The 286,027-nt window shown below is 49.0% G+C and overlaps 5 protein-coding genes across 16 annotated transcripts in view; 3 read left to right on the top strand and 2 right to left on the bottom strand.

Annotated features, from left to right (window-relative positions):
• The window catches only part of SAR1A (secretion associated Ras related GTPase 1A), a 10,878-nt gene extending 4,236 nt beyond the window's left edge, over positions 1–6,642 (top strand). For all 3 annotated transcript variants that reach the window (XM_080937523.1, XM_080937524.1, XM_080937525.1), the window contains 6 exons: positions 428–501; positions 616–735; positions 1,106–1,171; positions 1,943–2,046; positions 5,225–5,356; positions 6,482–6,642. In XM_080937523.1, coding sequence (XP_080793649.1) covers positions 444–501; positions 616–735; positions 1,106–1,171; positions 1,943–2,046; positions 5,225–5,356; positions 6,482–6,598 — 597 coding nt within the window. In that variant the 5' untranslated portion in view covers positions 428–443 and the 3' untranslated portion in view covers positions 6,599–6,642. The remainder of the gene's footprint in view (positions 1–427; positions 502–615; positions 736–1,105; positions 1,172–1,942; positions 2,047–5,224; positions 5,357–6,481) is intronic.
• A 3,995-nt stretch (positions 6,643–10,637) lies between these two features.
• On the top strand, positions 10,638–16,637 carry TYSND1 (trypsin like peroxisomal matrix peptidase 1). Its single transcript, XM_080937843.1, has 4 exons — positions 10,638–11,819; positions 13,452–13,582; positions 14,659–14,844; positions 15,904–16,637. Exons 1-4 carry the CDS (start codon positions 10,651–10,653, stop codon positions 16,119–16,121), a joined length of 1,704 nt encoding a protein of 567 aa, XP_080793969.1. The 5' UTR covers positions 10,638–10,650; the 3' UTR covers positions 16,122–16,637.
• Positions 16,638–20,104: 3,467 nt separating this feature from the next.
• AIFM2 (AIF family member 2) lies at positions 20,105–43,139 on the top strand. 10 transcript variants are annotated; one of them, XR_013975541.1, is made up of 10 exons: positions 22,826–22,877; positions 31,826–32,024; positions 32,343–32,458; positions 33,431–33,550; positions 33,949–34,041; positions 36,227–36,335; positions 38,335–38,487; positions 39,490–39,693; positions 40,354–40,582; positions 42,948–43,139. XR_013975541.1 is itself a non-coding variant. In XM_080937964.1 (10 exons), exons 2-9 carry the CDS (start codon positions 31,847–31,849, stop codon positions 40,503–40,505), a joined length of 1,125 nt encoding a protein of 374 aa, XP_080794090.1. In that variant the 5' UTR covers positions 22,826–22,877; positions 31,826–31,846; the 3' UTR covers positions 40,506–40,530; positions 42,948–43,139. The 10 variants fall into 10 exon arrangements, 6 of the variants coding, with proteins under 6 accessions (XP_080794085.1, XP_080794087.1, XP_080794090.1 ...); XR_013975542.1 differs by lacking the exon at positions 42,948–43,139 and adding an exon at positions 42,279–42,521; XR_013975543.1 differs by lacking the exon at positions 42,948–43,139 and adding an exon at positions 41,598–42,521.
• Positions 43,140–43,189: 50 nt separating this feature from the next.
• MACROH2A2 (macroH2A.2 histone) lies at positions 43,190–84,905 on the bottom strand. The gene is made up of 9 exons (XM_080937965.1): positions 84,791–84,905; positions 61,121–61,350; positions 57,090–57,196; positions 55,554–55,751; positions 52,777–52,887; positions 51,230–51,329; positions 50,263–50,352; positions 46,446–46,620; positions 43,190–43,370 (listed from the first exon to the last, which is right to left on the bottom strand). Exons 2-9 carry the CDS (start codon positions 61,290–61,292, stop codon positions 43,205–43,207), a joined length of 1,119 nt encoding a protein of 372 aa, XP_080794091.1. The 5' UTR covers positions 61,293–61,350; positions 84,791–84,905; the 3' UTR covers positions 43,190–43,204.
• A 49,615-nt stretch (positions 84,906–134,520) lies between these two features.
• On the bottom strand, positions 134,521–274,115 carry COL13A1 (collagen type XIII alpha 1 chain; the record flags this gene model as incomplete). Its single annotated transcript, XM_080937613.1, has 41 exons — positions 134,521–134,553; positions 142,589–142,627; positions 146,018–146,104; positions 151,573–151,608; positions 152,460–152,513; positions 153,439–153,492; positions 155,644–155,679; positions 158,502–158,582; positions 158,954–158,980; positions 160,298–160,339; positions 162,944–162,988; positions 164,611–164,709; positions 165,166–165,309; positions 165,558–165,602; positions 166,450–166,512; positions 168,623–168,646; positions 169,631–169,699; positions 169,956–170,000; positions 171,586–171,639; positions 172,180–172,266; positions 173,287–173,331; positions 175,981–176,007; positions 176,677–176,709; positions 177,997–178,041; positions 185,123–185,158; positions 186,181–186,207; positions 187,608–187,715; positions 190,318–190,383; positions 193,211–193,237; positions 194,151–194,177; positions 194,271–194,297; positions 195,590–195,616; positions 196,599–196,625; positions 197,421–197,456; positions 203,929–203,979; positions 206,244–206,270; positions 209,689–209,724; positions 212,558–212,584; positions 221,184–221,191; positions 257,274–257,343; positions 273,828–274,115. 41 exons carry the CDS (start codon positions 274,113–274,115, stop codon positions 134,521–134,523), a joined length of 2,229 nt encoding a protein of 742 aa, XP_080793739.1.
• Between the last annotated feature and the right edge of the window lie 11,912 nt (positions 274,116–286,027).

The raw sequence follows: 286,027 nt of genomic DNA, 5'->3' as shown, positions 1-286,027 counted from the left end.
ATGCGTGCGTTTATCACAGAGGCTAGCCCCTTGGAACTGGAGTTAATAGTTGCGAACTAACAATGTAGGTAAGAATCAAAGCTGGGTCCTCTATAAGAGCAGCAGAAGTTTTGCTGATACACCTCTGGATTTTGCTTTCCTGCTTTAGAGAACTCAGACCTGTGAACATGTATCATGGTCAGAGAATAAGGCATGCAGAAAGGGGGCTGGAGAGATGGCTCTGTGGTTAAGAGCACTGACTGCTCTTCCAGAGGTTCTTAGTTCGATTCCAGCAACCACATACATGATGGCTCACAACTATCTGTAATGAGATCTGATGCCCTCTTCTGGTGTGTCTGAAGACAGCTACTGTGTACTCATATACATAAAGCAAATAAATTTTAAAAAGACATGCAGAAAGCTAATGTTTTGTTCATGTTTTACATAGGTTGTAAGCATCAATAATGTCTTTCATCTTTGAGTGGATCTACAATGGCTTCAGCAGTGTGCTCCAGTTCCTAGGTAAAGCTATTTTCATGAAACATAGTACAGGTTGCAACTATGTTTCCTCAAACAATTGATATCTAAGTTGCTTTTGGTAGAAAGAACATTTAAGACTTTACTTTTCTCTTACAGGACTCTACAAGAAATCTGGAAAACTTGTATTCTTAGGATTGGACAATGCAGGCAAAACCACTCTTCTTCACATGCTGAAAGATGACAGACTAGGCCAGCACGTACCAACACTTCATCCAAGTAAGTTTCATAATGTCAAGTGACTTTCTGAGGGTCAGTGTCACGCATGAAGGATGGATCCCCAGTTGATGTAGTTCTTTTACTAAGCGCCTGGAAGCAAGTTATTGTAGATACACTCAGGTCACCCACTCTGCATCCTTGGGACTTGTCACTGACTCTGACCAGCTCTGTGATGAGACATAGCTCCCATATTTGATCTTAAGCAGGAAACTTGGAGAAAGGGGAAATTGAGGCTTTTTAAGAATATTTTTGTACCCTTGTCTTTACGCAATGAAAACTTGATTATGTTTGCATTGGTATTGGTTCTTAGTATTAGTACTTGGACCTTTGGTTGGAAGTTTATTTCTTTCCCCTCTTTTGACACTTTCAGCTTCAGAAGAACTGACAATTGCTGGAATGACTTTCACCACTTTTGATCTTGGTGGGCATGAGCAAGGTAAGAGACGAGGTGACAGTGGTGTTCTGTGAGACACCGCTTGGAAGCAGTGTGCCAAGAACCTTTTTCTTTTTAAAGATTTATTTTATGTATGAGTGCTCCAACTGCATGTACACCTGCATGCCAGAAGAGGGCATCAGATCACATTATAGATGGTTGTGGGCCATTGTCCATGTTGGCACAGATCTGTAATTTCAGCATCTATGGGCTGAGGCAGAAGCAGAAGGATGAACAGATCAAGGCCAGCCCAGGCTACACAACATTGTGAGACCCTGTCTTAGAATAGTGACACACAAAACACAATGTCTAAACGTTGGAACCTGAGTGTCAGAACCTGCCAGGCCCCAACACTCACATCTGTCAGCACAACTTACTAGCTATTAGGAACTACCATGGTAGGGAGTAGAACTATATGACCATCTAAATCATTAGCTTTTAACATGGAGGTTACAAAGTTACTAGCTTTAGGGCCTAAACTGGACAGTTCTTATTTTCTACATCTACAGCATTGGAACTGGTTGGGGGTTGGCAGTGTTAGCAAAGGGGACAGCACTGTATCACAGGTGGGTGTAGAGTTGCTAGGCCTGTGCTTTATTAGGAAGGCAGAAACTCAGTTTTCAAAACTCAGTTTGGCTCACAGGCCATCAGCATGCATCTCTGCTCTAACTACTGTAGTCAGACCTTGGTGAGCATAGCAAGTTCCTTTTATTGACCAGTAGGTCATTCAGTTGTCAACTGTAGTCTTGTTGATCTACAATTTTTGTCTTTTAGCACGTCGGGTTTGGAAAAATTATCTCCCAGCGATTAATGGTATAGTTTTTCTGGTGGACTGTGCGGATCATTCTCGTCTCATGGAATCCAAAGTTGAGCTTAATGTAGGTTTATATTTTTATGTATCTTTTTTCCTGTCTTGCCCTTAAGAAATACAAACTCAGTAGTACCAAATACTTAATATGACCAGAGTCCTTGGAGAAAATTCCTTTATCTGAGATATGGTTTGGGTTTTTTTAAAGATGTACTTATTTTTTTATTTTATGTGTAGGGCTGTTTTACCTGAATCTGGTTATGGGTCTGTGTGCTTGCCTGGTCCCTGCAGAGGTCAGAGGGCACTCTATTCCCTGGAAATGGGACTAACGGATAATAAACTGTTGTGAACTGTCATGTGGGCGCTGGGACTAGATTCTCTGAAAGAGCAGCCAGTGCTCTTAACCAACCACTGAGCTATCTCTAGCCTAGTGAGAGTTAGCTTTTCAGTGCCCCAAGGAACCTCAGCTTGAACTTGAGTAAATTCGTTTTATAGTTCATATGATAGCTCCCCTCTGCTGCCCATTGCCCCAGCCTACTTAGTAGTGCTGTTGTTCCCTCATTATGGTTGCTCCTTCTGTAGTCTTGGTATAGGGAAACTTTAAAAGATTTGAGTGTTTTTATACTTTAAAAAAATTTTTTTTATTTGGGTTGGAGAGATGGCTCAGTGGTTAATAATAGCACTAATTGCTTTTCCAGAGGTTGTGAGTTCAATTCCCAGCAACCACATGGTGGCTCACAACTATCTGAGTGGGACCTGATGCCCTCTTCTGGTGTGTCTGGAAACAGCTAGAGTGTACTCATACATAAAATAAATGAATCTTTAAAAAAGTTATTTATTCATGTATTTATGTATATGGGAGTTTTGTCTACCTGTATATCTATATACTGCATCAGAACCCATGGAACTTCAGTTATAGATGGTTGCTGGGAATTGAACTCAGGACCTGAAAGAGCAGCCGGTACTTTTTTTTTTTTTTTTAAGATTTATTCATTTATTTTATGTGAGTTACACTATCACGTGTCATGAGACACACCAGAAGAGGGTATCAGATTCTATTACAGATATTGTGTGTCACTATGAGGTTGCTGGGAATTGAACTCAGGACCTCTGGAAGGGCAGCCAGTGCTCTTAACCTCTGAGCCATCTCCAGCCCCCCAGCCAGCACTCTTAACTGCCAGGCTGTCTCTCCAATCCTGAGTTTTTGTGTTTTTAAGTCATTCTCTTAGAGTCATGTGACAGAATGTATAGTCTGGTAGCGTTCTTCAGGGTTTCTTTTACTTTGGGTTTCCTCCTTTGTTAGACTTTGTATAATGTTTCTTATAATGCCTATTCCTTCGCCCTGTATCTCATCTTTTTAATTTTTCTTTAAATAAATGTTTATGCATATGAGTATTTGCATGCATGTCCGTATGTGCACCAAATGCATGCCAGTGCTCATGGAGCCCAGAAGGTGTGGTATCCCCTGGAACTGGAGTTACAGAGGCTGTGAACTGAGCCTCAGTTCTTTACAAGAGCAAGTACTCTTAATCACTAGGCCATCTGTCCAGCACTTTTCTTTTTCATGTGTGTTTCTTTATTCTTGAAGTTTTCTCATGTTTTGTCTTTGTTGTTTGTTTGTTTTAGTGTATGTTTTGAATACTTAGGTCTCATTTTGTGTGGGGCTATCTTCTTTTTAAATTTATTTAGTTTCATTTTATGTGCATTGATGTGAGGGTGTCAGGTCCCTTGGAACTGGAATTACAGACAGTAGTGAGCTGCCATGTGTGTACTTGGAATTGAACCCAGTCCTTTGGAATAGCAGCCAGTGCTCTTAAACCATTTAAAGCCATCTCTCCAGCTCCACTTCCCTTTATTATTTAATTCAGATCTGTGTTTTGTCTACATGTCTGAGGGTGTCAGGTCCCCTGGAATTGGAATTACAGACAGGTGTGAGCTGCCATGTGGGTGCTGGGAATTGAACCAGGGTCCTCTGGAACAGCAGCCAGTGCTCTTCTCCCCAATGCTCTCTCTCCATCCCCTATTTTATACTCTTGTTTTAGTTTTTGTTTTATTAATTTGTTTTTGTTTGTTTGTTTGTTTTGAGACAGGGTCTTGGTATGTGGCCCACCAGCCTGGTCTTCTTAGTCTCCTAAATACTGGGATTACAAGAGTGTACCACATGCCCAGCCAGTGTTAGCTCTAATGCTTGGTCTTCTCCTTAGTTCTAAATGGAGGTATTCCTGAGGGTCTTTGCTTCCTCCATTCTCTTCTGCATGTTAATTGGTCCAGGTGGATCTCTCATCCACACCTGCTGAGCTCCAGCCTCAGAAGAGGAGACAGTGCTGCCTACCAGATGGTCCTTCCGAGAATTGAGCTATCTGGATTGTTCTTTCCACCATCCTGGATGCTCTAGAAACCTGTAAATTGTAGATTCTCCCGCCAACCTGCCACACACTGTAGTGCCAGAGGGAACTTGCCACTCCCTCCTCAGCTTTGATTCCTTCAGTGGTTTGTCACAGGGTAAAATCACATGTGTTCTTTCTTACTCTTCCTGTCCATGAGACTCAGAGGCCGGTCCTGGAATGCACAGCAGCACCGACTCCTCGTCTGCTTTGTCATTAGACTCTCACTTCCCTTCTCCCAGAACCCTTGCAGTCATTCAGTTGGATTTAGCAGATCATCTCTTAGGCAACCACTGCACATAGCACTATTTATCAAATCTCTGTTCTGAATGTTCAGACTTGCTGACCTCGGGTTCACATTCTTTAAGATATAGTAGAGCTTACATTTTCAGACTGGTACTGTGACCTGGGTGTCAGTTGCTGTCACACTGTACATCTGTGTAAATGTCTAATACAGTCAGGTGGTGCTGTGTGTGGTCTTTGAATTCTCACAGTGCTGCATTGCTGTTTGTGTTCTTTGTGTCCACTTACTAATTTTTGCCCTTCCCATGGAGCCCAGTTTCATTTCCACGTCTTGGCTAAGGTTTTGTTCAAGAGTGTGTTGTCCTGCTTTGAACATGCTCGTATGGACTTTCTGTCACAGTTCCTTGTATATCCTCTGCTGTGTTCTGTTTTTACCCAGGCTTGTTAACATGCCAGAGCCTTTCTGTGCTCTGCTTAGCACCTAATGCCAAGATGAACTGGTCATCAGATACACGGTGCCGCATGTTGCCTTGGGAAGCCAGTGGAAGTTGGTTTCTATTAGTGATAAACTTTCATTTCATAAGTTGCTCACTTGGATTTGTGTTTTAATTCTATCCCTAGGCTTTAATGACTGATGAAACAATATCCAATGTGCCAATTCTTATCTTGGGAAACAAAATTGACAGGACAGATGCAATCAGTGAAGAAAAACTCCGTGAAATATTTGGGCTCTATGGGCAGACCACAGGAAAGGTAAGTGGAAACTCCTCAGGAGGACAGTCACATGACTTAAACATGGCTGTGTTTTCTTTGTGTATATTTTGAGACAGGGTCTCTTGAGTGTGAATGTTTTCTCAGGGGCGTTTTCTTTAGCCATTTCCTTCCTCCTTCCTCTCCTCCTTTCTTCTTCCTTCTTTCCCAGTGATACAAAGAGGGCCTTGAGCTCAGGCCTCTGTTCATGCTGAGTGAGTGCAGTACCACTCAGCCATGCTCCTCCCTCTTTATCTGTTCTCCGTACCTAATAAATGAAGACCTGCTACAAAAAGCTGTCTTCTTTTAATATTTTTTATCTTATATGTGGGTTTTGCTTACGTGTGACTGTACTACACACAATGCAGTGCCCATGGGTAACAGAGGGTGGTACTGCATACCTTGGAATTGGTGTTTGATAGATGCTTGCTAGCCACCATTTGATGTTCATATTTACTTATTTTGGATTAAAAAAAATGATTATTGCTATTTTGAGACAAGGTCTTTGTAGACCAGGCTGGCCTCAAACTCAAATCTGCTGATCTCTGCCTCCTCAGTGCTGGGATTGAAGGCAAGTGCCAGTATATCTGGGGCTGAGGAGATGCCTAAGTAGGTAAGAAAAGTATTATGTATGCTTTTTAGGTATTAAGATCAAAGCACTTGGTGAGCCAATCCTTCTTGCTGATAGAAGTGAAACTCTTAACCTATTTTGCAAATGAGGAAACAGTACTTTGTTCAGGTCTGCATGGCAAATGGATAATAAAAGCAGAAATAGAGCTGGGATACCCTACCTCAGTGTGCCCTACTGTCTATACTGTAATCTGAAGGGAGTCTCTGGTCTAGAAAGGCAGGCTGATGAGAGAGAATCTATGGAAATAGAAGCCAGGCACTTTGAGGTCAACTTTGGCACTCATTCATTGGGCTAAATTGGCTGGCCAAGGAACTTCGGGGATCCACCTTCTCTACTCTCGCAGCACTGGAGTCGTGTGTGTGCCGCCATGCCTAGCTTTCTCTGTGGGTGCTGGAGTTCTGAACTCAGGTCCTTACACTTGCAGTTACTGTCTGTGTGGATTTGTGCTTTCGCATGTGGAGGTCCTAACAGGCCTTTCTGGGTTTTGCCTCCCTTAGGGGAATGTGACTCTGAAGGAGCTGAACGCCCGCCCCATGGAAGTATTCATGTGCAGTGTGCTCAAGAGGCAAGGCTACGGCGAGGGCTTCCGCTGGCTTTCCCAGTATATTGACTGATGTTTGGACAGTGAAAATAAAGTTTTACTTCTGGACTGATCCTATCCACAGCTTCCTCATGGACTTTTCTAATAGAACAAGGAAAGCTCTCCAACCATTATGGCATTGAGAAGCCACGCATCTGTCTACGCTCATTGCCCAGTGGTGACATGTGCTCTTCTCCATACTGCCTGCTGCTGCTGCAGGGCAGTGTGCAGGGACTGGGGCTGGCAGCATTTGCCAGGGAAAGCTGGGTGCCATCATGGGACACCCGAGAAGAAAAACACGTCTCACCACTGGTTGATTTCAAAAGAAAGTGATTCTATTTTTTAAAGAAAGTGTTGTTAATGTAATTGGTATCCCTTCTCTAACTTTTTGAGTTCACAATTTACTTGGTCCAGATTTTCTATTCTTTTTTTTTTTTAACTAGTAAATGAAATTTAGATACTTCCTAAAATTATGAACAGATAGCGCATTGGAGGCCAGAGCTTCGCTTCACTGTGTGACTGCCTGTTGAAGGTGGTACCCGAGCAGGAGCGCTGGGAGAGGACAGAGCCTTGGCTTCCTCGGGGTGGTCTCCCACCATGGTAAGGGTCCTCATCTGGAGTGGGCAGTGTCATGGTCACTTTGTCAAACTTGATTTGCAGTTACTGGTTTTAGCAGGCTTTGCTTTTATACTGTTGTGGAATCTCATCTCTCTGTACTGTAGCACCTTCCTTTTTCACTGTAGATATAAAAAGTGACTTGCCTCATGAGAGAGTTATAGACGTTGCTCATGCAGACCCTGTGCTGCGGGTGTGGCTCTGATGTTTTGAACATATTCTAGAGGGACAGTTCTGAGCAGGAGGATGCAGGTCAAAATCAGCAGCTTAAGGCTCTGAATTCTGTGAGATGCTACCCATCTGATCTGAAGGCAGTGAGAGAACCAGGAAAAACTCAGGGGGCTCTGTGTTTTCCTCTTCAGAAATAACAGCAAACCCAGATGACCTGGCAGCAGCAAGTGCTAGCTTAGGGGCAGTGGCCGCCCAGTGAGGATCATGAACAGGGTTTCTATAGATAGCATTTGTTTTTCTTGCTGCTGTGTGAGGTTGAGTTCTCCTGATGTTAACTTTATAGTCTACCTTAGAGTGGCTGAGAGGAGTCAGCCGATGGGAGGGTATCTTGATTCTGATTTCCTTTAATGCACGGTGTGAGTTGGTTCTTAAGTGGAAATTATGCTGCTGCTGTATTCTGACAGACTCGTGTCCAGCAAGAGGGTAGAGAAGGTGAGAGCACACTCCTGGGGAGTGACGTATCACGTTTTAGTTTTGAGCACTGAGCTCATGGGACAGTTCTGTTACATTGCCAGGTCCCCAATGCTGGGATTGATGTCTGTCTGCAAACTGCATGCATTGCCTTTACCCAGGAACAGCTGGAACAAGAACTGTCAGTGTGGATGGGCCGTGTTAAAGCCCTGAGTGAGCTGGGTAGGTGGTGGGTGTGCCCTTTGTTGCCTTTGGCTAAAGACTGCTCACATTCTGTCCAGGCACATGACAAGTGTGATGGCCTCGGTGTTGGGTTCCTCATTTGTCTTTCTCGTTTGTCCCTCGGAAGCAACCTAGAAGACTGGACCCTGTCCAGGGTGGCTCTCTGTGAAAGTGGTTTATCCTGGCCACCGGAGAAAGATGGCTGAACAGTGCCCCAGTCTGCTTCATGCTGCACAGACACCATCTTAAATAAGCTGGCCACGAGGTTGCTGCAGCGAGTGCAACTCCACCCGAGGGCCAGGGCCTTGCCCAGGGGCTCCAGTGAACTGCAACTCTTCATGCTGTTCATCAGAGTGCACGTGTCCTGTTTCAGCAAAAGTAAAACTGTCATTTACAAAAGAAGGTCAGTCTGTATCCTAAGCATTTTAATAAAAAGCTAAAACGAATTTGCCTCTTTCATTGATTTGTTCTGAGTGAACACACAGCATTGAGAAGAAAAACAAAGATAGAAGGAGGAACATTTAAAGAGAATGTGAGTCTCGAATTGCTACCATGATAAAAGGCTGGGCACTAGTGGCAAATGCAGTATTGTTTGAGCATCTCGGGTGGCCTGGAGTTGTTGGTCATCTTTGCAACAGAGTGCCAATGACTACTTGCACATACTAGCCAGCAGAGTGACCCATACTTGGCAAAACAAGTTGATTCCATATTTACATTACAGTTGCTTATAGAAAGTCCAGAAGACAACAAAATCCAAAACATACTTGCTGGATATGTCCTGAGGTGACCTTTACAGGGGAAGGAGACTGGATCTGTGGGCATAGGGTATGTTTGCTGGGGACAGAGAGGGACCTGAGGATCAGTCTAGCTCTGAGGGTGCGGCCCTAGATGCTGCTGGCTGACTTGCAATGTCTCCTGTGATCAGCCCTGAACAGAAAAACTTGATAAGCAACGGGGCTGAGGCTTGACAGGCATCAAAGGAGAATTATTGGATTCTAGAGTCCTAATTGTAGGAAGTTGGGGAAGATAGATCTTGTGGTCATTTGTGTCTGCAAACCAGGACTGGCCGCTCTGAGAAGGCCGCTTTATTCCAGTTCTGCTGTCTTCGCTTTTCAGGTAGGTGTGTGACACAGGAGCATGGGAAGCATTAGGCGTGCTGCTGGGAAAGCAACACCAGTGTTAAGTTCATTGCAACAAAACAAATGGGTTTTTGTTTTTTCACAGCATGCTACAAGTCTCACTACATTAATACATATTTTAGTGATTCAAAGCATGGCTTTAGGGAGGTTTATGAAGTCTCTCCAAACATACCTGTTTGTGCTTACCTGTCCTTGGTCGTTGTTTGGATACTGACTTTATAGTATTTCTGTGTATGTGTTTGCCTCCCTGAGTCATGAGTCCAGGAGGCAGCAGATGCCTGAAGAGAGTATTAGATATGCCGGAGCTATAATTAAAAGCAACTGTAAGGTACCATGTTGGTACCAGGAACCAAACTAGGGGCCACGGAAAGAGCAGTAACAGCTCTTAGCTAGCTGCTGAGCCCTCCTCTCCAGTCTTGATTTTTACACTTGTAAATGGTGGAGGACCACAATTTTTAGATATGAGTTATACTTGAAATTCAAATTTATGAGACTAGGTTATGTGCTGAATATTTGGAGGTGAAGATTGTATAGCCCACAAAACCTGAACTATTTCATTCTAGACTTTTCAAAGTATTTGTCCCCTATCTAATATAAATCCTGAGTGGTGGTTAGAAATGTCATGTGAAATACTCATCCTCGGGAGTATAATGCATGGTTAAATAATTTAATCCATGGGTAAAGTAAAACTGTAGTCCCTGGACTTTAGGGAGGCGGCAGGCAGAAGGGTGGCTGAAGTTCGAAGTCAGTGTGGGTCAAAAAGCGGCACCCTGTCTCAAAACAATCCTAAGAGCTGTGTATTGAGGGAATTTTAGTAACTGTCCTAGGAGTAATTTGTGAATCGTGTGCCCCCTAGTGGATTGTAGGATTTAACTTTTTTTTTTTTCTTTTTAAAGTAGAGCTGGGCTACGTGGCCCATGCCTTTGATCCCAGGGTTTGGGAGGTAGAGACAGGTTCGAGGCTAGCTTGGTCTACATATTTAGTTACAGGACCACGCAGAGAAACCGTATCTCGAAAATTCAGAATAAACATATGTATGTATGTATGTATTGAATCAACCAAGGTTTCCCTTGGCCCATATTGTCCCACTGTCAGGGACGGGGGTTGCTTACATCTGTGTAGAGGCTGTGAGGTTCAGTTATATGTCGGCCAAGTACAAGATTCAGCTGGGGAGTGTCGCCCTTGTCGGTCACCCTGTGACGCTTCACGTCTGTCGCCCAGGAGTTTTCGCTTCACCACCCCCTAACCCCCACTCGCACCCCCGCCCCTAACCCGAGGGTCCCAGGTTGGATAAATTAAGAGGGTGGGGAAAGTTAGCATCAGTAGCCAATCAGGATTCGGCGCTGTGCCCAGCCAATAGGGGCGGTCGCTTGGGGCTTAGCCAATCGGGTTCGGCGAGGAGACCTGAGTCAGAGTTTGCGCCAGTCGCTTTGAGGTGACAGCCGTTGTGCGACGTCTTGGGGAAGACATGGGGCGGCAATGGGGACCCTCCATGAGAGTGGCGGAGCAGGCGGGCTGCGTGGTGAGCGCCTCGAGGGCAGGACAGCCCGACGTGGGCTCGTGGAGCTGCAGCGGGGTGATCCTGAGCCACAGCCCAGGCCTGGTGCTGTGCCACGGGGGCATCTTCACCCCCTTCCTGAGGACTGGCAGCGCGGCGCTGACCCAGACGGGCGCCGCCTTCCTGCCGGGCGACAGTTGCAGCGATGATCTGCGCCTTCACGTGCAGTGGGGACCCTCGGCTGCCAGCCCCGCTGGCCGCGTGGACCAGGAACTCCCGGGGCTGTGCACGCCCCAGTGCGCAAGCCTGGGCCTCGAACCTGGAGCCCTGAGCCGGGCCCGCGCGCGGCCTCTACAGCCCCCGCGGCCGGCGCAGTTGCTGCTGCTGCTCAGCTGCCCGGCCTTCCGCTCGCATTTCGCGCGGCTCTTCGGGGCCGAGGCGGCCGATCAGTGGCACTTCGTGAGCTCGGCGCCCGACGACGCGGTGTCGGAAGAGGAGGAGGAGGACCAGCTGCGCGCGCTCGGCTGGTTCGCCCTGCTGCGGGTGCAGCGGGACGCGGCGGCCGAGGAGGGGCGCGGGCCGGCGGTGACCGTGGCACCGCTCGGGGCTGTGGCCAAGGGCGCACCTCTGCTGGCCTGTGGTTCACCGTTCGGCGCCTTCTGCCCCGACATCTTCCTCAACACGCTGAGCCGCGGCGTGCTCAGCAACGCGTCAGGGCCGCTGCTGCTCACCGACGCGCGCTGCCTGCCGGGCACAGAAGGTGGCGGAGTGTTCGCGGCTCGACCCGCGGGTGCGCTGGTGGCTCTGGTGGCCGCGCCGCTCTGCTGGAAGGCCCGCGAGTGGGTGGGCCTCACGTTGCTGTGCGCCGCCGCCCCGCTGCTTCAGATTGCTCGCTGGGCTCTCGCCCGCCTGTATCCGGGCTCCGTTTCCCTGTCGGTGCTGCTGCCACCCGAGGTGGGCACGCCACGGGGCCTGTCCCTGCGAGATCTCGGACCCCCGTGGGCAGCCGCGGCCGTGCTGGTGGAGTGTGGGACCGTGTGGGGCTCCGGAGTGGCCGTGGCGCCTCGCCTGGTGGTGACCTGTCGTCATGTGGCACCCCGGGAAGCAACCAAGGTCTTGGTACACTCGGCTACACCCAGGTAAGGCCCAATACTGCCCGCCCTTACTAGGCCCCAGTGTTAGAGACGATTCGGGCTTCTTGGTAGGGCCCAGTGAAGCTTAAGCAAACTGTCAGGTACAAGCGATTCTTAGCAATGGGGACCCGTGGGAGTATGGACAGGTAGGACTGGGTGCCTTTGAGCCTTTAACTAGCCTGAAACTCTTTGTCAGCTTCTCTGACTATTAACTTTGCATTTTAGGCCCCATTAAAGCCCTTTGTCCTTAGAAGGCTTACCCTAAGGACTTCAATCCCGTTAATAATAAACGAAGGCCCTTAGGTGATGAATGATGAGGCCTACTTAGTGAGGGCTGCCTTGCCACCTCAAGATGAAGCAAGGTCTGCCTAATAACAGCACCCATGCAGATGGTTGTGAACGACCCCAGATAGGCCGGGGCTTTAGACAGTCAACCTCTGTAGAGAGAGACACCTTTGTCCCCCTTTTCTTGCTCTGGCAGTAAGTCAGTGGCCTTGGCTTCCTGGCATGGTTGTCTATGGTTCTGTGTCCTCTTGAAGCCCCAGATACTTAACTTAGAACCAAGGAACACCTTGGCTTTAAGCTTGGTCCTTGTCTACCAGGCCTTTTTGAACTTCTGACGTTAGCCCTTTATGCCGATGAAAGCCCAGCTTTGCCAGAATCCCCACAGTGAAAATGAGGATTGCAGGTGCCATGCCCCCTCCATCCCCCTAACTTCTCGCACTCCCCTTGACTGTTGAGCTCAAAGACATCACCAGGTTTTTCTTGAAGCAAAGTTGGTAGTAGAGTGCCCCCCATGCCTTGTCTACATAGTGAGTTCCTGGAAAGCTAGGGCTATGGAGAGAGACCCTGTCTCAGAAAAGAAACCTCTTTCCCTCACACCTGCCCAGGAGTGAAGCCGTACAGTTTTGTTAGGCTTGTCCTGGCTCCTTACTGTTTGCTCTGTGACCTTTAGGAAGGTTGCTTGGCCTCTCTGAGCCTCAGCTGCACCATCTAAAGGGGATGGTACTAGTGCCTTGCTGTGGCTTTAAGAGGAAGAAGTGAGACGGTGTCCACAAGCATCAGCAAGGCCTAGTCACACCACTCACTAGGTTATGGTGTTTGTAAAGCACATCTGGTTAAGGGTAGGTTTTTTTTCTTTCTTTCTTTCTTTCTTTTTTTTTTTTTTTTGAAATAAAGATTTATTTATTATATATAAGCACACTGTGGCTGTCTTCAGACACACCAGAAGAGGGCATCAGATCTCATGACAGATGGTTGTGAGCCACCATGTGGTTGCTGGGAATTAAACTCAACCTCTGGATGACGGTCAGTGCTCTTAACCAATGAGCCATCTCTCCAGCCCCAAGGGTAGGTTTCAAGGCTGATACCTATACCCATATTCTGACTGCAGTTCATAACACACACTGCCCCCCAGCTCCCCTTTCTCTCCCTCTCTCAAATAAGACAGACTCTCAGTATGCAGTCCTGACTCACCCAGAACTCACAGAGATCTACCTGCCTCTGCCTCCCAAGTGTTAGGATCAAAGGTATATGCCACCACAACCAGCCCATTCCATGACTTGTCCCTCGTGTTGCTCTCTCCCCAGTGCTAAGGCAACAGAAGGCTAGCTTGTCACTTGTTTCCTGTGTTCCCAGGAATGTGGCAATCGGGGGACGAGTGGTCTTTGCCACTCATGAGACCTCTCCATATGACATAGCAGTGGTGAGCCTGGAAGAGGACCTGAATGGTGTCCCCACGCCTGTCCCTGCTGAGCACTTTCATGAAGGTAAAGAACAAAGGGTGTGAAGTGATAGGGGGTCCAGATTGGACCCCAGTCAGAAGTCAGTGTTGACTAATGCCAAACCTGATAGCCAGCAGGCAGGACTGGGCAAAGCCAGCCAAGCAAGGGAGTTGGAACTTGGGTGGGGTTTGAAGGTTCTTAGACTTCCCTGTATGTCAATTTTTGACACCCCAAGTGCTGAGCCAAGTGGATACAGTATTGAGGGCCTGAAGCAGGGTGATATAAGGCCCTGGACCTTGGAAACTCCAGTGCCATAATTTGGGTGGTAGGAGTTAGATTTATTTTTTTATATTTTGAGACAGGGTCTTTAGTAGCCAAAGCGGGCGGTAAACACCCCAGATGGCGAGACTAACCATGACCTTCTGATCCTCCTGCCTCTTCTGAGGTTACAAATGTGCCATCACACTTACTTTATGGGGTACTGGGGATCCAACCCAGGGTTTGTGCATGCTGGGCAAGCCTTGCACCCATTGAGTTACATCTCCAGCCCCAAATAATCCATTTCATATGGTGACAAAAGAGAGCGGTCTTCTGGAATAGCATCTCTCCTCTGCCGCCGGTGTTCTTGCGTTCTTACTTACCACACAGGCACGCACATACACACACCGTCTCCGTTTGCCCTTTGGTCAAATGGGGCTCCTGCACCTTCTGGTGTGAGGACTGGGCAGGGTATGTGATGTCCCTTCACAGCACTTGGAGAAGGGAGCTGGGGCTGGGTGTGGCCACATCACCATGTCTTCAGCAAGAGATTTGGTGCCAGAGAGAGATGGACATTGATTTCACCCGTGAGCTGGTGACAACAACCTTAAAAGTGACTACCACAGTTAGTAAAGGAGTGAGGGCCGGGGACCTGTCTGACGCCTGATGCCCCAGTTGGACACTTGCAACTGGGAACACAATGGATTCTTAATCTCCCCGCAGGGTTCCAGGGAAAGATCCTAGGGGTGTGGGAAGGGGATGAGCAGGATCTCAGAGGGGAGAGGACTAGACCTTTGGAGAGGGAAGGACGTGAGTGGGCATAGAGTGGAGATACATGGCTTCTTTCCTCCCCTCTCTGGCAGGTGAGCCTGTCAGCGTGGTGGGCTTTGGTGTCTTTGGCCAGGCCTGCGGGCCCTCGGTGACCTCGGGCATCCTTTCGGCCGTGGTGCACGTGGGTGACACCGCAGTAATGCTGCAGACCACATGCGCCGTACATGGCGGCTCCAGCGGAGGACCTCTCTTCTCTACACGCTCCGGGGACCTCTTGGGTAACTGGTTCCTTTTCCCCCCAGTCTCCTTGTTGCCAGAGCCTTGATCCTGCCAGTGGTAGCCATCCATCTTGGGGTGCCCTCCTTCACTTAGCGGAAGGATGCTGAGCTAGCTGAGGGGGGAGGGGCTAGGCCGCTGGCCCTCTCCTGTGGCCCTGAATAAGCCACTAGATCTCATTTAGATTATGAAGCTTAGGGTTGGGCTCGTCTCATGCCTAGTCACAAGGTCAGAAAAGGCATTTAGATTCCTTACAGCTAGAGCTACTGGTGGCCGTGTGGGTGCTGGGAATCCAAGCCAGGTCCTCTGCAAGAGTAAATGGTGCTTTTAACCACTGAGCCAACTCTCTAACCCTGAAAATGCTCTTAAAAAAAAAAAAGACCCTGTACCAGCTTCTTGCTTAGAGTGTCTACTGTTGGGACCAACACCATGTTCCGGTCTGCGGGGGGTGGGGGAGGGCTGATTCACACTTCCACACCACAGCCCCATCGTCAGGACTTGAGCATGGGCCATGGAGGGGTGCTGCTCACTGGTTTGCCCTCAGTGACATGCTTAGCCTGCCTTCTTACAGCACCCAGGACCAGTCCAGGGATGGCACCACCCACAGTGGGCTGGGCCCTCCCCCATCAACCAAGAAAAATCAATCCATCACAGACCAATGTGATGGGACATTTTCTTTGCTAAGGTTCACTTTTCCAAAATGTTTGTGCCAAGGTGACATAAGGCTAGCCAGTAAATAAAGCAGGACAAAGGCGTGTGAGCCTGGCTCATGTTTTCCCGTTTGATCCATTTGGTGGTTCCACGGGCTGTGGAAACACCCTCAGTCCTGCCCTTTGGGGTGAGAAAGCTGATCCAGTAAGCTAGGCTTTATGGATGCTGTGGAAGAGACAGCATGGAGTGGGAGGGGCGAGGGAGGGGGCTTGATAGGAGGAACAGAAGCTATGGCAAAAGCTCAGCACCCAGTGCTGGCGGTTTCCAAACCTCCCTCAGGGGGAAGGTTCTCCCTGCACCATGGATACCCTGGCTACGGCTTCATGTCCTCATTGTTCTCTTCCCAACAGGTATCGTTGCCAGCAACACGCGGGACAACAACACAGGGGCCACCTACCCACACCTGAACTTCAGCATCCCCATCACGGTGCTCCAGCCGGCCCTGAAGCAGTACAGTCAGACTGGTGACCTGTGTGGCTTCCGGGAGCTGGACCATGTCACTGAGCCAGTCAGGGTCCTGTGGCGGCTGCAGCGACCCCTGCCTGAAGCCCCACGGAGCAAGCTCTGAGCCTGTGCCTCCCTAGGAGAGAATGAGCCACTTTGTGGCCATGGGAAGCGTGTTGGCCTGGCAATTTTGACATGCCCATGCCACCTGCTCTTCACCCACTGGCTGTCCATGCGCAAAGTTCTGTGCAACTCTGGGTCCCTGATCTACTTTGGGGTTCTTTCTTGAGCCTGTCTCATCTGTTTCCCAGGATTAGGCTCAGCAGTGCCATTGTCCTTCTGGAAGTTCTAGTCCTTTGGGCAGGTACCGGTTTGGCATCTCTCTGTCTGGTAGACCCTGGCTACTCAAAGTGGCTACAGCTGGGGCTCTTGCCTGCTACTCTACTCAGAAGGCTATGCTTGGAAGCCCCAGAGTCCTAGTGGTCAGTAACAGGGGTATCTTCCTATTGCCAAAGTGATGCACAGGCAAATCTCTGAGAGCCACCCGGGCCTTAACTGACACAGTGCCTTCAATTTCTAGCCCAGAGCCTGAGACTTGGGTACCTGTAGGTGGTGTGTGCAGTTGGAGCTGGAAAATAAACCTGAATGGTCTCACACAAGTCGGCTGCTTTTCCTTAAAAGCAGTGGGGAGCAGGCCAGCACCTGGCAGGGAAACTCTTTTGCCTGGGCTTCTTGGCAGGTCTCCCCTCCCTGTGCTTTGTCTGCCAGCCCGGCCCGTGCTGCCCGGAACATGTAGGTCCTGGAAAGTGCTGTAGGCAGTGGATGTGTGCAGAATGCCCTTGGTGTGTAGAGGTCCAAAGTGGGCCCTAGATGTGGATGGAGAGGAGCCATAGTGAGTGGGGAGGATTGAGGGTGTCGCCTGGTGCTCCATCACTTGCCCTGGTATGTGGGGCTTTGGATTTGGGTCCCCTGTATCACAGAAAACACCAAGGCACCAACAACAGCAACCAACAGTGACCAGGGGCTGCAGATGTGTCTTGGTTGACAGAATGCTTGCATAAAAAGCACAGAGCTCAGATCCTCAGCACTGAGTGTGGAAGCCCATGTCTGCAAGCTCGACACTAGGTAGACCCAGGGAGGAGGAACGGGATTTAGGAGGGAAAGGCAGTTCTCTGAGTTAAGAGGCCAACCTGGTTTGCATAGCAAGTCTAGACCAGTTAGGACTACATAGTGAGACTGTTTGTTGAAAATGTATACACACAAAGTGATATGAATTAGGATGGGGTGTGTCTGTATTCTAGCCACTGATTGGATGCTTCAGGCATCCCCTCGTCAGGTGGTGAGGTGCCCTGATTTTGGTTCTAAAGGTGATAAGGCATGACATGGAAGAGCCTGGGGACAGACACTGGAGAGAAGAGACTGTTCTGGATTAAGTATTCTGTTTGGGAATAAGGTGTTGGTCACTACCAGAAGGCCTTTGAGGGGCAGACAACAGTAAAGAAAGGCTTCATGTCCTAGAAGCAATGTAAAGGCGGAAGGAGAGAACTAACCCCACCGTGTTGTCTTCAGACCTTCACGCGTGTGCCTGTGCATCATGCACACGTGTACATACGAATAAGAATCTCTTACCTTTTGTGTTTTGAGGCAGTCCTCAGAGATGGGGGAACTGGCTCCGATATGCTATGTGAATTTTCTCATGACAGAATGTCTAGCAGAATGGAGCAGTCCACACCACTACTTACGGGGAAATGAGCCAGGGCAAGATATGACCCCGGGGCATGCCTCTGCCTCCACGGACGACCATACTTGTGTGTGTGTGTGTGTGTGTGTGTGTGTGCGCGTGCGCGCGCGCGCACGCACGCATTCACATTCTGAGACAAGGTTTCTCTGTAACAGAACCCTGGCTGTCCTGGAACTTGCTTTTTAGACCAGGCTGGCCTTGAACTCACAGAGATCCACTTGCCTCCCTCTCCTGAGTGCTGGGATTAAAGGCATGTGCCGTCACTGGCTACCCTTGCCTTTATGTAGGTACCGGGGATCCAAATTCACTTCTGTTTGTAAAGCAAGGGCTTTAATCACTGAACTCTGGCCTACAGTAATCACTGGTCCTGATTCCGCGGTCTTGCATGTGAATTTCAAAAATGTTAATGGTATTGCAGTGTCCAAAGGTTGGACCTGCCCATATCTCTTTGGAGATGATCTCTGAGTCACATCCAACTCTGCTCATCTCCTGAACATCTATTAATCTAATCAAGTCAACCTTCAAGATTAACCATCACAAGCCTACCCCTTGTCAACCTGACACTTAGACAATAATACCTGTCATGCCTCCTTTCAACTCCCTCCCACTTCCAGACTTTTAGAACCCTCCCCCAGGGTGGGTTTGGAGAAGCAGCCTGCCAGTTGGACTCTTCCGTCTACACTGATGCCTGCCTCCTCCGGGAATCCTCCCTCAACTTTCCCAAGCTCCAGGTCCTCATCAGGTTGAAGTGTCTTGGTTCATCTCTCAGTCCCATGTTACAGGGCAAGTGCCCGGATAGTTTCTTACTTAGCAGACACCACAAAGGAGACTGCCTGCTTGGTGGTTCTTTAGGGACAGTCCTGTCCTGACTTTGGCTTCAAGGCCGTGGTCCTGGCTTCTTTCAAGGCTCAGTTCCTCAGCTTTATTGGTTGAGTGGAATGATGTTACTCAAGTTCTCCTGAGGGAGCCCCATTGTCACCATAAGCAAGGAGTAGATTATTGAAACTGATCTTGCAAAACTGGAAATGAACATGAGGTATAGAAATGGTGTTGTGTTCAGTGACACGAGCTGTTACTGTTTTAAAGTGGGATTGTTTCGACTGTCCTGGTTGTTACAGTCTCATGGCCAGGAAAGGATGGATGGGGTGAGTTGTAAGAGTTTTCTTGTAGGATGATGGGAATGTTCTGGAATTAGGCAGTGGTACTGGCTGCGAAACCTTAACACCATTAGTATTGTGGCATATGGATTATATTTTAATTTAAAACATTTAAAAATTATTTCTGTTTCTGTGTATGGGTATTTTGCCTGCACATGTTTGTTCGCTAGGGGAATGTCTGGAAGCAAGAAGAGGGGTCTGAAGATGGTGGCAGATCCCCTGGGACTTGAGTTACAGAGGATTGTGAGCCACCATGTGGATGTTGGGAATTAAACCTGGGTCCTCTGGAAAGACCTTACCACTGAACCACCTCCCCAGTCCCTATATCCTATCCTGTTTTGGTCTTGTTTTGTTGAGACACGGTTGAGTATCCCTGGTTGGCCTGAACTTGCTCTGTAAACCAGTCTGGCCACAAATTCAGAAATCCTCCTGCCTCTGCTTGAGTGCTAAGATTAAGGTCATGTGCAACCAACATTGGGCTATATTTTAATTCTAACAACAACAACAAAATTGTCTCTAGCCAGCCATGGTGGCAGACAGACACCTTTAGACCCAGCACTCAGGAGACAGAGGCAGGTGGGTTTCTATGAGTTCAAGGCCAGTCTGGTCTACAGAGTGAGTTCATAATAAAGAGACCTTAACGAAAAATAAATTGTCTCATGTAGTCCAGGCTGGCCTTAAACTCACTATGTAGCCAATAATAGCCTTAAGTTTCTGATGGCCCTGTTCTACCTCCTGAGTGCTGGGATTACAAACGTGCACCACCATGCCTGATTTATGTGGTGCTAGGGGTTGAACTCGGGGCTTTATGCGTGTTATGCAAGCAGTCCACCGGTTGAGCAATGTCCACAGCATCTGTATCTTAATCTTAAGTAATAACTTGGGTCAAGCTCCTAAGGAGACAGGTGCTGGGCCAGTGCCAGAAACTGAGACCCAACACTCCAGTAAAGTGACGTTTCTGTTTGTGATGGTGAACCTTCACGGTCAGCCTGACAGGCAGCAGGACCTATGGACCACATAGGAGACAAACTTTGGTGCTCTGGGAGGATGTTGAGGTTTGGTCTTTTGCTATGCTAAATACTGGCTGCTCCCAGAGACTGCTCATAGGCTCAGATGATGCCATATGACCTTTCCCCTGATTGGTGAAAAAGATACTGACAGCCAATAGCTGGGCAGAAGAGACACTGGTTTAGGGTTCCCGGTCTAGGTCTGAGGAGAACCATAACGGAGGGAAAAGAAGGTAGAGAGAGGAGAAGGTGCCATGGGCTAAGAATCTTAAAGCAACGGCCATGTGGGTTGGCTAATTGGAGGTAAGTGCAGCCCAGAGGAAACACGACAAATTATGTAATGGGATTATTGTCTGGGAATAGACATAATAGCATAGAGGGTAGATTCCTGCCCAGCTCTTGTGTTGACTAAGGCTTATTGTAAATATAAAGGTGTGTCTTTTATCTGGAAACCAGATGGTTAGAGGAGCGGGTAGAAACCCTGGATTGAGATTAAATATTTCTACAATGGAGGATATCCCCAGAGACCTTTCTTTGACTGAGGTGAGAACACCTACTCTGTTTTTTTTTTTTTTTTAAGATTTATTTATTTAATGTATGTGAGTACACTTTTGCTCTCTTCAGATACACCAGAAGAGGGTGTGTCACCTTAAGGGTGGACATCTTAAGGGAATAGGAATTTACTTTGCCTTGAGGTTTCTTTTTTTCTTTGTTTAAAGATTACACACACACACACACACACACACACACACACACACACACACACACACTGTAGTAGCTGTATTCAGACACACCAGAAGAGGTCACCAGATCTCATTGCAGATGGCTGTGAGCCACTATGTGATTGCTGGGAATTGAACTCAGGACCTTTGGAAGAGCAGTCAGTGCTCTTAACCACTGAGTCATCTCTCCAGCCCATGCTTCGAGGTTTCAAGAGGGTTCAGTCCATGGCTGCTAGGTCTCATGTGCTTGGGCAGATCATCGTGGTCCCAGGGGCATGTGGTGGAGGACAGTCCTCACGTCTGTGGATTTGGAGAATGAATGAGGCTTCTCTAGGTAAAAGTGTCCTGCTGACATTATCTATTCCCAGGTGGTTACATTTCATAAGGGAAATATTAAACTTGGTAGAGAGGAGCTTAGAGTCAGCTCAGAACACACCCAGACACCAAATTCTTGGTACCAAGGAGAGTTATTACCCCAGAAGAACAAGTTGGGGTGAGGGTGGAAAGCTGCCTGTGGATGGGACAAAGGCAGCAGCAGGTGTCTCTGTAGGAATGGTTTTTAAGGAGAAAAGGGGGAAGTCTGCACATGGATGAGTTGGTAAGTCCTGATTGGACAGGTTAGCCGGTGTAGCCAGATCATGAATTTTGACGGCTGGACCTTGGTGTTCAGTGTCAGAAATGAGCCAGAGGCCAATTAGGGAATCGACCTTGGGGGAGTTAGCTTTAGGAATGTGATCTAAGGGTTTTAGCCAGCTAGAGGGAAGGGGAAAGGGCAAAGGCTGCTGGTACCATGTTTGCCTGTCCAGGCCTGTTAGAGCCCTTCAAGTAGGTTCTGCTCTGTCTCTGGGTATGCACCAGTAGCAATTATAGAAGACAGGAAGTGGGGAGAGGGCGGGCACTGGGGGGATCTGGAGGAATGGAAATTATACAAATATTCACGTGTGAAATTCTCATAAAAACAACTGTTTACAGCAAGACCAACCAACCAACCAAATAACGAAATGCTATCTACTGTATATGTTTGAGACAGGGTCTCATTCTGTAGCCCAGGGTATCCTTGAAATTGTGAACCTCCTGTCTCAAGCTCTCCAGTGGATATGGGTACAAGTAGGAGCTAGTGCACTCTGCTCGGGCTTGTAAGTGACCTCATGGACACTCGCCTACTGTTCCTAGGGTTTGAGGCAGACGGTCTATCTTTTCCCTGTGCAGCTCAGAATGCTCTGACCATCCCGGCATCCTGTGACTTTGCACGCATGCTCGCTTCCCTCCTTTGCTCAGGGCCGATTTCAGTTTCAGAGAGAACTTTTTGTTCTTCAAACTTCCTTACTGCAGTAGGTAACATGAGATGTTTTCGTTTGATTGCTTTTGTTGGTTTGTTTGTTGTTTTGTTTTATAGGTTTTACAAGACAGGGTTTCTCTGTGTAGCCTTGAATGTCCTAGAACTCGCTCTGTAGAGTGGGCTGGCCTCGAACTCAGCAGAGATCCTCCTACATCTGCTTCCCCAGTGCTGGGATTAAAGGCTGCACCACCACAGTCTGACGGTAGTGGTGGTTTCATGGCTTCATTTTTATAGACAGGATCTCAGAAAACCGAAAGTGGCCGGGGTAGCCAAGGATGACCTTGAATTTCTAACACTTTCTATCTCTACTTCCTAAAAGCTAGGATTATAGGCATGTACCACTGTGCTCTGCTTTCATGGGTAACAAATCCAGGGCTTTGAGGATAGGCAAACAGCTCCTGAGTTTTGTGTTTAACCCCTTCTTCCCCCAGGTTATCACATAACTAAAAGTTAAACCTGTTTCGCTCTCCATTTTAATGCTCCAGGGCAGGACCCAGGACGGGCATACAGCAGGTGCTCAGCCTATATGCAACAGGAGTACACAGCTAGTGTGTGTGTGTGTGTGTGTGTGTGTGTGTGTGTGTGTGTGTGTTTGTGTGTGTGTGTGTGTGTGTGTGTGTGTGTGTGTGTGTGTGTGTGTGTGTTGGGGAGGGGCTGGAGGGAAGGGCCTATAGGTGTCTCCCAGGAACCCAGACATAACTAGGAAGCATGATTTTGGCAGGCTGAGAGGCTAGGTAGGCTGCAGCGACATTGTGTCCAAGTAGGGAGCAACTTGTAGGCGGTCAAGGTCAGTTTCTGAGCAGCGAGGGGGCGGGGCTCGGGGCGGGGCTCGGGGCGGAGCTGCGAGCCGGGAACAGTGATGGTCACGCCCCGGCCTAGGGCCTCGGCGCCGGAAGACGCAGGGACCGCTACAGGTGAGGTCGCTTGGGGGCCCTTGTTTCCACGCGCGGCGTGGGAGACAATAGGGGTATGACAAGGGCCGCAGAACTAGGAGAAGGCCGTTACCTAGAATACCTAACACCGGTCCCGAGGTTCCTCGGGATTCATTGCCCCTAAATTCCCGCTTAAGTCTGTCCGGGAACTTGGGAAGCAAGACTCGCAGGGGCAGCGGGGCAGACGTGGTCTTGATCTTGGGAGGGTCTCAGGTAGAACGACTGAGGTATCTGAGCGCAGCGGGAGACCCTTAGGGGTCTCTGGGGATGTGAGTGAGGTTGCCCAGGGCCCAACAATTCAGGTGCATTGGAGGCCCGCTTCATCCTGCCCCCCTGTGAAGTAGGAGATCTCGCAAAGCAAAACCAGCCTTGACTGAATCCCTCTTCCCCCTCTTATTTTCTGCCTCCCTTTCCCACTTTCCCACTTCCTTTCTCTCTCTCCCTCCCCCTTCCCTCAGGCACCCTACCCTGTTCCTTCCAAGACTATACTCAACACATCCCCATAGCCCGCTACCCCTAAGATCACTTTGACACTGGCATTTAAGGGAGGAATGGGAGTGCTCAGCTGTCTTAAGAGCTGAGGCACTTGGGGAGAGCGGATTGGTATAGTTTGGGAAGAAACTTCCAGATCTACCCCACTCAGCACCTATGTGCCAAGGTTAGCATCAGCTCCTAACATGAGCCTGTGTCCGCTGCCAACACCCCCCAAATGTTCAGCCACACTCCTAGAGGAGTTCCCTAAGGGACTGCATGTCAGCACTGACCCAAGTCACCTCCTATCCACTAGGAAGACAATGAACCCTAGCCACTGTCCGGCTCTTCCCAGGACTATTTGAGGCTTATCAAGTGCTGTACAGTCATTGACCTTGTCTGTGGGAGATGCAGGTCGGTGTTGGCCAGGGATGGGCCGGTCACTAGGGCAGGGTTTGAGGGCAGGAGTGTCTATGGTGAAGTGAGTACTTCTCCTCCTCCTTCTCTTTGTTCTTTCAGCCAGTCCCTTTTAGCAAGGGGTGTTCTTTAGGGGTGCATTCCTTAGCAGCTGGTTCTCGAGTGCTCACTCTCAGCCTTGTCCTCGGTGGAAGAGGGGACAGATGGCATAGCCTATTGAGTCACACTTCAGGAGCCTCTTCTGCCTCGAGGCCACTGTGGAGACATGGCTACCCTGTGTGTCAATGTCAGTCTTTCTCCTGTAGAAGCCAGGATGACTCTAAAGGCCATTTGGTGTATTTGTGATTTTTGTGGAGTAGACAGTAGGGTGGTCTTACTTTGGCCTGGGTGCACAGGGTTCCTGTTGTGTGTTGCCTGAAGCTTAACCTCCTATTTTTTAAATTTATTTATTGTTAAGCCCGAAGCTTAACCTCTTAATGGCCATGGCAGAAATGTGTTCCAGGGACTGGAGAGATGGCTCAGCGGTTAAGAGCACTGACTGCTCTTCTAGAGGTCCCGAGTTCAAATCCCAGCAACCACATGATGGCTCACAACCATCTGTAATGGGATCTGATGCCCTCTTCTGGTGTGTCTGAAGACAGCTACAGTGTACTCAAATACATTTAAAAAGATCCTGTAAAAAAGAAAAGAAAAAGAAAGAAATGTGTTCCAGTAGATTCCTGAAAGCCTTTACCCAGGGATCAGGCTGCTTATCTAGCAGAAAGAATGGTTGATAGGCAAGTTTAAGTGTGAATTACATTGTGTAAGTGTGTGTGTGTGTTTTGGGAGATGTGACAATGATAAACTACTTAGGAATTAGGGCAGAGGGATGGGGCCTTGTGTAGCCCTTGGCAGGCTCAAACTTACTCTGGACCCAAGGTTGGCCTTGAACTTCTGATTCTCCTTCTACCTCTTTGGTGCTGGGATTACAAGGGTGCATCACCACACCTGGTTTTACAGGATACTAGGTATCGAACCCAGGACTTTGTACATTCTAGGTAAACACTCCACTGACAACCCACCTAACACTTAAAAGTTGTTTTAAGCCAGTGGTTCTCAACCTGTGGGTCTTGACTCCTTTGGGGGTCTGGATGACACTTTCACAGGGCTCACTAGAGACCATTGGAAAACACATGTATACATTTTGATCCATAACAAATTTAAGGTATGAAGTAGCAATGAAAATGATGTTATGGTCAACAGGAGAAACTATGTTAAAGGGTCACAGCATTAGGAAGGTTGTGAACCACTGTTTTAAGCTAATATTTCTGAACACAGTAGTTACAGTGGATGCTCTTCCATACTCCCTTGCTGGGAGTTAAAGCGAGGGTCATCCACGACTCAGCAGCTCTCCCCATAGCCTTAGACTAAACTTGGAATCATGTCCACATAAAACTTCGTACACAGACCGTCCATCCCCAGAGGCACTGTTCGCAACAACCATGAAGGGAAAGCTAAAGTGTTGGGCAATGCACAAGAATTTAGTTTGGTCATATGATGGTGGTATTTAGTCATGTGAAAAAGGAACTCTGACACCATACAAGTCAGGAAAAGGAACCGGACAGGAGTAGTTGTATGCTGGTTAATTTCACTTACACAAAGCATGTAGGACAGACAAATCTGTAGAGACAAGGGACAAGAGTACTTACCAAAGGATTTCTTCAAGACAGGGTCTCCACACATTGCAGGCTGGCCTTGAACTCTCTATCTGTCTACCGCAGTGTCTCCTGAGTGCTGGGTTTACAGGCATGTCTCATCACAGCCTGAGGGCTTTCTGGCTTGATTGATGTGCTGCTGTGCAGTGTAGAAAGTGCAGTGACCCCTGCCAGTTAGCACGTTAAATGGTAACTTGGATACAGGAATTATATTTGACTAAAGAACTCATGGGGCTGGAAAGATGGCCTCGTGGTTAAGAGCACTGGTTGTTCTTGCAGAGGACCCTGGTTTGATTCCCAGCACACACGTGGTAGCTAACAACTGCCTATAACTCCAGTTCCAGGGCATCTGGACTGCAGGCACTGCATGTGCATGCGGCACAGACATACATGCAGATAAAACACCTATACCCATAAGAAATAAAAGATTTTTAAAAATCATACATTAATAGACTTACCTTATTATTTTCCTTTTAGAGATAGAGTTTTACTCTGTAGTCCTAAAATTGACTATTTAGTTAAGGCTAGCCTTAAATTTACATTGATCCTTCTGCCTCTGTCTCCTAAATTCTCGGATTATAGGTATGATGTATCATCACTGGTTGCTTCCCTGTCCAACGTGTGTGTGTGTGTGTGTGTGTGTGTGTGTGCTGAAGCTAACATTGGGTACCTTTCCTCGATAAATACTTATCTAGTTTATTTTTGTTTTTTAAGGCAAGGTCTCACTTTGTGGCTCCAGCTAGTCTAGAACTCTCTGTTTAGACCAGGCTGGCCTCAAACTCACAGGGGTCTGCCTGACTCTGGAGCATGGGGATTAAAGGCCTGTGCCACTGAGCCTGGCCCTGACCTGTTCACTTTTAAAGGCTGAATAACATGTTTCCATTAAAGGCTTGTCCATGGAAAAGTCAGGCAACAGAATCATTTCCTGTAGAGCCTTACTCCCTGCTCAAACAGTAAGGCGCAGCTCCTAGGTGTGCTTTTCCTTTCTTAGCTTTCTCTTGTGTAGTTTGCTAAACAAGTCCATGTTGTTTCTGTGAAGATAACTGAGATTCAGAAATGAAATGGGCTGATCCATGGAGCAAGTTCCAGGACAGCCAGGCCACAGAGAATAGGTTGTATGAGGGCTGGAGAGATGGCTCAGTGGTTAAGAGCACTGACTGCTCTTCCAGAGGTCCTGAGTTCAAATCCCAGCAACCACATGGTGGCTCACAACCATCTGTAATGGGATCTGATGCCCTCTTCTGGTGTGTCCGAAGACAGCCACAGTGTACTTATATATAATAAATAAATAAATCTTAAAAAAAAGAATAGGTTGTATGTATGTGGGAGTTCTTTTGGAGTCTCCCACCCATGGAAGTTTCTGTGGGTTAAGAGTCTTTCAGTGATTGCAGCTGGCCCAGCCTGGCTGTCATGTGAGTGCACCCAAGTACAAAGGCATGTATTTGGGGTCTGCAGCTGGAGGTGGAGGGCTGCAGCCCAAGACTGTGGCTTTAGGTGGCTGGCCAAGTAGGTCATGGCCCAGCAAAGAGGAGCCTGCCACACCCCACCCCCACCCCCGTTCCGGAGAGGGGCAGCCAAGAATGGACAGAGAAAAGCCAAGGACAATTAGTGTGTCCAAGTGTTGGGCAAGAAAGTGAAATGTTCCAGAGAGTTGCTCGCCTTTTATCTCCAGAGTGAGGGTGGCAGAGGTCAGTGGAAGAGAGAGGGCAGCAGGGACTGACACAGTCTCCCTTTTCTTGGCGTTTTGCTCTGCGGCCCTCAAGGCTGGGAGACTCAGAACAGCAGTTTGGATTTAGTGGAGGCTGGCTCAGGTGGACGTTGCAAAGGGCTACATTTTAGGGGAGTAGCTAGGTGCTGAGGAAGGAGCGGGCATCTGGGGCTTGCCTAACTCCTACCTTTGGCCAGCTCAGTAAATGCTGGCACCCGCCTCTCCCAGAGAAGGTGTTCTCAGGAGATGCAAGGGCAGGTTTGTTGACCCATCTGGCACGATGGGCTCTTAGTGATGTCTGTGCTGGCCTGTCACCTGCTCTACCCACGTTTTTGCCACATGTGTCTCAAACTTTCTTGCACCCACTTCTGACCTTACAACTGACTGCTGGCCCAGGGCAGGACTAGGCTCACACAGAGGGAGGCAAGCAGAACATACCCCACTGTGGTCCACCTTATGACCTTCCATGTTTCCAGGTCCTGCTACCCCACTGGTGTCCATTCCTGCCTTGGGCTGAGTACCTGTGTCCTTCCGGGTCTTCTCCGACTTTTATTCAGTTGGCATATTCAGCCTGCTGAATACTAGGAGTTAGCTCTGGGTAGCTCTCTGAGGAGTTAGAGGAGGAGAAGGAGCATTTGCCTCCGGGGGGGGGGGGATTTGTCATGGTCTTTCTTAGTCTCAGTTTCCTAATCTGTCAGATGGGTGGGATGCGGAAGTCTTGGTGTCCTAGAAGACACTTAGCCAACGAGAAATAACCTTAAGTCCCCTTCAAACTCCTGATACAGAGCTCTCCCACCCCCAGTACCAAGTGTAGATAGTGTGAGGAGTTCTAATCCTGTGTGGTTGGGATGATTTGGGAACAGGGGTTTCTATGTCTTAGAGTCAATCCTGTGTAGACCAGGTTGTCTCCTGTGTGTCAATGCTAACTGGACCCTTAGTTCTTCCGATTAAAACAAGGTGAACTGAGGGAGCTGGATGGCTCAGTGGTTAAGAGCACTGGCTGTTCCTGGCTGAACTTGGGGTTCCATTCCCAGAGCACACAGCTCACAACCAAACATGATGGGGTGCACAGACACACATGCAAGCAAACTCTCATGCACATAAAATAAATTAAAAAGTAAGTGGGGCTCAGAGAAGAGTGGGGCTCCCTCTAGCCACATAGACAATCAGATAGGCTCTGCTGTGCCTCCTGAGACAGTCCTGAGACAGAGATAAGCTGGGACACACTCCCTCAAAAAGCTGTCCAGTGGCTCAGCTAGGAATCCATTTCTTTTTCTTTCTGTGTGTGTATGCATGTGCGTGCGTGTACTTGGAAGCCAACGGTTGCTGGGTGTCATTTCTTAGGAGGTATCCACATTGGTTTGAGATAGTCCAGTGGGCTGACTAGCCAGTAAGCTTCAGAAGCCCCTCTCCCCCGAAGTGCACACTACAGTACCTTGTTTTTTATGTAGGTGCTGTGGCTAGAACTCAGGTTATCTAGTGTGCTTGCATAGCGGCATTTTACTCACCGAGCTGTCTCCTAAGACTTCTGGTTTGTTTTGTTTGTTTTGTTTTTTGTTGAGATGGGGTTTCTCAGAGTAGTCACTGTCTGAATCTGTAAACCAGACTGGTCTCAAACTTGGAGGTCTGTCTGCCTCTGCCTTTCAAGTGCTGGGATTTTTTTTTCTATTAGTTTGTATTTATTTGAGTGCACTGTAGCTGTCTTCAGACACACCAGAAGGGGGCACCAGCTCTCATTATAGATGATTGTGAGCCACCATGTGGTTGCTGGGAATTGAACTCAGGACCTCTGGAAGAGCAGTCAGTGTTCTTAACCACTAAGCCATCTTTCCAGCCCAAGTGCTGGGATTCTTTAAAAATAACCTTTATGTAACCCAGGCTGACTCTGAACTTTCTATGGCTATGAGGATGACATTGAATTTCTGGTCTCTCTGCGTTTACCTCCAGGTTCAGGGACTGTAGGCATGAACCACTGTGCCTAAGTTATTCCTTTTTATGTCCTCCAAATGGCATTATTGGTGCCCTGCCCTGAAGCCCACAGAGTAGCTGGGCCTCTCTGACTGCTTTCTGTAGCATTTCTGTCCTAAGTGTCTCCCAGAGACTCTTCCTGTTACTTGGCCCAGGGTGAAGGATGTATGATGTCTTCTGGTCTGAGACAGTACCACCTAGCAACCGTTTCCCTGCTGTCTAGACCTCAGCAGGGATGTGGCCCTCACGTGGGTGGGTGTCTCTTTCCACACTGGCAAGCCCTCAGGCTGTCTCAAGACCACATAGTATGTCTGTCTCTGGGGTTTATTTGTGCTGGAGACAAATCCCAGTCCCTCATAGGGGCAGACTCCAGGATGCTGACGTGGCCCTGACAACATCATGCAGGTACTGGGACAGGGAGCCCGGGAAACTTGAGCCTGCATTTCTCTCTGGGCTCAGCAGTTCTGTGTTTAGTGCACTAGATGGCTGCTTTCCTCTGCCTTAGATGCCTCAACATCCGGCTCTGGGCCAAAGGCTTTGGAATTTTAGCACCCAAGGTTCAACTAAGGTTTGTTCTTAGTTGGCTGGAACTGGGTAGCCTGCCTTCATCCAGAGGTGAGCCTTAAGCTTGGGCTACACCAACTGTAGGCACACTTCTCAGATGCTTGCTCTCTTGTCTCTCCTCAAAAACCTCCCGCAGGGCCTGCTCTCCCCTCTATGCACCATTTACCTGATGGCTAGTGTTTTTCTGACCATTCTTCCTCTGTTCAGATAGTCATTGAGATTTTTCCCAGCAGGCCTTTCTCCTCCATTTCCACGTCTTGGATCATATCCCCTAGATATGTGTGTGGGGGGTGAGGGTTGCTCCTACCCCACTGCAGGCTTCTCCGCTATACCTTACTGTCCTCACCTCAGCTCATGCCACAAACTCTTAGTCTCTTTGTGGTGTTGCTACAAAATGCTGCTCATTTATAATAAGTAGAGCACTTATGGGCTCATGGTTTCGTTTTGTTGTTGTTGTTGTTGTTGTTTTGTTTTGTTTTTTTTTTAAGACAGTGTTTCTCTGTTTAACAGTCCTGGCTGTCCTGGAACTCCCTTTGTAGACCAGGCTGTCTTGAACTCACTCTGCCTCCCGAGTTCTGGGATCAAAGGTGCGCATTGCCACACCCGCTGGCTCTAAAGGGAAGTCCACAGTTAAGGTGTCAGCTTCTGCCAAGAGCCTTCCTGATGCATCTTCCCGTGGGGAAGGACAAAAAGAACAAGTTCCCAAACTTGAAGTCTCAGGGCATGATTTTAAAAATTAAACTTTTATTTTATGTATTTTGTGTGTGCACACATGTGTGAATGTGTACATGTGTGTGTATGCACGTATGTGCATGGGCACTTGTCAAGTTGCATGTGTGGAGGACAACTTTCAAATGTTCATTTTCATTGTGAGAGGGGTGGGGATTGAACTTATGTCAGCAGACTTGGCAGCAGGCACCTTTACCAGCTAAGCCATCTCACTGGCCCCTCAGTACCTTATATAGTGAGCAAAAATCTATTCATAGGTGAGTCTTTCGTGACCTAAGCACCTCCCATGAGGGCCACCTCTACACTGTCATATTGGAGATTCCATTTTCATTGTGTGCTTTTTGGAGGAACACAGTAAGCCACAGTAGCATCCTATGTTTTGAGATTCTTGTCATCAGTGGCTCCTTTAGTCTGGGGCTCACACTGGTGACCTAGGCTTCTAGTGCAATGTCATCCCAGTGTTTGAACGTGGAAGTTAAAGGATTTCTTTTCCGTTAGATCTGGCTTCTTTGGTTCCCGACAGGCCAGGCTCCTGTTTCTTCTTCATCCACCTGCCCAACTTCCTGCATGTTTTTTGCTTATGTGGTCCTTTGATGTTCTAAGCTCAAGCGAATGTTTATTTAACAATTGCTATCATATGTGTATGATATTGTTGGGGGAGGGGCGCGCATTGTCAGAGGACAACTTTTGGGGACCAGTGTTCTTGCATTGCATTCTGGGCACTGGTCTTGCACACTTCTCATGTTGTCTTGCTCATCTGAGCTCTGCTTCTGTAAGGCTAGGGGCCCCATGGTCCGTAACAGGCGTGTACTCTGTACTCTGACATTGCTTCCTCCATGGAAAGACAAACTGAAGAACAGTTTGATAATCATGACCATGGATGCCTAGAATGGCTTGGGGTGGGGATGGGGTTCCGGGTGCCTCCAGAGAAGGGGACGGGTGTTTTTGATGGGGCGAGAGCTGGCTGATCCCTATTCTTATCTGATTCAATTTAATTTAATTCAGTGTCCACGGAAGTGGAATTTTGTGAGTTTTGTGGAGCTGGGGAGAACGCACAGTGGTTAAAGCAGTTGCCACACAAGTGTGATAGCTAAATTCGGATCCTCGGCACCCAGTAAAATGCCAAGTGAGCATGGTAGCCCACCTGTAATTCCACCCGTAAAAGGAAAGACAGACAGACAGACAGACAGACAGATAGACAGGGGATCTTGTCCTAGCTAGACTAGCCAAATTGGTTAGCTCTGGGTTCAGCTGAGAGACCCTGTCTCAACAAAGAATGTGGACAGCGATTGAGCAAAACTCCTGCCGACACCTGTCTCTTGCTATGGACACCCCTTCTCCTCCTGTTCCCCTGAATCTAATGTAGTATCTTCTCCCAGCCCAGAAGCGCCAAGTTCAAGATGGGGTCCCAGGTCTCGGTGGATACAGGAGCTGTGCATGTGGTGATCGTAGGCGGGGGCTTTGGAGGGATAGCGGCTGCCAGCCAGCTGCAGGCACTGAATGTCCCTTTCATGCTGGTGGACATGAAGGACTCCTTTCACCACAATGTGGCAGCCCTCCGGGCCTCCGTGGAGAGCGGTGAGTTGCCCCGAGCATGGTCTTGTCTGTCCATGAGGTATGGTATCAGGGCCAGGGCCATTTTCTCTATATTAGAGTTGCTCCAGGCACTGGATTCATTCTGGAGCAGCTCAAGCCACTGGTCTTAAGCATCTCTCATAATGAGGCCTAGAGTAAGCGCTTAGGTTCTTCTGAGGACCAGATGGGCACTTCAGCACAGAGTAGACACCTGGGTATACCCGCCGGCCTGGCAGTGGCCAAGAGCAACCTTGTGGCTATATGTCTGAGGAAAGCTTCAGCCCCGTTCTACTCTGTGACGTCTTCTGGGTTCATTCCCAGGGTTCGCCAAGAAGACATTCATTTCTTACTCCGTGACCTTCAAGGACAACTTCCGCCAGGGCAAAGTGATTGGCATAGACCTGAAGAACCGGACAGTGTTGTTACAGGGTGGCGAGGTAAGTGTGTGGGGTTCCTCTGGCGGAAGTGGGTCCTTGCAGGGTCCAAGAGGAGCCACTGTGGGCTCCAAGCCCTGCTTGCTACTTGAAAGCACATTCTTCTTCATGTTGGTCACAGCAGACACAAGATGGTGGCTGGGGTTGCCTGAGTCTTTCCCACATGCCAGGCACTATCCTAAGCCTATACATAATGCCATTGTCTCCCCCTTTGGCATGACAGAGGGAAGGGCCTAAACTATCTGAGAGAGGAACTGGGGGTACGGCTGCAGTGGTAGAGTTCTTGACTAGCATGCTTGAAGCCCTGGGTTTGGTCCTTAGCATGGAGCACGGTGCATGCCATGTAATTCCATGTTATATGGGAGCTGGAGGCGGGAGGTTAGACAATCAAGGTCATTCTTAACTACATAGCCTAGTCTACACAAGACTCTGTCTCAAAAACAAAAGTCCAGGGCTGGAGAGATGGCTCAGTGGTTAAGAGCACTGACTGCTCTTCCAGAGGTCCTGAGTTCAATCCCCACCAACCACATGGTGGCTCACAACCATCTGTAATGGGATCTGATGCCCTCTTCTGGTGTGTCTGAAAAACAAAACTACAGTATACTCACATACATAAAATAAACATGTAAATCTTTTTTAAAATGTCTAGAAGATTCCAAACTGGAGGCATGAGTCCTGCTTATTGGCTCCCCCCTTCCCTCCCCCCAACCCCCCAAGTATTTTTCTGTCAGACTCCCTACTGTGGAGGGGTGGCTCTCTGCATCCCCATGCTGGCTAGTGGATACCCATGTTTCTTAGGTGTTTCTTAGCTTCATGACCCCCATCAGTGTGGTGTTTTCCTATTCTCTAAGAGGACTGCTCAGAGCCTCTTCTCCGCAGTCTGCTTTTGATCACCAGTGTCCTGAGGTTGGAGGCAGAGGCCCAGTCACATCCTTCTGGCTTACATTCATGTTTCTTTGTTCCGATCCCTTCCAGGCCTTGCCCTTCTCACATCTTATTCTGGCCACAGGCAGCACTGGGCCCTTCCCTGGCAAGTTTACCGAGGTATCCTGCCAGCAGGCAGCCATCCAGGCCTATGAGGACATGGTGAAGCAGGTGTGTCATACCGGCTTGGATGTGGGACAGGGTGGGCAGGCCGGAGTGCTGTGGGCCACAGCCAGGGCTGGGGCTGGGAGACTGTGGGAGGACATCAGTGCTGGATGAACGGCTTTGGAGGAAGCAAGAGTTACTTCAGTGAGATTCTCCCAGAGTTCCTATAGGTGGTGTGCTGGTTTGTCACCGGCTTGTCTTACCTGCCCCTGTCCCACTTTGTATAGGCATGGCTCCCATCCCACATGCTTGGTGTGGTAGAATGCACCTGGTTCCCTGTGACCAGGTTCCCCAGTGATCCTCTGAGGTGGGGAGGAGGCCCATCTGCAGCCCAAATACGAACAGAGCTCTGCTCTTCTTTGGCCACGAAGGCCTGTGAGTATGTTTCCCCGTCCCTTCTGCAGATCCAGCGCTCACAGTTCATCGTGGTGGTGGGAGGCGGCTCCGCAGGAGTGGAAATGGCAGCAGAGATTAAAACCGAGTACCCTGAGAAGGAGGTGAGGCTGGGCCCTTGACTGTGAACTCTCAGCGGGCAGCTGCTTTGCCTGCTTTCTTTCTGGGAAAAAAAATAAGTATAATATATGTTTATTTATTTATTTAGTGGTTTGTGTGTGAATATGTATATGCATGTATATGTGTATATGTGTGTATATGTGCATATGTGTGCATTTGTGTGTATATGTGTATATGTGCATATGTGTGTATATGTGTGAGTGTATATGTGTGTATATGTGTGTGTATGTGTGTATATATGTGTGTGCATATGTGTATATATGTGTATATGTGTGTGCATGCACATGCACAAGTGCATTGTGTGAGTATGGTAGCCGAAGGATAACCTGTGGCGGTCAGTTTTCTCTTTCTACCCTGTGTACCCTGAGGACCGAACTCATGTAGTCATCCTTGGGAGCAAGCACCTTTACCTGACCAGCCATCTCCCCAGCCTAGAAACACCAGGACTTTTCTCAGGCCCTGGGTTGCTGGAGCTCCACTCACATAAGCAGAGTATGTTTTCCATCTTGTACACAAAGCAATTCCATGAGCAATTTCCCCACATAGTGAGGGAGAGCTTCCTCCTTAGGCTTTTGGCTGTGGAGAGCTCTGAATGTGGGGAAAGGATGGCCAGGGAGATATCTCATAAACCCAACCTCCCTCATCTCCTTTAGAGTTAGGGCCTTTAGGATGATGCCTGGACGTTCTTTGATAACCTCTTTTTGCTATGAGGCTTCTTGATTTGTTTGATTGGCAGCCCTTACCTGGACAGCCATGTGGGGGTCCATGCTCAGGGCACTGGGAGAACTGCCCACAATAGGGAAGGACTGAGTCTCAGTTTCTTCTACCCATGGAAGGGTGGCAACTGCTTGCCCTGACTCTTAATGCTGGAGAGATAGGAACCAAGCTGACACCTTAGAGAGAGAAGGGTCTAAGCTCCTTGAATGGTAAGGGGTTAAATGACAGTCATAGTGCTGGGTTCTGCAGGCCAGGGCCTCCAGGTACTTAATGTGGGTTAGCCTTGGCTCATGTGGGTCAGCCTTGGCTCATGTGGGTCAGTCTTGGCTCATGTGGGTCAGCCTTGGCTCATGTGGGACAGCCTTGGCTCATGTTGGTCAGCCTCTTCAAGCCACACAGAGCCCACAAACAGCGCTCTCCTCTCTCAGGAGAAATGGTTAGCTTCGAAAAGGAAAATCAGTCCGGGGTAATTTAATTACATGCTTACTCTCTGACAAATGGTTGGACATTATGGTGACTGATGGATGTAGTTAAAGTCTTCATTTTGATTCATGAGTGTTGCATAGGGGAAAACCCGACATCCGATGCTTGTTCTCAGTGCTTTTGTGATGAGAAAGATGGGTCTTTCCCAACACTGATAGGTTTTACTAACACCAGTGGCATGTCCCATGACGCAGTTCGATTCCAACTGCCTGGAATTGGTACATACATAGATTAAGCCCCAGGAGGCCGTACCCCAGAAGACAGTGGAGCAGTAGGTCCCAGGCTTACCAGCCTGACCCAGCCAGAAGTGGAAAGTTCCTCCCTGCAGGCTTTCGAGTGGCCAGGCTGGCTGATGAACCATCATGTAAATAGCTGATATTTTTGATGGTCTTAGGGGACCCCTAAGGGTTGTGACCCACAGGTTGAACACCACTAACACAGAGAGATCCTGTCTCACATAAAATAAAATAATTTAAAAGGTGTACTTAACTGGGTGGTGGTGGCGGCACATGCTTTTAATCCCAGCACTTGGGAGGCAGAAGCAGGCAGAACTTGGAGTTTGCGGCCAGTCTGATCTGCAGAGGTCCAGAGCAGCCAGGGCTACACAGAGAAACCCTGTCTTGAAAAACCTAAATATATAAATAAATAGAGAAGCAAACAAACAAATAAATAGAACGTGTGTGAGTGTTGCCATCAGCCTGGTATTCACATCACTCATGTGGTGATCACGCAGTTGTAAATCCTGAAGGAACCGTTCCTTTGCCTTAGGTGGAGTGTGGGTTGGTACAGGGTCACATGGGTGATCCTCTGGTTTACGGGCACTGAGTAATGGGGACTGAAGTAGGCTGGGGCCCTGAGCCCTGCAGAGTTCATAGTTGATGTTCAGTTTTCTCGCTATTACATAGGACGTAGGACAGGGGACTCAGGGGCTGCCCGCTGGAACCCTGTAAGTTTTTTTTTTTGTCCCAGGTCACTCTTATCCACTCCAAAGTACCCCTGGCTGACAAGGAGCTCCTGCCCTGCGTGCGGCAGGAAGTGAAGGAGATCCTCCTCCGGAAGGGTGTGCAGCTGCTGCTGAGTACGTGAGACGTCACCCCTCCTGCCCAGCCCCGTCCCCAGCCCCCTTGCCCAACTGCTGATGCCCAGAGTCCCAGCCCTGGCGGCCGGTAGGGGCGGTCCATCCTTGCAGGCTCCCTCTTTCCCATTGTATCTGGAGAGCAGCAGGCTTTCTCAAGCATCAGAGCCTGCTTGAGCTGTGTCCAACTGGAGTCATAGGGTGCAGCAGTTTCCCGCTGTAACTTAGGACAAGGACCGGTCGGTGCTGTTTACTGAATGAGTTAAGTTCTTCTAAAGGATCGGCCCATGTTTTCTTTCTTTCCTTCTTTCTTTCTTTCTTTCTTTCTTTCTTTCTTTCTTTCTTTCTTTCTTTCTTTCTTTCTTTCTCTCTCTCTCTCTCTCTTTCTTTCTTTCTTTCTTTCTTTCTTTCTTTCTTTCTTTCATAAATAAACTTCCCAGTCGATGGCAGTTTAAGGAATTTTAAGAGAGCTTTTATTTGTTTATTTTATTTACTTTATTTATATGAGTACACTGTCGCTGTCTTCAGACACACCGGAAGAGGACATCAGATCCCATTACAGATGGTTATGTAGTTGCTGGGAATTGAACTCAGAACCTCTGGAAGAGCAGTCAGTGCTCTTAACCGCTGAGCCATCTCTCCAGCCCCATTTTTTCACTTTTGATGTCTCTGTGGAGGAGGGAACAGACTTGTAATCTGAGGCATTGAGTATGTGTGTCTGTCTGTCTGTCTTGTCTGTCTGTCTCTCTTTCTTTTGCTTTTTTGAGACAGTGTCTCTCTGTGTATCCCTGGCTGTCCTGAACTCACTCTGTAGATCAGGCTGTTCTTGAATTCAGAGATCTGCCTGCCTCTGCCCTCTGGAGTGCTGGGACTAAAGGTGTTTGCCACCACCACCCTGCTTGAGTGTGGCTTTTTGTCCAGAGCAGGAAGGGACAGAACTTTCCAGAATTTGGAGTGGGATGCACCTGGGTTTTACCTTCATGTTCTCTCAGAAGGCTGTGAGGTAGTTGCTATGGAAACCCCTCCCAGCTGTCTACAGCCTCTGTTGGTAACTGGTCATGGAGAGCTGGAAGCACTTCCAGACAGGTTTCCTCACTTTCCATGCATCCATCCATCTGCCCATCCATCCATCCATCCTTCTGTCCATCTATCCATCCATCCATCTGCCCATCCATCCATCCATCCTTCTGTCCATCCATCCATCCATCCTTCTGTCCATCTATCCATCCATCCATCCATCCATCCATCCATTCATCCATCCTTCTGTCCATCCATCCATCCTTCCATCCATTTATCTATCCGTTCTTTAAAATAATTCTTATGTGTGTGGATATTTTGTCTGTGTACCATGAGTGTACCCAGTGCCTGTGGAGGCCAAAGGAAGGAATCGGATCCCCTTGAACTGGAGTTACAGATGGTTTTTAGCTTCTGTTTGGATGCTGCTCGGAATCAAATCTGGATCCCCTGGAGGAGTGTCAGTTTTCTTAAGCACTGAGCCCTCTCTCCAGCTCCTCCATATATGTGTTTATTTAATCTTGGGAAAGTATATCATGTAGACCAGGCTGGCCTTATGGCCTTAAACTGTGTAGCCAAGGAGAACTTTGAGAGTCTAATCTTCCTGCCTCCATTTCTAGAGTACCAACAAATACACTATGCTCAGTTTATATGGTGCTGGGTGTAGACACAGAGCTATCTGCAGTTCTGCAATACCCTACCGACCGAGTCCTTTCTCTGCTGTCTGGTGCTTGTTGTACTGAGAAGCCTTCTGCTTAGGATAGGCGAGCTGCCCTTCAGAGAAGGAAGAGGCCTTTTATTGAGTAGTGTTCCCTAGAACTTGGGAAGTTTGGCACCTCCCTGGAACTTTTCTCTAGACAGACCCCTTGGGGACAGACTGTTGTCCTACTGCTTGGGAGTGTGGACAGAGGGAGGGTCCTGAGGGAGTACTCATCTGCCATGGTGTGTGCTGGCTTCCGCCCGCTTCCTGTCACGGAGCCCTCCACAGGTGAGCGGGTGAGTAACCTGGAGGAGCTGCCCCGCAATGAGTATCGGGAGTACATCAAGGTGGAAACGGACAAGGGCACAGAGGTGGCCACCAACCTGGTGATTGTGTGCAATGGGATCAAGATCAACAGCTCCGCCTACCGCAGTGCATTCGGTGAGTGCGTGGCATTAGTTGTTCCCTAAGCTGCTCTGCCTAGACACCCCATAGCCCTTGCCACCTGAACCAGCACCCCGTGTCTCCTCCTTTTATTCCAGAAGTTCATTAGACCTTGAACTTTAAACTTAGGTGAGCCAAGCCCAGCTGTCCCCCCACCCCCCATCCCCTACCCTCCAGCTCAGAGGCCAGAACCCCCAAGGTGAGTGCTTTCCCCTAGTGGTAAGAGATGGGAACAGGCTTCAGAGAGGTGAGAATGGCCTCTCTTGAGGAAGTCCACAAGTCCCTGGTCACGTTTTTTTTTTTTTTTTTTTTTTTTTTTTCTCCATCCACAGGTAACTCTGCTCTCTCCAATCCAGATCCAAGCATTGGGCCACTTCATCCCAAACCTCCGTTTGGGGGAGTCGAGACCTTAATATGGCCTCGTCTCTTAAAGTTCAGTAGTTAGTGCATGACAGTGCATGTTTAGGCATCTACACAGGAGGGTAAGACTCAGGGCCTCCATGGTTGCTCTGTATCTCCACGTACCTGTCCTTCACCCACTGCCAGGCATCCTTTGCTGACCAGTCTCTTCCAGATCCAACAGGAAGTTAGTTTTCAATCCAGAAGGAAGCCAGCCCACATGGGGTAGTGAGCAGAAAACCAAGTTTAACACCTCATTATTCTAATGTATTTCCAAAGATAAGTCCTTCTAAATCCCTTTAAGGGAAGCTGTCATTTAGGAATGGCCTGCATGTATTTTGAAATTCCCATGTATGTTCCAAAGCCAGAGGACTTTCGGAGAGCTCTCTGTGTTTTGTTTGAGGGCTTTTCCCGTGCTCTGCCTCTGTTCTTGTGGGGTAGGCTTGCTTCAGCAGGAAGGGTCTTGGGTGGGGACTTCAGGCCGGATGACAGCAGGTGGGGGTGTTACTTCTTAACATACACTTCCGAATTGACTGGACCCACACTCTGCACCTGCCCTTCTCTTCCGGAGTCGACTTAACATGACATCATCTCACCCAGCAGAGACTAGGCTGGCCAGCAACGGGGCTCTGAAAGTGAACGAGTTCCTCCAGGTGGAAGGTTACAGCAATATTTATGCCATTGGTGACTGTGCCGATATCAAGGAGCCCAAGATGGCCTATCATGCTGGCCTGCATGCCAACATTGCTGTGGCCAACATTGTCAACTCCATGAAGCAGAGGCCCCTCAAAGCCTACAAGCCAGGTGAGGAAAGCTCGGGTACTTCACAGTTGTTGAAGTTTGGGATTAGATAGGCGGAAGGCTTTGGGGGCTGAAAGATGAATGACCACTAGATTGCAGGTCTCATACAAAGTCTCTTTAAAACCAAACATGCCTTTGGCTTGAGCTCTGTGGTAGAATTCTTGCCTGGCACACTGAAGCCCTGGGTTTTACTGGCAGCGCTGCTCACAAAAGAGGCTGGGGAGAAAGCTCAGTCAGTGAAGTACTTACAAGGAGGGCCCTAGTTTGATACTTAGAACACATATTAAGAAAAGGACAAAAAAACTTGGGCCTTATGGCCAGTTTAAAACAGTTTTAAAACAATGTGAATGTCACCTGAAGAATGACAGCTCAGGTTGTCCCCTGGTCTTCACATACACATGTGCAAAACATCCGATTTGCTTTCCTAAAGGGTATGCATGGCTGCTGTACACACACACACACACACACACACACACACCCCTGACTTGCTTTCCTAAAGGGTATGCATGGCTGCTGTACACACACAAACACACACACACACGCACACACACACACACACACACACACACACCCCTGACTTGCTTTCCTAAAGGGTATGCATGGCTGCCTGCTGGAGTCTCAAGCATCAGGGCTGCATCCCTCAGCGTCATCTTTGCCTCCCAGGTGCGCTGACCTTCCTCCTGTCCATGGGCAGAAATGATGGCGTGGGCCAGATCAGTGGCTTCTACGTGGGCCGCCTCATGGTGCGGCTGGCCAAGAGCAGGGACCTTTTCATCTCCACAAGCTGGAAAACCATGCGGCAGTCTCCACCGTGACGGGGAGGCTGTGTGGAAGCCCGAGGTACCACTCAGAGGGGTGACGGCCGGCTTGACAAAGGACACCCTTCCGACAGGTGCCAGGGGTGGAGCTCTTTCATGGGCTGGCTGGAAATACAATTTGGGTTAATGCCAGAAATGAGAAACAGAGAGTAAAGGGGGAGGCATTAAAAAAAGAGAAAGTAGCCTAGAAGATTCATTCCAGGTTTGGAAGGCCTGCCTGCAGCCATGCTAGCTAAAGGATCTCAGGGAGTCAGAGGGAACTTCCTGGGTCCTGTAGGCTTCTGTGTGCCAAAGTGAAAGCAGACTTTGGGAGTGTGGTTGAGAGCTCTTGCTGGGCAGAGCTGGGCTCCTTTAGCAGGCACCTCGGCTGTAGCATACATTGTAAAGAGAGCCTGAAGCATGAGACCAGGGGAGGGGTTCTGGGGTGGGAAAGCCTGTCTGTCTCACAGTGAGTGGGTTACTAATCAGGGCCTCCTTTTACTCTCCCTAACTATGGTTCGGATCAGCACCCTGCTCTCTCTCTCTTCTTTCCTTCCCTCCGAACAACACTCACACCGCGCACCTGCAGAATCTCTCTCCACCCCACAGTGTCTACCTAAATTATTCAGGTTCCCTTGAACTCCAGAGCTCAAATAATGCTCCTGCTTCAGTCTTTTCTGGTACCTTGGAACCCTCTTTAACTTTCACGGGCCTTTATCTCCATATTCGACTGACTGTGTGTCATGGGTGCATTTATGAAGAGCCAGACAAAGTTTCTCTCTAGCTCACCCATCGGTTGATGAACTCTCTTTGAGAATCGGGGAGATATAAGCCACATTTGCCCCTTCTCCTAAGGTCTCAATGACAAACTGAAGCAGGGCTCTGTCAAACCATACTCCAGGGCACCAGTGACTTTATTGGGCTTTCTTACCTATTCTGTTCTCCCACTAGAGGCCAAACCGGAAAGCTTGAAACAGTAGGCGTGAGAGTCTCATAAATCCGAGGCTGTACTGATGGAGCACCTCCCTCCCTAACCTTCCCTAGACTATATGCCTAAGCCCCTCCTTGAGGCCAGATGTGCTGTCATTAAGGCAGACTTGTGTCCAACAGGTGGTGGGAACTGCTAGATACACAGATGAGAGTCTCCTGATCCTCCCCCATCATTCCACAATCAGATAAACAGTCAACAGCTGGGACAATCCTTTTAAAGGGGGGAGCAGCTGAATGCCCCAGGATGATGGGTGCTTGGCTCCGAGGACAGTCCACTCAAACACCATCCTAACAGGGTGAGGTTTATAAGTCTGGAGAGGCTAAGACAGATGCCTGGCTGGCTTCTGGAATCCCAGGATGGAAACCTGTGACTGTGGGAGAGCACTGGCTGCTTGATCCTCAGAGACCAGAGTGGCAACTCTGTTAATCTCTAGTGATTTCCAACAGGGGGATGGGGAGCTAGGCTGCTCATTTCCTGGCCCTCACTGCTCACCATATCTGCTATAGATTGCTAAGGTGTATGAAGTATGTGAAGGACTTTTCTATCCAAGTAGGGATTAGCCACTTGTGCATGGCCTGAGTTGACTGTCTATAGCAGAAGAGACTGATAGTCCACTCCAGTAGATTCAGGCATGACTCTCCCCACCCTGCAGCTCCCTGCTTGCTTTGGCCTTGGCCTCTGGTTATGGGTGGCAAGAGTCCTTGAGATACCAGCCTCCCTGGTACTTCCAGCCCATTCTCATCTGGGCTGTGACCAAGGTCTGTTCCAGACTGGAGTTGAGACTTGACTCTCTCTCCCAGAGACTGACCACCAGCCGGCAGCTTTGTCCCCGGCTCTGCCATTGTGGATGCCAGCCACCAAGCTCACCCTCTGTGGGGGCACAATCAACTACCTGCAGGAAGTCGGCCATGTAGCAGCTTTACAGAGCATATGGTGGGACTCTTCAGTGGCAGGCCTTGTGGTCTTTACTCAGATGAATCTATCTGTGGGAACGCAGTTTTCCAAGAGGAGAATATCGCAATAAAGGGCTATGTTATAAGAAAGACACCGGATCTTTTTTTTTCTTCTCATTTTTCTTTTTCTTTAAAAAAACAAAAACCGAACAAACAAAAATCCTGAAGCAAAACCCTTTTAGGTGTAGTTACAAATATTTTAGGCGTCAGGGAGGGGACCCTATAACAGAAAAGACCCTATAACAGAAAAGCACCCCGAGATGTTTTCCTCATCTTCTCTCCACTGAGGGAGACAGCCAGTATACCTAGGTTTGACAGTCACACCCTTAGCACTTGAAAAAAGGAGGAACCAAAGACGTAGGAACTTTGAACAGATTGTGTGTGTGTGTGTGTGTGTGTGTGTGTGTGTGTGTGTGTGTGTCAGAGAGAGAGAGAGAGAGAGAGAGAGAGAGCTTGTAAAAGTCGATGTTATAAATCTAAACAAGGTCTATTTTTGTTTGTTTGTTTTAAAAAAAGTTCTAAAACAACAGGAAGAAAAACACATGGAAAGAAACCCCTGGTGGAGACCTGGTTAACGAAGAGACCCTTTGTAAAGAGTATAAAACGCACCAGGGCCCTTCCCCAGGCAGGCAGGCCCCGTCCCCGCTGCCTCTGCTTCCCCTCTGAGCCACCCTCTGCTCCCATGCCTGATCACTCTTCTGTGATCCTTTTAAAAAATAAAACCCCCCATTCTTGTGACGTCACACTGACCCGCCTCCTTTCCCGCTGGAGAGCTACTTGGTGTCCAGTTTGGCCATCTCCTGCACGTAGATGCCAATGCTCTCGCTGTCGAAGAGCAGGAAGTACACATTCTTCAGCGAGGACGAGCTCGAGTCATCGAAGTGGGCCGAGATGGCCTTGAGGGTCACCTGGGCGGCCATCTGTTTGGGAAAGCAGTTTCTATGTCCAAGGAAAAGAAGAGCGTGGGTCATTTTGGTCCCTTTACCCATTGTGAAATTCTCTCCTAGTCTGGGGAGAGGACGATTGGCTCCTAGTTTTTGTTCTGACAGGGTCTCACTATAAAGCCATGGCTAGCCTGGATCTCACTGTGTAGACCAGGCTGGCCACGAACCCAGAGATCTGTCTGCCTCTGCCTTCCAAAGGGCAGTGATTAAATACATATGCCATCATGCCCTGCTCTCAGTTTCTTCTTCTTCTGGCCCTGGACCCTTGTTTGTACAGTGTGAGACTCACCACGCATGGGGTGATGTCCCCAGTGACCTTGATAGGGTGACTTCAGCCAAGGTCACAGACAACTCTCAGCACGTAAGGATGTCCCAACTTTGAGCCTGTGTCAGCTGACTCAAAGAACTTGACTTGGTAAATTCTGTCATCCACATCTATGAGACTGTGTCTTCAAAAAGGCAAACATTTCTTTTTAGGTTCTTCAAAACCAGTTTTTATGCTAACTGGATTATCCAACAAGAGGCCTTCAAAACTGCTGGGGGCTGGGTCTCAGTTGGTTTGTGGTTGCCTAGAACAGTGGTCCTCAACCTGTGGGTCTCGACCCCTTATTGAGTCAATCGACCCTTTTGCAGGGGTCGCATGTCAGATACCCTGCATCCCAGATATTTATATGACGATTCTTGACAGTAGGAAAACTAACAGCTATAAAGTAGCGACGAAAATAATTTTATGGCTGGGGGTGGGGTCACCACAACGTGAGGTAACTATATTAAAGGGTCACAGTATTGGGGAGGCTGAGAACCACTGAAAATCTTTACTCACATCAACATTGTGACTTCAGTAACTACTCTTGGCAGGCTGGGTTGGTAGAAGTTTGCTGAGACCCGGACAGCCACGGAGGTCTTTGACAGTGCTGTTCACCATCACAGCCAGCAGGGACACTTTAGGGACACAGCCATAATAGCTACTTAGGGTCAGCTACCAAGATACCTGGGGTGGGTCCGAAACCAGGATGAACCTGCTTCCTGAACTCTCCTGAGTGTCTGTGTGTGGAACATGCCACCCGTGGCTTGGTCATGGTATTCATTACCTTGTCCTTAGCTTTCCTGTGTCTGAGTCTAGCCTCTTCCCACCAAGCTGCAGTGAGAGCCTCCGCTGCCCCCGGGTTCGGTTAATAAAGCCTCAGCTTCCTCCTTTCCTGTCTCAAGCATTTTTGGGGGGATCTTAAAGCAGGACTGGGCTCTCAATTTGTAACCAGGGGATGTTGCTGCTGCTGGTGGTTCATAGACCACACTTTGATTAGCAAGGGCTGTAAGCCTGGGGTTTTCTGATTGTGTTCTAGCTAAGGGCTAAGGGTGGGAATATGGGTTTTGAATATAGCAGATTTTCAGAAACAAACATGGGATGTGCTGTGGGGTTGGCTCAGTTGGGCCACATAAGCGTAGAGATCTGAGTTTGGTTCTTAGAACAAATGTACCAAGGCTGGGCATGGAGATATGTGTTTGTAACCCCAGTGCTGGGGAAGTAAAGACAGATGGAGGTCTGTGGTGGTTTGAATATGCCTGGCCCAGGGAGTGGCACTATTAGGAGGTGTGGTCTTGTTGGGGTGGGTGTGGCCTTGTTAGAGGAAGTGTGTTACTATGGGGGTGGGTTTTAAGATCTTCCTCCAACCACTTGGGAGCCAGTCTTCTCCTAGCTGCCTTTGGAACATGAGGTAGAACTCTCAGCTCCTCCAGCTCCATACCTGGTTAGATGTTGCTGTGTTTCCCACCATAATGATAATGGGCTGAACCTCTGAAACTGTAAGCAGGAGCCAATTAAATGTGATCCTTTCTAAGAGTTCCTGTGGTTGTGGTGTTTCTTCACAGCAACGAAACCCTAACTAAGACAATCTCTGAGACTCACTGGCCAGTTGGCATAACCTAGTTGGTTAATTCAAAACCAAGGAGAGACTTTCTCAAAAACACAAGGTGGTTAGTCCAACTTGGCAGCACATACCTTTAATCCCAGCACTGGAGAGGCAGAGGTAGTCAAATCTCTGTGAGTTTGAGGCTATCCTGGTCTACATATTGAGTTCCAGGATATCTGCTCTTTTTTCCCCCCCGTTTCTTTTTTTAGTTTTGTTTTTTTTTTTTTCAATACAGGGTTTCTCTGTGTAGCCCTGGCTGTCTCGGAACTCACACTGTAGACTATGCTGGCCTCAAACTCAGAGATCTGCCTGTCTCTGCCTTCCTAGTGCTGGGACCAAAGAAAGGTGTGCTATCACCTCCTGGCAAGACCCTATCTCGAACAAACAAACAAACAAACAAACTTCAAACCCAAACAACAGCAACAAAAACACCAAGATCGTACACATCTTTAATCTAAGTATTCAGGAGACAGAGTCAGGCAGATCTCTCTGAGTTTAAGACTATCTTAATTTACATAATGAGTTCCAGGCTAGCCTGGACACAGTAAGACCCTGTCTCAAAACAAAAACAAGATGGATAGCCTATAGTCATCTGAGAGAAGTCTGAACTGAGGAATTCCCCAGATCAGACTGATCTGTGGCCATGTCTGGGGGGCGGGGAATGTCTTGATTAATGATTGTCATGGAAGGGCCCAGCCCACTGCAGGCTACACTGTTCCTTAGGCAGATGATCTTTGGTTATATAAAAGAGAACTAAGTATGCGCTAGTGAGTGAGCCAGCAAGCAGCATTTGTCCAAGGTTTCTTGTAGATAAGCTCCTGCCTTGTTCCTCCTAGTTCCTGCCTAACTTCTTTCAATAAGGGACTATGACTGGGAGTTTCTTTAGGGCAGAATGTTCTACCACAGCAGTAGGAGAACATTATCTTAAGAATGGAACTGGCCTCCACACATACATAGACACACATGACATATGGAGACATGGAGTCCTGCCATCCTAGGCCTGTACTTAGCTTTCTCACTCTATTGCCAACCTAACATTCAGGTCATGCTGGTGGACCTTGGCTGCGTCTTCTTGAATGGGCCAATGGAATGCGGACATGTTGGTGAGCAGCTGACTCCCAACAGAAAGGCTGGAGACCTCAACTCAGAAACTGTCCTACCTGCCACTGGGGAACGGTGGGAAGGCGACAGATTTAAGCTTCTTGTCCTCAGCTGCAGACAGGCAGTTTTTGATGGTCTCTTCCAGCTGTTCTTCACATTTGTCGGAGCCCCACTGGGGGATGTGACAGTGGATGACAAATTTGGCTGCAAGTCCACTGGATTGGCTGACGGCAGCTGAGACACAGGAGAGGGATGCCGTAGGTTATTTCCTGAATCCCACCTTAAGCTGGGTGACTAGGCCAGGCCTCCTAGGTGACCCTGAGAGATCCTAGAGGTCAAGAAGGTGACACATCCCTGCCACTGTGAGGCAAGTTTGGCAGGAAGCAGAGCTTCAGCCTTGAAGTGACAGCTTATTTTGTTTTTTTGGTGACCTGCCAACAGGCCCCAGGTCAGGAATATACACAAAGTGGATCCTAGGGATGGGAACACATCAAAATCACATCTGGTAACTGTGGAAGATTAAGTAATGCCGTCTCAAAACGACAGAATCCCTGGGTCCTTAACTGTTCCCTGAGATGGCCAAGGGCACATTGTGACTGCAATTAAGACAATGGAGATGGACTGACTGCCAGGGTTGCCACACTGCTTAGGTTTAATTGGTGACTTGCCATAAAGGAGTGTGCCACAGGGCCTGGCTGGCTAGTGCTATTTTTCTCTCCTCTTTTTCTGTCTCTCTGTCTCTCTTTGTTTTTTGAGACAAGTTTTTGTTTTTTTTTTTTTTGTTTTTTTTTCCCCCCGTGTAGCCCTGGCTATCCTGGAACTCACTTTGTAGATAAGGCTGGCCTCAAACCTGGAGATCCTCTTGCCCCCGCCTCACAGGTGCTAGAATTAAAGGCATGTGCCACCACAACCTGGCAAGGCTTAATTAAAAAATATTTTTATGGGTATGAGCATGTTGCCTGCACGTATACCTGGTTACTATCTGTACGCAGTGCGCAAGGAGACCAGAAGAGGTGACTGGAACTGTAGTTAAATGTCTGTGAGTCACCATGTGGTTGCTGGGACTTGAACACAGGTCCTCTAGGGGAACAGCCTGTAACTGCTGAGGCTATGTCACTAGGCCCTCTCCTCTTCTGTCTGTCTGTCTCTCTCCGGCTCCGGAGGAGTTTGAGGGAAGTCCCCGTGGCCATCAGTCATCTGAGGTAGCCTTTCTGTTTCCACGCTTGGTTGTGTCCTTTCCTCCCCAGCTTCCTTGGCCACTTTTTCCGAGCCTTCACCATGGAACTGGGCTGCCTGGTTAAGAGATGCATTGTGTGACCCTGGGATCCTCAGTTGGCCGTACACCTCTGCATGCAGGGCCATGCTAACATCCTCAACACAGTGTACCTGGCAGAGGCTCAGCACAGACTGATCTGGCTTAGAGAACACGCATGGAGGCACCTGGGCTCCCAGGCATATCTGACAAGGACAGCTATGTAGGGGCCATTTTACCAGTTCCAAGAGGCTAATGTGTTTCACATGATTTAGTATCTTTAAGAAGGTGTACACAGGCTGGAGAGATGGCTCAGTGGTTAAGAGCACTGACTGCTCTTCCAGAGGTTCTGAGTTCAATTCCCAGTCGTCACAAGGTGGCTCACAACCATCTGTAATGGGGATCTGATGCTCTTCTGGTGTGTCTGAAGACAGCAACAGTGTACTCACATACATGAAATTAATTAATTAATTAATTAATTAAAAAAAAGAAGGCATACACATCTGGGGTGGGCTGGGGTAGAGAGATGGCTCAGCAGTTACAAGCAATGGCTGTTTTCCCAGAGGACTCAGGTTCAATTCTCAGCAGCCAGCTAAAGACTCACCACTGTAAGTAACTCCAGTTCCAGGGTATCTGGTGCCCTATTCTGGCTCTGTGGGCACCAGACATGTGTTGGAAGACCCTGCTGTTTAGCTAGTAGTCTATCTTGTCTGGAGAGCTTCCAGAACTCTGTGCAAAATGGAGGACTCCCTTTCTCTGCGGGGTTCCCCTTCTTCACTGTCCTTATCTGGAGAGTGACCTGCACAGGGCTTCCTGCAAATACTGCACACCTCAGCACAAACGTCCTGGCTCAGCCCTTCCAGAGTATGATAATGCAATACTGTGTCATAATCAATCAACCCTTACCACCAGTATGATAATTCGGGACCATGTTATGATCGGTCAATCATTTCTGCCCATAACCTCCAAAACCCTTATATACTCTACCCCTGGAGCTGTAAGTAGAACCGTCTCACTGAAGGGTCTCTGGAAGTCTTTCAGTCACACTCACAACCATCCAAACCCCGCTCACCACTTCTGCTTCCTTTGCCCTCATGGGCTGGAGGCCAGTGACCCCCAGGAGAAGGGAGACCCACAGATAAGGAGGTGATACACCTACACACATGTAGGCAAAATGCCCATACATATAAAACAACAAACAAAAGGCATACACCTCATAGTCGCTGTCAGCCTGCAGGAGATGGAAGCCCTTAAAGGAATAAATATATATATGTCCTTCTCGGCCTCCTGAGGTCAGGTCCCATGAGCCTCTCCATGGGAGGATGTAGTCAGTGCCGGGTTGCCAGTCTTCAGAAGTGCTGGCTTGCTACTCTGTTCACTAGGTGATGTGGTGGTTTGGAAGACAATGGCCTGCTATAGACTGTGTGTTCAAATGCTTGGCCTCCAGCTGGTGGAACTGTTTGGGAAGGGTTAGGACGAATGACCTTGTTGGAAGATGGTGTGTCGCTGGGGACAGGCTTTGACGTTTCAAAAGCCCATGCCATTCCTAGGTTAGCTTTCTCTCTGTGTGTGGATCGGATGTAAGCTCTCGGCTGCTCTAGCACCGTGCCTGCTCGCCTACTGCCATGATGCTCAGACTCGCTCTTGGAAGCTGTAGGTCCCAATAAACACCTTTCCCCCCCCTGTAAATTGCTTTGCACCACAATAGGAAAGTAAGTAAGACACCATCCAACCAATGCCAAGACCAAGAGCAGAACATGCTGCCCTTCTTGTGTGAGGTGAGGTCGGTTACCCTCCTTACTTTGAAAGTTTAATTTTTCTCTTTCTGAGGGAAAATTATATTTGCGTGTGTCTGCCCACAGTACACACACGTCAGTGAAAAACATGGGGGCGGGGGGACTCAGTTCTTCCGCTTAGAGGGTCCCAGGGGCTGAACTCAGGTTTTTAAGCCCATGGAGAGAATATTCACTGGCTGAGCTTTCTCACTGGCTCAAGCCACAAAACTAACTTAAATAGCCCCCGAGACCACTTACTGTTCACCTCTGCTGCTCACGACCATAAGGGATCCAAGAGCCCCTAAAGCATAGGAAACAACCTACACCCACTGTTCAAATTCAGAGTGGGGTGCTAAAGCAACCGCCCCAAATGTATGTGTGCATGTGTGTGTGTGTGCATGTTTGTGTGTTTATGTGTGTGTGTGTGCATGTTTGTGTGTTTATGTGTGTGTGTGTGTGCATGTTTGTGTGTTTGTGTGTGTGTGTGCATGTTTGTGTGTTTATGTGTGTGTGTGTGTGTGTGTGTGTGTGTGTGTGTGTGTTTAGAGGGAAGATTTAGTGTCACCTTCAAGAACACTGTCCACCTCTGAGAGGGACTGTTGCCAGCCCAGAACTCACCAAACAGGTTAGACTAGATAACAAATGAGCTCCAGGGACCCTCCTGCCTCCACCTCGCCACCATTGGAGTTGCAAGCCTATGGCATCGAACGTGCCTGACTTTTTTTTTTAACGTGGGTTCTAGGAATGGCTCATCCTGTTGCACACAGTGAGCACGCGTGGGTGTGGGAGGCTGGAGGTTGTAAGAACGAGGTTGAGCCAGGCTGAGATGCAGCCCAGCCCCATACTCACCTTCCGCAACTTCCAAAGGGCCTTGGGATTTGCGAAGTTCCTTTACTGTTTCCAAGAACTCTTTACCCCCAGCCTTTTCCAAGGCTTTCCCTGCAAAGGAGAACATTGTGGACTGTGGTGAGTATTTCAATAGAATCTCACTGTTGGTCATGTTGGGTCAGGAGAAGCTTAGAGATTAGGGATGACATGTCTCACTTGGTACCCTGGTTTGCCAGTGGTCACTGGCGGCACTGGAGGTGCGGCACAGAGGTATATGCAGGATGACAAGCTTTGTGAAAGAACTCCCAAACCTCCACCCCACCCCTGCTCCTACATCTCTCTCTTCCTCTCTTGTGCTGCTGAGTATGGAGCCTTAGAGCTCCCTCTCGCTAAGCATATTGTCTCCCACAGAACCTCCTCCCAGCAAGGCGGAACACCCCAATCCGAAAAACCTGGATCAAAACCTTTCCAAATGCCAGCACAACTCAGCCTGTCTTGTGTGATGAGTGGGTCACTGTGCTATGGGGACCCCCATCTCTCTTGGGAGTACGGGGAAGCTGTGCTGTGTTGCTAAAGCACAGTTCAAACCTGTCAAAGTCACTACCAGTGTTAATATAGCTTCTAAACGGCATTATAAAAATTCACCAATTCTTTATGCGGATGGGTGTTTTGCCTGCATGTATGTCTGTGCACCCTGGGCGAGCATGGGGCCCAGAGAAGGCTCCTCCCGAGTGGTGTTTTCTGCTCTGCTTTTCCTAACACAGGCAGAGGGGAGGACATACAAGCGCAGAGGGGAAGGTGGAGTAGCTGCAGGGGCGGCTGCCAAGCGGTTGGCAGGCCGAGCTGCAAAGGGGGCCCAGGTGCTGCTGATTGACAGTCATATCCGCCTGGGACCTCAGGCAGAGAGAGGGACAGCTGAGTCCGTGAGGGCTGTCTGGACACTGGGTCACATCATGCCACCAACCCAAACCCCAGGCCCAGGCCTTACCTATCTCTTCCTTGAGGTCGATTTCGGCTGTGGTTGGGTGGACGATGCCCTCCACCCTCATGGAGCCAATATGGCTGATGTCACTCTGGGTCAGGGAGAGCTGCATTAGGAAGAAAAGATGGGGATGAGAGGAAGAAGATCAACTTCCCCACTGAAAATCATTTTAGTGTAGCGGTCAGCATCACTTTTCTCAATTACCCGAGTTTCCAGTTATTTCTTTTGTTTTGAGATAGGGCCTCAGGTAGCTAAGGCTGGTCTTGAATTCACTTAGTGTTTGTCTTCAACTTCTTCTATCTTTGCCTCCCAGTGCTTGGGATCATAGGCCTGGCCCACCATGCTTTTGAGACAAGCAGCTTGCCCTTACTGCCCGGAACAGACATGGCTCTTCCGTCCTCTTTCTCTCTGTCATTTATGTGTCTTTTGTTCCTCACCCTGGTGGCCTGGGTCACCTCTGGCACATCTCAGTACTTAGATGGAAAGCAGCCCAGAGCTTGCTCTCTTCTCACCCCTTAAGGAGTATGAACTCTTGGGAGGTTCATAGTCTTGGGGGAAGGAGTGGGCTCTGGGTTCGCAGCCTGTCCTTACCTGTGACAGTGGTCTTCCCCAAAACCCCTCTCCTGTGCTGTGGACCCATTCAAGGTGCCAGGGAAACACTCTATCCTTGAGCTGCTACATTATCAGCCGGAGTACCAAATTCTTGGGGCTGCTTTATGTGGTTTTGGTAGAATAGAAGGAAGAACATTTACCAGTGTCTTCTCCAGGGAGCAGGAACTTTCTAATTCTCTAGATGCATTTGGGAGAAAATTCACAGCCCTGGAGAGGGCATATAAGCCACCTCTTTGTGTCTCCATCTTTTTTTTTTTTTTTTTTTTTTTTTTTTTAAATCAGAAATGAATAAGGAACTTGCCACATCTCTGCTTCCTGGAGACCTTGTGGTCCCCAGCTGTCTGGATGGGGAGGCATCTCACTTGATGCAGGCTGAGACTAGGCAGCACACAGATCAGCCTCACTGGCTACTTCCCCGTGTATATTATTTTAGCCCTGGGTTGGCTCCATAGATTGTCTGTTCAGTGAATTTGATGCACATAAAAATGAATTATTTGTGTGTCTGGCAGGATGCTGAGAAATTGCTGGAATATACCCTGTTAGGTTTTTTTTTTTTTTAATCTTTTTTCCCCCTTGCAGCTAAGGAAGGCAGGCAGACTGAATTATTGACAGATAATTCATTTTTAGCCCCTGTCATATTCAAGAAACATATATTGCTATTCTATCCCTCTGTTAAATGACATTTAATCATGGGTGCTAGGCCTCTTTAAGCCTGGCTGGGAGTTAGCCATGGATTTTTCTTGGTGGGTGAAGACATAATTGGGGTTTGGGGATGTCCCAGCAGAATCAGGAATGCGGTGCTACTGTCCAGATTCTCTAGGAAGACATTAGGTTGTCCTTAGGCTGACCAGCACAAGCCATCTCAGCACCCGATAGTCTGCTGGCGACTTGTGTGCCGTGCTATATGCAGAGGAACTCACTGCAGCCCCGTGTGTTATTACCTTCTGCCCCAGAACGAGGCTCTTCGAAGACAAGATGGTGAAGCCATCCCCAGGTCCGTCTTCCGAGGTGGAATTTGATGTTCCTTCTTTATCACTGTCCTTCGCTTTGGACTGTGGGTGAAATCAGAGAGAGAGATGAGATGTGGTCCTGTGATTGGGGGACAGTCCTTCCATGGCCACCACCAACGTGGGTGTGGCAGGAAGCCGTTGGGTGGCAGGCACTGGATGATCTGTTCTGCAGTGAATGTGCTACTGAGCTGCATTCCTGGTCCCTCTGTTCCTTTCCCCTCCTTCCCTCCCTCCCTCCCTCTCTTCCTTCCTTCCATCTTGTCACTAGCATATAAAATAAAAGGTTTCAGTATGAGATTCACACACATTTATCATTGTGTTTTCCTCACCCCCTTTGCTATCTCTGAGGGTGTCCATGTGCTGAAACTCAGGGCGTTGGCTAATCAACTGCAGTTTGCTTCTGAGCCACACCCCAGGCCCTTCTGCTGTTTTATGGTGAGGGAAACAGTAAGCAGGAAAGAAATGGCCAACACAATATGGGTGGCAATGCAGCTCAGTGGGTAGAGCGCCTGCCTCACACATAAGAAGCCCTGGGTCCAATCAATAAATGAGATGTAATGGCATACAACTTTAACCCAGGAACTCAGGAAGTGGACACTGCAGGATCAGAACTCCAAGGTCATCCTTGGCTACATAGACAAGTGAGGCCAACCTGGGCTACAAGAGATACTGTTTCAAACAACCAAACCTAACCAAACCAAACCAAACCTAACCTAACCAAACCTAACCAAATCTAACCAAACCTAACCTAACCTAACCTAACCTAACCTAACCAAACCTAACCAAACCTAACCAAACCTAACCTAACCTAACCTAACCTAACCTAACCTAACCTAACCAAACCTAACCAAGCCAAGCCAAGCCAAGCCAAACCAAACCAAACAAAACCAAATCAAGCCAAACAATACCCCAAGTATCATAACAATGATTGCAGGAATCCAGGCTCCTGTAGTCATGTTCATCCAAACCTGGACACAGACACATTGTTGATAGTTGTTACATTAATCTGTGTCTGAGGTTTATAGTAAATATCTAAGCCTATGGTTTTCAACCTGTGGGTCTTGACCCCTTTGGGGGTCAAATGACCCCTTCACACAGGCTTTGCATGTTAGCTATCCTGCATATCAGATATTTAAATTGTGATTCATAACAGTAACGAAATTACAGCTATGAAGTGGCAACAAAAATAATGTTATGGTTAGGGGGTCACCACAGCATGAGAGACTGTATTAAAGAGTCACAGCATCAGGGAGGCTCAGAACCACTGAATTATAAGCCAAGTGGCAGGGTCAAGATGCTACATTAGGGCTGGGGAGATGGCTCAGAGGTTAAGAGGACTGGCTGTTCTTCCAGAGGTCCTGAGTTCAAATCCCAGCAACCACATGGTGGCTCACAACCATCTGTAATGGGATCCGATGCCCTCTTCTGGTGAGTCTGAAGACAGCTACAGTGTATTCACATACATGAAATAAAAATAAATCATTAAAAAAAAAAAAAAAAAGCAGTTCAGGCATGATGATATGAGGCTGTATTCTCAGGTATTTAGGAGACCGAGGCAGGAGAATTACAAGTTCAAGGCCTGCCTGGACTACACAATGAATTCAGATCCATTCTGGGCAACTTAGTAAGGCCCTCTCTCATGATAAAACAACAACAAGAAGAAGAATTAGAAGAAGAAGGAAGGGGGGCTGGAGAGATGGCTCAGAGGTTAAGAGCACTGACTGCTCTTCCAGAGGTCCTGAGTTCAATCCCCAGCAACCACATGGTGGTTCAAAACCATCTATCTGTAAAGGGATCTGATGCCCTCTTCTGGTGTGTCTGAAAACAGTAGCAGTGTACTCATACGCATAAAATAAATAAATCTTTTAAAAAAAAAAAAGAAGGAGGAGGAGGAGGAGGAGGAGAAGAAGAAGCTGCATTAATGCTGGGCCTGGCTCCTCCCCAGGCTTGTCCTGGGACTTGGTGGCAGTGGCATGAACTCGTGTGATATTTTGTTATCATGGATATTTGCCGAGTGATAATCATATAAGCTTCCCGTTGTTTATGCCCCCTCCCGTGATGAAAATGGTTGGTGTCTCTGCTGCTCAGGGCTACTGAGCATGTGAAAGTTGCTTAGTGTATCTGAGGAGCCAAGCTATCATTTGGAGTGATTATTATCGTTGTTGTTGTTGTTTACGAAATGCTTGGGAGAAAGCCTAGCACCTCTCCCCCCAAACCCCCTGATGCTGGGTGATACTCCACCACTAAACTATAGGTCCAGTTTAATTTTTTTTTTTTTTTTTTTTTTTTTTTTTTGAGCCAGGGTTTCTCTGTAGCCCTGGCTGTTTTGGGACTCATTCTGTAGACCAGGCTGGCCTTGAACTCAGAGAGATCTGCCTGCCTCTGCTTCCAAAATGCTGGGACTGAACTGAAAGCATGCAGCACTAAGCTTAACTCTAATCTCCTGCCATCCTGACTCCCCACTCCATGATGGATTATACCCTTGAACTATGAGTCAGAATTAACTCCTTCTCCCTAAAATATTTTATTATAGCATAGGGGACAAGGAATCTTATGCAGATACCTGAATGTCAAGGATGTGTCCCCATGATATTGCCACTGTTCAAAGGTCCCAACTCCTAATCACATCCCTTGGGGTTTAGGTTTCCAGAGAGAAGCAACATGCCTACTATGGTAACATCTGGCTCCTGAAAGGCTACACCACTCACCTTCTTGGACGTCCGTGGCTTGGTGGCCTTGGATTTCTTACCCCCTTTCTTGCCTGATGCGCCTTTCCTTCCTCTTTTCTCTGGGGGTGGGGAGAGGATCGTTTCTGATTTGCCTTTGGTCCCTCGCTTTTTGGCCAGCAGTTCGGGGTGGATTCTTGGCAGGACACCCCCACTGGCAATAGTCACTCCTTTCAGCAGCTGAGAGAGAAATGCAAAAAGCTGGTCAGGCCAGTGCAGGCTATTTTACCAGCCAGACGATTCCCACAGAGCCGTGGGTTCACTCATCCGATGCTTGCGAAGCATTTCTTTGTAGGCATCAGGCTGTCTGTCTGTGGTCTTGCATAGAAAGAAAGCAAAACAATGTGGGATCAAAGGATCAGAGAAGTGAACATTGGCACGGTGCCCAGGGCTCTGGAATTTCAGATGACAACAATCACAGCTAGTCAAACCCGGGCTCAAAGATTAACTCAAAAAAGAGATCCAGAGACTTCCATTCTCTCAACCCTGTGTCCTGTTAGGAACATGTACTTGGCCATGAACCTCCCAGTGGATACATTTTGAACGATCAGCCCACAATTATGTCTTCTGCATATTCTAAACCAGAGGGTGGTCTGAACCGATAGTGCATCCACGAACCAAGCCACCCATCGGTTACCAGAGGGCAGCACGGACACCTGGAGAGTCTGGTAACATCTACAGCAAACTGACAGCTGTTACATCACTCCTGGCTCCGAGAAGAGCTTGTCTTTTGCATGTCTTAGTTCTGAATGTTTCTAGCAGCCAATTTTTTTTTTTTTAAGATTTATTTATTTATTATATATAAGTACACTGTAGCTGTCTTCAGACACACCAGAAGAGGGCATCAGATCTCATGACATATGGTTGTGAGCCACCATGTGGTTGCTGGGATTTGAACTCAGGACCTCTGGAAGAGCAGTCAGTGCTCTTAACTGCTGAGCCATCTCTCCAGCCCCTAGCAGCCAATTTTTATCACATTTGGGAGGGGGTTGGGGGCAGTTATTACTCTATAATGGCCTGGCAATTTTGAATGTTTTTTAGTTAGAGAAGAATGAGAAGTACGTAAATACAGATAGAAATTCCCATGCCATTTATCCCCTCCCCACAGCTTGCCGATGGACGTCCAGGAAGGCATTCACTTGACTGTGGATTCCATTAGTTCTAATGCATAGATAAGGAGTCTCCCATTCATACCTCAATAAATCACCTACAGGGTTTAAGTTAAGATACTGCGAGGGATAATATATGCATGTGATGACTGTGTTTAATAAGTAGATAAAGTCTTGTACGCATGGCAGAGTCTGTTCTAGAGTGGGATTTGGTCTTGACTCTTCAGTGCAAAGCAATCAAGATCTGCTCCTCTCTGCCTGGTCCTGATGAGCATGTGTGCGTGCGCGTGCGCGCATGCGCAGGCTGGACTGAGACTTATCACTGGTATGACTCATGGCTGGCTAGCGGGGTCCACCAAGGAGCATGCCTGGCAACCCATCCCCACCTGAGCCTAGGGTGCACACCTACCTGGTTGAGCTCCTCATCGTTGGCAACGGCCAGCAGGATGTGTCGGGGGGCTATCCTGGCCTTCTTGTTGTCCCTCGCAGCGTTCCCAGCCAACTCTAGGATTTCCGCTGAAATACAAGGTGAGGTTAATAGGCAATCCAGTTATTTCATTATTGGTGTGGGTATGTGAGTCTGTGCATTCATCCACGTGGAGATCAGAAAACAACAAGTTTGTGGAGTTGGTTCACTCCTCCCACCTTTATGTGGGTTCTGAGGATTAGACTCATGTCAGATTTGTGCCTTTACCTCTGAGCCATCTTGCCCACTCTAAAGCTTGCAATTTATGCTTTGGGCTGTGTTTATAGTTATCCGGAGCTGTATGTGGCCCAAAAGCTCCAGGTTTGATATAGCAGGTACTTTATACCATTTATTTTATCGTCATTTCTTATTTCTTTTAAACGTGTGTATTTTGTGTTTGTGTTTTGCCTGTATGTGTGTATGTGCACCATATTGTGTGCCTGGAAACTTGCAGAGCTCAGGAGAGGGTGCTGGATCCCTCGGAACTGGAGTTAGAGATGGCTGTGAGCTACCATGTAGGAGCTAGGACTTAAACCCAGAGTCTCTTCATGTGCAGCCAGTGTTCTAACCACGGGACCATCTGTAGCTCCTTTTTCATTTCTCTAAAAATTCATTAGTGTGTGTATGTGGGGTGGTGGTGAGCGTGCCACAGTGCCCTTGTGGAGGTCAGAGGACAACTCTGTGGAGTCAGTGGCAGAGACGGGTAGTAGGGATTGAACTCAGGTTGCTTGGTTGGCATGGCAAATACCCTGACCAAAAAACTATCTCCTTGTCCCTCTCTTTTTTTCCTTCTTCTTCTTTTTTTTTTTTTTTGTTTATTTTTATTTTTATTTTTATTTTTTTGTCTGAATTAGGGTCTCACTATGCAGCCTTGGATGGCCTTGAACTCTGATAATTATTTTAATTTTTTAAGATTTATTTATCTAATGTATATGAGCACACTGTAGCTGTCTTCAGACACGCCAGAAGAGGGTACCAGATCCCACTGCAGATGATTGTGAGCCACCTGAATTGAACTCGGGACCTCTGAAAGAGCAGTCAGTACTCTTAACCACTGAGCCATCTCTCCATCTCTGATTTATTTTATTTTTAATTACAGATTCATTTTACTTTCTCTTTAGTTGTGGAAAAATGATTTATTTGCTTGAAAAAGTGTGAATGAAGGCTGGAGAGATGGCTCAGTGGTTAAGAGCACTGACTGCATTTTCAGAGGTCCTGAGTTCAATTCCCAGAACCACATGGTGGCTCACAACCATCTGTAATGAGATCTGATGTCCTCTTTTGGTGTGTGTGACAGTGACAGTGTACTTATATACATAAAATAAATAATTTTTTTAAAAAGTGTGAATGAGGAGCTGGAAAGATGGCTCAGAGGTTAGGAGCACTTGCTGCTCTTCTAGGGGACCAGAGTTCAGTTCCCAGAACCATGTCAGGCTGTTTACAATCTCCTGAAACTCCAGGACCTAACACTCTCTTCTGCCCTCTATGGGAACCCACATACATATGGAATATGTGCACACAGACACACATAAGAACAAATAAAAGCAAATCTTAAAAAATAAAGTGTGACTAAGTTAGGTGTGGTGCCTGCTGGTTGATCCTGGCATTTGGGAGGCTGAAGCAGGAGGATCCCAAGTTCCAGGCCAGCCTGGGCTACACCATGGGATTTGACAAACCAACCGAACATATGCACACAAAAGACAATGAAAAAAAGGAAAAAAAAAAAAGAATGGTTTTTAAAGAGAAAGGTATTCAGTAGAAAGCTGGAGGCAGTGAACCAACAGGAAAATAAGGATGTGAGTGTGTTTGCACAAATGTTCTGTGTGGAAGGGTGTGGACTGTTTTGAAGGCATCTGCACGTACGATGGTGTAAATACCCAGGCCTGAAGTAATTGGGAGGGGATGCTACATGAATATTTCCAATCAACCTCATTTCGAACAGAATAGCCCATAAAGCCACTGTCATCCAGAAAACCGACGGTGGTCGTTGAAACTCCGTCCAAGTATGCCACATTAGCCAGGCAGACGTGATTAGCAAAAACATTAAAATAAAACAGACATCGGAGTTAAATATTTATGTGGCGTTTCCAGAACGGAAAACATTGATGAACCGAAAATTCTTCTTAGGCTTTTCCTGGAAGACTTAGCCATGGCCAACAAGCTTACTGACACAGCGACCATAGTGTGTGTGTGTGTGTATGTGTGTGTGTATGTGTGTGTGTGTGCTGCACATGCCTGTGTAGAAGCCAGAGGTTGAGGTCAGGGGTCATCCTATATTTCTCTCTACTATACTTTTCAGTCTCTCACTACAGTGAGAACTTGCTATTTCAGGCTAGACTGACTGGCTGATGAGCTTTGGGGATCAGCCTCCATTCCAGTGTTTGGGTTACAGGCTATGCATGGCTTTTGCATGTGTGCTGGGATAGTAACTCAGGTCCCCACGCTTACATAACAAGCACTTTGTTAACTAAGCCACCTCGCCAGCCCCATCACCTCTTTTTCTGAATGACTGGGGTGCTGTAGTTTAAGAACTATGAACACACCCGTTGGGCAGATGGGACAAGTATTTTGAAATCAATGCCATATTGGACCACCTGGCATGTGGCTTCAGGTTGATGCTCACCTTTTCCTTTCTTTTCAAAATTATATGTAGCCCTGGATAGCCTGCAGCTCACTCTGTGGAGCAGGCTAGCCTCAAACTCACAGAAATCCATCAGCCTCTGCTTCCCCAGTACTTAAATTATTGGGAAGCCTTTCAACTGGGCAGAATTCTCAAGGCACTTAACTGTGGTGTGTGGGACAGAGGAAAGGACAAACTAAGACTGTTAGAGACATTGTTTCTTGAGAATAAAATGATCCAAGGGTCTCATCCCACTTAGTTATCTGAGCTTTTGTATATTTTCCTTGAGTAGATTTCTTTTTTTCTGTTTTCCAGACAAGGTTTCTCCTGTGTTGCCCCGGCTGTCCTGGGATGGCTTTGTAGACCAGGCTGGCCTCGAACTCACAGAGATCCAGCAGCCCTTGCCTCCCGAGTGCTGGGACTAAAGGTGTGGGCCTATTCTCCTGGGTGGAGTGGTGCACATCTGTGATCCCAGCTCTCAGAAGGCTGAGGCAGGAGGATCAAACTGAGTGTGAGGCCAGCCTAGTGCTAGCCTGGGCAATGGAATGAGACCCTGGTTCAAAACCAAACAAACCACTCTTGTCCTGCTGGGGATATGGCTCGCTCAGTAGGTACAGTGCTCACCACCCAAACATGATGATCTGAGACTGCATTCTTGACTGTGTGTGTGTGTGTGTGTGTGTGTGTGTGTGTGTGTGTGTAAGGACAATCTCGGATGTCATTCCTCAGGGGCTAGCCTCATTTTTGAGACAGGCGCTCTCACAGGGAACTGAAACTTGCTGATTGGCAAGGCTGGCTATCGAGCAAGCCCCAGGGATACACCTGTTTACACTTCTCCAGTGCTGGGATTTCAAGTGTGTGGCACGGTGCCCAGTTTTTACATGAAGTCTGGGGATCAAATTCAGGTTCTCATGACTGTCTGGCAAGCACTTTACCAAAAGAACCATCCTCAATCCTTCCTACTTTAAGTATACTAAAGGAAAACAAACAAACAAACAAAACCTCACAACTCTCCTATCCCCCCAACCTCCGCCCCAAGGGATTTAACGAACAGTTTGATGCAAAGTGAAGATCTCTCTCTTCCTTTACCCGGATCTTCTCTGCCACACTTTGCTGGGCAGGTATAGAACGGTTTAAATGTGGGCTCTCTGTCCTGTGTGGACCAACTTTCTAATGCCCTTTCTCCTTCCCCAAAACCTGTAGAAGCCAACCTTGGCCAAGCAGGTCGGAAAAGCCCCATTACTATCCGGAAGTATCTTTGAGTCAGGCATTGGGAGATTCCCAGCATCCTACCCTAACTCGAAGGACAGGGAAAGGCGGCGACCTGCCTGTGGGAATTACATGTTGGGATTACCTGCCAGGTACTCAATGACCGCAGCCATATAGACAGGGGCACCCACGCTGATCCGGTACTTGAAGGTTCCTTTTTTCAGGTAGCGCATCAACCGCCCCACTGGAAAGATGACTCCGGCCCTGGCTGACCGGGACAGCTTGGACATTTTCTTCTTCCCGCTCCGGCCTGACATCTTGCCTCGGTTTGCCTCTCAGTTTGCTGACAGAGTGGTCTCTGGGCACTAAGCAGTACTAGAAAGGAAAGAAGGCAGGGTTGAAGCTGGCACATCGGTGTGGCCTTAGAACACACTGGAACATTCATGGCTGCCCTGTGGAGGCAGCGGAACCCTGGCTGTCAGCTCCAAAAGCTGCAGACACGAGCTGGGCAGGGCCCTGAAGGGCATCTTCAACCCCCACAGAAACATCCCTCCTTACGGGGCAGCCGCAAGTAGCGGAGGCCAAATGAAGCTGTCACAAGAGGGGGACGTTACATTCCTGGACCCAGCTGGGCAGTGATGGTCACCCAACTGGGCAGTGATGACCAAGATGTCATTTCCTTGTCCTCACATGCTGTGACTATTGCTCTGTATGAAAAAGGGATTTTGTAGCTGTGATTAAAAAAATTTTTTTTTTAAAATACAGATCCTTATATACTTGGAATTGACAGGGAATTCCTCATTCTATTGCCTCTACTCCTAAACTGAGATTACAGGTGAGAGTTGCCACACCTGGCTCTATGTTTTATTTTGAAGACAGAGTCTCACTGTGTAGTCTTGAGTGGTCTGGCATTTACTGTGTAGATCAGGCTGGCCTTGAACTCACAGAGATCCAGCAGCCCCTGTATCCTCAGTGCTGAAACTAAAGACTTGCACCACCACAGGCCATAGCTTTAAGTGGTGTGAAGAAGCTTGTACATGCGTCTCAAAAGGAAACACATTTCAGTGTCTCTAGTACTGAAGTCTTTTATTTCTTATAGCCAGGATCTCAGGTAGCCTAGGCTAGCCTGCAATATACCTATTTTTTGCTACTTGGTGGGTTCTTTCTGTTCCACCCTTCTCCACCCCTTTTCTTCCACCCTTTCTACCTGATACTAGATAAGAGAGGTTAAAGGGTAGAGGAAAAGGGATCTCTGCATAAAGTCAGGGGTCGAAAAGGGGGCAACATTAGCGGTGTTTGACTACTTGCTGCTAAGTGTTCAGTTCTTTGGAGCAAGTTTGATCGTTGAAGTCAGGATATCTAATTTCTTCTTGTTTCTTTTTTGCACTTAGCAAAACAGTGACCAACAGTAAACAGTAAACAACCAACAACCAAACAATACCTCACCTCAATACCTACCCCGCCCCCCCCAGCCTGCCTCTCAGGGCATTTAGATATTCTCTGAAGAGGTTCCAGAATTCAAGATATCAAACACTCACAGAAACTACTTGCAGTTGGCAAAACCACACCCCTGCTAGAGCATGAGACAAATCATAGTCAGCTGCGGTCAGTCCAAAGCAGCCCCATATCTCACATCTGCAATTATAATGAAAACATATTCTTTTTAAGGATTTATTTATTTTTATATATGTGAGTACACTGTCACTGTCCTTCGACATATCAGAAGAAGGTGTCAGATCCCCATTACAGATGGTTGTGAGCCACCACGTGGTTACTGGGAACTGAACTCAGGACCTCTGGAAGAGCAGTCAGTGCTCTTAACTGCTGTGCCATCTCTCCAGCCCAAAAACATATTCTTAAAATTTCTGGGTTTTTTTTGGGGGGGGGGGAAGAAACCAAAACTCCAAATTGTCACTGAATTGCAAGTTAATATGTAGTCGAGGATGACCTTGATTGAACATATGATTCTCCTGCCTCCACCTCCTGAATGCCAGGATTGCAGTCATGTAACCATAACACGCGTACACAGTGCTGAGGATCAAGCCCAGACCTTCATGCACCCTAGGCAAGCACCCTGTCAACAGGGCTACTTTCCCAACCACAGAATACCATTCTTTAAAACAGAAGCCTTCCAAAAAGGGCAGTGTTAATGGATCATGTTGCTGCCTAGCAACTGGACAGCAAACAAAGCTACAGCAGAACCCAGAGTTTTGCTCCTTGGGATGGGGAATCTAGGATAGTTTGGGGGTACATTTGAAGTCGGTACAGAGAGGTGGATTCTGTGTAACACACCAAGGGGCAAGGCTATAACTCACTGTCCCTTACGAAGCCATCTTCTGAGTGCAGTGAAAACCTCGATAGCATCCTTTACACAGTTTTGTTCATGTTGTTTTGAGACGGTCTTTCTGTGGAGCCCTGGTCAGCCTGTGTCAGGTTGGCCCAGACAGTCTTTCTAAGGCTAAAAATAATTGTTAAAGAGCTGGGTTGGTCTCAAGCTGTTGGGTAAGGGACTATTGTGATCAAAAAAGAACCATATACTATTTATAACATATATAGTATAGATCATAATATATAACAAAGGATGACTATATAATTATGGGGCAGTATAATTTAGAGTAAGTAAGTTGCTTAGGACAAACAGGGGCACTGTAAAGCCATAGACATTTCTAGGAAATGAGTCAAAGCTCTCTGCTCCAGGGTGACACATTCCCTTGTTGATACAAATGAAAAAGTAAAAATAAACTGGCATTCTTTCTGCCCACCAAGGCAGCAGCTCACATTGCCACGAGGCTGTCTTAGCGCAGCCCCTGTGACAACGAGAAAGCCAAAGGCTCAAAGGATCATGGGGACAGTACTAAACAGATGCTCAGCTGCTGGAGACCCACAGCTAGGCATCCTGAACCTGGCGAAGGTCATTTTACTTGTTTTTGTATGTGCCTATGTACTTATGTGTGTTTGATATATCTGTAGGTATGTGTGTGTGTGTGTGTGTGTGTGTGTGTACAATTTGTCATGGGCTAGAATCATCTGGGAGGAGGAGACCCCAACTGAGAAAATGCTTCCATAAGGTCGGGCTGTAGACAAGCGTGTAGAGCATTTCTTAATTAGGGACTGATGGGGGAGGGACCAGCCCTTGGTGAGTAAGGCCACCCCTGGGCTGGTGGTCCTAGGTTCTATTAGAAAACAGGCAGAGCCAGCCTCTCCATGGCCTCTGCATCCGCTCCTGCCTCCAGGTTCCAGCCTTGTCTGAGTTCCTGTCCTGGTTTCCTGCCATGGTGGACTACAGTGTGGAAGTGTGAGCTGAATAAACCTTTTCCTCCCCAAGTTGCTTTTGGTCATGATGTTTCATCACAGCAATAGAAACCCTAAGACAATACGTATGTATCTATGTGTGTGTGTATTTATGTGTGTATGTATATGTATGTGTGTATATGTATGTCTGTGTGTATATGTATGTATGTATACACTGTGGTGTGTGTAGGGGGTGGGGAGCTTGTATGAATAGCACTCCACAGAGCACAAGTGAACTCAGGTCATCAGGCTTAGTAGCACTTGCTTTTCCACACTGTCATCTTGTAGGCTTTACTTTTCTGTTGTATCCTAAAGTCCGTTATGGTTGAGATGTTTTGCACATCACCTATGGAATTAAGAGTACTCAGTCCTGGGACATTTCCTCCCTTCTTCTCTTTCTCCATTTCTTTCTTTTTATTCTTATTTTATGTGTATGAGTGTTATTTGTTTATTCATGTTTGCTTGGCTATTTATTTTCTGTGTGTGGGTGTTCAGCCTCATGCACAAGCATGCCTGCTGTATACAGAAACCCAAGGAGGGTGCTGGATCCCATGACTGCAGTTACAGACATCCTTGAGTTGTCACATGGGTGCTGTGGAACAATCCTGGGTCCTCTGGAGGAGCAGCCAGTGTTCTTAACTGCTGAGCCATCTCTCTAGGACTTCCTTAATTCTTTTGAAGTGGGACATCTCTGACACCCCTCTGGCACCCGTTGCAAGGCCCAGGATGGAGGAGGGTGGAGAGAAACACTCTGGTCCTGTGGATAAGTCGTGGCCATGGCAGTCACAGACACACAGCAGTTGCCACTACCTGAACAAGTCTGCACGTGGCACCCAAGATTCGAGAGCAGGCGCACACTGATCGGGGAGCAGAGGGGGTTGGCAGAAATGGGAGGGGAGATGAGAGAGCCTAATGGGGCAAATGTCACTACGATCCATTCTCTACATGCATGAAACTGTCAAAAAAGAAAAGTCTATTTCAGAATTAGGCCTTTGCTCATTTTGTTTTGTAAAACAGATCTTACAATGAAGTCTAGGCTAGCCTAGAACTCACTTCCTAGCTCAGGCTGGCCTTGAACTTGAGGTAATCCTCCTGCTTCAGCTTTCCAAAGGATAGGATTATGGGTGTAAATCACCACACTCCCCCACACCCCACCCCAGAACTGGTTCATTTATTTGGTGGGGAGGGGGTATTTATGCCGCTGGGAAGGTGGCCGGGGTCTCTGGGGACAAGGTGTGTGTGGCGGTGCACCATTGGCCAGCGCAGGGGTGTTGAAAGATGCTTTATGTACAGATCCAGGGGCTGTGGGGTCTGAGGAGGGGAAAGGAAGAGTGGAGTCGGGGAACCTTATAAAGTCGGACAAGGACCTAAGCCTGGTGACAGTCGGGATAAATTCTTAACTGGGGCTGATGGGGGCAGAGCAGCTTTATGGCCCCACACCCAACCTGGGGCCATGACTCCTGCTCTCCTCAAGTTTGAGGTATCCGGAGTTGAAGTTCCCTTGACCCTTCCTTCATAACCCTGGACCATTATGGTCCCACAAAGGATACCTTCAGGGTTTTTTGTTTGTTTGTTTGTTTGTTTGTTTTGCTTTCTCAACAAAAAAAAAGGAATTACTTATTTTATGTGTATGGATTTTTGTCTGCATTTATGTATGCATACCACGAGCATGCCTGAGTCTGTGGAGGTCAGAAAAGGACATCAGATCTAGAAATGGTGTCTCGGATGGTTGTGAGGCACCATGCAGGCGCTGGCAGCTGAACCCAAGTCCTCTGCAAAAGCAATAGGTGCTCTAACCATTGAGCAACCCCTCCAGCTCTTCAGGTTTTGAGACCAGCAAGGAAACTTCAAGTGTTTCCCTAAGAAAAAAAAGGCACAGAGGCATTAAGAATGGGTCTTCGAAGATGGCCCCTGCCTCTACATTGGAAAGGGAGAAGCTTGGACAAGAGAACTGACCAAACACCAATGGCTGGTGACTTACACCAGGAAAAGAGGACATTGGGACTTGTGGATCATTTCAAGTTATTTCTAGGAGCTGGAGAAATGGTCCGGTGGGTAAGGGCAACTCTCTTGGGTAAGAGAACCCAAGTCCAGTTACCAACACAATATCAGGCGACTCACAACTGCCTGTAACTTCAGCTCCAGGGAATCCAGCGCCTTTGGCTTCACAGACAAGTGCACAAACTCACACTCAAGGCCCTTACACATAATTAAAAATGAAACTTTTAAAAAGAGATTATTACATTGAGGCTATAACTCTGTGACAGAATATTTGCCTAGTGTCCAAAAGGGCCTGGAATAGTTACTCCCCCCACCCCTACCCCCTTGAGACAGGGTCTCATTGTATAGCTTTGGTTAGTTTGGAACTCACTGTGTAGTCAGGCTGGCCTTGAACTCACAGAGTCTGCTTACCTGTCTCCAGGCTGCTAGGATTAAAGGTATTCCTGGCCTAAAGGCCATGGAATGAATTCCTGGTACCACAAGATAGAGTCTGCAAGATGAACAGATTGTAGTGAGAGGGGTGTGTCCATAGATTGCCGGAGTCAAGATCCTAGAAAACTGAGTCAGAAGCCAAGTGTGATGGTGTAAGCCTGTAATCTCAGCGCTTGGGGCACAGGGAGGGGGACCGTGGGAAGTTTCCTGGGCTACATAGTAAGACTGTGTTTCCAAAAAATGGGGTGGGGGGAAGGAGGAGGAGGAGGAAAGGAAGAAAGGAGGAAGAGGAAGAGGAGGAGGAGGGAATAAAAAATATCAAGACATCAAAGAATGAGACTAGGAAGACAAACCATGGCACATAGTGAGACAGATCTTTAAGAAGATTTGGAAGCGACACCCAGGCAGAAGGAACAGAAGATGTCCGTGTGTGTGGTGAGTGAGTGAGTGTGCGGTAGGTGAGGGACAGTAGTTTCTACTACAGGCAGTGTCTTCATTGCTCTGAAGACAAGCAAATCTTGGGACCTCGAGGTGAAGAGAACCAAGGACCGATCTGACTAAGAAGCAGTCTGGGAGACTGAGGCCGGGTAGAGCGGGTAAGGTAAGAGCTGGCGGAGAGAGAACGGTGAACCAGGGATGACCTCTGCGGGGACATCCATCCCTTGAGCGGTTTTAAGCAAGACAGGAAAGCCAAGGGGAGAATTCTGGTGGGGTGAACTGATCTGTGGTCTGTGGTGAACTATGGCTGTGAAGGATTCTTTGGAACAAGAGGCCTGGCTTCTGGAACTGAATGCTCCCTGATGGCGTCAACGCCTTGCTCCCATTATCAGGCCTGAAAAACTGCACATGGCGAACTGGAGTCATTCACGACGTGGTTCCTGCAGTTCTTGCACAAGCTGAGGAGCATCCTGGCTTCAGGATTTGGCCTGAGGCGCCTGGCACTGGATTGGCTGGAAGAAAGTCTAGCAGGCCTCAGGCCGGGATAGCTCCCTACAGCCTCACCTTTTTGTTTTTAAAATTGGGGCTTGGGGCAATATATCAGTGGTTAAGAGCACTGGCTGTTCTTCCGTGGGACCTAGGTTCCATTTCCAGCAGTTAAGGTGGCTAACAACCATCTCTAACTCCAATTCCAGGGGATCCAACGTCCTCTTCTGGCCTCCATGGGTAACACGCACGCACACACGCACACACACACTCACATACCACCGGCTGGCCTGGAATTTCTATGGAGTCCAAGCTGACCTCAAACTCATAATGCTCCTGCCTCGGTCTCCTCATGGCTTGGATGGTGGGCATGTGCCATTGTGCTCAATTCACACACACCAGCCCTAAAGTGAACGAGGTGGGTTTGGGGTATTTTATTACACACTTCACCTACGTTACTTTTAAACGCTTCTATGTCACTAATGCTTCCTGTTTCACATGCCACTGTCCCACTGAAGTATAAAGGTATTCCTCAGAGGAACGCAAGCAGTACCTAGAATACCCTCTCTGGTGGTGGCGCATAGGAACAAGGTGATGTTGAGTGCTGAAAATGCCCGTGATTTCTGCATCCCTGCTGTCTGAAGCTGCTGACCTCACACCGGTCTTTCCGGTCTTTCCCGTGTGCTCTGTCCCTCAGGAAGCCGGAACTGCAGATTGGAAGTGTGAACACCTGACAAGTCAAGGAGGGCGGGGTCAGGAGCCAGGAAATTCGGGGACTCTGTCGTCTCATTGTGGCTGTGTAAGTCAGCAGGTGGTGCTCAGATGCATGTGGCTCCCAAAAGAACCTGGAGTGGGGGCAGGAGGCTTTGTGCACCCCTAAGTCATTGGTGTAAACCCCCAAAACCTCTTTTGCACAGCAGGGAAGGTGGTTCATGGCTGATGGCCTTTCTCTCATACATTCTAATTTTTATAAAATGCACTTTCAAAATGTTTGGCTGCGGGGGGGGGGGGGTGGCTCAACGGTTAAGAGTGCCGACTACTCTTCCCAGAGGTCCCAAGTTCAAGTCCCAAAAACCACATGGTGGCTCACAACCATCTGTAATGGGATCCGATGCCCTCTTCTGGTGTGTCTGAGGACAGTGACAGTGTGCTCATCATTAAATAAATAATTTAAAAAATAGAAGTTTAACCTCTTAATGAAGTTGGTTCTGAATTGTTCAGAAAGGCTGATGGTGGAGGTGTAAATCTGTAATCCCAGCTCTCCCCAGGTGGAAGCAGGAGGATTAGGAATTTAAGCCCAGTTTTACTTGTGTGTGTGTGTGTGTGTGTGTGTGTGTGTGTAATAAATGTGTGTGTATGTGTGTATATATGTATGTGTATGCATGAATGTATGTGTATGTATATGAACATATGTGTGTGTATATATATGTATGTGCATACATGTATGCATATGTATGTATATATATATATGTATATGAATGTATATGTGTGTTTGTGTGTGTGTGAATCCGGAAATCAAAGCTCATCTGGGCTACATGAGACCCTGTCTCAACAAACCAACTCTCCAAACAAACACACAAAACAGAACACCAAACAAAACTATACCCCTTCAATTAGTTCAGGGTCAGTTCAGGTTTACAAAGATACACAGTGAACCCACTAAGCCAATTACACACTTTTTCAGTCACTGTTACATGAACCCTTCCACCCCACCCCCAAGGGTTAGTAAGTCTGGTTGCCAAGGAAACCACCTAAAAGGCCCACCATAGAGTAAAACATGTCTTGTGAATGGGCTGTGTGCCAAATAGACAGGAACACCCCACATACAAACACATCTACACCGAGTGCGCTTACACACATGCCTTTTCTAACACAGAATAGTTAGGCTTGTAAGATATATGCTTGTAAGATAATGTTACCTTGGGACTCCCCAGGATGAATCAAGACAAGTCAGGCCTGCCCTAAAACTAGAAATTAGGATCGGTATTAGCAGTAAACAAATGACTTTAGGGGGACTTTAGGGATGCTTAAAATACTCCTGCAGACAAATTAGCTAGGTAGGGAAAACGGAGGTGTGATGCCACAGCGAAGTTGGTTGTAGACTGCGAATGTCTCTTAGATGCAAGACTCCCTTCTGCAGCTCCTGGCTCTCTGTTAGTCAGAGCTTGGCACAGAGCTGGGGAAGCAGGGCCAGGTCTGTGAGATGCCCACCTTATAGGTTTACCTAGGACCAGAGGGTTCTTGGTGCTGGGGGGCGTGTCTTCTCAGCCGCGCTGCTGTCTCTAAGCAACCAGGTGCCTACAGGCAGCTGGAGTTTGAGGGTTGAGACACCTTGCCCATTGCTAGAACCCACAGGCGAAGTCAGGAGGGCCGAGGGGAGTTGGCGGGCTCCAGAATCCACCAGAAAAGGAAACCTCTTACCTCCTGACCTCTGGAAAGCCCTGCATCTTGGGACCACCCCTCCCAACGCTTATTCCTGCTCTGCTACAGCCAGGAGAAATCATCTAACTCCCGCCTTTGCCAGGATTCCTCACTCCACTCTTGTCTTGGGAAGAGAGAGTTCAAAGTTTGAGTGAGCTTGCATTCACTGCTTGTAAAGTTAAGCCTGGGGTGGGGCTCCTGTCTATAGCAAGGCTCTCAAGCCGTGGGCCACGGCCCCAGCAACCATCGGAAAACATAGATATTTGTATTATGATTCACAACAGTAGCAAAATTAACAGTTGCAAAGTAGTAATGGGAATACTTTTATGGCTGGGGGGGGTCAGCCCCCATGAGGAACTGTATTAAGGGCCATGGCGTTAGGAAGGTTGAGAGCCACTGAACTAGAGAGAAAGAGCCGTCAGTGAGAAGATTCATTGCCATTGACTAATAGTCAGTGTTCACACCTGTTTACCGTCTGCTCTCAAACAGTTTGGCTCCCACCGGGCATAGCTTATGGATGCCCATCTATTCCGTTTGTTCACACGTTTGAAGAAAACACTAGGGTGGCTAGAGCTGGGGCTCCCATTCTCCAGGCTACACAGGGGGTCCCTTAATGAATGTCAAGTTTAGATTCTGATGTGAAACACATCTGGTTTGTCCACAGCTGAAGGACCAGGATAGACTCTTATCACAGTGTCCCTTTGACCAGGATAGGGCAACAAGGAAAAGCCTCACCAGTCTCTTAAAGAATATCACTTGGGGTGTGCTGGGCAGGGGACCTGAAAGTCTAGTGTTCTAGGCTCTGGTTTTGGGTCCTTGAGGGCACTTTTAGATTTTGTAGACAATTCAGGGCAAATAGTAAGTTGTAACTGTCCCTCAGACACAGGCAATACACTCTCACTGGCCTAGCCCAGTAACTACCATGTTCCACAGACTTTATGGTGAACCTTGGTTTTGATTTTTTTCTTGTTGCTATGTCTAAACTTGGCGCAAACAATGCATCATCATGGTTTCAACAAGACACAGTACGTATGGGTTATTTGTTACTGTACAGGAACTGCATAGATGTTGTGAAATGCATACCTCCCTGCCCTTAAATGTTTCCCCATAGTATCACAGTAAAGTTAGTAACTGTCCCAAGCACTCTCTGCCCCGGGGACACATTGGAAGCTCTTAGCAGCACTCTGGGAAAACTGGGGAATTTCTGGTCTCTGATGGGCCCAATCACTTTCAGCACATCATGGCTGGGGTCTTCAGATAACCTTTTCTTTCAATATGCTTCCTTCTTTTGTGTGTGTGTGTGTGTGTGTGTGTGTGTGTGTGTGTGTGTGTAAAGGTTTATTTGTGTACAAGTGTGTGCATGTGAAGAACAGAGGTCAACACTGGTCATCTTCCTAACTGCTCTCCATCATATGTTTTGAGGCAGGGTCTCTCACTTAACCTGGAGCTCACAGACAAGGCCAGACTGGCTGGTGGATGACCCCATGTATCCCATCTTCATGTCCCCAATGCTGGGATTGTAGACATATATAATTGTGCCTGGCTTTTTACATGGATGCTGGGGTCACATGCAGGTCCTCACGCTTTAGGAGTCGAGGATGTTACTGAGTGAGCCGCCATCTCTCCCACCCCAAGTGACTTCCTTTAGATGATACTGGTTGTGGCAAAGTGGAGTTCTTGGTTGCAGCTGTAAGTCAGTGGTTTTCAATCTGTGAGTTGCCACTCCATGAGGGCTGCATATCAGATATCCTGGACATCAGATATTAACACTACAGTTCATGACGGTAGCAATGTTCCAGTTGAGAAGTCATTTTATGGTTGGGAGTCACCATGATGTGAGGAAAGGGTTGCAGCATTAGGAAGGTTGAAAAACTGCTGCTATAAATCAAACTGCCAAGTAAAGGTTAATACAGAAAGAGAAGGAGGCTGGCAGCATCTAATCCTGTTCTGCATCTTGAGAGCGTGTGTAGCACCCAACAGCACGTCTTATCCATCACTCGCTGTGGTTAAGGTACACATGCTCATACATTCTGTGGACTCAACTATGTACCAAACGGAGCAAACATGCATTTCTTCTGCTATAACAGCCTCACTGGGGCCCCTGGAGCTATGGATGTCTTGGGTTTCTGTGACAGGCGCATCATTCACCAGCAGAAACACGGATAGACAGGCCTTGGCTTACAATGGCTCTTTGATTTTTAATTTTTGACTTGACAGATATGTGACAGCTAGATGCATTTGGTATAAACTGTACCTTCTTTCATTTGGAATTTGAATCTTGCATGCAAGCAATAATGCAGTTTGATGCTCTCTTGTGTTACTGGGCTGTGGTGAGCTACAGTTCTCAGCTTGCCATGTGGTCACAGGGGCAAAGAGACCAGTTCTGCAGAATATACTACGCTGCTGAGCTGGGGTTCCGGGGAGGGCGGGTGACTACAGCATTTCTCTTCATGGGTTATCTTCAACTCACTATAGGGCTATTGGAACATAACTACCGTAAGACGACAGACACCTGTAGTTATGTCTTGTTCGTGGTGCTAAGGATGGAAGGGACTCACATATACTAAGCAAGCATCCTGCCACTGAGCAGCACCCCAGCCCCATGGCTTTGTTACATGTGGGCTTCTGTATTAAAGACACCTTATTTAATACACACAGCTATGCCATCAGTGCTGACCTCAGAGTCACAGTACTGTAACTTGTGCCTCAGTAAGGCACTGGGTAATCGGCATGGCGAATCCTCAAAGAGCTCATCGAGGATATACATCTTGGTAACAGAGACCATTATAGAAAACAACCACTAATCAAAGTCCATACAAACCGTGGATCCCAGTTCCAGGGAACACACCTCAAATACAATTCCTGCACCTAAGGCTCAGGCGGGGATCATTAAGTGGGCGGAGACTGTAAGAGCCAGAGCAACAGGGTGATGCTGGTCATGGAGCCACACCCATAATCTCATCATCACAGCTGGAACAAGGACAACAAGAGACATTCGGAGTGGAAGGAGGAAAGATGGAGAGGCCTCAACTCTACACAAAAGACCACAGGCAAGTAGGGGATGCTGAGTGTTGGGATTCTGTAAACCCCACCTCTCAGTTACCTAGTAACAGCCAGGTATACCCCACCCCTCAATTACCCAGCAGTGGCCAGGTATGCTCCGCCCCAGTGACCTGACACTATAAAAGGAGCTGCTTGACCCCTCCTCTCTCTCTTGGCCTCTCCTGCCCTTGAGCTCTTGCAGCCTTGCTCTCCCATTTCCCTTCCCCCCTCTCTCCCACGTGCTCATGGCCGGCCTCTACTCCTCTACTTCTCTCTCTCTCTGCCTCTACCACCCTCTTAACTCTCCCATGACCTGAATAAACTCTATTCCGTACTATACTGTTGTGTGCCTGGTCCCTCAGGGAAGGGATTCCCAACATGGGCCCCCCAGAGGCATCTCCCTTGCCCTCAGGCCTCGCCGCACCTCCATGGGCCATATGCCCCCCACTCTCTTCATCCTTCCCCTAACACTGAGGGCAGAAGAAATGGTCTTCTTCAGGACAGTCATTCAATACTAAATGGAAAGCCACAGAAGTCCTAGAAAAATACATATAATAGACACTATACAAACAAAGTAGGCTATATTTCTGTGTTTAGGACTACATATGCACACACACACACACAAACAGTAATAGAATCGAGGCCATGGATTTGAAAGAGAATAAGGTGAGGGGCAAATGGGAGGATATAGAAGAAGCAAAGGAAAGGGGAAATGATGCAATTATATCATAGTCACATAAAATAAAGGAATTGGGGCTGGAGGGATGGCTCAGTGGTTAAGAACACTCACTGCTCTCCCAGAGGTCCTGAGTTCAATTCCCAGCAACCACACGGTGGCTCACAGCCATCTGTAATGGGGTCTGGTGCCCTCTTCTGGTGTGCAGGCAGGAAGTGCTTGTCATAAAGCTTGACTACCTGAGTTTGATCTCTCATTTCTGGGACACAAATAAATAAACACACAAATAAATGTGATAAACAGTTACTATATATAAAAAAAAAAAAACAGAAGAAAAAAGAAGAAATCTTGCCAGGCAGTGGTGGCCGCACACCTTTAATCCCAGCACTTGGGAGGAAGAGGCAGGCAGATCTCTACAAATTTGGGGCCAACCTGGTCTACAGAGTTCCAGCCAAGGTTACAGAAAAAAAACCCCATCTCAAAAACCAAACAAAAGGAAAGAAAAGAAAAAACAAAATTTCAAAGCAGTTACATTTCTTTCAAAAGGTGTTTCTATTTTAGTCTATGTTACATCTTTAAACAACCAAAAAAGTTTATGTGTATGGGTGTTTTGTCTATATGTCTGTCTGTGCATCATGTATATGAAGTACCTATAGAGGCCAGAAGAGGATGTCAGATTCCCTGGGACTGGAATTACAGACAGTTTTCTGAGCTGCCATGTGGGTGCTGGGATTAGACCCAGGTCTTCTGGAAGAGCAGCCAGTGTTCTTAACCACTGAGCCATCTTTCCAGCCCTCTTATTCTGTTCTTTTTAAGACAGGGTTTTGGTGTGTGCGTGTGTGTGTGTGTGTGTGTGTGTGTGTGTGTGTGTGTGTGTGTATACAGAACTCAGGTACTCTGTAATGCTAGACAAATGTTCCACCAATGAACTACACCCTCAGCATCCTCAGCTGGAGGCTCTTAAAAAGGAGTAGAGTCAGGGAGGAGAAAAGAAGGGGCTGGATGCAGTTGCTGTTGCCTTGGTCCCAGGTCATGTCTGTTCATGTGTCTTGCTTGCAAAAGGGCCTAAAATCCTAATACCATTTAAAGTATTCTTTTGAGATCCTCTGCTTTAGAACTATACAAATCAACATTTCCCTGTTTTATCTGAAACTGAAAGCAGGAAAAAAAAAAAATCCCAACCTTTAAATACTGTTTTCTGAGACATTTTCAAACATGAAACTTGCAGCACTGTCCCTGGGGGGTCACAGGATGGTGTTAAAGTGTGCTGGCACCTGTGGCATGTCCCTCCTCTGAACTACTGTGCTCTGGAAGACTGTCTGCAAATATTTATGAAAACAGTAAAGCAGACGCCCCTGTGAAGTAGCTTTCTCTGTCAGTCCATAACTGTCCTTTGGGAGAGTCAAATGAGAGAAAGTGGAGCTAAACAGGACATAAAGAAATTCAATAAAAACATATTAACTATATGCAGAACTGTGTTTTAAAGGGTACGGAATAGGAAACGGAGCCTCTTGACAGCTCCTCATCTAATAGAATTTACCATCTTTTTGGTGTCTTACCCTGAGTATTGTATTAAGATAATAATAGTTTGTTAGAATTATTCTGTAGCTGTGAAACCCACTTTCAGTGATACAGACTAACTCACCAGCTCCATTACAATCCCATTTAGGGACTCCAAGGGCAAGCTATTACCGCACAAGTAATATTTTCCACGACATTTCATCTTTGAGTGACTAAGAGCAGTCAATAATTTCACCATCACATACGTTAAAATACCGGTAACCATTTATCATGAAAAATGCAACACTAAATGTAGTTTTATCAAGTGACACGAGGGTCAAATTAACCAAATTAACCAACCACGAGCATGAAAACCCAGCATTAACCCAATTGATTTAAATTATACTATTGGAAAACAAATCACTCCCTTTGTAAAAAATGCATTTCCATTCATGCTGAGGGGTGGGAAGCCGGAGTGCTCTTTGTAATTCAGAGGCAGAGAACAAGGGCCACCTGGGTCATTCCAGGGGATCAGAAGAGATGAGGGCTCATGTGAGTGAATTTAAGATTTCTTCAGGAGTCGAGGACACTTGCAGTGTGTGTGTGTGTGTGTGTGTTTATGCATATGTATGTAACTTGTACATGTGTGCATGTGTGTGTACTAGAGTGCTTGCACACGAATGCAAGTTTGTGGGTATGTGTGCACAAAAATACATGTGGAAGTCAGAGGTCACTTCTGAGTATCTCATCAGAAGCAGTGTATCTTGTTTTTTGAGATATACATGGTCTCCTGGTCTGGAGCTTACCTATGTAAGGAGGCTGGCTGTCCAGCAAGCCCACCCAAGGGATCCACTCAGCTCCATCTTCCATGTGGAAGGACAATATGGACACATACCACTAAGCCAACTGTTGTTTTTGTCTGTTTGTTCTTTTAAATGTTTTTATTTTTGTTTCATGTGTATGGGTGTTTGGTCTGCATGTACGACTACTTAACATGTGCATGCAGTGCCCATGGAAGCCAGAAGAAGGAATCAGATCTTCTGGAACTGGAGTTACAGACCGTTGTGAGCCAACATGTGAGTGTTAGGAATCAAACCCCTGTCTTCTGGAAGAGCAACAAGTGCTCTTATGATCTGAGCCATCCAGTCCCAAACCTGACTTTTTATGTGAGTTCTGGGGATTAAATTCAGGTCCTTACGCTAACAGGCTAAGTACTTTACTGACCATCTCTCCAGTGGCACATGGTAACTTAACACATGTCCTTGTCTTTGTTGAATCCAAGCGATGGTTTTCTTAAACAAGAGAAAAGCAGATGTTGCAGTGTTGATTTTTTTTCCCCTAGCTATTCACATGTTGTTTTAATATAAATATAAATACATTTAATATAAATACATTTAGCTTTTAATGATACTAGTTGGATAAAAACTGACTAATAATTTTGTCTTAAAACACGAGTTAAAAATAAAACCCAAAAGAAAGCCAATCAGAAAATACACCAGTTGGATTTATTTACTTAGTGTGTGCGCTTGGGGGCATGCGCCATAGTGTGTGGAAATCAAGAGAGAAACTCTATAGAATCCTTTCTCTCCTACTTTCCTGAGGCTCTGGTCATCAGGCTTACAAAGGGTAAGTGCCTTTACCCACTGAGACACCTCACCAGCCCTGAGTCTACTTCTTGATGGAAAACAAAAACCCTCAGTGTGTTTAGCCTAGCTCCTGACTGTTTTTTTTTTTTTTTTTTTTTCCTTTAAGGATGGACAAATGGAAATCTTGGGCTAACTGTCCCATTCTCTCAAACTCTGGTTGATTTTAACCTTTCATGGAGTTTCTTTCGAGGATCATCCTCTGGGCTTCTCCAGGAAGGGGACTGGTGTTATCTAAGCCAAGGTAAACTGATCAAGGGATTGGGGTGAGGGTCCCAGGCAGTTGGTGGTACCTGACCCACCAAGGCTTTTCCCCAGACAAGGGACTGTCTGCTCTTAACCAAATAGTCTGAGCTGAACACAGGCAGCAGACTCTGGAGTGCCCCTCCCCCACTCCATTTCTGCACCCCTCCCCCCACACACCATCCCTTTTTTTTTTTCCCCTCAGGAGTGGTGGGTGACAGGTAGTGTTTGCAGATTAGTAAGTGTGCTCACTCTCCCCGCCCCAGCCCCTCTCTGCCTCCTCCACCTCTCCCCCACTCCCTCCACAAGAAGCAGGCAGTGGCTAGACTCAACACATTGAGGGTTTTTTGTTTTATGTTTTCCATTAATAAATGTTGGCACAGTGAAGCTTCTATTATTCTTATCATACCATTCCCTGTGGCCTTAGGGAGAAGCAGTGGCGGTAGGGCACTGGACTATTTCTCAATGACCAGCTGTGAGTGGTCCTCAGTAGATTCTTGAAAACTCCTCTCTGGCTTGAACAAAAGCTTACATGAGCTTTCATTATAGACCAAGATGGGAGCGGGTGGGAAGAGAGCCAGGTGCCTGGAAACCTGCTCTAGGTTCTGTGGAGTTCCACCTGGTAACATTGCGTCTACTGACCTTTGAGGCTTTCTCCAGAAAAGATGTTCCACAGAGACACTAGACAAAGGATCCTGTTACAAATGCTGACACCAGGAAAAGCCAGGCACATGCCCAGAACTTTCTTTTGAAGTCACTTTAGGTTGCTTTTGATAATCATAGAAAAAGAAAACTAAAGGCAGGGCCAGAGAGATGGCTCATCTGTTAAGATGACTACTCTTTCAGAAGTCCTGAGTTCAATTCCCAGCAACTACAGGGTGGCTCACAACCATCTGTAATGGGTTCTGATGCCCTCTTCTGGTGTGTCTGATGACAGCTACAGTGTATTCTGATACATAACATAAATACATACATCTTAAAGTAAAAAGGATAAAACTGACTTCATTGAGCACTGGAATGCTATGTCTCTACCCACCATGACAGCGGTATACCTTGTCAATCCGAGAACAACACAGGTAAACATTCCATTTAGGGCGATGGCTAAGTTTGCAAGCATGAGGACCAGAGTTTATAAAATTCCCAGCACCCATGTAAAAAGTCAGATGCAATGGTATGAATTCTAAAATTCCTCCATGGGGCAGTTCCAGGATACAGAAGAATCCTTGAGGCTACCTAGCATAGCCAAATTAGAAATATCCAAGTTCAGGGAGAGAACTTTTCTTAAAAAATTAGGTGGTGGGCTGAGCATAGCTACACATGTCTGCAGGGAGGGAGGCAGACAGAATAAGATGTCTCTGGATTCAAGAACAGCCTGGTTTATAAAAGGAATCAGTTCCAGGCCAGGCAGTACTACATAGAGAGAGATCCTGTCTCAAACAAACCAGAACAAGCCGGGTAGGGTAGCACACACCTTTAATCCCAGCATTTAGGAGGCAGAGGCAGGTGGGTCTCTGAGTTTGAGGCCAGCCTGGTCTACAGAGTGAGTCTAAAACAGCCAGGGCTACACAGAGAAACCCTGTCTAGAAAAACAAACAAACAATCCAACCTGAACCAAAGAAGCCATGGAGCTGGGGCCAGGGTCGGGGTTGAGTTTGAGGCTGGGGCTGGTAAAGGCACTTGATATCAAGCCTGGTGACTTGAGTCCATCTCTGGAGCCTACATGGTGGAAGAAGAGAAAGCTGTCCTCTGAACACTGACCTCTACACACACACACACACACACACACACACACACACACACACACACAGCCAGGTACATACCCACCCCAAATAAATGTTAAAAAAAGGAAAGGTGGTCAACCTTAAGCCTCCACACACACATACACCTACAAACATGTAACCACACATCACATGGATATACATGTAGAGTCCTAGGCCCAGGATTACTTGAATTGATTATCTCTTGATTGAAATTCTGCAAGAATAATCAATTTACAACTTTCCTGTGCTGATGGGGAACGCACTGGATTATCCTCTGACCTAAACATTTATGCCATCTATCCCGGAAGCCACTGGCTTGACCTCTCCATAGGTCACCGCCACTGGTTAATTTTATGCTTTACTGAGCAGCAAGGGTTGTGGAAAATATAAGTTACCTCGTTCTGTGCAAACATCGCTCACAGGATTGCTCAGAGAGCATGGGCCTGGGGTGCAGGTGAATTGGATTTGACCTTGTTATGCTTCTGCCCAATTCTCATGGAAACAACCAAAGTGAGGCAATTGGACTATATCCCTAGAATGACATCTCATACCCAGAAACAACCCTCAAACTTGAGGCAGACTGAGTGCTGTTGTTTTAGGATAAAATGTGTGTGTGTGTATCTGTCTGTCTATCATCTATCTATCTATTATCTTTCTATCTATCTTCTATCTACCTATGTATATTATGTAAAAAAATATGTATATATTATATAAAGGCTGGTAAGATGGCTCAGTGGGTAACGATACTTGGTACCAACTTAACAACCAGAGTATGACCCTTGGGACTCACATGGGAAAGGAGGTGGCTGACTATGGGAAGCTGTCCTCTGAACTCTGTAGGTATGTGTTCTACAAACTCAGTGGCACGTGTGTGCAATAGCACATGCACACTGGCGTCTACACCCGCATACACAGATACACACAGTGAATAAATGCTGAAAGTTATTTAAAAGGAAAAAGAGCAATCTAGTGAGTTTTGTAACATCGGGAAATCAGCTGAGGTGGTGTCCCTGGGCTGGTGGCACGTGGGTACGTCCGATCCCTATTTATGTCAAAGCGTGGGAATTTTGACCTGAATTACTTACTCCATTCAAGGCCCAAATTGGCAATGCCAGTCAAATAAATCTGGCAAAGTATGACGGATGCCTGGATGGGTAAAGGAACATCGAGGGCTTTGGAGACAGCACCAGATTCATCTCACTTAATACTCCGAGACACAACAGTTTAAAGCACAGTGATTCGTGCCCCCATCAGTCTCTTTATCTTTCGTTTGTCACGGCATGGGAGGGGTTTCTTGGCAGAGAAATTAATGTGATTAAGTTTTATAAATAAAAAAATAAAATGCATGTAAAATATAAAAATGTTCATACTTCAAAAAAATTTTTTAAAAAACATCTGCAGAAGTCAACCCAGAATCATAGAGTGCTGGGCTGGGAGAGCTTTCTTCTTTAATAGATGGGTAGAGAAAGCTGGCAGGCTTCCTGGGCTGGAGTCCCTTGGCACCTCCTCAGCCTTTGCTTTCTTTTCTGAAGGACAGGGATAGTAACACAGGGGTAGTATCTGTGGCGCCGTGGTCAGAACTAAGTGCGTTCATTCACATCAAGTTATCAGAATAGAACCTGGCTGGAAGTACACATGTAATCAAACACAAACTTTTAAGTTGTTGCGTTTCAATTATTACTCCGTCTCTCTGTCTGTCCATCCACCCACCCACCCACCCACCCACCCATCTATCCATCTTCTATCTATCCATCCATCCCTCCACTCACCCATTTATCTGTCTGTCTATCCATCTATCTATCTATCCATCCATCCATCCATCCATCCATCCATCCATCCATCCATCTATCTATCTATCTATCTATCTATCTATCTATCTATCTATCACTGTGTGCATTCATGCATGTATCTACCACAGGACTCACGTGGAGCACAGAGGATCGCCTGCAGGACCAGGGTCTCCACCACCACAAAATCAGTCAGGTGACCATATTTGGTAGCACACTCTTTATCACTGAGCTGACTCACTGGCCCTCATCATGAACTCTTTGATTTAGTTCTTCAAAGGAAGCCATTACAAAAAAAAATTAGATTATGCTTCTTTATTCATGAATGTGTGTGTGCACATGCATGTGTGTGTGTGTAACCTGGGGATTTGGGAGGTAGAAGGGGGAGGATCAGGGATTCAAGACCATTCTGGAAGATCATTCTTGGCCAGAGTTCAAGGTCAGCCTGGGCTAAAACAAAAGAAACACCTACTACCCTTTTCTCCTTTCTTATTTCCTGCCTCCTCCTAAGCGTCCCATGGACCGGAACGTTGAAAACCATTGTGAGCATTCTTTTAGTTCATCCTTCAAAGGGAAGCTGGAAGTCTAGGCCTGAACTCAGCCTTGCTAGGATGCCACATAAAATCCTTGGAGATGGAGGAGGAGAGGGACCACTTCTTGCCTTGTCTCTCAGCCACTTCCATCCAATCCTCCCAACTTCTCTAGCAAGCCTAGCCCTGCTCCTCCCTTCCAGTCTGAAATCCTCTCCTCCTTTAAAACTTTTGGCACTGGGGGGGGGGGTCATCCCTGTTATCCTGTATCATTTCCAAATGACTCGCTGCATGAACCAGGCCAAGCAGTTCACAGACTGACCGGTGCACACAACGCCAAAGGTCACAGCAGCCACAGCAGCTGTGATCCAAAGCTCTCCTAAGCCCTTTGACAGTCTTTTTCACCCTTTCTACCCATTGCCATGGTTTTTCATTTGTAGAGAGCTACAGTTTATCTTTTTTGTGTGTCTGCATTTCCCCCCCCCTTCTTTCCTTATTGATAGCATGCGTTGGTGATCTTTCCCTAAATACACACACTGACTTTATTCTTTTTAATGGCGGTCTCATATTCCAAAATGTAGGTGTGAGGGATTATGTAGCATTTCTTACTATTGGCTGTTACCAGGAGTTGAAACTACCAAATTTCTGCCATGAACTCTGCACATACAGGGCTCACTGTCAGCTTTAGTAAGTAGGATATAGAGTAAGAAACGGAATGCTAGAGAGACGGCTTAGGGGTAGAGATGCTTGCTTGCTGTCAAGCCTGAGAACCTGAACCCAGGACCCACAAGGTGGAAGGAAAGAACCAATTTCAGCAAGCTGCCCTCTGACCCTCACCCTCAGGCCACACACACAATAAGTAAATATAACAGTATCAGAAAAAAACAAACAAACTGCCACTTTATAGCATGTGCCTATTATATATTTAGTAGTGCCAACCTCAGGGCTAGAGAGATGGCTCCTTGGGCAAACGTGCTTGCCACTGAAGCATGAGAACCTGAATTCAAATCTTTGAACCCACCGCAAAGCCTGATGCGTAGAGAGAGCATCTGCGCCCCCAGCAGCCCTTCAGACAGATTTCAGCCACAGTCAGAATTGTCAGAAGCAGAACTGTCGGAATCTGGCCTGGCCTATGTGAAGGATAAAAACAGCAAAGAGACCCAGTCTCAAAGAAGGTCTGGACTGATCCCTGGGGTTGTCCTCTGACCTCCGTATGGGCGTTATGGCGCATGCATCCTTAACCGAGCCGTAAAAACCAGTGCCTACCTACCATGCAGTCTTTGTCCACGGGCACACACCCCTAGGCAGTTTCCCAGTTCCCCAGGAGCATAAGTGATAACACCTTTACCCTTCCCCACCCACCCCCACCCCGTGTCAGCTGCATTTTTATTTGAGCATCTCCCAGGCCTAAAGTGGGATGCTCATAGAGTGGAACCCTGATTCCCTCAAACCCGTGTTGCTCTCTCTGCCTGGAGTTCATGCTCAGTGAACGCTGGCTGGCTGATCCCTAGCAGATCATCTGTCCTGTGCTCTTCTCTACAACACACACGTTTCAAAGGCGCTTATCAAGACGGCAACTAACTTTATGGCTATTTCTTACGAATAAAGAAACAGTCTTAAGAGAATTCAAGTTTTTCACCGGCCTCTCCGTGGGTGTCCAGAGATCTTCCATTTAAAGCTGTCTGCCACAGAATTCACCTCCTTCCTTGGCAGGGGGTAAAGAAAACAGGGTTTGGTTGTCTGGGGCCATAGTCAGCAGGGGGCCGACTTGGGCTGTGGCACAGCAGGCCATAGGCACCCCACAAGCCCCGTATCAAGGAGGACTACGGATAGGCTCAGAATCTTTCTGGACCCCCAGAGGTAAGTAGATTCTTTGCACGGAGCTCTGAAATAGCAGAAACTGAATTACAGCTAACGGTTAACGAGTGGATGGATCCAGGCAGAGCCACGGTGACGGTAGAGCAAACTGGAGGAGAGAAAGACAGTTTTTAAAGAGGGAATCTGGATCTTGCTGGTATGAGTTATTTTATCAAGATACAATTTCCTACAGAGGGATTCCAGTGATTGAGTTCCTGCATCTCACTGTTTCCGAAAGCTCCAAGGCACTGTCTTGCAGGTCCTGGAGTTCTGAGCATTTACTTGTGAGAGTTCTCTATGGTGTGGCAGAAGGAGCGGACTGGGGACTACGCACAGTTTTATTTGTTTTGAGACCATATAAGCGAAGACATTTTGCTCTGAATAAGGTTTTCTATCCCCGCCCCCACTGAATAGTTTTTATTCAACACAAACAGACGATGAACCAAGACTGCTGTTCCTCATAGGACAGCTCTCGCCCTGGGGCTTCTGGGGTATATGGCTTCTTGCTATGATTTCCTCTGAAGCTAGGATTTCCAGTTCACCTGGAGAACTGCTTTCCAGTCTGGGCTAGCCCAGACCAGTTCCCACTACATCTGTCCACTCTTTGGTTTTTCCACTGGCCCCTTTCACACTTCCCTCACCCAAGAGAAGCACGGGTCCAAATGCTGCAGCAATGGCCAGACCTGAAAAGGGCCCACCCATGGACCATTTGAAGCCCAGGCACAATCAGTAATGCTGAGCTCCTGGCTCAGTTGGCGTTGGGGGGAGGGCGGGGGTGGGGTTCGATGCCCCTTTGGCCATTGTTGAGAGGAACAAAGAGGGCAGGAGCTGAGGGCGCCCCCATGAGGAAAGACATGGAAAGCCACTCTGGGGAGTCATCCTAGGTTAGCGGGGCTGGCAAGCGGTGCACTTGGATGGCGCTCTGGCAACCCGGGAGGCAGAGCTGACTCCTACCCGCGGCAGCGGCTGCTGCTGCCTTTTCCTGACTTGACTTTGATTCCCTTCTTCTTGATATTACTATTGTTATTGTTATTTTCCCGCGCAAATTAAGCAGCTGGGACTGTTAGGTCGAGCCGCCCAGGGGCCGCCATTTGTAGGTAGAAATAACCGATCGCCCCGGAAAGGGAACCCGAGGGGAGTGCTCGGCCCCGCGTCCTCCTCCTCCGCGGCGCCCGCAGCATCCCGGCTCCGCGCCCGCGCCGCCCCGGCGTCTCTGCGTCCTCCTCCATTGTCAGCCCCGCGCCCAGCTCGGCATCCCGGAGGCCCTGGTCGCGCGCCCTCGGCCTAGACGAGCCAGCGTCCCCCTCCCGGTCCCCTCGGCGCCCGAACGCCTCCCTCCTCCCTCCCCGCGCCCCGAGCTCCACATCCTCGAAGCCCTGGGCTCCCGGCACCGCCAGTCCGGCCGCGGGACCCCGCATTTCTGCATCCTCCTTGCTTGGCCCAGGGTGCCCGGGCTGCTCGCCAGCGGCGGGCATTGCTCGGCGTCTTCGGCAAACCCCTCTTTTTATCTCCCGAGGAAGCAAGTTGGACAGATCGATTTATTAATTTTTGTGGCAGAGGTGGGTCGGTGACCGGGGTGCGCCCGCAGGGCTGCAGCGGGGAGGCGCCGTGTCTCCCTTCGGCCCCTGCACTGCCCGTGCAAGAGGGTTTTGTTTCCAGACCCCGGCGCCCCCCCAAAACAATGATGCCACGGGCATGGCGGGCTCACCTGGTGCTGCACAGCGGGCTCCGGGCGCCCGGCGGCCTAGTGCGCGGCAATCCCGGCCACAGGTTCGGCCCGCGTGCCGCCGGTGCCGGGCAGGACCCTGTCTTTCTTGGGGTTGTATCTGTGCGTGTCAATGGCGGCAAGCGGCAGTTCTCCGGGCCGCGGATAGTAGCGGGGGGAGGAGGAGGAGGGAGAAGGGATTGCTCCTTCTCCACATAACCACCTCTAGGAGGAGTCGCTCAGCCTCATCCCCCGCCAGCCCAGGCTCCGCGACGGGTCCGGGGGCTTTCGTGGGGCTTGATGAGCTATTGTCCTTCTGCAGTGGAACCACCGGGCCTGCGCCTCGCGGAGCTGTTGGCTGCGAAGATCCCGCTTCCCTAGAGCCCCGCACGGAGGCCTTGTGGTCACCAACCACAGGCTCCAGATAGACGGACCCACCTTTGCTGGGAGAAAGAGGTGTGGGCGTTTCTCTGCCCGTTACGGGATGAGGAGGTGAACTGGGGTGGGGTGGGGGAGCCACCTTGGACGCAGCCCTGACCTAAAAATATTACCAAACACATTACTGTGTCTCGCACGGGGCCAAAGGAACAGAGAATTTATACTCGCTATCTGCTGTGTGGTGATGGAGATCCAGATGTGCGTCTTGGTGGATGAAGGCCGTGTGCCCCAGCATCATTTAAACATTGGGTTGCTTTAATTTGCCATCTCCCAACGGTTACTGAGGTTAAGCACAAAGAGAGTGTCTGAAAAACGCAATTTTTATTCGTTTCTTTAAAATTCATTGTGATGGCGGCTCAGTGGACATATCAGGTGACACCGGGCATGTGTAGTTGCTTGGTCCCTGATGAAAAACCATGCTGACTTTTACAGGGTGAAGTCTGTCAAGGGCACATGGCTCTAGGGCCAGTCACTGTAAGCATTTAACTTGAATGGACCGTCCATGTTGCCTCAGATTTCTCCTGGATGAATCAGAGGACTTAGAGAGAACCTTTTGATCTCTGGGGGGAAAAAAGTGAAGCCGAAATCTTCAGCATTGACCGAATGGCTGTTGCTCAAACTCATGACCTTTTGTGTGTATGCTTGCTGCTACAAACTATACTTGTATCTATATAAACAGTGGGGGACTTTGGGGGTCACCGTAGGCCTGTGATTGCCTGAGTGAAGAGAAGTTTAACTACCCACCACCCTCGCCATCTTACCGAGCCGGCAGCTGGCGTTTACAGACAGCGCTTTCCATTGAAAATGTGTATTTTAAGCCCAAGAGTTTTGCTGAGATCCAGCCATCTCTTCTGCTCTGCCTGCAAGCCATACAGGGTTCATTTTGCTGTAAGCGTAGCTCCCGCGGCTGGGTACCACAGTCTGAGAGGGAGGATGGCCTCGAGTCTCCTTCATGAACCCTTGATGCTTTCTGTGGATGACCCTCCTGCCTTTTGTTCTGGAAATCCTTACAGGCCAGAGGCCCTGAGAGGATACAGTCCTCTTCTCGGAGACGTGTGTTTAAATGGTTTCAAATGGCCACCGGAGATGTCTCCTAGTGACATGTCAGCACGCTCCGAGAGGGAGCGCCTATCTTAGTAAAAGTAAAATAAAACACAACTATCAGAAAATTGAAACACAAAAGTCTTCAGGCCAGCACTCATGATAGTTCTAGTACCTTGTAGGAGAACTTGACAATCACTCCCAGGCCACCGTCAGCCAGCCTCAGGGAAATGTAATGAATTGTTCATTGGCACGTAATAGTCAATATTCTCTGTAATTTCTACTAAAAATGGTATATGTGGTTAGGCATGGTGGCACATGCCTTTAATCCTAGCACTTGGAAGGTAGAGGCAAGTGGATCTCTGTGAGTTCAAGGCCAGCCTGGAGACCTTGTTTCCAAAAGGAAAAAAAAAAGCCATTTTAATTTTTTTTCTTCTTTCTTTCTAACCTTTATATCTGAGACAAGGACAACGTAGCCCTGGTGACTTAGAGATTGACACGTAGACCAGGCTGTCTTCAAAGCTGCCTTCCTCTGCCTTCGGAGTGCTAGGGTCAAAACGTGAGCCACCATGCCTGACTTCCTTTTCTCTTCTTTCCTTTCTTTTGACATGGTCTCAAGTAGCTCCGGCTAGCCCTGTCCTTGCTATGTGGCTAAGGAGGGCCTTGAACTCTTGATCCTTCTGTCTGAAAATTCAGGGGTTACAGGCTGGATCTGTCTGACTCCTCTGTAACTTGTCTCAACTAGTATCCTATTATGTAGGATGCAGGGAAAGGATGCTGCTGAGAAGTGTTACTCAAGCACCCCCCCTTTCATTCTGGCAGTTTCTGCAAATACAGAGGCTCCTCCCATTTAAGGTGGGGTTACATCCCTGTGAACCCAGTATAAGCCGATTAAGACTTTAAGGCTACGCACAGTGCCATATTGCTAACCTTTCGTGCCCTGCTCACCTGGCTGACTGGGAGTAATGGCTCCTCGCCCCTCCCAGCACCCCAAAAGATGCGCACCACCACACATCACCTTTACAGAAGTGGAGGTTCCAAACTTCAGGAATGGCTTCTACTGGATGCTATTGCTCTCAGGCAATGGTAAAGCTGAGAAATTGGAAGTCAGGGACCAGCTGAAAATGATGCAGTCACTTGGAACATGTGTGTGTGTGTGTGTGTGTGTGTGTGAGAGAGAGAGAGAGAGAGAGAGAGAGAGAGAGAGAGAGAGAGATATGGTGGTCATCAACTTCATAATGTGCTGTGTTTATCAGCAGAATCAAAACTTCATAAATCAAAACTTGAACAGATGTAATGGCCCAGTCAAGGCCACCCAACAAAGCTTTCATAGTATGTGGAGATACCCAGCCAATACAGTCTCTACCAGCGCCAGAATTTTCAGGAAATATCGGGGACAAATGTACAACTTCCAATGTGCAGATGGGGTTCAACAGCTCATAATATTAGGGGCTTTTAACACAGAACCACAAATCTACCACTGAGAGGTATCTACTATTGTTTAGAGTGGTTTCCTGCCAAGGGAGACATTCTTTCCAAAGGCTGAGCTGGGGGCGCTGAAGAGGGGGCTCATCAGACTCAGAGAGTAAACAAACCTGACATGTCTGGGAAATTTGAAACTTACAAGATTCAGCAAGGCCTCTCTCCAAGGTTACAGAAACTGAACAACTTTGGGACAGGAGACACTGACCAGTGCTTTTCAGAGATACTTTCTGACCTTTTGTGCTGCCTACACGTCGGGCAGAGAGCTCTAGGGCTGTAGGCTTGTGAGCCCTCACTGGTGTGGGGTGGACTTTTTGGTGATGTAGCTGCTTTTGAGTCAGGTTCTATATGTACTTGCCACCCATACTCCTGTTAAGTGACCCCCAACAAAAGCTCATTTGTTCACCAAGCTTGACTTTGGTGTAATTGTTACTTTGATCTGTGGTGGGTTCCCTTCCTGGGATGAATAGACACCTACTGCCCTGAGAGAGAGAGAGAGAGAGAGAGAGAGAGAGAGAGAGAGAGAGAGAGAGAGAGAGAGAGAGTTTTGTGTCTCCCCAGGAAAATTCACACAAAAGTGTATGACTAAGTTACATTTAAAATCCTCAGGGATGTGGCCCAATGGTAGAATGCTTGCTCATCTTGCCCGAGGCCCTGGGCTCACTCCTCCCCCCACCTCGAGCAACCCAGTGCTACAAAACCACAGGACAATTACTTGTTGATGGGGTCATAAATTTAAATCTAGAGGGCAGACTAGCTCAGGGAGCCTCCTGTCAAGGAAGGTGTGGAGTCAGAAATAAAGAGAGCACATACTTGCTGGCTCTGTGTTAGTTGTACTGAGCTGTGCACTGCACCTATGCTAACTCCCTTGATCCTTTCCACCAGGGACGTCCCTTCCAGGAGAGAAAAACTAAGGCAGAGTAGGTGAGAGATAACATCTGATTCATACTTTGTTACTACCTTAACTGGAGGTCAGGGGAGTTTTGCACTCGATCAACAGCTCTTGGACCCCTCCCAACCTGTATCCTCAAGATTAGGCAGTCAGCCTAATGGTAGGCGGTGGGTTGCTGACAGTTTTTCACTGGGAACATTTTCTTAACCCTTGACCTGTGTGTGTATAATGTGATGAATCCATGTATTGATTCTGAGTTGAGGCCATTAGTGATTGGGATGTGTAGGGTAGAGAGCCAAGGAAAAATATCCTGCCCCTGGCTTGACCCTGAGTTCAAAGACTTGGTGTTGGTTGTTCATGCCAACTCAAGGGGCAGTGGTGGCTTTCCCTGCCACATACAGAGATTCTTCATGTAGACCTCACCCCTGAAGCCCTCCAACTACCAGGCTTCACTCCCACACTACTCTGGTGGCCAGGCTTGGGGGATGAGTGGCCAGCTCCCAACCCCCAGGAGCTCCAATGACCAGGCCCAATCCCCAGACTTTCCTGAAGTTAGCTATTCCCAGCAACCTCCTACCCCACCCCCAACCCCCAGAGTGGCCAGGCCCTGCCCTACAGAAAAACAAAATCCCACCAATCCCTGAGTCTGTCTCACAATCAGGCCACATAATCCTTCCAATCCCAGGCCACCTTGGAAAGCTCCGGCTCTGCCCCAAGAAACACTATATAAATCTTGTCTACAGCTCAGTTCTCTGTTGCTTCTCACCTGAGCAGAGGTGATCACGCTTCTGTTTTTTTTTCTCTCTCCCAATAAACCTTTTGTTTGAGATTTGCTGTGCAGTGTGACTTTGTGATATTCACTGGCTCCAATGGCCAGGATTCCTTTCCTATATGAGCTGCAGCACTTAGACTTGGAAATCCCTGCCTCCCCTTCATAGTTTAACAGAAACAATGTTTCAGTGTTATCTGTCAAGCAATGCTTTCCCCTAAGCCCTACTTTCCCACTAGCCCACAGCGCATACTCCATAGATCCTGCAAAAACCCATCCCTCTGCCCAGTCCTTTGCCATCTCTTTTCCTGTTCAGAGGCAGCTGCCATTCTATTCTTCCCAATACACCTCTTGTGTGAGGTTGGCTTCGTGGTGTGACTTTGTGGTATTGCTTGGCTCCCGATTTGCCAAGACACCCTTGTGCCAGGAAAAAAGCTGGGCTGTGACTCACAGGATCTCCTGGTGCCTTGTGACTCTTCTTGGGGTCTGAGCTTGCCTTGGTTTGGGTTTTATTGCTGTGAAGAGACACCATGATCAAGACAACTCTGATGAAGGCAGATGTTTAATTGGGGATGGCTTATAGTTTCAGAGGTCAGTCCATTAACATCATGGTAGGAAGCATGTCCACGCAAATGTGTGGAGGAGCTGAGAGTTTCACATTTTGATCCAAAGGTAGCCAGGAGATGACTGTCTCCCAGGCAGCTAGAAGGAGGGTCTCAAAGACAACCCTTACAGTGACATACTTCCTCCAACAAGGGCACATCTACTCCAATAAGACCATGCCCACTCCAACAAGGCCACACCTCTTAATGGTACCACTCCCTGGGCCAAGCATATTCAAACCACCACAGAGCTCCACTAGGATGCTATCCCTCATCTCCAGTCCACCTGCAACAAACTCACTGTCTGGCTCCTTGATAGCTCCACACTCCATCCACAAGCAGTAGTTGGTTAAGTTCCCCCTTCAGTCAGTGTGAACACTCCTGTGAATCCGAGGAAGTGACCACTGAGCTTCCCGCACCCCTCCCATACTCTTGGAGGTGGTCATCTGTCAGTCTGAGTACCTGGTGCTGTTAGCCTCTGGTCCCGCTGGAATGGCCAAAGAGTCACAGCTCCCTGAGGAGAAGCCAGAGCAAGGCAGGCTGCTGGGCTTCTTTCTTGGCTGCCACTATGCTGGAATAGGCAGCAAGACACAGCAGGCAGCGAGGGGCTAAGATTGTGACAGATAGGACCTTGTAAACATTTGGGGGTGGGCTGGGATCTAGAGGCAGATGTTTTCTATTGGCTTGTTCTGAGATGTCACTGATACCTCATTTGCATGTGGTGTTGTGTCACCTGTTCCAGGACAGGAACCTGGTTGGGAGTAGATTTAAACACCTTTTGTTCTCAATTACGAGAATCACTGGGGTTCCTGAATCCACTTGACCTTACCAGGTTTTCTGGTGGCACGGTCCACTGCCCCACAGTCATCTTCACCAACTCCATCATTCCCCACCCTTGGCACTGCGATCCTGCAGCTTCCTCTGGGCTCTTGTGACTCTTTGCTCCCTATTCCCTTTGCTGTTTTCCCCTCCCAGATGCCTGTAGTCCCACAGTTTCTCCATGCCCTGTGGATTTTATGATATGATTGGGCCCCATTCCTCATCCCTGTGGATGAGACCTTGTTCCTGAACTAGGTTTCTCATCACCTTCTGGGAAGCCTTCAGGCCTCATCAAAAGCCCTGGTACCAGGCATCAAGTCTCCTTGGGCTGTTAGCTCTGAACTCTGTTGAGTGCTGTGATGACCCATTAAATGGCCTGGTCTTTGTTTGATCCTCCCTGAGTCCTCCTTTAAGTTCCCCATTTCCCTTCTCATCCAGCTGTCAATATAACCTCTCATTCCCCCTTGGGATGCCTCTTTACCTGGCACCTGACCTGAAGGTCCCCAGACTGATTCACTTTTGCAGTCAAATTTGACCTTAGTATCCCTTAGATAGCCAACCCAAATGGCCTTCTAGGTCCCAATATTATTCTGGACCTTTAGAACTCCTAGGAGCAGTCAGGGAAATGGGAAGAAATTCCCTAAGCCCAAGCTTCCTCTTACCTCTGATCCAAACTCTTTCTCTGGCTTAATCTGGCCATGTTTTTCCCTTTTCCAGAAGTTGCTAGGGTGGACAGCCTGCTCAGGGTACACGTCCCCTTCTCATTAAGCAAACTCTCAAATAGAAAAGTGACTGAGGGGTGGGGGACTGGAGAGATGGTTCAATCGTTAAGAGCACTGACTGCTCTTCCAGAGGTCCTGAGTTCATTTTCCAGCAACCACACAGTGGCTCACCACCATCTGTAATGGGGATTCGATGCCCTCTTCTGGTGTGTCTGAAGACAACACTGTCATATACATTAAATAAATACATCTTTAATAAAAATAATTAGCTAATCTTATAAAGAAAAAAAGAAAGTGACTGGGGTCTTACAGGCTAATTCCTCTATCTTCATTAAAGAATTCAGAGAACAGCGCTCTGGAGGTCCCGTGAATCTGTGTCCTGCTTCAACAGTGTTTGGATGGAACAGACATGGGGACTACCACTTTATTACCTTCCAGTCGCCTTATGAGTCTCTCTAGTCGTCGCCTCCGGGACCATCTCCTTGCTCCTAGGACCACCCAGCACCATCTTTGGGTTAGCCCCATACTCCAGATCAGCCATGAGCTCTCAGATTCGTCAAAATTATTCCACCAAAGTGGAAGCTGCCGTGAACCTCCTGGTCAACTTGTACCTGTAAGCCTCCTACACCCACCTTTCTCTGGGCTTCTCTTTTGATTGGGGAGACGTGGCTTTGGGGGGTGTTGGTCACTTCTTCCACGAGGTTGCAGAACGACTGGGGGGGGGCTGCACTTTTTCAGGATGCGCAGAAATCATCTCAAGATGAATGGGGTAAAACCCAGCAGGCCATGGAAGCCTCCAATGTATTACCCAATCTTACAAGCTCAACATTCCTGACATTCCTATGATTCTCACCAATAACCTTCTTCCCCAAGGAACAGACTAGGGCACACCCAGAAAGTTCACCAAACTAACGTGCCTATCCAGTTGAGGTCAAGGTGATCTGTGACTGGACCCTGAATAGAACTACAATACCCCAAGGGACATCCTAGCTAGGGATCAGATTTATAACTTGCCTCCTGACTGGTCTCCGTAAGGCTGCCCTTAAGGCAATAAATTATGAAAAAAGCCAAAGAGGAAGTCATCCAGAACACAGAGGCCCATCTCAGTTCCTAGACCACCTTGTTCCTAATGCCCTGTTACAATGTGCCAGTCTGGATCCTGAGGGTCCCAGATGGAATAGAACTCCTTACGACCTTCCAGACTTTCCCTGACATTAGGGCCAAACTCAAACACCCGGAGAAGGGACCCCTGACTCCACAGGCAGTTTGAGCACTGGCCTTTAAGGTGTACCATGGGAGAGATGATAAAGCCTGAAAACAAAGATGCCTGATACTGACTAAGGCCTTTCAGCTGGGCGTAGCAACTTCTCAGGCCATCTCATCCTGAGAACTTCTGGGTCCCTGTTTCAAATGCAGTCAGGAATGTCACTGGGCCTGGACCTTCACAAGCCCTCACAATCTACCTTGACTGTGTCTAAAGTGCCATCGAAAGGGACAATGGGCTTTTGACTGCCCCCATGTGCCTCATGGCATGTGGACATCAGGCCCAGATTGTCCTCTATTTGACTTCTTAGGCATGGACAACCGAGGGAGTCCAGGCTTCCTGGGCCAGACATCTGCCATTTTCAACACGGAATCTCATGTAGTCATCATGGTATGAGGGAAACCTATCTCCTTTCTTCTGGACCCCTTCTTGCTCCTGAATGAGTTTTTGGAACCCACATCCTCTTCTCATTACCAGATTTTCTGGGTAGAGAAATGACCTTGTCAACCTCATCAACCCCCATCACTTACTTTAGGGTTATCCCCTTTGCCTACCCCTTCCTAGTGGTACCAACTTGTTCCATGCTCTTCCCTGGGAAGCATCTTCTAGCCAAACTGGGAGCCTCTCTTTCCTTTGCTACCCCCATCCACTTGACCCTAGGCTTGCCCATTGTTCTCCTCCTTCCTCTCCTCCAGATCACTCACTCTGACACACCTTTTCCCTTGCTGGCCTCCCCGGTGCTTTCCCAAGTATGGGACACTCAAAACTCCTTTATAGACAAACATCATTGCTGTCTCAGCATCCAACTACAAAACCCTTTCAACCCTATTCAAGGAAAAAAGCAAGATGTTACCCAGCACCTGGTTCTGGTTATTTGGAAAGTTTTCTCTGTTTTGTGAGTACGGATGGGTCTGTGTTTTCTGGTGTGTCTTTGAGTCTTATCACAAATGTGGGAGCCGAGACAGAAGTGGTTCAGGCTCAGTTGAACGAATGAATGAATAAGTAAATGAATGAATGACGGTGCCTATTGCTTGTTTTGCTTCTGACTGGTCTCCTTTGAGAATGTGAGCTTTCTGTGCTTTGTGGTTTTGATATTGCTTTGCCACAGCCAGCTGCCAATCACCTCTGATGCCACTTTCCATGGCCTGCTTTGATGGCTGGAGCTCAGAATTTAAAAAGGGAAAGCTTAAGTAAGTTCTGAGAGTCTAAGGAAACGTCTGAGGTGAAAGCTAGTGCTTTATGGTATCTAAATGCAAGATGTAAAGGTAGAAGGCAGTAATATAAGGTAGTGAAAAAGATTCCAGATTTTTCTCCCCTTCTGTTTTGAAGGTTCAGAGTTTTAACGTTGACCAATGGAGTTCTGATAAGCCAGGAAAGCACGGACTACTATTACCAGTCACAAGCTCGAGTGTTGAAATATCCTCTGGTTGTCTTCTGAGTACAGGCTTAACTGTGCTTCCCGTCATGCTAAAAGCATCTCTGTCCAATCTAGAGCCCAGCTCTTTGGGCGAAGGAAAACATGCTGATGCTTCTAACCCAAAGCTTCTGCTACGACTCAAAGGCCTGACGCTTTAGCTGTGCTTTCTACAATGTGGATTTCAGGACTAACAGTGGTAATGGTGATACAGCTAAGACCTTGATCTCTTCTTGAGAACAGAAAAATTCATGTAAGCTTCAGATTATTGAGGGAGTCATGGGTCTTGGATTCACCTCTCACAGGTCAAACACACTCCAGGTAAGTACAATCAAAGTCTCCCCACCTGCCTGTCCCCGAGGGTGTGATCTCTCTCTCTCTTCTGATCTTGGGAATCTTCCTCCTCCTCTCCCCCAACTACCAGAACTATAGGCCTAAACGTTCCAAATTATAGTTTTCCTTTAAGTTTCTAAACTTTTACTAGTCTGTAAAACAAATTTTCACTGGTCTGACAGACATCATTCTGGAATGAGCTGCTGCAAGTCCTGGGCTTGTTGAAAGCTGATGTGAACCAGTTCGGCTGACGTGCCTGCTTCCTGTCTCTTCAGCTGGGTCAGTGAACCAAACGCCTCTGGTGAATGTCTCATTGTATGAATCCTTTCCTGGTCATTGACTACACTCCATCCTTCCTGGACAACGATACGGCATCCTAATTTCAGCAGGAAGTAATTAAGGTAGAGAACACGTCATCCTTAACTATCTACAAAGGCTGGAGTGATAGGTCAAAAAGAAACTAAGTCCCTGGCACAGGGACAAAATGACAGTCCATAGTTGCCTATTGACATCCCTGGGAAGTTACCTGTTTAAAGTGAAACCCAACCTATCAACTGAAATATTCAGCTGAAATAGTTTTACAATATGATAGGGCTCTTGACCTGCTTTATGAGGGAAAAGGAGGTTACTCTGCGCTGAGACTCCTGCTGGATCTACTGGAAATCGATCTGTAAGTCATTTGTTTTATTTCATACTACAGTTACATTTGTGTATCTGGTGTGTGTGTACATGTGCCATGCTTCTCACATGGATATCTGAGGTTGACTTGAAGGGTCAGTCCTCTCCTTCTACCTTGTGTGGTCTGGAGATTTATTTAACTCAGGTCATCAAGTGTGGTAGGCAAGCCCCTCTAGTCACTGAGCCATTTCACCAGCCCCAAGCCATCTATTTAAAAAATAACTTTATCAACCCTGCCCTTTAAAATCTTCCTCTTCCTCTTTTTCCTCTCCCTCTTTTTATTTTGGGACATGTATCTTGAGGCAGCCTCAAACTGGTCATGTAGCTAAGGTGGGCCTTAAAATGGATACATAACTGAGGCTGGCCTTAAACTGGTTATATAGCTAAGGTTGGCCTCAAAATGCTGACTCTCGACCAGACAGTGGTGGTGCATCTCTTTAATCCTAGCACTCAGGAGGCAGAGGCAAGTGGATCTCTGAATTCGAGGCTAGAGTGATCTATAGAGCAAGTTCCTGGACAGCCAGGGTTACACAGAGAAACCCTGCTTGGGCAAACAAAATCAACACAAACCTGCTGACCCTCCTGCCTGCACCTCTCCAGTGCTGGGACTAGGCTCTGGCTCAAACCTGTTTCTTTTTTTTCACAATCTGATGCATCATTTTTGAATTGAGTAGACCTTTATTTCTCCTGATTAATTCTGATCCAGTGCATGACACACACACAATTGGCGGTCAGTTTTACTATTCTAGGATCTATTGAGCTCTTTGTCTCTTCCAGTAGGACCATGTCTCTGTAGCTATTTCTATATCCATATATCTATAGATTGCTGCCTTTATGCAGGTGGAGGCAGACACAAGATAAGGCAAGGCCTGTGATTGGACAAGAAAAAAAAAAAGATAGATAGGAAGAGAGTTTTGGAAAGAAAGAAAAGCCAGGAGAGGAGGAGGAAACAAGATGGAGGATGAAGATGACCCATCTCTGGGTGGCTCTGTTTAGTCACAGGTAGTTATGAACATCTTACAAGGGATGGATTAGTATAGGACGATTGGTCTTGTATAAGTGGGCAGATTGTATCATATCAGTTGGCTCTGAGTTTATTGTATGGACGTTTTGTGGACTGTAAATTTACCGAGATAGTCTGAGTTAAAGCCATTGCTAAATTACAAGTTTCTGGAGCTTTGATCTGGTCAGACTGGTGTGGGCAGAGTTCGTGGCAGGGGCCTGAGACAGGATAGAGCTTCGGAGGACCAGAGCAGGTCCCAGAGCCTCAGGGGACCAGCCACTGCTAGGATCTCTAGAGTGACAGCCAGGAGAGGGTGGCTAAATGGGGCTAGAGAGACTGTCAGGGTCAGAGAGTACCTGGGGGTAGCGTTGCATGGTGCCTCGCTGGAACTGGTCACCATTTTTAATATTTACTGCAACATATATCTATATATTTATACGGGAAGTACACATGTGCAAAATTTGTATAATTGGATGACTTCTTTTGTGCTTTTGATCTCTTTTGATGAAAGCTGAGATTCCCCAAGAGTGTCATAAAGGCAGATGAGGCTCAGTTGGGAGAATGCTTGACCAGCATATATGAAGCCCTGGCTTTGCTTTTGATCCCCAGCAAATTAACTGGGCAAGGTGGTACACAGCTGTAATCACAGGATGTAGGAGGCAGAGGAAGGAAGATCAGAAGTTCAAAGTTGTACTTGGCTCCAAACTGAGTTGAAGGCCAGCCTGGGCTACATAAGCAAGTGAGGAAACTCTCAGTTGTCTAATGGTGTCCTCCAAATTTCAAGATTCCTTGAAGACGGATGTGGGAGGCGGGAGACTGAGGAAACTCAGCAGACCAACAGTCACATGACTAGGAAATGGAAGCTTACAAACCTTGGGAGTCAAGGGTGGGGCTAAAAACAGTGAGCAATTGTCTGGGAGGAGACACTGACCAACTGAACTGCAGAGATATTTCTCTGACCGGTGGAGCTGTGCCAGCAAGGTGTGCCGAGAGCTCTGGCCTTGAAGCTTTCCTGAGCTGCCTGCCATGTTGGGTGAGCTTTTTGGTTGATGCAGCTGCTTTTTTTGTCACCCCGATCCTGTAAGTAATCTATCGCTCAGAGTCCTGTTACTGATCCCAACAAAAACATTGATTCACCAAGTTGGACTTAGGTACAATCCTAACTGGTTTATGGTGAGTTTCCTTCCCAGGGTGAGAGCGCTTGCGTTCCCCCCCCCCCCAAGAAATATGTGTCACACAAACAGACACGTACAGACAGGCATATGGACGGACGGATGGAAACCACTGGATGGAAGTGTACTGGCCTAGCTGCTCTGTTAATTCCATCAATATATCTGCTGCCATCATGCTTAAGAGCAGTCTAGGGGTCTGAGGTTATGGATGAAATGTCCAGCTCAGCAAGCACTTTGAAGAATAAATACAGCTTTTGAAAATATTGTATGGCTGGGGAAATACTGGCCATCAATCAATCTTGTTAATCTCTCTTGTTTTTAAAGCTGGGAACAGGCAAAGTCTCTCAGGTCGCTACAGTTTGAATGATGGACATGATTAATGTTAAACATCTATTTTCTTGCTCGGGGCTGTGGGCTTTAGGCTCTTAATTGTTCATGGAGGAGGATAATATTCTTAAAAAAAAAAAAAAAAGAACACAAGCAATCATTGTGCAGGCAAAGCTTTTTCCATCTGTGGCTGGAATTCACATTTTGGTCTCCAAGAGAAACATTTTACCAGTCCTAATTCTGAGAAACATTAATAAAAACCCATTCTTTTCTGTCAGCCCTAATTGATCCAGTCTGATATCTAAGGCCCCACAGTACCTGGAGACAAGGGTGCAGTAAGATCGTAAGAGCCAGAGGGTTGAGATATCTGCTGCTAGATAGGGTCTTTGAGCCACAACAGCGAAGAGCTACACCCATGAAATTTCAACAATGTGCATAATGACCAAACTAGGTGACATGCCAACGTAGATGAGCACTTTACAAGATCTACGCCTAGATGAAGAACTACAAGCTGAAGGGACTCTGGCCAGTTTGAGCGTGGTGAGCAGGGCTCTGGCAGGCCTTGCCCTTCTCTGCCTTGCTAAAACCTGTTAGGTCACATTCCTACAGCTAGCCCCCAAGGTCTATTTCTTTATTTGGCCACTCCCTCCTCCTGAGACTGACTACTAAGGTCTAGTTATCAAAGTATTGAAGTCCAGCAATCAAAAGCCCCCTTTACTTCACCTTAAGCACCTCATCCTAATATGGAGTTTTCCCGTGTACCTTTATAAACTGCCATTTTCCTATGTGCCACATCTGTATCCAGAGGTAGTCCTTTGTCCTCCAGGTCAAACGTTATTCCTTCCTCTCCCATGTTCTCTTCTCTTTTTCCGTTTTTCTGTCCCTTATCCCTGTCCTCTGTCCCTCTTGGGCAAATAAATCTCCTTTGTGCTGAGAACTTTGTGTTGGGTGTCCTGAGCAGATACTGTTACTTAGACATGCAGTGGTTGTTGAGAGAATCAGTTTCCTCCAGGGACAAAGCCCCTAACAGGGTTATCCAAGTTGTCAGCCTTAAACACTTGTATATAAGGGCAACACTACAAGAGTTCAGTATGGTTTGTATATGCTCAGCCCAGGAAGTGGCACTATTAGGAGGTGTGGCCTTGTTAGAGTAGGTGTGTCACTGTTGGTGAGGGCTTTAAGACCTTCCTAGCTGCCTGGAAGTCAGTCTTTCACTAGCAGCCTTCAGGTGAAGATGTAGAATTCTCAACTCTGCCTAGATGCTGCCATGTTCCTACTTTGATGATAATGGACTGAATTTCTGAACTTGTAAGTCAGCCCCAATTACATGTTGTCCTTTATAAGACTTGCTTTGGTCATGGTGTCTGTTCACAGCAGTAAAACCCTAACAAAGACCATGTATGTGTGTGTATACCATAAGTATGTGTATATATGTGTGTATGTGTGTGTGTGTATACATATAAAACAATAATAATTAAAGAAGAAGGTGAATTTGAGAGGGAGTTGGAGAAGGGGGAGGAAGGATTCAGATGATGTAAATATCTATGAAGTTCTAAAAAATTAAATTAAAATGCCTAAGTATTGGCAGCCAGAGAAACTACTGTGTGGTTAGAGGCACTTGTTGCTCCTTCAGAGGACTCAGTAGTGGTTTGACACCATTTGTAACTTCAGTCCTAGAAGATCCACCGCCCTCTTCAGATCTCCTCCGGCACTACATGTATGTGCTGCACAGACATACTCATAAACACACAAATAAACCTAAACAAAAACAAAACAAAACAAACAAACCCGTAAGTATGTATGAAAATGCCAGATGGAAACCCTTTTTCTTTCTATGGCAATTTAAGAATTAAAAAAAAAAATCTGAGACAGGGTATTTAGAGTTCGTAAGTGTGCCAGTGCACGTATGTAAATGCATATTATGCATATTTGTGCACACATGTGTTGGTATTGAAAGTGTGTGTTACATGTGTGCAGCCACTGTGTACATGACTGAGACGGCGTTAGGCTCAGAGTCAAGGCTGGCCCGGATTTTAGAGGAATCTACTAGATATTTAGCATTTAAGCAACAAGCCGTGCTGTAAAGCAAAATGAAATATTTCAGGTCTTTTAGACGAACACACCATCAGTCCCAATTATGCAAAGTTGTGCTTAGGAGGAACGAGGCACATGGTATCATGGGTTTAATGGAAACAGACGTAGGGCTCATGGGGGCATGCCAGCTGAGAGCTAGCTCTGCTCTGGGATGCTGTCTCAGAGATAACCCTGCTACCTCTAGCCAGGGGCTTGTGCCGGCAAGTGGTAGCAAGCATCCGGAGGATTGGACTCAGCATCTGTCTTGGCAGATCTGTGTGGCATAGCACCACTCACACACAGAACTGCCTTTTCCAGTTCAGGCCGATTCTGAAGAACGAGGGCACTGATTTTTCTCCAGATCTACAAATGCCGAATGCTGTGGTAAAAATATAATTTATTTATACAAACGGTGTGTTTATACAAAGGCCATCTGTCAGTTGACTCTCTGATCTACAACAAATCTGTTTGTTCCCCCAGAAGAAATAGTATGTCTGTTGAAAAGGGTTTATAACTGACAGGCTGCCCGACACACAGAATTGCAGTAATAGTAACTATTGGCGATCTGTAATAGTAACTATTGATGATCTGTTTACTTCTGCTCTAGAGCTGGGAGTGGGGCTATTACTTCTAAAGTATGGAAATTAATTTTTCATCACAAAGCCAGGAAATGGAGTCTAGTTGCATTTGCAAAGGAATCATATTCCCAGCCCCCCCCCCAAAGAAAATATGCTCAATGAACAGCGATTATTAAGCTAAGTCCACACATCATGGCTCACCGCCTCACCATGGCAGGAAGAGGACTAACAGGTTGAACTTAGGCCCTTACTTATTTCCCAGAAACAGGATGACACTTTAAAATTTTATTCTTATTATTTTTGTTAACATGTGTGTGCACATAACACAACGTATATGTGGAGGTCACCTCTGATGCCTTCATTGGAAATGGAATTTTCTTTTTTCTTTCCTTCCCTTCCTTCCTTTCCCTTCTCTTTCCTTCCCCTCTCCTCCCCTCTCCACCCATCTCTACCCATCCCCTCCCTTCTCTTTTCTTCTTTTCTGTTTTTTTGAGGCAAGGTTTCTCTATGCACCCCTGGCTGTCCTGGAATTCACTCTGAAGACCAGGCTGGCCTTGAACTCAGATATCCAACTGCCTCTGCTTCCTGAATGCTGGTATTGAAGGTATGCACCACTACTGCCTTGCAGAAAATAAATTTTCTACCAAAATACAGGACAAATCATGGATGCCACCAGAGTCCAAGTTAGTGAACCAATGAAGTTTTTATTTATTTTATGAGTACACTGTAGCTGTCTTCAGACACACCAGAGGAGGGCATGGGATCCCATTACAGATGGTTGTGAGCCACAATGTGGTTATTGGGAGTTGAACTCAGGACCTCTGGAAGAACAGTCAGTGTTCTTAACTAATGAGCCATCTCTCCAGCCCTGAACCAATGAGTTTTATTGGGGTGACTTACAGGAATTTGGGTAAGGGGTTATTTTTGGAAGCAGAAACGACTCAAAGACAACTGCATCATAAATATCCACTCACAATGGTACCAGCTCACAACACTTGGGGATCTGGGGAAAACTGCACAGTCTGTGTAGGCAACTCAGTGGGTAGGAGGGTAGTATTACTTCTAAGTGGCACAGTTGATCCAAACCTCTTCCATGTAGTTCTGTTAATTTCTGCTTGATCCAGGAAGCTGGCATGGTTGTGGAATCTTTCCAGCTTGGTGTGTCTGAGGATGGATCTCAGAAGTCTTTATTGTTAACTCTGGGGAGGCAGGGACCTAGTGAATCTGCTTAGTTTCAGGGACTTCCTGAAGCTATGTTGAGTTGTTAACCTTCTGTTTTAAGGAGTGTCTCTACAGGAGTGTGTGCGAGTGAGTAGGGTGTGTATGTGGCAGGTCCTTGCCCTTGCCCGATTTCCAGTACACAAATCATGTGTACATTAGCATAATATTGAATATTGGGCACAAAAATATATTTAATTAACAGGCATGTGCCAGCCGGCACCACTATGTGAGAAGTTCTTGAGCTCACCTAGTTTCCTTTCTATTATTGTGACAGAACACTGCCAGGAAGCAAATTAGGGGTGAAGGGCTTGATGGGTTTCTTCACCAATGAAAGGAACCAATTGAAGCCAAATCAAAAGTAAAACTGTAGGTTTATTGAGTGGCGCTGCTCTTGGGTGAGTTCATGAATTTCATAGGTGGAGGTGGGGTGAGGGAGTCATGCGCCAGGGTTAAAGCAGGGAAGGTTTATGGGTTTGGAGTCATGGGATGCTGACTTATGAGCTAGGGGCAGGGATTATGCCCATAAAAGGTAAAAAAGCTGAGCCCCTGGTTGGGTACTTGTTTGTGTGTGTGTGCATGTGTGTGTGTGTGCAAGTGTGAGTGTGTGTGTGTAGCCAGAAACATGGAGATGGAGAGAGATGACGTATTAGCCTGGAAGGGAAGAAGAGTAAAAGAGAAATCTTAGCTTGTGCAAGAGATGAGCAGGGTTCCAGCCAAACAAGGGTTTGCTTGGCTTATACTTCCTGGTCATAGGCTCTCACTGAAGGCACTCAGGGCAGGAATATAACAAAGCAGGAATTTGGAGCAGAACGATGGAGAAATGCTGCTTTCTGGTTCACACACACCCATAGGTAGGTAAATCCTCAGGGAAGGCTTTCCCTTCAGGTGACTCTAGTATGAGTTGACCATCAACACTAACTAGGGCATCTTTCCCATCCCCTTGACAATTTCATGTTCCCTTTGTCATTTTGGGCTTTTCATCTTTTTTTCTTGATGCACTTTCTTGCTTTGGTGGCATATTGGTGGTAGGTCTTGGATGCTCCTCAAATGCTTGTTTATTAAAGGTTTAGCTCCCAATTTGGGGTTTTTCAGGAAATGGTAGAAATGCCCTCTACAGAGGAAATGACAGACCAAAGTAATAATACTATCAAAGTCCAACATCCTTAGCCAATGAGTTTACTAGGGTTTCTTACAGAAACATGGGTGAGTGGTTACTTAAAAGCACATGGACGTCCTAAGACAGCTACATCACAAAAAACTACCCTAGCCAGTATTATGATTCATGAAAGCTGGAACCCTGGAGCTCTCTGGAGGATGTGCAGGCAGCTGGACAAGTCAGAAATTTTCTCTCTTCAGCACTCCTTGTTGCTTTTTGCTTTTGTAATCCTGTTAATCTGGTAAATTTCAGGGATTTTCCTGAGACTTGTGTGTTATCTACTTCTTTGACCTTTGTTTGTTTGTTTGTTTTTTTTAGACAAGGTCTCACTATAGAGCCCTGACTGTCCTAGAATTCACTATGTAGACCAGGCTGACCATAGGTTACACCTGTATCTGTCTCTAGTCCTGGATTAAAGGTGTGCACCACCAAGAGCAGGCTATATCCCTGAGTCTTAATGAAGCATGAATCTTCCTTTAGAACTTTCCGGGTCTTAAGGAGCTTCCTTCCTTTCAGGATGGAATGTTTCAATTGTTATATAACATGTCATTAGGTCACTGATGGGTGTGGTATCAATGGAAATTATGGGACCTTGGCCTCTAGCTTCTGGACCATTCATGAAATGAGTTGTTCTGCTTCATCTACTCCTTGCCAGACTGTGCTGTGTTGTCACATGCCTGAAAGCAGTAGCCAACCAATCACGGACTGGAGCCTCTAAAATTGTCAACCAGTTCTGTTCAGGCTCTGCTTCCTGTCCATGATGGCATGATCAGTCTGTGATCACAACTAGTGTATCCTGAGAGAGGAAGTGAGGCTAGACAGCCGGGAGTGGAAGAGACCTCCGGCAGCACAGTAGTGGTGAGTCAAGGAGAACAGACTCTCCGGAGGCAGCTTCATTAAGACAGCTTGTTTAACAGAGGGAATAACGGTTATTTTAAGCCTTTGTGCGGTAGGTAGGGGCTTTTGAGGTGAGTTTACATTATTGGCTGGGGCTAGGGCACTGGTGATACCTCACCTGCATAAGGAAGAATTCCAGGTGCTGCTGGACATGATCTTATAAGGAGAAACCTCTTCTGATGGGCAAAGGTGGGGGCACAGGGTTATGTGCACTGGGACACACAGGCCCAGGCCAGGGAGCAGTGATCCTACTTCTGCAGATTTTAGGAGATTTCCATGGGTTGGTCATGCCCCGATCCTACTCTTGGCTCCAGGCCTGCTCCCCATGGTTCCATGGCTCCACAAGCCGGAACCATTTTATCTTTATAATTTATCTCGTGTATTTTATTATAGTAATGGAATCTGACTCATCTGTAGGACACACTTTCCAGGAACTGCTTGGGAAAGGGGACCAGCCTGAAAATATGGTTTGCTTGTGTATCTTTCATCTGTGGCCATTTGTCCCACTTCTCTTGAAGATTTATGATTTTAAGCACTTTTACTGTTGTTCTTGTGGAGTCTTGGCAGAGAATGGAAATAAACATGGAGTGCAGAGTTGGTTTATGTTTACCCACTTTTCAACTTTTTTTTCCTTTTCCCTTTCTCTCTCTCTCTCTCTCTCTCTCTCTCTCTCTCTCTCTCTCTCTCTTTCTCTCTCTTTCTTTCGACAGGGTCTCATGTAACCCAGGCTATCCTTGCTCAAGTAGCTTAGGCTAGCCCCAATGATAAGCTTGAACTTGATCCTCCTGCATCTGTCTACCTTTTAGATTCTGGGAGTACAGAAGCACCATCATACATAGTTTATGTAATGCTGGGAATCAAACCCAGGGCTGCTGTTGGGCATGATAGTTGAGCACTGTCAACTGACTTACACCTCAGGTCCTTGTAGAATTCTCCAAATTAAGCTGGGACAGCTAAACTACATTTCCCAGGTTCCCTTGCAGCTGTATATGATTGTGCCACTGTGCTCTGGCTTGTTCTGCATATATTACAGGTATACCTTTTATATTCGCTCTTAACAGCAAGCAGCACATCTGTTTGCTCCCGATTATCTGGTCATGGGTAAGCTGTGTAGGACATGGTGTGGCCTAGGGAGGCTGAGCAATAGGGGAGAAGGATCGTGAGTCCCCAGAATTGTAGGGACCTAGGTCTTTTAATACCCCTTATTACTCTGGAAAGGATGATATGCCAACCTTATTTAAGAGTCTCTTAATACCACCTGCATTCTGCTTGTCCTGTGGCTTATAGTTTGTATGCCACATTTCTTTAGAATAGTTTGTATTTATTTTTTGCATATATCTTGATCATACCTTCCAACTTCCCCTCCCTCACCCCCACACCCCAAATGTCTTCCTCCTACCTTCAAACCTTCCCACCCCCCATCCCACTCCTGCTGTAACCAAATGAGTCCAGTTATTGCTGTCTGATGGAAACCTGACTGATCTTGTTGCCTAGACCACATGCTGGTCTCGTGCAGATGAACCCCAGCTGCAGTGAGCTTTTCAGTGCCCCAGCCACCATGCCCAGAAGACAGTGTTTCGTAGTACAGCGCTCCGTTCCTCCTACCTGCTGGCCCTGGCACCGGTCATGTTCCCTGAGTCTTGGCATTAGGGATTGATATTAGATGTCTCATTCTGGGCTGAGCACTGACCAGTTATGAATCTCCTTCTGCATTCAATGTCGCCCACTGCAGAAAGAGGTTTCAATGGTCACGGCTAAGAGCAGCACCAACCTACATGTCTAAATGTCAATACTGAGCAGCAGTTTGATCGTGTGTTTATTCAGCAAAACAACAGTAGCGGGTTCCCCCCCCACCCCGCCCCCAAGGCCTCTGCTGGTCTTCCACAGCATTCATCGATGATAAACAGTAGCGGGAAAACTCGACTCCCAGTTGGTTGGATGAAGAAGTGTGAACAGTCCTCTAATTTATTCGTTCTTATCTGCTTCATTTGAGGGAAGGAGGCGGCGTTTGGCGGTTACAGACTCGGGTTTTAGTTCCAGCGTGTGCACATGGGACCTCGGACAAGCAGCAGAGAGCACATGAGGCCGTTTCTTCATCTCAGAGTGACAACGGGGCTTGGGGAGGGGGCAGGCCACCAGGTTCTGCTTTTGTGATTCGTCTTCACATATTTGCCTTTTGAGTTGGAAATGAATCTCTATTCTGAATGATACTTAATGTGAAAACGTACAGTGTTGTAGTGATATAAATAGCTGTTATTTATTAGGCATTTCCCACGTGTCAGCAGCTGCAGAGTATTTTAATAATAGTGCTGATGTTGATAATAAACCCTTTCGGCGTCCGTGCGGTAAGCGCCACTGTGACTATTTGTTCCTGCACTGTGGATAACAATCTCCCTCCCTCCCTCCCTCCCTTCTTCCCTCCCTCCCTCCCTTCTTTTCAAGACAGGGCATCACTATGTTAATGCAGGTAGGGATTCATTCTGTATAAGGGACTTAAGCATCCTTCCCTTTTGTTATATTCTAGGGGTCCTGGATGCCCACCAGATAACGACACACATAAGATGTACGCATGCATACAGACACTATACAATGTGTGCCTCGTATGGCAGCACAGGATAAAACGTGTCAGAATGATTGGATTTAATTGTGCAGTTGTATTTTTCCAGTAGGGACTCCGTGTCCCGCTGTTGTGAAGACTATAACCGGATCTCTCTGTTGTATGTACTTATTTTCTCAGAGAGATACTTTCTACGGGCTTAGCGTGTGAGGCTGAGCCCCTAACATGGCAGTTTTAAGAGGCGAATGGTAACTTTGTAGAAGAGGGTGGGCAGGGTCTTTCCTAACAGCACTTGGGGTGCTTCTGGCAGTTCAGTTCACTGGATCTCATCTGAGAAGCCCTAGTCTCGGAAACAGTGTGCAGTAAATTTCCTGCTTATGTGTTACCCAGCCTTTGGTGCTTTGTCCTGTCAGCTCCCAAAAGCCTAAGACAATGCTCTTTCAAGAGGGTATAACATATAATACATCTGCCCAGACTCTCATGATATATTTACAATTTTCTCCCCCCCTTGCCTTCTTCCTCCCTTCCTGCACAGACCTAGTTGACTTGGTATTTATTGCATAGCACAGACTGTCTTCAAACCCACAGCAATCCTCCTGCCTCAGCCCTCTGAGTCTGCTCCCATTGAGGTCAGGTTTATTCTCTCTTTTATTTCTACACAAATCTATCAGACCCCAGCCGAGCAGTTGTTGTTGTTTTGTTTGCTTTTTAAGGGAGGAAAGGTTTATTTGGCTTCTTGGCTATATGGTCTATTACGGGCCCCTGTTCATGACGGTGCAGGGAGGGGTATGTGAGGGTTTGTGGGGGTGGGGGTGGGGGATGCTGCCTGTCTTGGTGGATCAGAAATCGAAGGAAGGGGAAAGGTGGCTTTCATCTTGAGTTGAAGCTCACCGCAGTCCTGTTGCTGATCTTTGCAAAGAGTGAGGTATTTTCTTGGAAGCTGCAAGAGTGCTGATACTGTGTGCAGCTGATCTCATGTGGCCAGCCCTCGTCATCCCAAACACCAGATGTTCGACGGATTATTTCCTACTTTCCTGCTGGTTCTGTGAGCACTTAATTTTACAGCAGGCTGTGCCTTTACCAGACTCCCAGATTTCTGGTCTATGGTTTGGAATGTGCTGGTTTCCCTATTGTGGGATGTGGTCTTTTGGTGAAGTTCAAGGTTTGTGGCCCATTGTTCACCTTCAATGAGGCTTGTGTGTGTTTGGGGACGCAGTCAATGCAGCCTTCTGACAGATGACATTAGGAAGCATGTTCAGGTTCCATTTGCAATATTAGAAACACCAGACTCTTTCAGCAGCATTTATAACCATAGCCCCTCAACTTCCCTGATTACAAAGCAACCGTAAAATCCTCCGAAGTACATCAGAGTCCCGAAGTGACATCCCAAGGGGCAGAGGATTGCCAGATCTGACTTCGGGTTTATTGCTACTCATCTCCCTGCCAAATTGTATCATTAACCAGAACAGGATGTTCCACACTGAAAACATAATGTTATCTGTCTTTAATTTGACATTCATGTACACACACACACACACACACACACACACACACACACACAGAGAGAGAGAGAGAGAGAGAGAGAGAGAGAGAGAGTGACAGACAGACACAGACACACACACATCTTTCAGAATGCTTACTAATTTTGTTAGAGTCTGGTTGTCAGCAAGTAACACAAAGTGATTCTGACAAGAACAGGAAACCCTGATGGCATCAAAGAAACTAAGATAGGGAATTGAATCCAGAAGCACAAATTTTGTTCCTTAGGAATACATGATTAATGAATGCCATATTTTCATTCAAAGTATTTGTTTACATAGGTTACAATAGAGGGCGAGATAAAAAAAAAATTTCTAACACACACAAAATGGTCTTAGTTTCATGCCCTTCCTGTCTCTTCACAAAATAAAACTAGATCGTTAATACTGGTTTTCACCTTCACAGAAATTTAGATTTGACCAAGAAACGAAGCCCCGAGCACATCTTCTAGGGAGATTCTAGATTGGCTTAAATGAAGTGGGAAAACCTGTTTAAACGTGGGCAGCACCATTCTGAATGTTGGGGCTCCAGGAGGGATAGAATGGAGAAAGGAAACAATGCATAGCTTTCGTAACCCTCTGCTTCCTGAAGGCAGCTGCAAGGTGGCCAGCCATCTTGCTCTCCTAAACTCTGTCATTTACAGTGAAGCCCTGTGGTGAGGTCAGGACATTTTAGGTCTGTGTTTAACTGCAATTAACAGTTAATTATCTTTTTTGGCTTTTTAAAAAATAAATCCACCCGGTTTGTGTTTTCTTATGTGTTTGCAATTTCTGGTAATCTTTCTTTGGATCCAAAATTAGGTAACAATGTAACAAGAGTTTTTGTTACTGGGGTGGTTACTTTAAAAGCGCTGCTTTGGGGCTGCAGTGCTGACTCAGGGTTTGAGTGTCCAGGTTCCTGGTTGAGATGCTAGCACCCACCTTGTGGCTTGCAACCATTCTTGACTCCAGTTCCAGATCTGATGACTTCTTCTGACCCCTGCAGGCACCATTCATGAACACGGTCACATACATATGCAAGCAAAGCAGTCATACAATAAAATAAAATAAATTAATTTTTTTTACTCCATTGTCTTCTGGCTTGCACTATTTAAATCAATAAGTCGGCTGTAAAAACTAGGTGTACTTTGGCATGCCAGTGACCCCAAACCTCAAAAAACAGGAGGATCAAAATCTAAGGTCATCACTGGGCCAGAGATCCAGATCTGTGCTTTGCTCAGCCATTACCAGAGCAGCTTCCCCCTGCAGCAGATGGGAACAAATACAGAGACCACAGGCAGACAGTATGCAGAGAGTGAGAGACCTTGGAATGCACAGCCTTAAAAGGGTGTCTTCATCAAAGCCGGGGATCAGGGAGCTCTCCAGAGGAGGAGGAAGAGTATAGGAGACAGAGGGGATAGATGACACCAAATTAGCAAGGCCTTCTACATACAACATAGGAACTCACAGACTGAGGCAGCATGTACAAGACAAACATAAGTGTATCAGATGGGGTCCTAGAGCTGAAAGGGGAACTGCACACCCCTGACCCCCATTGACAACCTAGAAGCTATCTCCAGTTGATTGCAGCTTACAAATGACAAATCTGTTTTCTCCAAAGGAGTCTCACTTGGGAAACAAGTGACTCTTCAAGACAGGTCCCATGCCCAGCAAGCAGTAGGTGGCCAACATAAAACGAACTCAATGGCATCTTTGGAAAGTTCCTTGCCTCATAATACTAAGTCAGGGTGTTTCCCCTCCCCCAACTTACAGGTCCTTTGTGTATATTATTGTGTATATTTGGGGGTTTTGTGGGATTTCTGTGTGTGAGCTTAAAGTGTGTGCCTTTGCATCTGTATTTGTTTATGTTTTGTTTGTTTGTTTGTTTGGCTATTGTACTGGCTGGTTTTGTGTCAACTGGACACGGACTGGAGTTATCACAGAGAAAGGAGCCTCAGTTGAGGAAATGCCTCCATGAGATCCAGCTGTAAGGCATTTTCTCAACTAGTGATCAAGTGGGGAGGACCCAGCCCATTGTGGGTGGAGCCATCCCTGGGCTGTTAGTCTTGGGTTCTATAAGAAAGCAAGCTGAGCAAGCCAGGGGGAGCAAGCCAGTAAGTAACATCCCTCCGTGGCTTCTGCATCAGCTCCTGCTTCCTGGCCTGCTTGAGTTTCAGTCCTGAATTCCTTTGGGGATGAGCAGCAGTGTAAAAGTGTAAGCTGAATAAACCCTTTCCTTCTCAACTTGCTTCTTGGTCACGATGTTTGTGTATTGGTTTCTTTTTCGATTTATCTTATTACTCTTCCTTAGATGCCTGTTTGTTTTCTAACAAGACAGAGAGCATGTGGATCTAGATGGAAGAGGACGCTGGGAGGTGGGAGGAACAGGGAGTGGGCAACCATAACCAGAATATATTTTATGAAAAATACCTTCAGTAAAATAAAAATAAAAAAATTAATATAAGAGAGTCTAGGTGTCTTAGTTAGGGTTTTATTGCTGTAAATAGACACCATTGTAGATTTATGTTAAGGTGATACATGATTGGACATGAGAGAGATAGGTGGGGAAAGGTTGAGGATCAGAAGTGGTGGCAGGATGCAGAGAGGAATCAAGATGGTGCTGGAAAAGGAGGATCTAGATCCAGGTGTTCTTAATTGGCGATAGGTAGATATGCATATTTTAATGATTTTTTAAAATATTTTTATTAGATACTCTGTATTTACCTTTGAGATGTTATCCCTTTACCCTGCCCCACCCTACTCTCCTCCCCCCTCCAGTTGCCCTCACAAAGATTCCCCTTCACCACCCCATTGCCTTGGCACTCCCCTACATTGTGAAAACGTACCCTCTCTGGAACAGAAGCCTCTTCTCACATTGATGTCAGACACTGCTATCTTCAGCTACATACGCAACTGGATCAATAGGTCTCTCAAAGTGCGCACAAAGGTTGGTGTTTTACTCCACGGAAGTTTTGGAGGGTTTGGTTGGTTGATAATGTTGTTATCTTCCCATGGGGTTATAACCCCTTTTAATTTCTTAGGTCCTTTCCTTAGCAACCTCATTGGGATCCCCGAGTTCAGACCAATGGTTAGCTGGAAACATGCTCAGCTGTATCTATATGACTCTGGCCTAGTCCCTGAGGGGACATCTCTGTCTGGTTCTTCCCAGTAAGTACTTTTTGGGATCAGCTATAGTGCTTGGATTTGTTGACTGCATATGTGGTGGATCCCTCTTTTCTTCAATCCCTGTTCCTCTATTCTACCTTGTATTTTCTCCCATGAGAGTTTTGTTCTCTTTTCTAAGAAGGACTGAAGCATCCCCATTTTGGCCTTCCTTCTTTTTGAGCTTCATAATGTCTGTGAATTGTTTCTTGGGTGTTGAGTAATCAGAGCTTTCTGGGGCTAGTATCACCTTATCAGTGAGTGCATACTACGTGTGTTCTTTTGTGACTGGGTTACCTCACTCAGGATGATAGTCTCTAGTTCCATCCATTTGCCTACAAATTTCATTTTAATGGGTTTTATAGGTCCTTTTATCTCATATAGAGGAGCAGTTTGTATCTTTGTCTACTGGATATAAGCTTATCGTATAGAGAGAGTTTATGGATTGAAAATTTAATATATAAACCTGCTTGAAAAGCTACCGGGCTTTGGAGTCACGTTTGTGCCAGGCAGTAGAGTGAAGGAACACGCCAGGGCAGTCGAATCCACCCGGAACAGAAACGACTCAGGAGTAGTGCAGTGAATCATACCTGAGTTCTTAGAGATGATCTGGAGTGCCAAGTGGTGTGGGGACCGAATGTGCGTGCTCAGCTCTGCACTAGAGAGGTGTCCATGGAGTGAGACCTTGGGGGGAGGAGGCGATAATACCACAAGCAATGATTTTACTATTTACTGCAACACACCAAGACCAAGGCAAGTCATATAGAGAACATTTAATTGGGGCTGGCTTACAGGTTCAGAGGTTCAGTCCGTTATCATCGAGGTGGGAACATGGCAGCATCTAGGTAGGCATGGTGCAGGAGGAGCTGAAAGTTCTACATCTGGAAGCCAGGAACAGACTGAGCATCCTCAGGCAGCTAGGAAGGTCTCCAAGCCCACCCCTAGAGTGACACACTTCCTCCAACAAGGCCACACCTTCTAATAGTGCCACTCCCTGGGTCAAGCATTTGTAAACCATCACACTAAGTTATCTGCAGCTACATAACAAGTTCCCTAAACAAATAAGTTGTATTTTTGCCTTCCAGTTATTTATGAGGCTTATTTTTATTATTGATTATAGGAAATTTAATTTTGGTTTGGCTTCATTAGACTTTCTGAATCTAGGGTCTAATAATTTTGATTAGATATAGAAGAATTTCTCCCTTCCTTCCTTCGTTCCTTCCATCCATCCACCCATCCATTCTTCCATCCTGTTGTGGATTGTCTTGGTGCTGTTTGTGTTTTGATGCTAATCACATGGAATCACCTGAGTATGGGAGCTCCTGTGAACCTGCTCCCCAGTTTAACTGTAAATAAAGGCTGGAGCCTGTGGTTGGGCAGTGGAGGGTGAAAGGCGTGGCTGGAAGTTTCAGAGGAGAGAGGAAGGAAAGAAAAGATGAGACAGAGGAGAAGGAGAACAGAGGGAGAAGGGGTGGAAGGTGGAGCAGACCCATGTGACCTGGAGGAACCGCAATTAGCAAGGGATTTCATAGCTGGGTAGTAGAGTGGTGTAGTGGGTAGATCTGCCCAGTCTAGGCCTGCAGCTTATAAATACATTAACTGAGTTGTGCGATCTTTGCACAGGCACATTGGGGTTGGAGACTTGCTGATACAAATCGGGCTGGTGTAAATATAAGTCTCTAGCTCCTTTCACGGGGCTAGAGGGAGCTAAGGCCGGAGTGGTTGTTGGCAGTCTGTAGACCAGGACTAGGGCCAGACGGCCACTTGGAGCTAGCTGTGGGGAAATGGGTGAGACCACCAACGCTGGCACCTAGCTGGAATGAGCATGGAGTTTATTTAAAATTACACGCTACACCATCTTTCCTTCTTTCTATCCTTTTATCCTTCCTGTTTTCCTTTCTTCCATCCATCCATCCATCCATCCATCCATCCATCCATCCATCCTCCCATCCTCTCATCCATACATCCATCCATCTTTCCTTCCTTCCTTCCTTTCTTCTAGCCTTCCTTGTTCCTTTCCATTCATCCATCCTTCCATCTGTCCATCCATCCTTCCTTCCTTTCTTCCTTCCAGCCTTCCTTTCTTCTTTCCATCCTTCTATCCTTCCTCGCTTTTTTCCTTCTTCCTTCTGTTGATCCTATTCTTCTGTTGTTTGTTTGTTTTGTTTTGAGACAGGGTCTTGCTATGTAGCCCAGGCTGAATTCAAACTTCAGATTCTCTTACCTCAGTCTCATGAGTGCTGGGATTATTGGCATATACCACAAAATGTCTGGCTTCAGCCTCTATTTCTATAAAAACTGCGTTATTATGGCTAATTTTGGTTGTTAACTTGGGGAGAGGGAACCTCGGCTGAGGAGTTGCCTCTATCAGATTGGCCTGTGGGCCCATCTTTGGGGGCACTTTCTCGATTGCAGATTGATGTAGCAAAGCCATTCACTGTGGGTGGTGCCATCCCTAGGCAGGTGGGTCTGGGCTGTAGGAAAGGCAGCTGAGTGAGCCAGGGAGAAAAAGCCAGGGAGCAGTCTCTCTTCTCCTTTTCTTTCTTTTTGCTTTGTTTGTTGAGACGAAGTTTTTCTACATAACCCTGTCTGTCCTGGAACTTACTCACTGTGGCTGGTCTCTAACTCACGGAAATCCTCCTGCCTCTACCTCCTGAGAGCTGTACCCAGGCCAGGAACTCTGCTTGTTCTGCCTCAGGTTCCAGTCTTGAGATCTTGCCTTGAGTCCCTCAGTGATGGGCTGTGATCTGAGATACATCCCTTCCTCTCCAGCTGCTTTAGATGATGGTGTTTATCACAGCAACAGAGAAACAAAGTAGGGCCCTGTCTACTCCTCTGGGTATTTAGGTACCTTTTCTAGAAGGTTGGAACTCCTTTCCTCCATCACTGAGACTGTCCTCCTGTTTCTTCTCTGTGTTTCATCTTGAGTAACTCCTGGTTCTGAATTTTCAAGTTGATTAACTTTCCCTTTTGCTATGAATAACTCTCTGTCCTTAACTATGTGTGTGTATGTAAGTGTGAGTGTGCCTGTTAGTGTATAGGTATGTGTGAGTATATGTATATGTATAAGTGTGTATATGTGTGTGATGTGTGTGTATATGTCTGTGTGTATATATGTGTGTATGTGTGTATATTATATGTGTGTATGTGTATATGTGTGTGAGTATATATGTGTGTATGTGTGTGAGTGTGTATATGTATATGTATGTATGTATATGTATATATGTATGTGTGTGACTGTATATATGTGTGTATGTGTTTATGTGTGTGTAAACATGTGTGAGTGTGCATATTATATGTGTATGTGTGTGAGTGTGTGTTTATATGTGTGTGTATGTTAAAATTTCAGTTGTCTTTAGTTTTACTCTCTCAAAATGCATCCGAGTCTCTCTGTCAGTTGTGGGGCTGGCTACAGCTGTAGCCGGTCCACTGCACCATCACACTGTCCACTGACAGCTCTGTCTTCTCTGTCCTTCCTTTCCTCTTCATCCTTTACAGTCGCTGCTCATTTGCATACCAGGTCATGGTTGCTGCCCACTCTCCACACGCGTGTATGCACGCGTGTACATACACACATATACATACACATATATACACACATATACACACATACACACATACACACACATATACACACACATATACACACATACACACATATACACACATATACACACATACACACATATACACACATATATACACACACATATACACACATACATACACACACATATACACACATACACATATACACACATACACACATACACACACACATACACACACATATACACACATATACACACACATATATACACACACACATACACACATACATACACACATATATACACACACATATATACACACATACACACACACACACACATATATACACACACATATACACACATACACACACATATATACACATACACACATACACACACACACACACACACACACACACACACACTGTGATTTTTGTCTTGCTCCTGGATGTTTCACATTCCTGCAACACATTTTTTTTTTCATCTTTTAGGAATGCAGGTTGATTGAAAACTGCTGGGGCACTTTGAGGCCTGTGTTTTAAGCATTGCTGGGTAGGGTAGGGGCTGAGCAGCTTTGGCCCTGGGGCGCATTTGGCCTCAGAACTTGAATCCTGGAGTCCTCCTCTCCTAGTACCTTTCTCCCTGTGGGCCTGAGGCCACAGGCTTTACTGGTTCCGTGTGGTCTCCCGGAAATGTTCACCTCGCCCCTTGCGGGTGGTTCACTCCCCATTTTCCAACAGTGTCCATTCCGTACCTGCTGATGAGTGAGTGTCTCAGAAATGCCTTCTCTGTGCACCCGTCACTCCCTGGCACAAGCCAAGATCCTGAACTCTAGGAGACTGTCAGGGACCCCTTCTCTGACCACCCTCTCAGTCTGGCTGGGAATTTCTCTACATGCTAAGCTGGGTGCATCCTAGAACCCACCTCATGGGTTACTCTCCCAATGGTCACTGTCCTCAGAAGCTGGATGTCTAGTGAGTAGAGACAAGTGTTCTCCGTCCCCTGCTTTATAGAATGGTCTGGTATCTTACTGACTTCAGACCGGAGGATAAATCTCGCCCTCCTTGCCATTGCTCCATCTTCATTAGAACAGAAGTCCCCATGAATCTTGTCTCTGCTCATTCACTGTCCCCTGGCATTTAGCAATTCTGTCACCTATTTCCAGACACCATGGCTTGCTTAGTCATCCCATCACAGAGTGTGAGGCCACTGCTCAGCCTTTCGCTCAGACCAGGTCTGAAAATCACCACACTGTGGACACCTCCATTAATCTTCGATTCCTCTCTTTCCCTTTTATCTTTAAAAGACCCGACTTTCAGGAATCGTCACTGTGATTTGATGTTTACCGAAGAACCGGAACCCCCCACCCTCCACAGTCTGGGTTTTGCTGATGCCTATGTGTGACTCACACACAGCTCCTGCTTTAATTCGGGTGCTGCAAAGCCAGACTGGGGGATCTGTCTGATCAGCTGGGCTCCGTGCATCCAGCGGCTGCTCTTCCGTAGGATATCGGATTATCTTTTTCTCTCTCTCTCCTGTGACACTGTCAGCCATTAGTGCTAAGTGCCTAAATTTATTAATTCATCGGGGATGCAAAATGGTTATATTCTAATTCTTTAATTACTTTTTCCATTTATCAGACAGAGAACCTTTATAAAGAGACACGTGTACACATTACTATTTGATTACCATGGTGGGATTGATATGGGAAGGCAGGATAAATGCTTCATTTGAGATAATGAATTGGTTTCCTGTCATTCTGTCAAAAGTTAATGATTAATTTCTTCAAAATACATTTTAATATAACGATGACCTCGTTGATTCATGGGTTTTAATAAATTGCAATGATTGTGCCCTTTCTGACTGGTGTGTGTGTGTGTGTGTGTGTGTGTGTGTGTGTGTGTGTTTTCAGATCAGCTCTGAGCCCCTTTTCCCTCTTTGCATTTTCTCTTTAGATTTATTTATTGTGTGTGTAAGGTTTGTGTCAATGTGTGTGCCACAGACCGAGTTTGGAGGTCTGAGCGCAGCTTCTAGGGCCAGTGTCCCGCCTCCTTTTCTTCCACCCCGTGGGATCTAGGAATTGAACCCAGGTTGTCAGGCTTGGCAGCAAGCATCTTTTGTGGCCTCTGAACATTTCGCCAGCCCTCACCTTCCTCTTATTGAGACTGGCATGGAATTCCAGGCCCAGCTTTTGCAATTTTACTGTCAGCTTCTTCAGGGAGACTTCATTTTGTGTGGTGGTTTGAATAAAGATGGCCTCATAGGCTCTGTCTTAGTTAGGGTTTCATTGCTCTGAAGAGACGCCATGACCAAGGCAACTCTTATAAAGGAAAATATTTAACTGGGGCTGGTTTACAGTCTCAGAGGTTTAGTCCATTATCATCATGGTGGGAAGCATGGCAGCATCCAGAAAGATTTGGTGCTGGAGAAGGATCTGAGAATTCTACATCTTGATCCACAGGCAGCAGAAGGAGGCTGTGTTCCACACTGGGCAGAGCTTGAGCAATAGAGACCTCAAAGCTCACCCCAACACAGTGCACCCAACAAGGCCACACCTCCTAATGGCACCTCTCCCATGGGCCAAGCTTTCAGACACATGAGTCTATGGGGCGTCATTTTGATGAGAGAAAATGACTTCAGTTACTTCAGTCAGGTGTGAGCTGGGGACATCCAGTGTGGATGTTACACTCAGGCTTTGTTAGCGGTAGAACTAAAATGACATGTTTGTGTGCACATTTATTTGTTTTTATTTTACGTACCTAGGTGTGCTGTCTGCCTGTGTGTCTGTTTACCACCTGTGTGCCTCCTGGTGCCCTTAGAGTCCAAGGCAGGGCATTGTATATCCTACAACTGGACTTACGAACAGTTATGAGCCACCATGTGGGTGTTGGGAATCGAGAACTGGTCCTCTACGAGGGCAGCATGTGCCCCTAACCCTAAGCCATTTCTGCAGCCCCACATTTTCCCTTGTAAAGACTCAGTGGTCTTGAGTTTATATGGACACATCTAATCACACAGCTATAAGCCTACACTCTTCCACGCTGCACCTGGGTCTTTTCTCCACCCAAAATATCTTATTTCTCCAGGAAACAAAACAGGCACCCTGATCTCCTTACACCCCTCACAGGTCGAGTTTCTATTTCAAAACTTCCGCATTTGCTCTGAAGAATTATGCAGCGTGATGGCTCTCTCTTGTGTTTCTTCTAATTAAGTGTTTATTCCCAAAATATATCTTTCTTTCATTTTACCTTGAAAAAAAGGAAACTGCGATTTCTTTTCCTTCATGTGTATGTGTATGTTTATGTATGTGCATGTGTGTGTGTGAGTGTGTGTATGAGTATTGTGTGTATGTGTGTGTGTATGTATGTATGTATATATGTATGTATGTATTGTGTGAGTGTGTTTATATATGTCTATATGTGTGTGAGTGTATATGTATGTTTGTGTGTATATATGTGTATGTGTGAGTGTATGTATTTGTGTGTGAGTGTATATGCATGTGTATGTGTGAGTATATGTGTGTATATGTGAATGTATGTGTGAGTGTATGTGTATCTGTGTGAGTGAATATGTGTACATATGTATATAATTATATGTGCATGTGTATGTGTGTATGAGTGTATATATGTGTATTGTGTATATGTGTGATTGTATGCGTATGTGTGTGTATATGTTTGAGTGTATATGTATGTGTGGTGTGTCTGTGTGTGTTTGTGTGAGTGTATGTGCATGTATGCGTGTGTATGTGTATAATGTGTGACTGTATGTGTGCATGTATGTCTGTATGTGTGTAAATATGTATATGTATGTGTGTGAGTATGTGCATGTGTGTATATGTGAATGTATGTATGTGAGTGTATATGTATGTGTATGTATGTGTGTATGTGTGTATGTGTGTAAATATGTATATGTATGTGTGTGAGTATGTGCATGTGTGTATATGTGAATGTATGTATGTGAGTGTATATGCATGTGTCTGCATGTATATGTATGTGTATGTATGTATGTGTGTGTGCAGGTATAGGACAGAGGTTGATGTCAGGTGTCTTCCTCAGTTGCACTCTATTTTTTGAGACAGGGTCTTGCACTGAACCTGGATCTTGCTCATTCGATTAGACTGGCTGCCCAGTGAGCCCCATGGATCCTCTGTCTCCATTCTGCCAGCCCTGGGGTCACACCTCAGCACTGTGTCTGGCAGGTGCTTTACGAACTGAGTCATTTCTCCATCTCTTCCTGCTTCTCCTCTTCCTGGTCCCTCTGCTTCCTACTCCCCTCTTCCCCTCCTTTTTCCTTCCTCCCCTTCTCCTCTTCCTTCCCTTCCTACTCCCATTCCCTTTCTCCCTTCTCTTTCCCTCCCTCCCTTCCCTCTCCCCCCTTTCTTCTTTACTCTATGTCTCCTGCTTGTTTAAAGTTCTTTTCTCAAAAAGGACATGGTGTGGTCCTGACAGCAGGTGCACTTGAAGGGCCCATCTTCAGCTTTTCTAGCATTGGCCCTGTTTAGCGCCATTTCAAATGAGACGTGAGTATACGCATGCGCGCATGTGTGCACGGGGGGGGGGTGTGTTTCATCAATAATGTGCACTGGAGGTAAGTGATGGCTCTGGTTGGCTTTCTTAAATGAACAAGCAGGGGCGAATGTGCCCAGCTCAGCAGACCCAGACCTCAGCCTGGCCCTGGACATGAGGGACAATGATGAGTCGTGAGAGAAAGGAAAAAAAACAGACAAAGGATATAGGACCAATAGGAGTTTGGGTGCCTCGTCAATGAGATAGCCCTTGGGTAAGAATAAAGATTCAGGATAGCAGGGTTTGCTGGCGAATGCGTGGAACACCGACCGCTTGGGAGGCAGAAGCAGGAGGATTTTCAAGTTCAAGGCCGGCCTGAGCAATTTAGCAAGCCCCTGTTTCAAAATAAAGAGTAAACATATAAAAGGTCTGATGATACAGCCTAGTGACAAAGTCCGGCGGACTTGAAGCTTTGTATTAACCCCAGATATGGAAAAGGAGAGAGGGGGAGCGGGAGAGGGAAAGGGAGAGGAAGTCAGCGCCTAAGTGTTCAAACAAAACAGCAAACTGGTAAGAAGTTTGGTCTGGGTGGGAACGGGACATGCAGAAAACTGTTCAGTCTGCTGCAATCCCTCGCCAGTGAAGTCGCCCCCTCCTGGGCGTTGCTGGACAATGCAGGGAGCTCACGTGACTGGCGAGGGCGGGGTGGGGGGGGTGAAGGGTGGAGGGGAGGGTGCTCCCAGGTTCCTGGGAGTCACTGTGGCATTCTGGCAGGCGGCTTTTCCTAGTGCCTTAATGAATGTGGAGCTGTCACACGCTGGTGACGCTTCTATACTTGTGTTCTTTCCACTGCCCTTCTCGCGCTAACACCTACTATTTCTGAGGCCCCGGCTCCCCACAGTCCTTTCCTCCATCCCTGGCTTCTCCAGTGACTCCAATAAACACTCAAAGGTTCAGAGCCAGGATTCAAAACTATGATAGAACATGTGACATTTGCTTTTCTGGTCTGGATCATCTCACTGGGTATTTCCCAGTTCCATCTATTTCCTGGGACTCCGTTATGGAACAGAATTTCATATATATAGAATATCGTATATATAGACACATAGACAATGGGTCTGGATATCACATTTTCATTATCCATTCACACCTGAAGAGCATCTACGCTGCTTGCATCTTCTTTTTTTCTTCTGAAAAGGGTTTTTTACTAGGCCTTGAACGTTGTTACTTTTTTTTATTTTAAAATGAAACACTGTTTTTATGGATAAGTGTTTTGCCCATGTCCACGCACCACAGGGATGTGTGGTGCTCTCCGGGCCGGAAGAGAGCAATGGATCCTGTGGGACTGATTTACATCGGGCGGTGAGCTTTGGCATTTCAAGAGGACCGTTTATAGCTATCCTTAGGTTTACCATCCCTGTGTCTGCATGTTGTTGGCACCTTCTTGCTGCAGTTTCCCCAGGGACCAAGAAGGATGTGGTTCTGTTACTGAGAGTCCTTGCATTAGGTTTTCTGATCTCCCCCAAGTTAGGGAAAGGAAAGGGTCTTTGAAGCTTCTGTCAGGAACCCATCATGAGTTTGCAATGTTCTTTTAGATCTCAGGCCTCCAGATCTGATTCTAAGGCAGCATCTCCTGACTATATTCCTAATAGAAAGGAGACGCTGTTGCAGGTATAAGCAAATGAGCTTGCACGGCCCCCATCTCTTCCTGCCCCAACCATACACAGAGCACAGATATACCCCTCCTATCCTCACACCACAGTCCCCCCCCATTCCTCTACCCAAGTGGTTTTTAACCCTCAGTTAGCAATTGGTGTGTGGGAGTCACATGGCCCTTTCACAGGGGTGGCATTGTCAGATATCCTGCATGTTATGAAGTAGCAACAAAGTAATTTTATGGTTGGGTCATAGCACGAGGGACCATATTAAAGGGTCACAGTGTTAGGGAGGTTGAGAACCCCTGTTTTAACCCCTCAACCCCCTACATACCACACACACAGCACACCTCTTCCTGTACTCCCCTTTGTCACCCCCCCCACACCTTCCACTCTATTTACAGATGTGGTAAACAAAACTATTTTAAAGCAATTAATTTCTGGAATTATTGATTAGAATTTCTTTTGGTGTTTAGAGAATGTATACACTCGTAGATTTCATACATTGGATCTTGACCACACTCCCCCACTCTCAAACCCCCAAATTTCTCCCTCCCAACTTCAACTTCATGTCCTTTTAAAATGACCCACTGAGTCCTATCTCTGGCGCTGCCCATGTGTGCATTGATGTGGGGCACTTGCTGGAGTCTGGGCAACCTGCCAGTGGCCACCCACAACCCCCACTCCCCTCATTCTCCCCCCCCACGCCTAGCCAAAGAAAAGTGACTCTCCCTCCCCCCAGCATCAACATCAACTGCCAACAGCAGTTCCAATGTTTCATGCTGGAACTTAAAAAAGAAAAAGGTTTATTTATTTATATGAGTATACTAAAGCTGTCATCAGACATCCGATCCCATTACAGATGGTTGTGAGCCACTTTGTAGGTGCTGGAAATTGAACTCAGGACCTCTGGAAGACCAGGGCTCCTAACTGCTGTACCATCGCTCCAGCCCCGATTGCTGGACCTTTCAACTGCCTTGATTTGTATAGATCACACAACACTTGCAGTGTGCTCACGTGAACAGCAACCGTGTCGCGTCTGAGGACCGCATTTCACAGCACCCTCCCCGGTCCCTGGCTCTCACAGTCTTTTGCTTCCCCCTTAGGCAACACCTCTGCATTTCAGGGCAGTTGCTTCCTGTTTGCTTTCTTCCCCCATCCCTTTGTTTTAAAATAAAATCCTATTCTTGTTAAAATTATTTTTATTTTTATTTTAGGTGTATGGCAGCTTTGCCTGCGTGTATGCCTGTGCCTCCACGTGCATGCCAGAGGCCGGAAGTGGGTGTGTGCTACGTACCTGCAGTACTCCTAGCGGCCAGAAGAGGGCGACAGAGCCTCTGGAATCAGAGTTACAGACAGTTGGGAGCTGCCCAGTGGGTGCAGGGAACCCAACCTGGCTCCTCTGCAGGAGCAACAAGTGCTCTTTGAGTAGCCATCTCTCCCCTCACCACCCCTTATTTGTGTTTAATATGTGTCCTCATGTTTGAACCACTATTTTGGCGCTTGAGTTACTAGCAGAGCCCCTTCCTCCTCGATTCCATTTATGTTATGCTTTGCAGCTAGTGTCACATTAGTGCAAAATCACTTTCTCCCTTACATAGTCTATGGGTTTGTTTGTTTAGAGATGGCGTCTCACCAGGTAGGCTGACCTGAAACTAAGCGTCTTGCTTCCATCACTGGCCTCCTGGGATTATAGGTGTACGCCAGGTGTACACCCCTCCCCATCTCTCACATTACCGTTTCCCCTGTCATCTTAGCACTCTGTAGGTGGGAGCTTGTCAGAGTTTGAAGATGTTTCTGTGACTTAGAGACATAACAATTGTTAGTCTCCCCCTAGCAGACAGCACTGCCTAGATACTCCTGTTCATTCTCTTTTAGAATAAGTGACAGAATTCCTTAGTGGAAAGCCTGTCTGATAGAATTCATATATATATATGTCCTGTTGTCTTTAATTCAGATCTTTTCTAGTCTTGTGCATAAAACTTCACAGTTTTGACAATATGGTTGTCAATGGTTTCTTATTATTTTTATTTCTGGGGGAATGGGGGAAATCCCAGGTTGGCCTTGAACTCGGGAATCCCTTTGGACCTCTGGGGTACTGGGATCACAGATGTGCTCTACCACATCTAGCTGGTGTAGACCAAGTGGGCTTCGTCACAACTTAAAACCCCAGAAAAGTGTCTCTGACAATGCTCAATGCAGAGGTTGCCCTGGAACTCACTCAGTAGACCAGGCTGGTCTTGAACTCAGAGATCCTCTGCCTCCCAAGTGCTGGGATTAAAGTTGTGTGCTACCGTGTCAGGTTGAGAAATATACAGTTATGTTTTCTGTGTGCTATTGGACAGCATGCCAAGAAGATTTTTTTTTACAATGGCTGCTGAGAATTTTGTTTTCTGGATTTGATGCAAAAAACAACACTCCCCCCAAATAAATAAACAAAAAACAACCAAGCAACCAAAAAAAATTAATAAAACAAAACTCCCAAAAGCCATGAAATTAATTAGTTAGGCTTAGCCGTGCATTTTACTACATCCACCATAGGTTTGGGGGTCAATGATTTCCTTTCCTGTGAGGTGTTTGTTTGTTACTAATTTCAGTGAAAATTTAATGGTTGAAGAAAATGTTCTGGGTTCTCCCATCTTGAAGATATGTGTATTTCAATAACTGAATAATTGTTTGGACATAAACTGGAAGCTCAAAAGTATGACATCTCCCCCTTGTTTATCTGCATGTGTGTGGATGTCAGAAGAAAACTGGTGGGTGTTGGTTCTCTCTCTCTATCATGTGGGTCCCAGGGATCAAACTCAGGTGATCAAGCTTGGTAGCAATCGTCTGTACCAGATGAGCCACTTTGCTGGCCCCCAAATATTTTGTTTTAGAACACCGAAATTATTTTGAAATTGTCTTCTTTTAAATATATTTTATAATATCAAGCATTAGGATAAACCACAATATAAAAGCTGTCTGTCCTATCACTTAAACTTACACTCATTTTAATATTTCCCACATTAGTTTATGAATTTCTCTTCATCTCTTTCTATTTGTAATCGTGTGAGAGAAAGTTATAGCCACCTTTCTTTTTTCTTCTAAACATGTGGCATGTATTTTATTTTTAAACAATGCTTTGTTTTTATGTATTTCATGTTGTATGTTTGTGGGCAAAGCACAAGTGCAGAAGGTGTGGAGGGAGGTCAGAAGTCAACCTGCTGGAGGTGGTGCTCTACCAAGTGGGTTCTGGGGATCGAACTCAGGCTGTTGGCTTGTAAGCAGATTCCTTTACCTATGAGACATCTCTGTGTATGTCTTTCCTTCCTTCCTTCTGTCCTTCTTTCCTTCCTTTTTCCTCCTTTCCTTCTTTCCTCCCTTCTTCTCTCCCCCTTATTTTCTTCCTTTTCCCCTCCCTTCCTTCCTTCCTTCCTTTTTTCCTTCCTTTCTTCCTTCTTCCCTTCTTCCTTTCTTTTCTCCCCCCCCAATTTTTTTCTTTCTTTCTTTTTTTTTTTTTTTTTGAGACAGGGTTTCTCTGTGCAGCCTTGGATCTCCCAGAACTCTCTCTATAAACCAGACTAGCCTTAAACTCACCTCTACCTTGCCTCTGTCTCCTGACCACTGGGATTAGGCCATGGGCCACCATACCAGGCCCTCGGTGGTTTCTAAGAGCAGCAGCATCCACCTTGCTGACTCTGGGTGTGCTCAGAGGTTGCCAGCTGCCCTTGCTCTGGCTCAGGCCCCATTCTGTTTTCATGTCTCTTACTGGTTTCATTGGTTTGGACCAGTCCTTCTGTCTTTAACAGCGTTAATTCTTAGAAAGAGCAGGAGAACTTTGGACAGACTCCCCCGGCCCCCGACCCCAGGACATGGTCTTCAGATGTCTAATGTCACCAACCTGGATTCGGAGGTGGTAGGGATGCGCATGAGTGGGCTTAACTTAAGCCTCTTCCATCTTGGCTTCCTCAAAGCTGGAGCACTGGACAGTCTGCTTTGGGAGTGTCTGATCCCCAACACTCTGTGGCCCGTCCAAGCTTGGAATTCCTGGAAAGGGGGACTCTGAGAGTGGGATGGGGGTGCTCTGTATGTCTTCCAGTGATGCATGAGCTGGGGCAGCAATCTCAATCCAACTTGAGCCATCGGTCTGTTCCCCACAGCACAAACCAGATGTCTGAGAGACTATACACACTGACAGTTGCAGCTGTCAGCAGCAGCTACAGTCACATTACAGTTAAGATGCCAGTTGGCCATACTGTGTGTTCAGTCATCACTGTAGATACTGGAAGAGATTTAGAGTTCAGCCTTGGCTGGGGTAGGGCTCGGAAGGGGTGGGGGGGGCGGGGAAAGCACATTGCTTGTTAGTGCCGTGGCCACATCTTGAATTAATATTCTGATTCATTATTTAAACTGCTAAGGAAACCACTGTTTAGCCATGGCAGGAATACAATGGCCCCATTAAGTGATAGCTAGGGAAGGGGTGGGGAAGTGGGGAGGGGGGAACCATGACTCCTGTCTCCAGCACGAAGATGCCACCGTTATGCCAGACTAACTACAAACCCAGGAGAATGAGCTACAGGAAGTAACATCAGATGCAGTTCTGGGGGGAGGGTCAAAGAGAGAGACTGCAAGTCATTATTCTCAGAGCATCCTGTCAGCACATTGAATCAAGAGGTTAGAGGTAAAGAGGTTTCTTCCCAGTTAACAGCCCCCCATGTGAAGGGTTAGTGGTGTTTAATTCAGAGGAACAACTCCTGGGTGGTATAAACCTGGAGATTTACTGTTTAGTCAGAGATGAGCATGGTGCACTATAGGGCTCATGTCCTCTACCACATCTGCTTTTGATCAGCCCTACAGATTTATTTATGTCAAGAGTTCTTAGCCCCAAGCTCAGTGGCGGTGGGGGTCGGGTGGGGGAAATGGGCTCAGAAGCAGTGAACAGAGAGAGGGAAAGAGCTCAGAGGTCAGAAGGTTAACATTCATATAGGGCTCCATCAATATCTGCCCAAGGGGTTTTTCCTGATCGCTCATTTACCAGCATAATTTGGGAGTTGAGAATGATGTGTCTTCACATCTGTGAAGTAGGCCTGGGCGGATATTGATAGAGCCCAGAGAGCTTCACAACAGAAGAAAAGCATTTGGGTTTCAGTGGAAAGGCTTACCAGCTTCTAGACCTGCTAGTGAGCTGTGAGTTCCTCCACAGAACTTTATAAAGTGTGGACAACTGGTAGACCTCTCCCTTTGGTCATGCCTGACAGTAATACTCAAATTTGTTTCCATTTGCAGCTCATCTCAATGTTCCGTGACGCCATATAAATCTATAAAGCTTTTTGATTGCTCCTCTGAATACTCTTTAAAACATGTGTCTGCTTCTCTTGTCAGAGACTCCAGATAAAATCTTGAACATGTGTTCACTTTTAAATCTGTATGACTTTACTCCTTCCTGGAGATGCTTGCAATACTAAGATTTTTCAGAGCCTGCCAACTCTCACAGAAGGGCTCAACAATTCTTCCTTCTGAGATATGAGCACTGAGTTCAGTTTTCTGGAGGTCTCACGTAGCTCAGGTTGGATGGCTATGTAGCTGAGCTCCTGATTTTCCTGCCTCTGCCAGTGAGTGCAAGGGTTACAGGCACCCATCCCATAAGCTGTCAGTTTCGGCTCTGAGTGAGGTGAGGAGTGCCGACAGCTTTGAACTATCTTACTCTGAAGTGGCAAACATCCGCGGCCAGGTTGATGTGTGAAGTACCTTTGCTTACGTTTGGGTTGTATGGCTTCAGTCTGGACATTTGAACGGGCTAAGAAGGCTTCTTGGCTGTTTGCCTGCCCTGTTCCGTGAGAGTCCCACTCACGCTGGGCTAGAGTGTCAATTTCAGACCATTTGGTTTCCAGGCCATTTGGCTTCATTTTTGCTGGTTCAAACTGTTCTTCCAGGTGTGTTAGAAACTGATGAGTTTTTTGGTTAAACCAAGAACATATTCAGATTATTAAAAATTATTCTTGGGACTTCTGGATTGATGGCTCAGCAGTCAAGAACACTGGATGTTCTTCTAGAGGACCTGAGTTCAACCTCCAGCTTTCTTTTTAAAATTTATATATATATAAAATATATATATAGTAGCTGTTTTCAGACACACCAGAAGAGGGCATTGGATGGTTGTGAGCCACCATGTGGTTGCTGGGAACTGAACTCGGGACCTCTGGAAGAGCAGTCAGTGCTCTAACCACTAAGTCATCTCTCCAGCCCCCAAGCTCCAACTTTCATATGGCAGCTCACAGCTTGCTGTAACTCTAGTCCCAGAGGATCTGACTTCTGTGGTAAATACATGTTGGTTGGGGCAACACACACACACACACACACACACACACACACACACACACACACGGTCACACCCCAAGAAAGCCCTTATATCTTCTCCAAGTGCTTTTAAAGCCCACAAAATAATTTTCACTGTTAACCGTGGCTCTTTAAAGGTAGTAGCAGAATTCTGCAGTACACTCGATCTCTTATTGGTTTTGTTCCAAAATTGAGTTCATGTGAAAAATAACAGGAACTAGGTGGCGATTTCCCATCTCTGAAGTGTCCGTCTCCCAAGAAATACAGACGATGACAGTTGAGACTTTGGTGCCTTTAAATATAATTTCTCCTTCCAAAGTTTTTTGCATCTGCCACTAGGTTGTTTTAAAAGCCCAGCAGCTGTTTTCACTTTCAGATGAAGCCCCAAAAGGTTAAGAGGCTCAGTCAGGGTCCCACACCTGTTAAGGAGAGCTTATCTGGGCTCCTACCACCTAATCCCCCTCTCCTTGGCTGGCGCCATCTTCCTTCCATTAGTGAGGAATGAAGGCCTTCTTTAATCAGCCTTTGCCTCCTGGAAGATATTAAAGTATATGGTTTCTAAGAAGAAAAAGAAGGGGGGGGGGGAACAAAATGTAGATGATTTGTGATTTATTATCCAGATCAACTTCCACTTTAGAAAAGACAAGAACAAAATATACAATCAGTATTTACACTTTTGTTTTTTTACAGTGGAAAATATTTACACCAGAGAGACTAGGAAATGGCAATGTGAGACTGGAGGATGGCAAACGTGCTGGAACTGCAGCGCAAACTCTCGGGATTACCTTTACCGCCTCCTCTGATTCCGCAAGTCTCCGACTTGCCCCTCTTGCTGATTGAGGTGGTTAATGTTTCCTCTCCCAACCGCCCTTGGCTAGTATACTGCTCTTCCCACATCTTTCTGGAGCAGGGGTTCTCAACCTTCCTGATGCTGCCGCCCTTTAATACAGTTCTTTTGGTGGTGACCCCCACCCCCACCATAAATTTAGTTTGTTGCTATTTCATAACTGCAATTTTGTTACTGTTATGAATCATAATGTGGACACCTGATTATGCAGGAGGAGGTCTGATGTGGGACCCCCAGGGTGGTTGAGACCCACAGGTTGAGAACCGCTGCTCTGTCAGGTCTGCCCTTGACGTTTGGCACACTGGTGACAGTGGTGTGGTTGGAGTCACTGCCCTCCCATGGTTTCACCCTTCGGGGGCGGGGGAGTGGTTTCCCAGTTTGATCTCTCTCTCTCTCTCTCTCTCTCTCTCTCTCTCTCTCTCTCTCTCTCTTCTTTTGACAATGTTGGGGGTTGAACCCACGTAATTTCCAGGGGTAGGGTAGGCAAACACTCAACCACCAATCTACATACTCAGCCCAAATATGGTTAATTGTTTTTCCTTTTTTTTAAAAAAATATTAATTTATTATATATGAGTACACTGTAGCTGTCTTCAGACACACCACCAGAAAAGGGCATCAGATCTCATTACAGATGGTTGTGAGCCACCATGTGGTTGCTGGGATTTGAACGTAAGGAACTCTGGAAGAGCAGTCAGTGCTCTTAACCACTGAGCCATCTCTTCAGCCCTGTTTTTCTTCCAGAACCCCCTTTCTTTTAAAAGAGTGGTACATTTATCTGGGCAGCATGCCAAAGTCATCTTTCAAAGAACGAGTTAATTTTCATGGTGAGTTCCTCCCCCCGCCCCCAATTTGGAACATTCCAGACGCACTGAACTTTGATTCCTGTACTTTGTAAAACTGAGGGTTGGAACAGGGTCGGAGACGCAAAGTCTCTGTTTTCTGGGAAGACCTTAGACCCCTTCGGCACTTCTAAGACTGGGGAGAGACCACACAGCAGGCTTTGAGTTCTAGTCCGTGGCGAAGAGAAGGAGCCCGGTATTCTAAACAGGCAAGGTTTTGTATTGGCTGGGGACAAAGTGTCCCCTGCACTTGTGTAGTGCTGACCCTGGCCATTTGGGGGCGTTTTCCCCTCTGGCCATTTAACCTGGAGCTTAACTGAACAGAAGAAAGGGAAATGCAGGTCTCTGACCTGGAGCATTCAGTTCTGGCCAATTGAATCGCTGATAACGGGAAATCAAGTCAGAGACAAAGGGAAAACCCAGCAGAGAGCCCAGGCTTTTGAAAAGAGCACTTGGTAGTGGAGAGAAACACGAGAGACCTTGTAAAAGGGCCAGTCCTAGAAGTCAAGATCTATTTCCTGCGTCAGCACAAAAACGAACAAACGTTCCATGTACCCCAGGGGATTAAAGACGAGTGGAGTGCACCAGACTGGGGGGAGGGGTGTCAAAATGAAGACTATAATAAAACCACACTGAAGAGGATCAGAATGAAACAAGAGAAAGAAACGGAACTTAAAACATCAAGATGGGAGAAGGTGCCGGCAGGTGGTAAGCCGGCAGCAAGCAGAAATAACAGAAAGTCAATTCCCAGTCAAGTTCACCAACGAAGTGAAACACGGGCTTAAACACTGTACCAAACGCACCAAATAGGAAAACGGATGTTTCAAGAAGGTCCAGGGGGAAGCTGTGAAGCGGCCATAGCAACTGGGAAGACGCGCCTGGGGCGCCGGGTCACGGAGGGACTATTTATCAGCTTTCTCTTGTTTGCCCGGCGGAATGGCATTTTCGCTATTTTACTGAAGTAGGCTGTGGGGCGCCACATCTGTCTTAGAAATCGAACTCTCAGACACAGGGAATCACGAAATGTCTTTTTTCCAGTGGTAACCAGGCAGGTCAAGTGCGGTTTGTCCCTGGCGAGCTCTAGTCTAGTCATGCAGGCTAATAGATCCCGAGCTGATGAAGAAAAGCCATGGTGGGAGGCACAGGGTCACGGGATACCAACAAATGCCACTAGGCTCTAAGTTACCAGCCAGCAGCTTTAGTTGTCAATATTGCTCCTGGACAAGGGCTCACATGACACCTGCTTTATAGCGAGGTCTGTATCCAGTCATAGTCCCAGAGACATAACCCATGGACAGACCCACTCGGACCGACGACGGCACCTCTCCTTGGCCCAGAAAGCACAAATGAGTATCTCGATAATTTCATCAAATCACTTATAGACCAGTTTCTTTCACTGTAGAGCGCATGCGCTGAGTACTAATAGCCAGGGACTCTTAAGAATCCCAGCGGTTCGTGGGAGACACTGGGGACGCTTCACAGGGGACTGGATGACCTCAGAGCTCGTTTGTTTGTTTTTGGCCAAGTTGGAAACCAAAGAGTTGGCTTCTAAGTAAAAGAACCGTTATCCCTTCGCTCTTCCCTATTAGAGATGCAATCCAGGGTCCCAACAGCCAGACCCCGCCAGAGAGAAACTAGGTGCATTCCCAAAGTAAAACAGGGACACATCTGAAAGCAATCTGTGAGGCTTTTCCAGCACGGGGGGGGGGGGGGTATAGTCAGTCGGCCTTTGTCCACAGCCCTTCAGTGAGCTTTCGTGGGCAGCCATCCTGGCAGGCTTGAGCAGAGCACAGCTTTAAACCGGAAGTCCCCGTGACTGCGCGGTTCTGTGAGCGGAAACTCACAGGCACAAGGACAAATAGGAAGAAAATCAACAGAAAAGTTCCTGAATCTTACATCCGGCGTTCCTTGTTCATTGGAGCTCTGCCGAAGTTGGCCACCCTCCGCTACGGAGATAGTGTCACAGACCTGGAGTCTGTTTCTGTGACAACTACATTAAAAAACCTACTGGGAAATCTCTAGACTCTGTTTTTAATCACCAGGCCAAAACAAAGACAAGGTGGAGCGCCTCTTCCGCAATCACAACAGATCAGACTTAGAATGGATAGCCAAACGGAAAAGCAAATACGAGCATCTAGATTTCTTGCTGGTGGGGAACAGATAGCAATAGATCTGTCAGAGTCTAAAAGCCAGGGACCAGGGGAAAAAAAGATCAAGGTCAGACAATTTTGAGGCAAGAAACCATCAGGGGCTGATGGGAGCAGGGGCAAAACTAGAGAGAGCAAGGGTGAAGGGACCATCTGAACTGAGAACCTGGGTGTCATCTTCTTTGGAGGGTATCGAGGCAGTGACAGGACAGCTGAGGGTGTTTGAAACTAGGTGGTGAAGACCAAGAACAGGACAGAAAGGTACAAACCCTCTCAGCTCTCTGATTATCCGTTTCCTCCAAACAAGAAGCAAGCCACAGAGCTCGTGTCAAAATAAAATGGTGGTGTCCAGATACCTGTCAACCAGGAGGGGTTCTGGGCGTTGGCAAGCAAACTCTTTTTGTGGTAAATCACTGTGTGTGTGGGTGATGGCGGTGGTGATGTCCACTCAGTTCTGCAGGTGACATCTGTGTAGGCTCTGGGGATACCATTGATGAGGAGGTGCCAGGGGGACTCCGGGGGACTCAGTATCAAGTGGTCTCAAAGGTGGTTTAGCAGATGAAAATGGTTCGGAGGAAAAAATCCATTCATAGCACAAACAAAAAGGTTATTTTGCTTTGAGACATCATAGACACGCAGAAGGTGCCAGCAAACTGGATTCAAGTGAATATTCTTTTCATTTCCATAAGAGACCCACTGCCTGCAGTACGGGTGGGTCCACAAGAAAAACAAAACTAACAATAATTCATCTCCATGGGGTCCAACCTACAGCCTCCTGGGCAGCTTGCGGCTCAGGCTTGAATTTTATGGTCTGCAACAATGTGTTACAATGTCAGAAACTTGGACTTCCTCAAAACCTTCTCATTCCCACCAGCTGATGTTTCCGAGCCAGCCAAGATAAGCCTCTTGCTTTCTTGATGCCAATCTGAAAATTAGTTTCTGGTTTTTAAAAAATATACCCAACCTTTATTAATCGCGCTGTGGTGTAAGATACAGGAGGTGGAATCTGCCCTACCAACATTCTTTGCTGATTTTTTTTTTTTTTTTTTTGGCTTAAGACATCAGGGTGGCCATACAGAGAATATGCCCAGATGTATAGAGAGGACACAGATGGGCGCCAAAAGGAGGAAGGCTGCTGGGGCGCAGGAAGCAGCATTCCCATTTTACCCACATTTTACGCCTGGGGCGTGGGGGTGGGTGGGTGGATGGTGGGTTGGCATTGGTGTGTGGGTGAGGGCAGCGTTGGGGTAGCCAGGGAAGGAGAAAAACCTCATTTAATTGGGTAACTGGAATTTTCAAGCAAGAGGTATCGTTTTTGTAAGTTGTTTACTTTTCTCTTTCAGGAAAAGGAACCCATGGGCGTTTATGGAATTTAGTTTTAGAAAGCAGCTCATAGGGGCCAGTCCATCCTCATGTCCGACCTAGAACAGGCCCAGCATTTCCATAGCCCAGGTTACTCAGCATCCAAATGGCTCCTCCCTCAAGCTTCTACGCACACACCGGTGAGGAAAACCTCTCTGAGTCAGCAGAAAATTCAATGGCCCTTCCTTGAGGATTCAAGTTAAGTTTGTTTCTAAAAGGGAAACTATGCTTTTTATTTTCTCTCTCTCTCTCTTCTAAACACGAATACCTACTGCTCACCCCTCTGTACCACTCTTTCCATTTTCCATATGCATCTCCAGAGCTAGTTGTTTGTCACTTGAAGGCAGGTAGCCTGTAAGATGACAAAGTTGGTACTCAGACTATGAAGGCTCTTGGCCAAGCTGCTGCCAGGGCAAACACAGAGACATCCTCGGGGAGGGGGGAGAGTTGGGGGGCACATTTTCATTGGCTGCATCTTACGGGGGGTGGGGGCACGGCGAGGGGAGCAATTCTCATTGGCTGCACCTTACCGGAGGGCGGGGGCACATTCTCATTGGCTGGAGGGGTCTTGGGCCGCTTACTTTGGCAGACACCTCCGTGAAAACAGTCTTTGGAATGAATGGAATGCAAGTAAAATGTCTCTTATTAAAAATAGTTTCACAGTCTTTCTTACAAGGAGCCGTGGGACCCCGCCGAAAAGCTGACCAAGACGGCGGTACGCATCTTCTTCCACTGGTACTGATGCTGAGCCTAGACAAATGCCTAGGATCCCGCACGCCATCCATAACCCTCAAGCCTATTTGCAAATGATATTAGAGGCTTTCACTTCTCACACGCCCTGGGAATGGCCGGAGGGCTGGATAGCCAGTGTTTTGGCCTTGGCAATCCTAGCATACCCACTAAGCCCCATGTCATGTCTAGAACCACTACTTGGGACCTTTGCCATGCCCAGTGACACGCATGTACCCTTGACCCCAAAAGGAATCAAAAACGGATCCATGCGGTTTGTCTGTAGCCCTAGTCATGGGGGGAAAAGGCCACCATTTCTACTGGGCAAATAGATCCCCCGAAAAAGGAGGAAAGAAGGAAGCTGCCACATGAAGATCGGAACGGCACCCCTCAAGTTCAGACATTGTGAGTGTGGGGGGAGCCCCCTAAATGTGTTCAAAAGTATCAGAGAAAGATGCTGTTATGGGTTCAAAGTTAGAACTCCCCTGTGTCTCAGAGGTTCCATGATGGGAGTCTTGGGGCAAGACTCCTTTGAGATGGTAATTTATTCCAGACGGAATCTTTTCCATTTGAGTGATGTGACCCTTTGAGTGGTCTTCTAGTGGTCTTCATTACATGCCTAGGGAGCATATTCTAGCTTGACCTCCCTGTCAGAGATGAGGGGACCTTTGTCCCCTATACAAAATGTCTACCTGCTGCCTGGACACCTGAGGCCGTCAGTTCTGATGGTAGCCGTAAGAGGGTGTGCAGAGGACCGGAAGCTGAATTTAGCGTCCCGGTTATTGTCAGGGTGACTCTCACATCTGTTGTCACAGCCTAGGTAGCATGACTGCCCTCTTGTACTGGAACATCATGGATTGCTCGTTGGTGAACTTGCTCATTGGCAAAGCAGGGGGACGATAGTGGACGCGAGGTGGTCCGTTGCTTCTAACAATTTTGCCGAAGGAATGGAGTTTATTCCAGACCGTCTAGAAACGCTATCGGTATCGTGGCCTCGCTTCTTTGCTGTTGGCTCAGTAGCAGCTGGGGCTTGGCACTGTGTTTCACAGATGTATGTGTGCAAGGTGATGGGTTCTGAGGGCCAGGCCAGGCAGCTGTCATGATTGCTCAGGAATGCAGTCGCCTGCTGCTTCCTGAGACCAATGTTCTTTGTGACTCTGTCTCTGTGCACGTGTAACATTTGAAGGAACCCAGGAAGTGACAGGGTTAAAGGCGACAGCTCCAAAAGACATAGGAAGAGCCCTGTGGAGTTGAAGGAGCTGGGAAAGATGGTAGGATTCAGGCCACAGCCTCCAAGGAAGGGTTCCCAGGGTCAGGACAGAAAGCTGCCGACTGCCCCTCATGTAGACATGTTGCTCGAGGTGCCAGTTCTTGCAGGAAAGGGAAATCTGGGGGCCCTTGAAATCACAGTCACCCCAGCCCACCTGGCTGCAGAGAGAACCAGGAACTTCTGTAGGGAGCGGGTCTTGAGGCCTGAGTTGGTCTAGCCGAGCTCCTGTGTGTGAGGGGGGCCTTGCTCTCCTGTGGTCACACTCGGATCAGCTCCTCACAGGATTACCTTTAGGAAGGCTTCTGCAGATAACCTCTGTGCAGGCACACAACCTCCATCTTGGGCCTCCTCCAAGGCTAGGCGCTTTCCCCATGGCTCAGGGCTGCCTTCACTTCTTGGCCACTAGCCAAGGACTCTGGCCCTTGAGAAGGCATAGAGAAGGGGATATTTGAGAAGGACACATGCCGAGCATTGGGATATTTTGTGGCCCAAAGATCTCTCCCTAGCCCAGCTCCCACATAGCTGTAGCCAGACTACCAGCTCCTCACAGCTGGTAGTCTCTGCCTCTCATGTACATTCTCTGATTTAAGAACCAAGAGGCACTGAACGCATGCTCACTTGGAGAGTCTGCCATAGAAATACCACAGCAGAGGAGGACTACCTTCAGGCAGCCACTAGCTCCTCCCCCTTCTTTATAAATCTCCGCTAAAGACCTCAGCCTCTTCTTCAGACCATGGTGGCCCCTGGTGTCCTTTATCCTCAGGTCCCATGAGCCCTGGTTGGATGTGACCCTCACTGGGCACTTAGCACATGTGCTCTTGCCTTGATGACTATCCTTAGCACCTGGAGAATGGGGCCATGCCTTCCACGGCGGCCCATCCCTATTCAGGGTTATGAACATGTGCATGCCTAAAACTTGCAAAGCCAGCTCCATGCATGATGCTTTTGCAGCCAAAAGACTCCATGCAGCGGGGAGCGCAGGATGTCCCAGTGTCCACAGTCATCCCCTGGGGCTGACCTAGAGGTTGAATCAGAGGGCTCTGGGCTGTCAGACATGACAGAACCATGGCTGTCACCCAAACTTAACTTCCTTATCTGAAAATTGGACAAATCATGGCCTAGAGCTACCTAAGACCGGACAGTGATCACTAGAGAAAAGGACCAGAAACCCAATCTGTGGGCCATATAAGCTGAATCATGTCACTGCCTTGTCATGCTCTTTTGGTCATTCAAGATGCTGGGAAGTGTGGTGCACTGGCTGGTTTTGTGTCAACTTGACCCAAGCTGGAGTTATCACAGAGAAAGGAGCTTCAGTTGAGGAAATGCCTCCATGAAACCCAGCTGTAAGGCATTTTCTCAGTTAGTGATCAAGGGGGGAGGGCCCAGCCCATTGTGGGTGGGGCCATCCCTGGGCTGGTAGACCTGGGTTCTATAAGAAAGCAGGCTGAGCAAGCCAGGGGAAGCAAGCCAGTAAGTGACATCCCTCCATGGCTTCTGCATCAGCTCCTGCTTCCTGACCTGCTTGAGTTCCAGTCCTGACTTCCTTTGGTGATGAACAGCAATGTGGAAGTGTAAGCTGAATGAACCCTTTCCTCCCCAACTTGCTTCTTGGTCATGATGGCTTGTGCAGGAATAGAGACCCTGACTAGGATATGTGGTAAGGATGGAGGATGAGTCACAGATGGGGGCCAGGTGGGCATGTGGGCTAGCCATTCTTTGAGCAAGGTGTAGCTTCTTTCAGCTTTCTGCTTAAGCCACCAGTTATGGGGAGAGTCATTACTAGGCCTTTGTGGAGATTCCTGTACAGCTAGCGCCACACAGACCAGTGGTTCTCAGCCTGTGGGTCACGACCCTTTTGCCGGCTGCATATCAGATACACATATTATGACTCACAACAGTAGCAAACCTACAGTTATGGGGTAGCAACCAAATAATTTTATGGTTTGGTTCAGCATAGCATGAAGAACTGTGTTAAAGGGTCGCAGCATACAAAAGGTTGAGAACCCCTGAGGTAGATGGTACCAGATAATATGTCCACCGTATCGGACGGAGCACAGAGCAAAGGCATTGGGCGAGCAGCAGCTGGAGCTACTCTTCAGCTTCAAGAACAGAGTAGGCATGTCAACTGCTGCTTTCTCCTTTTCCTTGTATTTTTTAAGACAAGGTCTCTTGTAGCCCTGGCTAGTCTCAACCGCACTACATAGCTGCAGATGACCCTGAATTTCTGAGTTTCTTTTCTGCCTCTGTCCTCCCAAGCGCTAGGATTCCAGTCATGCGCCAACCAGATCAGGTTTGTCTAGCCGGTGCTAGGGGCGGAACATAGGTGTGGTGGTTGGAAAATGATTGGTCCACGAGATGAGGCACTAGTTAGGAGGTACGGCCTTGTTGGGGTAGGTGTGGTTTTGTTGGAGGAAGTCCGTCACAGTGGGGGTGGGTTTTGAGAGCCTATGTTCAAGTTCCACCGAGTGTAAGAATTTCCTGGCTGTAAAACTCTCAGCTCTTCCTGCACCATGCCTGCCTAGATGCTGCCACACTTCCCACCATGATGATAGTGGACTGAAGCTCTGAAACTGTAAGTCAGCCCCAATTCAATGTTGTCCTCTATAAGAGTTGTTTTGGAGATGGGGAAGATGGCTCAGTGGTTAAGAGCACTGACTGCCCTTCCAGAGGTCCTGAGTTCAATTCCCATCAACCACATGGTGACTCACAACCATCTGTAATGGAATCTGGTGCCCTCTTCTGGCATGTCTGAAGACAGCTACAGTGTACTTATATATAATAAATCTTAAAAAAAAAAAAAAAAAAAGGTCATGGTGTCTTTTCATAGAAGTAAAACCTAAGGCACCAAAGCATTGCATGTATTAAGCAAAGTGCTCTACAACTGAGCTACACGCCCTAGGCTCAGAATCGCCTTTTCTTGATGGCTCCTGCAACCACACCTGCGCTTCTCCTGACCGTGCCCATCTGCTCGGAGTCAGGGCCCTTCATGCACTCAACACAATTGAGATCCAAATGGAGAAGCTCGGGTGAGGAAACAGGCTGAGGCCAGGGCTCAGGTGCAGCCCAGTGGCCTGTGAGTGATACAGGGGCTCCTGACTGAGGGGCACCGGAGGGGGCGCAATGACATGGAAAGACAGTGTGTGCTAATGCACACCGGACTGTGACCTGTGTGTCACGGGTGAGGAAGGGGCAGCCTCTACAGCTAGGCTTGAAATGACATGTGCGGCCACACCTTAGTAACGGGAGTGACATTGCTCTACTTTCCAGCCACTGTTGCTCATGCTTTTCTCTGATTCTTTAGGGGGTGCTGGGGATTGAACCCCCAAGTGCTAGGCAAGTGTCCTACTACTGAGCTAGCACCCACTCCACTGCTTTTACATATAGTTCCATTTTCCTTATATTTATGTTTAATTATATTTTTATCTATTCATTTCTATAGCATATTAATCATTAATTAAATCATTTTAAGTTTCATTAAATAATTAAAGCAAATAAATGTTAATTTATTAGATATTCTGTTTATATAATAAATTTATTAAATGTTGAAAATATTTAAATATATTAATAAATATATAATATATATTTATCCTTTTATTTTAAGAGACTATAATCCATGCTGCTGTCAGATTCTCTCTCCTCAGACCCCAGCCTCCCTAATGCTCTGACCAGTGGTTATAGGAGGGGTGTGTTCCTGTGTGGGTCCACTCTTATTCTGATGATGTCGTTGCTGAGTTGTGACTCCATTCAGACAGTGACCTTTTGAAAACTGGGTGGAATTCTGAGTTTCCAGGTCCTCACTGGGAAGTGGGGAAGTTGGTGCTGGAACTGGGTGAGGGCTGGTTTCCATAAAGTACAATCTGAGATGGCCGTGTAGCTTTGGAGGGCTGGACACTTTTGCTGTGTAGGTTCCTTTCTCCATAGAAATATGACATTCTATCTTGTGACTGTGGGCAGAAAGGCAAGTGTGTTGCTGGCTGGAGTCTTTGTTACATTTTGCTTCTGAGTGTAAAGACAGTAAAATGAAAATGTGTCCTGAGTCCCGGCCACTGGGCTGGTGGGGAAGATGCTGGGGTGGGGTCATGGGGCCATCCTGAGAGTGCTGCTAAGGCAGGTAAGATGATCTGAGTTCAGGTCCCCAGAACCCACATAAAGGCTCCCAGACTCAAGGCAGAGACATGAGATCCCCTAGAGCAATGCAGCTGCAGAAGCTCAGCCAATCGGGCAAGCTCTGGGTTCTATGGAGAGACTCTGCCTTTGAATGTGAGGGAAGAGGGATGAAGAATGTTTTCCAACATCAACCTGGAGCCTCCACATGCCCACACACCTGCTACATGCACAGGCATCCACACATGTACCCACACACATGCAAACATGCACATATACACACACTACACACAGATAAGAGAGTGGAGAAAAGACAAGAAAAAAAAGGAAGCAGTTTCCTGAGACCTTTACCAAACGCCTTGTGACTGGAAAACGATATAGCTTTCTCTGTCATTTTTTTGGAACAGGGTTTTACTATGTAGCCCAAGTTGGCTCTAGATTTGAAATCTTCCTGCTTCAGCCTCTGGACAGCTCTATTTGTGTGTGTGGTGGTGTGTTTGTGTATGTATTTATGTATATATGTGTATATATTTATGTATACACATACATAAGTATGTGTGTATATTTATGTACATGTGTGCATGCATATGTTGTATATGTGTATGCATGTGTTTATATTTAATATTCATGTGCATATATATGTGTGTGTATATGTATGCGTGTATGTCTGTATACATAGGTGTATGTGTGTATTTATATATGCATATATGTGTATATATGTATAAAGTATTTGTATATGTGTGTATGTGTCTATGTCTGCATACATATATGTATTTGTATATATTTATATATGTGTATGTATATGTTATGTGTATCTGTATTTGTGTATATATCTGTATACATATATGTATATATATGTGTGTATATTTATGTATGTGCATTATATGTTGTGTGTATATGTATGTATATGTGTATTTGTGTATGTCTGTATACATGTGTATATATGTATGTACATGTATTTATGTTGTGTATAGGTCTGTATGTGTGTACATATTTACATGTTTGTATACATATGCATAAGTATGTGTATATTTATATACACATGTGCATGTATGTTATATATGTACATGTTTATATACATGTGTAAGTATATATGTATGTACATGTTGTGTATGTCTCTACATATTTGTGTATATGTCTGTGTATATCTATGCATATGTATGTGTGTATATTTATGTACATATGTGCATGTATATGTTGTATATGTGTGTGTACATGTTTGTATACATGTGTATGTATGTGTGTATATGTGTATGTATATGCATGTGTGTGTGTATGGACATAGGTGTTGCACCAGCAGACAACCTCAGCCACTGGTCCTCAGTCCCCATCCACCTTGTTTATTGAGTCAGTGTCTCTCACTAGCTTGAGACTTTCTGATTAGGTTAAGCTAGTTGGCCAGCAAGGCTGGGGGAATCTACAGCTGAGCCTTGGACACTCACACATGTACCCCAACACTTGCTAGCGTGCGTCCTGCGGGCTGAGCTCAGGAACTCAGGCTTGTACAGCAGGCACATTACCCACAGGTTGATCTTTAGGCCCAACAACTCCATCTCTTTTTAAAAGAAATTTAAAAGCACTCGTTTACTGTGTTTGTACTAATGTTTTGCCTGCACGTATACATGGGAACTACATACATCATGCTTGGTTCCCACAGTGGTCAGAAGAGATATCAGATCCTTTGGAACATAGGTTATATTTTGGTTGTGCACAGTGGGGGTGCTCTACGCCAGTGAGCCAGCTTTCTAGCCTCCCCCCACCACCCATTTCCTACAAAATAAAACAACTCTAGGTTTGTCGAATGTGGCTGAGATCTAGCGGGTGGGGGGAGCGGGGCGGGACGTGATTTCTCCTTAGCTGGAATAGAATGTCAGGCGAGACACAGTCCCCTCCTTTAGCTAGCTGTGCTTGGATCTGCAGACGTCTGTGGAGTCAACAGTGTACTCTGAAGCAGCTGTCACTAGAGATCATAACTCAAGAGAAGTTTGAATGGGACATGCCTCCATAGGCCAGAACCCTTTGTATCCAGTTGGTGGCGCTGTTTGCAGAGGTTTTGGAACCTTTAGGAGGTAGAGCAGAGCCGAGGGAAGTCCCTCACTGGAGTGGGCCCTGAGGTTTTATAGCCTGGCCCCACTTCCTGTTCTTCTGTTTCCTGTGTGCAGATGAAATGGGAACAGCTTCCTGCTCTTGTTGCTCCCTGACGTAATGGAGCTGCTCTAGGCCGTTTTGGGTTATGATACTTTATCACAGCAACAAAAATAGTACAGAGGGTGTGGGGGAGGGGTGGGCGTTAGAGAAACAAAACCGACCAGAAGCCCGACCCAAACCTGCGTAAGTCCTCTCTGCAGCCCCCACCCCGGGTCCTCGGTACTGCTGAACTTTCAGTCATCAAGTGAGTTTGGGCCACGACATAAGGAAACTGTCCCAACCAAGTTGCCACCGTTCTTTTGTTGAAACTAAAATTTCCCAATATTGCTCCATACTTCTGAAGGTTCCCGCTTTAGAGATTTCCTGTTTGCACAAGACAGAATGGATTTAATTTAGAGATTAACCAGGATCATGAATTGCCACGTTTTATTTTTTTTTCTTATAGTAATGACAGTCAGTTTAAAGTTTAAAATATTGTCAGACACATGTAGTCTGGCAAACACCATGGCCCTCCACATTTTTGTGAATTCACACGTAAGCTCGCAGCACCTCTGTGCTGGTGAGCCCCCTTTGGCACCGGAACACAATAATTTATTAAGCTGTGATACTTAATAAGTGTGCACAAATATCATGCAACATTAGGAGCAGACGCAGACAGAAAGTGTATTAGAAACAGATTTATACAAAAATGTCTTGTAAACAAAAGGGAAAGGGGTTATTTCCTGTACAAAATAGGCAGGCTTTTCTTCTTTCTCTCTTAATTATCTGTAAGATGCATCATAGTATGGGCATTTTCAAAAGGTGAAAACTGTATAAAAAATAAATATCCTATATACAAACACACACAGGCCAGTCCGAGGTTAGAGGCTTCACTGCAAAACAAAACGGGAACAAGGGATAGTTAGTTTCAAGAGCCCTGAATGCTGGCTCCCCTGGAGGAGAGAAGGTAGATTTGTGTTCGGTTCTTTGGAACCTCTGGTAGGAAACCGTGGAACATTAAACTCGCTAGAGGGAAGATCCTTGCCTGGAACGTAAGACACGCCCCCACCCCCAGGAGGGAAAAACCCCACTTTCACCTTGAAGCTACTACTCCTTCCTGCGGCCACTAGAGGGCAGTCTCTTTATGCTGTCCCAGAAACCACTGTATCTGCCTAGAAGTCGTTTCTGGTGTTAACCAGCAGACCTAGGCTTCTTTAGATGCTTCTCCAACATGCTGTAGCTCTGGACAGCAGCTGTGGCTCCCTTGCTAAGCTCAACACGTTCCACACCCTGCCAACGAGTAGCAACTTTCTTTGGGGACAGGGGAGGGTCTTTTAATGGATTCATGGCTAAAGTGCTGAGTGAGTGCAGATTCTTGGGGAGACATGGCACCCTCAATGCTGAGTTTTTTCCCTTTCTTTGGCTTGTGAGTGCTTTCGTTAACCAGGTGTTCAGTCCTACAGCTGACAGCTTGTTTGTTTCCCTACTTGCCCCAGCCTTGGACGTCAACAAGATTTCAAATGTTGGGGTATGGGGTGCCGAGCCATTTCATTGGTTGATTCTGAGTTACAGGTTCAGGGCTGGACTGTTTTAAGTACAAAGTTTTGTGAGTATGGGGTCTTGAGCCTTACAGTGAGGACATACTGATAACTTCAGTTGATGGGGTGGGGCTGAGAAGATGCTGAGGGGGAGAGAAGGTAGGGGGAAGAAGTTACAGGGAGACGGCACACATGTGCAGCTGCCTAGCTGCTGCAGACGATGCTGAGGACAAAGATAGGCTTCTGCCCTTAGGCTGGGGAGTCCTGTGACTTGGGAGATGTGGCTGAGAGGGATGGCCCTACAGTATTAGGCTGTCTGCCTTAATGATGTCAGATGCCAACCTGGTCCTCGGGATACCTCCCTCCATCCCCTAGGTGAGTGGGTGCTGAAATTACATACATGTACATACATGTCATGCAGGGTTTGTGCATGCTAAGCAAACACTCTTATCAACTGATCTATATGCCTAGTCCCTTTAAACATCTGGATGTGTTCTGCAGGTGGTGTGGCGAGATGTCTAATGCCCTGCCCCTGCCCACCCACTAACCGCTGGTGAGGTTGTGATGTTTTTTGACCCACCCACATCTTCCTGTCTCGTCTGCAGAAAAGCAGGTGGGAAACGGCCAACTGGTGGGAAAGAGCTGCACCTTTGACCCCCGATCAGCATGGCCTTCTGGGAATCTTACCTTGTTCCAGCAGCCTTGGACTGGTAAGCCATCTTCTCCCTGAAAGGAGGCAGAGAATGCTTAGGCTCTTGAGATGGTTGGCCGGGCAGACCAGGGACAAGGACATAAACATTTCCATAGCCTCGGTGGGACATGGCCTACTTCTGTCTGTTTCCATTCTTGCTCTGGGTCTGAATCTTGGAAGAGGGAAATGTTTAGATGCTACTACCATTTTCCCTTTGGCTAAGTGACCAGTGTAGCTGCAGGGCAAGGCTAAGAGGACCTACTGCAGCCCGAGGGATCAGCCAGCACAGATGCCCATGGCTCTGACTCGGTGAACTGCTAAGAACTCAGCACGTGGGCCTCCTCTGCAAACCTGGTCGGGATGGGATGGTTTCTCCGTGGCCCCCAGCCTGCCTGAGCTTGTTTCTTTTCCTAAGCAACGGGAGGTGTCATCCAAACAGTCCCAGATCATGGTCAGTAGTGGTGGGAATGGGGTGGTAAGGGACAGACAGCCTCAGGGGGACTGCAACAGGATTCTGAGATGTCTTTCTGGCCCTGACTCTGATACTCCCTGGAACCTGGAAGGACACGGAGCATCAGGGTAGGAGGCAACAACTGTGTGTCCTCTTGGGCAAGGCGGCAGCAGCCTTGGGGTACGGCCTGTGTGAGGGAACCTTCACAAGGCTTCTTGGGCCTGACATTCTGGCCTCTCTAGCGCTTCTTAAGGCCGTCCAGGCGTCTTCCAGAGGCCAGGCTGGCGGGGAGGGTCGAGCGGAAACCGGGAGCAGAGTTCTAGGTCTCAGCCCCATCCTAGAATTACAGTCTCTAGAGTCTCCCCTGCATCACCTAGCAGGAACCCCCCATCACTCAGCAGGAACCCCTCACCACCACCCAGCTGGAACCCCCATTACCCAGCATGCCACAGGTGTTGCCCCAGCCCAAACCTAGTGTGTGCTAAAGATATGTCAGTAGGTCTGTACCCCACTTCCACCAGTCCAAGACAAAGAACACATCATTATTGGAAGAGATATTATTTTGAATAGTCCAATGATATATGTCCCCCCTGGGTTCGGGAAGGACTATATAGGAGGCATGCATTTCAGTTTTATGGTGACCCTCTGTCCCCTTTGAAGCCCACCATGCCACGCCAAGTCACCCCACTGCCGCAGTACGGCACACTGCACACAACTCTGGGAGGGAGAGGAGCCTTTGAGAGCATTTCCCTCCGGACATGGATGGTGGCAGGGCTTAGTGGAAAAAGAGGCAGAGGGCAGAAAGGCTAAGGTGCCTTTGCAGAACTGAGAGCGCACAGATGGTGGGTGGGTGGGTGTGGGGGGGGTGAAGGTTGGGGTGGGAACAGGGCACAGCAGTGGTCCTGGAAAGACCCAGCTTTAATATTAATGAAAGTGCTTTGGAAGTCATGTTGAGAAAGGCAACCATGCATGCTGCACTCTAGGGATGAGAAGGCGGGCCAGCAGTATCAGCAGGCTTGCTCCGTGCGCGTGCGCGTGACCTGTGCTGGCTCTGTTGTGCTTGTGGCCTAAGACAGCTCTGGTGCCCTTCAAGGAACTGTTATCATCCAAACAGAATTCCGGAGTGACAGGGTGAAGATTTGAGGCTGGCAATTGGGTGGTGACTGCAGCCTCTGGATCCCCTGGGGAAATGAAAGGCAAGTAGGGACGTCTAGGCCGTGCCTGCATTGCCTTCTGTTTCTTTTATAGTTAGCTGAGAGGATCCTATAGATACTTAGAAGTCACCATCCAGAGTAAGACTAGGCGCGGAGGAAACCAGCCCCTGAGTTTCAGCTCCAGATACTTGGCCACCAATACCTCCTCCTAGCTACATTCTAGACCTTTCTCTTCATAGTGAGCTACCTTAAGATGAAGGACAAGACACAAAATAGAGCCTTCTGGGTCTTTAGCGTCTTAATGCCGACCCATAATCTAGGGCTGGTGGTGACACCTGGGCCTTGATGCAGGGGATCTAGTCTGGAAGAATAGACTGGGTAGCCTCTGTCGCCACCTTAAATATAGAACGTCTCTATCCAGAAGCGAACCCCATGTCCCCTGCCAAACTGTGGGGTGAGTCTGGGTCTGGGCAGGGGAGGCAGGGTGACTGACTGGCAGCCCCTCTGCTTTGTTAGGTCGCTTAGCTTGTGTATTCAGGGTTAAGCGCACTGTGCGGAGGCAAAGCAATCAGTTCTGAGAACCCTGCCCAGTTCATTCACTTCCCTAACTTCCAGGATGGTCTAGAAGCAACCACCAGGCGATGGGGATAAAGTGCAGCTGGGACTGGCATTGGGGTGGGCGGGATGATGGGGTGGCACCTCAGAAGCAGCTGCAGGAGGATGCCAAGAAAATGCCACTGGGCATATCGCATGCAAGAGGGCAACAAGGCTGGGAGGGCAGAGCAAGAGGATCAGGAGGCACACGGGTACACACCACACACGTGGGGTAGCCCAAAGTGGCCACGCAGGCAAGGGAAGGAAATGCCATACCAGTGGGCATGGGGCATCCAGTCCGTCCAGCCCTGGTAGCCCCGGCTCCCCTTTCTCTCCTTTAAAACCTCGGTGTCCCTGTTCATAAAACCAACCACGGTGATTACTGAGGTCAAAGTCAGCCATCTCCGGCTGTGGAGTGGGACAGGCCCAGTCCTACCCCTGTCAGGATGCAGACCCCAAGGCTATCACATACAAGGGAAAGTGAATCGACAACACACAGCTAGCTTCTGCACTGCGAGCCCTTCCAGGCACGACCACAGACACCCCCAGCTTGACAGCAGCGTGCCGTCCAGAGCTTCCAGTGCTTTGAAAGGTCCCCTGAGGAGCCAGGCTGATGTACCACAGTTATCACTTGCTGGCTTGTTGGGAAGGCTGCTTGGGGCTAGCTACTGATTTTTGGTTTGCAGCTTCCTGGGTCTTAGCCGGTCGATTGGGCATGGTATGACGATGGACATTATACTAGTCCATGCTTATCTGGGCAGTGCATGAAAAGCCCTTGTCTAGCCTTTTTCTGCACAGTATAGAACGCAGACTAACCTGGGTCCCTGCATCCTGACCTGAGTGAGGATTCGTGACAGCTAGAACTGCAGGCCACAAGAGGTGCCCATGTAGCAAAGGTCGAAAATCTGTGTGCCAGAAACATGGTGGTGGGGTTGCAAAGCCCCACGCTGAGGACACAGCCTGAGACCTTCTACCCAAACCCTTCCTTCCACACATCTATTGTTCTGAATCTTCAAAGGACAGGGACTCAAAGACCAGGGATTTAGCATTATGGCTTGCAGCTGTGGCTCGGAGTCCCACCCTCTGCAGGCAGGACTGCCAAGGCAGACAGGCTTGGTGACATCTGTGGAGCTCGGCTCCTCAGTGCTTTTGGCTCCCTTTGTTTCCAACCTGCAACCCTGTGGAAAAAACTCAGAACAATGCGAGCGAGAAACGGGGAAACGTACCAGCGGGCAGGGGGCGTCTAGTCCAGGTGCTCCTTGGTCCCCCTTGTCCCCTTTAGGCCCTCTAGAGCCCTTCTTCCCCCTCTCCCCCTGTGAGCAATGGTTTAGTCCAAGGTAAGAATGGGGGGAAAAACAACAACACATCATCAAAACTTTAGGATCGTTCACATGTTAACCCCAGAGAGAGAAAGTGATACATAAAAGGTCAGAGAGAAAAGTAGACTTCAAGTTAGCATTCCGATAGGATTATGGGACACACCCACCTCCCAGCTCCAAGTACCTAGGATTTTGGCAAAGGAGGAGGGTGAGGAGAGAAAGAGGGAGTCGGGAGCAGGGGCATCTCTGAGCTGAAGTGCAAGAGGCCCTCTAGGACTGTTCTTAAGCCCAGCAAAGGATGATGGTGTGTTTGTGTGTGTTTGTACACTTTCTACCTTTTTGAGTATTTAATCTCGAAGAACTTAGGGTTGAGAACCTCTTGTCCCAATTAAGATTTGTTTTCTTTTTAAATATGTATATGTGTGTGTCTGTGGAGGCCAGAGGTGTCGGAGCCTCCTGGAATAGTCACAGTGGTTGTAGGCTGGCCCATGCGGGTGCTGGGAACCAGACTTGGGTCCTGTGGAAGAACAGTGCACACATTCTTAACCACCGAACCTGCTCCCAGTTAGTTCTCCTGCCCTTGCTGTTTCCATAGGAGGCAAGGTGACTGTGGTCAGAGCCCCGCTGTAGGCATGCACATACTCCACTGCAGCCTGCACACATGTTGAGTTGGTCAGTACATGTGTGTACATGTGTGTGCACATGTGTAGATTCTCAGGCTGATCCTCCCATATGCTGTATCTGTCTCTGATTTATTGTCTCACACCATCACTATTTAAAATTGTCCTGCTGGGCTGCCCTGACAGACCAGAGGCTAACACAGGTAAAGGTGCTCGCCACTTAGCCTGCTGAACTCAATCCCCAAGTGGCAGGAGGAGAGAGTGATTTCCAGGTTGTCTTCTGACCTCCGTAAGTGTTTCTTGGCACACTTTACTCCAGCTCACTCAGGGAGTTCATTTGTTTCTGAAAAATCCTCCTCTTAAGTTTTTAAGTGTTAAGTCCCCGTTTTTATGTGTTGGGGTTCATCTAAAGAAGAGCTCTGGGGCCTCTGGAAATGACATCACCTGGAAACGAATTTGCAGTTAAAGTTTCATATGTCTCAGTCCTTTAAAATGGGTCTTCCCAGACACATTCTTCTGTGGAAATGGATTATCTCATGCCTGGGGACTTGTATATGACTGCTCCACTACGGGGAGGCCAAAGGCTTGGTGAATTCTGCCAGTTACCAATCTTGAACCCCTCCGAGCTTCAGTTTCTTCACCTGTAAAATGGGTGCATTACACTTGCTCCCAAAATTACTGCGTGACCTATGTATAAGAGATGGTCGCAGGCTGGAGAGATGGCTCAGTGGTTAAGAACACTGACTGCTCTTCCAGAGGTCCTGAGTTCAATTCCCAGCAACCACATGGTGGCTCACAACCATCTGTAATGGGATCTGATGCCTTCTTCTGGTGTGTTTAAAGATAGGTATAGTGTATTCATATATATATAAAATAAATCTTAAAATTTAAGAGATGGTCACTGGTGGGGTGCCATACATAATGGAGGGTGGAGCCAACTGTGGTGATGACTGTCTCCTTCTACCTCATATGGAAAAAAAAATGCTCCCCAAGAGGGTCTTGTCCTGTCTATGGTGTTCCTGCATTTGGAGTGGCTGTAGTGTGAAGTTCCCCCAGATCACACTGAACATGACCCAGGTGGTAATTTCTGTTTGTTTGTTTGTGTTTTATCCCAGTGAATATCTGTGGTTTGTCCACACACTACTGTGAACAGCTCTTCAGAATGATGAATGTTAACGAGTGTGTGCCCAGGCTGTGAAATCCTTGGATCAAAGACACACCCACCACTGAGACCTGGGCATGAGGATTCCCTTGGTGTGGATAAGCTGGGGCACCAGCTCTTTGCAATTTGAAGACTCAGGTTCGTGTCCTTAGAGGTAGGTTCCCCATCCTCTGAGTCATGAGTACTTTCTCCATGAGGGTAGGATTGCTGAAAGGTTGGTGCCAGGCCTTCAAAGATTTGCCTGAAGGTCAGAGTGTGGGCCACCCACACTATATGGTATCACCCCCCCCCCATCATGTGTTCTGGAACATTCTAGAGCTACTGCTTTTACCTACATGTCTCTTCCTGCCCACCCCAGAGTGGAACATAGGAGAGATGCCCCCACCCCCAGCTCTAGCTGCTACATGGGGAGGGGCAGACAGTGGCCCACATTCCTGATGAATGTGGGAGACTGACTTTAGGAGACATCAGCTGGGAGGTGGGGGAAGGGTGAGGGCTGCAGGGGTGGGGGTTAGTGGGTATGCATATGTTGAAGGAAAGGTGGAGGGATTAAGAGAGAGACAGGCAGAGGCTAATGAGGGAGAGAAAGAAGGGGCAGAAGAACCCAGGAAGCAAGACATGCACACACCCCAATACACTCCCCCATCCCCAAACACGGCAGAGGTGGAAGCAGGCTCAGCATGCTGGGACTTTTTCCACTGGCTGGCTTGCAGGCAGCTCGGTGATAGCCAACAACCCATGTCCTGGTAATTACATTGCCAGAGTAATGGTACCTTATACTTTGACCCCCTTTTCATTGTTGTTTCAACTGAGTCTTCTACTAGAACCAAGACAAGTCTCTCACTTGATGTGTAGTTGGGGACCGTGACTGTCTGTCCCTTCTGCCTCTACCTCCCAAACGCTGGGCTCACGGGCTGGAAGTGTCATGTCTGGCGTTGACCAGTGTTTTTGTTGTAAATATGACTCCTGGGCCAAGTTCGCTGAGCCACATAGAGACAAGGTAGAGCATCGGTAGGAGAAGGGTACCCTTAGAGATGTGAGCAGGGCACCTGTCAACAGTCTTGTGTGTCCTTCCGGTTTCTGTCTGTGCATTGTAACAAAGATTTTCCTCATTCCATGAACAGGAAAGAGGTGTAGGACCAGTTTGGGGCATGACATGCAATAGTATAATTGTGTGTGTGTGTGTGTGTGTGTGTGTGTGTGTGTGTATAACTAGTGGGAGTCAGTTTTCTCTTTCTACCACATGGGAATTGAACTCAGGTTGTCAGCCTTGGTGGCAAGCACCTCTGTCTGGGCGGCCATGTTGCCAGCCCAACAGTAACATCATAGGTTGTGTCTTGGTTCACGAAAGGTGGAACAGATTTCTCATGGATTTCCCAGGCCTGATAAAGGTGTGAGGTTTAATGAGAGCTGATTTTGAGGGCTGCTGTTACAGCTGCTTTTCAAATCTCAGGTGAATGGGGACGGGGTACCGGGTATCTTCAGCGTAACCTCCCAGGTGGTAACAGGGACACTTTGAACCCTGCCTCAGCCTCTGACATGTCCCCTGGATCCTACTCCTCCCTCTAGGCCCTGTTAGAGCTGGTGGCCCGGAGCCTGAATGAGGGGGCTGAGGGTCCGAGTGTCTGTTTCTGGTATCCTGAGAACTGAGCCTCTTCGGTGAGAAAACTTAGTTGCCTCTTAATCGGAAGCCTGCTGTCTGGGACAGTTCATCTGCCCTTCCTCGCTGTGTCTCACTGCTTTTCTGAACCTGACCTTCTGTTTCGTGGATTTCTGAGGTAGGGTTGCGATATGGAGCCAGAGATGAGTGTGACTCCTCGCCCCTCCTGCCTTGTACCCTCGTGGGGTGCTGAGATTGTAAGGTGTGTGCCACCTGCCGAGCTTTGTGCCGCATTAAACCAGGACCTAGGGCTCGAAGCAAACAATTCTACTAACTGAGCTATACCCTCAGCCCCTGACTTTGACTCCGATGAAGAGACAGATTCTAAATTATATCTAAGATGTGGGGAGGCTATCAAAGAGCAGGAAGGGGAAGTAGAGAAGAAAGATTTTCCCACAATTCCTGGGGCCTCTATGGATGATGGTTTAGCATCAGAGGCAGCAGCCTGGTCCATTTTGTTTTTCACCCTCCCCTATTCCATGATGAGGGTCCTTCACTGACCCTGCCTTCTCTCTTTGGACCTGCAGTTCAGGTGACCCAATGCCTCCAGCCAGCGGAGAAAGTCTTAAGAAACAGGTTTGAAAAACGTGAACCGAGTATAATAAAGAAAGCTAGAACTCAGTGGGAAGTTTGGGGAGTTAGGAAGGTCTGTATGCCAATGAGGAAATGGAACGATCAGGTTTGGTAGACTCAGAGACCAGCCACACAGCTGAAAGTGGACCAGTTCATTGTAGTGGGTCCCACGCAGGCTCACCAGCGACTGGTAGGGGAGGCCCTGCTTCCTCTCTTGTGTTCATAAGTTTTAGGGAATAAGTTGACTTGCTTTTGTGTGGCTTTAGGGGTTTAGAAGTGTCCAGTCATACTTCTTAAATCAAGGAGGGTGGATTTAATTGGGGCTAGACAGAAACATACAGATTCTAATATGTTCTGTTCCTGGAATATATTCTGACCTCTGTCAATGGGCAGAGATCAGCCAGTGCTGAAGTCCATGGGCTCCGCCTGGGTCTCATGGGAAGACTCACTTCACCACATCCCATTGTTTTAGAGAGTGACCCTTTGCCCATTCCTTCTGTTCCTCCACATGTAAAGTCTCTGAACTTCACTGCCTACTGGAGGTTCTCTAGGGCAGCGCTTCTCAACCTTCCTAATGCTATACGGCCCTTCATGTTGTGGCGACCTCCAACTATAAAGTCATTTTGGTTGCTACTTTTTTTCACTTACTACTGTTATGTTGTGCGTATCTGTGCTTTCTGTTGGGCCTAGGCGACCCCTCCGAGAGGGTCATCTGACCTCTGAAATGTTGAGACCCACTTCCTAGGTTGTGTGTGCACCACACACAGATGGGCCCTGGAGGAGGTGAAGGAGAGGACTATCTCTTGGCCAGATGTAGTTAAATTACTGCTGCTGGACCCAAATGGCCATGACCATTGTATGCCTATGGTGCTGGGGACACTTAATGCACCCTTCTGAGGAGCCAAGGGGAGGAGGGAGGATCTGGAGGGTACAGTCCCTTCTGTTCCCTGCCAAGTCTCCGAAACAGCAGCTGGGATATTTTTTTTTTTTTTTTGGCGGGGGCGGGGGGCTTGGCTGTCTGTTCTCTGAGCTGGAATTTATTTTCTCAGTTGCCAGTGGCCTGGAATGCCTGACAAATCTCAGTTGCAGGAGGCAAAGATGAGGTGACGACGGATCTAAAAATATCACCAAGGGGCCGGTTATCAGGGCAACACAGAGCGGGCTGGCCGAGAGGCTCCTGTTACTGGATGTCCACGCTAATCTGATGGCTGCTGTGGGATCCGTTCGGCCTTCTCTGGAAATGAGAAATACTGGCTTCAACCTCAGGACTGAGCCTCAGGCTCCCTGATTGTATGGCATGGAGCCCCTTGCTAGAAGGCCTTTCAATTTAGGATGATTTATAGGGAAAGACTATTTGTCCCGTTAGGTCAGGAGTCTCCAATTGATCATTCCATCCCATCGTGAAGACATTAGTAACCAGATCCAGAGTGCAAGGGCTCAGACTTACCCGGTTTCCTTTGTCCCCGGGTGGTCCATGTAAACCCTGCGTTAAATCAGAGGAACGAAGGCATGTTAATGGGAAAACATGAAAACAGCCATAAGGTCCTTCCTCTGGGCTCAGAAAATGGCGCTGATGAGTTTCAGTTCAGTGGAGATTTGACCAAGAGGCACATGGATTTATGAGCAAACCCACGGACAAGGTTCCTGGTTTTCTTACATTGCACATAGCCTGTGGCCTGCCTGGTCATTGTGTTCTAAGAACTATTCATGGGGCGAGGGACCGAGTTTTAGGCTGCATTCGGGGGCGGGCATGGGCTACTCTGGGCTGAATATTCCCATGGCACTCTTGCCAGGCCAGCTTCTTTGAGCATCCTTAAAGGTGCAGGATACCCTAGGGGAAGAAGTGTTAAGCATTGACCCGCACAGACACGCTTGTTTAGTCACGTGAACCTCGGGTGGATGAGAAACAAAATCCAGGCTCCGTGAGACAGCCACTTGGCCCTTGTAACAAAGCTACAGGCAAATGCATTGCAGATGGAAAACCAAGCTCAGTCTTCAAGGCCAGAACCTCCTTTCTGTGTTGTGGGGAATCTGGATCTGAGGCTGTCCGTCCTGGACGGCAGAAGTGCTTGGGACCCTACGGCACAGCACAGGAACTGTGATGGAAGGTTCCAGACATGCTTTTACATGTGTAAGATGGTCTCTGTGATAGGCACCCGTCCCCTGCCATGCCCCTCAGGAACTTCTAGCTCAGCCCCAGTTAATTCTAGGCAGCCTCTCCTTTGGTCCCATGTATGGGCTCCAGAATCTGAGCTGTGTGCTTTGATCCTGCTTCTGGTTGGGAGGAGAGACGGACGGAGAGGAAACAGGGTTCTCTAGTTCCCGTAGACTCACAGGCAGCCCAGCTGCTCCCGTTGGTCCTGTCATCCCTGGGTCTCCTTTGCTGCCCTGAAAGAGAGAAAGACGCCCTGTGAGCCCTCCCTGCCATGCTGACTAACTTCCGTGACTACTTTCTAGTTCCTGAGGGGAAGCTCTCTTACAAGAGCCCTGGGGAACTGTGGTGTGAGAGAGGCGCAGTGTGGTCTCTTGGCTCTCCAATACAGCTTGCTTCCCAACAGAACTAGGTAGCCTGAGGAGGAGACCAGACAGTGGGCCCAGAGATAACGAGAAGAGCTTTGATTTCTTCTCTGAAGCCCGTTCATCATCCTGGAGTGGCTCTCCTGGTTTTTCCCCAGGGAACCAGTGATATCAGAGAGGTTTTGATCTCTGTAGAAGCCACCCTCTTCCCCACCACAAGCGTCTCTCGGGGACAGCAGCGGGCAGAGGGAGGGGTGGACACAGAACTGTCACAGAGGTTCCCTGGGAGTGGATCAGCATGGAGTCTGCCCACTAGGGATGACTGGTCCTGCTGGGTATGTGGGAACTTGGCTGGCTGAGAGGAAGAGAGTCCTCCCACGCTGAGCTGATTCTTGTTACCTCCGTCCTCTTACACACCCATTCCGTGAGGGGTGCGGTCGGACTTCCGACGCTGTATGACTTGGCCACTGCTGCTCGACGCTAACAGTGAGAACCCTGCCCAGCACCCTGGCTTTCTGATTTATGGGTGTCCTCTGGGGACATTCTAAATCCCTCTGTTCCATACTGTTTGTGTAAATGGGCACAACAGATCTGAATCCCTGAGTGCACTGTGCCACAGCATCAGCGGAGAGAGAGCTTTTCCATCTCACCCAAGCTTCTGTCTCAACCATACAAGGGGCTCCTGCCTGCCAGGCTGCTATGGGGGCAACAGGACCCTGGGGCTGGGTCCCAAGCACAAGCCTGGTGTAATCCTCCTTCCTGGCTTTCCCAAGCTTCCGGTTCACAGAACACTCACCCTTTCACCCTTTGGTCCGGCTGGGCCTGGAACCCCGATTGGTCCTGGAGTACCCTGGGGAGGCGAAAGAAAGCAGAGGTAAAGGGACATTTGCTTGGGGAGGCCCTGAGAACCCCACCCAGGACCTGAAGATGTGCAAAGCCTGAGTCCTGGCTTTCAGGATTGGCAGAGTCAGACTGATTCAAGGAGGTCATTTGACTGGGCCATGATCCATTTTGGATTTAGGGGCCTTGAAGGAGAGTTCCTTCGCCCTCCTCAGAGCCAGATTCATGAAGGAAAAAAACCTCTTACGTCACAGCCGAGCTCACCAAGGCTGAAACCAGAAGAACGGTTGCTTGGTTTGCCACCGAGCAGTGGAGAGGGAGGTGACCCCATCCCAGGAGTGGGGGGCTTAGGGCTGGCACCCCCTTGCTGTCACAGCTCCACATGCAGCGGGAGGGTCTTCATGCCACAGAGACTGATGCGGAGACACACTTAGAGGCAGGCGTGAGAGGGCCATCCAGCACCCCTCCCCCAACCCACTGCAGACCCCCACAGATTCCCAGGCCTAAGGGACAGGGTCATGAGTTAGTATCCTCCAATGTCAGAACCGCATTGGCCTTCAAGGAGTAGGAGCAGGTTCTCTCCTAACTTGAGGGTCCCAGGGAGCTGGGAGGCACTGTACACTACCGTTTACCTGGAGTCAAAGCTGGGCTTCCCATCTGCACATCCAAACTAGACTAGATCTCTATTTCACAGCCTCCTGTTTATTGGCCTGCCGGTATTTATGTGTCCCTACTCAGACCAGATTGTGGGGCCAGGCCTAGGATGCTGTCCAGTACTCTGAGCATGGCCGGGGAAGGCAGGAGGCGAGCGTATGGGAGGATGCAGATTATCGTCACAGAAACCAAACAGAGCTAGGAGAGGTTCTTGGTGTCCTCTGTGCAGTGAAGAGGAAGAAGAGACTAGAACTCGGGACCACAGTGAGTAGAGGCTCACTCAGAGCAGGACTCAGGGCAGGCTCCCTGTCTCCATGTTCCAGACCACTCAGTGCTGAAAAGTCTCTACAGACTGACCCAGGCTTCAGTTCCCCTTTGTTACATCTAGATCCACTCAGGGTTCTGTCTCAGGGCCTCCATAGATAAATGTGCAAATGCTGGACCTGACCCCCGGCTACTGTCAGGGCAGGATGCTCTGTGGCTGGCTCTTACAAGGAAGGAGACAGAGCTGGCATTTGGTAGGATGATTTCTGCTGGGTCACCTGGGCATTCTTCCTACTTCTGAGAGTTCTAGGCTCTGTCCCACAACCTGGCTGAATATCCTCTCTCCCACGTGGCAGTCCAGCCAGCTAACAAAAGCTTTGACTGCTCAGTGATGGACCTTAGAAACAGCCATCAGGGTGTAGCTGGTTGACTGCAAGCGACCAGGCAAACGGCCCTGGCATGGCTTTTAGGTTGGGAAGTCCTGTGCCCTGATCCCAGAACCAATGCTGCCAACTCCATAGGGTGTTCTGTGCAGGGGTGTTTCCTGTGGCCCTTCGGGGCTTGATGTCTACAGATGAGCTAGCAAGAACTCTTGTCTGGATCAGGAGGGACAGAATATAGAGGATTCGGGTGTCTTTCACTTGCTCTGTTATAGGCCCTCTACTGTGCTTGCAGGGTGGCTTGGGTGCCCCCCACTGTGAACAGTGTGGTTAAAACACACCCACAGGACCCTGGGCTGATACGGGCCTCCAAACTCCTACATGCTACTCCCATACTGACTCTTCCATGCTGCCATGCAAAAACTTTGGGAAGGGTGACCACATGTGCCCAGGAGGCTCACAGGCAGACAGGAGATGGACAGACGTCACAGTATGACAACAATACAATGAAGGTCACACACAGACACTTGTGTTTGCCAGGGACACTTCTTGGCTCATTCCCCAGTGTGGGGTTCCCAGGCTGGTCTCAGCATCAGGGTCACTGTTGCTAGAGTGACTTTTACTGCCCCGTGCTTGGCATGTCCTGGGTTCCCTGGTTGCTCATTCACTGTGGCCAAGATGGCTGGAAGGGCATTTCTGATGTGGACATGGGGGGCTTTCTGGCGTCTATGGAAGGACAAAACACGGTCCCTATCACTGCAGGGGTTGGGGGGAGCGAACAAGGCCACAGCAGGATAGACAAGAGGGGTCATAGGCCAGACAGGGGTGGGGTGGGGGTGGGACAATGGAGTAATGACACTCACCGGTGGCCCAGGCCTGCCGTCCAAACCTGAAGCTCCCTGGACAAAGGGCACAGTTTAACCAAAAGAAAGGGAAGGGGGGAGGGTGGTGGAGAAAAAGGAGACAATGGGGGAGGGGAGGTGAGTAAAGCAGTGACTCTGGACAGACACAACTGCCGTAAACAACGGGAGGACAGTGGGTGTGTTTACACGTAGACGGACAGGAACACGAGAACACCGAGGACTGTGGCTGGCTGCTCAGTTGGTGTGAGCCACGAGGACAGATGCTCTGACCCTCCACAGCTCATCCCTCTCTCCCCCTCACCCCACAGGAACCCCACTTTCCAGGGAGCTTCAGTGCTCCAGGAAAGGGGGCCCAGAAAGGAATTCTTGGAGGTGCCTGTGCCTCCAGAGGTATGTCTCCCTTGGGGCAGACGGCACAGAGGGTATCGTGGGAGGGTGTTATCCTAACTTCTTCTGCACCCCTATGGAGATAGGCCATTCTGCACCTTAGACCGTTAGGAGCAATTAGGATTGTTTTCTAATTGTGTGTGTGCATGCACACAATTTACAGGAGTTAGTCTCTTCTACCATGTGGGTTTCAGAAACTGAACTTGGGTTTGTAGGCTCAGCAGCAACTGCTTTTTACCCGTGTAATCCTCTCCCTGGTCCCAGCACTGGCTTTTTAAACCTGAGTAGAAGCAGACTTAGTTCTGCGCCATTCTGAGCAGATGGAGGTAGCCCTTGAATGACCATGCCTGACATTTCTCTGCCACTTTACAGTTACAACATAAACTTGGTCTACTCGCCTGCTGGTCAGCAAGTGTCCTTTTACAGACAGGGGCTTAGGCGCAAGCAGAGGTTTACAGCTGCCAATCTGTGACATACTCAGCCCATGTGCTCTGAGGCCTCACCACTCCCTGCTGACCAATGAAGCACTTGGTGGGCCTGAGGACTTCTTCCTAGTGCCGGGGGTCTAAAGTGGTTTTTGGGGGTTGGCAGCAGGGTACACCTAGCCAGCAAGCATGGACTTCTTGAAAACTGCTTCCTGCTGAGACTCAGAAACAAGCCTCAGGGTCAGGCAGGCAAGGGGAAAGACCAGAAGATGGGGCGCATCACCCCGAGAAAGGGTATTTATGATTAGGTAGGATGTGGCTTCATGGCTTTGTTCTCAGTGATGAGTCCACCTATTTGGGAGCTGACTTTGACCCTAAGCTAGAGCTGAGGGGCTGAACTCTGGCTGTACCCACGCTGTCTCTCCTGGGGTTCTGTTCACAACACAGATGCCCAGGTTCCGTACTGGCTCGGGTGCATAACTCTCCAAGGGTGGGGGCTCCAGGTCAAGCCATGTTTGGGAAGTTCCCAGCAGACTCCAGAGTGTACTGGCTAAAATGGGTCAGGGGACGGGGGATGTCAGCAGGACAGGCCTGGAGATGAGGCTGCTATCTGCTACCACACAGGCGCAGATATCCAGGTGCAGCCTGGAGCTGAGCAGCCACTGGTTTTGCACATACAATGTTGTTGCCAAGTATACTTTCGGGGTTTGAGTCAGGGCATGGACCCAAGCACTTGGACCCTTGGTAAGCCATTGGCATTAGTACCCACTCAGGAGATGGGGCATCTGCCTACACAATGCCAGGCATCCAGCTGAAAGATTCAAACATGCTGGGCTCTTCTCCCTCTAAGGCCCAGGTCACCTGAGCTAAGAGAATGCTTCCCCTGGGAAAGGACTATTTGATCTCTAGGGCACCACAATCACTGCCAATCCCAACTGCCTCCCACAAAGTCCTCGTGACTACCTTCTAGGAACAGGCTTATTGTTTTTTTGTTTTGTAGCTTTTGCTGGGCTATTGGCCTGGGTAACCTATTGGCCTGGCTAACCCTTAACTGAAGCCTCTCATATTTATTGGGGTTGTTGGCGCCATGAAGGTGCACAACAGGTGACCCGTGGTTGAAGGGGTCGGGAAGGTGCTTCCGCGTGTACTTAAGTCATTCCAGAGATGGCGTCTGATGTGGGGAAACATCTGCTAAAGCCATCACTTTTCCATGACCTGCCAAGCTCCTCGGCCCTTTGTACGCTCGCCGTGCCAGTGAGAGAGAAGCTGTCCCTTTGGCCTCTGCTGTGTGTTTACCATGTGTGTAGGATTCCCCTGGTTTCTCTGCTCTTACAGCTGCCTGGGGCTAGGGGCTGGCCTGGAGCTGGAGACAGAGGGGACCCCCTGTAGCTTCAGTGGATGAGCAACCTTCAAGCTCAGTCTGGCCACAAACCATCTGTGACTGCCAGCAAAAAAGACAAGAAGGTTTGTCTGCTGACATCTTTTGAAGAGCCACCAGGCCACTGAGAGGATGGGACAGAGACTCAGTCATCCCGGGCTACACCTCTAGGCAGGCAGAAGCCTGGAAGCAGCCCTCAGATGCTGATGAGGGGGGCTTCCGGCTCGGGAAGGCTCAGAGCACAGGGCTGTGGGAATAGCTTCAGCCTGCTGGATGTGTCTGGGTGCTGTGACAGAGCAGAGGTCTCCCTTGGGGTTATTTGGGGAACATAAGGGAGACTAGCCATTGCCCAACGTTCATGGCACCAGCAACCCCAAGTCTTTGCTAACCTCTTGAGTGCTCCTTTAATGGCCTCAAGCCTTTCTGATTCTCCATCAGATTGTTCCTCAGGTCAGTTAGCTTCACATTACTGTAGCACTAAGACTAGGCTTGGGAAAGATGCTGAGGGCCTAAACTTCCCCACTATGAAAGGAAGAACCCAGCACACTGGAATGCTCAGGACTTTAGGTGCAGAGCGGTGTCCTCCCTGGTCCCTGCTCAGCATGAAGCCTGGGGAGAGATACCCAGTGCAGCTCCTCCCAGAAGACTCATGACTCCAAGGTACTTACAGGCAATCCCAGAGGCCCCCGGTCTCCTTTCTCTCCCTGGGAGCCTTTCTCTCCTTTACTGCCATCTAGGCCTGCTTCTCCCTGCAGGAAAAGGAGTTCAGAGGAGTCAATGAAGGGGTCTGCTGCTGACAGCCCAGTCTTTTGCCCTGGGGTCTTGGAGGCGAGGGGTGGCAGTTTTGCCATACTTTAGGGTGAAGGAAGGGTCTGGAGAGATGGGACAAGAGTTTGGTCATTTGCTAAGCAAGCCATTCCAAGGAGTTCAAGTGGCAGATGGGAACTTCACATCCCAAAGCAGGGCAGGTGTCAGTAGTGGATGTCAGAGAGACTATTAGACCTCATTCTGCCCTTAAGGCCTGGCTGTGCCTATCGGGTGATGCTATTTAGGGAGACGGATCAGTTAGGTCTCAGAAGTGTGTCCCACCCACAATATCTGTCATGTGACCTTCCCTTACCTTTGGTCCAGGGACACCTTGGAGGCCCTGTGTTTGGGATCAGAACAAAGAGAATTAGAACAACAAGCTTAGGTGGCCACAGACGAGCGAGGGTTGGGGGGATGTATAGTCTCAGCTCTTGAGGGGTAGGAGGGAATGTGGGGGTGGTGTAAGCTTGGGTTTCCCGGGGTGGGGTCAGAAGTATCTGCCCAGACAGGGGCTGGAACAAAGTTTCTCTTCGGCTGACTCAAGAAGGGAAGAGGAGGTATCAGTGAAAACGGAAGTATGCAAAGCACTCCGTATGTGGGACCCGGGAACTTTCCATTAAATGGTGTCCACTGTCAGCATTACTGCTAGTACAGTGGATGACTGTGGGGCGCCGCCCACACATTCCCACGCTTCCGTCATTACAAGATGGCGCTGATATCCGGCTGTGGGGCGCCGCCCACACATTCCCACGCATTCGCCATTACAAGATGGCACTGATATCTGGCTGGAGTTAGCAGTAAACAAGCCATGTGCGCACACGCTGGGTAACTTTTCCGCCTCATGAGTTCCGCCTCTTCCGTGGCGTCATAGGGCCTGCTGAGTCTCAACCAATCAGGGGGCTCCGCGTCCAAGGCAAGGACTGATCCCTTTATAGGGGACGGGCTGGATAGTTCCGCTCTTCTTCTCCCTCCCTTCCTCTCTTCTTCTTCCTCTCTTCTTCCTCTCTTTCTCCCGTTGGTTTTCGGCCGTCTCGTGGAGCTTGTTCGTCCTGTTCGTCTCCTTGGATCTCTTGGTTTTCTCCGTCTTTTCGTCACGTGAAGCAAGTACTGGTTTTCCAGAGCAATAAAGTTTACCGCAGAAGGATTCTATTTTGTGTGCCGCGTCGTTCTTGCAGGCGAGACGGTTGCGCGGGACAGATGACCCAGAATGTAAGAGGCATCATGGACCCTGAAGAGGTACAGACCCATCCCCTGCTTGTTCGAGCTGTCCGGGACCTTCTGTTTGCATCCAATTGGAAAGGTTTTAATGGGTCACTTAAAAAAAAAATCCTCTTGGTAACAGGAAGGAGGACAGGGCAATAGCAGACATCTGATAGAAGGGGTTAAATAAATGTTGGGCAGAGCATATAACAGAGCAAGCCTGTGGCACCCATGCCAGCCAACCAGGCTGTACCCAGGATCCCTGGTGTGTGTCACCTACTGGGACAACAAGGTTATACCAGGGGAGAGGAATGAGGGATGAGGAGGGTTCTAGAAGTAAAAATCTATTTGGGTGGAAGGATGGGTGAGAGGGAGGATGAGGTTGAGCTCAGTGATTCAACTCACACTGTCGCTCCAACCACCATGGCTGAAAAGCTACAGAGTCCTTGACACTTACCGGAGGTCCTGGAGGACCCTCTGGCCCTGGCGGCCCAGGAACCTAGAAGCCAAAGGGAAGTTGTATTAATCTCCAGCTAAAGTCAGGGGAAGACAGGATTGCCACCGAGACTGAGGACAGGAACTCAGGCCAAACTGTTGGCCTCCCACAGTGCTGGCCTGAAAACATTTTCAGGAAACGTGCCCAGAACACCTGCTCCTCCAGACTAACCTGGGACACCACTTAGCTAGCTAGCACTGGATTTGTGCCATGCTGCGGATGGAAGGGAGTAAGAGCTCTGCTTATTAGGTAAGACACGATCTTCAGTCTGCCCAGAATCCATTCCCTGCCATCTTCAACTCTGACCTCTTGGCATTCATCTGTCACCTGGACCTGGTAGACGTGTGAGTTTGAGATCCTTGGCTTAAGGGAGCTGAGACTGGTTATCTGAAGCCAGGGGAGGCGGAGATGTCCTGGAAGAATAGTCTTCAAGACTAGCTCTACCCAAGGTTTACAATGGATAGGCCAGTGACAGTTGGTTATATTTCCTTTGAGGGCAGGTGCAACAAGAGGGATTTAAGCCAGATAAGAAAACACCAATGTCCCTTGGACTGTGGTGGTTCTGCTCCATGTGATCTCCTTGTAGAAAACACAGCCTTTGTTTTCCATGAGGGATTATTTCCTTGGGCTGGCCTGTGGCTGTAACTGCAGTAGGTTAATAAGTTAACTGATAGGGAAGAGCCAGCTCACTGTGGGCAGCACCATTCCCTAAGCAGGGGTACCTGAACTGCATGGTGGGGAAATGAAGCTGAGTAAGTGAGCCAGCACACATACACATTCACTGATCTCTGTTCTTGACTATAGATGTGACACGACTGGCTGATTCAGGTTTCCACCACCCTGACTTCTTTGTATCAATGGACAAAGAGCTTGGAATTGGGAGCTAAGTGGACCCTCCCCCCTTTTGTCACAGCCAACAGAAATGAAACTAGGGTACTCACTCGGACTGGAACTGTAGCTTAGTGGTAGAACATTGGGCTAGCATGAATGAAAGCTCTAGAATTTATCTCCAGCAAAACACACATGCACGCACGTGCACAGAGGCAGGCACGGCACTGTTTTTATTATAAATAAAGCACATATCTGACCGTAAGGGTGCATAAAGAAATCCACACTCCACTGAGCTTGGTGATGCCCCCAGGAGGCAGCAGATCTCTATGAGTTCAAGGCCAGCCTGAGCCACTTAGTGAGACTGTGCCTCAAAACAAAACAACAAAAATTTTGTTTGTTTTTTGAGACAGGGTTTCTCTGTGTAACTGCCCTGCCTGTCTTGGACCTGGCTCTGTAGACCAGGCTAGCCTCAAACTGACAGATCCACAGCCTCTACTTCGGGAGTGTTGAGATTAAAGGCATTTGCCTCCATGTCCGGCTTATGAGAACTACTTGTTTTAACGTGTTTTAAATATCTCCATACTCTCCCGTGGCCCATTTTACCTGTATAGCAACTTAAAAATGTTTAAAAATAACACAGACTCATTAACTAGTTTATAAATGAAAGAGAATTAAAAGGAGGGAAAACAATATAGTTCTCTTATTTTTAATCGAGAGGACTGCTCACATTTTTTGGCTGGTTTCCTCCCTAGCTTTTTGGACATCTCAGCTACTGCTGAATACATTTACATACTTACAAGGATACATAAATATAATTTGATTTTCTAATCTTTTCTAGTTGATGTAAAACTAATTTTTCTATTTTTGGGGGTGTGTTCCCCTATGAGCCATCTTCCTCGAGGAAACTCGGCCGCTATGCAGAACAGCCGTCTACTTGGATAAAGCTGAAAGCCACTCTTGGCATGAGAAAGGCCCTTAGCCATGGACAAAGCTATTACTGCAAGCTTATTAGCCTAAGGATTTTCATCCCTTCCTTCTTGTTAGGGACATCGTCTGTTTCCAATTTGGACTTGAAATACTTCTGGGAGGAACATTTGTGTGTATAATGCTTTTCCAGAATCTAGGATCAGTTCTTCAGGGTACAACCCATTCTTAATAAGGAGCCGTGATAGCGTGCAATTAGGTCTGCTTCACTTGATTGGGATGGGGTTGGTGGCATTAAAGGGTGACAAGCCAGGAGAGCTCGTGGAGGACTATGAAGCTTGATGGCCTTTTGCTTTCATGTGGCTACTGCACTGCCTGGGTCTTCTTGCCCAACATCCTCTCCCTCCCATCTCTAAGATCTCTGTTGCTTCCTCTGTGCAAATATGCATAGTGAGATCCACCTCCTACGCAGTCTGTGTCCATAGCAACTTCCTGTTCCTCACTTTTCTCCCCTTCCGCGATGTCTTTCAACGAACCATGCCTCTCTGAAAAGCCGTCCCCTGGAACTTCGTGACAAAGCCCTATGTGTCTGCTCAGAACTTGCCCAAATGGCTTGACCTCTGTGGCCTGGGCCAGGCGATTGTCTTTCTCTTCCTGTGTCCTCTGCAGCCCTAGGATGTTCTCTGAGTCCTGCAGAAACTGCATGACAGCAGGGTGGCCCTGGGGCTCAGAACTGACAGCTGCCCAGCTTCTGGCCTTCCCCAGTCATAGGTGACAAGCAACTCAGAGAAAAATTGGTATTTCTAGTGATGCCTTGTCGGACAATCACATAGAAGAGCTAGGTTGACCTACCTCTGCTCCTGGGTCGCCTTTCTCCCCAGCCTCTCCTTTCTCTCCCTGTGGGAACAAAACCATCCTACTATGAGAGCTGGTAGCCAGGAGGTTGGCCGCAGGTCCACCCTCACATCTGTGACAAGCTACAAAGACTGAGCTGCTCCTGGAGAGGTTACATAGGTAGCCAGCCTGCAGGACAGCAGACCAAGATGGCCCTGTGACAACCATCTTCACAGATCTCAGCCTCTGGTGGTGGGAGGTGGGGCTAGCACTGTGGGTCCTGTGGCAGACAGGATGCAGGGTGGTTCTGTGACTTGTTTCTCAGTCTGGAAAGAGACTTGTGGCGTCATGATGCCTGCCACTCCTGTGACCATGTTACATATCATCATGTACATGTGTTATATATATGAATGTGCGTAACTCACATGTGTTATACATATTATTCATGTTAAGACTTGTTGTAGATATAAACACACATAGACACATGTATACACATGGCTTCATCTTATTAGTTCTAGACTCTAGAAAAGCCCTTTCTTTAAGAAGTAAGCTAGCATGAGTTGAACTGTCCATTATGGAGGGCCATGTGTCAGAGAATTGTAGGTGCTGGGGAACTTAGTACATCTATGGCAAGTGATTTGGGAGGCTCCAGTAAGAACACAGACGACCACTGATTTGACTGAGGCCTTATGAGACCCTGGTTGGGGAACCCACCTATGGCAGACCTCAGCTCCTGAGTCACAGAATATGTAGTGATAGAGGTGGGCCATTTTAAGCTGCTGTTTGCGATGGTCTGTAGCACATTGCTAGAAACCAAATATAGCTCAGATCCCAGAGCCTGGGGTGGGGACAGTGGTGGTTTCTGGAAGAGACCACACCAAACCCAGAGACTCAGCTTTCCTCTTGAAGTGGGCACACTAAAAGGTTATGAGCCACCAACCAGCCTGGGGCAGCTGGGTACATAGTCACTTTTCGGGGTCTACCGAGTCACCCATCTGACCTATGAGGTTCTTTCTACTTCTTTTGTGTTTGTGTGTGTGTACATTTGTGTGGGGGTGGTTAGTGTGTTTGTGGGTGTGTTTTTGTGAATTATGTTGGTGTGAGGATGTTTGTTTGGGTGTGTTTTTGTATGGGTGTATTTGTGTGTTTGTAGGTGTATGTTGGTGTGAGGGTAAGTTTGTGTGTGTAGGTAGCTGGGATGTTGATGTGAAGGTGTGCGTTTGCGTGTGTTGGAGTGTTTCTGTGGGGTGTGTATGTGTGGGTAGAGGCAGGGTATCAACCGTATGTTCCCCAGGAGTGTGCCTTGTTTTTCACTTTCCCCCACGCCCTGTTTTTGGGACCTGGGGCTCACTGATGCAGCTAGGCTGTCTGAACTGCATACTGCATGAGGAAATGTGTCCCTCTGTGGCATGCATACATGCATACATGCCGGTCTCTCTAGTTCTAAGGGGGGGAATTCCATGTCTGAGTCTAGCACTCCAGCTAAATAGCACCTAGAGATAGAAGCTACCACATTGTGTACTGAAGAGGCTAGAGCCCTGGACCCAATTAGGAGACCCAGGTTAGTGTAAGCCTGGCATGGTACCAGGAACTCTTAGGCTGTTGGCCCCAGTGAGGAGCCCCTTGCTCCTGCACTCTCTGCAGTTGCCCGTGGACACCCTTGACATCCGGTCCTCTCGCCTTACTGTGAATCCTGGGAGCCCGATGGGCCCAGGCAATCCTGTTGTTCCAGGCCTCCCTTCGTCACCTGGTTCTCCTTTCTCCCCAGTTGGGCCGTCAAGACCCTATAGATTGACAAAGAGCTCTGTCAGTGAAGCCCCTTAGCCATCATACTCAAAAAATGTGCCATCCAAGGCATGCATACATGCTCAACTCCCTCCAAGGGTGCATGTCCGAGGGTGGTGCCATTTCACAGATGGTACTACTGAGGCTCAGAGGAAGCTCTGCAGCTTAGTCCAGCCTAGCTGGAATGGGCAAGGGAGTCTTTCCATTCATGCAAACCCTTCTGATGTAGGCTCTGCAAGGCTCAGTGACTTTCCCAGGGACACAGATGAGGCTGGCACAAGACTCATGTCTCCTGAGTGGGGACACTGTAGGATACTAGCCCTCATAAACGGAGAGGCTTGGCAGGTAGCAGCATGTGACTCTTGGTTCTCTGAACTCTGGAGCAGTGGGCGGCATGCAGAGGCTGTGTCAGGATGATAGTGGTGCATGCGAGATGCCAATGCCTAGACACTTACCGGGGGGCCTGCTTGTCCTGTCTCCCCTTTCTCCCCTGGACTTCCTGGGGGTCCGACTTCTCCCTTCATTCCTGGAGGCCCATCCTTTCCTGGTGGTCCTTGAGGACCAGCAGGCCCCATTTCTCCTGGTTTTCCTCGAGGCCCCTATAAAAATGCCAATGGTACTTCTTAGAGATATTAATTGGAAAAAAGGGGAGAGGGAGATTAAAAAGGGCTTGGTAGTCAAAGGGCTGGGCTCCCTGGCACTGGAAGAAAGCTGATATAGATATCCCTAGGCTGCTCTGCCAGGGTACAGCTGGAACCCCTCTTCCTGGCCCTGCTGGGCCTGCTCCTAAGCCCTCTTGCCCACACTCACAGGATGAGAACCACTTACAGAATCCATTGTTGATTACCTTGTCCCCATCGTGTCCTGGAGGGCCTGGCAATCCAATCTCCCCCTACAGCAGCGGCAATAGAAATGGTTTAAGGCAGAGACACCAATGCCCACTTCCTTGGTACCCTGCTTCCACAGCTTCTGGAATGCACATCTTTGGTTGCCTTGGTGTCACAGATGAGGATTTCAAAGTAAAGTGATGAGAGGAGCCAAGCATCCTATGACCCATGTTTTAACCATGGTCTCAACATGGTATCTCTGAGAGCATTACACATCCTGTGGCTCCTGGTCACCTTAGCCCAATTGTCCTGCCCTCGTTGCCTACATAGGGCTTCTATCCACTTTACAGCAATCTCAGACCCTTTCTCATTTTACATCAGGGGTGGGATGGGCAAGGGTGTGGAAACAGAGGCTTCCAGTTCTGCTGGATGGATCTGGAATGACTTTCTAGAGAAGGATACCTAGAGGAGGGCAAGCTCTCAGAGGCAGAGGACAGAGGGGAAATAACAAAGTTTCTTCTAAGAAAAGCAGAGAAAAGGGTAGGCAGAGGACTGGGATAATGGCAAAGGCACTGAGTGAGGCCGTTCAGACCTGGAAAGGGTCTGTTAGCTGTGACCAGGGGTATGTTCCAGATCCCATGGTAGCTGAGGGATTTGCTGAAGCACAAGACCCGAGTCTAACTACTGGGGAAGAATGGGAGAGCCTGAGGCTGGGAGTAAGGGGACTGGAGTGGGTGGAAGGGCCTAAGGTACAGAGAGGAATGACTGACAGGCAAATGTGATGGTCCTGGGAAAAGGAGGGGTTCATAGAATATGAGGGAACCTAAACACCTTACCCTTTCTGTGACCCCCACCCAACAACCCCCTGCATGTACTTTCCCAGTTCCCACCCTTCATTGTGGCATGTTTTACCCTTTGGCCTGGAGTCCCTGGAGGTCCAGGTGGGCCTGTTTGTCCAGGAAGACCAGGAGGCCCCTAAAAAGGAAAGAAAGAACTTTCTAGCAAGATGGGTAGCTGTTACCAGAGGGCTGTATGTGGGACTGGTTTACAGGGGTCAGTCACTTTCAAACAGAATTTCCTCAGTTTTGTGTGTATATGTGTGTGTGTATGTGTGTGGTGTGCATGTGTGTGTCTCATACTGTCCAGACCGGCCTTCAACTCATTAGATAGTTGAGGCTGGATTTGAACTTCGGATCCTACTGTCTATACCTCCTGAGTACTGGGGTTCAATATGTGCACCAACATGCCTGTTTTTATGTGGTACTGGAGACTAACCCTAGGGCTCTGTACATAGTAGGTGAGATTTCAACCAACTAAACTACATCCCATAAGTCTTTGGGGTTTTGACAAAGCAAATCACATGGGGAACCTCAAAATGCAAACAGATGAGCACCAGGGTATTGGGTTGAAGCTGGGGGTGCAGAGAGCTATACCAAACAGCTCTAGGAGTACAGAGAGAAGATGTGACTTTTTCTGGCAGGTTAGAGTAAACAGCATAAATATCTGTAACTGTGGGTTTGTCTAGGTGGTGGCATCTCAATAAGCAGGGAAAGGACCAGTTCTGACCCAGGCAATGACAGGAACAATTACCAGGCACATTATGTTGTGAAAAAAAAAAACAGAATTACTTGCCTACATTGCGATTCCATTTGGTGGAATTATAAAAACACAAGTGTGCTCTACACAGACAGAAAGCCATTTATGGTGGTCTGGGATTGGGGTGGGTGTAAGATGACTCTCACAGCTCCTGGGGAATTTTCTGTGGCTCCTGCCTGGCATCTCCACATTGAACTTGGTACATTTTCCTGTAAGCTATCTCATATATACTATTTCTAAGTAACTTTTTATTTCTAACAGCTGCTGTGTCCATGGTGGTGTGTGTGTGTGTGTGTATAGAAGCAGAGGATAAACCTGGGTATCTTTGCTATCCAGTCTGTGGTGGTGGTGGTGTTTTTGAGACAGGGTCTCTCATTGGCCTGGAATTCATCAAGTATGTTAGGTTGGCTGGCCAGATAGCATCAGGGTCCTGCCGCCTCCTCCCCAGAGCTGGGAATATGAGGTCATTCATAAGTTTATGCAACCCTGTTTGGCTTCAAAAAATGTGTGTGTGTGTGTGTGTGTGCATGTACACTTAAGCCACAGCATGAGCACAGAGACAACTTTATGGAATTGGTTATCCCCCTCCCCCCTACAGTTCCTTGGATGAAATTCAGGTCTCCAGGCTTGCATAGTAAACACTACCTGCTGAGCCGTCTCACTGGCCCAGCATTTGGGTTCTGGTGATCCAACTTGGGTCCTCATGTTCAAAAGTCCAACAAGGACATTACTAACAGCTGTATGGGCTTCACCCCTGATGGCCCTTTAAAAATCACATATTTTAATGTTCATAAATAATGTTCATTGGTTCCAGAACCTTGTGGTTTATACCAGTGTCCAGGGATGATATGTCCCTGGAAATAGGTTGTTTTTTAAGACAAGATCCTATAGATGGTTCCAGCTGGGCCAGAACTCATTACATAGATCAGGCTGGCCTTGAACTTGGGAGGGGACTATAGACATGAGTCACCTGTGTGTCATCTCGCTGTGTACAGGTCCCCAATATTAGAGGAAGCGAGATTCCCTCAAAGCCAGAACTTTCGGACCTCTTTGCCCTGCACTGTGGAGGCTGAAGTTTGAAGTTGGAAACAGTTGACATATTTCCTTCGAGCCTGTTGCTGGTCTGCACATGTGCAGAACCCAGCATGGAATTCCAGGGTTTTTCCAGGAACAGATACTGAGATTGCATAGACAGCTGTTATCCATTTTTTTCCGGGGGGGGGGGGGGAGAGGGTGGGACTGTGCCACTGGGGATTCTGTAAATACAACCCAGAGTCTATGCTGCACTTGAGTGAGCCTTGTTAGATGAGAGACTGTCACCACCGACAGCCCTGATACAGGGACGTGCAGCTCTTGCCCCCGCTCAGGCTTGGAGCCCCCTCCGCCTGGCATGGCCCAGGCGCTCAGCACGGCCTTCCAGAGGTCAGAACTCTATTCTGTGCACACCATGCCCAGTGCCTGAGGGAAACCAGGGAGGAGGGTGACTTACCATCAAGGCCAGTGTCCTGATCTCCTAAAAATAACAATACAGAACAATCAGCTGGAGAGCCCACAGTTTCCAGCAGCCAGGTCCCCTGTCCCTTAGGAGGGGCAGAGTGGAGGAAGACTCTCACAGATGCACTCTGTGGCTTTCAGCTTTGTCAATCCCACACCACCCAAAGGTTTGTTAACCAGATGGGGAACACCTGGATAAGGTCTCGCCAAAGCCTGATGCTGTTCCAGATTACTCTAGATTAGCCTAGACCTGCTTTACTGTGGGGTGCCAACCTCTTAGCCACAGGCAAGAAGGACCCAGCACCCCTTTGCTTCCTAGTCATTGAGGGGGCTCCCCCTTTTCTCTCTTCTTCTCCCCGATCCTGGAGACAGCAGCTGACAAAGCACTTCTTTAAAGCTAAGTAGGCAGATGACCCCTTGGCTCTCACAATGACTTCCACACCTCCACAGAGCTTTACACACTTGGATGGTTTGAAGGAGCAACGCTCAATCTTGCCTTCAAGGGGAACTCTGGAACTGCCTGGTCCTCACTAAGAATGGGGTGCTGCCCGTCTAGAGGTCTGAGATATGCTAGAAAAATCCTTCAGGACATGGGGCGGCCTCTCCACTTACTCCCATGATCCAGCAATGAATTGTGCCCATGATAGAGGCGCTTATTTAAAAGATGGGGGGCTTGTGGTCTTGAAACAGGAGAAACTGACAGAAAGTTGACACCTTTCAGGGAGGCAGCTCCTACCAGGTGAAGGGGGGGGGGTGCCCGGGAGTGGTGAGACCTTTATGGCACTTTGCTTAAGAGCCCATGTATTAACCAGATGGGACAAGACATCAAGCCACATGATGCCAAATAACGGGACCATTTGCCTGGGGGCTGCACAGAGCCTAACGGAAAGCAAGAGAAGGACTCTTTCTTTGGAAGTTTGACTAGAGATGGCATTGGCAAAGGTAAAGGCTGAGGTCCAGTGGGACCTGCAGATCTCCAGCCTCCAGAGTAGAGCCCACTCACCTGAAGTGCCTCGTTGATACTACTGTTGTAATCCACCATCTCTCCCTTGCCGGGTTCACCCTTGGAACCCTAGAAATCAGAGAAGGTTTCAGTCAGAGTCTGGGACATGGAGCAGCATAGAGCATCCAGGGCTGTTCGTCAGGGATGCTCAAGGCTTTGCAGAACAAACGGGACTAGCCAGGCCCAGAGACGGCAGAGCCCAATCACTGTGGCTATGTGGACCTCCTAGGGTCCAGCTTGCCCTTCCCTTCTCTTCCCTTCCCACCCCTCTAAGAGCTCAGGGTCAAGCCCCTTCATGCTACAAGTCCAGGTGAGAGATGCGTACCTTAGGGCCAGCAGGTCCCTGTTCCCCAGCTGCTCCTGGCTGCCCCTGTTGCATGATAACAGTGAAATGGGTTTTGGTAAGGCTGGCTGCAAGAACACCCAATGTCCTTGGGCGAGCTATACTGTAAGGGCAATGGAGGGATCAAGGAGCTCGTTAATCTTGGTACAAGCCACCAGAACACAAACTTTCCTGTTTATTTCAGTGAAGGTTCCTTTCCCTCCCAAAAGCATCCCTGACACCTGCCTCGCTCTTGTTCCTCCGAGTTCGAGATCCTTGGGATTCTACACCTTTTACAATTAACAATGTCCCTTCTTTCTGCTGTGTAAGTTGTTGGTGACTCCTGTCTGTCCCCTTAGCCATGTTCCCCCAGTTCCCCAAAACAGTCTTGTCCTTGGTAAGAGGGATTTAACCCTTGGGTCTTCTGATTTCTGCTCTGTACTGACAACAGGACTCATTGCCCACCATTCAGTGATGGCCACAGGGAGCCCATATGGTCCTTTCATGGACCAGTCTCCTTGGGACAGAAGGGAGCATGGGTGAAACCCAGAGGCCAGAGGTGTCAGGAGGGAGCAGCTAGAGAGATACCGATGTCTTAGGGTGGGCCAGGGGCTGGAGGTTGTTTCCATGGAAACACAAGAGTAGATGGGATAGTGGCATCAAGCAAAGTACAAACCAGACTCTAGGTTTTCTGGGATAATGTGAATGCGGAAGACAAAGCATCATGTGTATCTCCAGTGCCACCTGGACTATATCTGGAATGAACTACTGTCCAGAAGTGGAGAGCAAGCCGGGGATCCAGATCTTGAGGCTGGAAGACACAGGCTTTTGATCTGGCTCTTGAGGCATGTGGCCATGAAAAGCTCAGGCCCAGGCATGGTGGTACATGCCTTTAATATGGGTCATACCTTCTGCCGGAGGCCTACATAAGGACAGTGGAAGAGGGAAGGCTTCCTTCTCTGCCTGCTTGCACTTACTTGCCAGCACATCTATTGGAAACTACTTCTTCAGGATTCCAGCTTCTACAGAAGACCAGCTGAAATACCTACCCTCATGGGACTCAGCAATTCCCATTCACAGCTGCCCATTGTTAGTTGGACTGTCATTTTGATAATTTCCTTTAATATATAGAGACATTCCATAAGTCCCGTGACTCTAGAGAACCCTGACTCGTTCATTGAGTCAAAGATGAAGAAAAACAGAATGCTCTTTCAACTCTGTCACTGTCATCATCTTTTAAGATGACCCTGTCACTGTCCCTCCAAGGACCTGCCCCTCCCACCTCAGGAGTTTGATTATCACGTGCCTGTGAAGGAGGCAGGGACAGAAGGGGGTTCTCTGTCTAGATCTGTGCTGTGAGAAGCTACTAGAAGCCAGAGTTCAGAGTCCTTCTTTAGCTAAAGCATTCCAGTCTCCAGGCAGGCTTTCCATGCCCACTGTCTCAGCGGATGCTCCTCTGTAAAGACTGCAGGAATTGTAGCTAGCTAGCTTGGGGTCAGCACTGGGCTCCATCCAGCCAGGCTAAGGATGGTTGGCTTTCTGAGCTGCATTAAACACCCAAGATCACCCTCATCCTGCAGCTCTTGACTGGGGTGTGTGTGTGTGTGTGTGTGTGTGTGTGTGTGGACTCTACCTTGTCTCCTTGCTGTCCTGGGGGCCCAGCCTGGCCATTGACACCAGCTTCTCCCTGGGAGGAAGAAGAGATGAGGTGAGGGCACACAGAGCAGCCAGAGAGCCAGGAGTTGGTCAGCAAGACACCTAGACCAGGTCCTGCCTGCCTGGGCAACAGAAGGGAACACAGGCCATGGGAATTGGGGGAACGGGGTCCTCAGGAGTCCAGGATATGATGTGTGGGAAGAAGAACAAAGGTAAAGGCCGGCCTGGTACTTTCTTTAGTAGTCCTGGAAGGTGGACCAGAGTTTGTGAACACAGCCTTTGTACTCTCTTCGTACATTGGCCAGGCATCTCCAAGTCCCCCTTGAGGCCCAAGCTGTGGCAACCTCATGACCTATGTAAGACCCAGGCCCAGGAGGGAGCACGGGGTGGTAGTGGTATTGCTGTGGCTGTCTCTGGCAAAGCCACAGCCCCTGCTGGGTTAGGCTGGAACTGTTTCTCTTGGATGTTGGAAAGGCAGACACTATACTTAGCCCCTTGTTCCCCTGGTGCTGTTTGTCTGTGCTTCTTTGGGGTTTTATATCTCTTGATGCAGATGGCAGCAAAAACTCACCTTTGGCCCAGGGGGCCCAGGGAGCCCCGGGGGGCCAGGCTCCCCCCTTCCTCCTCCAATAGCATTGCCAGCATCACCCTTTTCTCCCTGGGGATGGAAAGGAGAGTTCTATCACTGGTTCCCCAAACTGGGGGAGCTGGTTGATTGACTCCCATCCAAGGAAGAAGAGCAGCAGGCAAGATGCAGTCCTGAAGCCAGGCTGACCGAAGAAAGGCCACTAAGAGGCTTGGGGTTTCTGGGTCAACCCTGCAGTGGGACCAGCATAACACTGGTGATTGACACTGCGCTCTCAAGCAGTGAGCACTGCTGGGTGGGTTGAGAATATGTCCCGTGACAACAAGCTTTGCCTGTACCTTCAGTCCTGAATGCTCACAGCCTCTGGCCTTGGCTCTCCTGGGGAAGAGGACTTTTATGCAGTGCTCCCTAGACATAATTGGACCTCAGGCCTTTTTAAAATTACTTAACTTTTCAAGATAACTTTAAGGAACCTCATTCGATATAACTTGGAAAAGAGCTTGCCCCAAAGGCTCAAGGATGAAAGTTTGGATTCCCAGCACCCGCTGCCTATCCTCCACTGGAGTTAAAAAAGCTGGATATGGTACCACAAGTTTATAATCCCAGTGCTGGGGAGGCCGAGGCAGGCAGGCCCCTGAAGTTCACTAGCCAACCAGCCTAGCTTGTCAATTGATAGGGAAACACCAGCTCAAAGCAAGGTAGACATCCCTTGAGGAATGACAACCAAGGTCAACCTCCAGCCTCCACATTCATGCGCACATGTGTACCAGGCACAGGAGCACATATAGTAACACACACACACTTACAAATGCACGAATTAAAAAAAAAAAAAAAGAATTTAAACGGCTTTAAATGAGCCGACTTTCAGAGCTCTGGGTGGCGGGCTTTCAGAACCCACATGAAGAAATCCAAACCCGGTCTTAGCTACTGAATTCTACAAATCGGTGTATTCATGAGCCCATCTTGTGGGAGGCACTCCTCAGTCTTGCTGTACTCCAGCCACTTTCCCCTCGTCTGGGACTGTGCAGGTCTGGGAGGACATCAAGGCTTGCAGAGAGCCCCCTCCACCACTGAAAAAGTGTACCCACCTACCTTCTGCCCCAGGAGGCCAGGCGAGCCTGTAGCACCCTTTTCACCCTGCAGAGGGTAGGGAGAACAGGGTTAAGAACAACCTTGTCAGGGTGTCTGGGAGGCAGCACCCCAACCCTCTTAGTGCCCTGCTCCCCTGCATGGAGAAGAAACAGAGGCCACAGTAGACTGCTGAGTCCTGCTCTCCCGGGGTGGGGGTGGGCTGGAAGCAGCTACAGAAAAAGCGATATAGAAAGCCAGAGCTTGGGAACTCCCCCTTGAATCGACTCTACTCTTTTGCACGCTTGTCCCCACCCCCTGCATTGTACCCATCTCTTTTGTCCACCTCTTCCTGCCTTCAGACAGAACCCATCCGCCAGAACATCCTTTCTGAGATGTTTGTGTCACGGGCCGAATTGTGTTCCAGCAAAGTTTGGTGTTGAAGTCCTAACTTCTAGCATGTCACAAAATGACCTTTCTTTCTTTTTCTTTCTTTCTTTCTTTCTTTCTTTTTTTCTTTCTTTTTTGAAAGAGGGTCACTGTATATCAGTTACGATCAAATATGAAAGTGATCATGCTAGAGTAGATAGAACCTCGTTTTCCCAGGGAAAAGAAAGGTCAGGGAAGTCTGGAGACCGGCAGCAGACACACGGATGCTACGTGAAGCAGCTGAGGTGAGACTTCTGCAAGCTGAGGGAACCACCCGCCCCATCCCCAACCCTGCCTTTGGGCTTTTGGCCTCTAGGGCTGAGAGAGAATGCAAGTTTTACTGTTTAATACACTCAGTCTGTGGATCACTGGTGCAGAGCCCCCAGCCCCAGCTCTGTCCAATACCGAGGAACTCGGCCAATCATCCCCAAAGCACAGATCACTGAGTCCTGGAAGGGTTAGATGTATCCAAGCTCCCTTTCACAGGTGGAGGAGACCTACCCCCATGAGCTAGGTGGCAGTAGACCGGCCCTTACTGAGCTAATGGCAGAGCCAGTCTCACCGAGGTCTCCCATAGCCCCTCTATTAGGGTTCAGTCCTCTCTTTGCCTCCACAGTGTCTGCGTGAGTCAGCCTAGGTGTCATAGGGTGGCTGAGATAGCAGAGGTCCAGTCTCTTACAGTACCAGTCTGCCATCTGGGTGCCTGAGCAAGGGAGAAGGGAAGGGCTCTCCTGGTTTGTAGGTGACTGCCTTCTGACAGGACTCAACACTTGTCAAAGAGGAAACTCTCTTGCTGATGAAGCCACCAGCATCATCAGATTAGGGTCTCACTCATGTGACCTCACTCATCCTTTGTTGTTCCCTAAAAGCCCTACTCTCTAAAACCCTTGGGGCTCTGGGCTTTAGCTTATGAATTTCGGAGGGCTCAGTTCAGTCTACAGCAGTGCTTCGTGGACAGTGCACCCCAAAACAGGGAGTTTGATTCGGGCTGCCATTAGAAGCCTTGCTTCCATAATGCTGAGCGTGGGAATGCCATTCCTACATACAAGAAAATGATCCGGGGGTTCTGGGGCTACAATGCCAATGCTCTTTCCATCTGGAGCCATGAATGATATCACGGTGACTCTAGTTGTCATGTCCCTGCCGCTTGCCCTTGGGTCTAGGCTGTCTGGTAACATGGCCGTGGAGACAGGTAAGGATGCAGAGAGTCAGGATGGGGAAAATGACTGCACCCAGAATGGGCTTTAACCCGACATCCCCAAGAGCAGCAGCCAAAGATGCAGTTCCTACCTGCAGAGATGCTTAGTAAGGTAACAAAGAGGCTGAGGTAGAATCCTTGTCCCCTGGCCTTTTTGCTGAGAGCCCAAGACTTCCGGAGGGGTGTGTGTCTCCAGGTTCCTGCGTCATACCTCATTCCTTTCGTCCACAATATGCCTAGCCAGCACAGTGGCTACAAGGTAGAGGCCTGGGGGCCAGTGTCCCCTGAGGCATCCTGTCCTCTCCTCTGTCCTCCTTTCCCAGCCCTGGCTTCCCTGCCTCTCAGGGTGGGGAGGGGTGGAGGAGGTGCAGAGGCCAAAGTCCCCAGACAACTGTTCTTAGGCTCCTTTTAAACAGAGGTGTTCGGGTGAATGTATAGGAGTTACATACTACATGGGGTCTAAAGGGTTTCCCAGTGCACATGTAGCATATCCCTGCCCCGCCCCACCAAGGCTTACAAAGAAGTCTGCGTACTGGGGATCGAGTTTAAGGCCTTCTGCATGCCAGGTGAGTATGCTCCCCCTGAGCTATAGCCCCGGCCCTCTTACACCATGCCCTTGGAGAAAAAGGTCTTGCTAAGTCCAACAGGCTTGACTTGATTCACCCCTTTCTTGCCTTAGCCATCTAAGTGGGCAGGATGCCAGGCCCGAGTTACCCGGCCTGGCTCCATGGAATATTTTTTCAAGTTTGTTTGACATTTCTGTCCTGCTACATCCTTTACTGTTGTAGATAAGAAGAGACACTCGTAAGCGCAGGGGGACTGTGTCTTGCTCAGCCCCCTTCCCATCTCCCACAGCTGCCCTGCATACAGGCAGCAGCAGGGAAGAGGGACAAGGCAAGTCTTTATAGTGGGCTTCTGCTGAAAGGACTTAGCCAGCATCCCCAACATAAAAAGATGGATGCATGTATGCACGCATGCGCATACGAGCGTGTGGCTGGCCCCAAGGGGAACAGAGGCGAAACATTCTCACCCCCCCCCCCGGCCAATCTCATTTCACCCTGGCCCCCTCAGGGTTCTCTTTCCACAGGTACCTTGGCTCCTGGCGTCCCTGGCTCACCCTGTGTGGGAAAGAAGATGGCAGTGAAGAGAGAGACAAAGCAGGAACAAGGGTGCTCTGCTTGCCAGGAGGAAACCCCAGGACAGAGGCTCCTGGTTCTCAACCCTCCTAATGCCTCAGCCCTTTAATACAGTTGCGCATGTTGTGCTGACTCCCCAACTTAGTTGCTACTGCGTAACTGCACTTTTGCAAGTGTTATGAATCGTGGTGTAAATAAATATCTGTGTTTTCTGGGAGGGGGTCTCAGGTGACCCCTGTGAAAGGGCCGTTTAACTCCCTCAAAGGGGGACATGACTCACAGGTTGAGAAACACTGCCCTAAAAGGATGGGAAGGTTTGGATGCTCTCGGGGGTGGTGCTCCCGGTGAGTAGAGCTGCTGCAAAGATCAACATTGGGTGGCTGTCCTTCCAGAGTACCCCCTGTCTTGGTTAGGGGTTCAGGGAAAATATGTTGGCTCTCCGAGTCTTTGGAAGCCCATGACAGCTAGTTCTAGAGTATGGGAAAGAGCTGGCTTCTCTCAGTGGCAGAGGCCCTGAGTAGAGTCTGGAGACCTAGCTGAAACGTCTTTCCTCTCCTTGATCCAGCTACGATTTTACTGAGCCCGAGCCCATTTTATGGTCTCCTGACACCCTCTTATCCTTCCCCTGACACAGTGACAGGGTTTACCTACCTTCATCCCAGCCACAGCAATCCCAGGGACCCCCTGGTAGAGGAAAAAAAATAGGCATGAAAATCTCAGAGGTCGGAGCCAGCCCAGCTCTGCCTGGCATTATGGTCTACTCACTTCTGCTGACTGATGGCTGGTACCTTGCCAGAGTGTGGAAGAGTGTGACATGCTGAGTTGTACTATTAGAAAGTGTGGCCTTGTAGGAGGAGGTGTGGCCTTGCTAGAGAAAGTGTGTCACTCTAGAGGCGGGGACTATATATATATATATATATATATATATATATATATATATGTATATATACATACTTGCTCTAGTCGAGCCAGTGTGATTCAGACCCTCTCCCTGGCTGCCTATAGAAGACAGTCTCCTGGCAGGCTTCAGATCAAGATGTAGAACTTCCAGCTCCTCCACTAACATGGTACCTGCATGCCACCATGCTTAACATGATGATGATAATAATGAACCTCTAAGCCAGTCTCAGTTAAATGTTCTCCTTTATAAGAGCTATGCTGGTCATGGTGTCTCTTCACAGCAATAATTATACCCACGAATACAGATGTGGAGGCCAGAGGTCAAGGTCAGGTTCAGCCTCTATTGCTTTTTACCTTATTTTTTGAGTCAGGGTCTCTCACTGATCTGGGATTCGCCTGGCTCGATAGGAAGCCCACAGGAGCCTCCTGTTTCTTCTTTCCCATGCTAGGATTATAAGCATGCACCATCTAATTTATGTGGGTGCTGGGGATTCGAACTCAGGTCCTCACACTTACACTGTTGCACAGTAAACTCTTTGCTGAGCCACCCCCCCCCCCCTTTTAAAAACAAGATCTAATGTCGCACAGGATGGCCTTGAACTGAATATATATTCCAGGATGGCCTTGAACTCCTGATCCTTCTACCTCCACCTCCCAAGTGCTGGGATTACATGTGTGTACCCCTATATCTGGTGTTTGAAATTCGTTTTCATCCACTCCCCAAGACCACATACTTCAAGGTTAAAATGTTGATGCATCACTTAGAAAAGCCCCAGTGGGGACTGTTAGGGTTCTTGTATTTTCTTTGGGTTTTAGGATTACACTAGAGCTGAGAGCCGAGAAGGATTTTATGATCCAGAAAGATCCAGAAAGGCCAGGATGCAATGGGAGCCATATCATACTACCCAACATGCTCATGTCAGGAAGGACAGACAGATATGGGAAGAGGAGGGTTGAAGGAGGAAGTGTGTACTCCATGTTCCCACCAGGCTGTGAGGAGGAAGGGATTCAGGAAGGAACTAAGATTCCCAGGGCTTGAGAGAAAACTAGGTACGAGGGAGACATGGGTACCTTGGCTCCGTGCTTGCCGGGCATTCCTGGCATGCCCCGCTCTCCCTGGAAGATGAAACAAGAGAAACCATGAGAAAAGGACCAGACTCAGAGTTATGGCTGAGCTTGAGCAGCCATCCCCTGTGGGTTCCGAGGACCCTGTCATAGCAGCGGCGACACGGGCTGTCACATGTTCTTAAACATGCCCTCAGTTCTGTGACACCATCTTGCAGGAAGTCCTAGGTCACAGGTGCAGAGCAGAAAGGAAGAGAGAGGGGGTTGGGGGATTTAAAATAATCACACGCGCGCACACACACACACACACACACACACACGGGCACACACTGATGCACATACCAGTAGAGTTAGAACCCAGTCAAGGAGATGGTCTTGAACTACATATGCAACTAAGGATGACCTTGAACTAACTCTCCCGCTGCCTCCATGCTGGGCCCTGAGTCAGGCTATGGCAAGAACAGCTATGCGGCTACCTACCTCCTACTACAGACCTCTCCTCCCACCTGTGCCCATTTTTTACCCACAGCAGGTTTGCTAGCATGGCACCTAGTGGCTGAGCCAGACAGGAGCTTCTCTCTGCTTTTATCCAAGGGCCTCTTTTTCCCAAACTCCTGGAGCTTGTGAGCAGTTCAGTTTTCTTTCTGATCCTGCCTGGCCAGATACAGCAGCATACTGGTTTTTCTGTGGATTTGTGGGCAGGGCTGTGCCTCTCAACGATGTCCCTCGTAACTTCCACTGTCTTTCTCTCCCCCATGATCCTAGATCTACAGGAGGAAGGGGCACTAGGAAGGCAGCCATACCATCGATTGTATGTACAGGAGGAAAACGGGGGGGCGGGGGCAAAGAGAAGGTAAGTCTAGGCTAGAATCCAATTGTCTTGCCTCACGCACTGAACCCCACATGGCACCCCAGTAAAAAGATGCAGCAGTGTCCTGCCAGCCTACAGCTGTGCTGAAGATGACGCTGTGAATGGTAAATCCAGAGCCCAGATACACTGACTCCTACCCGACCTGTATGCTTCGTCTGCCCAGACTCTCCCTGCTATCTCAGAGGACCACTCTGCTCTCCCTTCTCCAGACAAAGACTAAAGCGACTCCCACCCCCTCCTCCATGCTCGGCCCTCCTCACTGGAGTCTCCATGTCTCGTCTCCCAGCACATTGGCTAGATAATGAGGCTCCCAACTTCACAGTCTCCACTGCCCATAGATAAAAGACACAGGGATCCTGGGCTCTGAAGTCTGCCTCCATCCTAGTTCCCCGGGTGCAGATAAACCACTCTGTTCTTAAGCGTGTCAGCCACTTCCACGTCCTCATGGTTCTCTGCTACTTTCTCAGTGCAAAGTCATATTTATACCTCCACGAGACATTTTACTGTCCCCATGTCCCGGTGCTGGGACATGTCCCCACACAACAGAGACCACTTTGTATCCCAAACTCCTAGTGCTCCAACCCAGGGCTTCATGCAGGCTAGGTAATTGTTTTACTCTTGAGCTTTATCCTCATGAAGATGTCTTTACTTTTAATTCTGAGACAAGGTCTCATTGCAGGGTTGCTTTGAGCTCATCCCGTAACACAGACAGGATTGTGATCCTCCTGTCTCAGCCACTTTGCACTTGGCACCTGTACACACGTTCACGCCTGTCTGTGACAGACATTACGTCACACTCACCCTCCCAGAGTCAGGCGCCCGAGTTCTACAGAAGGTCCCAATTGTTATGCCTCGACACCAAGTACCACCTCTTGTACCCTGGCCTGCTCAGCGTGCCAGAGGGGACGAGCCAGCGCAGGCAGGTCTACGCTGTGTCCAGCAGAGGGTGCAGGAGGACCTACTTTAAACTTCACCATCTTGGCCACAGTGGTCTTTAAAGTCCCCTCAGGGTCCTAGATGGCATTCATCTCTAGAAGGAGCAGGTCCCCTGATAACAAGTCACTGGACTCCACCATGCTGACCTAACTAGAAGTCCCCAGACAGAGTCTTCTGGTGTGTGTGGGGATGTCAGAAGTTGCCTTGGGAGGTCCTGGCTTCGGTTTGTCTCTCTTCTGGTTTCTGTTGTTGGTTCCTTAGCTTCTGCAAGGTCTCTGGACTCCCTCCTGTCTCCCCTGTGCGGAGCTGTGCTGGGTGTCAATGTGACTGCTAGAGTCAGTGCTGTTTAGTGAGCTCAGCCCTGACCTATTCTCCTTCACACACACACACACACACACACACACACACACACACAAACACACACCCCAGCCCCAGCCCCACCATACCCCTAGCCCTGCCCCGACTGTCTGAATGGCTCTTGGGAGGCAGATCAGCCAGAACTGAGAGGAGATGCTCAGTCCATAGTTTCAGAAAAAGGGATCTCTGTAGGAAGTCTTAGCTTTAGACGAAACACACAAGTCAAGGAGGAGTCCTCCGTAGGGTGGCTGGTAACTTGCCTCCCTCCTGCCCTTTTGCTGGGCAGGAAGCAGGGGTGCCTGGCTGACCCCACACCAGGGCTCCCTCCACTCTCATTAACCTCACCGCTCAGCTCCAGCCTAGGGGCTTGCCCTGTCTTGACCTCTGGAAAGGCCAGAGAGCTTTGCTTCCTGGATGGGGGGTGGGGCACCCTTCAGGACCCAAGGCGCTGTCTCAGAAGGTGGGGCAGGGACTGGAGTGGGCATGGGGGAAGGAGATCAACACGCTGAGGCTAGGGCCTCCTCTTCTATTGCCCTCTCTAGGATTTCAGTTCCAAAGGTGCATGCAGGTAGAACTGTGCTCAGCTTGGGCCCCTGGCTGGGTACCATACTTGGCTCTGTGGCTTGGATTTCATAGATACCCAAGTTTATCAGGATGGCTCTGATTCCTGTCTGCCTCTGCCTTCCCAGTGGGGATCCTAGAGGCTCGAGTGGGTGGAGGGGCTCCCCACAACCACTCTGGAACATCTTGTGGCTGGGTAAGTACTGTTCCGAGTGTCCCAAAGGGTCATAGCCCCTCTGCCCAGCAGATGATGGCACAGGATGTGACTCCCAGGCAGACAGCCATCCTTGGGAGGGGATGCTGGCTCTTTAATATGTGACAAGAAACAATGAACAGAAGCCGTGGGGGTTGGGGGAGGGACACTGCTGTCACTGTGGCTCAGGAGATAAATGGATAGAAGGGGCTGTACTAAATGACCTTGACGGACTGTCCCAGCTCCTAGAGCCCCTTCATGTGTCCCTACCCCCAGTGTCAACAGGTCCTGTGTCCTTTGAAGTTTCTTAGTGGGAGGACCATCCTTTCTAGAGATGACAGGGTGGCACAAGCTTGCCTGGTGGGTGTGGCCTCCTAGTTGGTGATTTACTGTTTGTTGAACAAGCTACACCGGGACTTGGCGAGAGGTTTGTCTGGAAGGAGTAGGGGTGGGGCTTCAGTGTCAGCACCGCAGCCAAGTGAAGGGAGGCTGTAGAGATGAATGGGTTTCCCTAACTTGAGGCCCGGGCTCTACTACAAGGGGTCAGTAAACACCATCTTTGTTCTCTGTAGGGGATGGGGGACCACCCCCTTGAGTGGCTGAGAACTGGAGAGTTCTACCCTGGGTTGGGGAAGCTGCAGGGATGAGGGGAGGAGACATGACATTTTGTCCCAGGCAAGAGTTCTTGGTTTGTCCTTCCTGGAAAAAGGTGACTGAGTTCCTGCTTCCCTGCCCAGAAGCAAGGACCGGAACCCTGGAAATCCTAGGTCCTCCGGTAATTAGGGACAGCAGGAAGTGATCCAGGGAATTCCTGGGTCGGGTGCCCCATTGAAGGCTTAGTGCTTTGGAAGGACGGGCTGGCTTGTAATCAAAATTTGAGATCTGTTGATATGTCTCAAAGGAGAAGTCAGTTCTCATTAATGTGTGGTCTCTGGAGGGCAAAGCAGAGCCCCAGAGGTCACGGATGGGGGGCTGGAGGCTGGCCAGTTCCCCCGAGGCCACAGATCTGGGGCTTATGTCTCCCTGCTCCCTGTTCTTATTTAAATCCTTTTCAGGAGTATGAATGTCCTCACTGGGACTTCCCAACATTGACAGAAAATGCTATGTGTCTTCTGCTGCTTGGAAATGCCACAGGGAGCTTGGATCACTGTGTGAGCCAGGGGACTAGAGGGGTCTCTCAGGAGTAGTTGAGGTCTGGGGTAGGCTGTTTTAGAAGTAAGCACCAGCTAAGCTATCTAGGGCCACTCCACCAAGGTGGCTACACCAAAGATGCCACCCCTCTTCTACCATGACCACGATGGGGCGGCTGCATAGCTGTCTCAGCTCATTGTGACCATTCCTGATCATCTCACCCCGAGGGGAGGCATCTTTTTGGGTACCAGTGTCCATTCCTCCTTCAAATTAATACAGGCTGGTGCAGCCTCCCTTCTGATTCCAGCATGGTGGTCACCATGTGTGCATCTTTAGGCAAAGTGCTGACACCCAGGCAATAGCAATCTCTGTGCCCTGGCTGTGGTAAGGACTGAGTGAGATGGGTACCAATGCACATTGGCTAAACTAAGACTCGAAGCACGGCTGTGCCTGACTTTGGGCGTATGAGCGACAAGCCTCTGACATCAGTACTGTGATGGAAGCACGTGTCTGCATGTGGATGGCTGGGGTCAAGACGCATCTTGCGGGGGACTCCTCTGCTAGTGGACTAGGGCACACTGAGGTGTCAGTGATAGGACGAGGGCACCAGAAGAGGGGAGAAGCACAGAGGTGGGGTACTGAGGCTGCAAGGGGGGATGGACTAGAAGGGGTGAAGGCCCAGAGAGGTAGAAGGGGGCAGCTATGGCCTTGGCTATTAGAAACTATGGTCTGGAGAAGAGCAGAGAGGTGTGGCCTAGCAAAGAGAGGAGGGGTCAGGGACTCAGGGTGAGGGAATAAGGCTGAGTGGGCTGCCCCTGAGTCCTACAGTTAAGGAGGCTCTGACTGTCCTTAGATGGAGGGTGAAGAGATGGGGCCTGAGGTGACAAGGCCTCCAGGGGATTCGTGTGGTCAGTCTGTGCGCAGGAAGCCATGGTTTCCCTGAGCAGGAAGGGACTGTAACCTTAACTCCTGTAGACACAGCTCCAGCACTCCCCCACTCCCCCTTCAGGCACCTGGCCTTAGGGAAGTCACTGATGGAGCTAGAACTGCTTTTTCTGTAGAGCCACCATGGGGAGCAGCACGATCCTATTCCTCCTGTCAGGCCAGCGAACTCTGCCTGAGGCAGCCTCCTCCCCAGGAGCTGCCCCTCCCTCAATAGTACTGCACTGGTCCTCTGCAAATGCGGATGCCTGGATTGAATGGAATCACCTGCTCACATGGAGAATGACCATGCACAAGGATCCAGTACCAGGACACCCTAGCCCAGGCCTTCTCCAGCCTCAGGGAAACAGTTCCCTGGACTATTTTTGAGGTACCAGACTTCTGGTTTGCAGCAGAGGCAGATGCCACCAGTCACAACACAGTCCTAGCCAAGGGCATCGCCATGACCCCAGGGATTCCTCTGCCAGGGCCTCCGCCCCTTCACAGCATGAAAGCCAATCTGACTACTAATGGGAAAACCAACCCATGCTGCATCAGGAGGCAATAAATTTTGTGAGTCCGGGTGAGAGAATGGAAGCAACCTCGGGGGCTATAATTTCCACTTCCTGACAAAGTACAAGCTTCTCAGTTTATGCAGAACTAATTAAAGATCTCTCATGTCTCACCTTTTCCCCACCAGGCACCCATAAAACACCACAGCAGTGGCAGCCGCCTGAACCCAGAGAGTGAGGTGTTCACTCCTGGCCGAGTGAGTCTCTTTCCAACACACCCGTCCCCGCCCCCTGTCCATACCTTTTCTTCATGCTGAATTTTCCATTCGGGAAGGTTCTGGAAGATTCTGGAGCTTCCCAGCCAGTGGCTGGGATCCTTGTGACACTGGTACCATGAGAAGGACCCAGGTCTGACTTGAATCCTAACTGAGATTTGGGTGAGCCTCAGTTTCCCCATTTGCTAGGGGGGAGCAAATTACAGCAGCCCCAGGGGTAACAGGATTGGGAACAGTTCAGCTGTGTTGCAGGACACTGCTTAGCCCATGGCTGGCATTCAGTAAGTGCTGGCTGCCACCACAAGTTCTCTGCTCTTAAGGGTATTGTAGTGACTGCTTCCTGACCTTGGTTCAAATGGTTTTCCTGTCTAAAACACTCTTCCCCCCTGAAGGACCACAGAAACGGACTTAAAATCTCCATAAAGCTTTTCTACCCCCTTCAATCAAACAGAACTAGGTCTCTTCCCGTGCAGGTAACTTGGCTTGTGTGACTCATTTGAGCAGAAGGTTCTTAGTAAATGCTGTATGCAAAGACACTAGAAGGGTGCCCTTGTCTTTGAAACTTCTCACCTCAAAGGCTGTCCTGGGCCTACCTTGCTGTGGGGAAGCCCATCCAGCCTCCTGGAACATGAAAGGTACCTGGAGTGCAGTAGCCAGCACTACCCACAGGACTGAATAGGCTATCTCTGGCCTTCTAGTTATCATATGGTAAGCCTCTACTCCTGTGAACCCAGGTGGAACTGCAGAACCCCAGGCTCCCAATCCACCGGGACATAAGAAATAATCAGTGATTTTTAAGCTAGCCAGTTTGGGATACTTTGTTACACAGCACTAGCTAGCTGATACACACATCCACTCACAAGGTTGAGCTCTTGGCTGTTTTCTCCCTGGAAGGTCCTACAACTCTTCCCACCCTGTTTTCAGCATGCTTCGTAGTGGTTGCAGTTAACAGTTTTCTGCCAGTAAGGTGATCTGTGCGGAACACTTGTCTTGTTTTGTCTGACCTAAGAACTGTCTTAAGAGCAGGGCTGGGTCTTTCTATGTCCCCCCCCCTCCAGGTTCAGCATGGAGCTTGTGTTAGAGGGGCCCCCACATTATGGCTCATGCAGTCCAAACACAGCCACCCAGATCAATAAGAGAGACATTTCCTTATTCGAGGTTGGGTTGGCCACCAGCCTGCCAAGGGTCTGCCCATCAGTTTCCATTTGCTCCTGAGTGTTCCATCAGCATCAAAATACCGAGGCTCACATGGTTCACACAGGTGTGAACATACACTGTTCCCCACTCAGCCCTGGCCTGTGTGCACCCCTGTAGTGAGGCCCCTCTTGGTATCCCCAAGAAAGACGTAGTGTCCTTGCCTCCCGCTCCTGCTTACCTTTCGGCCATGATAGCCCTGGATCCCTGGGTCTCCCTAGGGGGTTGGGGAGGAGAGAGAAAAGCCAAATGGTTTTTCATGCCAGACCAGCTGGTGCTCATTGCTACACAATACCACCTTTTGCCTCCCTGTGACACCCCTGTTCTCTGGTGGTTCCCTAAACCCAACTATTTCTGCAGCAACAGTGCCATTCAAGGTCTCCAGACACTGTTCTGATGGCTAAAGGGTGAGGGGAGGGGTCAGTTTGTTAGAGACCCAGGACATCCGGTGTGGGCTTTAGCAAACAGTCTTCTCTGCAGCCCCTGCCCAGCTCTCTGCCTCCGTGTCTATAAAACGTCGGCCACCATTGGTGCTTCAAGCCCTCTGGTCCCCAGGGTTACTGACTTCAAAGCAAGGGCGTCTTTGTCATCATGGGCTTCCAGGCAAGATTTCACAAGAGATCAGATCACTTTGGAGGTTTTTTTTTTTTTTTTTTTTTTTTTTTTTTTGTTTTCTTCTGTATTTGACAGCTGTGGGACCCTGTGGCCATGTCACGGCATCTGTCTGCCTTGTGTTCCAGCTAGAAGACAAACTCCCAGGCAGGCAAGACTGTGCTTTCTTCTTTTCTTTCTTTCTTTTTTCCTTCCTTAGATTTTTCTTTCCCCCTAAAGACAGGGTCTCGTGAAGCCCAGGCTGTTATGTAGCTACGAGTAACCTTGGACTTCTGTTCCTCTTGCCTCCACTTTCTGGGTGTAGGGTATAAGCTGTCACACTTTATGAAACACTGGGGATTCAAACCCAGGGCCTCATACATCCCAGGCCAACACTCAACCACTACATCTCCAGCCCACGAGTGTACCTCCTATGCCAACCATAGCGCTTGCTTGGCCAGCCTGAGCACCTAATGGAACCTAGAAAGAGGTTCCATTAGGACCAAAGCAGTTCATAAGAAGGGGTGGTGGTTTAAAAACGGACTACATTTAATCCATCACTCCTCTTCAGTCCCTCTGAGCTCCCCCACCAGCTGACACCCTGGGAACACTTCTGAAACTTCCATCACCGCCCGGGGGAGCACTTACCTTTGGTCCAGGAGGCCCGGGTAAACCCTGTGGAAGTAAGTGTGTGGGTAAGGTTAGCCATTTTCACAGTGGTGGTTGGAGCAGAGAGCCCCCGGATAGCTCCAGGATGTCCTGGGGAGTAACTGAAACATGGGTAGGGCACATGGGGACAACAGGCTAGCATCTCTGATTGGAGCCATGTGGGTACTGTGGGCAACATTGCTGTGCTCACCCACTGGAAAAGTAGGTCAGTGGCCTAGGCCTAAATTGGCAATGTGGCTTTACCCCACGTACCTCCTAATTGAAGACCCTTGCTGGAAAGATGACCTTGCTCAGCAAGGCTCTGAACCCCTAAAGAAGAGCCCGCTGGCCCCCTCTCCCTGTGGGAGTAACCACAGCAAGCTGCTCATGGTAAACTGGTGTGGGTACAGGGGCCTGTGGGTGCCAAGGGAGAGGCCAGGGGTAGTTGGATACTGTGGTCTTGGGCGGAGGTCTGGGCAATAAACGTGGGCTGGAGAAAACCATGAAGCTTAGGCCGAGCCTGTTTTAACTGGTGTAACAGACACTCCGGGTCCACTGTTTTCTAAACAGACTGAGAAGAAACATACGCACATACAAACAAAAGCCCTTCCCCCTGGAGTCTTGGGAGGGAAAATTCTGTAAATAAGCCTGTGAGGACCTGAGCGTAGCCAGTTCTGAGCAACACAGGCCGTCACTACAGTGCAGCCCTCCTGGCCGGTCCAGAGATTATGGCAGCCAGAGGTATTGGCCAGTTCATAGGTACCCTTCATGATGGCTAACGGTCAGAGCAGCTGAGGGGCCTGGGCATGAACGTGAGTGATGATCAGAGATGCACACAACTAGTTCTGTGTTGTTGTGTCTGCGGAGGGCGTGGTCTTGGCCCGAGTTTATAAATGAGTGAGTTGGGGGTTGCTCTGTCACTAGAAGGGAGTGTCTACGGCACCTGTCCCCAGCAGTGGCTGTCAATCCTCAGGTCCTAGGATGCAGGACCCCGCTGACTCGCAGCCTGACTGGAAGGTGGCCCAGTAGCATGGATCCTACATTTACCTTGATAGACACAGTCATCAGAGGCCACACCCCCTCAAACCTTTCCAGAATCCACTGCCCTGACTCCAGGTTTCCTAAACCAGGGACAGTTGTTGCCAAAGGCCCTTGAGACTTCTCCCAGTTACTCTGTAGTGACGTAAGGTGGTAGCTTATTAGACTGTCCCCGGAGGCCATGACTGAAACAGCTCTGCAGGTGTGCTGATTGAGTTGGGAGGGCCAACCCATGCATAGAGTCTCAGGCATGGATAGTTTTTTGCACAGGTCACCTGTGTTCAGGCCCATGACAAAATGCTTCGGTCATTTGGTTGCTATTCAAGGTTTAGAGGGTTCTGGAGCTTTCTAAGGAGCAAATCTCGAAGAAGAGAGGGAGGGATACTTACAGGTGGCCCTATAGGCCCTGGCAGTCCGGGATGTCCCAGAGGGCCACTTGGTCCTGGAGGGCCCGGTGGCCCTGGAGGGCCTTGAATGCCAGCCTGGCCTTGCTCCCCCTGAAGTTAGAGAAAGCATGTGTTAGAGAGAAGCTCTGGGAGCAGCAATCACAGTGCCCCCCACCCCGTGCCATGCATCTGCTGAGGCCTCAGTGGAACCTGCTTGGAAGGCGGTGGGGCGGGACAGTGATGGTGAATGCATGCAGGGAGGGGCCAATGGCAGCAGGAAGAGGACCAAGGCATAGAGTTACCGAGCTGTGGGGGCTTCTAGAGAACATGGTTGCCAGGGCAGGGGGCCATGGCAGCAGTAGCTGAGAGAGTAAGAGACAACCCTTGGCCTGCACCTAAGCCCAGATCCTGGCCTGGCCCAATGCCAGAGCTCAGCCCAGGTGGTCTATAGCCTGCCCAGTACACACTCTCTCTCTTAAAGTAGCAAGTTCACCATCTGCCTCAGCCCGGCCTCCCAGCTGCAGGATGGAAGCACGGGGTCCCTGTTCCCTGTCCCAGCATTTGCTGGTTTTGATGATCTGTTCCAGGGAATCAAATGAGACCCTAGGTCAGAGGCCACTGAGTTTCACCTGGCTCTCTGCTCACTGGAGCAGGGCTAATCAGCTAACTCCTTGCACTTTGGAAGTGGTCTCCAGCACCGTCTGCTAAGTGCATCAGCTCCTACGCAAGCTTCCCCTTTCTGCTCACCTGAGACCATCTTGCATAGCGTGTACAATCAATACAGACTTATCAACAGGAAATGGGTAAGCCATCTCATGTCCCCATGATGGCAGGTGGCATAAAACCCTTACTTCCCAGAGAATCTGTAGCAGCCACGAGGTCAATTCCTGCTGGCTCTGCTTTGGAAACCAGGTCAGGGCACAGTCATCTTTGTGTCTTAAACACAGCTACAACAAGTAGTGGCCAGTTCTACTTCTGGACTCTCTAGGGCCATGGTTTTCAGCCTGTGGGCTGTGGTCCCTTTGGGGTCAAATGACCCTTTCTTAGGAGTTGCCTAAGACTATCTGCACATCAGCTATTTATATTATAATTCATAACAGTAGCAAAATTACAGTTGTGAAGTAGCAGCGAAAATAATTTTATGGTTAGGGGTCATCGCCACACAAGAAACTGTATTAATAAGTAATTGGAGCATTAGGAACATGGAGAACCACTGCCCTAGGGTCTTCCTTACCAACTAGAAATGAAAATTACGGCCCCCAGAGAGCTGGTATGCAGCTTGAGTGATTAATCATGCATGGCTTTCGTGTGTGTGTGTGTGTGTGTGTGTGTGTGTGTGTGTGTGTGTGTGCAAGACAGACATCAATCTTGGATGTCCTTCCTCAAGGCTGTTGTCCTTTGAGACTGGGTCTCTATCTGGAACCTGGAGATCACCAGTTAGGCCAGTTAATCTCCCCAGGGATTCTCCAATCTTTCCTAGCCTAGGGCTGCAATTACCAGGGATTCAAACTTGGGTCTTCCTGCTTGCCCAACAAGCAACCTCACTAGTCAATGTCCAACAGTGGCTAGTAGAAGCAGGGCCACACAGTAGCTTTGTTCAGAGTGTGGGTGGGCGTGTTTAGAGGCACGCCCTAAAAGCAGGGCCTTTCTGCAGCAGGCTGAGCAGCAGTCAGCGGGCCTGGCCAGCTAGCAACCTCCTGAGCAGCCCTCGGAGCCTTAGGAGGTGATCGAGGATTTGGTGGGTAATGTGATCCGTAGCCCACAGGAATGGGCCAAATGCTAATAGGCTGCGCCCGTACCATGTGACTCTGTATTTTTAGCTGATTGTTGTGAGTTTTCAGTCTCATTCAGTCAGGTACTTGAGTGTCTGTGCTCCTGAGCTATGGGACTCACCAGGCAAGTAGCTAAGACCCTGCCACTCCCTGCTCCCTGGACCCTGGGGACAACCTGGGCCATAGAAGGCAGATAAAAAAGTAAGACAGGCAGCCCCTGGCCTCATGTGACCTTAGACTGTAGGGACAAAGCTGGGTTGTCCCTGGGGACCTGCTGCTCCTGGCCAGCCCTCCTTGGAGGCAGCAAGGCAGGAAGATGGGAAATTAGGCATTTACCTGTTGGTTGTGGGTCAAACTGCTCTACAAACGCCCACCTTTCTCACACCCAGGTTCTGCGTGGTCAGCTAGGCTGTGTGTCTAAGATCCCACAAAGAGCGTGAGCAGGGAGGGGATGCAGGGGGCACAGTAAGTGCTGCTCTCAAGTCCACGACACCTCTTGCTACTCCCATAACGTTGGGGTAGTCTTTCTCCAAGCCTCAATTCTATCAGTCACTGTGCCTGTTCCGATTTTACAGAGCACACTAGGAACAGAGAACCTGGGTGTAAATCCTTCCTCTTCTGTTTACAGGGCTGTGACCTCGGGCAACTTACGGTCCTTTCTGGGCTTTTATTTCTACATCTGTGCAATAAAGACAGTGGCACTTGGCTCAGGGCCCACTGAAAGACTTAAAGCCGGCCTGTAGCTGGTGCCGGTCAGGCGTCATGTTGTAATGGGGCTGTGTGCCGTGTATTCCCTTATTTATGGCATCACCCGGGCAATTGGCTGTCTAATTTGCTGTAACGGTTAGAAGCAGCAGCTTTTGGCATAATGGATAACCCAGCTGGCCTGTCAGGACCCCAACTTGTTCCAAGCCCCTGGGGAAGCCCCTTAGGGTATCTACCTGAAAGGTCCGCCTTTTAATGACTGGGGGCGGAGCCAGCCGCACTGAATTGAGGAGAGGCAACAGCTGAGGAGAGATATGAATTGGAAGGCCAGAGGGCAAAGGCCAGAGGTCGCAGGTATTCAGAACGATGCAGGAAGTTGCCAAGTGGAGGAAAGAGAAGAGGAAGAGGAGAGATCAGTGTAAACACAGCAGCAGGATAGACTGGGGGGAGGGTACCTCTGAGACTCAGCTCAAGGGACAGACACCACAACGCTGATCTTGCCTTTGGCTCTCTTATGAGCATCCTCTTAGGCACTGTGCGTTCCAGAAGAAGAGCTCTCCCTGGCCAAGCTCACCTCTGAAGCCATGCCTACTCAGGCGATGTGATATACCACCCAACACTGCACTACCCCACCAGGCCTGCTGGGTGGACAGCTTGCTGGGCTCAACACCGACAGCCACAGAGTGAGCTAAATTGGTGCATGGAGCCAGGCTGGCGTGTGGTCCCCTGTGGGTTCCTTTTTGGTGGGACAAAAAAAGGCTGATGTCAGCAAATCTGAGGCCCATGGTCAAGGGAGGCTAAGCCTGGCTCCCAGGGGCTGAGTTGGCTGAGGGTGTGGCTTATGTGGCACACAGTAAGTGCTGCTGAGGCTTCGCTCTGGGGCTGGCATACTCAGTAAAGATGCCCAGGGAATGGTCAACCGTTTCTAGGAGGACAGGCAGCTTGCGGTCATGTTATCCAATATCATTTTCAATTGGGGGTAATTCCTGCTGCTGCTTGTCTCCCTGCTCGGGTAGATGAAACCTGAGGAAATGGCTTGAAGGTTAGAACCCATACGAAGACAAAGACCTTGGGCTCAACCACATGGACTTAAGTTCACCTGAGGCCTCTGGGCTAGATGTTAAGAACTACCATCCACCTTTGCTGAGGACACACTCAGATAGGGAATTAAGACCCCATCTGGGGGCCTCCCTAAGGTCATTCCTGCTGCACCTTCCAAGGTCAGCTGCCACACACTGAGCCATGCAGAGCCCCATCCTCCCATGCTGGGGCCCAGAGATGTGCCACGTTGAGCTCTGTGTCCAGGAAGCGTCTCAGCCAAGAGGGCCTAGAGCCCATCAAGAACCGACAAACCTTTAGGGAAATTATCGGGTTGGAGCGCAGAGCTGCTAGCGTGCCGCTTGGGTACTCCTGGTTTGGGAAGCAAAGGGAGGCAGCAAAGACGGAGTCACATGGAGCAAGAGGAAGCCCACAGATCCTCCTAGTAATCCTGCCAGATACCAAGGGACTTCCCACTCACTGCCTAGCCCTTTCCTTTCCTGCTAGACAAGAGGTCGGGACTAGCCAGGCTCTTTGGAGACTAGTCAACACTCCCCCCTCTGCCAACCCTTTGGAAAGCAAGTAACCTGCTAGGTTCCCTATTCATTTAAATACCAGTTAGGTATTTAAATCTTCTATCCCTGCCTGAATGCAGTCCTCAAACTATGCTTCTGGAACATTCTCTTGCTGTCTCCTTCTCTATTCTTGTGCAGGGTTGAGGGACAGAGAGCCCGCTCTCCCCCACCTGAGCATTCCTACACACTACAGAAGCTCCGGCAGTTGTATTGTCTCTGTGCTGGGCAGGTGGGGGTAGGGGATGCCGTATTTCTTTTGGCTAATAAAACCATCTTGCAAGACTATGGTTTCAAATAAACACAGCTGGCCTTCTATCGCGGTATCAGGATGGGGCTGGTCAGAACAGCAGGGCTCTGAAGCCCTGAAGCACACCCCACTGACAAACCAGCTCTGCCTGTGAGACTGCTGTCCTGGGCCTCTTACACACTGAACTTAGCACAGCCTCTCTCTGATCCAAGGACCCAGATGTCAGGGACTGGCATGGTCTTCTGTGTTCTGAGAGGCTGGGCAGAAGCTGGCCATAGTAGCCACACTGTGCCAGAGACCCTGAAGACTCAAATATATTCTAAGCCTGGTTTGTGTTGGGGATGGGGGTGGGATGAGGGGTCTGCCATGGGCTCCACCCCTAAGCTCTACCCTGCCCAGCTGAAGTAGCAGCCAGGACATCTGACTGTGTATTTCTGGTACACTGAGGTCCCTATAGATGGAAGGCCACCTAAGATGCTCTTCATACTTGCTGCCCAGACCTGAGCATGATACATGTGGTCTACAGGCTGTTTCACCGTGTTCTGCTGAGGCTTCAGGGAGGAATCAGGGAAGGGCTCTGTCCCTCTCTGTCCCCCAGCAAGAGCTCTGCTGTCAGGTGCACAAGTGAATATTGGGTTCCCTTTGCTTAGATGAAGCCAGGAAATGTCAGGGTCAGGAGGGGTTGGGAAGGAGCCATCTCAGTCCAGAAACACCCCACCCCCACCATAACGTTCCTGCCGAGACAGGCTTCCTGTGTTCTTAACAGGGAAGATGCACACTGCCCCAAAGGATGCAGTGGCCAGATGATCTCCCCTCCTGGAGATGTGGGACATTTGAAACCATGACTAACTCAGAAGTCCCTCATTTTTGTTCAGGACTTTCTCCCTCCCACCCTATCCCACCCCCCCCCACCCCCCCCACCCCCCCCCCCGCCCCACACACACCACACAGAGCAGAGGCAACACAGAGACCCATGGCCGACAGAGGGCAAAGTTGGACACATAGTTTCAAGAGACTCTTGGAAACATGTTCAGCAGACAGACAAGGCCATAGGAGGCCAGCTCCTTGCTAATGGACACAACGGCTTCCAGACACGGTACTGAAACAAACTCATGGTTAGCTATAGGACAGACCAAACTACACCTTACACACTGGGGTGCAGGTTCCTCCCCTAACTCCCTGACCCCCAACACTCCCACCCTCCAACTCTGGTAGTGGCTGGACTTCAGGATGGACCATAGAGCACCCTTGGTTTGAAGTATCACTTACCCGGTGTGGGTACTCTCCACACTGACCCTAGGGCGGAGAGAGGAGAGAGGTGTTAGGTGTTTATTAGGGGATCTCTACACCTATAATACACCATGTGTCTCCTTGCCAGATTACTGCTCTGCCTGTGGTCTCCCTTCCCTTGCCTCTAGAAGGTAATAGGAGGAACCCCCAAGGGTCTGCCCAAAGGAGGCTCCATGGGGTAGGATAGGACCCCCACCACATGCCACCTGCTGTGATGGTAGGATTGGGAATTATGTGCAGCTCCATTGTCAGCCCCAACCCCTGGGTTAGTACCCAACATCCCTAGAGAGGAGCCCTGATGGGGGTCAACAGACTCTGTGATGTCTTGTGGAATACCTCCCCCGTGCCAACAGTCCCAGGCTCCTACACCTCTGCCCGGGGCGAAGCTACCAATCTTGGCCAGAAAGTGAACAACAGAGCATGGAGGAGGTTAGGAAAGAGTCAGGTCAATGGGGTTATAAGTCCAGATCTCAGAGTGAAGGGCCCCTGTGGGACGGCAGGTAGAGAGGACAAAACTGCATGGGGGTCTTCAGGTTCAAGACTGACAAGTGAGGGAGTGTCATCATTTTTCTCTTATGTACTGGGCCCCTATGGGGTTTCTGCAAACCTCAGATCTGGGGGCTGGAGAGATGGCTCAGTGGTTAAGAGCACTGGCTGCTCTTCCAGAGGTCCTGAGTTCAATTCCCAGAAACCAACCTCACGGCTATCTATAATGGAATCTAATGCTTTCTTCTGGCACACAGGAACCCATATATGCAGAAAGAGCACTCATATACATAAAATAAATACATCTTTGGAAAACAAAAATCTCGGGTCTTCAAGTGCCCACCATGACCCCTTTCTGGCCACTGTGACCCTTTTCTGCCTAACAGAAGGCTTGGCCTGGGGTGTAGGTCTAGGAAGCCTCAACGGCGCTTACCTTTTCTCCCTTTTGTCCCTGAGGTCCCTACAAAGAGAAGGAAATGACTGTCAGGTCTTAAATCCGAAGCCACATGGTCCCCAACCTCCCCTCTGGGGACAAGGAAGAGGAGCTACAAACCGGTTGTCCTCGAGGACCCACCAGGCCCTGTGAAGAAAAAAAACAGGTGTCAGTGGGTAGGTAGATCACAGACACATGCCTGGTTGGATTGGGGAACATATCCTGGGCTTCTAGGAGCTTCTCAGACTGTCCCAAAGTTCTACAGGTCACGTCGGCCTATGTCCAACTCCTCAAAGATGGGATGACCGTATATGACAAGTCTCAGTGGGTGTGGCCAGTTTCTCCCTGTCCCCTTCACTTTTTCCTCCAGTCATTGACATCCCAAAGACATCTCTACATGGGAGGCTGGGCGTTAAGAGCTTGGGTTTTGCTCTGAAGGACCTTACATCCTTCACCTGGGGTCCCAGGAGACCCCAACACAGCCTGCTTCCTGTTCTCCTGGCCGCTGAACCAGAAAGGCTTGGGGGCATGGGTGGGGTAGGCCGTGCTTGCAGACACCCTGTGTGAGGTCTGTGGTACAGACAGAAGCTGGGATGAATCCCATAACCCACGTTTGAAGCTCCCTGGAAGGCACAAAAGGGCCTAGGCATTTCTGTCAAGGTCGTCTTATCCTTTGGTTCTAGGGAGGAGTAGGGTTCAGTGTCTGGTAAACTTTCAGGAGGCTGCACCGAAGCCCTGGTTAAGGAGACCCATGTTGATGTACAGAGCAGAAGCCATGTGTGAGCTGGCCCCTCTAGGGCGGGCTCTGCAGGTCTTCCCTGGGCCAGAGAAGGGGCTGGCATCATCTCTGCCCTTCCCCCGCCCAGTGCCAAGAGAACAGCAGTGTTCACACATAGCTCAGGGTGAAGCTATGGAAGGCTAGTTATTTTCAGTCTAGCACACTGTAAATTTGAACCCTTGTCTGAGCTTTTGAGGTAGCTGCTAGGCCTATGCTGGCCTGCAGGGAACCACCTGAGTGCCAGTCTCTGGATCCCTGGGCATCTGGGTGTGTGGTGTCAGTATGGCAAGATGTAGAAAAGGCTCCTTCTGACTCCTAACTGGATCTACCCTAAACTAGGAAACTGAGCGGGCTCACAATGGCAGGGCTTCAGTGTCCTCAGGGGAAGCCACTGTGGGAAAATAAAAGGTCACCATCTCCTAAGAAGCCCCTGACCTCCCAGCCCCGACCTAGAGATTATGGATATCACCATGTTGGAAAAAGCTTGCCTAATGCCCTGGGTGTCTCCTGTGCAGGAGAGAAAAGGGTTGCCACTTCTCCCTGTATGGGGCGAGGATCTAGGGCCTGGCGACTGTGACAGGCAGGCTCTATCCCTTTGTAGAAGTCAGACAAGGCTGGTCCCCTACCTACTGTGTGACGGAAAGAAAGTAAGGAGGCTTACCGTCTCCCCTTTAGGTCCGGGGTGGCCCTGGAAGGAAAAGGGGTTCATGTGCATTGTTGAATTGTTTAAGTCCCTCACCCTGCCTGCTCCAGCATTGCTTCTGCCTAATCTTTGTGGATAGCTTCTCTCTTCTCTCACATGGCTACATGGTCACTTCCCACTTAGACCCTAACCTGCAGGTTGACTGAGCCAGGGTGGAACCATTCCCCCTTTCACTTTCCCAGCTGCACTAGTATAGGTGCCTTCAAAGGTGAGCAGAGGTGGTGGTGTCTCCCTGAACTCCAGCTGCATTCGCTCCATAAACCCAGGTGTGCGTGCACGTGTGTGGGTGCCTGGCCTTGTGGTGAGTAGAAATTACCACTGTAGCCTCTGGACTACATGTGGCTTGCTGGGCAGGTGACTGGGTCCCCACCTGAGATGACACCCCCATCTGAGGAAGAGTTGAGAGATGTACACTAATTACATCTCTACTACCTGCACTTATGGGGACTCCAAGAGCCTTGGAGAGGTAGCTATCTTCCAACTCCTGTGAATGCTTGGACCAGGACACCAAGGCCAAAGGGATAGAGTGATCAGAGGGGGACCCAGGTATACACGTGGAGCTTTGGCTGTGGAGAGGACCCCAGCTTTGAGGAGAATAGGAGATACCTTGGCATTTTGGTGGTACTGGAACAGCCTGGCCCTGTCCACCTTGCTGCTCCTTGCCCTTCTAGACCCCTGATCTCAGGGAGCCACTAAGAGCCACCAAAGTCTATGGATGACTTTTGCTCTAGACACTGAGTACCCAGCCTGACCACAGTGATTGCTCACTTGTGGTCGGGGTAACTTACTCAAATAGCTCCTCTTCCCCTTCCCATTAGCAATGCCATTTTGAACCATTTTCTTTTTGTGGAAAATATTTTTTTAATAATCTGAGGTATTGAAGGACCAGGAGCCCCAGGTAAGTGAGCTGGTCAGAGGCAGGACAGAACCTATCTCAAGGGTCTACTTACCCCAAGAGTTCACTTACCGGCCTGCCATCAAGACCAATAGGACCCTGCAAATACAAAGGTTAGATGCAAAAACCAAGCTTCCTAGGACCCCCCCACCCAGTAGGCAGCCTGGGCACAGAATCAATCTATACACCCACTCATCCATTTACCCACTCCCATCCGTCCATCCGTCCATCCATCCATCCATCCATCCATCCATCCATCCATCTATCTTTTTTATTGTTGTTGGTTTTGAAAGACAAGGTTTCTCTGTGTAGCCCTGGCTATCCTGGAATTTCCTCTGTAAACCAGGCTGGCCTCAAACTCAGAACTTTGCATGCCTGTGCTTCCCAAGTGCTGGGATTAAAGGCATTGGCCAGCACCTCTTGGCCCTGTTGTGTTTCTTGAACACTAATGTTGGTCAGCACTGAGGCAGCTGCTCCCTTGGTCCTACACCTAAGAAGCAGTCTAGGCTCCGTTAGCAAGGGTTAAAGGGTTAACCCACTGTGGCCACCGTACTACTGCTTCCATGATAGGCCTCTCTTCAGAGCCTGATCAGAAGTCAATCAGTTCACTTTCTAGGACTACCATATGTCTGCATCCTGGTATCAAATGAGATGTATCAGCTCACTCAGCTCCTGTCTGGTCATCACTATCTATTTACATGGACCTCGCTGTCCTTTCTTGTAGCAGGAGCCCAGCCCTCAGCTACTGGCCCATGAAAGGTTATAGAGTGGATCCTTAGTGGCTAGGAATCAGGAGCGGGAAATGTGGTCTCAGATATCATCTTGGTGATACATTTTAACCCAACCAGGCTCAGGATCTACCTATCTCTGCTAACCTAAGCCCTCTGCACTTACCGGGAATCCAGGGAAGCCTCGGGTACCTGGCTGGCCCTGAAAAAAAAACAGAGCATTGAGGATGAGGGAGGAAGGGCGGAGCCAAGCCCATTCCTGACTCTCTGTTATCACCTGTGAGCTGGCTAGGATGGAGAGGACATGGAGCACATAGCAGAGCTTCTGCAGGGTCCAGGCTGGAGAGAGGGATGGAAACAACCTGCATCCTTTGAGTCTACTTCTGGAAGTGGCCTTGGGATGCTCCCTAGTGCTTGGGCATGCTGAGCCTTGATGACAGACCAGTGGGACAGCCAGAACAACAAATGGCTTACTCTGAACTGCACAGAAGCCCTGGAACAAAACTGGGTCCATTTCTTTATTTGCAGGTGTTTCTCATGGCCACTCGTCTAAGGGTGGCTTCAAAGTCTGCAGAAGACCTCCGACATGTGTGACAATAGAACAGGGTCACATTGCTCCTACTCCTCAGGCTTCTTTCTCCCAAGGATTCCCAAGCAACACTAAACTGTGGCTGCCAGTCTGCAAGGCTAACCCGAAGGTCAAGGGTAACAGAGAGGAGAAACCTAGAGCCCGATCACTCCCCTCTCCTCGGATCCAGCAAGATGGCTCAGCAGGTAAAAACACTTGCTATCAGGCATGAGGACTTCAGTTTGAACCCTGGGACCCACACAGTGGGAAGAGAAAGCTGACCCCTGCAAGTTGTCATCTGACTTTCGAGCAGACACACACGCACACACACACACCAAAATTTGTTTTTTCCAGACAGGGTCACATTATGTAACTTTTGACTGTCCTGAAACTCACTATGTAGACCAGGCTAGCCCAGATTCCCAGACCTCCACCTGCCTCAGCCTCCTAAGTGCTGGATTTAAAGGCGTGCACCACAATATTTTTTAAAAGACAAAGCCATCCACTGCACCACTGGACAGACCCGTTTGCCTCTCTTCCTGTCTCCTCTATATCTCTGCCGCCTGCCCAGGGACAGTGGCTCGCCTGCTTTCCCTGAAAGACGTGGCAGCTCTCATCTTGGGAGACCCTCAGTTTACATGGCAGACCCTCTTTGCAAGTATGGACTGTTGGGTCTGGCAGGCTGAGTTCTAATTCTGCTTTCATCAATAACAGTGTGACACTAAGCCATTGTCCAAAACTCCCCACGCCTCAGCTTCCCTATCTCTAGAATGGGAATAACTATGTAACCTCATTGGGTCACAGAACTACAATCCATTATGTCTCTGGTAGTAGAAACTCTACCATTGGGTGTGTGTTGAATTAAGATGACCAGAGGGGGGTACCAGAAACCAGCCAGATTGCTTGTATTTACTGAATGCATGTGTGTACATGTTCATGTGTGTGTGCCCATGTATTTGCAGGTATGAGCCTAGAGGTCAGAGTCCAATGCCAAATGCTGACTCTACTGTCCTTAGAAGGTTTAAGGACGTTGTCTCTTTGCTGAACCCAGAGCTCACTGATTTGGCTGGGCTAGCCGGTGAGTTCCAGGGATCTCCGGTGCTGTAGTCACAGACACGTGCCTCAGGGCCTGGCTTTAAATGTGCGTGTTAGAGACCTAAACTTAGGCACTCACTGTTTGCTTTTACTCTTGGAGCCATTTCCCCTGGGTGTCCCGGGATCTGTGGATGTCTTAATTGAGGTCTGGAAAAAGGCCCCTTTTGGGGGACAATTTCTCTTGACTCACGTGCTGTGACCCTGAAAGATTTCCAGGCCCCAGTGGGTCCCTTCTGGATCCGTGGATGGAAGGAAGTATCCAAGAGGCCGCAGAAACAATGATACCCTCTGGCCAGGAGACATAAGACCTTTTGCTATGTCAGGGTTAGGATGCCGGTCCACAGGGAAACTAGCTAAAGTCAGCTGCAGGCTCAGGATGGACTTGTGGCAAGTGTCCAAAGGCAAGAGAACGGAGACTCCACTCATATGTCAGAGGGCTCTGGCCTCTCTCCTCTTGAGGATAAGTGGAGCTAAGAATAGGCCTAAGGAGAAACCTGGAAACCATTGCAATGCAATCTCTGAAACCTCCCAATGTAAACTTTCTGTAACTGCTCTGAACACGGAAGAGGTCAGGGGAGGATTCCAAGAAGCATCTTCATAGCCTCAGCTGAGTGTTACTCGGCTAAGATAATCGCACAGTCCACAAATTACAGTGCCTGCTCCGGTAAGCAGGGTGCATCCTTCCAAGCCAGGGCCAAGTCCGGGACTAACCAGGGCTTTTTCAAGGCTGAGGGATGGAGGCAGAGGGATGCTGTCATTGACCACAAGGAAATGGGATTCTACTTCATGGAGAGGTTGGGAAGAAGGCAGTTGGGAAGTCTTGGGATGGGACTGTAATTTACATCTCAATTTATGCTGAGCTTATGGCCTCTTCCAGTGATTACTGGTCAAACTGGTTCCAGGCTGGGGAGCTGGCTGTTTGAGGCAACATATTATTATAGTGTATGTTTAATACGCTATACTAGTATTATGTATTATTTATGTAACAGTGTGTTATATGAAAAGTATAAACAGGCAAATATATGTGAGTCAGGATCTATGTTGTTCAGGCTGGCCCTGAGCTCCTGAGTTCAAGTGATCCTCCTGCCTCAGCCTCCTGAATAGCTGGGATGGTAGGTGATGTCTGGCTTTTCCTATTCTTCTCCATTAGGTTATCTTTTCTGATCTGGTCTGATTAATGCTGTTTGCTAAGAACAGCTCCTTGCACAGGCCATCCAACTATCTAAGGCTAACTCATCTTCTGTCTTTGAAGGGTTCACAGTGTATTTTCACTCACCTAGGATGGTCATGTTTATACAGACAAACTTTCCCTGTGCCTTTTCTTCCATGTTCAAAGGAGCCCTCTCACCAGAAGTTATAAAACAGTTGCTCAAATTATGCTCCTGTTGTTTGTGGCTTCATGCTTGACATCTTAGTCTTCTGTTGTTCTTGCCTTTTGTTTTGGCTTGTGTTTCGGAGACAGGGTCTCATGTGGCTCAAGTTGCCTGGAACCAACTATATAAGGTGGGGCTGGCCTTGAACCCCTGACCTTCCTGCCTCCTTCTCCCAAGTGCACACCACCACTCCCAGATTACATCTAGTATTTTATTCACTGATAATCTGTCTTGAGAGAATGGGTTGGAAGATTCACGATCAAGCAAGAATTGAGGGCTGGGGAGGTGGTTCAGTGGGTAAAGCCGTCACTGCATGCAACTGATGGCCTGATTTGATCCCTGGAACCTCGGTAAAGGTAGAAGAGGAGAGTGGATTCCATGACGTTGTCCTCTGATCGCCACATGTATGCATCGAGGCAGGTACGTGAGTTAGAACTCGAGAATACACACAATCCACTTTCTCTTTCTACTTTTTTCTCTTCGTTTTTATCTTGTTAGACAGGGTTCCTTTGAATAGTCTGGGCTATCATGAAACTAGCTATGTAGACCAGGCTGGCCTCAAACCCAGAGATCTGACTGCTTCTGTTCCTTGAGTGCTGGGATTGAAGGTGTGCGCCACTGACGCCTGGCTTTCTTTCTGTTATTAAATGAAGCTTTTCTCACAAACCATCTTCCCACCAGCATTTGGCTTTGTTTCTGGTCCTTCTCCTCTTATCTAGTTGTTTGTCTCAGTTGCCGTGTTCTTTTTTCCTAACATAGTCATGAACTTATTTCCTTCCTGAATGAAATTCAGCATTTGATTGAATAAGCATTCACCAGGATGAGACATACATTCATGGATCTATATATGAAAAGGGAAAATAAACTTCAAATGTCCATTTCTGAAATTCATCTTGCTCTAAGGCACCTACCTCCCCTGTCAACATCTGTTCCTTCCTCCTCCTGGGCAGGGCACTGCCATGAACTCTGTGACCCAGAAATGTGGAGTGTCCAAGACTCCTTCTCTCTTCTAAAGTTCATTTTCTATTGCCACCAAAACTCACCTATGGCTACCCCCAAATGGCATTCATGTATATGAACATACACACATACACACACACTCACATGCATACTTGCACATGCACACACACACACACACACACACACACACACACACGTGTGCGTGTACATGCAGACACTTAAACAGCACACACCAGTCACTTCCATTCAGTGTGTTCCTACTGAATATAGGGAACAACCTCTTCCTAAGCTGCATACTAGTTGACCCTCATCCACCCAACACAACCCAAGGGCCTGAACGCCTTGGGATACAGTTCTGAATATCTTGTTGAGTCCTTCATGCAAAGCCCTTGCTGGCTTCTCCAGCCTCACCCCTGCTTTCCCGTCCAATCCTTTCCAGGTGCTTCTCCCGATTAAGGAGCCTGGCACCTCAGTCCTAACCCTCCTTTCTTGGGTGGACCCTCACCTTAAAGTAGGCCAGTTATCCCTTCCTCCTGCAGCCTCTCCTTCTGGACATGGTCTGCGCCCAGTGGTTCCCTTCCCCTATGTCCCCACTACTCTTTGTCCCCACACCCGTTATTTGTACTGTCATGGCCAATAGGATTGCCATTGTGGGCTGGGAAGGAAAGCAGTCGGGTTTCTTGCATCTCTCTTGTGCCTGGCAAGGCTCTAGGTTCCTGACATATTCAGCAGGTGTATCTACCTGATGTGGGTAAGGGTCAGATCCCTCCTATTAGTCTCTGAAGAGCAGCTGGGGTGGGGGCTTGATATGCAGGTATCCTTAGCTTAGCCATTTTCTCATCACCAGTCTTTGAAAGTTCCTTCTTGATCTCCTGTAAGTCCTAATTTAAATAAAGTTTATACCAAAAAAGAGGGAGGGCTCTGAGTTGCCTAGTGCTCCTTGGGGTCTAGCCTTCCGCTCTTTCAAGGGGCTCCCACAAGGACACCCAGACACTGGGTCCCAACCCCTTGTGCCACTGGAATGGGAGTCATCCTTCTCCAAGTACCTGGATGGCCCCTGTTGCTTGGACTATTGATCAGACTCCAGAAGAGTGGGCAGGTGGTCCTTAAGAATGACAAGGCCGGTTCTGGTGAGTAGTATTTATTCTCAGCCAGGCCACACATTCCCGTGTGCCCAGCTGCCACGGAGGGCTTGCCTACTTGACCTCAGCTCTTACTGTCAAGCAGACCTTTTGTCTGCCTATTTCCCATTTCCACCAGGCTGGGGCAGCAGGGACAACTCGAGGGTGGTTGGGTGTCACTCAGCTAGGGTGGCTTGACCATATGGCTGATGATCAGTAGCCGTCAGAGGATTCTGGGTACGGTCAGGACACCAAGTGTCATGAATCATTGGAGACACCAACAAGAACCATCAACTTCCCCTGAAGACGTGTATATATATCCTTTATATACAATACTTCAAGTTGGAAGGGGTTATTAGGAAAACAATTACACTTATCACCTAGGAGCTTGGCAATCAAAACGGGCATGAGCATGAAATTTCCGGGTTCCGTGTGCCATGTGCTGGGGAGTTGGGGGAGGACACCCCCTGCCTGTGCTGGAGGCCTAGCATGTAACTAGTGCTTGTCACTGTGACTTCCTGGTTCTCCCGCCATTCTCAGCCTCTGGGTTGCAAACCCTTGGAGTCACATATAGGTACCTTGCATGTCATATTACATTACGATTCATAACAGTAGCAAAACTACAGTTATGAAGAAGCAACAAAAATCATTTTCTGGTTGGGGGAGGTCAGCACACCATGAGAAACCGTATTAAAGGGTGGTAACATTAGAAAGGTTGAGAGCCACTGATGTAGATGATACCTTAGTGCACGTTCCCAGCATCCCACTCTCTCCGTGTGCTCCCTGCTCCTGTCTCATCACGTGACAGGTTCCTCACAGTCCGCCTCACAGTCCTTGGCAGAGCAAGGGAGGTCTACGGCCACAAAGGAGCCTGTCCAAACCCCTTCTCCTCTGTGGAGAGAGGCCATGCTAGGCTATGCTAAATTCCAGCTCCCTCGCTGACACTGGACAGGTAGGTACCTTTGGTCCCCCACGCATCCTCTTACACATCGCTGTGTTAGCTTGGTGGATCCATCACCCACATCCCAGGCAGCCCCTACGGAAGCATGTCAGAGGGAAGTCAGGAGGTGCTAGGTAACTCGGAGGACCTGCTACTGGCAGTGAGGACAGGGGTCTTGGAGGGCAGGTTGGGGCTTCACCAGAACCAGGAGTGGGTGCTGGGGTCAGTGAACCTGGACTTTGTCATCTGCTCCTGGTTTTGGGAGGTCAAGATTAGTTCCAAAGAAAGCTGGGGCACTTACTCGGGGCGAGCAGAGCAGCGGCACTTTTCCCTCGTGTAAACAGCAGCAACCACCTTCCTGCCTCCCAGCTGCAGGAGTTTTGTGGCTAAAGGCTCTGGAGCCCTCCCAGGAGGCAGTAATTTAGGTATATTTAGTCAGCCCACTTTCTTTAACATCAACAGCAAGCAATGCTGAGAGGATCAACAGGAATGACCACAGGACATGGGATGGTCACACCCAGAGGCCCCTGCCAAGGCTCACCCTTATCCCCCCCCCAAAGCTATTTTCATTAACTCTCCCAACCTCTATACCCCACCCCATAACAGTGGCAACTTACAGGGGGGCCTCGAGGCCCGATGATGGACATCCCCGCATCTCCAGGGGCACCCTGTGGGGAGACAAAGGGTGTGTGGAAGGGTAGACAGAGGGGGGTGGTTGGTGGGGAAGAGGAAGGGGGTGGGGTAGCTGGCAGTCAGAAAGGGGGATGCCAACCCCCATAGACCAAAGTGGACGTCACAGGGGAGCTGGGAGTAGTGGGGAGTAGCAGACATGAAGAGATGTGGATGGGAGAGGAGAGTGGGCTCAGGAAATGCAGGAGAGCAGCGTCTATGACTCTGCGGGCACGAGGGAACCACAAGGAAAGGCAGGGCCCGGCAGTGACACTCCACCTGGTTCACCTGGCAGCGTGCCTTACGAAATGAACCGTCAGGACATACAGTATCCTGGCTATATGGGCCCAGCAGCCTTGAGGTCGAAGACTGATACTCTTGGATGTCCTAGGTAGGGAATGATCCAAAAGGATGAAAGCTGAGCCCAGAGAGTACGTCCTGGAGCTAGCGGGCTGGAAGTCCTGGGGGTTAGGACAGGCGGCTGAGCCGGCTGGAGAAATGAAGGGTGTGGATGTGTAGGAATCTATAGCAGAGATAGGCGGCGGGGGTGGGGTGGGGCAGGGCCCTAAGTTAGCAGCTTTCTAGGCTCACACAACCTGTCTGAGAGCTGGAGCTTGGAATGTTTTGCCGTCTGTTATGGACAGGGAATTGGAACCTGTTTTGCAGAATGTCCTACCTCATATACAGTTAGCAGTGATCTGAAACTAGTGGTGCTGTGATAACAGACGTGACTTAAGACAAAAACAGATAGTTTGAAGGAAACCCTGCTCCTTAGCAGCTGCCGTAAACTATGGCTGGGAAAACACTCCTGTCGTGGAAAATTTCATGGGATAAGACCAGAAGGTGTTTAAAATCACCCTGTGGGTTGGGGAAGGTGATATGTCTCACCCTATAGTATGGGACCAATATCCACTTTGTACTGGCTGGTTTTGTGTCAACTTGACACAGCTGGAGTTATCACAGAGAAAGGAGCCTCAGTTGAGGAAATGCCTCCATGAGATCCAGCTGTAAGGCATTTTCTCAACCAGTGATCAAGGGGGGAGGGCCCAGCCCATTGTGGGTGGAGCCATCTCTGGGCTGGTAGACCTGGGTTCTATAAGAAAGCAAGCTGAGCAAGCCAGGGGAAGCAAGCCAATAAGTAACATCCCTCCATGGCCTCTGCATCAGCTCCTGTTTCCTGACCTGCTTGAGTTCCAGTCCTGGCTTCGTTTGGTGATGAACAGCCTGTGGAAGTGTAAGCTGAATAAACCCTTCCCTCCCCAACTTGCTTCTTGGTCATGATGTTTTGTGCAGGAATAGAAACCCTGATTAAGACACATTTGGAAGACTGTCCTGTCGTATGATCAGTAGCTTCAGCCTTGGAGTCACAGCACACAGGGTTCCTTTCCAGCTCTGACACCTTCTATCTGTGTGACCATGGGCATGTGCCTTTCCTTTTCAGGGTCTAACACACAGAGGAATAGTTAAGCTTTCAGGAAGGGCTGTCAGCATTACCTGAGCCAATAGAAAAGAATACTCACAGCCTGCCCACCTCTGGGGAGCTGCCTACTGTTATCATTTTGTTACTTTAGAGATGAGATACTTTGTTGCAATATCTGTGCAGATGCTTGCCTAAGCCCGCATTGGTGCGGAGTCTCCTGCCTGCAATTCCAGCTCTCAGCAGGGAGAGAGGTTGGAAGATCTTTATTAATCTAATCTCAGCTTGGGCTATACAATGACTTCTAGGCTAGCCTAAACTATAAACCAAAACCCTTTCCCACCCCCACCCCCAAAAGCCACATTATTGACAACATTGACATGCCCAGTGTCTACAAGGAAGGAAGAGAAGCCGAGGACCAGAAACCTGGTCACGTTACTGCTGGGGACTCCAGACAGACCCCATACTTTCTCCTCTGGCTGGGGAAGTTATGCTCTAAAATCTCTAGAATCCACCAGGCTGCTTTTTCAGGATGTCTCCTTCTCCATCCTGGCTTCCCAGGCAGGGTGTAGAGTCCTCTCTGTGACTCTGAGGTCCCCCTGCGTAATCCCAGTTACATAGCAGTGATAAAAAGGATGGGTGACAGCGCACAGCTAGGAATGGGAGTGATGGGGCCCTCTGCACCTGGTTAAGGTAAGGCAGGACAGACTTGCAAAGATGGGACCCTTGAGGCCTTGCCTAGGAATCCCAAGGCTTCACACCAGCTCTCAGAGAATGTTAGCTTAAAAAGCCTCCCAGTGAGGGAGAAGGCTGGGCTCAAGGTGAAGGGGGCAGCGGAAGACTCACCTTCTCGCCTGGTTGACCTTTGACACCCTGGGCAGGCAGCCCCCACGAAACACGGGGCATGGGGAAAAGAGTGACAGGGAGAGAAAAAACAGAGGATGAGAGACAGACACGGACACAAGGATCCATGTTAATGGCACAGCAACTGAACAAAAGAAATCACTGTGAAATAAGAAACACAGCACAAGGCGCAGATGCAGACACGCGACAGCCATCTCAGCCAGCTAGCATGGCCAGCTGCTCTACATCACTAGGAGAGAAACAAGGGACCCTGTCCAAGTGGTGCGTGTGCAAGGCGGCGGGGGGGGGGGGGGGGGAGAGGGAGGGAGGGAGAGAGGGAGAGATCTCTAACCCAGTCAGAAAATCTTCCCGAGTAGCCAAATCCAAAGGGCCATGTGTAGGGCTGGGAAGAAGTTAAAGGTCTATGATCGTGAACCCCAGGAGTTTGGAAGGTCCCTCTGAGTCCCAAGTACAGAGCCTTGTGAAATGAGGTGAGACTGGAACCGTTAGGGGTACCCATTCCTGGTTAAAAAAAAAAAAAAAAGGCTATGTATGTATATAAAGGAGGGGGCAGACAAGGGAGGGGACATGGAATGACACAAGACAACCAGGAAGGGGGCTCCTGGGCTTGGGTGGCTCGGGCATGTAGTTCCGGCTGCTTGGGAGACTGAAGCAGCAAGAATACAAGTTCAAGGTCTGTGTGAGCTAAAGGCTGAGTTCAAGGCCTAGACACAACTCAGTAAGATCCCGTCTAAAGTCTAAAGAGGGCTGAGGATCGAAGAAGCCACGGGAAAGATGTTTGCCTCATATGTTCAAACTCTTACACTGAGTCACCAGTACTACAAAAAAGGGCAGAGGTGGGAGGAGGTGGGAGACACAAACTCGGCAAGGATTCGGGATGAGTCAGAGTATGAAGAAAACTGGACACCCAGCCAGGGGTTCCTTTATCACTACAGTGGCCAGTGGTAGGCAGCTTCACTCTATCCAGTTCCCAACAGGCCAGTGGCGCCACCTCTGGTGACATATGGGAATGACCCAGGAATTTCACACCTGGTCATTAGCGACTACAATCCTTATCTAGTGGCTTATGCCAGGTCCCCTAGTGAGCAGCCAAATGGGCCATCCTGAATTTAAAATAGCACCAGCAGTGAGAAGTTCCAAGGTGGTTGGGAAGGAACTCCGCACAGGAGGTGGGAGGCTTCCGGTGCCCCCCCCACCTCTCCCTATTGCCACCATACAGGAAGCTCTGATGGGGGAGTGCAGGAAGGAGGAGCCGGAAGTACATTTTGCACTCATCAGAACTTCCTGCGGCCCAGCTGCTGCACCCAGCGGGGGGGGGGGGGGGGGGAGCTCCTAACACTTGCCTATCCTGAGCAAGGTCGGTAGGTCGGTTGGCTTGGGTACAAAATCAACTCCACCGCCCTTCCAGGGTAGGTTTTGCCCATTAAACAGGATCATGAAGGCTACAGCACACAATCATCCCTCCAGGTAGGATGGTGGGATGGTGGGACCCATATACAGACCCAGGGTCTAATGGGGAGACTGATGGACAGATATAGGAGGCAAAGTACCCATTGTTCTGCTCTGGCATCAGTGTGAAGACTACGTGGACCGGGTCAAGACTCCCATGCCGTCAGGTCTTACAACACCAAGACTGGCACACTGCTGGCTGTACACACTGACCCGTTTCCCTGGGTACCAAGCCTTGCTGAATGTGCCTACATAGGGGAAGGCGAGGGAGCAGTGGGCAAGAGCTTTGAGGTTACTGAGGTCCCGGTGAGATACCACTTAGAGAAAGCCTGTGCCAAGGATCTGGTAAATGCTGGGCAAAATGACACCAACTAATGTGAATCCCCCACCACACACAGCCTCTGGCGCCACAGAGGTGGCCTCACAGCTTACAGGTTGCATGGAGCTCTTGGACCATGTTCTAGAATGTTCTGGGCCTCTGGAGCATCTGTTTAAGGTCAGCTCTGATGCTATGGGTGGACCACTGGGGTCAGGGACACAAGTTTGTAGCCTGGTTGCCTGTGCTCAAGTGTCTGCCCACTCATTTCCTAGTGCATAACCTTGAGAGAGACATTTACCTGCTGAGCTCTGGCTTTCTCCCCTGGAGTGCTGGGGGTGGGATGGAGATGTACCTCTCTGCCCATGCAGCTCACTGGGAGACCGAATGAGCCAGTAGGTTCACTGCCCGGCAGGACGTTGGTACTAGCAAGTGTTGCCTAACCTTGGGGTACCCCAACTCCATGCTTTCCCCAGCCATGCAAATGCATACACAGATGTCACAGTCATGCTTAAGGCCAATGCCAGCACAGCGATTAGGGTCCCAGGCAAAGCCAGCAAAGATGGTGGCGGAAGCATGCTGGAGGTAGGAAGTTAGTGGTAAGGGGAGGAAGGCAGCCCTATGTCCACATCCATCCTAATTAAGGATGCCCTTTACTACCTCAGGCTTCTGTCTGTCTAGACCTCAGTGGTTCTCAACCTTCCTAATGCTTTGAGCTTTTAATACAGTTTGTGTTGTGGTGATCCCAACTGAATAGTTACTTTCACTGCTACTTCATAACTAATTTTGCTGCTGTTATGAATTGTGATGTAAATATTTAACATTCACAGTCATAGGTGACCCCTGTGAAAGGTGACCCCTCAAGGGGGTCACAACCCACTGGTTGAGAACCATTGGTCCAGACCCTGAAGACCTTCAACCTGAGGCGGACAGGACAACCCAGGTGCCAGGAACTCAATGCTCATATCCTCTGACTAACTACTTCAACTCTCTTTTCACAAAAGGAAACATTAACTGCATTCACCCTTACAAGACCCGGAGCAACTGCCTAGAGCTGCCTGGAACCAAACCTTGCCTTCACTACCTCTGAGTGTAGTGTCCATCCAGAGAGGACAGCCACAGGAGATAGTGGGTGCTCTGGGGATGGTTGCAGAAGTAGCTGATTCCTTGGGATACTCAGGCCTCACTCCATCCCCCTGTACATCCAGTGACTTTCTACAGAGTACTTAGTTCCTGTATCTTCAAGGCGAACACATTCCAAGTCCCCAGTAGGTGCAAGAAACACTGGTTTGCGTGGATCCTATGTGTGTACTACATGTCTTTGCTATATGTGTGTACCTATGACAAACTTCAATTCTATAAATTAGGCATAGTTAAGAAAATTTTAAAAGGATAACCTGTAATAAAACAGTTTAATAGTGTTTCCTAAGATGTGGTTGGTCTCGTTTTGAAGTATCTGAACACAGGAACTGAAGCTGTGTGTGCAGATGAACTGAAAGACACTGTTCTATTCAGCCTAGGGACTGGAATAAAATGCCTTCCCTTCCCTTTCCTTGGCTCTCCTGAAGTTGCTCTACGCAGCACTTCTCTATGCACGAAGGGCAAGCCAGCTTGGAGAAGCAAATGATGGCGCCCCAAGCAGGGACACAGCAGCCAACTCACCACGCGTCCAGGCATCCCGATGGCACCCTTGTCCCCCTGATGAAGGAGGTGGAAACAGTCAGTGTGGCCTTCACCCGCCAGAGTGTCCCATGAGCTTGTGCACACCTAACTTGAGGACATGGCTAGTCACCTTTGGTGGAACAGCTAGGACAACATTTAGAGTGGCACCAAGGGTCACACTGTCACACCTCCCAGGAGACCTCAGTAACTAGGGCCAGGACCTCAATGCCTGGATGGAGTCAGACAGTAGGTGAAGGTTGTCATTCTGGACCTCAGTCTCCTAAGTTGTCTCTGAGGCCCTTTCCCCCCTAGGCTTGTGTTGTTGCAGCCTACCAGTGATAGCCAAAATGGGTGTAGGAGTCATTACCATTGCTTTAAGGCACAGCGCAAGACAGAAGAGCAAATGTCTGCCAGAGCCAGGGAAGCAGTGCCCATGCTCCCTGGTCCTCCCTCTCCTGCTCTGGGGTTCCACCCTGCCCCCTCTCCTCCCAGGCTACTCCAGCATGTGGATTTAGATGCTTTGTTTTGTAGCCAGGGTTACAGCCTCTAGCTCTGGAAAACTGCTTACAAAGTTTTACTCGTTTCCCCCATTCAGTAGAAAATATTTTTTTGTAATCACAGGCATGCAGACATCATAAAAATCTGGGGTGGAGCTTCCATGAATGGGGAACAACGGGGTGTAGAAGGTAAGATGATGCCTGGCCTGCCAATCAGAAGACTATCGACATCCCCCTGGATGTGCTGGGGGGTGGGGGAGGGTGGGGGAGCTCTGGGAGGGGACCCTGGATCTGCTGATCCCAAAGAGGCAAAAAGCGTTCAGGAACAAGCTGCATCCTAAGACATATGTGGGATACACGAGAAAAGCTGTCAGTTCCCGTTAGGCTTACACTGTCAAGATCCAGGTCATCTTTGCTAAGAATGGCACAGTGCTGGTTGTAAGTACTGACGTTTTCCCATCCTCCCTGAGCACCAGACTATGGAATGGAAGAACAGGAAGAGAGCTTTGTGGTTGCCGGGTTCCCCATGGGATGCTACTGTCTCATGCCAAGAACCTGGCATTTGGTAAATGTTAAGCAAAATGGCATTGACTAGAGTTGGAACCCACAACACCATGGTTCTATGTACGTTTGCCCTATGTATGTATATCCTAACAAAGGGCCAACACTCATGCTCCTGGCAGTGGGTCACTCACAACTCTTCACAGGGAAACTCAGACCCTCAGCCAGTGGATCAGCCTCTCATCAAGGGTGTGCCAGGCCCATGCCTGTTGTCAGCTTCAGCTCCAGGGACCTCACAGTTCTCACTCTTAAGCTTCTGAATGCTATTCCAGGGTGTGTGTGTGTGTGTGTGTGTGTGTGTGTGTGTGTGTGTTGGATTATTTTTCCTTCATTTGGAAAGTAATGTTCTTTGCAGCTCTGGTCATAAAATGCTTAGGTTAGGGACAAGCATGGAAAGGCCAGCAGCTGGAAACCCAGCAGCATCCCCCGCTCTGTGAATTGCCCCTAAATGCCTTTTAAAGGCGGATGCTATAAGATAGAAAGAAAGAAAAAACCTGCCCACATTCTTCTTGGTCATCTGACTATCCCCCTGCTTAGGTTTCACGGACCGAGTCACTGTCCTTCTGAGCTCCGGCACTGGGAAAATCTCCACTCCCAGGGCTGGGCCTTCTTCCATGTGTATTTTCCTTAAAAAGTCACTGACCATTGATTCCAGAAGCTGTTGGATTGGTCAAAAGGTATAATTCACATCCAGAAGGTTCAAGAATTCAGAGGAAGTGGCCTGTAGCCAAGGGAAGTCAGATGTATAACAGGTGTCCCCTGAAAGCCTCCCCCAACTTCTGTACCCTACCTAGATATCTTCTCTTTGCCCTACCTCAAAACCCCATCTGTGACCTTCCTTAACCCCATGGTTGGCTACAGCATCTTGCTTGAGCCACACCCTGCTCCAAAGCCCACAGGGTTTATAATCAATCCTCATCTCACTGATTGAAGCTGGACCCCACAGAACAATTTCTTAGAAGACTTTCAAGATGGCACTCGGGTATGGGCCACAAGAAACTGCTGTGCTCAGTGGTGTGCAATAAGCCTCTAACGATCCACTACTGAACTCGGACCACTTGGACAGTGCATTTTATCCTTCTGAGGCTAAGCCCTTTTTTCCCATCACTAAAATGAAGCTGAGAACACCCTCTTATCTATCTGAGCTATTACTATTTTCCTCTGAGTTCTCGAGCAATTAAGACTGGGGATAGCTGGAATGCCTGGCACCTATTAAAGCTTCAGGTGGCTAGTCATCAGGAGGCGAGATGGCTAGTCACATGACTTCTACCCACATTTGCCCAAAGTCTCTGTGGTTACTCAGCACAGCCTTTTTATGGTAACTGGAGAGAAACAAAGGTTTGGAGTCCACCATTTCCTAGAAGGCACAGGAAGACTAGAACAATAGCATAAATGTCATCTGCCATGAAGAAGGCTGGGAATGACCCAAGGACTGGCCAATTGCTCCGGTCCCCCATTACAGAGCTATCTATCTGGACAAGAGCTCCTGTGTTTGGAGGGTCTGCTGAGTCTGCATGCATAATACCCTAGGAAAAATAGCAAGAGCTATAGCTACAGACCCCAGATACTCTCCAATGCAGAGGGTTGGGAGTGGTTTCACCCTCAACCACGGATTAGAGACTCCAGAGAAAGGTGAATTCTCATGCTCAGAGAATTATGAGAACCAGCCACCCAACCTAGACAATCAATGGACTGAGAATGTAATGGGGACTGGGGGTGTGGTCCACAGGAAAGCACTTGAAATGCCCATGGGTCCTGGGCTCAACGCCCACATGGAAGGGAGGCAGAGAGAGAAGAAATGAGTTACTTACCGGGAGTCCAGGTCTTCCAGTGGGACCCTGAAATCAAGAGATGGAGAGTGAAGTTAACACAGGTCAGAGTTATAAACAGTTAATGGGGTAACATTCCCCTGTTAGCTGTGACCTCAGGGAAGTCCCCTGCACTGTGGGAGCTTGTTATTTTAATAACTAAACAGGAACAGGGGCTTCCTTTCTGTCAGCCATCCATCCATAAAAACCAGGGAAGCAGGCCCAGGAACAGGGGACAGAAAGATGATATGCCCACTCCCAGGACTCAAGGGTCATTAGGTCTTGGGCTCTCATTAGCTTAGCTCCCTCCCCCACCCCCTCCATTTCTGAGCCCTCCAGTTGCTGAGCATCATCACTTCTGCCTACTGGACCTGACTGGGAAAAAGCAGGGACGAGAGACAGCCAGACCCTGTGTAACCTGTTCCTTCATGGAAGAGCAGTCAGGGGCTGGGCAGAGCCTGCCATTGGCTATGATGCCCCCGATGCACAGACCCCATCTATAGTGATGGCATGGGAACAGAGAAGGGAAAAACCCACAGAGGACTATGAGGGAGACAGTGGGCCTTGCTTTGGTACATGAGAACACGTAGGATAATCCAGTCTGTGATGAGGCAGTACGGGGTGACAGGTGTCTTGCCTTCCTGCTCCCTAGAACCCAATAGACAAAAGTCTCCAAGAACCCCAGCTAGGCATATGTCAGTCTGGAGTCATCCTGGCACATGGGAGGCTGAGGCATAAGGATAATGAAGTCTAGGCTAACCTGGGCTGCAGAGTAAGGCTGTCTCAAAATAAGGAAATGCATAAACAAATAGAAATTATCCAATGACTATCCTATCAGTTACGTTTTCTATCATAGCAACACATCCTGGAAACCGCCTAGGAGCCTGTAAAATCCTGAGAGAATGGTGTCTTTCAAGAGCTGGATCCTGACCTCAGATGGGTCTGACCTGAGAAGGATGCTGAGCTTCTTCACTGACAGCTGCCAAGAGGGGAGAGACTTTTGGGATACTCTTAGAAGCTAAACCTACATGGATCCGTAAACTAATATTTTAAGATAATGGCCATCCGACTAAAAGCAATTTATAGATTTAATGCAATCCCTCACAGAATACCAGTAGACTACAGGCATCGAAAAAGTCATCTAGTTCGTATGAACACATGTATGTGGGTACAAGCATGTGTGCGAGTGCAGGTAAACTATTCCCAATGGTAAAAGAACTACTGGAGGCATCATCATCCTAGATTTCAAACTATATTACAGAGCTATAGAAATAAAACCAGTGTGGTACTGGCATAAAGACTGACGTGCTGACGATGAAATTGAATTGCTCATGGAATCCAAGTGAATATCCAGTTTCACACAATCATGAACATCTGAGTTTTCACCCCCCCCCCAAAAAATCTCAGAAATGCATACTGAAGAAGATGGAATCCTCAAAAAGTGGTGCTGGTCAAACTGGATGTGTGCATGTAGAAGAATGCAAACAGATCCACAGCTATCACCTTGCACAAAACTCAACTCTGAATGCACCCAGGACCCAAACACGTGACCAGACTCCCTGAGTCTGGCAGAGTAAGATCAACAGTTAATGAATAGGGCCTTCTAAAGCTGGTTCATTTTTATAAGGCAAAGGACACCAGCATTTGAGCAAAGCAGCAGCCTAGAATAGGAAAAAGGCCTTTTCCACCTGTACATCTGATAGAGGACTAGTATCTAAAATATATAAAGAACTAAACTAGACATCAGGAAGCAAACAAGCCGATGTAAAAAAATGATCAGAAAAGATGAAACACAGATGTCCAAGAAATGCTTAAAGAAATGTTCAGTACCCTTAGCCATCATCAGGGAATCCAATTACTTTGAGACTTATTTAAAATTACTTTGAGATTTCATCTATTTTCGGTCAAAATGGCCAAAATCAATAAAGCATGACAGCTCATGCTAGGTGAGGATGTAGGGTAAAGGGAACACTGGCTGATTGTGAATAGGAGTACAAACTTGAACAGTCACTATGGAAACCAGTGTGGCAGTTCCTGGGGAATATGGGAATTTATCTACTCTAAGATCCAGCTAGACCACTCTTGGGCACTTACCCAAAGGACTGTACATCCTACTACAGAGACACTTGATCATCCAGGTTCACTGTTGCTGTATTCATAATAGCTGGAGATTGGGAACAGCCTAGAGCTAATGAATGTATAATTAAACTATGGTGTATTCACACACACACACACACACATAAACACAAATGTATATTTACACAATGGACTATTACTCGGCTGTTAAGAAAAATAATCGGGCTGGAGAGACGGCTCAGTGGTTAAGAGCACTGACTGCTCTTCCAGAAGTCCTGAGTTCAAATCCCAGCAACCACATGGTGGCTCACAACCATCTGTAATGGGATCTGATGCCCTCTTCTGGTGTGTCTGAAGACAGTTACGGTGTGCTTGTATACATAAAAATAAATAAATAAATCTTAAAAAAAGAAAAATAATCAAATTCACAGGTAAATGGATAAAACAAGAAACAATCATCTGTAGTGAGGTAACCCAGACCCCCAAAGACAAATGTTGTATGTTTTCTCTTATTTGTGGATGTTAGCTTTTATGTGGTCAATATGGGTATTTTAATCCAAAGAAACCACAGAGGTTAGGTACCTTGTAAGGAACCAGCAGGGAGAAGAGGACTTCCCAAGAGAGGGGAAATAGAATATAGTGACTAGGATGTGGGGCAAAGGGGAAACAAGAATAGGAGAATTAAATAGGGAGGGGAATGGGGGGATACTAAAGGCCATTTGAAAAACCATATGGAAGCCTGCTACTGTGTGATAGGCTATTTATCTGCCAGTGAGTGAGCCAATTTAAACCAGATTAGATTATATTGAAGGCAGGTTTATTGGGGAGTTGCTCTTGGGTGGCTTTACTGGTCCCGAGGGTTGAGGCTGGGGAGTCACCATGGGGAGAGAGGGGAGGAAGGAGAAGAGAAAGAAAGAAGGGGTGCATGCACACACAAAGAGCAAAATGTCTGGGTTATATAGGGAACACCCTCTGGGCGAAGGGCAGCCCAGCTCCTGGGTTGGAAAGTTCAGGGTTGGGGCAGGGTGTGCCAGCTAGGGACTGAGGGTTACTGGCAGGACCTGGAGGCCAGGCCTGCTTTGATATGTAAAAATACGCACCTAAGTCTCTTGTCCCAAATACAGTATGTGGAAGCTTCTTATAACACAAACGTATATGAAAGGAATCTAATGGAATCACCAAACGGGAGAGAATGTTTCCATAGACATCTTATGCCACCAAAGAAAGTCTCCAGTACCAGGAATAAGTTATATGTTATTGAGTTGTTGCCTGAAAAGGGGCCCCACAGGAACACCCAAACATCTTCAGCTATCGCCAGCCAAGACAATCCATTGCTCTCCCCTGCAACGGTAAGGACCTGTTGCTGAAGACAACACTTACTTATACCATTAAAAATAGAGAAAGAAGTCCAGTTCGTCCCTAACTAGAATCTTCACCCTATTGACCAGTGTTCATGGTACTGGAAGGCACTCTGCACATTACCAGAGGAGAAAGGTAAACACCCACCCAACTATAAACCCTGAGACCCACAACAACCTGCTCACAAGATACACTTGAGCACAGTGGCATAGACACTGTAGGAGTAACCAAACACTTTTTTTTACTGGATTTGAGACCCACTCCACAAGGGACACCTGACACCACTCAGGTGACCCAGAACCTGAGAGTAGATAGGTCACGAGCCTAAGACAAAAATCCTACTACCATTATTCTGATAAAGGAAGAACGCAACAAAACAACAGATGGTTATAGCCATAGATCAGCTCAATCCAAGTCAGAGAAGCTTCCTCTTGCAGCAGTTGGTAACTAACACAGAGACCCACAACTGGACAATATGCATTGAGAGACCCCGGAACATCCATCAAACACATCCCCTCAAGGCTTGGGAATCTATACACAAGCGGTGGCAGATACTCTTAGAAGCCAGAGGTAAGGGCCGATTCCAAGGAAACAATGTCTTTTAGACAAAACTAGAACTCAGAGACTGTGGCAACATTCACAAAATCTGCATGGTCTCAAGCCAGATGAGGTGGGGTCCCAGAACTGGGAGGGGAAGTGGACTTAGGGTCCTACCCCTAACCAAGAAGCTGTCTGCAACTGACACCCAGTTGTAGTTGGTTGGCTAAATGCTGTTTATATTCTAACGCTAATTTGGATTCTTTAAAACTGTTTGCACACAGGTAAGACATGGAGGAACCCCAGTTCATTGTGATTGGTAAACAAAGATGCCAACAGCTTATAGCTGGGCTGGGCAGAAGAGACATAGGTGGAGTTTAGGTATCTCCGGGTTTGGAGAGAGAGGAGGATGACGAGCTGGGAAGGGGAAGAAGCCCCATGGAAGATCATACAGGAGGGAGGAGGGGAGCCACCACGGTCTCAGGGCCAAGAGAACGTGGCCCAGAAGGCTGCCCAATTGGAGTTCAGAGCAGCCCAGATGAAACAGTAAATAGTAAGTGATGATTCGGGATTGTTGACGGGAAAGCAGATTCTAACAACACAGAGGGTCGGCAGCTACCCAGCTACTAAGCTGCCTAAGGCTACTTAACATACAAAGGCCGTGTGTCTTTCATCTGGGAGAATAAATGGTCTAAGGCAGGGAAGAAGCCCTGTGCCGGGATTTTAAATATTTACTACACCCAATGGCAAAGGGAAAATCAGTTTTTCTCCAGTGGAGCATTGTTGGTTGTGAGAAGCACACTTTAGCACATGCCTCATGCCCAGGAGTAGTTGGCCCACACAAAACAAACTCAGTGGTGTTTCTTGTGAATCTTTTTTGTTTTGCTTTTTTTTTTTTTTTCTGGCATCTTCCTTTTGTCTTGTGGGTCTTCTGCTTGTTTATTTTGCTTTTCATTTTTGTGGGGTTTCTGTGTGTTTCTCGGTTGTTTTTATTTTTGTTTCTTGTTTGTTTTTGAGAGAGAGAGAGAGAGAACATAAAGTTGGGTGGATAGATGGAGGTGGTGGTGTGGATCTGGGAGGAATTAGGGGAAACAGGATCCGGATATAGTATCTGAAAACAGTTTTTTAAGTTATAAAACAGAGAGCTGAGCTTGAACCATGGCACATGGGGGGGTGGGCCCAGCACATGGGGAGGTGTTTCAGTAGCAGAGATAGAATCTTCTGGGTTAGGAACAGGCACTGTGTAGCCAGCCCATCTGTGCACAATCTTGACTCGGCACTCACTACTCTGGTAGTGAGGGTGGCCATAAGTGGCCTGGTGCCCTTATGCCTCTATTTCCTCAGCTTGAAAATGGGAGAGCAGTGACTGAAGAATGCCTGTCTTTTATGGAGCTCAGGGACCTGCATACAGCAAGTGCTAGGCACATGCTGGCATGAGCTAGTATTAGAAGGGAACAAGTGAGGGCTGAGGGAGGACAGGACCAGGAAGAGCCATGCTTCACTGAGCAGCCAATGCTCGCCTGCTAACTGAAAACAAACAAACAAACGAAACGACAGCAACAACAACAAAAACCAGGTTTCTTTTTTTTGCTCCAACAAACAGGGAGCGCGAATCTGTTTTTCTACCTCTTCTGTGCTCCTCACTCCTATATTTTTACCTGGTTTGTGCTTGCGCTAGTTTGCTTTCTGTTGCTGTAGTAAATAAATACCATGACCAAGTGGGGAGGGTTTATTTGGCTTACACATTGAGATCTCAGTCTGTCCGGAAGTCAGGGCAGGAACTGGAGGCAGGAACGGAAGCAGAGGCCACAGGAGGGCACCGCTGACTGGCTTGATTCCCATGGCTCGCTCCATTTGTTTTCCTGTATAACCCAGGACCACTTGTCCACAAGTAGCATCCCTCACAGTGGGCTGGGTTCTCTCCCACATCAATCACTAACTAAGGCAATAACTAAGGCCAAGCTGATAGAAGCATTTTTTCCCCCAGTAGAGGAGCCTCTTCCCACATGACCCTAGCTTGTGTCAAATTGACAAAAATTTAACTAAGACATAGTTTTAAGTTCCTTTCCTCCAGAATGAGGTGGGATAGAACTAAATGAATAAATGAATCATGAATTACGGAGTTAAAAAAAAAAAAAAAACAAACAAACCAACAAACCAGAGGGTGCTGTGTGCTCCCATAATTTAAATGATGGGAATGGGTAGGAGATGGGGGAGACTTCTGTCTTGGACACTAGGGTGGGGACAGTGGGAAAGAACAGTTTGCTCCTCTTTGCTAATTCCTGCTACCACATCAATGTATCCTCCATGGGGAGTACCAACCTTGTGCCCACAGGAACCTGGATACTCCCACTGGAGTACAGAGCCAGCCTCTGAGAGACTACCCACAGGGCAGCAGATGGCCAACTGTCCAGCCCTCAGCTCTGGCCACCAACATCCTTACTTTGCAGAAAGTAAAGAGAACAGGGCTGAGAATGCTTCTTACCCTTCTCCTCCTCCTGCTCTTTATGCTTTTTTTTTTTTTTTTTTAAAGTTAGAGCCGGGCAAGGTCCTGGGGCCTCTCATCTGCATCAAGTCTGGAAGTTCAGGGTAGGACACAGCTCAGGCAGGTAGAGTGTAAGCAGGGACGTGGACCCTACTTCTCTGGCCAGTCCCCAGAATCCAGGAGTGATGGTACCCACTGTGGCTGGGAACAACCTGCCAGACAAACTGATCCAACTCTCAGGATGCTGCACAGGCTGAAGCCATCAAAGAGGGTGACAAAATGCCTCCATGAGATCCATCTGTAAGGCATTTTATCAATTACTGATCAATAGGAGAGGCCCAGCCCATTGTGGGTGGTGCCATGCCTGGGCTGGTAGACCTGGGTTCTATAAGAAAGCAGACTGAGCAAGCCAGGGGGAGCAAGTCAGTAAGTAACATCCCTCCATGGCCTCTGCATCAGTTCCTACTTTCATGTTCCTGCCTTGTTTGTGTTCTTGACCTGACTTCCTCCACTGATGGACTATGATTTGTAAATGTAAGCCCCTTTCTCCCCAGCTTGCTTTTTGGTCATGGTGTTGTGTTGAAGCAGTAAAATCCTGATTAAGATAGATGCTAAAGGGGCTGGAAAGATGGTTCAGCGGTTAAGAGCACTGACTACTCTTTCAGATGTCCTGAGTTCAAATCCAGAAACTACATGGTGGCTCATAACCATCTGTAATGGGATCTGATGCCCTCTTCTGGTGTGTCTGAAGACAGCTAGAGTGTACTTATAATAAATAAATAAAATTGATATTTTTAAAAAAAAAAGATAGATGCTAAAGTTCTGTTGAGGGACACAGGGTTAATGCCACCTCTGGAGTGTCCTCAGAATGGGGCAGGTATGGATTCTTGCCTTCAAAAAAGGAGTAGGATACATGGTCCCATTCCAGCTGGTGGCCTGTCATAGTTCCTTAAAAAAATAAAAAGACAAAGTCTTAGGTAGCTCAGGCTGGCCTTGAACTCCCTGTGTTGCTGAGGGTGATCCTGAATTCTGGATCTTCTTGTCTCCACCTCCCAAGTGCTGGGATTTACTCAGGGATTGAACCCAGAGCTCCATGCGTGTTAGGCAAGCACGCTGCCACCTTAGCCACGTCCCTAGGCGATGCCATTTATTTTGGAAGATAGTGACAGAAACGGCCATTTGATGTCCCCAAACTAATCCTAATAATGACCTTCCTCCCTGGCTGCTCTGTTATCCAAGCTCTACCAGACAAAGGTGGTGGTGGGATACTTGGTGGGGTGGGTGATAGGAGTTGGGACTTCAGGATAACCGCAGAATATTAAATAACTGTCTCTTTAAGAGTCAGGCGCACTGCTTTCAAGTAGGGAACTCTCTTCCTCTGGCTTCCACTGGGTCCTCACAGCCCCAAAGCCACCTCCTAGCAACTCAGGAGGGAGGGTCAAAAGAGGGAGGTGGGGTAGATTTCAGTAACCTTGAGAAAAATCTGATGTGAAGAGGCTGGCCCTTTCAGAACCGGTCCCTAGGTCCCCCCAGCACCCTCGGTCGGGTCTTTTGTATCAAATGCTGTCCCTCAAAGAGCATGTGATTCTGGGTTTGGGTCCTTTACCTTAGGGAGGTGTTTCCTTGGGTTGTTCTCTAGGATTGGAAGAGATCCAGCTCCCTGCCCACCCTGGGACTAAGGCCCAGAAAGCAGGACATGTCGCCTCTACTGCCATTGCCACCACTAGCCTCAGCTGCCCCCTCGGGGCCTGGTCATAATGGAGCTGCCCACGCAGGGGTGTGGATTGTATTGCTGAGTCTCCCTAGCTTGGAGCTGTGCCCTGACCTGCTTTCTGTATGGGACAAAGACACTGGGGGAGGAAGGTAGAACCTAGCAGGTGGTGGTGGTGGTGGTGGTAGTGGTGTGTGTGTGTGTGTGTGTGTGTGTGTGTGTGTTTGGAGGGGGACAGGGAGACAAAATAGCCAGGCCAATAAGGGGTAAGCCAGCCTTCTAGAATGAAATGATGGACAGATAGGCAGACATCACTCAGGGGATCCTTGATTGTAAGCAGAGGTATTCTCTTGGAGGACAGCAGGGGACTGGCTGTCAGCGCTCCACCCAGGACCCTGTTACCAGAGACGACACAGGCCTTTGAGGCGCACACTCGGGGACCAGCTGCAGCCTGTACTTACAGGAGGTCCTGAAAGAGAGAGAAAAGGGCTGGTCAGTGCACTGCTGCCAGAGAGGGAGGGGGTGGGGAGGTCACCTTAGAAACAACCTCCAAGAATTTTTTTTTTTTTTTTTTTTTTTTTTTTTTTTTTTTTTGGCAAAGAGGTTTCCATCTGGTCTTCAAAGTTTGTCTTTTCCTGGCTCACTCTTGCCGGCGTAATTCATTTCCTCTTTATTTTCTCTCCATATTTTTATTATTGGATGAGAAACACAGGGGTCTGGATTCCAGGCTGCCCAGCCCTGAGAGGGGGGGGTCTATGGGTCGCCACCCCTTACCTTCCTGCTTGTCAAATTGCATTCTCGGGGACCTGTCAGCATTTCAGGGAGGCCAGAGGAGGTGCTAGAGAGATGGACAGGCGGACAGTGTTGCCTGCTCACCACTCCTGCAGGCTTTCCCAGGACATGCAATGGAAAACTGGCAAAAGGAGCAATGGGGGGAGGAGGGGGGATGCGAGGGGGGGTGGTGTCTGGCCCTTCCCTCCCGGTCTGATGTCTATCAACCTGGCCTGGTTTCTGTTAGGCATTGAGTCAGATGTCTTACCACCCCCCCCCAGTCGACCGCCCACTGCTGCTCTCCTGACCCCCACTTCTCAGTATCAGACCCAGCCCCTCTTTCTCCACCAGACTCCCCTCCCCGAGTCCACTGTCCCTCCTCCTGCACTGGACTTCAACAGCCCTGTCTCATTGCTAACAAGTTCAAGCATTGTGAGGGTGAGAGCCAAGAGGGCAGGAAAGGAAGGTAGCCTAAATGGAATTTTTGTAGAAGGGAGCTATGGAACCTCCACAGTCCCTAAGGAAGGGGTCCCAGCTGTGTGTTCCCTCAGCCCCTGCTGACCTGCCCATATCAGCTCAGAAGCTACTTCTGTTGTCTTTCATGCTCTGCCAGCATGGTGGCCTAATGTCCCCCCACCCCAAAGCCATGTTCTTCGTCCCTTCTCTCCTCTCCTCTGCCAGTATCATTTTATGTTCTGGTCCCCATCTAGGAAGAAACATCCCGCCTCACGCTGGCCTCTGTCAAGCCATCACGTTCCGGTGAGCAAAAAAAAAAAAAAAAAAAGTTCAGTGGCTGGCTGGGAAGCCCTGTGCCAGATGGCAGGGTTCCAGAACAGGCTGGGGTAGCACGGGTCAGGGAGGGAGAGCATCTGGGACCTATCAAGCTGAGGGACAAGGGAATGTCATCCAGAATCTACAACTATCTCAAAAAAAAAAAAAAAAAAAAAAAAAACACAGGCTGCCTGGGTAGTCTGTGTCTCCTGGTTGAGGGGACAAGTATCCAACAATGACAAAATTGAGCTCCGGGAATTTTTATTTTTGATTTTTTGGATGGTTTGGCCATGTGAAGGGCAGCTACTCCAAGCCTATCAGATCTGACAGGGCCCTGACTCCCCAGTTCACAAGATTAGGGGATGCCGCTCATGAAACAGGGTGAGGCTTTGGCAAAGGGCGACGTACCGGGTACTAGTAAACCAGGAATGATTCTGACCCATCTCTTCAATGTGCCCCTCACTCAGGTGTACTTAACATCCTGCCGGGCCTGTAGCTCTCTGTAGGGCTCCTCTACAACTCCCAGGGAACTCTGCTTTGCTTTGCTAAGCTCTCCCAACCCCCAGCAAGCCACTCACAGGGACCTGAGTGAGGGGAAGGCCCTCTGGTGCCTCTGTGATGTAAGATGTCAGGAGGGTATGTGGGGGTTAGTACAGACAGATTCTAGAATCACCTAGGAGACCAACCTCTCAGAGCTTGTCTAGGAGGAGATTTCAGGATTCATCCTCTGCTTCCACGTCCTGATCAGACACCATGTTACCACTGACAGGAAGCTCCTGCTACCATGCCCCGTCCCCCACACACAATGAATGATGAGGCTTTGTCCTCAACAAACACGTTTCTATCAGTGGGGAAGACTACCATCATTCTGATGGATCCTTCTGGAAGGTCAAGAGAGAATCCAACGGTTGCCCTCCTACCACTGCCTGGACCTGCAGTAAGGACCCCCGGATTTCAGAGCAGAGCCTCTGCCCAGTGCTGTGTTCAGAAAACAGTGGGTGGGCAGCTGACTCAGTGGGTGGCAAAGAGTGCTAGGGCTGTCATGTCACATGTCTGAGCTCAGACTGGTCACATGACTCACGACTGGTCACGTGACTCAGTCACCTGACCCAGACCCATATCTCTCTCTCTCTGTCAGGGCATTCAGAGGACAGCCACTTCAAAGTATCAACTCCACTTTAGACAGACTAGGGACAGAGGGGCCTAGGAAGTTGGGTGAAAATGTGAACAGCGCCCAGCCTCCAGACTCCTCATCTGGGACCCTCCTAACAAATGCACTATCATTCATGACTTGGGGAGGGGACTCTGAGCAACAGTCCACATCACTCCATCTGAAGAAGGAAGAAAGCACCCGTGCCTGCTGCAGGCCATGGGGACAGTAGATGGATGGGAGAGTGATGTAGATTGTTCCAGGTCACCCAGGAAGGATGGAGTGGGCTGTAACAGGATGCCCAGGGATAGTCCAGTAGACAACCAGAGCAGAAACCTAAGACTCTGCTCCTCACACCTGTCACCTTGGCCTCTTTGAACACAGCAGTCTTGCCTCTTCTATATAGACAAGCAGGACCAGACCCTGTGAAGAAACCTGGGGTGGCCGGAATTCTGAGCAGCCTTTCCTCAATCAATTCTTACCAGGCAGGCCCTTTGGGGCAGGAAAATTACAATCAACAGAAACAGCAACAAGACGCAGACCTATGTGTTATCTAGAAGTCTGATGTTGATTGATGGTGACTTAGAGATGAATAGCTCATTTCCTCTCGCTGAGAAGTTAGGATATCCTACCTGAGAGAGCTGGGGAAGATCCAAAGAGCCTTGGATCGAGAAGACCTTGGGAAAAATGCCTGTGGTAGGAGTCTCATTCATTCATTCATTCATTCATTCATTCATTCATTCATTCACGTATCCAATCAACATTTACCAAGTGCTTAGCCACCTTTCATTCATTCACCAAATCGATAATTCTCATCAACATTACATAGGGTGCACAAGGTGTAGATCTAATTAGGCTTCTGTGACATCACATCCGCTCTTGGGACAAGCCTGGGGTGGGAGTGGCAGGCCCAGCCCTTTTCATTGAGAAGGAATCCAAGATTTCGAACCTTTTGTTTACTCTCCTGAAATAAAGATCTCATGTTTGGAGAAAGTTGAGCTGCATTCATAGCCATCCATTGGAGGCTATGGTGACTTGACACCTTAGACAGCACCTGGGTTCCTTTTGTTTCTGTTCTTGTTTTAAGGTAGGGTCTTTCCAGGTAGTCCTGGCTGTCCTGGACCTCTCTCTGTAGAGCAGTCTAGCCTCTAACTTGGAGATCTATCTGCCTCTGCCTCCAGAGTGCTGGGTTTAAAGGCATGCACCCCCACAGCCTGGCCTGGCTTGCAAGTCTTAGCCAGCCTTACTTTTTAAGCTTCACATTCTACGCTGCCTAGCCTGGTTTCGAACCTGGCTTCTATGAACCCTGTGTCTCCCATGCTGGGATCAGGAGGTCCTTAAGGGTGGAAGGCTCTGCCCTCTCCAGATCTGGTCCTGCTCCTAGGCAGAGCCAGTACAGAGTCACAGTTCAAGGTCACTTAAGCCATGTTCTAAGTCTGCCTGACTGTTGGGCCCCAAGAAACTGGAGTCTGAATCCTATTTCCTACTCCCACTGCCTGCCCATCTCTACCAGAACAGACACTGGGTACCCCAGACTCTCCAACGACTGAGTTACTTATAATATATCCTACTTTGTCTGCAGAGCTGGATCATCTCAAATGGGGAGTCCTTACTTTCCAGGGACAGCTGGCCATGTCTAGAGATGGCATAGGGATCTTGAGACTAAGGAATGAGGCCAATTTTTGGTTAAAGCGTCTGAATCAGTTGTCCCAGGGACACACTGATCAAACCATGCTTTGTGTCTGACACAGTAAACCCCGGTCTATGGATGAAGAAACCTCTGGCGGTAGCCAGATGTTCACAACTGGTAAAGGAGCCTAAACCCTAGTTTGGAACAGCTCAGAACAGGTCAAGCTCTAGGTGAGTGGCAGTAAACTGTAGAAAATCCAGCAACTGTTCAAAATCAGCATAGCAAGTCTTCCGAGAGCCTGCCTGCACAGCTCTCCTTAGCTTGGCGCTTTGTAACCACCTTCGTTGACAGCTGGAAACTGGCCTCAAAATGACTTTAGAAATCTGTAAAAATTTACAGATTTCACTGTAGAAATCAGTAAACGCGACAAAGCGTCTTTCTACCCCACAAACCAGTTGTTAAACATCTTAGCACACCGTAGCTCACACCTGCTACAATCTCTTCAGTTCCAAACATTTCCAGACATGAACACCAGGGGCCTGGGAGATCTGGGCAGCAGCAGGTGCAGTGTATTTCAGTCTCTCTCTCTCTCTCTCTCTCTCTCTCTCTCTCTCTCTCTCTCTCTCTCTCTCTCTCCCTGACTCTTCCCCCTATTGCAGAATGAAACGAAGCCCTCAGCAAAATGGCCTGCCACCATCTCCCTCAGATTGGCTATGGCAAATGCTCCTCACAGCCAGGTGCCCTGTCAATGTCCCCTCCTAGGAGGGGATGAGGATGTCAGTCACTGCTGCTCTCCTCAGATGCTAGTTGTTCCTTTTAGTCACTGGTATGCAGTTCTGCCCTAATTGCCCACAGCCTTGGGTGCTGGTCTATAGGCTGGAGAAGATTAAGGGAAGGGACCTCCCATCTATGTAGCTAGGTGAAAGATGCCATTCATGCTGGGTAAAGACGGTTCCATGTGGTGACTCTGAGGTCATTTTAAGTTCCTGCCAGTAACACCTTACCATGTTCTGTATATAAGGCCAATAAACACACCAGGACCAGAAAGATCTTTCATGGAATTATACTTGTCTCTGGGACCTTATGGGGGCAGAGGAGGTATTGCTTATGTTTCCCTAGGGAAGGAATTCTTGAAACACACTTTTGTACTCACAGTGAACATGTCAAATCAGCTGTGCTGGGATGAACAAGAACGGCCCCCATAGGCTCACCTATTTGAATGCTTGGTCATCAGGGAATGACACTACATAGAAGGATTAGGCCTTTTGGGGTGGGTGTGGCCTTGTTGGAGGAAGTGTATCAATGAGGGTGGGCTTTGAGATTTCAAGATTCTAAGCCAGGCCCCAATGCTCTCTTTCCCTGCTGCCAGAGACAGAGATGGACTTCCAGCTACCACATCTGTCTGCATGCCACCATGCTCCCTGCCATGAGGATAACAGACTAAACCTCTGAAACTGTGAGCCAGCCTCAGTTAAGTGCTTTTCTTCAGAAGAGTTGCTGTGGTCATGGTGTCTCTTGACAGCAACAGGACACAGACTAAGACATCACAGTCATTGTGACTTTCTGCTATTGAGCCTACATGAGGCTCTTTCTATTGTTGATCAGAAGGGACCAGCATGAAGACAAGATCTAGTACTCAAGTCACCTGGGGGTCAGACAGAGGGATGAGAGCTCTTTCTTGACTTCCCAAGGAGGCTTGCCTCTAGCTTTGTTGGGCAGCAGAAAGGCTCCCCCGCATGCCTTGCACCAGATACAGGATGATTTTGCATTAGCTTTTCCTCTTTTCCTTGCCCAGCAGTGGAGATTGGCAGAGAGATAGCTGTGGATAAAGCTCAGTTGGCACACTGCCTGCCTGGCATGCAGAAGGCCCTCGCTTTTATCCCTAACATTGCAGGAACTGATTACGGTGCTCCCAGACCTGTGCTCCCAGGACCAGGTGGGTCAAAAACTCAAGGTCCTCAGCTACACAGGAAGTTCGAAGCCAACTTGGAATGGGTGAGATCCCATCTTTAAAAAAAAAAAAAAAAAAAAAAAAGACAGACTGAGGATGTGAGAAATAAGAATGTGAGGACCAGAGGGAAGCCTCCAAACCAGTCCTGCCCCAACACCGGAAGTCCAAATTCAACAGCTTTGTTCCCATGACAACAGCTGACCAGCTGCCACCCATAGTCCCCTGAGGGCCATTTCACTGATCACTTCCCTGTAGAGCCCATGGAAGTGAACTCCCTGTCTGGCAGGATGCTGACTGCTCAGCAATCCGCCCTGCCCTTCGGTGCAGAAACTGCCCCATCTCTGTCCCCAGTTGCTACCCTGTCTTGTTTTGTGAATGCTTAGAGATGGGCTGAGGTGGGTGGCTGGAAGCAAAAGTGGAGCGTGTAGGACTCCCTCCTGTGCCCCCCCCCCCCCCCCCCCCGTAGCTAGCCTCCTTTTCTCAATTCTGACCAGAACTTCAGCTTTATTCAAGCCAGCTGTTGCTCCACTGCCCACACAGCTCTGCATCCCGCGGGGCAACTCCAGACCTAGCTAGGAACCCGCTAGGGTGAACGCCTGGGGCCACACATCCTTGTCTGCTAGAGCTCACAGCAGAAGTAGGGGGACCCTACTGCCACCTCTGCAGGGTTTTCTACCCCCAGGAAAAGCAGCCCTGAGGCTCTGGGAAGTGTGGCTGCGGGTAGTCACAGGCACCGGGCCTGGGTGACTAGTCTCCGACAGGTTTCAAAGGAGCCATTCCAGTGAGAGAGTGGGAGAGAGTGTGGGAGGAGGAAGAGAGGAGGGACACTGACTGACTGAGGATTGACCTTAGGCCAGGTTTGGCAGCAAGCACCTTCATTGGCTGATCCATCTCACCTGTCCCTGAAATAGGCTTTTTAATGAGTGTATCACACTCACCAGCCCACCGCAGTGGGGTGACACCTTCCCTATCTTTTGCTTCATTACCCTCTCTGCATTGTTCTTTCTGCTCCTCACAGCCCTGCCCTAAGGTACTGCCACTACAGTCCGCACAGGGCAGAATGGGCCTCAGAGGCCGGTGGTGTATCTCCAGCCAACCCTCCTGCAGGGTGGGTGCTTCTGTCGCCCTATTTAGCGATGAGTCTTTTTCAGAACAGAGAAGTGATTCGTTCCAAGTCGCATAGCTGGCAGGTGGCAGAACCAAGCATCTGGAATCGTCTGTGAAGTCTGCCCTCCTGACCCCTATATGTATTTCTTCAGCTGTCAAAGCAAGGGAAGAGCCAGTCTCACGCGGCGAAGAGAGCTTGAGCCGGCTACAGGGGGAACCCGCAGTACATTCTTTTTCAAGTCCCTTTGAGGGACCCTGTGGCATCGTGTCTCAGCCCTCTTCTAGTCGCTGTCATCTTTGTCTGGCTTCCCCCACTAGGGATGCCAACCCCACCCAAATTAGACCCAACCAGGAAGAGCAGAAGCCACCCCAAGAGCACACGCATTCCCATTGTTCTGCTGACAGTGCCGCCTGCCAGCCTCAGAGGCCGGAGGAGTTCTCAAGAGGCCAGGGGCCAGACCAGGATTCCTGGCTTTGTTGCTGAAAAGACTTTCAGGACTAACCAGTATAGTAAAGGAGGGTTAGAGATTTGCTTTTTTAATTTATCACGATTGTGGGTGTCCATGTGGATTAAGTGTCCCGAGTGACAGTCCCTCTGTAATGAGTGCTTACACCCTTCTGTGGGCTCTGGAGGTCAAACTGAGGTCTCCAGTCCTCTGCAGCATGCGCCTTTACCCACTGATTTACCCACTGGCCCGTGCCTGGAAATTTTGATGGAGAGGTTTTAATACAGGCTTGGAACAGAGAGGAAAGAATATAGAGGTTCTAAGAGAAAGGAAGACACGCTGAGATCACAAGTGTCAGCCACTTACAAAGAGTCACATGCAAAGCGTCCAGAACAAATGAAAATTTTGGCCTTGTGGCCACTACTGGCGGAGTGACCTGGGACACATATCTTAACCTCTTCAGGTTTGAGTGTTAGCATCTACTCTGCTGGATTTGGAGGAGCAAAAGTGAGCCCGTAAGAAAGTGCCTTCACGGTGTCCAGTTTAAAGTTAAGTATTCAGTAAATGGGGTTACAGCAGCTGTGATTATAGGAGGCATGAGAAAGTGACGTCCAATTTCAGAAGCATGTGGCACACTTAGCAAGCTCTTCTCACATACAGGCCACCATATGTGATGCTGTCCTAGGCAGATGCCAGCGGTAGCTCATTTTACACACAGGGGTTCTGTAGCACAAAAAGATGCTTCCTGCTGGGGCCTCAAGCTAGGGAGGGGCAGGCTGGTCCAGCTGCTGACCACCCTGTGAACTGCCTCTGAGGAGATGCTGAAGCCCTGAACTGCAAACACAGCAGGCAGGGAGATAAGCAGGCAGGACGGGCCAGGCTGGGTGAGCTCCGGTTAAAACAGAAAGGACTGATGGTCGTTTCCACACTGTGTATGTTCTTGCTTCCTTGGGCCCCCTGACACTTCCAGGCTGGGGTCAAGAGTGTAAAATCCCAAGTGATGGAATCTCCAGTAGGTCTCACGGGCTGTAGAGATTACGGCTCGATTCTGCAGACTCAGTCCGAGGGCAGGCATTGTTCTCAGGCTCAACAGTTTCCGGGCATAACCCCACCCCACCCCACAGGGCAGAGGGGCTGATGGTCACACACAGATGGGGACATTGGACAGGGGGATGGGCTGTGTGACGAAGATGAAAATTCATCAGGGTGGGCTTTGCAGGGTGGACTCAGTCACAGTTCAATTCAGCTTTATTTTGTTAAGAATCCGGAGTCCCAGGGTCTCTGAACTTGAACCAGTCACTCTTGACTGAATCTCCCAGGAGCAGCGGGATCCTCCCAAATGACCTGCAGAGGTCTTCCCAAGGAGAATGGCTTCCTGCCCCATCCCCCACCTCACCTCGGGTCCTTCCCAGGAAGTCAGCAGTTATGCAAGCCTGGGTCCCCTTTCCGTGACCCACAGGGACAGCCGGTTCTCTGGCAAACAAGGCAGACCACACCTCCTCCTCCAGCCTGTGAATTCCTATCTACTGAAATCCCATGATATCAAAAAAAAAAAAAAAATTTTTTTTGTTATTCCCTTATCTCTGTGCAGATGCTGAGCCCCCCCCCCCCTTTTTTTCCTACGTACTCTCTCTACCAGGCTGTGAGATCTGCGGTGGCCACAAGCTTTGCTCATCCTCCACAAAGAGTTAAAGATCAAAGATTGCACACTGTGGAGCTGTGAGGAGCTAAACAGGCAGCAGACAGAAATACAAAGGACTCTGGGACTTAGTGTGACTGGGAGTGGAGAAGCCTAGGGCAAAGTGACAGGGGCTTCCCTGCATGCCCAAGGTGGACTGGGGCTGACAACCATTTAGCTGCGGCTGTTAGACCCTGATCTTTAAAACAGCCGAGAAAGTAGTTCCTAGATGTTAGCGCTGAATCAGCAAAATCTGGAAAAAACAAAAACAACAAAACAAAACAAACAAAAACCATTCTGCAAGTCCAACAGAGCCCCGAGACCCATCTGGCCTGTGGGGGTGCTAATTCCACACACACGTTCCCTGGCCCTCTCACAGCCACTAGACCAGAGCTGCTGGCTGGAGTGAGTGTGTTTGGCCAGTGCACACTGAATATGTGGACGGGGAAGGGAGGGAAGGATGGATACAGGGTTCTCGGCAATCATTCTGTGAAGAATGATGTGTCAAGGGTGTGCGCATGCCCGGGAGTTACATGCATCCGAAAGCAATGATTGACATTTTCGTTGGGTAACATAGCACCAGGGTTACTTCCTTCCACCTATCACAGAGAGCCAGAGCTGAAGGTGACACTGCCAAGCAAGGCTCTGGCTTGAAGGACAGCAGGGCCGTGCAGAGTGGCGACAGGGGACTGACTGTGAGTGATCAGTTCTTAGTGAGGACTTTAGTTAGCTACCTGTGGGCTGTACCTTGGCTGTTGGTCCAGAATTGGGAACTGAACTCAGGGGTTTGCAGTATATGCTTGGCAAATGCTGAGCTCTACCCCTAGTTCCCTCCTCCCCTGCCTTTTCTTTCTACTTTTTTAGGTTGGGACAGGGTCTCACCAAGTTGTCCAAGCTGGCTTCGAACTCAGGCTGGCCTTGAACTTGTAGATTTTCTTAATATTTTACTTCATTTCTTTCTTCTCCTTCTTTTTCCTCCACCCTGCTCATGGCCTAGACTGGCTTTGAACTCACTATGTAGCTGAGGGTGACCTTGAATGTCTGATCCTCCTGTCTCCGTCTCCTGAATGCTGAATTACCCGTATGTGCCACCATGCCAGTTATTTGTGGTGCTGGGGTTCAAACCCAGGGCTTTCCTCACGGTAGACAAGCATCAACCAACTGAGCTATTACTCAAGAGAAAATATTCTTGACTTAATCTCTCAGTTGACTACATTTCAAGCTTGTAGTGTGCCCATAAAGCTACAGTCAAGGTATGTACATAAAGAGTGGTACTATTTGGAAGTGTGGCCTTGTTGAAGTGGGCGTGGCCTTGTTGAAGTGGAGTGGGCGTGGCCTTGTTGGCATAGGTGTGGCCTTGTTGGAGGAAGTATGTCACTGTGGGGGCTATGCTCAGGCTCTGTCCAGCGTGAAATCTTTTCTTCTCCCTGCAGCCTGCAGAAGACCGTCTCCTGCTGCCTTCGGATCAAGATGAAGAACCCTTGGATCCTCTAGTACCATGTCTGCCTGCATGCTGCCATATTTCCCACCACGGCGATAACAGACTAAGCCTCTGAAACAGTAAGCCAGCCTCAATTAAATGTTGTCTTTTATAATAGTCGTTGTGGTCAGTATGTCTCTTCTCATCGAGAAAGCCCCAACTAGGACAGAAACTGAAGCCCCACCCCCACCACACCCCTGCAATGGCCCCAGCAAACCTTCTGAGCCTCCCAGGTAGCTAGGATGCCAGCTGCTTTGTGTGCCACAAGAGGCAGGACTCTTTCCATTATCCATTTCTGATCTTAGGGATACAACTTAGCAAGTATTTTAACCTACAAATGAAACACTCAGACACCATAGGAGAAATAACTCATCCAGAGTCAAAGAGGAAATGGATGATTGGGCTGAGATTTATGCCTGAGCCCAGGTGACTGCAAAGATCATCCTTAATCCATGCCAGCACATTGCTCAGAAAAACAGGGGCCGTTCCTTCCTCACAGCCAGGACAGCAGTGCAGTAGCCATTGAGAGGAGCCCAACTCTTCATGCCAGACTATTTGAGAATAGCAAATCCTTAATGCAATCCACTAGAACCTAATATAGGTCCCATGCAGACATAATTAATGACTATGATTAAGAGATGATACCCTCAGAGGGGACGGGTACCAGAGGATAGTATAGTGTGGTATCATGTGCTAATTCCCACTCCTGACCCTTTGTCTGTTCAGGCTCCCCAACTTTGCAGCTGGACAGCTCTGGAGTGTGGAAGCAGGAGAACTGTGTACACAGGAAGAGGCCGGGTGGTCTCTGTGAGCTGTCTGCCCTTGGGGCTGAGAAAGCACAATAAACAGGGGGAGCCGCACCAGACCTAACACAGCCCTGGCACAGCACCGGGTTGGCAATGGTGACAGCTGTCCAGGTTCCCCTTGGGCTTAGCAGTTCTCACTGTCCAGGGGCTAGGACTGACAGGTTTGGGCAGCCAATTTAGTTTCCCTCCCCATCCTGATGTTTCTAAAATGGGGTAGGTCAGAGGTGGCTAGAGTCTAAGTCAGAGCAGTCTGGGCCAGCTATTGTGTTAACAGTTGCCTCTGAGATTGAAACATTCCATCCTACAGGGAAGCTCCTTAAGCAGGAAGCTGAACAACTCAAATGAGCTTCAGGAAGCCCCTGAAGCTGACCAGATTTACTAGGCCCTTCCTTGCCAGAGTAAAAAAGAAAAGCGGAGTCCCTCTCAAGCTAAAGAAAGCTGAGCTGTAAAGAAAGACTCCCAATCAAAGCTACAAAGATTTTAAGATCAGACCAGCTGCCTGGAAGAAGCAGAAACCAGCTGAGCTGCCTGGTAGAGGTTTGGACCACCCAAAACATCTAGAAAGGATTTTCTCCAGCCCTAGAGTTGTCTGCAGGCTGGGCTGTGTACTCCAGGTTTTCCAGCTCTCTCTGAATCATTTCTGCTCCTGTAAGTAACCCCTGACCTGTAGTTCTTCTGCAAGTCACCTGGATAAAACTCACCGGTTCACCAAGTTAGACTCTGCTATCCATACTTTGGTCTGTCATGGGTGTCCTATCTTACATGAGTGTGTGTTCCATCTCCCCGGGGAAAAGATTTTGTCACATGACACCAGCTGAGGTCACTTAGCCTCTCTAATTGCCTAGGCCTACCTACTTTCCTCCCTCCCTTGAAAAAGGCATTGCAGACAGCAGGCAGCCAGGCTCCCAGCATCAAGAGGATCAGAGCCTAGTCCTCTTAACAGCTGATGACAGTTCAGGAGTCAGCAAACACGAGTCACACCAGTCACTCTGTCCTGGCTTGACAGGCAGAGTTTTCCAAGGCAGCTTCCTCCAAATGGGGGTCACTACTAGAGAGACTTCAAAGACCCTGTGTTTGACCTGCTCCATGGAGTAAAGAATCCATCCATGGGGTGGTACTCCTCTGGGCAGCTCGCCTGTGCCTTCCCAAGTCTCTCATGAGATCCTTAGGAGATATAGCCGTATTCCCACCTGTCCCACCAGAGACGGAGCGAGACTTCCTGCAACGCTTATACGGCACAACTGGGATTCGAACTCAGGGCTTGTTGACTCAAGACACTGCTGTTTGTGGTAGATGGTACCCTAGATCGCATAGTCAGAGCTCCCATAGAACTCCAGGCTCAGAGTTCACGGATTACTGTGGATCTGCTTTAAGAAAGGTTGGTATCTTATTGTCCTTGAGCCATTGTATTATGTACCCTAGGCTGGTCTTAAACTTGCTTTGTGTCTAAGGATGACCTTGAACTTCTTATTGTCCAGCCTCCGCCTCGAGTGCTGGGGTTAAAGGCATGTATCGTGGTGTCTAGTTTATGTAGTGCTGGGGTCAAATTCAGGGCACTGTGTATGGGCAAAGATTTCGGGGAAGGCAGACAGCCTTTCAGATAGCTAAGGTCCAATGGAACAGCCTTCCTCCACCTCATTCCACTGAGCCCATCCCCACTGTAGCCAGGCTACTGGCTATCCTTGGATGCTAATGTGTGTCATAATTAACACCTTTCCAGCTGATGGGGAGAGTGGTTAGTAAATCATCAAGGAGAGCCAGCCCACCTACTTTCCTGACCTCTGACCTCACCGGGGAGCTGGTTGTGGGAGCACAGCTGTCCCAGCAGGCACTGGGGGTAGAACCCATGTTGAAAGGAAGTTAAAAATCAGCCAGGCAGTTCACCCAGAGCAAGGAGCCTGGCAGTCTGTTTGGAGCTTTGACATTCCAGCAGATGGGGCCCCTCAGGGGTTGCTGTGGCCAACCTCCCTGGTGACAGGTTGAGGCATTGTGGGAAGACTGCAGGTGACATCATCCTTGTCACAGCAGAAGTTGGCTTCTGAAGAAAGAGAGCGTTTTGGCTACTAGGGTCGGAATGTTGAGTAGATTGGAGGTGGGGGCGGTGGGTGGGGGGTGACAGAGTGCCAAGATCAAAAGAGGAAGAGAGAGAGGATGAATATATCCTTTTCAGGTCATAAAAATAAATAAAAAATGAATCTTGCTATTAAGAGAGAAAAAAACCCACAGCCTTCCCCCAAGGCAGAGCAGGAGAGTTCTTAGCTGACCCCTAAGCACAGGCAGCCATGATGGGGGAGGGGGATAGGGTGACATGGAGTGACAGAGGCATCCTGAGGCATCCAGAAGACCAGGCTGGTGCCTGGGGCATCTTGGGAGAGGTTAGCAGGAGATTCCAGGGGAAGACTTTGTCCATCTCTAATGGACCAAGAGAGGAGCTAGGTCTGGGCATGACAGGAATCTATCCCTGTGAGTTTATAGTGTATATACTGTTGAGAGTTCAAGCCATTCATTTTTAAACTTCGCAGATTTATTTATGTATTTGTGTGTACGTGTGAGTACAGAAATGTGGTGGTTAGAGGACAACTTTTGGGGGCCCAGGCTGTCTGAAGCAGAGTGAGGGTGGCTTGTTTCAAGCCTCCAACTTTATTTATCCATCAGCAACCTCGGCTGCACTACCTCCATGCCACCCCTGCTTCCAGGAAATCTCTGGCTGTACCCTGCTTTCTTCCCCAGAAGCTTCCAATGTCTGCATTGCTTTGCTGACTCGGTCCTTGAGCAGATGAGCAAGAGACCCTCTGGTCAGACATAGGTGCCCAGGCAACGCTGAAAGAGAAATAAGGGCGGAGCTGGGGGGCAAAAGGGTTACTTCCTGCCCATATTCCAAGCACACAGGGTCCCAAACTCCTCTGGGCTAGGGTCCAGACATCTTTAAAAAGAGCGACCCTGGTCAGGAACTCTTTACTTCCTCCCTGAAGTCAGCCCCAACCTCCCTTAGAGACCTTGGTGTTGAGAAGCTCTTGAACTCTCTTTAGGTTTCTTGCCTGCCATGTTTTTATCAGTTACAGATGGAAAGAGGAAATGGGCAGTGAATGAAGCTTCCTTTTCTGCTACCCAGGAGGGGCGGGGTCCCAGCCTTCCAGGGCTGATGCTTGAGCCTGCAAGCAACCTGTCTCCCAAGCTGAGATCCTGCAGAGCCCAGCCCACGGCAGAGACCAGTTATTTATTGGAGGGCTTAGGGCCAGGACAAGGGCTGGATGCTGGAGAGCATCCTTGCCTGGGAGGAGGGAGGAGAGAAAGGGCAGAGTGAGGGAGGAGAAAGGTGGGAGGGGCGGGGTGGAGAGAGAGAGAGAAACTGTGTGTGGGGTGGGGCTGCCATGTATCTGTACCCCGAACAAGATGCTTTCAAGGAGGTGTCATTTAACAGAGCACAGGTAATGACAGAATTGTGACTGTGACTGTTTTGGAGGAAGGATAGATGGGGCAGAGTCCAGTCCTGGCTCTTAGGACTGAACTTATATACACAGACACATTCCCTCCCCATCCTTCTGGCCCTTAGTTTTCTCCTTAGTGCAACAGGGCCAAGAATTCCTTTCTCTAAGGGTTTTGGGGGAATTGGGGTCCTGCCTAAGCCTACATATGTGCCTTGAATACTGTGAAGTGTTCAGTAGATGGTGGCTGTAAGGAAGAGGAGAGGGAGGGGAGGAGAAGGAGGAGGGAAAAAGAGGATGGGGATGACAGAGAGGATAGGAGAAGGGAGGAGGGTGAAGGTGAAAGGAGGAGGAAAAGGAGGAGGAGAGAAAAGAGGATGGAATGACTGAGAAGAGGAAAAGGGAGGAGGGGAAGAGAAGGAGGAGGGAAAAGAGGATGGTGATGACAGAGAGGATAGGAGAAGGGAGGAGGGTGAAGGTGAAAGGAGGAGGGAGAGGAGGAGGAGAGGAAAGAAGATGGAATGACTGAGAAGAGGAAAAGGGAGGAGGGGGAAGAGAAGGAGGAGGGAAAAGAGGATAGGGATGACAGAGGATAGGAGAAGGGAGGAGGAAAAAGAAGAAGGGAGGAGGAGGAGCAGAAGAGGGCACAGATCCTAGAGGCGAGGGCACGGAGAAACCGGGGAAATGGCAAGGGTTAGAAGAAGCATCAGAGCTGGAGAATTTCTTTGCATGGTACCCCTGGGTCAGGCTGCCTTCAGCATTCTCCATGCACCCTGGAGTGTCCCCACCTAAGGACCACAGAGGGTAAAGCAGGGAGCTCCGAACAGCCAAGCTGCTTCTGCAGCCTCTACCCCAATGCCTTCACATTGGGCTCTATCAGGACACTGTACGGAGGAACCTCCTAAGGAAAAATTCTGTGCCTGCTCTCCTACTCTGGGAGTGGGGATGGGGTGCTTGGGCCTCTCCAGGGACTCCTTACAGAGAATTCAAAAAGGGCCCTGTGTCTTTAAGGAGGCGCCAGTTGGGAACGCAGAAGGGAGGAAGGTTAAGACGATTAGTGGGTGCTAACAAATTTAGGATGTGGAAGAAGTCTTTTCTTGGCTGTCCATCAAAGGAAGGATTGAATGTCCCTGAGTGTGGTGAGAGCAGGGAGAGAGAGCTGGGGGAGGGGGAAAGCATCAGACCAGTCAAGTTCACTCCCTGGGCAAGCCTTCTCAGGCACTGAGTGTGCAACAGTAAGGTGTGTAAGTGTGGCTGGCTGGTTGCTGTAGGTCCTAGCCCTGGCCGCCCCCATCAGCCTGTGTCGCCAGCCACTCCTCCCCCACGCCCTATCCCCAGCTCAGGTTCTGTCCAAGCAGCTGGCTGAAAAGTGATCCTGGAGGAAGAGGCCCTTCCTGTTGATTAGGAACTGGGACGCTGTCCCCGACCCCCCTCCGGGCCCACCGGACCCCTCCTCATTCAGGCTCCAGTGCTGAGCCCCTGGGCTCCTTGTCCTCCAGGACAGGGCAGCTCTTCATCTAGGGCTCTCTCTGATCCTGGGAGATCTGCACTGCTACCTAGAGAGACCACATACTGTGCCAAGAGCCTTCCTGCAAGGTTATTTCCGTCAGGGGAAGAAAGGAAGGGGGGCAGTATGGGGGCCCGTATCAGGTCCAGGGATGGTTCATTCATCCTGCCCTGGGGCAGCACCGTCCCTGTGAATATGGAGTCCCTGTCTAGTGGGAGAAAGATGACAACAGAGACACACTCAAACAGCACACATACAGCAGCAGCAGCAGCTTTTGGAACACAATGAGCAGAATGCTCTCCATGACTGGCTGAACGCAGGGTTCAAAGCCCAGGCTTAGAGTGTGTAGGGACAACCTGGGGGGCTACGCATCTATAGTTTTAAGAACAGAGGGTGGGCCACGGTTTAAGAGTAAGTGTGGTGTCAGGAACCTGAAGCTGATCGCTGCTTCCTTGGGAGGAGGCAGGAGGTGGTTGGCAGGCTGGGCAGGGAGGCTTGGGAATGCTTGGTGGTTCTTCAGAGTCCAGCGCAGGGAGAAGGACGGCTTGCATGACTGGCTTTGCAGCATGGAACGCTTGTCTGGTGTACTCCAGTGGGGATGCTGGAGCATCAGTGACAAGGTGGAGGGGTGGATGGAGTGGATGAAGGTGGAGGGGGTGGGGAGTTAGGAGGGAGGGAGGTAGAGGAAAAGCAGGGGTTGCAGTGAAAGAGGGAATGTGGCAGACAGAACCTGGCAGGGTTGGAAGCAGACAAAGAGGAAGGAAGATTTTAGGATATTGCTGGAGAAGCCGTGATGGATAGCAATTGATGTCTGGCTGTCCTAAGACTGGGGACATACAAGGGACTGGTTCAAGAGGAAAGCAATGCATTTTTCTCAGCAACCTAGTAATTGTAGCCTCGGTGGTCATCCTGGTGGGGTTGGGGGGAGGGGGTGGACAACTAGACCCCTAGATCCAGAATGTAAGGAAGAAAAACGAGCTCCAAACATGGAGCAAGGAGATGATGACTCTTAAGTCTATGAACTTCCAGAGGCTAACTATCAGCATAAGAACATCCAGCTGGGACACATCCCCAGGGTCGAGTGGCGTGGGCCTTTCTACACACAAGGCATCCAAGATTTGAGACTTCACTCTTCTTCATCCTAGTAATTATATTTTTAAAAAACGCTGATCACAAGTCATCAAACTGATTTCGCAAGCCAGCAGGTTGTGACCCAAAACTGAAAAATACTGATCTCGATGGACGAATGGAAATCCCTAGTTGGGAAAGAGGCAATAGGTTCACTAAGAAGAGGGGGTAAGAGTTCTGGAAACCCTAAGACTTAGGGCCCTGGTGAGAGATACAGAGGCCTCAAAGACACCTGAGAAGGGAGATACAAGAAAAGCCCCACAGCGCTGATCTCCAGCGAGTAGGATGGTTTAGAAGAAAATATGGACAACTGTGGGGTGTCCTACAGAGGACCTGGAAGCCAGTGGAGTGTGGCCTGGCTGTCACAGACACCCAGAATTCCCAACTCAGGAAAATCAGCATAAGCAGAGGCCTTGGGGGTCCCCTGAAACATGCAACACAAAGGGAATTAAGTCCTACAGAAGTGTGTGGTCTTATCCAAGGAGACACGGGACTCTCTCTCACCCCATGTCCTCCTTTCCCCTGGCCTGTAAGGACCTGCCATCTTGCCCCATATCACAGTTCAAATCTCTGATGGTCTTGAGGAAGGGAGATGTGTTTCTCTTTCATACTCAGCTTGCTTTGAGTAGATATGTCCCCAGGCTAAAGGGCCAGTCACCTCATCAGAGTTGCATATTATACACTGAAGACCTACTATGAGGTAGACCTACAAGGTGAGGGATTTAACCTATCGAGGTTGGGGTGGAGACAACACTCCTTGAATTGGAGGTGTGTTAGTTCCGAAGAGCAGAGATGAGTGTCTCAGTGAGTAAGGACATTGGAGCCTGAGACCCTCGGTCTCTGGCGATTGACCGAGGGGGCCTGGGGAAGTGGGGGAGACCAGGGGTGTTATCCTGGGCTCCAAATGCTGGGGGTGGTGTGAGGACTCAGAGACAGGGAGTGTGTGATAGCTCAGAGGGGACCCAAAGCTTCTGCAAACAGCACATGCTTCCAACCTGGAGCTGACTGTCATTCATGATTGCTCCTGTGAACCACGAGCTCCGGAAGTCAGCCAGGGGCCTGCAGACAGAGCCTGAAGTCTGACATTCTCCAAGACAGGAACCCTGGGACTCTGGGGCACCCCAAGGGGGAAACCATGAGTATCTCTCACTGGATACCCCATGCTGCACAGAGAGACTGAGGCAAGAGCCTCACCACACTTACACCTAGGCTCTGCACACATGCGGTGTGCTGGCAGGCCTTTGTGGTAAGCCTGAAGTGAGGCGGTGGGTGTGCTTCTCCACACCCATCTAGTGCCACTCTTGACGGTTACATTAGCAGGTGGCACATACCCACAATTCCAGAGTTAGGGAGACTGAGGCAGGAGGATCTTGAGTTCAAGACCAGCCTGGGCTACATAATGAGTCTGTCTCAAAATCAATAAATAGCCACATGTGTGGACATAGTTTTGGCAATTACAGGGGATATTTCAGTGCAGAGGAAGACTCGATGTATCAAGAAACAATGAGTAAGTCACAAGTCTAAGCCTGTCTGGTTTTGATCTACCCCTCAAGCCCAGCTCCCTTTCTTACCTAGAGATGATATACGGAGCAGATAGGGAATGAACTGTCCTAACCATCTTCATATAGTGTGAGCGGGCAGTCAAACACTCTAACCACATGATCAGTGGGAAGATACTGGTTCTTTGGAGTCCCCCAGACTCCCGTTCTACTGTGACAGTGGGGGCTGAAGGAGACAGCACCTTCCAATGGGAGCCACTGTTTCTCCCCAAGAGCCTTTGATCCTAGGCTTAGGGTCAGAACAGTTGGCTCACCGCATTGCTACAAGGATTTAATTTGCCTGGGTCCTGGAACCAAGTTCCATCTGCATAGATTCAAAGCACATTATTCTGTCATGGAGTCCCAGCAAGGCCCATCTGAACCCTGTCCCACCCCATGGTGGCGGGGCCCAGCAAACGTGGTAAAGAGAGTAGCTCTTATGCTTCCAAAGGGGTGGTCCCTGAATGTTGGGGTTTTACTCAATGAGTTCTGGGGTTTGTTTGGACACCCACAGCCTGCCCTGAGTAGAGAAAGGTTGTCAACCCATGAAGTAGAGCAGAACAGTATTCAAATTCTGCCCCTATCTCCCAGTGCGCGCACGTGTGTGTGTGTGTGTGTGTGTGTGTGTGTGTGTGTGTGTGTGCATGTGTGTCACTGCACACATGCACACACTTGTGTGTAGGGTGTTCAGTTCAGAATGCCCCACTCCCATGGGCAGATGAGCACTTGGGGATGGATTCCTGAGGGGGCAGAGATCCAGTGTAACAGACACAGGGCACCAGCACCCTACAGGGGCTAAGCATCGGATGGCTTGGGGTCTGGTCCCTGCATAGAACAGAAACTAGTCTCAACTTTCACACCAATGTAGTCAGGTCACAGCCCTGCTCAGTATCCCTCGGTGGCTCCCCATTATTCTTAGAACAAAGTTCCACATGTTCCGGCTGTTGCCGACTTTCCAAGTTTTGTCTAATGTTGCTCTAATCCTAAGTTCCCTGCTCCAGCCACTAAGCCGCTCTCTGATCCTCATTTTCACTACCCTCTTCCAGCCTCAGGATCTTTGAGCATTCTGTTTCCCACTCCCTTTGCCTGGCCAACTCCTATTTCCATCTCAGATCTCTGACCGAGGGCCACTTCCTCAGAGAAGCCTTCCTGGATCTCGAACTGAGGTTTTTATTTGTTTGTTGTGTGTGTGTGTGTGTGTGTGTGTGTGTGTGTGTGTATGTTACTTGTTTTTCCTTCTTAGCTTCTTGTGACAGCACACATGCTCTCTCATGGTGTCGGTTACCACATTACATTCGCTGGTACCATGGATGGAAGATCCCCTCCCCCCACCTTACTAAGCTAAGTCCCGAGAGGGAAAAGATCGTGCCCTAGTCCCCTAGAGGTCACAAGCACCCAGTCAAAGGTGCTCAGTGATGGGTGTTGAACAATGTCACGAATCAACGAAAGATAAGATGCCCTTGGGATTGGGTGAAAGGTAAGCCATTCTCTGGGCCTGATAACCTTGAACCTGGCTTATACCAGGCCAGGTACTAGACAGGTCTCGGCACTGTGTATCACTGTCCAGCAGGAAGCATGCTACCTCCGCACAGCTGGGTAAGGCTGTGCTCAGGGACACTCCGGCAGTTTCTAACAGTGGGTGGCATGTGACCTAAAGCTGGGGAAGTGGCTCTGGACTGAGAGATAGAGGGCCACCACCTAAGATACTTCAACTAAGGCCTGACTGGAAGGGTGAGCAGAGCTTACAGGCAAAGGTGAGGAAAAGATGTTGTACCTGGAGAATCCGAGAGTGGGTGCAAACACGGCAGGGGCTGCATGGTCTAGATTTAAAAACCTGGGTGCCACTGTGGGGTTTTGAGCAGAGGATCGATGGAAGAGACTAAATACTTCCTGGAGCAGTCTGGGTCCCTCCCAGCTCTGGCGTCTGGGGTCTGGGAGCCCAGGCTGGGTTCTGAGAGGAAGGCTCCCTCCTCGCTGCCAACAGAGTCCCCAGGAGACTGATTTTCCTCCTTGACGTCAACTGAAAGGTCACAGAAATCCCAGCTTTCCTTTCAGGGCTACTCCAGGGCCCCTCCATCCGTTCCCTCACCCAGGTCTTGTAGGCATTGCATGACGCTCCTAGCTATGACCACCTCGGGCGTCTCTTGAGGTCCAGAGACACTCGTGAGGAGCAAAGCTTCCTCCAGCCTGTCCTAAATTCACCTCGCTCAAGTTTCAAAGGGGGCGTCCTCCTAGTAACTAGGGGTTGGCTGGAGGAGGAAGGGCAGCCTGCACTCTGCCAGGATGGGAAGGGGATCTCAGGCCAGCCGGCTCCAGCAGCCCCTTCCTGCCCTCCACATAACAAATCCCCCGGGACTGCAGGCAAGCAACTGGCACTTTCTCCCTGGCCTGATCTTACGCACCTAAGCCGGCATGTGCTGATGACCTGGAAGTGAACCAAAGTGTTCGGCCACTGACTTCTTCCTCTAGCAAAGGATGCAGCCTGCCAGACCCGGAAGTCACCAGCCACTTCTACCGCTGTTGGCTGGCCCTCCATCTTCACATTCAAACAGGGTCCAGTTTCATCCCCACCTGGAAACCTGCTCCTACAGGTGAGATGGTTTCTAAGCCACGCCCACTCATGCTACACCCCCTTGTGCTTCATCTCCACTCAAGCCCCGCCCACTCGCGGGTCCAAGTCCAAAGGCTCCCATCTATTTTCCTGTTTCGCTGCGTAGTTAGCGGTCTACAAGGCCTGCCGATGCCACCTGAAACCACCTCAAGGTGTTCACCGCACTTCTCCTGTCTTCCTCATCTCCCACCCACGGGACTTTTCTCTCCATTCTTCTTCTTGTCCACTCCGCCCAAGCTAAAGGGACAAGAATCAGAGTCAAGAGTCTGTGGGTGTCAGCGTCTCCCTTGTCCTCTCTTAAAACCTTACAAGGCTTTCTTGGTTCACAGAAGGAGAAATTTCCAAACTCCACAGAACTGGAGCCCCACTGACCATGGCTGGGCTGGCCCTACCACCTTTGTGGTCCCCTAGAATTCCTCATCTTCCCAAACCTTTCTCTTTTTCAGATGCACAAAGCTAATTCCTACCTCAGTGTTTTTACGGGAGCTGTTTCTGCTGACCCAAGGCTCTCCAGATCCTATGCTCGGATTTAGTTATACCGCAAGTCACACTCTACCCAGGTACTTCTCACAGTCTAAGAACATAAATCTTGGGGGTAACAGGATCACTTGTCAGTTCAAATGCTCCCCCCTTCTTACACATTCCCCCAACACTGCCCAACAGGAATAACACTATGCTCCAAGCCACCCTGCTGGAGTTTCCGCTTTGATCCAGTTGCAAACTTAAATATATACAATGTTTATTAGCCAACTGTGGTCCAACAAAGCTAGGGGGAAGAGATGAACACCTAAAAAGGAATGCCCTTGGCTGATATTTTCCCCAGATAGTCTGGTATTTTCTCTGCCCTCCCATTCCCCTTCCTCCCCCTTTCCATTTCGTTTCTTTTCCCCCCAGAAAAAAAAAAAGGTCTCATATAGCCTAGGCTGACCTCAGAGTTATGCAGCCCTGGATGACATTGAATTTCCGACCCTCTTGCCTCCACCTCCCAAGTACTGGAATTGGAAGCACGTACACCACAATATAGTACTGGGAACTGAACCCAGGACTCCATGTATGGACAGCAAGCGTTCTGCCTGCAGAGCTCTCTTCCCAGCCCCGCCCCCTTTCTTCTTGCCTGCTTATTTTGTCTGTCTCTCTGGACAGAGAAAGATGTGCTCATCAAGTTGGGGCTCGGGACCCTGGTCTCCTTGTGGCAAGTGTCGACAGATTTTTACCCAGTGACTAAATGAAGTGTCACCTGCTCCAGGGATGTTGCTGTGGCCAGAGCTCTCAAAACACCACAGCTGCCACGCACAGACTGCAGGATATAATTGCAGAGACATTTCCGGTGGACGCTGCTCAGAGGCCCAGTTGGGACGCATTTCTATTAGGCACGGGTCAGGTCTTTGTCCATCACCCTGTAAATAACAGCCGGCCCATTTGCCGCAATCCATTTTAGATCTTCCAAAGGTGCTTAACCCTTGTGAACTCACTTGCCTCTCAAAGCTACTGGCTGAGGCTGACAGAGCCCCCATTTTGCAAATATGAGAGCTAGCCGCCAGGAACCAGAGGTCACACGGGGCTGATGAGAGCCAAGCTTAGCCATGTCTCATGGTGTAAATCTGAAGCCTTTACCAAGGCTCCGTCCATGTGAACACCCGTTCTGTGGTCAGCAGGCTCTGCACACAGCTGTCTTTGCCTCAACCAGCTGGCAATTAAGAGGTTCTCGTGCCCAAATAGAATGTTCTGGAAGGTCAGCCCCCACAGACAAGGTATTGTCAGAGGCACAGAAAGAAAGGCAGGAGTGAGCTGGGATTCAGAAGAGCCCAGTGCCATTTACCAGGTTCTAGCCATGTTCCAGGCTGACTTCCTACTCCCATCTGAAAGATGAGAAGGCTGAGATTAACTTCCTTATCCATAATAGGACAACCTTGATAAAGCCCCTTATTTCTGGACTGGATTTAGTTCCCACAGGATCCTATCCAGGCCTGTCTAGCTCTGACAGGGTGTATGATGGGAAAGGCAGCAAGCTGTAGATCCTCTTGGTTCCACCAGGCAGGTGCCTCCCTGCCCAGGATGCTCTGGATGAAGGGGAATCCAACTCCCAGAGCCTCAGCTCTCTGCACTGGGTGGATAGAGAAGAACCAGGAGAACCTAAGTTCTCCAAGACCAAGAAGGTGGCTCATCAAATCCCAGGGATGTTTGAAGGCCAAGCAGATGCTCTCAGTAGCCCCCCTCCCTGCCCCCGGTGAGATGAGCAGCCAGAAGTGGCTCCAGCATGAGCTGCCTTCGAATAAAATCTGGCTCCTGGGGTTCAGTTGGCAATAGACACTTGCCACACAAGCACAAGGTCCTGAGTTTGGTCACCGGAACCCATGTAAAAAGCTGGGTGTGATGACTCTTCACCCTACTATCAAAGTCAGGGAGCCTCAAGTCTTAGTAAGAGACTCTGTCTCTGGGGGAGAAAAGGAGAAAAAAAGAAAAGAAAAACCCACATAGTGGATAGAGCCTGTGGAATATGATACACACCTGCTCCCACTACCGGGTCCCTCCCCAGATGTCTAATGACTTCATATGCTCTCGGTCTTTCGACAGACACATGCTCCAAGCACCTCAGGCCTGCCCACAGGAATGGGATTGAAGAGAGGAAGGGATCAGAGTCAAGGCCAAATGGTATCTATCCAGGGACCTGCGCTGCTCCCTGGACCCTAGCAGATGGGACAGAGGACTGGAGGACAGCAGCAGGGGAGATGGCTGGCTAGGACTTCACTCCTAGAAATAGCTGCTGGGAGGGTGGCAGCTTCTGAGGCCAACCAGCTTCAGGGATGTGGTAGTGTCTTTACCCACGGTGTCACCTGTCAGGAACAACAGATGTCCAAGGGATAGAGGGGCCTGGAACTAATAGCCAGGCTTGGCCATAGGAACCATCCGGGGCCTGTGGTGCTGGCTGACCACAGCTACTGAACTGTTTTCATCTTTTCCATCCAATCCCTGCCTCGTGAGACTCTCACAGTGTCTCTGGCCATTTATGGGACAAGACTTAGTGGGAAGTCTGGTCAGATTAGCACATATGTCTGTCCCTGTCCACTGGGTGGGAGTCCCTTCCCCTACTTGGCCACCATTTCCCGTCAAATGCAAATGTGGATGGCATCTGTGAACTCTGGAACCCATCCTAACCATGGGTCTCTGCTCTTACCTGTTCCTGCTATACATCTGGGGCATCCTGTAAGATGCCCTCTGAAGAAAGGCATTTCTATGGTCCTGTCCTGCCCAAAATGACCTCTGATACCCAGCTAGTGTGACCTCTGATAGATACCCACCTAGTGTATACAGTCAGAAGGCCACATCTGTGAGAGGCTTGTGCTCTGTGGACCTCTGTAGGACTTGGGGGTTTTCCCTTCTCCATACTGGCCAGAGGGGCTATTTGGAGCCAGAATGAAGGCAGCATTATGCTGTCGTCTCCCCCTTTCCTAAGGTACAGTTTGGGGAGCCCCCTGATCCTTCCCCCACCAAGCTGGAGGAGGAACTGGCAAGTTACACTGAGTGGTACAAGGCTGGGAGCTGGATTCTTCTAGAGCAATGATCCTCACCTGTGGGTAATAACCCCTTAAGAGTTGAATGACTCTTTCAGAGGGGTCGCCTAAGACCATCAGAGAACGCAGATGCTTACATTATGATTAATAACAGCAAAATTACAGTTATGAGAGAGCAATACAAATATTCTTATGGTTGGGGGGGTCAACCACAACATGAGGGACTTGTATTAAAGGGGTGCAACATAAAGAAGGTTGAGAGCAAGGACTGTTCTAGAGTTTAGCGGATCTCTCAAACTTGCTCTTATTCTAGTTTGGTGAGGGAGAAATAAGAAAGGAGGTGTTGCTTGGTACCAAGCAGTGAAGCCTCAGTTAACCAGAAAGGGCACGGTGAAGCCTCAATTAACCAGAAAGGGCACTGTGAAGCCTCAATTAACCAGAAAGGGCACAGTTCCCTGGACAACCACCAGGATGTGGAGCTACGAGGAGCTCTTCCACATCAGGGTGCAACACTGGAATACACACAGTCAGTTTGCTCACACATGCTGCCTCCAGGACATCCAGGCCCTGCCCTGCCTTCCCCTCCCTTCCCTAATGCCTCGTCACCGTGAGCCAGGCCACCCTGTGATAATGACATACTATGTAGGGAGCTGGCATCTACTTATATCCACTGGGCATGCTATAGTCTGTGCCAGACTTTCTTCCCTCCCAACTGGGGTGTAAGGTGGTCCTTGTGGGGACAAAGATTCTAGTGTGAGTCACAATGTCAGGAAGATAGGAGGGTGCGATGGGCTGGCAAAGTGCACACTGGCTACCAGCAGAGGCCATGAGGCTGTCAGGATGGTTGAAGGGGGTGGGGACAGCTGAGGTGAGAGGTCAGTGGGGGCTATGACTGGAAGTGGGGACAATGAGGGAGGCTCCCGGCAAGAGCTGGGTGCTGTGCAGTGTATCAGATGCACTCTGCCTTGTGGTCCTGTGGAATTCCCTGTGCATAGGAGGCCCCTGGACCCGGACAGAGTTCCTTTAGTGTCACTGTGGGAACCATCTCTGGAGACCTTTAGTGCAGAGCTGGCCATGACCAGCAAGGTGCTTTCCCCCTCTGCTGAGTCACAGCGGGGAGCTGCTTGCCTCACACAACCTGGCGCGAGCCCCGTAGCTCCTGAGGACAGATGTTGCATGGCCCTGGTACCCCGCTCGTGAACGGCTTCCTGAACGGGAATGAGAAAGGAAGGCCACAGTGAGTGAGGCTGGCTGCAGGCCCTCAGCTGACAGGAGAAAGGAGTGAGCTGGCAGTCTCTTGGGCAGTGTAAGCCCCGTCTTCCCACCTAGTTCTGTGATAGAAGTAACTTTGCCTCACTGGACCCCATGTGGCTGGATGCAATTGGACAAAGGCCTCTTCTTGTGGCTCGGTGTCAGCAGAAGCTTCTTTGCCTTCCTATCACCATTATTCTCATCATCACAATGATCATCCTCATCATCATCTTCATCATCAGCATCATCGACACTGCCACCCTTGTTGAAACCAACAATCATTTACAGTCCAGTATGTGTCAGGCTCCATGCTGACCTCGGTAACCCCAACGTTCTATACTGTTGTGATCTCCCATTTTCATGGAGTCTGGAGACGAGCCCACACTCCCATTGCTACCCATTGCCACTGCCAGGCAAGCAACAGTCTACAGACGGCACAGCGCTCGCAGGGCCATCCTCCCGTAGGATGGGGCTGGCCAGAGACATTCAAGCAGGCCCTTGCACACTGCATCTTGGGCTACAGGTAGGTCTTAGCATCTTCGTCTCATGACAATGGAGACTGATGCTCACAGACATCAAGGACCACACTGTGCTGGGACACCTGCTGGCTGTTCCCTCATGTGGGCTAAAAGCTCTGCTGAAAGACACTGTAAGCAAGTCAGGAGGCAGAGGCGGCAGCCGTACCCGGAGGACGGTACCCGGAGAACGGTACCTCGGGATGTGGAAGGCATCTCAGAGCTGCTGATCCCAAGCAGAAGATGGGCAGAGTAGAAGGGAGCCCATGCCGTGGGTCTGCTGAACCCAGGCCGAATTTGTGCCCTGGTGTTAATTGTCACCAACCCAAGGTGGAAACAGAACTGAAGCCCTAAGATGGAGACACCAAGCTTGTTAGAGGGTCCTAAGGGATCATTTATTAATAATGTCCACTAATCCGGTAATATTCTCTAGTCAGCCCCATGATTAATAATGGTTTTTATCTTGAAATATTTCAGCTAGCCAAAGAGGCTTAAAGATCATGCCAGGGGAGTGCCGACACTGGCTCCAACTCGGCTAAACCTCAAAAACGTTACATCAAATCCACAGTGGCCAGAAGGAGGCTCAGGTGACTGGAGCTGAGGAAGGCAAGGGCAATGGCTGGGGACCGAGGACAAAGGTTTCTTTCTGGGGTGCTAATAATGTCCTAAAATTGGTTGGAAGAATAAAGACACAAGTCTGCAGTCATACTAAAGACGCTGTCAGATTGCACAACTGAAATACAGAAAATACTTCCGTGGACTATGTTTTAGTCAAGTAGCAAGTTGAGGTGACAGCTCCGACAGATTTAGTACCTACCTAGTCATCTAAACACTGAGCACTTGGGGTCTTTGGTCTCCACCATGTCCTCGTCCCCAGAGTCTGAGACTTATCATGACACACATTTAGTCATTTATTATTTTGTTTTTGAGACCGGGTCTCCCCAAAGTGTACAGGCCAGCTTTAAAAATCACTCTGTGACCCAGAAGGTCCTAATTTGCAATCCCCCTGCTTCAGCCTTCCGCTCCCTAGGACTCCAGGCATGAAGTCACAACACTGGGTTATGTGAAATATTTACACATTTATGACATACACCTATGCATGTTGTGCAGTTCCTGACTTTACATAAATGCCTAGCATTGTAAACTGTCCCTCGACCCCCACCACTGACTTTCTATCATATCATAAGATCCATCCCTGAATCAGATCAGACGCGATCTAGATCCAGCTGACTCATGTTCCCTGTAGATGGCATCTCTTTGAAGCCAGTGTTACACTGTAGTGCTCTGTGACATCTCCGGATACTCTCTTGTCAGGTCATAGCCCGCCCCCTTCCCACCCCGGTCTCTTCTGTCCTTTACCTTGTAGCTGGCTGCCTACCCATCCTTTCCTCTCACACGCATGTGCCCTTTTCACTACAGTGACTTGGTGGCAAGCAGCTGCCATGCACGCGTGTTCTTCTCCAGGCCATGCCTAGGAGAGGAGCTACTCAGCCAGACAAGCCTTCCCTTCACCAAATGCTGACAGGTTAGGGTTCCGCATCATTCATTCTATGCACGCACGCACGCATGCACTTACTCACATGCGCATGTGCCAAGTTTCAGAGACAGAAAGATAGCCGAGTCCTTCAGGGTCTGGAGCAAGTTTTCTGGGCCTCCCCCCCCCAAACTTTCTATTTCCTTATTTTTATTTCCTTACAAATCTCCGCGACCACCGGGGTGGACGTTATCAGAACTGATCTAGGAGAAACACAGTATCAGCATCGTTGAGGGAATCTGGAAATGCTTTCAGGAGGAAATGGCGAAGAAATGAGCCTCAGAGGGTTCCCCCAGGGGCCCTAAAACAGACCAAGAGCAGGGGAGGAAAGAGCAGACGCTGCACTCTTACAGCTAGGCGACACCTGGCCAGTCAACAGCTGTGGGCTGCCAGGGCTCTCCCATGCTGACCTTCCTTTTTTTGAGGGGGGCAGGAGATACTGCTCAAGGGCTCCTGTAACAGAGTCCTCTCCACACTAAAAGCCAACCTCCTCGGGGCCCAAAGGGCTGGGACTAACAAGGAAGCATCTTAACTTTGCACCTGCTTTCTGGGTTGGTCATCTCTGAGCTCCAGCATCCCTGGTCCAGGTGGCCAGGACTCCACGGCCTTGCCACTATCAGAGTGGTCAGGTCACCAGCAATAGAAATGTCCCCGGGAACCTGCTATGAATACACGAAGGGTAAAGGGGACTGCAGATTTTTGTCTCTACCCTAAGGGTCACATGGAATGCTGAAGTGCTGGGTTAGAGAGCTGTGTGTTCACTTTAAAAACACCACCTGGCTTCTGTGTGAAGCGTTGGTGGCGGTAGGTAGTAGGCTCCTGTGGTACACAAGGTGACACACAGTGGCAGCCTGGACAAAATGGTGCTAGTGAATAGGGAAAAATCAACAATGGAACCAACGGTTCTTCTTTGTGGTACTGTCTCACTCAGTAGCTTAGGCTAGCCTAGAACTCACCATCAGTCTGGGATTGTCTCCAACTTGCAGCCATCCTCCCTGAGTGCCAGGGCTACATAGCTATAGTTAAGGGTCACTAGACCCACCGTCAGTGGCACTTGTGACTTATGGAATGTAAGGGAAAAGGGGGACTCAAAGAGCTCTCCTACACCCAACAAGAAGGCTCAGCAGGTAAAAGCCCTGATCAAGCCCTGATGACCCGAGTTTGGATTACCAAGACCCCGGTACTGGTGACCTCTGCAAATTGTCCTATGACTTCCACATCATGGCATGTAATGCATGTGTGTACCCACGCACGCCCACGGTGCGCATGTGCAAACATGCAATATTTAAGACCTGCTTAGGTACTGGGTGACTTCCAGAACTTTGGGGAGATGTGGGCGAAAGATGCTGGCGGGAGCTGTGCATCCCCATTGGAAGAAAGGCCTATGCAGCACGGCTGTGAAGTGCTGAGGTCGCCAGCATGATTGTCTAGCAGAGCATCTGCCTGGTAAGGAACACAGCAGAGGGGCTCCCATCTTATCATCCCCATGCTGATATTGATCTCAAGCATCTCTAGCACCCACATGAGATAGCTAACGAGCTAGTGACTGTAGCCTAGGAGAAACCACAGCAGGTGTGAGCCTCTGGGTCTGTTTGTGATTCATGTTAGAGACACGTAATAGGGAGGTTTCTCATGGATTACACACTGAGTATGCACCAGGTACTCAACATGAGCACATAGCAGGAGTAAAGGACATGGCTGAGGTGGGAGGTGATGGATGGAAGGTGCTGCAGGGGTGAGGACTGAAGAGCGCAGCAGGGAGAAGGTGGGAACCCGAGCAGAAGCGGGGAGGCGGGGCGGGGCGATGCAGGGGAGACGCAGAGTCCAGCAGGTCCGACCCGGTTTACTGATAGTAAAGTGGGAGGCTGGCAGAACTCAGGCTAGAGAGAGGAAGTAGGCTTGGCACTGGGTTGTAAGTGCAGGGGAACCACAACCTTCAGGCTGCCTCTGAAGCAGGGCAAGTTTGAATATCAATGGTGTCAGTGTTTCTTACTGGCTGAGCACCGGGGAGTCACTTCTCAGCCTCAGATGACTCAGAAGTAACCTGGCAATTATCTGCAGGTTCAGCAGAGTTTTGGAGCTTCCGGAAGATAGCATCTCTCTAGTTTGAATGATCTTCCTGGTATAACCACCCACTCTACAATCCTCTTTTGCAGTCATGCCAAAGGATTCTCTGGTCTCTAGTCCCCCATTTTTTGGTTAAGCTAAAACTAAAATAATGGCCTCAAAGAGAAGACCCTTGGTTGTGGATTTGCTCTGCTGCCACTCAAGAGGTGGTGACAGGAACTTAGTTGAGACCAAAGCACTGGCCACAGGCTCTACCCATGTTGGCTGTTGGGGACAACAATCTGGAGCCAGGAAAAACAGGGCAGGGCTGGCCAAAGAAAAGGTTTAGGGTGTGTGGCAGCAGCTATCACCACCCATGGAAAATAACCAAGGCTGGAGGTTTTGGGGGGCGGGGGCACGGTTTTGAGCCAGGCACAAATAAGGGGTCATGAGAAAACAAAGTCCTCTTCCTAGGATCACAAGTTTTGGTGCTGGAAGGGGCTGTTCCTGCCTTGGAGGCATCATCCACAGCACAACGACTTATTGTTCTGAAGTACACATTGGACTGGACCACATCCTTCCTCCCCAAACCTTCCCTGATGCCACACTCATGGTCTGTGGGGAAGCACAGCCTGAGAGCGAGATGCAGCTGCTCACCATTTCTGCACCCATAGCAGACATTATTAAGCGATTACCACACCTTCTGCTAAGCAAACATTACTACGAGACTACCACTGCTACTCTGGATGCAAGATGACCCAGCACTGGCCTCCAGGCAGTCAGTACCAATTGCTCTGGTTTGGATGTGACATGTCCCCAGTCATGTCACATCTGAACGCTTGGTCCCCAACAAACGCTGATGTTTGGGGGGAGGTTGTGGAACCTTTAGGAGGTGAACCTGTCTAAAGGAAGTGATTTTGGTGGGTCTTGGGAATTACACCCCACTTTCATGCTTCTGACCTCTCTGGTTTTTTTTTTTTTTTTTTTTTTTTTTTTTTTTTTTGGCCAATGCCATGTGAACAGGCAGCCACTCCCATTCCTGCTGCCACCAAACCTCTTCAGCTGCCATGCTTTCCCCATCATGAGGGGCTGTGTAATCCTGAACTGTGAGCCAGGCCAAAACTCTCCATTGTTGAGCTGCTTCTGCCCCATCAGAGGAGAAAAGGATGTAACAAGCTGTCAATCACCCACGACATAAACAGTATCAGACAGAGTCTGGCTCTTTGCAGTTCTGATATCTCCTTCTACCCTGGTCCCTGCTCATCTGTTTCCTGTCACCACTCAGGGCTCCAAGTTCCTTAAACTGCTGTTCAAGTCCAGATGTACCCATCTCCTCTTTCCTCAAAGCTTATGTTCTGGGCGTTCCCTACCACATCCTGCAACATGTTGGTGGATTTTCAATGTTGTTTCTCCCACCTTTGTGGAAATACAGCCTTACTTATTGCCTTTTTGAGATGTGGGCTGGGCTTGAACTTGCCGTTTAGCTGAGGCCTACCTTGAACCCCTGATCGTCCTACTTCCACCCCCCCCCCCACCGAAGTGCTGACAGTATAGGCGTGTACTGTGATGTTTAAAAGGTTTATCTGCACATAAACCACCCAGCACAAGTCTGACTGGCTTTCTGCTGTGCCATCCCCATTACTAAGGTCTTGCCAGAGGTAGGTGAACAGGCCTGGTGTATGGCTCTTCCTCATGTTCCAACCATCTACTCTCCACACATCCCCTCTCCTTTCGTGCTGGTGAAAGCCCAAAAACTTGCCAGACTTCAGAGAAGAAATTACAGGACACAGACAGCAGAGCCACCTCCATGCCCCACACCATGCTCCTGTGACATACTCAGTAAAAGATACCCTTGTACTTAGACTTTGGCCAGGCAGCAGATGAGCCTGTACCCTTACTGTGTGTATCCTCCATCTTGCTTCCTTTTTCTGTACAGGTAAACCTGGAAGGTCACCTGCTAGATGACATTTGCCTTGTGTTTCAGGCCTCTTGGGGCTCTTTAGTACTTCAGCTCCTCACAGAATGTCTGAACCGGGGGGGTGGTGGCTGTGGCACCATCCATTGGCCTGGCCAAAGCACCTTTTTCTCCCCCCCCGCCCCCGTTCCATCCCTCTTCTAAGTATGTGCCTATATCACCCCGCATTCCCATTTGTTGCTGCCAAAACCTTTCAGACTTGATATTCACGGCCCCAGCTTCGCAGTATGCTAAGAGATCAGTCTTAGGCAGAAGGGATGGCTCCCACAGTGGCACTCCTGTCTTCAGCCCTACCCAGCACCAGCACCAGCATGATGGCGCTCCTGAAGGAGCTGTTTCCTTGCCAGCTGGAGCCTGTTTTGTCCTGTTCCTCATTTGTTAGCAAGAACAAGGCCAGAGAATGGGTGAGTTTCCCCGATCTTTGTACTAGCTTCAAGTGGTCTAGGAAATCCCATAGTATGGATATCTGTTCTCAGGACCCACCCCCCTACCCAGTGTGCTTTGCAAAGGGACCACACCCATTCTCAACTTCTGGCCCTCCTCCCTGAGGCTCGACCTCTGGCATCCTGCCCTGATCCCCGAGAACCCATCACTGCAGTGGCAAACAGTGTCTGTGGCAGGAAGCTTGGGGAGAGCTATTTTGGGGCAGGGAGGATCTCAGGAGGATGCTGGCAAGGTCAGTGTAGGAAGGGAAGGAGGCAGGTTTTCTGCCCTCGATTGTGAATCCTGAGCCATCTGGATGCTGCCCAGGGACCCAAGGTTTGCTACAGAGAAGAGTACACCCACCACAGGACTCCAGATTTGGATTCTCTTAACCAAAAAAGCCAAAGGGGGCAGGGGTGGGTTTGGAAATGTAGGACCTGATCCATCAGCCACTGAAGCCAGAAAGAAAGTGTTTATTTGCTGTGACCAACAGAGTGAATTTCAGGGCAGGCAAGACTCGAGGTATAGTGCAGGGCACCCGTGAAATATATTGATAGTGGCTGGACTATGAGGAAACATCCATTGAGCGCCTACTGTATAAGGGAGGTTATTAAGTGCTAGTAGGAGAAAGGTATGTCATACTTTGTGCTCCTATATTTTACAATCACAATGTACAATCAGGAACTATGGTGAGATTTGTAAACTCTGACCCCAAGATCATACCTAAAATGATGGGCTCAGGTGCAGGTAGGGGTCGGGGCTTTCCTGACCCATATGAGAACTTGCAAGAATCTGGAATGCTTAATTCACCCTCCTCTTTTGACCATGAGTTTTGTTTTGTTCTTCACATGTCTTGAGTCTCAGGCTAGCTTATCTGACTAGCTATGAAGCAGGGGATAGCCTTGAACTCCGGATCCTCCTGCCTCCACCTCTTGAGTACTTAAATTATAGGAATGAGCCACTGCACGTGATATATTAGGCAGGAATGCACACACACAAGGAATGGAACCCAGGGATTCATGCACACTAGGCAAGCACTCTACAGTCCCAGCCACTTTTCAGCATCTTGAGAGAGGTTCCCACCGCCCCCCCCCAATACGAAGTGTATACTGCCTGCACACAGCAGATATTCACCTAGGGACAGTGACAAGAATGGCTGTTAGGTAGAGTAGTTGAGATTCCCCTCAAGGAAATTCTTTCACTATGGGTGAGATGCCTCTGCTTTTCCTAGTCAACAGGGGCAGGTGACTACCATGGCCTTGGACATGCAGCCAACACTGCCCCCAATGCGAGGATATGGCAGTTTAGAAGAGAATTTTGATGTGCCATTGGCAGACAAGGGATGGCTGGGGAAATTAAATAATGATGATGATGATGCTTTATGTCAGGCAAGGCACTATTAACAAGTCAGATAACAACCTCCAATCATCTCTCCAACTTATGTGATGAGTGGCCTTCATCCTTGTTTCAAACAAAGCAACTGAGATGCAGAAAAGATTGGAAACTCTGAAGAGGGCTACATAGTTGCTAAATGTCAGAGACAGAATTCAAACCTGTCTTCCATGGTACTGTTCTTGTCTAAGACAACAGGCACAATCTCACAGAACTTGGGTAACCCCAGAAACCTGTCCAGAGCCTATCACCCCACTACCACCAGTGTCTTAGCTCATTAACCTTGCCAGCTCATGGATCTAGCAGAAAGTTTTCTTAGATCCCAGGGCCCAATGTCCTGAGCCCAGAGAGAAGAGCTGGTTTCCTAGGTCTCTGGACACCTTTTAAATTAATCCAGGCAAGCAGCTTGTGATGGGACCTGTGGCACTTTTCACAGCCTTGAATCTGGATAGCACACCAGCCCATTCTCACCTGGCCAGGAGGAACCTCCACTGCTTGTATGTGTAGCAGGCTGGCTAGTCATCACTGTCAGGTCTAGTGGGTTTAACATCACCAAGGGGGGGGGGGGGCTCGGGGTATATCTGTGAAGGCATTCCCAGAGAGGCTCTGCTGATGAGGGTAGACCCACCCTGGTCCACTCTGCTGAGACATAACCAAGTGGTCACTGCTGCCACAGATAGGAAATGAGTCTGTGATTGAGCTTTGCCCACCACCATAGACTGTACTTCCTCCTACTGTGAGCCAAAACAAGACCTTGGTCCCTTAAGGTGCTTCTTGCCAGGTATTTGGTCACAACAAGGGAAAAGGCGAATAACACACTTAGCATCTGCCTGTCTCTCTTCCCCGGCTCATGGAACCTGTAGAGGGTTTCCAGAGGGTTCTGAGGCCAGGGAAGGACCTTCCCAGGAGCTCAGAGGCAGCCTTTCTAAGGGCCATTTGCCTCCCATAGTTACCTAAGAAACTTCAGTATGCACTAGGAGATCCTGAGCAGGGCAAGGCTCTAGTAACTATTTAAGCATGTCTTTCTGTCTCCCTAAATCTTTTCCTTTCTGTTCCTTCAAATGGTCTTATAGCCCAGTCCAGTAACTCAAGCAAACTGCGACAATCTGTCATTAACTTAATGAACATGGCCAGAAGCCCAAGGAGTCCTCACACACACACTCACATACCAACAGTTTTCACTGGTGACCATGGAATTGAACCCAACACCAAATATGATGTGTGCACTGAACAGGCGCTCTGCACACAGCCTTGAATATAGAAAGAGACATTCGAGGAGAAAACTGTTTAAGCCAAGACCTTGTGGCATCCTGAATCTACTCATTCAAGGTCAGAAAATAGCCAAAGCTGAGTTTGAATACAGTCTGTACTTTCAGCACCACAGGACCATCCATCCATCCATCCGTCCGTCCGTCCGTCCGTCCGTCCATCCGTCCGTCCGTTCACCTGTCCATCCATCCATCCATGTGACAGATATTCTTGTGCACTTATGGCGCCTTCAGAAACTGGAGGTACCACAGTGATGTGCTCCACATTTGCTGGGCTGACTTTTCCCTTCCATCTCTGTCATGAATTTCAGAACGTGGCCACATCCACCAAGTGATTTGCTTCCACTTAATCTACCCCAGAGACTGCCAGGTGTGCAGAGGAATTAATGAGTGGGTGTGGGCTTAGATGAATGAATAATAATTAGGTGGGTACATGAATGGGTGGAGGGGGAGAGGACCTGAAGGAAGGAGGGATGGAGGGAAGGATGGAAGAGAAGCAGATGCATCCATGGGAAGATGGAAAGTAACCGAATGAGAGGGGTAGCTGAGTTTGATGGGAATACAAGGAGGACTACTGAGAGGTGGTGGCTGACCAAGAAAGTTGATCTGACCTCACTCATTTGCAGGTCTCCTTACCTGGTGGGCAGTTACATCCTGAAGACATCTTCGGGGCCTCCCGGCGCCTTCGAGAGTAGAACTTCCATTTCTGTACAAAAAAGACAAGAAAAATCATCAGAGCTCATGAAGCTACAGCCTTGAAAAGCCAGCATGGGGGAATGAAGGGAAATGTATATGAGGGGAGAGGCCAACCAAGGGATGCAGGAATCAGGAGTCAGGGGTCAGGGGAAGAAAGCCTGGCAGTTCATGGCCCTCTACTGCCCAGATAGCGTTCGAAGAGCTCTCAAACGCTCCTCAGGTAGAAGACAAGATACAGGATAAGGCTTCTCACAGTCATTGCAGCATTTGATATCTACATCAGGATCTGCCCAGGGCCCTATAAACTAGTCACCCATGGTGACTTGACAGTACATGTTTCTTGGCTCTAGGCTATTGTTTTCCTTCTCGAGCTGGGCACCTGGGCAGGGACAAAGCCTTCTGTTCTACTCACCCCCACAAGGCTAGCCTAGGAAGGAGGACAAGGGTGGGTGATGGTGGGCTGGGGGCCCTGAGCAGGCCCTAGACACCCCTCTTGCACCTCCATCAAACCTCTTGCACCACACTTTGAAATCACAGAGCTAATCTGGAAGGCCCCAAGTGGTGGGGTAACTCAAATTTCAAGAAGTTGCATATGTATGACAACAGTCAAACATGTTTGTGCAAAATGGCTGCACATGGTCGACTGTTTATGGAAGCTAGTGTCTGTGTGCCTTCTCTGTAGAGGGCAGTGAGCTGTGTAGTTTAAATGGGACTCTTAAGTGAGTCTGTGTCTTAAGGTTTCTCCATTGCTGTGAAAAGATACCCTGATGAAGGCAGCTCTTAAAAGGCAAGCATCTATTTGGGGCTGGCTTACAGTTTGTTGAGGTATGGTCTTTTGCTAACTATTGTAATGCTAAGTGCGGGCCCTCAAGACCTGGAGTCTGCAAGTAACCCCCAAGTTATTTCTGACTGGTAAATAAAAATGCCAACAGCTAATAGCTGGGCTGAAGAGACATAGGTTGGGTTGAGGTTTCCCAGGTTTGGGTTTGGAGAGGAACCATTAGGAGAGAAGGCAGGAAGAGGGAGGAGAAGCCACCATGGATTAGGAGTCAAGAGGAAGTGGCCCTGAGGGTACACAATTGGAGTTAAGAGCAGCTGAGATAAAGCAGTCAATACTAACTTGGGGTTATCAATAGGAAAGTCGATTCTAACAACATTGAGTAGTATCTGCCCAACTCTTGTGTTGTTTAAGGCTTATTGTAAAAATAAAAGTTGTGTGTATCTTTCACCTGGGAACTTAATTAGTTAAGGTGGGGTAGAAACCATGGGTCATGATTAAATAATTTTTACAACACAGAGGTTTAGTTCATTATCATCATAGTGGGAAACATGGCAGCATACAAGCCAACATGGTGCTAGAGAGACAGAACTGGGAGTTCTACATCTTGGTCTGGAAGCAGCATAAGGAGACTGTGTGCCACAGTGCATAGCTTGAGACAGACCTCAAAGCCCTGTCTACACAGTGACAGACTACCTCCAACAAGGCCACACTTCCTAAGGTGCCACTCAATGATGGGCCAGGATTCACATACATGAGTCTATGGGACCATTCCTATTCAAACCCTCACACCTTGCCAGGAGGTTGGCCTGGGTAGCACAGGGAATGACTGAGCCCCTCTTGGAGACTGCATTTCTCCTGCTCTGTCATTCACAGAACACACAGTGCATTTCATAGACTTAGACCAGCTCCACTCTACAGCTGCCTCTGTTCTTGATGGTCATCCCACAGCCCTGGCATCTCCACAGGCTGCACCTTTATCAATGGCCTGGGTTCCCCCATGACCCCTCCAATCCTAGGGTCTCTACTACAACTGAGGCTGTGCCTTCACCGATGGTCTCTTTTGACCTCTGCTAGTAGCAAGTCTTGGGGGCAATACTTGGCTCTGAGAATCCAGAAGCTCCCATGTTGCCAAGACCAGCAATTATGTGGGTGACTCTAATGCATTCATCAAGTTTGGATGCCAGTGTGAAGTGCAGCCTCGGTCCCCTTTGGAGAGTCCCTGAAGGTGTCTCCTGGACAATGCTGACTCTTCTTAATTACTGCTACTTTCTCAGCTCTAGCTAAAGAGCTCTGTCCCGCCAAATAAAAGTTTCACCTCAGTGCTGCTGGGTCTCTTGTTAATCACAGATAAGCAGATACCAGAGAGGCTCCGTTTAAAATATCACATGAACAGCACTGACAGGGTCTTTGAAGAACTCACACACTTCCCTCTGAAACTTCCCAGGCTGGCCTCCACTGTCCACACTGACATCACCCTCCAGTGCCCCTCCCCCACAGAGCCTCTCCCACAATCCCCCAGAACAGCCCCCTAAACAACCCCCTACAGAACAGCTGGTTGAGCTCAAGTGTTCAACAGCTTTTCCTGCTCCAAGTTTCAAACTCCTTCCACAACCCTCCCCTAAACAGCAGACCCCCACAAACCTGGTAACAATGTCTGTCCTGGTAACAATGTCTGTCCTGGGTTGCTTTCTATTGTGGTCAACATCTCGATGGAAGGTAACTTGTAGAAGAAAGCGTTTACTTTACAGGTCATCATGAAGGGAAGTGAGGGCAGAAACTCAAGATGCAACCCAGGAGCAGGAATGGAAGTGGAGACCCAGAGGCAAGAGCTGATGCAGAGACCAAGGAGGGGTGCTGCTTACTGACTTGCTCCCCGTGGCTTGCCCAGCTTTCTTTCTTATAGAACCCTAGGACCACCAGCCTAGGGATGGCTCCACCCACCATGGGCAGGGCTTCCTTCATTGATCACTAATTGAGAAAATGCCTTACAACTGGGAGGCATTCCCTCACCTGAGGCTCCTCCCTCTCTGAAGACTCTAACTTGTGCCAAGTTGACACAGGAAACAAACCAGTACAGCTGGCTGTCATTCACCTCTCCCCACCTGGCAGAGGATTTCCTTCCAGTGGATGATCAGCCCTCTAGGCTGCTGAGTCTGGTGGTCAACCCTTGTTGACCTGGAGTAGCATTTACACATATCTCCTCTGCACTTGGCTCTCAGGGAGCGATGTTTTCTACATTCCCATTTTTCCACTCTGGCCGTTCCCTCTCTTTCTCCTCTGCCAGTTCCATCTTGTTTACTCACAACCTAAATGGCACAGGCCATAGGGCCATGGTTCAGGGCCTGACCTCTGTCCTCTACACACTGGCTCTCCAACGCCTTGCCATGAATTGTCCATGAATGCCTTAGCCAGTGTCCTATTGTCGTGAAGAGACCCTGTGGCCAAAGCAACTCCAATAAAATAAAGGATTTCATTGGGGGCTTGCTTAGAGTTTCAGAATTGTATCCATTATCATCATGGCAGGAAGCCTGATAGCTAATAGGCACAGTGCTGGAGAAGTAGCTGAGAGTTAGATCCTGATCTGAAAGCAGGGAAGAGAGGAGGAAGGAGAGGAAGAGGAAGAGAGAAAGGCGGGGGGGAGGGAGCACCTGGGCTTGGAATGGGCTTTTGAAACCTCAAAGCCCACCCCCAGAGACACACTTCCTCCACCAAGGCCACACCTCCTAATCCTTCTAATCCGTTCAAACAGTTCCACTCCTTGGTGACTAAGCATTCAAATATATGAGCCTATGGGATCTGTTTTTATTTAAACAACTATAATAGTAACAGAAGGCCTCATAACCCCATCTCTAGCCTGGACCTTTATTTGGGGCATATGACCAGCTGCTTTTCTGACAAGTTACTCTTTGCCATCTTGGAAGAGGTGGCAAGCTCCCAGCCTACTGCCTAGCCCTCTCATATGGGAGCCAGCTCAGTTTCTCCCACTCTCTGACTTACTCATCGAGCAAACACCTCCATCCCCTACCTTGTAGAAACCGAGCATCAGAACCCTTTCCCCAATCCCAGCGCCACCACCTGCTCCAGACACAACTGGACCCCAGTGACCTTGACAACCTATTGTCAGCACCCTACATCCAACCTGGGCCCAGCAGCCCATTCTCAACCATTGCTAGAGCCACCACCTCTCCAGGCTTTTTTCCCTACCCCAGGCCCATTGCACTAGTGATTGCTCCCTTTCTAGAATGTTCTTTTTCTAGCTGTCCACCTGGCATGCTCCTAATGAGACCTTCCTTGCTTCCTGCCCCAGGCCTACATACTTCCTGTCCTCGTCCCTACTTCATTTTCTCCTTTACATTTCCCCCTCTCTCATTTATCGCCTCCCCTTTGCCAACAGAAGGTTAATTCTGTGTGAAGATGAAGCACGTGTTCTGTGTTCCTCATTATTGTATGCCCAGTGCATACAACGGAGTCTGACATTTAGTAACCCCTGGCTATTTACAAATTAGACGTCATAGTAAGCTTGACTCGGGCCCTGTTTAGGTGGGCCATTGACTCACTCAGGCAGGTGCTGTGTGCCGGCCAACCCCTCTCAGAATGAGTGACCCAGGTCACCAAGGCACACACTCCAAGTGTCCAGCATTTGTTGTTTAACCCACTAGCTCTGGCCTCTTAGGTATCAGATTTAGAGGCCCTAGTGAGAGACACTGGAGGTGGACGGGGCACTCTGCAGTCCTGTTTGGGGGGTGGACTCCAGCTCTCTACACAGAGGGGGGCCCTTTGGCTCTCTTGGCTGGCAGCCAGCGCCTCCTGGAATGCCCTGTGTGGCCAGCGCTGAAAAACCACCAGCCTGATGGGTCGCAGCTATTAAAACACCGGTGTCAGTATCAAAGGGAAGATGCCAGGCAGCCACCCGCTTCCCCAGAGAACACAGTTCTAGCCTGGCTTGGGCTTAGGGGCCAGTCACTCCCCGTGTCCCAGCTCAGGACCCTTAAAGGGACCGACCAGGCACCTGCCCAACCCAGGAGTCTGTTACACAGGACTCCAGATGGCAGCAGAGGGGAGCAAGGCCAGAGGCCCAATGTCACTCCAGGGTCTGTCCTCAAGCAGAAGCTGCAAAATAAGATGTCACCTCCTGTCAACCGCCCAGGTGCTGAGGTAGACAGTACAACAAACAAGAATCAGAGATAATCGCCAGTAGTGGATTGTGACACCTTCACGGGGTCGGGCTGTAGCTAAGAGGCATAAAGTATTTGCTTTGGGTGTGTATGATCTTGTGGCTTAAATCCTCTGCACCGGAAAAAAATAAATAAAAAGCCAGTTATTAGTAGAGGTGTGTCTATAATCCCAGTACACAGGAGGTAGAGGCAGGAGAATCATTGCAACTTGGAGGCTAGCCTGGGCTACAAGGTGAGGCTGTGCCCCAAAAGATTCCACCGAAACAAAAAAACAAAGTGGGTGGGGTATGGCTTTGCTAGTGGCACGCTTACATGTACACTGTAATATGTAACATGTCTACATGGCAGGCACACACAGAACCCTGGGTTAAATAAATCTCCAGTCGTCAATAAACTGGGCGCAGTGGTCCACACCTCTAACCCAAATACTCAGAAGGCAATAGGGTCGGAAGTTCAAGATCATCCTCAGCTACATACCAAGTTTGAAGATAACCTGAGCTACATGAAACCCTGCCTCAAAAATATTTTAGGTCAGGTTTGGTGATACCTGCTTTTAATCCCAGCACGATGAAGGCAGAACTAGGTGGTCTCTGTGATTTCAAGGCTAACCTGGTCTACAAAGCAAGTTCCAGGTCATGTCTCAAAAAGATTTGTTTGTTTGCTTATTTATTTAGATCTTTTTGAGACAGGGTGTCTCTGTGTAGCCTTGGCTATCCTGGAACTTACTAGACCAGGCTAGCCTCAGACTAATAGAGATCCACCTGCCTCTGCCACCTGAGTGTTGGGATTAAAGGCATGCACCACCACTACCACCTGGATGAATTTTTTTTTTTTTAAATAACCCACCGTAAGCAATCTACACTACCCATAGTAATAAGTATTTTAGAAAAAAGTCACACAATAATTTTGATAAATAATCGTATGGCTTCTACCCGCCCTTGGGACTACCTGGTGCAGGCACAGACTCTGGGCTTTGCGGTATGGATAGGGGCTTGAGGTAAGGCGGTGGGGCCTGGTTTGTGGGTCCCACCCCAACTTCCCCATCAACAGTTCTCAACAACAAATAAAGCATCTGGGCTTCAAGACACTCAGCCATAAAGTGAGGGTGGCCTTAATTACCAGGATGGCAGAAAGGACAAAGGACAAACAGAGACACGGGCCTTGGGGGAAGTCTAGTTACTGCTCAGCTGGTTTGGTCTCCTGAGCTGATATGGGTCTGCCTCTCTTGCCTATCACATAGGGGTTAGTGTACCCATAACACCCACAGGTACCAACGTGGGCTTGCCACGCCCTTCCCCTCCTGGGAAAAAAAGAGGAAGATGATGTAGTTCTGTGGTCCTCCTGTTAACGCTGGGTGTCAAAAGAGAAAATGGCCTTAGATACGACCCAGTTAGGCATCTCTCTGGTCTTCCTTTGGAACCTGCTCCTTGAGGCTTTGGGCTGGGCCTGGGCTTGACCTGGGCAGTTCCCACAGTGGAGAGCAGTGGTTCAAACCAGCAGCTCAATGTTAGCTGTGTGGCCCAAACCCAGAACAGCACGGGGGGGGGGGGGGGGGGGTTGGGAGTGACAGTAGAGGGCTTGGGAGGAAAAGGCACAAAAGATGGTGAGGGAGGGGCACAGAAGGTGGCCTAAAAAGGGACAGGCCCAAGAACCTCCGCAAGCCCTGGGGCTACAGCTGATTTGCTGGCTGGGTGAATTCAAAGCAGAGGAAATTCAGACACCCACACACCCACCCACACCCAATCAACCCCAAACAGACTTGCTCAGACCACTCCAGACTAGGGGCCACAAGGTGCCCAAGGAATTGTCTTCCTCCCTCCAGTCTGTATAAGAGCTTAGCACCCGATCACAGATCAGACTCCAGGACTGGGAGGCTGGGTGCAAGAGTCTCTGGGTGCCTGTGGCAGCCTCTTCCTAAGACCAGGAAAGGGCACTGCCTGTACCTGTATGTGAGCATTCCAGACTTTATAAGTGACGTTCTTCCATCCACCTAACCCAAGGTCCCTCAACTGGCTGTGAGCTGTCTGTAGAATGTCTTGACATAAGTGTATAGCACCTCAGGGACTCAGAAAAATGAAGCTGGGCCACTGATGGGGCAGGTCCAGGGACAAGAGTCCCATTTTCATGTCCCCCCTTCTTCCCTTGTCCCGTTTTCATGTCCCCCCCCTTCCCCGCGAGGGAAGGGCCTGGGGTGCATCATGTTCTTTGCTGAATAATCAGACTTAAGTGGGCTCAGAGGCAGGCCCTGGGAAGCCAATACAGAGTGACACAAGACAGTCCACAACCCCACTGTTAGCGTAGCTGAGAGGACTGAATGGTCAAGAGCTAGTCACAGACCTCGCCCTGGATCATCACAGGGAGGTGACAACTGAGCAGAGGCAGACAACCAGGTAAGGGTGCTGGGGATGACTGGAAGCCAGCACATTGTCACACTTCTCAGAAACCACGCAGACGTCTTGTTTAGTCATTTGTTCTGCAGACTTCACAAGCAGGAAACTGAGGCACAGAGGATTAAGTAAGAGAGCCACACTAGAACCCAGGAAGCCTGATTTGGAGACCACGTCCTTGATGTCACGTCTATGACGAAGATAAAAATATCTGCTAGGCAAATTGCAGGAGTGTCTCAAAGCACATTCACTCTGTGTGAATGATTGTGTGTGTATGTATATGTATACATATGTACACATGTATGTTTGTGTATGTTTGTATGTGTGTATGTTTGTACACATGACTGTGTGTATGTATGTATACATGTTTATACATGAGTGTGTATATATAACTATATATACATATGTATATGTGAGTATGTGTACACATGTATGTATGTATATGTGAGTATTTGTAAGTATATGCATGTGTGGTTATATGTGTATGCATATATATGTATGTGTGAATGTGTATCTGTGTGTGTGTGTGTGCATGAGTATCTAAGACCACAGGCTAACATGTCTGGGGTCCAAAACTGTTCTAACCTACTTTTTTATGTGAGGTCTCTCATTGGACCCGGAGCTCGCTGACTTGGAGGCTCTTGGGATCCGCCTATTTCCACTCACTCGGGGCTAGGGTTACAGACGCATGCCATCATGTCTGGCTTCAAAACAAAACAAAACAACAGACAAAAACCAAGCCAAGCATCCATGCTTTCTTGGCAAGCACGTCACTGACTTTGCCATCTCTCCGGCTCCTAGTTTTTGAAGTCTAAAAAGAGCCCTCGTGGGTGATATTCTTATGGTCATCACTCCCATTTTAGAGAGGTGCATCTCAAGGCACAGAGAGCTCTATCAACTTCCTTGAGCTCCCACAGCCCAGCTGGACTTGAACCCAGACATCTGTGAGTCATGTCTGGGCCGAGGACGATGGGACTAAACTGTATCGGCTGTGACACGATGTGACTGTAAGGTCTGCGTGTGGAGTCAGCAAGTGAGTTAGGAACAGAGCTGGGGGAGCAAACAGTCCTGAGGGAGGCTGGAGGCCAGGTGATCACAGATGAGCGCCCTGTGTAAAGGAGCAAGGCCCCTCTCCCTCTGTTTAACTTTAGATGCTTGTCATCCATGCTGGGAATTGGTAGTGGAAGGTGGGTCTGGAACTCTGACAAGATGAAGAACACATTCCAAGTGAGACTTGACCAACCCTGGAATAGTCGTAAGTCCTAACAATATAAGGTAGTGAACTCCCCATCACTGGGGAAATGTAAGCCTGAGAACCAAGACTGCTGTGAGGATTCTGAATATAGTCCAAGGCTTCTTTCCTTTTCCATGTAAAGCTTGGGGTGGGGGTGGCCTGGAGGCTGCAGACTCTTGGTAGCCATTCCTTCTTCAAGGCCAAAGAATCTTATCTCTGGCCCAGAGGGCAAGGGAAGGTGGGTCCCAGTGAGTGCCTATATACCCCATTCTCTTCAGCATCCTTGTCCCTACAAGCCACCCAATCAGAGCCCGACTCTAGGCAGCTGCCCTCGGAGAGCACACAGCACACAGCTGATAACCATGGTTGGACTCTCAGGGGTGTCAGAGGCCCAGGACAGCTGCTGGGGCATCCAGGCCCCCCTGTGGCAGCTTACACAGCAGGTAAAAATGAGGCTGGTTGGGGAGGCTGACACAGAAAGGAGGAACGGGGAGGAGGGAGAAAACATGGAGGAGAAGGAAGAAAGACCAGGCTGCCTTCCTCATTGAGGCTGGGGCTGGGTCAGAAAAGGAGGGGGCTAAAGAGAACCATCCGGAGTGGACTCCAGACACATAGGGTGTCCCAGAACCCCACAATAGTCTCCAGAAGAGAGACAGGAGTCCAGTGTTCCCCCGGGAGGCTGGGCCTGCTCCTCTGGGGCAGTTCTATCCCTTTGGGGCCCAGGTGCAGGGCAACCCAGCTGCCAGAGGGCCCCCTCATGAGTGTCCCTAGCCTGGCTCAGCTCTCCCTAGTCCTGGGCCTCAGTTTCCCATGAGGGAGCCTGTTTATTCCCTTCACTGGCTGAGGAAAGACCTCATCATGCTCAAGGTACAGGAGAGAGAGAGAGAGAGAGAGAGAGAGAGAGAGAGAGAGAGAGAGAGAGAGAGAGAGAGAGAGAGAGAGAGAATATGAACAGGGGATGTGGCCTCTGGCCATCCATCAGGGGAGCCCAGACTTGTGATGAAGCAGTTCCTGGTGTGAGCAGTAAGAACCCACACCCATGCAGAGCCCAGCATGGCTGAGGTCAGGACAGGATGAAGACTCTCCTTAGGGTCTTCCTTACCAAGGCTAGAATGAAGACACAGCACTGTTGGAGCCATTCTTAGGATGACCAGTAAACACAAGCCAGGCACCAAGCCAGTTCTGTCCAGCCTCTCCTCTGTAGGGGCCAGAGCCAGCTGAGCACCTCCCTAGTCTTCTCGTAGGCAAGCACATGCTAGTCTGACTAGTCACTACTATTCGCCAGCCATGTGACCCTGGGCAAGCCACCTGACCTCTGTGGGCTTCAACTTCAACCTTCTCTGAAAAGGGAACGGTAGGTACAGAAAGCGCACGCTGCACGGCTTCAGGGGGGTCAGTAGATGCACAGCCAGTGCCAGCCAGGTCCACAGTAAGTCCCCAATAAACGTAGCTCTAAAAATGCCTAGATTGGCCGTGTCGTCTGTCCAGTGGCACTTGATGGGGGTAGGGTATGTCAGTGGTTACAGTCAGCACACCTGGATGACTTCACCTGATCAGCTGTCATCTCTGTGCAGAGTGCTCTGCCACCTGTGTTTTTCTAATCAGGATCCCAGGTTACACCCAACTAGTGGCTGAGGGCTGTGGGCTTGCCGGTGATATTACTCTGCAAAAAGTTCCCAAGCAAGCTGGGAAGGAGTAGACGGAACACTCCACTCTGGGGGTTGGGGGGCCCGAAAAGGAAGATGTCCAGCTGCTCCTTGCAGGCAGAACTGATCTTAAGAAGCCATCCCCAACCTCCAGCCAGAGCCAGGCATGGTAGCCAAATACTGGGCCCTCGGCGGGCTGCTATGAAGCCACTTTTTCAGGGCCACTGTGGGAGCAAATGCTAAGCCACAGCGAGAGCTGGAAGTATGTGAGCCTCGGTTGGCTAGAATACTTTCCCCGGCCTTCAGCAAGATGCCTACTCGGAGTGGGGACAGCGAGCTCAGATGCTGTAAGCAGGAGGGCATGAGAAACGGGCTGGGTGTGGCCTAGCCTGCTTCACACACACACACACACACACACACACACACACACACACACACACACACACACACACACGGAAGGACACCTCCTCAGGCTGCTCTCTTGTCTCCATACATCTGTAAACCCGCACGCACATGCACACACAGATGAGATCTTAAATCAATTGGTTGGTAAAAATCTGCCTACCACTTCCCAAAGTCCCAGACCATGGTCAATAACAATAAAGACCAATGAACCTCTGGCCCTCTTACTAGGTTGTGCAGACAAATGAAGAGACAGGACATTTAAAGGCTATGCAGAGGAGGACACCTGGCCCACGTGGCCGGGGCTGTCACAGACAGCCAGTAGACCTATCCTCGTATATTGGCTCCAACAGGTTGGGAGTATAGCCTGGTGTCCTGGACGGAGAAGGACTGAGAGGTCTGACCAGGCTCAGGGAGAACATTCATTGAGTGATTAGTAATGTCTGCTACCATCAGGCAGGGAAGTCAGCATTATGTGCTATGTCTGCTTTTACTCCCTGCACTAAATGTCATTTTAGGCCTATCCAGGAAGTGCCCCTGGGCAAGTCGGAGAGGGAAGGGGGTTTCTCATGGCTTCAGGGATCTCTCCAGAGGACACCAAGAAAAATGTAGAAGGATAAGTAAGGGGAAAAGACATCTTTCTGGGAGTGGCCAACAGGACTTTGTTCTGCCATTTTCACTTCCCACCTTCGGCGAGGGCTAGCTAGCTACCCAGTGAGCCTTCATCTTGCTCGGAGTTACCTGAGAAGCCTCTGCCCTGAGACTGTGACAGCTCTCCCTGACTTAATCCATCCTAGTAGACTTGCTATTTAAAACATTACAAAAGCTCAGGTCATGAAACGGCTCTCTTCACTTTGGGAGTTAACGCTTGCTGGCTCTCTGAAGCTTCCTGGAACACGGCTGCAAGATTCAAGGTCCCCCGCAAAGCTTGATGGGAAAGCATCCTGTGATCAATGGGGCCATGTCTGCCGAGAACCCTGGAACGGGGCTAAGCACACATGGAACACGTACTGACCACCAAGGATCCACCAATGAGATAGTAGTTAACTGGAAAACGGAATGACACCACAGAAGAGACAAACGTCCTACATCTCTCCAGCAGGATTCCATCCTGGTCTTTCGATGCTAGTGGAGAATAATCTCCTAGACCTGACTTTCCATTGCAGAGCAGATGAAGGCCCCAGGCATCAGTCCGCACACAAAAGGAGGCATGATTTGGGATGGACTCAATGGCATGCTGGGTTTTGTCTGAAGATCCCTAAGGCCTGTCTACTTCCTGAGGCTCAGACAGCTGTCAGGTACCCAGGACACTGCTATGCAGGCAACCCACCCTGTCACGTAGCCTGCTCCATTCAGAGCCCATCTCTGGGTCCGCAGCCTAGTGTTTTAATCTTTTTGCCACTGCTTTGATCTCTCCTCTCAATAGCCCCATAAAAAGGTCCCTGTACACATACCCCATAGATGCGAGACATTCTCATAAACAGGTCATTTTAAGGGTGTGTGGTGTGTGTTGGGGGTGGGAGGGGTCTGCCTGTACTCTGTCAACATCTTGGCCTGGAAGTTTCTACTACTTCCTTTCCCAAGGATTCCCCAAGGTGGAAGAAATGAGTCATGGGAATGGGAGGGAGGTTCAGAGACACTGGTCTCTTCATCTATAAAGTGGGGTGGGATAGATAGTGCCAGGCACTGCAGAGGGGGAGGTGGGGAGGCGCCATCCTGGCCCATATACATGACCTTGGTGCATCCTATGCCACTCCGAGAGACAATACAAGGGTACTGGGAAGAGCAGTGTAACCGGGGTGGGAGTCTATCTGGCCTCCCTCAGAGTCCACGGGCCAGGGGATGTAAGGCACCGCCCCATCCCTAGTCCCAGACCTCCAAACTGAATTCAGTTGTTTTTAATCTCAATCCCGCCTCCCCCTCCCCCACTCCCTTTCCCCTCCCATCTCCTGCCCAGTCTAGCCTAGGTGTCATCTGATTTTCTCCATTTGGGACATTCCAGCTTCTTTCTTTACAGCAAGGAAATCAACGGTCAGGCAGCTGGCATACTCATTAAGGGTCCCACACCACAGAGAGGTGCTGTCGGGGAATCAACCTGACCTCCCAGTCCCAGGTCTTCTCCCGGTGGTGACCCATCCACCAGTGGCTGGGGGCTGGTGGGGGGGGGTGGAGAGGGGTCCTCCGATCTGACCTTGCTCACCTCTTCCCAAATATCCTTTCCTACTGGGTCCTTCTACTTGGCCTGCCCTGCCAGCCCCCTCCTTAGACCTACAAACCCACTGTATGTCCTCTACCCACTTCCCTTCACCTCTCCCTGGATGTCAACAGACCACTGCACAGCCCCCTCTGAAGTCCCTCTCTCCTCCCTTAAGGAGGAGCTCAGGCCCATTTGCCCCAGGAATTGCTACCCCAGGACCCAGGAGCCCTTCACTGGGGCATCATCATCTCCTGCTGGTGGGGCCATTCCTTCATGCCCCATGCTGTCTGCCACCTCCTGAGGGTCTCACAGCAGTCCCAGGCTGGACTTGGAGCCTGGATTTAGCAGCCAAGAAACCTAACTGCAGGGGGTCGTGCAGCCCACTCTAGGCCCGAGGCAGCAGGGGGTTTAATCTTAGTCCCTAAACCCTCTAGCTTCCTGTGTTAACGGAAGAGCAGGGGCTCTCTTCCCAACCCTTTCACAAATCTCTTTTGAAACGAAACTACCCTCCCCCATGCTGGTCTAGCCTCATCCACTTTTTTTTTTTTTTTTTTTTTTTTTTTTTTTTTTTGGTTAAAATTACTTATCGTTGCTGTGTGTGCATACAGGTGCTCTTGCTTGGGTCTGTGTGCAGATGCGTTCCTCCGGAAGCTAGAATATAAGTCTATGGGTTCCAGGGATTAAACTTGGGTTTTGGGGCTTATTCAGCAAGCCCTTTTACCCACTGAGCCCACTTGTCAGGGCTCACCCCTTCCTCTCTTGTTCTTTGATTATACAGGGAGAATAGCCCTGGGGAAGGAAAGACAAAGGGAGAGTCCCGTTCAGTTTCTCCAAGGACATTCACAGGTCCCACAGAGGTCTATTGTCCAGTTTAATCTTATCAACATGATTAAATCAAGAAAAGTCTAGAGGATGGAAGCTGTTTTTAATCTCAATCCTGCCTCCCTTCCCCTCCCCCACTCCCTTTCTCCTCCCATCTCCTGCCCAGTCTAGCCTAGGTGTCATCTGATTTTCTCCATTTGGGACATTCCAGCTTTTTTTCTTCGCATCGAGGAAATCAACCGTCAGACTGCTGGAGCGCCCCTGGGTGTGTCTGCGAGAGCGATTCTGGAGAGGGTAAGTCAGTCGGGAAGAGCCTGACAGAGCGGCACCTGGGGGCTGGAGCGACACAGGAGAGTTGTTCTGCCCCCTCCTAGCAGACACCCTGAAACCTCTGAACCGTGAGCCAACGGAAGCCCCTTCTCCCTTGTGTTGTTCTGGACAGGCTATTTTTGTCACAGCAACGAGAGAAACTCAGCCAGTCACCAGGTCACCAGCTCTGTCTGACAAGCGCTTTCCATGAGACTAGAGGGCTTGCCGGACTCCAGTTAGATTTTTATTTAATGCCAATAGAATAAGTCACACATGCTGGCGATTGCTGCATGAGACCAGATGGCCCCTGAGTGCCCCTCCAGTAGCCCCCAGACCACAGACCCCAGATTTACCAGGTTCTGTGACAGGTCAGCTCCCTCCAACACCCTCCAGACTACTGCCTCCAGGTGTCATTACCCCCACAGCTACCAAGTCCACGTATCCCTGTCCTCATTATCACACACCCCCCCCCCACCGCTGCCGCCATGATCCCCAAACAGCTTCCTGTCAGCTGTAATTCCCAGTTAAGGGACATACACATCTTCTATTGAATTCTTTGGTAGCTCCCCATTTCCCCATCTCGCAGTCTCTAAGGCCCTTATTGACTTGGGTTACCCATCGCACCCAGCCTCACCTTCAACTATGCCCCTCTCCCCAGTTCCCATAGTGTAGGTCAGCATTTACAGCCCCAAAGCAGCCCTGCCCCCACCGCTATCTCCATCCTCCAGAACCTGTTCCCCGGGTGGTGGTGGGGCTGTCTTAGCACAAAACCTGATGCTTATCCCCTGGTGCCAGGCAAACTCCTAGTGGCTCTTGGTCTTGCCCCCAAACTCACTTCCTCAGGAAACCCACCTTACGTTGTACACAAGACGTTTCCCGGACAGTTTCCCTCCATGATTGTAACGTTTCCCTCCAAACGTGGTATCTGCTCATTTTCTTTCCGTGTCCCACTCAAGTTCGGGAAGACTGCCCTGGGGCAGCTGTCTCTCGTCCCACTGCAGCTAGTTCTCAGCAGTGGGTGCAGGGTAGGGAGGTTTAGCTCACTCTAACACTGGATGTCACCATAGGGCCCTGAACAACCTACTGCCCATCCCAAGAGCTCATTTTTCCCCCTCTGCAAAATGGGGTCACTTCTGATCATGTTCAGGGTGCTTCTCAGTTCTACAGGCTAGGGTCAAAGAGCCAGCAGAATAAACACTTGGAACCTGCTGGAAGCAGGGGACTCTCCATGACAAACGGGAGACCTAGAGACCTGGCTCAGGGAGGGGTGGATGCACCCGAGGAGGTCTTTGCCACCCTCTGCACGGTCTACTCGCTGTCCCGCCCCCACTCAGTCAACCAGCCAGAGCCCGGGGACTGCCCCCAAGCCTAGCGAACTGTGGGTGGCCTGATTGAACCTTTTTACTTCTGGCCAGTCATGGCTATGGGCTGTCACAGCAGACATGGAACACCTCTTTGCTGTGGCCTGTGACTTCCCCCATGGGGCCACCTAGGGAATTGCTATAAAAGAAGCACCCCAGAGAAACCTAACTGCAGGAGACCCAGCCCTGTTAGATCTGGCTAATGCTCGCCATCATCCTATCTGGTCAGAGAGATTTCGCTATTTGTCCCAGTTTGCACAGCACCCCAATAAATCCCAAGATGGGTACAAAAGCCCAGAGCTGTTTGCTGGCTCTCAGCAGCACCTTTTGGGTTACTGTCCCACACGCCTCCCACTGTGCAGTTCAGATTCTCTGAAGTCACCAGCCCACTCCATCTTAGGGCGTTCAGCTTTCCCACACCCACACTCCGCCCCACTGGAGTCTGCATTTCCCGCCTCCCCAGGGAGGAAACCACTGCCATGCGCACTGTCAGGATTCCCCCAGCCACGACACACATTAGTAACTTTTGAACTACCTGGGAAGGAGGACATTTGGGGGCAAGGAGAAAGAGCTGCATCCTTATCCCAGTTGCAGGGATAGAATTGGGATCACCCCAGAGGCCACAACCAGAAGAGTCATAGGTTAACGGGACCCTGAGGATGACAGGCAACTCACATTTGGGCCCTAGGGGCCAGAAACAGCAAACAGGGACCAGCAAAGCTCAGTCCGCTTTAGAAACTGTCTCTTTACGTCCTTAAACGGCGCACTCTCTTGCCCTGCACCCGAATGTGACCATAAAAACCACGCAGCACCTACCCTCGTGGAACAGGCAGGACCACTAGAGCCCCCGCAAGCATCCCCCAGCCTCTTTCCCCGCAACTAGCCCAGGAGGCCTCTGCGCATCTTTTGCGCGCACCGCCTTTCTCCACCTGACGGCCGCACGCGTAGGGCGCCTCCAGCTCAAGACCCCGAGGACTCCCCGAGCTGGGAGGTCCCGCGCATGCCGGCTGGTGCTCCCGATCTCTGGCAGCTCAGCGGCGATCCCTGCCCACAGTTCTAATCCAGGCAAGCTGGACGAGCGTGCAAAAGAGCGCCGGATCGCACCGGCTCGCGGAGTCCCGGGACTGCGCGAGGGGGCGCCTCGGGGTGGGGATAAAAGGCAGCAACAAAGGGCACAAACCTCGTCCAGCAGTTGGTTGACTCGTCCCAAAATAGCTTTCTCCATCTGCTGTTCCCCGCGCTCCGCTTCCAGGCGTAACACTCGGGCCTGCAGCTCGGCGGTCCGAAAGTGGGCGAGCAGGCTGAGCGCCAGCGAGCACAGCGCCAGAGCCAGCAGTCCGCAGCACCCGGGGCTTGGAAGCCTAGCGCACTGCTCAGCCAGCGCCACCGTCCCGGGCCCCTGCGCGCCCAGCTCCCCAGGGCCGCGGTTGCCGGAGGCTGCCGCTTTGCGGGAGCGCTCCGCCACCATCCCCTCGCGTCTCGAGAGCCAATAAATAAATAAATAGAATAAATAAAAATGAGATCCAAGAGGCGCGATCCAAACAGAAAGGCAGGAGGGAAAGGGGCTAGCGTGGCTAGAAGACGTCCCTTTCCTTTGCTCCCCAAAGAGGACCGAAAATGAGCAGTCGGAGGGGGGGGGCAGCCAAGAGCCACCAGCACACGCGATCGGGGTACGCCAAAGTAAGGAAAAAGTTATTTCGAAGAATGTTCCAAGTTCGGGGATCTGGCCCTGCTCCCCGCTCTTTCCCTTCTCGCCTCTGCAGAGTTCTCAGGGTGGTGCGAAGCTCGGGGTCCTTCTGGGTGTTTTGTGTCTCCGGGGAGAGCGGGTGTCAGTCCCCGGGCGAAGGGGCGCGCATGCAGGGCCCCATGGGCAGAGGTGGGTCGTGGCTGCAGTGAGCCGCTCTGGGGCCGATTCCGGCGCCTCTGTAACTTGACACAGCCAGCCCGGCCGCGGGGATCGGATGAGCGCCGGGCGCTACTTCCCAAACTAATCTCCCGCGCCCCTCCCTCGCCCTCCTCCCGCTCCTCCTCCGCCTCCTGCGGGGCCGCGGCTGGGGTTTGTTTATTTATGCAAAGTTGCCTGGGGTGGGGGGCGTGGTGTGCGGGGGCCCGCGGACCTCGGTAGCCCCTGTCCCGGCTCCTGGTGCCCTTTGAAGTGACACTAGGGGTTATTTATAGGCGGGGAGGGGGTGTGGGGTGGAGCGGGAGCTGCGCCCCTCTTCCTTTTCATAGAGTCACATTCAAGATCTCAAAGACGTGGGGGCCGGGCATCACAGCACCCCGCTTTCCCAGAAGACCGGGGACCCTCCAGGCAACCTGTTGAATCACTATCAGTGTGCCTGCATGGTCCTGTATGTTCTAAGTCGGGAGATCTGCCCTGACCTCAGCAGATATTCTCTCCCTCATTTCTACCCAGCGCCCCCCCCCACCCCACGCTTTGCAGGTGACTCTGATGGGACCATGCCACCATTTCCAGAGTGGAAAATCCAGCGCTTCGGGGCAGCAGTTTTGACGCCCCTTTTCTCTTTCAGGACTAGACCTTAAAGAACTACAGAATAGAGATTTATCAGGGGTCACGCCCTCCGCCCAGGTTCATCCTAGGATGACTAACAGGCGTGGGGGGTGAGGCTCTTATTTCTGTTGATCTGAGACCCATAGGAAACTAGACAGCCTAGGAGTGCAAGCCATCAAAGTCGGCAATTCTCAGGTGCTCACACTCTATCTCCCCTTATCCCTCTCAAAGCTCACCCCATCCCGCCTGCGTGGCTTCCTCGTCTGTTGAAGAGCTAGTGACCTTTGGGCATTCTGCATTTGGGTTTTTTTCCTTTCTTTTTTCACCCCCATGCCTCCGTCCCACTATGCGTGACGTCTGTCAGTACAATTCTCATTTCTTTGTGCCTCTAGACATTCCTGCAACTGAGGTGGTGGGGGTGGAGCATCCGGCACCGGAGGACATGCGACCAGAATGTGTGTGTGTGTGGGGGGGGGGGTGACAGAGGTGTGGGAGTGAGTGTTCTTTCCTAATAACAAGGCAAAGTTTATACTTTGCATGTTGACCAGTGAGAAGAAGCTTCATATGCCATGCAAACATTAGTGTGTAGTACCGGTGTATAGAATAGGAGCTTGTAATTCAGTCAGTACTCGCATAGACTTAACGCAAGACTGACTGCTAGGTAGTCAGTTACCACGGAGAACTACAGGGCTTGGAAGCAATGCAGGGGACAGTGCTGGTGCCCAGGAAGTCTCACTGTCACTATTCCCTTGATGTGTCTCATTAACAAACAGGCCTCTGTGTCCCCAGCCTAATAATGGGATATCTCCTCCCAGTACGAATGTCTGAGAACACAGTGGCATTTTGGACCACTAGAGGGCGCTAGAGTTTCTCAGCTGCAATGTTCACTGCAAGAATTTGAGCGAGTTGAGTCTTCACACCAGGTCAGTCTGAAAGGTGGCTTGAACTGAGGTGTTCATATCACTGAGCTGGCGCAGCAAAACTGAAAACATTTAGGGTCGCAGTATTTTTAAGATTAAGGTTTCAAGGCTCAGATTACCTTGGTATGGTAGATCGAGCTGAGCCCAGCAATGGAAAATTAAGTCCAAACCTGAGGCTCTGAGAGATCCCACGCAGTCAGAAAAACCATTGAAAAAACGCCCTTTCCGACAGTGGGTTTAAAATAAACCGGGTGTAGTGGTACAATCCCGGCAATTGGGAGACAGAGGCAGGTGGATCATAAATTCAAGGTCATTCATTCATGGCTACGTGGCAAGTTTGAGAGCAGTGTGGGCTGTTATGACAGATATCCCGTTTCAAAGAAAAACGAAATAACTAAATAAAATGGGCTTATAATAAAGGATCTAGAATTTTCAGGAGGATTTAAAGAAGAGATATTGTAAAGCAAACAGTAGGCACTCAGTAAGTAACTAGTATCTCATGGCTGCTGCTGCTGGCTGACACCCGTCCCTCCTCCTACCCCCCAGCTCCCTCCCCCATCAAATGGGAACAAATTGGACCCGGGAGGACAAGTGATGTCAGCTAGCTTGCACCTCTCCATAGGAAGGAACTTTACCTTTTCTTCTGCATTGTGTCAATGTCTTTCTCTGGAGATTTTTTTTTGGGGGGGAGGGGTGGTTTGGGTTTTCATGTTAGGCATCACACCCTCCGATCAAGATGTGGGGATGAGAAGCAGCTAAGCCATGTCCACACGCAGCTGATACATAAGGCTGGGCAGTGGAGAGCCATGAATGAGAAAACACTGAAGAAGGAACTTCAGGGATGTCCAAGCAATACATCAGAGATGTGATGATCTAGAAAAAGTCTCTAGGAATTTCTACTTTGCAGCAAAATAGGGGGCCTCCAATTCTAACCAACACTTGACTTTGATCTGCAGTCACAACTTGTTAGGTAACAGTTTCTTTCCAGATTGAAACATTTCATCCTGCAGGGAAGCTCCTGAATCAGGAAGGTAAACAACTAGAATGAGCTCAGGAAGTTCCTGAAACTGATCAGATTCACTTTGTCCCTCCCTGCCAGAGTAAGCAATAAAAGCTGTTAGAGTAGGAAGCTGAGCTGCAAAGAATGAACTGCCTGGAAGAGGGTTAGACTGGAGTCACTTGAAAAGGGTGATTCCCAGCTTTGTGAGCCATTACCCATGCTGGGGAGAACTTTGGTGAGTCATTGCTGCTTCTGTAAGTCGTCCTTTACCTATTCTCTTGTAAGTAACGCCATTAAAGCTCACTGGTTTACCCTAGTTGCACTTTGGTGGTATCTGCACTTGGGTTGTCATGGGTTCCCTATCTGGGGTGAATAAACAGGTGTTGCATCTCCCTAGATTGTGTCACACAGCACAGCAACAGACATAGGAAAACCTGGATTCTGGAGTGGAGAGTCCAGGAATGCCATGCCCCTATGCATGCAGTCTGGGCTGTTCTTCAGGAATGTTCTGTAGTTTTCTGCAGTGTGCATTGCCCGGCTCTCTGTAACTTTGGATCTTGTCTTTTGCACCCAGCCCATGCCTCATTGGGTGTGGATGCTTGTAAGGGACATGGCCAGTTTTATGAATGAATGTCATTTTTCTCCCCCCTGTATCCTTGACAGCATGGCTCTTCTTTCTGATACCACCACCACAGCCCTGACCCACATGAGTGGCTGTCACCACCCTGTCTCTTTTACTGCTGCTTGGTTCTCCCAGAACCCAATGTCCTTTGTTAAAGATGGCAGTTAGGCCCATTGGGAATTACCACAGTGCATCTGCTGGGCTGTTCTGGGCATGGCCCTCATCAGGGTCACATGCAGAGGCCACAAGTGATCAAAACCTATCCATTCATCCAACTCCAATTGGTTCCCTATTCTTCCAGCAGCCACAACCCTTCCTCTCAGTCCTTACAACCCTGGTAGAATGAACTCCATGCCAGACCCTATAAGGACTTATGAGAGAATCTAGGATCACCTAGGAGACAAACCTGTGGGCATGTCTATGAAGAAGTTTTTAGATCAGGTTGAGGAGGAAAGTTCTACCATAAATGTTGACAGCACCAGCTCACCGCCTGGGGTCCTGGGATAAAAAGGAGGAAGGGAGCTGAGCCCCAGCCGCCCTCTGTTATAGCTTCTTGGCTGGACACAGTGTGAATGAATACCACATGTTCTTGCTAGCATGCTTTCCCTGATAGACTATACTTTCAAAACCCTGGGCCCAAACCAACCCTTTCCTTCTTTAAGTAGCTGTTGTCAGGGAGTTTGTCTGCAGCCACAAAAAAGGTAAGGAATACAGGAAATAACCTTTTTCCTTTAGCTCCAGGGCTGGTGTCCAAGAGGGAGTCAAAGATTGGCCAATTCAGGACAACCAGAAAGAGGTAGGTGGGATGGGTGGGGCAGAGTGTCTTTGGGAAAGAACCTTCTGAACAGTTAGTTCTCAGGGTTTTAGGGCATTGTGGCACCATTGCTAGGTAAGAGGAAGCCTGGGTTGAGAACCCCAGTCCTGATATACTCTTTGAATCCTTGGCCTCTGCTTAGTGGGAGGCTCATCCATGCCTGAACTCTCCCAACTGTGGTCAGGTCTGTTCAAGCCAGTCTGAGTTGGATCACAGATGTGCCTGACTAGGAAACTCTTGGAGGTTAGTGGTAGACCAAAAAGGACCATATTCCCATCATGCTCTTGGAGGGCCCCACTCATCCAGGAATTGGAGGGACCTCAAGGGTGGGGCCCCGAGGGCGGGGCCTCGGCCATACTCATTCCTCACTGTGGTGGGGTTGGGGGTTAGCTCCTGTGTCCTCCTGGGCTGGTTTTTGTCCCACAGACCCCTCAGCTCACATGCCCCTGTTTCTCTCACCTAGCTGCCTTGCTGGGGGTTTCTGAGAGCTCTGCTTCCTCTCCCCCACTGAGCCTCTTCTGCCTCAGTCCTTTGTGCCTTTGTTCCCTCTGCTGGAGCCATCACTGGTACCCTGCAACTGCTGCTGGATGCTTGATCTTGGACAATGTGGCCTTGGTCAGAGGCTGACATTGCCTGATTTGACCCAGGCCCAACGGTCTTCCCTGTAGTACCCATGTCAAGCTAAGCTGAGCAGATCCAGACTGAGGACTTACCCAACCTACTAGTCCATGTTTCTTTCCAGGCCTCATGGTCCCTAGCAGGGAAGCCTAGCTTTGCGGTCCTGCTTCTGAGTCCTGTGTGGGGTGAGCAACGAGGGAGAAAGTGCCTGGACCCTGTTGGCTTTGTGGACTCCAGTTATCAAAGGAGATGATAAACTTCTGCCTAGCATGTGGGAGTCACTGTCTGTGGAGTTTTACTGCTGTAAACAGACACCATGACTCTTATAAGGACAACGTTTAATTGAGGCTGGCTTACAGGTTCAGAGGATCAGTCCATGATCATCAAGGTAGGAGCATGGCAGCATCCAGGCAGACACGGTGCAGGAGGAACCGAGAGTTCGACATCTTGTTCTGAAGGCAGCTAGGAGAAGACTGGCATCCAGGCATTTAGGATGAGGGTCTTAAAGCCCACACTCACAGTGACACACTTACACCAATAAGGCCACACCCACTTCAACAAGGCCACACCTCCTAATAGTGTTACACCCTGGGCCAATCGAATACAAACCAACAGACTATCTTACCTTTTTTAACTCCATCCATGTCTGGCCTCTCTGAAGTTGGTAGTTACCAAGTCAGAGAGGTGGGTCCTTAAAGATTACCCTAGAAAGGATGGTGGGCTTGATCAAGAAAGTAAGTGGTGCATGGGTGGGTGGATTTGAGTCCCAGCTCTCCTGGTGCTTCTCAGCTGGTGCCTCTGTCCTCCTCTGGGACACACCAGTTGAGGACAGAAGGGAAAGGATAGTAGAATTGAAAGGATCCCAAAATCCACTCATCCACCAAATATACATGGAGTGCTTTCTGGGCCAGGGCTCTGGGATAGGGTTAGAGACACCGCTGTGGACAAGATGGGTTAATGTCTGGATGACACTGTTGGATATGACAATGCAGGACACAGTGGTTTCCGGAGAGACTGAAAAAGAGGGATCCCTATAAGACTTGCTGAGTAAGAGCTGAGAAGTAAGCAGACTAGCCCCCAAAGGGGCTCAGAGAGAGCATGCCAAGCAGAGAGGCCTGCCTTGCAAAGGCTGTGGGGTTGAGGAAGTACATGGTGCTTTGGGGAAGCTAGGTGGCTCTTTGAGGCTGAAACTAGCATGCAAAAGAGAAGGGACTGAGGACCAGGCATCTGGAAACATCTTCTCAGAAGCCCCCACCTTTTTCCCACACAGCCATGTGGACCAGGTAATTGACTATGTCCCTGCAGAACAGGCTTACATTGAGGGCCAAGAGCTCACTTACATGGGGGAAGGAACCCAGCAACTTTATTGAATGAAGCCATACTGAACTTCAAAAGTTAAGAGCAGAGTCGCGTTTAGAGGTTTCATGGATGAAAACGCTTGGGGCAGTTGGGTGTCTATGCCTTCAGGGAGTGTGGGTGGCCCTCAGATGTTGTTTATTTAGGCTCTTGGTGCATGTTCTTATCAGCTGTGGTGTTGGGGACTGTGGTGGTTTGAATGAGAATGGCCCCATCAGCTCAAATATATGAATGCTTGGTAGAACTGTTTGGGAAGGATTAGAAGGTGTGGCCTTGTCCAAAGAAGTGGGTCACTGGGACTGGGCTTTGAGGTTTCAAAAGCCTGTATCATTTTCTCATTTCTCTCTCTATTTCTCTGCCTCATGGCCACAATCCGATGGAGCTCTTGGCTACTGCTCTAGCATCAGACTTGCCTGCTGTCATGGCTCCTGCCATGTCCTCAACTACACACCCATGGGACCACAAACTCCAAATTAAATGCTTTCTTTTATTAGTTTCCTATGTCGTGGTGTCATTTCACAGTGATAGGAAAGTAAGCAGAATACGGACACAGGAGATCATGTGCATTTCTGCATGTGCATATAAGCAGACATGTGCAGGATAAGCAGTCTTGCCTCAACAGGCACACAAACTTTCTCTCTCTTTCTCTGAGTGTGTTCATGTGTGCGTGTGTGGGCACGTGTCGTTTGTGTGCATGCGTGTGCTTGTGTTGAGAGTACATTCATACACACTCCCAGAAAGGACTTCTGTGTATATGAACTTTGAATATGGAGCCTGCTTTGGGTCTCCGGCTGCTCTGTGCTGACCTCTGTGCGTGTCCTGCAGTGGTTTACATACATAAGTAAGAACACACACCTGCCTCTGAGCGGTCAGGACTCAGCTGTGTCAGGAATGAATGAGCAGCAGCAGGAGAGAGGGCTGCTGTCACAGACTTCTATCTATAAGTGCGCTGCAGAAAGTGCTAAGTCTTTCAACCATGGTTCATGGATGTCTTTGAATTTTGTTAGTCAGCCTGGCTCAGGTGGGCAGCTCCTCTGCGCTCAGTTGTGTGCTTGGGGTTTCTTGAGGGGTTGCATTGCGGCGGCTTGGTGGGATGCCTCTCCCTGTCTGGATTCAAATGGGGGAGGCTTCTGAATATTCTTCTCTCCCTCCTGGACTGCCCTAGAGCATGAGAACTGACTTCCAAAGGCGGGCCTCCACATGAGAGATACTTGCTGTGGCAGTTTGAATAGGTAATAGCTTGCAGAGACTGTGTTTGAATGGTTGGCCATAAGGAGTGCCACTATTAGAAAGTGTGGCCTTGGAGTAGGTGTGACCTTGTTGAAAGAAGTGTGTCACTGGGAGGGTGAGCTTTGAGGTCTCCTACACTCAAGCTACTCCCAATGTGGGAAGCAGTCTCTTTCTGCTGCCTTCCGATCAAGATGTAGAACTCTCAGCTCCTTCTCCAGCGTCATGTCTGCCTGCATGCCACCATGTTTCCCATGATGATAATGGACTAAATCTCTGCACTGTAAGCCAGCTCCAGTGAAATGTTTCCCAAGAGTTGCAATGGTCATGGTATCTCTTCACAGCAATAAAACTGTAAACACTTGCTAATGGCCTAAGCAAGTCACAATTGAAATAAGAACTAGCCCAGGCTATCTATGCCAGGATTTGTGGTCCGTTGGAGGCCATAGTTGTGTATACACCAAGATGGGCTAGGGAGCCTCATAGGAGGATCACATGGCCCCAAAATGTAGGATTTGGGGATTAGCAAGGGCTACACTCATCGGTCATAGCCAGGGCCGCCACATACAAAGCCTTCTTAAGCCAGATCTTGCTTTCTGGCTTCTTCTAAAGAGCAGCTGAAGAGCCAAAGCAGACTCCATTTCTCTGATCTCAGAGAATCTGAGAATTCTACTGTTAAGTCCAGTTCCTACTTGGCCTTCTCCAAGTCAGACCTGGACAGCTCTAACTCCTTTTCTTCTCTCTTTCTCTCCCCCACCCCTACCTTCTCTATATGCATGCATACGTGCCCAGGTGTGTGCAGGTGCTTGCACACACGTGTGCACTGTGTGGAGGCAGAGAACAACCTCCTGTATTCTTCGGGGACCATCAGCCATTGTTTATTTCTTTTGAGACAGGGTCTCTCACTGGGACCTGTGGGGTTCAATCTGATTTTTCCTCCCCAGTACTCAGATAACAATCTTGTTCCCCCATGCACAGCAATATTTGCTCTTAAAATCTGAGCTATGGGGAGAGCAGAGTCCCAGTGAGAATCGGATGCAGTGTGTCACACACACAGTGTGGAGTCATCGTGGAGGACTCCGAGCAATCTGTCACCGCTATGTGAGTAACAGAGGCTGGGCACTGACAATGCTCACAGAAGACAGTGATCCAACAAAGCCCCGTGCCTTCTCATGTCCTGGATTCTCTAAGCTGAGCGGAGAGCCACTCTGCACCTTTTTGTAGGTCCAGCACTCTGACTATCCACCAGGCCACACCTGTAACTAAGTTCCCCGTGAGGCAAAACCCAGAACCAAGTTCCCATAGGGAACTTCGTGAGTGGGTGCCAGCCACAGAAACAGAAAGCCAAGCAAGCAGGCAGAGGGTGAGTGCCTTTGGACTCGAGGACACAGGGGACAGGACAAGCAGAGTGTAGTGGGGTTGGTCTGGTGCTGCTGTGTACACAAATGCTAAATTCTGAACCCCAAGATCTGGTTGCCCCCAGACAAGTGAAATCTCAAAGACACTGTCCTCTGTTGTGTAAACCTTGTTCCCCAGTTTAAAGCTATCAGTTAAATAAAAGTGGCTACAGCCAATTACTGGGGAGAATAAAGGTGGGCGGGGCTTCATTCAGTTCCTGGGCTAGGGCCCCCGCAGGTAGGGAGGAGGGGCGAGAGAGTGGGAGAAGTGGGGAGAGCAGGAGCTCTCCATTATATGGGATGGATCAGGGATCAAGAAGGAGCCTGCAGCTGAGGAAAGTGAGGACAGACTGAACCAGGAAGTAATTGGGGAAGTGCAGTGGGAACTAGATAGTCTAACATAGAGATAAGGGATAATCGCCGAATAATTGTGCTAAAGCGGATTAAACAAATCAACAGGACTCAGCCTCCATTACTGGGGGGAGGTGGCACGGTCATATTAAGAACTAATAGCATCTACAGCAACAATGGAGATGTGGCGTTGGGGGTGAAAGTTCAGAAAGGCTTCTAGAAGAGGAGGTCCTGAGCTGGGCCTTGGAGCACAGCAGGATCCCCATGAGGAGACTGGAAGGAGAGCTCAGTGGTTTCTTCCTACCAGAGCACATCACATCACTACTGATACCAAGGGCATCGGCCATTAGTGTCTTCCCTCAGTCCTTTCTCAGGCGGGCATGGCCTGGATATGTTTAACACAAACGCTGAGGTTGTTGGCAGACATCACTAATCAACTACAGAGTAGCATTCTCAACATGCATGTGAACACACACACACACACACACACACACGCACGCACGCACGCACGCACGCACGCACGCACGCACGCACGCACTTGCACTTGAGCTTTTCCAAATAAGAAGCTCTTATTGATCTATTGAGGTCAATACTGGAGGTATAAACAATAGGCTGATTCAGATTTTGTTTGAGACATGGCCACAGGTCTCTGGGTGCTGGCTTCTTTCTGGCTGGCAGAGGTGGAAGGATATTAATTGCTTCTTGGCGGATGAAAACATGTGTGTGAGAACCACAAAGCAGAAAACCCAGGAGAGAGGATAGTAAGGTCGGCAGACATTGGGACCCATGAACAAGAGCATCTACTGGGCTGTTCCATGCTTTTTGGAGGCAAAACAACCAACCATCATGGCATTCAAGAGCCAGATCTTCAGAGCTGTCTGTCAGCTTTTGGGAAGGGCTCAGAATCTAGGAACCCCAATCATGGGCTCTGAAAAGCAGCCCAGAACTGAGTACTCCCTAACAGGCAGGAGGTCTGTGGGAGGGACAGGCAACTGGTGTTCAAGACACAGATGTTTCTGGTTGAGGATGGACAGCTCACAAAGAGCCCAATTTGTGTGCCGCAGCAGATGTGTGCTTACAAGCATTGGGTATTTTTTTTGTCTTTTACCCACCCTGCATTTCCGGAACCCTTTGTCCTGAACATGAACCCAGCCTTCGAATCCCATCTCAGGACGGCTTTCATTTGGGGTACCCAGAAGCACCTCTCCAGAGGCCATTTCTTGTAGAGGTCATTTCTGGAGTGAGGAGGGAGGTCATGTTTCTTTTTCTTGGGCCACACCTCCACCCCCATCAGGGTTTACCTTTCTGAAGCCTAGCCCATTTCAGAGGCTAGCTCACTTTGGATAGACAGGTCTGCGGGAGACAAACTCTGCCTCCACTTTAGAAGGTTCTGTGACAACATCTGGAAACAGATGTTTGATCAGAGATGGAGCAGGAATAGGAGGCACAAAGACAAAAAGATAAAGCCACAGTTTCCTGGGAGAGGGGCCGGTGTGGTGAGGCCCGGCATGGGGTGGGGGCTGAGCACATATGGAGGACCAACTATCATTCTGGGCTATTGCACAGTGGCTGTTTGCCAAATGCTCTGTCCCATCAGAACACAACCTGGTGGTTTCTAAGGATGCCAACCTTCCCAGAGCAGAGGTATGGACCTTGTCCCCGCTCATTCACTCTTTGCTCCTATCTGACAGCCAAGGACAAGAGTCCCTATCTTTGACTCAGTTGCTCTGGTTTCCTGGAGGCAGAAGATTCCTGCAGGAGTAGGGGGCTCATCAATCTCAAATAGGTTGCAGCTCCAAGTTTGATGCTCAGGGTTGGGCATGTTGTAGGGCTCAAAAGAGTGGTGAAGGTGGTGGTCATGATGATGGTAGTGATTGTGGTGGTGGTGATGATGGCGAAGATGATGGAGATGTGATGGTGATGATGATAATGATGATGATGGTGAAGATGATGGAGATTTGGTGGTGATGATGATGCTGATAGTGACAAAGGTTGTGGTGGAAGATGCTGTAGATGTAGACAGAAACTAGGGTGATTGCTTATTCACCAACTTTTCCCAGTTGTCGAGCGCTTGCTAGGCACATGACCAGGTGAGATCAGTCACAACCCCATACATTCTGGCCACTGTGATAGACCAAACGGCATGTAAGCAGACATCAGCAATGACTACTTTTGGGGGGTGTTACCTTGGAGACTGGGAGATAAAAATTAATCTGCTTTGAGTCACTATGCAGCCAGCATAGGAACCCATGAAGCCCATGTGGACAAGTTCTGCGTGCAAAACAGTGGGGTTGAGGTTTGGTCTGTTGTATTACGTATTGTGATGCTAAGTGTGGTTCCCCCAAGCCCTGGTTACCCTGGAGACCAGAGTCCACATGTCGATCTAAGTAACACCACGTGATCTTGCCCCCAGGTTATTTCTGACTGGTGAATATAGAAGCTGATAGCTGATAGCTGGGTGGAACTGAGCTAGGTCAGGCTTGCTGTTCCGGCCTTGGGGTTGGAGGAGACCACAGGAAGAGGAGAAATGCAGCGTAAGCTTCCTCTTGGGTTTGGGTGATCA

Source organism: Micromys minutus (genome assembly GCF_963924665.1).
Source record: "Micromys minutus genome assembly, chromosome: 25".
In the NCBI taxonomy this organism is placed as follows: domain Eukaryota; kingdom Metazoa; phylum Chordata; class Mammalia; order Rodentia; family Muridae; genus Micromys; species Micromys minutus.
The sequence above is the reverse complement of the archived record's forward strand: the minus strand, read 5'-3'. Positions and strand labels throughout refer to the sequence as shown.

Coding starts and splice junctions, on each gene's coding strand:
- TYSND1 (XM_080937843.1), top strand. CDS start 10,651: ATGGGGCGGCAATGGGGACCCTCCATGAGAGTGGCGGAGCAGGCGGGC. Junction 13,583..14,658: donor TGCTGAGCACTTTCATGAAG/GTAAAGAACAAA, acceptor CCTCTCTGGCAG/GTGAGCCTGTCAGCGTGGTG. Junction 14,845..15,903: donor ACGCTCCGGGGACCTCTTGG/GTAACTGGTTCC, acceptor TCTTCCCAACAG/GTATCGTTGCCAGCAACACG.
- AIFM2 (XM_080937964.1), top strand. CDS start 31,847: ATGGGGTCCCAGGTCTCGGTGGATACAGGAGCTGTGCATGTGGTGATC. Junction 34,042..36,226: donor CCGAGTACCCTGAGAAGGAG/GTGAGGCTGGGC, acceptor TTTTTGTCCCAG/GTCACTCTTATCCACTCCAA. Junction 39,694..40,353: donor CCTCAAAGCCTACAAGCCAG/GTGAGGAAAGCT, acceptor TTTGCCTCCCAG/GTGCGCTGACCTTCCTCCTG.
- MACROH2A2 (XM_080937965.1), bottom strand. CDS start 61,292: ATGTCAGGCCGGAGCGGGAAGAAGAAAATGTCCAAGCTGTCCCGGTCA. Junction 52,888..55,553: donor AGCCACGGACGTCCAAGAAG/GTGAGTGGTGTA, acceptor TTTCACCCACAG/TCCAAAGCGAAGGACAGTGA. Junction 51,330..52,776: donor GCCTCGTTCTGGGGCAGAAG/GTAATAACACAC, acceptor TTCCTAATGCAG/CTCTCCCTGACCCAGAGTGA.